Consider the following 272,017-nt stretch of genomic DNA (forward strand, 5'->3'; position numbering starts at 1 on the left):
TGCCTAATCGCTCGTGGCTGTGGTCAGTTCTGACAGGTGTGTTCTCGCTTCGCGCAAGGCTTGACACGTAGCCGTTTTGTAGATTGTTAGACCTTGCATCAACGATGTATTATTGCTAATAACTCGCTTACTCTTGTGCACCGTCACAAAACATTGAGCTTCAACCATTCGTGCCCTATCGGTGTTGTCCGTCATTTATTGTGCGTATATGGTGCGCATATATACAAGCGTGCGACCGATTCAGTTATTAAAACGTTGGCAATAGAGGGGGCGTAAGATTCCTTGCCAGTAGGGTTAGATGCGTCTAGATACTGTATGCGAAACGTTCAATGACGGGAAGTGGTTGCACTCTTTTGGTCATTGTTTAGCGAGCGGTGCTCACTCTTGCCGACGTTCCAGGGCTGAAGCGCTTTCTTTAAAACTTGGCGATACAACGCTGGGAGATCAGGAAATTTCTGTATCCTCGAAGAAAGCCGTCCATGCCGAAGTGCCGTTAACACGTACGGACAGTTGCAGCAACGGTCCGCGAACTTGGCTGCACAGATTGATTCCATTCGTTAATATGCCAGTCACTATTTTTGCCCCGGACTGCTGCAAACGTCTTCAATCCAAATGATTCAATCCGGCATGATTGGAGCGCAGTGCGTTAGCGAAAACTCAGTTGCGTTTCTGACAGCTGATCGCACAGAAGCAACGCGGAAGCGGCAATGTTTTCGTATTCGTGCACTCTCGTTGAGGCAACGTGTGGCGCGCCACCGAAAGCGCCATCTTGGTTCTCTAGAACAATCTGCTCCTGAAAAAGGGTCAATATTTTACGAAAGCAAGTTCAACCCCTGAACACCCATGCCACTCTAAATTAGACGATACAACATATAGTACACCTTTTTTTCACAACCGACCTTCTATGAGAGAGCCTTTCTCACGGCGTGTGAGGAAATTGAGTGAGGATGTGGGTTTTCCGCTCCATATACATGAAATATTGGCTCTTTTGCCATGGCCGTGACAGGAGATAGATTTGTCGAACTAACTAAACACGCTGCAGCGCTACAGACTCGTAGGTACTTCCTTGAACTGTAGTCGAAGTACTCTTGCGCACAATTTTACCCAGATACATCGAAGTCACACTCCACCATCTGATATGCAGCTGCTGGTCCATCATTTTCAGAATCTGACGTCTTTCACCGTGAAACCAGCATCTTCTCTGCAGAAGCCTACGCAGTAATGGCGGCTGTGAAGTATATTAGGAAAACAAAGATGTCGAAAGATATTATATTCAGAATCCGTAATTGTAGCGGAAGGATTAACATCCCTACATAAACATAAGAATCCTATAATCAACGACCTTTACGCGCTGCTATGCACAACCTATATGTCTATCCAACACATTCTAATATGCTGGGTGTCTGGGCAGAGAGGCATCAAGGTTACTAGATTAAATGGCTAAAGTCGTAGCAACAAAACCTAGTAATCTGTCCAGAGCCGTTCCTGCCGCAGACCTAAAGCCATTCCTGCAGCTGAAGTCAGGAGCTACTGGCAGCACATGAGGCATGCGGAAACACTTAATAAGCTTCACGTAATCAAACCCCACTTAGGAAATTGGCTATCACCATCAAAGTAACGACGATGTGATGTGCTCTTTTGTTGATTGAGAATAGAACCACACATATAGTACCCATTACTATCTCTCACCTGCTGCTGAACCTCCCAACTGTGGTGTATGCGATGACACGCTGACCATGTTCCACGTGTTGCTGGAGCGTCGGGGCTGAAGCTGAACGGAAAAAGCACTTCCTTGTTGCATACCAACAGCATGTCCCCCTTCATGCCACGCTGTTTCTCGGTGCAGAACAGTTTTTCGATACGGAACCAGTGCTAAATTGTTTACATGATGTTGTGCTGCACGTTATCAGCCCAAGACATTCATAGGCCGCCTTCTATCGAGAGGGGCGGCTGTGGTACAAGTGTTTTAAGGCTCATGCCTGTGGGACCTTGCATTCAAGGACCCCAGAAGTGACTGTGCCCCTGGCAGTGGCAAGTTTTATTGTCTTATCTACATGTAGAACATGTTTCATGATCATATCTCCCGTCACTTGCATTTGTCATTATTTTAGTGTCTACATATTTTAAGCCATTTACGAACAATATTTTAGGTCTCCCTACACTCCTGATATCATTGCCATTTCTCATTTACCACTTCATAGACTGCTTCAAACCATTTTCCATGGCGATCTTTGGCCATCGCTGGCCCTCGCGCCAATAAAATACATATATCATCATCATTATCATAATCATCATCATCATCACCACGGCGGCTATACAATTATCGTGTCGAAACAGTTACCACAGTTCTATTTTGTAATCTTTGATTACGTGTAGTAATGCGAGCATTGTTAAAGTTTCAGACCCTTCTGTGACCACACAGCAAGCCAGTAGAAGTACCAGAGCCCCACTGCGTCCTAGTTTGCAGTTTAGATGGCAGTGGCTTGACGAAGTGGCAAGAAAGCGTGAGCAATCTGTAGAGCGACAATATATTTTCGCTGCTTCATGGAAATCAGTAATGTTCGGCTCGGCTCTTCAATACAGGAGTGTCTCGCATGTAGTAAGATTCATTTGTCATGCTCAGAATTTATCGCAGGGGTCCTTTAACATCGGCCGGGGAAAATATTGGTCGCCGACGAAATTATCTTTGCACGACAGGCGCAGTTCTTCAGGACATTTGCTAAAACACCGTGGCCACAAAGCAATTCACCATTCCTGTTTTCCTTATTGTTGAAACTACTGCAGGCATGCTCCCGCAAAATGTACACGCTTATGTCAGTCTTAGTGCGCATTAAGGAGGGTAGCTGTTTTGATGGTACAAAACCGCGATTTTGTTTTTGTGTGTCTTATTCTACCAATGTGCGCGCTACGGCCATTTTTTGCGGTACAGCACTGTGAGTAATATGAAAATATTCCAGCTGGATGTAGCCGACTTCCTGGTTGCACATCTCTCCGCCTCTTTTGTTTGAAATAGCGCATTTTACCACGTGAAACTAGGGAACGGGTGCCGTGTGTAATGGCACACCTGCCACTACACAACTATAAAACGGGTGCAACCCTGATCGCAATCTAGCCAGTTGAAGACAAGCAAGACAAGCGAGTTAGCTGACTTCACGTCGTTCAGTACGCGAAAATACACTTCACCGCAACCTATTTTTACGTTTTGTTTTGGCCCCACATGCAATAGGCCGTCTATAATTCCTTCCAAGAGTGGAACAAAAGGTAGGTAACTTCGTTTTTTACGTAGTATAACAGACTTGCTGATAATATGTGGTGAGAAGGATTGCGTGTACTGGTTGTCGAAATATAATGGCTGCACTTTGCTTTATTTCATATTTTCACATATACGATAATTTTATTAATCTACTAGCTGTACTCTGCTATGCAAGATGATGTATTCTAAAGGATGCGTTCTATATAAACATAAGTTAATTGAGGTGATGTTGCTTTCTCCGGTTCTAGTCCCTTCAGTGTGGCAGACAAGGTGAGGGCGAGGTCGCCCCAGTCAATTTATGAAATAGCTAAAGTTTGAATATTTATTTCCTAAATGATTGAATGTAAATATTGAATTGGGTGTTCTAACGCCTACTTATTACAGCATTGCAGCACAGCCCCCCGTAGGATACAGCAATTTGCGCAATTTTACAAATAACACTAGTTTTTTAAATACTTGCCAACAAAAATATGCCGTTATTCACTTCAAATCTTGAAATTGGTGGCCGAAATAGCGCGGGAACCGCTGTCCATGTTATTCTCGACACTGGCATGAGGTAAACCAGCTCAGTGAGATAACAGCGTTTCCTACAATCCTTAGAGCGAATTCAGGCGTTGCGATGGTTTAGTCAGCGTTTAAATGAGCGGTAATACATGGATTTTTCTGATGTTCGTACTTGACGCTCCCGACGTTATTGCGGCTTCGTTTAGTACGCTTCATCACAGCTTATGCTTGCCTAAATTCAAAGCAATTTATACATTTGTTAATGCAGAAGGTAAGAAGGCTCTGCAAGCACGCTAATTGCAGCGGTTCCCCTTGTCCACGTGTTCGTGGCGTAATGGTTTTAATATCGGGCTTGTGTGCTAAGGGTCCGGTGTTTCAATCCTGCCGTCGGAGAATTTTCATAATCATTACTTAATTATTGCTAACGCAGTTCTTTTTTAAAGAAGATTACTCTGCAAAGTCACGAAGCCGTTTCAAGCCATAAGGACGCAGTTTAGGCAATTCCGTGTACCACACATTATTTCCATGCTGGTTGAACTTCCCTGCTTCCGGCTATCGTAGACACTAGCGCTACAGTTCCCTCTGATAACTTTATGAAAAGTCTACGATTGAGACTACCAGCGCACGCGCCCACTCGGTTGGCCCGCGTTTATAGCGGTAGCGGCGCTCCGTCGCAAGGGCCCACGAGCTTCGTGCCATCAAGTCCACTGACGTAATGTAATCTAACCAGTAGGAGAGCATTGCGTGGACATTGTTTACGGTGCTGTTCGTGCAACCGGCTTCAGTATCGAAGCTGCAAATATGCAAATTCTGTTTCGATAATCAACATACCAACTGATAGCGCTACCAAACTCAAGTAAATTTATTTTGCATCTTGGAGCGCGTTTCTTCAATATCTCCGTTATAACACGCGTGTTCAAAGCAACAAGTTGAGCAATTATACATCGAATGCACTGCGACGGTTACTCAGTCACGTAGTATCCGCCATGCGGATATAAATCACGAAGGAATCTTCGTCTCATCGGGTAAACCTTATGTGTTTTTAGAAAATCTGTTTCGTTGAAAATACATCACCCAGTATATTTGAGCATTTCTCATACAAAAGTTCCTGCAACACAGCCAGCTGTCTTTCGCATAGTATTGTTGGTCTCCATGTCGTGCGAACTAGAACAAACTTGTCTCCAGGTGATATTTCACGAGAAATGCCTTCTAAGTATTTTTATTTGATATAAATATTATTTATGTAATAATTGTTATTCGCCACCGACCTTTCAGCACTTCCCGTTCACAGAAGTTGACTAGTTAGCTAAAACCTTCATAAAGCTTTTATTTTTTTTTCTGTCTCGTGAAATTCCTCGGTCTACGCTACGTGTCTTTGTGACTAGTCTTGGTGAGTACTTGTTACCATGAACAGCTGTCATCGGAATGTTTGGGCGTTTGTAGTTATGGAAGCTACCTTTCTCTTGCAGGCCAGCGAGTCATGCATTGCTACCTAAATATGCAACTGCTAATTCTGGGTATCATCGGCTTTGGTAAGATAACTTTGGTACCGTACTGCGACCGCGTTATCATAAAACTGTAGCATCGTAGCCGCCACTGCCATAATGATTCCCTACTAACTTCGTCAATCTAGTTTTACAGTATTCTGAATGACAGACATCGACAAAAATTAGTGTTGTTAATGGTTGTTATAATAGGGTTACAAGAGTGCTTTAGTTGTGTTCTTAAGCTTGAGCTACTGACAGTGATCTGGGTTTTTTTGCTGTTAGGTACTTGTATATTCGGACACTTTGTGTTGTCCCTTGATTTGACTTTGGTTGTGCTATAGTTGCTTGCTTTCCCCCAGCTTTTTGTACCTTCTTCTCGTTCCTTTTCTTTTTATTTCTAGCTTTTGTGTGGGTGTGCATGACCGCTTTACATCGATACTTCTGACTCCCCCCCCCCCTCCCCGCTACTGTAATGCTCGGTATCTAAATAAATGTACATTGCACCAGCTCAGATCGAACGCCTATAACTGTGGAACTTGACGGTCGAATTCACTCATCAATGAGTAAAAAAAAGTTCTGTGTTTAGTAAGATAGGCGTTGTTGACTTTAACAGGAGTGATATTTCGCTATCGACAAACAGTCACCGCTGACAATGAAGTGAAGCGAGAAAAACGATGTGTGATACAGGGAAGTCTGTGCTAGTAAAACTGTCGCAGTGCTTGCGTGCGAATCAACAAAACTTCATGATAGACGACATGATAGGTAATATGATATTCAATGGTTGCCTTGTTCAGCTTTGTAAATTATGAGACTGTGTCGTTGTGGCGGATAGGTTACACTACACATTTAGCACGTGCCACTTTCAGTTTCTAAGAAGAGTAATCGGCTAAATGATCTGCCGCTGCCTGGTCCCTTGACAAGCTCACAGTGAGCAGGAAATTCAGTATTTCATTTAGTAACCAACTAAACTGTATCGTATTAGTAGAGTTTGTAAACATGCATATGTGGACGAAGATTATCGATTGAACAAAAAAAAAAGAAAGACTTCTTCTCATTTTATTCCATTTAACCACTTGAAGAGGACCGTAGAGCACAAAAGTGTGAACAGAACCATACCAAGTCCTTTCTCATCCACAGACCAGCAAAGAGAGCGTCGTTTTGGAGCCCGGCAGAGTTGGGTGCACAAATGCAGCCAGTTAACCTCGTTCCCGTTCATTAACTAGGCAGTTTCGAAGCATTAGACGTTTTTTTTATTCGTGTATTTGGCACCTCCTAATGTATTAAACGTGCTCCAACGGCCCTGCAGTGGAAATAAAAGTTGGCTCATGATGATGATCAATGCACTCAGAGCGCTTGAACAGGGAATGTCGCTGGTGCCAGCGATGGAGAGCCTTGTTTTCGTCAGGCCAGGAGCTTCTTTAATTAGCAGCGTTTAGTCGCGCGCGGCCCAACTAGTTTAAATAAATTACTGCGCCTTGTGTACTTGCATCCAAATCATGTTGTCACCACAAGTCTCACCATCACAGTACATCCCTCGCTTCCTTCACATGCTGCAGCGGCACGCGCACGCATTCTTTTTTTTTGTCCCCTTCTTTAACATAGACCTACTGAGCCTCATCTAGTACTTAGTTTTGCATCAATTTCGTGCTACTTTTACAATGCAGTTGTGATGCCGAAAAATTACCGAGAAGAATGTAAAAGAAATTATATTTTTCTACCTTTCAGTAAAATCCGCAAACGACCCATGGACCATTGCCACAGGCCATAGCAACGGTGTGGCGTTTCAAATATATAGATTGCAAATGTACTTGGCAAACACTGACATGAAGTGCAGTATGTCACGCTTGCTTCAGAAATGCGCATAAAGTTCTCGTTGCATATCACACCATGAAGGTTTCTGTTGTGCTATATTATAGAAAAAATGCGTGTTTCTTTCGCAGCTGTTCTGGCTATTGCACATGGATACCCCGGATCAAACCCGGATGTTGGCTTGGTAGCACGAAACAACGAAGAACGTGAAGGATTCCTGGATGGCGTGAAGGATTTCTTTCAGCCTGCAGCAGATGCCATTCAGCATAACGTAGTTGATCCTGTAAAGAACTTCTTCGGCGTTGGCTCGGACAGCAACGTGTAATCTACGTTACCCCTTCGAAATCACATTACAGCGCAAAATGCTGTGCAGCTTTACGAAAGACCGCTGTCGACGCCACAAGCAAGTTGCAACCGTGGTCCTGTTGCACTTATTTAAAGGATTAGTTTGGCAGTTCATGTGTTGGGAAACACTCGCGCATAAGGCAAACTTGTAACTTGGCCGCTTTGGGTTAACTGTTGGGCACATCTTATGGTGCTTACCATAAGACGTGTTCTGCTGGTATTCTTTCTTTTCTGGATGGTGTCTAATTTTCTGGGCTTTTGTATAAAAATAAATTGCAAGGAATAATTACGCGTGACATTGTCACCGTGGCACAAGTACTGTGTTACTCGTCGCACCTGAAGAGACACAGCGCTATGGTAGCATATGAATAAAGAATCAATGATCGCAAAGTGCATTTAATTACTCAACCGTCCAGGGGCATCTGCACTCTCCAGGCGTTTGGTGTGTTGTGATCCCACCGATCCGAACCCACTGGGTGTGGACCTTCTGGCGCACAGTCGTGCGCCGCACGGTGGTGCCCGGCGTTGCCGGAGGGACCCGACATCGAGAGAAACACTATCGCATTTTCATGTTGATTATGCTACTATTTTGCCATCGTATACATTTACCACCCTTACCACCCGCCCTATCTCATAATTATCTTCTCATCACTTGCGAATTCCTCAGCGGATAAAGGTTAACTGTGTAACGCTAGTCAGTGCTGGATATACTATATGCGATTATGGTGTCAGCGCTGAACAGACGCGTGCCATTCCTCCTACCCGATGGAGTTGCTCCGCCGTCGTCAACTCTTCTGGCCAACAAACAATCATGCTGTTGATACTCGTACGCAACATTTTCTCAACAGCCTCTACGGAAATAAAGAAAAATTTGCACCGACGCATTTTCGCAGTTGTCAGAACCATGGATACATCTCCGAAATATGCGATACAAGTGAATGAAACATAACGAGAAAGTGTTTCGAGAAACATGGCGAAATGCCTTACAGATGAAACAGCCGACAAATTTAACTCTCAGAGGATGCCGGGCGGCGCCCTAGAGTGGTACTATAAAGAACTGTAAATAATATGTTACCTTACAAGTATTGGTGATATTGTTACGAGGATAGAACTATTTACATGATGCATTTATATGGAAAGACGGTAGCTGGAATGGGAAGACAGCATGCTCCGAGTGCATGGACTTCTCACCGTCTTGGGAGCAACCTTCACTTCCTTCTGTGCCGTCACACAACGTCCTGCGAGATAGAGCATGGTCCCCATGCGCAAGAAGAACTATCAGGAAGAGCAGCATAACACGCAAGCACATGAACGACACCAGGTAATGTTAGACCATATGACGCTGTAGAGCTTAAGAGGCCTATCTTATATTTGCCATTGCTCACTTCACATAACGCATGGTAAGAGCTCTCGTAGCACGCAACGAGTTTTTCCTAGAGCCCCAGTCAGGCTCAAGGAGACCAAAGCAACACGAGACAACCCAATGAAATGTGTTGTGGTGCCAGCTTGCAAGATTTGCGCCGCTCAGAGGAATTTCGAATTCAGAAAAAGGGGCGGTGTCTGGTAAGGCATAGCCATAGGAACCCTATCGGCGAGAATTTGAGTAGCAGAACAGGCGGTAGGTATGACTGTTTCAACGAATGTCTGGCGAACCACGGACTAGAATAATATTTTTCCAGTGGAGTTGACCCAGGCTGTCGGCTGAGTAGCGGGAAAAGCAGCTTCGAGTTCGCGACGTGCTTTACTACTCAGGTTGTCGCATGCCGGGGAGGGGGGGGGGGATTGGCTTGGTCAGTGCACAAGTACGTCACGGCTGTATTCAGAACCTCTGAAAACTGATGGCCTAGCTCGAGATGGCACTGGTTTGAAATGGCGGCATTCCTTTACAGTGGCATCGACTGTAGACGTGTTGTTGAAAAGTGGAAAATGAAATCGGCTGATTGCAATGTCGTTCAGTATATTGCCAACTTTGTCGTAGACGTCTGAAGTTTGTGACAAAGGGCGAGGGCGCCTGAGGCTGTGTTCCAATAGTCACTGTAGATAGCAAAGTAGACTGCTAAGCAGGCAGCAGCCACTGTTTCTCACTCCAATTCTTCGCCAATCTTGACGAAGAGGTCAAGGAGAGTTTCCTGAAGGCAGCATTGAAGTCAGAAACGATGCAGGCTACTTTCACTTTAACTAAAACAAGTTGTTGACTGAGCAGAACACTTGCGAACTCAACGGGAAGGACATCCGCGCACAAGAAAACTGACACGCTTTCCTATGCGCTTTGTGTAAATCAGATCGTGCTTTTCATGATTTTGCAGACGCAGAGCTAAAACACAGCAATAATGTGTGGTTTTCTAAACTTTTTATTCTCGCCGCGAGGAGGCGTCATGTTGGAGAGGCCGCTCCCATGAGCCTTCCCGGCGGTTCGAAACGCGTTCCATTGTTTGGTCTTGAAGCTGTCTCCGCCGTTTCTTAAGTTCTCTACGAGACTGCATCCGATGCTGGGCAGAATTGGAACACATCCTTAGATGTAAGAGACATACGACTTAGTAGTAGTTCGGGCAGGAGTAGCAAGCAGCTTTTTGGAGGCAGGCTGTCGACAACATGAGTAGTCGATCAGGCTGGACAGTTTCTGTTTGAACAGGTACCAGTCAGTGAACTCGTGCTTATGTGTTTCAAACTAATCAACCGGGCTAGAATGAAAACGTGGGCTAGTTGCTGGAAATTCATGTTTCCAAAAGTAACAGCGCTAAACAGAGAAGGACATAGGCAAAGAAGAACATGACACTGGGGCTGACTGACAACTGAGGTTTATTTCGAGGAAAGTAGTATCTATAAGCACGGGCCGACAGGGCAACACGAAACTGCATGAATTGACAAGAAAGAATAAGTGTATTGTAAGAAAATGTGCGACGGTAGATAGCTCTTAAGTTGGATAGGGAACTGTTCTATTGGTTCATTTAGTTTTGTTATTTAAATTTGATTTAATGGCGAAAACGTGACGAAGGCTATGCTGCGTCGAAAAACAGATAAAATTTCTTTAGTAAATGCAGCATATCCTGTGCTAACTTCCCTAAAATATGTTAAGCTTCCCTAAAAATATGTTTCCTCTAAAAAGCCGCTTATGTCAGTCTGAGGTATCAGTGCATCTTCTCCTAGCATCAACATCGGGTGAAATGGGGTGTGTGACTTATACAATACGGGGAAGTACTTTTCCTATGCGGTTCGAGATGTGGACAGGTGATTAGGATGTGTCATACTGTTAACGGTTAAGGCATTTTTGTTGTATTTCGTTTAAAGACGCCTAAGCAACTAAGGCTATCATGCGCCAAACAAAAGATGAATTATTTTTTTTTAAATTTGGCTCACCTCAGTGACAGTCCTTGTCTGAGCATGAACCCCCAGGATCCCAACGGAAAAAAATACCTGAGTCTTGTTCTCATACAGGACAATTTGGACGAAGTGCATCATAATATGAAGCGGAGCGCAGGATTAGTAGTTAGAGTTTTTCAAGAACGCCTGCTTCCCTTGAAAAGCTAGAAATATACGTCCCATAGACAAGGGCATCTTCTCCTGAAATCAGTGCTGGATGAAGAAGAATGAGTTTACTGTAAAACGAAGTAAAACATTCTTTTCTCAATCGTTTAAGTTTTCTCCATGAAAATAAAAAGTGCTTTACTCTTACTTTATCTCCCCATGTTTCATATTGGGGCTTGTTTTGATTTGTTAGTATGAAGTTGTGTGTGATGTGTGTTTGTCCTCTATTAAGAAGCAATAGAATAACTTTTTCTAAACGTTCGAGCTGGGTGAATGAATTCATTTGCCACTGTAACAGACCTGGTGCAACGTATTTGTTGACCGGAAATAACTGCACAGAAAAGAATCAACATTTAGTGGAATGCATAAGTGCTGATAATAAGGGTTTCGGGAATGATGACGAAATTATCCAATTAGATGACATGAATGCCCACATACAGGATTTAGATGGCTATACAATAGTCAATCCTAGATCTTTGTGAGCAACATACCTCGTTATCGTGAATACAGGGCCCAAGTGCGAAGGACAGATCACGTGGGAAGTGGGAAACCGGAAATCGACCATTGACTACTCTCTGATGACAGAAGGAATTCATAATAAGTTGAGAGAAATTGTCATCGATGAGGAAGGGTTTAGCAGCATCGGCAGTGACCATAAACCCATCATTTTGAAAATGGGACATGTAGTTGGGAAATAGAGCAAGGAGAGCAAAACGGCCAGTCCAAATTTGAATGCTGAACAAATAGCAAATATAGCCACTAGAGTTGAGGAAGAACTTGGCAAATGGCCAAGTAAAGAGTGAGAATATGGTGAGCTTCTAAGTATAAAAACGACAGAAATACGAAAAGAGAAACAACATGTTCGTTGCAAAGGAAAAAAGAAACCGAGAAGCTGGTGGAACAAGGAGATACGAAAAGCGATCGCCGAATCACAGAAAGCATCTCGAGAGCACAGGCAGGCAAAGAAGGAGCAGTTGCCGCAGGATGAAGTAACCAGTAAATGGGAAATTTACCGGGAGAAAAAGTCTATGGTTCAAATACTGGTGCAAGCAAAATTAAAAGGTGAAAGTGAACGTTGGTTGCCAGATATACGAGAGATGAAGAATGCCGCACCTAAAATATTTTGGAACGACATAAAATTATTACGCAGGAAGTCAACAACAATAAAACAGCATATCCTAGACGAAGATGAAAACAGACTGGAAGAAGAAGCGGCAAAAAATTACATCCGAAAAGTAACAGCCGAATCTTTCCAAGGTGATGACGAGGTAGCATTTGAAGAAAAAAAGAGCATGAAAGAGACCCAAGTGGAAAAGGAGCCGGTACTGACAAATTTAAACTGGAAGAAAGCGGTAGAGAAAATTCCTAAGCCCACCGCCACATGGCTAGACGAGGTTCCCGTTAGGCTGATAAATGAACTAGGACCAAGAAGTAAGGAAGCCCTGGTGAAAGCAGTGGAAAAAACTTTAAAAGATAGATGACTACCAGACAGTTGGCGACAAAGTAGAATGAATTTAATTTATAATGGTAAGGGGGAGAAAGACAGAATGCACTCGTATAGACCGTTGACCATTACATCGGCAATATACAGGCTAGCAATGCAGGCAATCAAATTAAAGCTTCAAGCATGGGCAGAGAATAATGGCATTTTGGGAGAGCTTCAGAATGGCTTCAGAATATGTAGGCGTTCGCATGATAACTTGTTTGTTCTTACTCAGTGTATTGAAATATCAAAAGGAGAAAGCAGACCGTTGTATGTGGCCTTTTTATACATTACAGGAGCCTACGACAACGTAGATCGCAACATTTTGTGGGATATTCTGGAAAGGGTGTAGGCAAAGGTAACGATTGTCTACAGCTTTTGAGAGAGATTTACCTAGAAAATACCGCTTGCGTTGAATGGGAAGGGGTGAGCAGCGAGGAGAATGTTCATATTGCTACGGGGTAGTATTTCCAATGACGAAGAGCCGAGCAGGAAGAAGACGAAGACGATGATTGGAAGCTAGCGCGGGCTGTTGCCTCTTGGTCAACTGCGGCGTATCGCCTTGTAAATATACTTGTAAATAGCTTTTCGTCGGTGTCTTCCTACGTAACATATTTGGTGGAGGTGGATGTTCCCTGTACCTCGTCACGGAGCTTCGCAGTGGACGGTACGTCGAGCCTTCCTTCATGGCTCCCGGCGACGACAGCCCGACTCCGCCGGCTCCGACACCTGCTGCCACTTCGACGACCTACATCACCCTCTCCGATCCCCGTGATCCTGGCGTATTCTCGGCAAAAGATGGGGAAGACGTCGAGGACTGGATCAGCCTGTACGAACACGTCAGCCGCAATAACCGGTGGGACCCTACTATCATGCTCGCCAACGTCGTCTTTTACCTCGGTGGCACACCTCGAGTTTGGTATCGGACGCACGAAGATGAGCTGACCAGTTGGGATTCGCTTAAGCAAAAGCTTCGAGACTTGTTCGGCAACCCCTACGGTCACCAACATGTCGCGCAGAAGGCGCTTTCCGGTCGTGTGCAGACGTCAACGGAGCCCTACGTCACGTACATTCAGGACGTCTTGGCTCTAAGCCGCAAAGTTGACGCACACATGACTGAGTCCGACAAGGTCTCCCACATCCTCAAAGGCATTGCCGATGACGCCTTCAACTTGCTCGTATTTAACAACGTCGCGATGGTGGATGCAGTTATAAAAGAGTGCCGCCGCCTGGAATTCGCTAAAAGCCGACGTATCGACCAACAGTTCGCCCGTCTGCCCAACACCCCAGCGACATCTTCCTGTGCCGACGCTCCTCGTCCCAACAACACTGGCGATGTTACCAGGATTGTCCGGCGTGAGATCAAGGCCGCCTATCCGGCTGCGTTCGACTCCAGCCCCTCCAATGCACCTGCAGTCACTGTTTCCCTGATCCAGGCTGTTGTCCGCCAGGAGTTCGAAAACATGGGCCTTCACACCATCTGCTCGGCCCATCGCCCTGATGCCCACCCGGCTTCTTCGATTCCACCCCGTCCCGCATCTTGTTACCCACCACGTTTCCGCAACCCCCCTGAATGGCGCACTGCAGACGACAAGCCAATTTGTTTTCACTGCCATCGAATTGGGCACATTTCCCGGCACTGTCGCAGTCGCTGGAGTTCCCTGAATCAGTCTACATATACTGTCCACTCTCGCCCCCCAGGTGGCCTTTCTCGTCCCTATGCTGTCCGATGAGATAATGCCGCCACCGATTCTCCTGCGCCGAACCGCCCCTCTTCTCGTTCGCCTTCGCCCCAACGACGACAATCTCGCTCTCCCTAGCCCCGTCGTTCCTATTCGCCGACTCCCTTCGGACGCCACTCCCAGCCGGAAAACTAGACGATTCAGCGCCTCGAGGTGACGCTGCATTGCTCCCTACGCCGCCAAATCCTCTCCTGACCTTGCCCACTCATCTGAACCTTCTTGACGTGCAAGTCGACGGTGTTCCTGTATCAGCTCTCATAGACACTGGGGCGCATTTGTCGGTACTGAGCGCGGACTTTCTAAACCGACTGAGGAAAATAATCACGCCCGCCACGACGCCTGTTGTCCGTGTCGCCGATGGCGGAACAGCCCCTGTAATTGGTATGTGTGCCGCCCGCGTCTCCTTCGCCGATCGCTCCACTACCGTGCTATTCACAGTCATCGCCCACTGTCCCCACGACATCATCCTCGGCCTCGACTTTCTCTCCGCACATTCTGCTCTCATCGATTGCTCCGCCAGTACTCTCCGCCTCGACCTGCCTGTTCTGGATACCGCTGAACAACACCTTATTCGCCTCAGTTCCGTCGACTTCGTTCGCTTGCCACCTTCGGCGCTGACTTACGTTGACTTCGTGTCATCCCCACCAGTGCCCGACGGTCACTACATCGCGGCTCCTTTGCAAGACGTCCTCCTTACACACGGGATCACACTACCTCATACAGTTTTATCTATTACGGCGAATTGCGTCTGCCTGCCAGTGGTCAATTTTGGCTTGACGACACAGGTGCTGCCACGCGGGATGTCTCTGGCCCAACTTTGCTCATTCGAGGATCACTCTGTAGCATCGATTTCAGTAGACGACAATTCACCCGATCCTCCTCTACCATCGCAGTCGGCAACTTGTACCATCGCCAACTTACAGAAAATGATTGCACCCGACCTGCCGTCCGAGCACGCTCGTGCGCTCTACCGCGTTCTGCTTTCCTACCAAGATATTTTTGACTTTAACGATCGTCCTTTGGCCCAAACTACAACTGTTAAACATCGCATTAATACCGGAGATGCCCCTCCTATTCATCTCCGCCCGTATCGAGTATCACCGGCTGAGCGTCAAGTTACTCCCACCGAAGTTCGCAAAATGCTTGCCAAGAACATTATTGAACCGTCATGTAGTCCATGGGCGTCACCGGTTGTGCTGGTAAAAAAGAAGGATGGCTCATGACGCTTTTGCGTGGATTATCGGCACCTTAGCAGGGTTACCGAAAAGGACGTGTATCCCCTACCTCGGATTGATGACGCCCTTGACTGCCTCCACGGTGCTCGCTATTTCTCCTCTTTTGACCTTCGCTCCGGCTATTGGCAGATTGCCGTGGACGATCTCGACCGCGAGAATACTGCCTTTGTAACACCCGACGGTCTTTATCAATTCAAAGTGATGCCGTTTGGCCTATGTAACGCTCCTGCCACTTTTGAACGCATGATGGACTCCCTTCTTCACGGTTTCAAAAGGTCCACGTGTCTGTGCTACTTGGACGACGTTATAGTATTCTCCCCAACATTCGCTACGCACCTCGAGCGCCTCTCAGCAGTCCTGGACGTTTTTCGGCCAGCCGGTCCGCAACTCAACGCATCGAAGTGCCAATTCGGCCGTCGCCAGATTACCGTCCTGGGACATCTCGTTGACGCGAACGGAGTGCAACCGGACCCAGGCAAGGTCCATGCTGTTACGCACTTCCCTGTACCGAAGTGTGTCAAGGATGTGCGCAGCTTCATCGGCCTTTGCTCGTACTTCCGCCGTTTCGTCAAAAATTTCGCGGCCATAGCACGACCACTAACCGCGCTTTTGAGAAAAGACGCCCCTTTCCAGTGGGGCGATAATGAGGCCTCAGCATTCTCGCTTCTCATCGATCTTCTCACAACGCCTCCCATTCTGGCCCATTTCGATCCTTCTGCGCCTACCGAAGTCCGTACTGATGCCAGCGGTCACGGAATTGGCGCAGTACTGGCACAACGCCAGCGTGGCCACGACCGTGTTATCGCTTACGCCAGCAGGCTCCTCTCGCCCGCGGAGCGCAACTATTCCATCACTGAGCGTGAGTGTCTGGCCCTAGTTTGGGCGGTTGCGAAGTTCCGCCCATACTTATATGGCCGACCCTTTTCCGTTATCGCAGACCATCACGCGCTTTGTTGGTTATGCTCATTGAAAGACCCTTCAGGAAGACTTGGTCGCTGGGCCTTACGCCTCCAAGAATATTCGTTCTCTGTCACCTACAAATCTGGCCGACTACACAAGGACGCTGACTGCCTGTCTCGCTACCCGGTAGACGAGCCTGACGACGCCGACAGTAGTACTGCCGACGGCATTTTCTCTGTGTCTGCCTTCGCTAACATCGCCGATGAGCAGTACCGAGACCTATCGCTGCGAGTACTCATCGAGCGTCTGCGCTCTACACCTACCGACGCATCCGTTCGCCGATATGTCCTCCAGGGCGGCATTCTGTACCGAAGGAACTTCCTCCCTGATGGCCCTGATCTTCTTCTTGTCGTGCCAAAACATCTACGACAGACAGTGCTCTTTGAGATGCATGACGCACCCACTGCAGGACATCTTGGGGTAACCCGCACGTACGACCGCGTCCGCCGCCGCTTCTATTGGCCTGGTCTCGCTCGCCCCGGCCGACGCTATGTTGCTGCCTGTGATCCCTGCCAGCGTCGGAAAACGCCTCAGATGCTACCTTCCGGTCATCTGCAGCCGATCACCGTCCCTGTGGAACCGTTTTTTCGTGTTGGATTAGACCTGCTTGGTCCCATTACCACGTCTTCCTCTGGGAACAAATGGGTAGCCGTCGCAACTGATTACGCCACCCGATACGCTATCACGCGGGCTCTACCTACCAGTTGCGCCACTGACGTCCCGGACTTTCTCTTGCGTGAAATTATCTTAGTGCATGGCGCCCCGCGACACCTGCTTACTGACCGTGGTCGTAACTTCCTCTCGAAAGTTATCGCCGACATTGTGCGTTCCTGCTCTATTCAACACAAGCGGACTACCTCATACCATCCTCAAACCAATGTCCTGACAGAGCGGTTAAACCGTACTCTTACCGACATGCTGTCCAAGTACGTTTCGAAGGACCACCACGTTTGGGACGTTGCCCTTCCTTACGTCACCTTTGCTTACAATTCTTCCCGGCACGACACCGCCGGATTTTCTCCATTTTATCTACTCTACGGTCGTGAACCGACCTTGCCCCTTGACACGGTACTTCCTCCTGCTGCGACCTCAACAACCGAGTATGCGCGCGACGCCATCGCCCTCGCCGATCATGCACGCCAGCTTGCCTGTGCTCGACTGATGGACTCGCAAACCACGCAGCAGCGTCAGTACAACGCCCGCCACCGTGACGTACAGTTTTCACCTGGTGCACTCGTGCTCCTGTGGTCGCCCTCTCGTCACGTCGGACTTTCCGAAAAGCTCCTTTCGCGATACACAGGGCCCTACCGCGTGCTGCGCCAGGTGACGCCTGTGACGTACGAAATTGCTCCTGTGAGCTCAACCTCGTCATCTACTCTGGCGTCTAGTGATGTCGTGCACGTCAGTAGGCTCAAGAGCTACTACACTGTTTCAGAGTCCGGCCTTTAGTCGCTCCGGGACGGCGCTTTTGCCGCCGGGGGTAGTGCTACGGAGTAGTATTTCCAATGACGAAGAGCCGAGCAGGAAGAAGACGAAGCCGACGATTGGAAGCTAGCGCGGGCTGTTGCCTCTTGGTCAACTGTGGCGTATCGCCTTGTAAATATACTTGTAAATAGCTTTTCGTCGGTGTCTTCCTACGTAACAATATCAACAAGGGACTGAGACAGTGGTGCCCTTTATCGCCGATGCTGTTTATGATGTACATGGATAGGATGGAGAGGGCGCTAGAAGGATGTAATATAGGGTTTATTATTTCATACAAACAGGTGGGTACAGTAGCAGAGCAGCAGCTCCCAGGTTTATTTTATGCGGACGACATTCTGTTGCTAGCTAACAAGCAAAGTGATTTGCAACGTCTAGCTAATATCTGTGGACAGGAAGGCAACAATTTAGGTTTGACATTTAGTGTTAGAAAATCAGGTGTTATGGTATCCAATGAAAACAGTGGTGAGTGGGGATAGAGGGCCTAGAAATACCTCGGGAACCTAAATATAAATACATTGTTATATGGATAGTCGAAGGCAATAGATATGTGGAAACACAGCAAAAAATCGTAACAGTAAAGGGGAAGGGAAATGCAGCCATAATGAAGCACAGAGTGCTATGGGGATACAGTAGGTACGAGGTCCTCCGATGTATGTGGAAAGGTGTAATTGTTACAGGATTTACTTTTAGAAATGCGGTTGTTTGCTTTAAATAAGGGGTACAATCAGGACTCGACGGGAACCAAAGGTCAGTGGGTCGCCTCGCATTGGGCGCTAACGCGAAGACTACAAATGCAGCTGTGTAGGGTGATATGGGCTGGACTAGTTTTGAAGTGAGGGAAGCTCGCAGTAAAATTGAGTATGAAGAACGGCTGAGGAATATGGAAGAAAGTAAATGGGCTGGGGGAGTGTTCAGGTATCTGTACAGGAAAAACATTGATTCATAGTGGAAGAAAAGAAGTAGCAAGCTTACCAGCAAGTATGCGACCTGTAGGGTGGGCAACACAGCAGCAAAAAGGTCAAGCGGAAAGTCAGAGAAGCTGAAATAATCTCATGGGTGGCGGCAATGGAAAACAAACCTGCCATGAGTAACTATTTCAGAGGAAAAAACGAAATCAGGAAAGAAATAATTTATGATAACTCAAAGGGCAGCTCATTACTTTTCGAAGCGAGATCGTGATGCCTTAGAACACGCACCTATAGAGGGAGATATAAGAAGGAAGAAGAAGCATTTGCTTGCTACGGTAAAGCTAGGCAAACGTCGGATGATGTTTTATTAGAATGTGAAGACGTCTACCCAGCAGTCGATTTAAGCACCACTGGCCTCCTTGAAGCCCTTGGCTTCAGGGAGAGCAGTGGTAAAGCAAGCATGTCCGCAATAGGCATTAGTAAGAGGCGATTGGAGGATTGGTGGAAGAAAAGTAAGTGTCCGGAGTGACAAGCGTAAAGAAAGAAAGGAGACGAGGAAGAAGGAGCGAAGCGAGCGCGTGGAGCCGCCATCTTGGAGAAGAGGCGCGCTATGAGAATGACATGGTGACCGGGGCGCAGCATTCCAGGAGAAGACGGCCGGAGATCACCTCTCTGGGTCCTGCCCGAGTTTCTAGGCGACGCATCGACGTCCCACCCGAGTACCAGTCTCGGCGAGCAGATGACCGACGTCCCCGGAACTACCGCTGGCCCGGACCTACCTGTCAGGACACGTCAGCGTTTACGCCGCTGAAGCGAGACGCGCAGAGGCTGGCTGCAGCCCGTCGCCGTCCCGTCCAGGTAACTAAGCTGGGCCGGCGCGCACCGGGAGCGCCAGCCGGCACGAGCACCGCTCTGCCGGAGCGCGACAGCTCCTCACCGACTGTGCCTTCGTCACGTCGGCCGGGGCATCGGTGACGCCGGACGCCAGCGACGACTGGAGACAACCGGATTACAACGACGCATCACAGACTGCGGGACGCAGAACGCCCCCCGAAGAAAACCGCTACTGTAAGCGCCCCTACTATAGCGTATAGACGATCGCCGCACAGACGTTTGTAAACGCGGTAGTGCGAGCGGTAAGCTTAGTAAGGGAAGACGCATGCCGTGTGCTCTAAGTGGAATGTTACCGTTTTTTTCTGTTCTTAAAAGTCCATATTGAATGAATGTTGTGTGTGCTGCACCTTGCGTTCATGTGTTCCTTCTGCCTGCTCAAGCAAGCGTATCAGGCGTTAACCTATGCGTGACAGTAGGCAAACGACTAAATACGGAGACGTACAAAAGCACAGTTCGCAATATGGGATCAGAAAATTTGGGCGTGGTAGTTCATAGTGTTCTTTTTTCTTCTTTTTTTCATTGCTTAACCTAGGTAGGACATTACGCAGTATAATAGCAACAGCTTGGTGGCGCAACCCACAGCCCCGTTCCAAAGGGGACGCTCATAATATCCATCCATCCATCCATCCATCCATCCATCCACCGGAGGGAAGCTGGCCATTGTCCCTCAACTCGCCGGACCACTACCTCACATAAGTCACCGGCATGTGAAGAGGAACAGGATAGCCGACGTTAGCGGTTTGCAAGATGGAGCTATGTCGTGGTGCATCCAGAGACAGCTGAAGATCCAGTCGGGAGGCGAAAACCCCCGGCCGACGTCTGCGGTGGTAGACCGACAGATGGTGAAAGTCCGTCAGGATCTTGGGCAGCGAGGTACCACCAGCCCGACGCATGCTCAGATCGGGATTTCGGCGAGCAAGCTAGAGATAAGCCTCGTGTATTAAATTTGTTGATGGATACATTTGTAGCGCGCACAATAGTCGAAGACTCAGAGGAGGTGGACACGCGTGCGCTCACTCACAACTGTTCATTTTTTTATAGAGACAGAACATATTAGCGCCAGCTATCTTCACTGAACATGTGCAACACGCGTCATCAATTTTTATATAAACAGATTACAAAGGTTCAAGCAGTATTCAAGCATACAAATTATTTGCCAGTGATAGCAACCAATGGGTGACTGATGCATTTTTCAGGATACAGTATAGTATGTAACGCTTCTGTAATTTCACGTGTTAGTTTATTTTTATCTGCAAACAAAATATTATTGTCTAAAATACTAGTTCACAATGACGTAGGTTTCAGTGGTTAGACAAGTGCGAATTATTTTCTGTTCTGAAGGAGTGTTGACGTTCTTTTTGACGACTGCTTATGCACCGACCAGTGCGTCCTAAGTACACGTTGCCGCATGTTAACGGAATCCGGTACACAACACTTATTCTGCATTTTGTGAATTGTTGATCTCTTCAAAACCGCATATGCATTTTCTTTTTGTAATGTCAAACTTTTTTGAAACGGACTACGGAGTGTTTGTTTTTATGTCGAGTTCCATCTCATGCCTCTGGTTCACGGTCGATCAGTTGTGGACGTTATCGCCGGTCAGTAGTCGAACGATACGTAAATGTACGCGGCATGGGTGTGTTGTCACCCATACCCTCCGTTTCGGAGGGCAAGTAAGTACACTCCAACTTTTGACAGTCTGTTAATTCGTACAGCAGTCAGTTTACCGACAATTTTTAATTTTATTTAGTAAGTGCCATTGGCAGTTTCCTATTGTATTCATTTGCTTTTGGAGAATATTCGGCTCTTGGATCTTCAGTTGCGTCAGTTTTGCATGTTGGCCAGGTTAAATTAATTTGCTGCATTTCGCTTGTTTTTGGTGCACAGTAACAATACGTCTACTTGTTTGCATATACACCTGCTAGTTCAGCGCACGCACACTGACGTCCAGGATGTTGTGACGCACTTAATGTGAGCGTTTTGATGCTGCTCTCAGAACAGAAATCTGCGAAATGCATTACACAACCGCAGCACTAAGCTTTATTAGCGATGCTCCCAAGTGTAACCATTCGTGCCGTTTCATTGTCTCATAGAGATGAAACTGCGTCAAGTGGGCACCATCCCGTAGAAGGCTATGCGTAATTTTCATCGGATATTTTTTTCTGCCTCAAATATTGTACTAGACAGCTAGGAAAATTTCTCACTCAAGAGGAAAACAGATTCTGGCGATGTGTTTTGCTATTTGCGCGCCGTCATCAACAGGCTGTTTCTTTGGTCAGGGGTCTCCAGGTGATCGCAAATTACCCCTGTGATGTTTCAGCCGGCTCTATCATAAAATAAAAAAAATTAGCTCCATGGTTTTACATGATAAAATCACTAGTTGTTTATGAGGCGCGCCGTAGTGGGATAATTCCATTTTATGAGCCGAAACCACAAAACCACGGGCTTTGAAATAATTTTGACTTAACGCGGTTCTTTAAATTTCACCAAATTCTGGGTACCCGAGCGCTTTTGCATTGCGCTCCCAGCGAAATGCGGCCGCCGCTGCCGGGATCGAGACCGCGACCTCCTCAGCAGCGCGATGTCATAACTACTGAGCTACCACAGCCATGGCGGGCTTCATCATATGCCTGCATATATGCTATTCTCATCACGTCACCTAATCCTGTGGTGCGCTTGACTCTGTCGTTTGCTTTCTGTTGGTAGCCGGCGTCGGTACTCCAAATTCTACACCGGTTATCGGCTCTGCCCATTACGCGACCTGACCAAGTACACTTCATTTAATCATAAATACGACATCAGCTATATCACTTTGCATTTTGATTAGTACCTGTGTGTCCCACTCTATTAAGGCTACTGCTACTACTTTCGTTCCATGGCGTGTTGCGCGATCGTTAAGTTCATCTTAAACTTCTTTGTTGTCCTACAAGTCTCACCCCCCGTAAGTGAATAATGGTAGAGTGCTCTTAGCGTAAACATTAGGAGAAGCTGCCGCTTATGATTTGTCAGGGCCTGCCGTATGTGCTCCAACAATTTTTCTTTCTCATGACTACCTTCTGATGATCGGGACCCCAGTTCATGCGGCAGATGTAGAACGAAATGAATGGATTCGGCATCTTGAGGACATCTGAAAGCAACGATTGTGGGCTTTTCCTGAAATCACGCGAGGATTCGACTTCGTGCAGCGTATGCCATGCCTAATTTTATTGTGCTATTTCTTCCGTGTGGAGACGTGAAACAACGGCACAGGTATACAATACGAAAGGGGTAATAAGCACGAACAAAGCAAGCAGTTAAACATTTCACTGTGCCCGACATGTCTTTAATAACTCACGTATGACATTATACATTATTGACTCTTTCCAGTGGTAGTAAAAAGGAAAGGGAACAGCAGAGAAGCAATGCAATGCTGGTCTTCTTATTTCCAACTAGGGTACTTTTTGCACTATTTAATGTGGAATCACGAGTCTTGGTCGAAGACAGGATAGTGCGTAGCTACGGAATAGAGCAGGACTCAGCAGGGTAAGCTGTGTAGTTGTTGGCCATGGTGATATTCTTGTAAGTGCTCCAACAGGTTTCTTTCTGGGCTGGTGTGGCATCTTCGTAATACCAAAGGACGTCTCCTGTTGCGCCGAAAAAACGTAATTCAGGACATGAGTGGTTTAGAGTACGCATAAAAGTAACACGCGGTTCATAATATAGTGCAGAAATCAAAATACAGCATGCAGTGCAAGTGGAAAAAGAAAGCCGTCGAACAGATTAGACGTTCCTTAATTACACGCGATGGCGGTTTTCCGAGTTGGATTAGGAATGCGTATTATCTAAACACAACAACGCAAAAAAGAAAAATATACTTTGGACTCACCTTTCTTTATTGCGTGTTTGGGTAAAACATTGTTTTATATTCACGTTAAAACTGTTTCACTTGAGTTTCCTTTTTTCTAACAATGCGCGCGCATGTTAAACATAGTTTGAAAGTTAGAGAAAAAATACATTCCGCACAACCCTAGGCAAGTGTTTCTGAATGTCCGTACAGACATAATGAAGGTGTGTGTATCCACAGGTACTCGAAGCATGCTTCGAATACCCATGCGCATGCTTGTACCATCCGCTCTCGGAGGAGAGGGAGCCCGTACCACCCAATGAAGGAAGCGGCTTTTCAAGCAACGAAGTCCTCCTAAGCAACTCTTTTGCATTCCCACCGTCAGTCGTCATCGCACTGATTTTCTCTTCGTACGTGCAGCCCCCGCAGGTTCTGCTTAGGCCTTTTCGTGATATTACGTTTTTTTCTGACGTCACACATACTTCTTTTTTGCAGCCAATGACGTTTGTTGAAGAGCTGCTAGGTGACAGAAGGCCTGGGCGTCCTGACCATGACGTCATCTGGGACGGACGACGCCTTCATAGAAATGGTTTGGAAAGCATGATCGCGGGAAACGTTATTCGCGTCCGTCGCTGAAATGTGTCGTATGTTGGTTCATCGACGTGCCCGCCAAGTTAACCTCCCGGAGCCCTCGATTATCTGGCCAAATGCAACGACAGTGGAAGACGCCGCCGCGTACAAACAGCAAAGAGCTGAGCACTGCAAGAACATAAGGGAAAACCGCACTATTTTACCCCAACTTCATGCTTCACTGAACACGGAGCAAGTTCATGTCATTCGTAAATTCAAACGAACACGTTCTCAGCCCACTAATGCTCTAGAACTTAGGTTGGGGGAGCACAGCTCACTCCCCGAACTGTCCAGAGATAAGGGCAGATACACATCACATTCTGTACTGATGTAACACTGCCATCACTTCTCCTTATTTTCCTTACCCTTCCGCTCCTTCCTGGAGGGCTTGGCTCCACTCGGATTGGCCTTAGAGGAGAAAGCGCTCTTCTTTACTGGGCCTTAGTGTTGGCCTTAAATGAAGCTTTTTCCTCCTCCTCCTCCTCCGCCTGCGCTCACGACTCAAAACGCACAAACGCTCTCGTAAGACACTGGTTCTCAAGCATGTAGCCGTTGCAGACTCGTAGACTCGGTCACAAGTTGTTCAGGTACCCCATTGAGGATGTTTTTATAGCTTTTGTTTACAAACTCGTGAATTAAAAAAAAAGCATCAATCTCTGAACAAGAAATGGCCTTTCTTGCCCTGACCGCCACTTGATAGCTTACCACCCAGTAATGTCAGCATCAGAAAACATGGCCTTCGGTTATATCGACGACTGTATGGCATGCCAGCCAAACCGTCAGGCTTAATGACAGCCCTGGCGTATCATTGAAGCTTGTATCGCTGTCTATCTCGCTCCGCCTCCTGTGACAGCACGGTACACCCTTTCCTTAACGCGTATAACTTGTACAACTTCTTCCCGCTTTCCCTTCAGCGTTCTCCCCAGCACAGCCCAACAAGCCTAGCTCTCCAATAAGCTATAATGAACACGGCCATCCACAGAAGAAAAAAAAAATAGGAAGTGCAGGGCTTGAGAGGTTACTGTCAAGCGTCTTGATGCCTGCCATTTGCATCGCCAATGAGCGGTTTCCCCGTGCGGCTGACTGCGGGACAAAGTAATGAAAAAGCGGCGATGGCTTCACAAAAGCTTGAGCGAAACCACGTGCCGACAAAAATATCGCGCATGCTTGCCAGGCACAGACGACTCTCGAGTCGTAAAGCAGGAAGACCTGTGTACTCAGTACACAGGTCTACTATCCTATTGTCTGCTATCCTAGTGCCAACTATCCTAGTGTCTACTAAACTAGGATAGTTGAGCTCTATACTGAAGACACGGCAATAGACTAGCCGCCATGGTTGTTCAGTGGCTATGGGGTTGGGCTGCTAAGCACGAGGTCGCAGGATCGAATCCCGGCCATGGCGGCCGCAATTCGGCGGAGGCGAAATGCGAAAACACCCATATACTTAGATTTAAGTGCACGTTAAAGAACCCCAAGTGGACCCAATTTCCGGAGTCCCCCAGTAAGGCTTGCTTCGTAATGGGATAGTAGTTTTGGCACGTAAAACCCCATAATTTAATTTTACCAGCAATGGACTCGGGACTAACGACGACGGGCGTCCGTTTTTACTACGCGGACTGCAGTGTCGAACTTTGAAGAGCTTTCGCTGATAAGCATTTGCCCTTTCTTCAGCTTCCTTCAGCTTTGCCCTTCCTTGAGAAGAAGTTTCCTTCAGCTACCACGGTGGTTAATCTACATTTCGTAAAGTATTCCGCTTGTGCTTACAAAGAATGCATGTGAAGTTGGAATGTTCCTTAAAAAACTTTTTCCGCATTTGCTACGCTTTCACATTATACAGCGTTCAAGGTTGACGCCGCTCGTGTCTTTAGCTTACCAACGAAGAGTGCGCCGCGCGCTGCACTTACCATCAGGGCCTGCGCCAACACCAAGTATGTCGCAAGAAACATAATCGCTGTACAGTACCACTTCTTCCACGCTGGCGTTGTCTGCAATTTAATGGCACGCATGAGAAAATGCGAGCGCGCATGATAGAAGTGTGCATAGTTCAAAGCACAATTCTGAAACAATGGGCGGCAATGCACGGGACGTATCTGGGACGTGAATACTTCCTTTTTTTATATTAACGACGACGGTCAATGAGTAATATACTCAAAGCTTTTTACCTTCCCCAATATTCGCCGCCGAGAGTGCAAACCGAGAGTGCGAACAATTGCACCGTTAGACGATATGGAACAGAAGTGTCACCAGAAGCCCCGCACAACGAATTCGACAATCACTGCCGAAACATAGTAAAGAAAGTCAATTGCGGTGTCTCTATAGATTCGTGGCAGATTCGTTGTGAATTCCCTAGTTTGCCTTTTGAGTGAACACAACGAGTAGTAATTATCCTAAAACTGATCGCATGTGCCTCTCACGGTTCTCTACATAGAACTTCGTTTTGCGCTGTGCCCTCGCTTTTCCCGTCCGCTGTCACACTGTAACAAGTTTTACTTTCTTGTTCTTTCATGTCGTAAGCGCACGCATGGTAAATTCCACAGAAACTAGTAATGTGTAGAAAGTGTCCTAAAAGGCAAAGGAATTCCAATTTGTTAGAAGCGGCACAAAATTACCAAGAAAGATCAGACGGGTTTCCTTGCATCTTCGTGCTAGTTGAATGAATGGCAATTCTTCCTATTCATTTTGAAGCATTTTTGCATTGATTCAAAAACGGTGCTACGCTTTGGCGATAATGATCTATGTATACTTACATTGGGGAAAGAAAACAGTCACAGAATCAGAGTCAGGACTGCTTCCCGCAATCAGGGTCGTAGTCTCGTTGGTGCTGAAATATAACAAAATTGATCAAATTGTGAAGCTGTTGCACGTGCGAGCATGAATACTAAATATTTTATGCATATACACTAGGAAAAAAATACTGTTTTATACAGGGGCATCGACACCGTTAGTTGCAAAGCTATGTGCTAGAAAACGATACTGTTATCGATTAGCCTTAAAAACTAGTTGCGATAAATGTGTAAAAGAAAGTATATGGACATTTATTATTCTGAGAAGTGAATGATTCCTGCAATACTGTTTTCTAGCCACCGGACATGTCACGTGGTTTCTCTTAGATTATGAAGATATGAAGCATAGAAGTTGCTTAGTACTTAGCAGGGTGAGTACCTGGGAACAATAGCGCTAACACCTCCCTTTGTTCTGCAAAATAAGCCAGGTGCTGGTCTTAGCGAAGCAGCTAAGGCGTCGCTATCCCCTGATCCTCTAGTCTAGGAACCTTAACTATAAGGCATATTTTGGGTTGGCAGTAAGTAAGACCTTGGGCTCTTGCTGCGGTGCCGGTCCATCTGTGCTTTGCATTACACCGTCAACGAGCCAACAGTCAACTCCTTAATTTCAACTTGACCCTGGGGATATGGCGAAGAAAACAAAATATTTACACATCATCGTTACGGGGATCTAATTCATGTGCACTTGGGAGCTGGGCGTACGCTATATTCACCGAGCTGCTGCGTCACATTCGAGCTTGCCAATTGCTGCGGGGTTCATTTTGCCACGCAGACTCTGACAGTAGCAGCGTCTGTGCCTGCATTTCAGAGACTACGGTAGGTGATACAGTTGAGAGGGAAGACGGCGTTGTGTGCAACACTAACAGGCTGATATTGGAAATGACTCAACATTAATCATTCGATGTCGACAATATGGCGGTGTCCGCCGTGACGGCACCCTGCTGTCGTACTAGACGACTTCGCTGCTGGCTGTCTTCACGTCGATGCTCCAGAACTACACGAGAGAGGTCTGCGCATTGCGACCTGTTGTCCTGCAACACATGCCTTCACGTAGAAAGTGTGAATACTTTACTGTAAAATGTCATGGTCATCCGCATCCTCTCATATTCCTCTAGATAGAATACCAGGATAGGTACAATAACCCTCCGGACGACGCCTCTGCTTTTGTCATGTAAAAATGTTCTCCCTCTACATCGCTGTTGATACAAAACTAGTGCGCTCGTTTTATGGTGATTACAGCTCAAAACTCGGTTTGTTGTTCCTGCTATCGTCATCCTATAGTCGCCAGCGTTTTTGTGTCACCATCGGGACAACTTCATCATTAAGTTCATCGCCGCCTTACGACGAACAAAAGGTTTGCCGCACAGGCATCAGTTCGGTATTTAGCAGTGTTGGTGGGCAATGCGTAGTGAGGAGCCGGGGACCCTCTAGCGCTTGGAAATAAGTGCGCATTTTTATGTGGCAAGCCCAATCTTAGAGTGGTGGCATCTTTACATGTATTTGTTTGGCCACAGAAGTTAATGCCGAAACGAAAGGTGGCAAAGTTATGTTCAGTGCAACGAAGAACATGCCCCTATAAAAGGTGACGGTGTCCCTAATAAAATTTCAAATTTTTCCGGATTCGTTGAAGCATAGTTCATTGACATTTATTTTATTTTTGATCCTAGTGAATTTTAACCAAACATTTCTAAGTTCTGAGAAGGTGTTTTCATAATAGAGAAATACGTTATAGGGGCCCCTGCTTTGCTTACAATGGTACCGAACTGTTCTCTCTCCCAAGAAATATGTAGTCGGCAGTGCGTCCGGCTTCATCCAGAGACTGTGGGATCATGACCACGCACGAGAACTCAGTAATCTCCGATGTGGTGCCTCCAAAGTATTTCGACTGGGATGACGAAATAACCTGAGGAAAAGTAAAAAAAAAATGCAGAAGAGAATGAACGAATAAATCTAGGAATACCTAAACAGTTCTTATGAGTTGTGAATGCGAAAGCATTAATGTTCAATCGAAAGACGGTGAGCGGTCCGGCGAGTTCTGAACTACTCGAAGACCAGCGAGCACGTTGAGACGCTTGGCCAACGACTCTGGTATAGCACAAGGCCGTTGCACGTTGATCCGTGACGTCATGCTGCCTTGCGCGACTGCCATAGAATCTAGTGGGCACGACGTCGAGTAAGCCGCGGATGATCTTGACGTCATCGCTTTCGTCAGGTCGGGCTTGGCAATGGAAATTTCAGTCCAAGTAAGTGTATGATAATGTGTTGTTAAATCCACTGAAGTTAGCTTCTTTTCTAGGCATCTAGGCTATATGCTAATAGGATATAGAATTGGGCGAGTTGGATCAACTTTATTACGACAACCTCGTTAAAGCGACGGTGACACAGAGACACTTCTTTCCTTTGTACTTATTTTGTCGGGGTCGCCATTGCTTATGCACTGCCCTCATAATGAAGAATATATGTGCAGCGCGTATTACTTGTCTCAAGGTGCCCCTCCAGAACTGTATTAGTGACTCATTGCACGTAAAGCCAGCTGTGCAAAACGCGCGCCAAACAAGTTCCAGTTAGGTCCCCATACAATTCTTGACCATGAGTCGCATCAAGGAGTTCCGCTTTGCGTAATTCTAACGCACTAGCGACGCCCGAACTTTACAAATGCTGCATTTCATTCATATGCGTGCAGTGCACCTTTAAGTTTACCGTTCCTTTCAGAAGAGTCACCCACCTGATAGGCATCGCAGTTTTCGTTTTTAGTGCCACAGTACGTGCCGCTGGAAGCGCCTTTCGTGGCAGCAAGCGCCAGCGTCACCGCCAGAAACCACATCGTGTATCACGTGTATACTGTTGTTTCGGATGCCGTCGGTTTACAAGAGGTGCAGTATTTACGCCAGATCACCTTGACAGAGGTGCACCACTTCGGCGCACTGCTTCGTGTTTTTGCGCCGCGTTTTTCTGGCTTGTTTCTATACATATACGGCGTATACCGCGTGCAAAAATACAGGAAAGAAAGCACGTGCTTTCCGAGAGGCACGCATGTGGTATAGAAGTCTTGAATCATGAAAGTATGCAGCGTTGATAAAAAAATCAATAAAAAGAAACAGTAGAGCACGAATTTGCAGTAAGGTCAAAATTTATGAAGTTGTTTTCAAAGCGTATTCATTTCCGGCCACGTGCTCTTGCTGATTGCTAAAATCAAGCCGAAGCACCTTGGGAACCGCGCCAGTTACACCACGGGGCAAAACAACGCCGCGAACTGAAGGGAAGGCGAGCTCAAAACACATAGACGCAGCTGCGCACCAGAGTTCCGTGCTGTGTCCGTGTTTTTTTTTCAAGCTCTTACATTTAGTAGCACAAAAGCAAAACGCCCACGCATGCGTTCTCGAGAGATAGTACGAAACTACGCAGCACTGGCGACACGTTGGTGTTGCATTCCCCAAACACTGTTTTCGAGCGATGGCACTCGGTACTAAAGCTGGAATTTTGGCTCTGGCAATTTCCTTGTATCGGTGCAGGGTGCATGTCTCCATCCGCACATGCGCACGTTGAAGCACTTTCTGCAAGGATCGAAAAAGAAGCGTAAGACAATAACGGAAACGAATAGGGTCACCACCATAACGTAAAACTGAGTGTTCGATGAAAGGGGAACGCCTGCTGTATATCGCAGTGGCACATAAAGTCACTTCTAAGCGTACCGGTGCACTCCCTTTATACATGGTGTCCCCATTGACTTGGATGAATTTATTAAAAAGAAATGGCCAGGCTTAGCTTGGTTAAACCAAGGATGCGTTGCATATTGCGCGAGTTGGGGCCCAGCTTTTCCTCCGGCTGTCGTGACGTCACGTCACGTGGTTGCGCTAAAGGTCAATGGTGGCTGCCCGGCCGGGCCCAAGGGCTGAACTGAGTGATTGCAATATGCAACGCATAAAAATAGAAGCAACTTAATAACAAACATAGCAAACCTAAAAGAATGAATGAATGAATGTGTGGGTTTTATTGGCGCAAGGGCCAGGTATGGCCAAAGAGCGCCATGCAAGTGTTAGTGATTTCGCAGTGGAGTTGTGAATTCTGTGAAGTTGATGTGACGTGGCTGTAAAGGGGCCTAAAATATAGTCGCTGTGAAGTGCGTAAAATGTATGTTTAATAAAATTATGGCGGTGACAAATGACGTGTACTATGAGCATTAAGGTGCATTGTAAAATAATGATACGATATAAAATAATGCATAGGTTTCTAAAGTTAACTAGAGCACCATGGCCTCGTTAGAGCCCTTGAGACACAAGGGCCTGGAGGCACGTGCTATATAAAACAACTGTCACAGCGGCATCCTCTGGAGAGAGGATGCGCTACGAATTTATTGGGCTCATAACATGTAGGACAACCTCATTTAAAAAATTGAGGACTGCTTTGGTGTTGAAAAATGGTTCTTTACCAAAAAACATAGCTGGGTGAAGAGGTATGGAATAACGATATGCAAGAGGAAAATGTTTCTTTCTTTCAGGTTCGGCTTTGCGACACTCCAAGAGGACGTGGAGGACGGTCAGCCTCTCACCACATCGACCACAGGTTGGCGGTTCATTTCCTGTAAGCAGAAAATTGTGTGTACCAAATGTGTGCCCTATTCTGAGGCGGCAGAATAAGACATCTGTTCGCCGTGATTTTGTTGGGGAGGGCCAAAAACCTAGCTGTGGCTTTATAACGTGAAGTTTATTGTTTATTTCTGCGTTCCACATGCGTTGCCAGTATTGTCGCAGTTTCTTACGCAAGAAAGGCTTCAAATCTGTCACCGGGACAGCAGCTGCAGAAAAAGTGTTTAGTGATGTGAGTGATGTGGCCATTTTATCAGCCAGTACATTACCCTCGATACCTCTATGGCCAGGTACCCAGCATATTACTACATGTATATGTGATATATAAATACTGCATAAGAGGGAGTAAAGTTCAATGAATACAGGATTTTTAAGCTTTTGTAATGAAATTAACGCTTTTACGAGACTTAGCGAGTCTGTGTATACAATTGCTCTGTCGAGTTTTAATTTCTGTATATGTCTTACTGCAGACAGTACTGCATAAGCTTCTGCAGTGAAGATACTTGTTTGCGGGTTCAGTAAGTCAGATATAGAAAGAGAGGGACCAACCGCAGCATAAGATACACCAGCATGCGATTTAGACGCGTCTGTGTAGAATTCGGAGCACCTGTACTTCGATTGAAGTTCGCGGAAATGCATAGCGATTTCGATGTCGGGTGCGTGTTTTGTGACGTCTACAAAGGATACGTCACAGTCTATCACCTGCCACCCCCAGGGTGGTAATAGCTTAGTTGGAGGTATTAGTCGATGTTCAAGTACAGGGACATCCATTTCCGTGCTAAGTTCTCTTGCACGCAGTGAGAAAGGAAGTCTCATGGAGGGTTTATTATTAAAAAGTGTTTGACACGTTAAGTCATTAACAGTCTTGAAACACGGATGTTCTTTATTGGAGCGCACATTGAGAAAATAAATAAAGCTGATGTACGTTCTCTGAAAATGTAGTGACCATTCGTCTGACTCTGCATATAGACTTTCCACCGGGCTTGTTCTAAATGCGCCAGTAGCCAGGCGGATACCCAGATGATGAACGGGGTCTAACATTTTTAGCGCACTCGGTGCAGCAGAGTGATATACCACGGCACCATAATCTAATCGTGATCTAACTAGGCTCCTGTAAAGATTTAGGAGGCACCTCCTGTCGCTACCCCATGTAGTGTGGGATAGAACTTTAAGTAAGTTCATGGTTTTTAGACATTTTTCTTTAAGATATTTTATGTGTGAAATGAAAGTGAGCCTGGAGTCGAGAATAACACCTAAAAATTTGTGCTCTTTCTTGAAGGGAATTTGTTGTCCACCCAGTTCTACACAGGGATCAGGTACCAGGCCTCTCTTTCTTGTGAAGAGAACACAAGAGCTTTTGTGCGGGTTGATTTTAAATCCATTTTGGTCTGCCCACTTGGACACCTTGTTTAGGCCCTGCTGTACCTGTCTTTCACATACAGTAAGGTTGCAAGATTTGAAACCTATCTGTATATCATCTACGTAGACGGAATAAAAAATGGTCGCTGGCAGTGAACGACGAAGTGTGTTCATTTTAACGATAAAGAGAGTGCAACTGAGTACTCCTCCCTGGGGTACACCTGTTTCCTGTATAAAAGGTCGCGACAATACGTTGCCGATTTTCACGCGGAAGCTACGATCCGACAAATAACTTTCAATTATGTTCAGCATATTTCCACGGATGCCCATCTCCGACAGGTCTCGCAAGATCCCGTAACGCCATGCCGTGTCATACGCTTTTTCCATGTCAAGGAATATCGATAGGAAATACTGTCCATGTATAAATGCATCGCGGATATTTCCTTCAATGCGCACCAGATGATCGGTTGTCGACCGCCCTTCTTTGAAGCCACACTGATAAGGATCGAGCATATTGTTGAGCTCAAGAAAATGTATAAGTCTGCGATTTCTCATTTTTCAAAAATCTTACACATACAATGTGTTAGAGCTATCGGACGATAACTTGTTGCCAAGGGAGGGTCTTTTCCCTGCTTTAGAACAGGAACCACAATCGCTTCTTTGCATGTGGATGGGAGGTATCCTTAAGCTCAAATAGTGTTGAATAGTGTAAGAAGTGTAACTTGTGCGTCAGTATGTAGGTTTCTTATCATGTCATACATGACTCTGTCAGGTCCCGGTGCAGTGCTTTTGCATGTGTTCAAGGCAGCTCTCAACTCGGCAATACCGAAAGGCCGGTTATACGGTTCATTCTGCCTGGATTTTCGTATGATTGGCTTACGCTCTACTATTTCTTTATGTTTAAGAAAGAATTGGGAATAGTGCGTTGAGCTCGACACTCGCTCAAAGTGCTCCCCAAGTGAGTCTGCCTGGTCTTTCAGTGTATCGCCCTGTGTGTTTACCAGAGGTAGTGAATATGTTTGTCGCCCTCTTATCCTATTAACCTTGTTCCAGACTTTGGCCTCATCTGTATAGGAATTTATACTCAATAAAAACTTCTCCCAACTTCCTCTTCTAGCCAGTCGGCGGGTTCTCCTGCCTTGGGACTTTATTTTCTTAAAGTTGACAAGGTTTCCTGCAGTGGGGGAAGCGCGTAGCAACCCCCACGCTTTGTTCGGATTCTTACGTGCGATTCTGCATTCATCGTTCCACCACGGGACATGCCGTTTGCATGCCGAACCACTTACTTCACGTATGCATTTAGATGCGGCATCTATTACGAAGGCTGTGAAGTACTCTACTGCAGCATCGATTTCTAAAGAAGACATGTCATCCCATGATATACTAGTTAAGTTTCGGAATTTCTCCCAGTCTGCTGTGTCGATCTTCCACCTAGGAGCCTGTGGTGGATATTCATTTTCTTTAAGGGTTCTTAATAGTATGGGGAAGTGATCGCTTCCGTAGGGATTGTTCGTAACTTCCCATTCGTGTTCAGGCAGTATGGACGGGGAAACTATGCTCAGATCGATTGAAGAAAAGGTATTGTTTGCAAGACAGTAATAAGTGGATTCTTTCTTATTTAAAATGCACGCACCAGAAGAGAAAAGGAATTGTTCCCCGCAGGGGCGTCTGCGTCAGCAGGCGTTTGGTGTGTTGCGACACCACGTACCCGAGCACACGAGGGTTGGACCCTCCCGCGTGTAGCCGTGCGCGGCTTAGCCGTGTCTGGGGAAAAGGGGATCCTGGGGGTTGAGCCGAAGCTGGGTGTTTGGACCTTTAAGGCCCCCCGACGGAGGCAACACACCTCTTCGGCCTCGGCTTCACATAGACGGCACCCCCGGACTGACCCACCCGGGGGAAATCGGCAGTCGCCTTTTCCTGTCCTCCTCTCCAATCTTCGTCTTTCTCTCCCACTTTTCCACCTTTCCTGTCTCCTCTTTACTTCTCCTCACTTCCTAGTTTCCCGGCGGCAAGGGTTAACCTTGTGTAGCTAGCCAGCCTTGGTTATGCTGTATTTGGTTATAGCAGCGATGTACGGCTGGCGTTGGCAGGGTTTCTCTAGCAGAAAGTCCTGTCACGTCCCCCTGTTGGGCTCCATGGTGGGTGGTCGGCATCGCGGCCGAAAACCCAACTGTACTCATGGAAAACGCTTTTCCTAAACTCCCTGATCGCCCTCACAAACGAGGGTGCACCGAAGATCTCTTTCAGTTTTTCGGACGACAAGTCCAGAACTTTCCTAAATATCATGTGATACACTCAGAAAACCCAGACAAACTAGTGCGTAACATTTCACCGTTCCTTGTTTCGAAGTCTTTAACTGAAGTTTTTGGAACAGGATATAAGGCGTCGAGAATGACAAGTGGTGATCTTCTCTTGGAGCTCCGCGATAAGAAACAGTATGAGAAACTGCCGAAACTTGTCTCATTTGGGGAGACCAAAATAACAGTAACTCCGCACCGTACGATGAACACCACCCGCGGCGTTGTCTCGGACGATGACATGCTAGAGCTCACTGAAGCTGAACTCTTGGAGGGCTTTAGCGAACAGAATGTCATAAATGTTAAGCGAATTAAGATGAGGCGAGATGGAAAAGAGATCAAGACTAAACACCTGATACTGACTTTCGGTTCAAGTGTCCTCCCCGAGTCCATCGAGGCCGGTTATGTCAAACTTCGTGTTAGGCCATACGTGCCCAATCCTGTTAGATGCTTTAAGTGCCAAAGGTTCGGCCACAGTTCACAGAACTGTCGAGGCCGGCTGACATGTGCTAAGTGCAGTGACAATGAACATTCCTCCGAAACATGCCAGAACACTCCACATTGTGTAAACTGTGATGGCGAGCATGCCGCATACTCCCGGTCCTGCCCGTCCTGGAAAAGAGAAAAGGAAATTGTGACAATCAAAGTCAAAGAAAACATATCTTTCAAGGAGGCACGTGGGCGGGGGTCATACCTGTCTAAGAGCAGCTTTGCCGATGTGGCGCGTAAGGGGGCAGCGTCACAACGGCCTCCGGTGGCTGTCCGACCCACACACAGTGAGTCGGCAGTTACGCCATCTGCCCCCGCGACGGTTGCAGCTAGCGCTGCTCCGTCAACACAGCAGAGGGGACCATCAACCCCGAAGGTGGGCGCAGCCGAGGGTGCCCCGACTTCCCCGGCCCATTCCAGCGCTGGCAACAGCCGGCGCAGCCAAATCCCGCAGGGTGCCCCATCGACCTCCGGGCTGGTGGGCGCAGGGGTCTTGCCCCCCAAGGCGGGAAATTCCCTGGTAACTTCTCGCTCGCAAGAGCATGTGTCCGGCGCCTCACAAGAGGCAATGGACACTACACCTGTCCTCACGGCGCGCCAAGCGCCTAAGGAGCGGCGAGGCTCCCTCGAACGCTCCAGAAAGGGTAGAACTCCCGTTACAGGGCCTCGAAAGAGCTCTGTAACCTAAGGCATCACCTCCGTTTCCGTAAACACAGCACCAATTTTTCTTTAAATATGGATACACAAATCATACAATGGAATGTCAGAGGTCTTCTCAGAAACCTTGATGATGTGCAGGAACTTATACAAAAACACAATCCAAAAGTGCTGTGTTTACAGGAAACACACTTAAAAAACAAACACACAAACTTTCTTCGACAGTATCTAACTTTTCGCAAAGATCGCGATGATGCCGTAGCATCATCGGGCGGTGTTGCCATAGTCACTCACAGAAGTATAGCGTGTCAACCTTTACAGCTACAAACGCCCCTTGAAGCAGTGGCGGTTCGAGCTGTCCTACTAAACAAACTCATCACCATTTGCTCGCTTTACATACCCCCGCATTACCAACTAAACAAACATGAATTTCAGTCCTTGATAGATCAATTACCAGAACCCTATGTTGTTCTTGGCGATCTCAATGCGCACAGCAGCCTGTGGGGAGACTCTCGTATCGATGCGCGAGGTCGTCTCGTTGAACAGTTTCTTTTTTCGTCCGGTGCGTGTCTGCTGAATAAGAAGACACCCACATATTATTCTCTCACAAACAGAACATTTTCTTCAATTGACCTCAGCCTAGTTTCTCCTTGTATACTGCCTGAACTCGAATGGGAAGTTACCAACAATCCTTACGGGAGCGACCACTTCCCCATACTGCTAAAAACACATAAAGAAAAAGAATGTCTACCGCAGGCTCCTAGGTGGAAGATCGATACAGCCGACTGGGAGAAGTTCCGAAACTTAACTAGTATCTCATGGAATGACATGTCTTCCTTAGGAATTGATGCCGCTGTGCAGTATCTCACAGCCTTCATCATAGATATTGCATCTAAATGCATATCAGAAGTAAATGGCTTGGCATGTAAACGGCGGGTTCCGTGGTGGAACGAAGATTGTAGGATCGCTCGTGAGAAACAAAACAAAGCCTGGGGGTTGCTACGCGCTTCTCCCACTGCAGAGAATCTAGTCAACTTTAAGCGAGTAAAATCCCAAGGCAGGAGAACCCGCCGACAGGCCAGAAGAGAAAGCTGGCAGAAGTATTTATCCAGCATTAACTCGTTTACAGACGAGGCCAAAGTCTGGAACAGGGTAAATAGAGTTAGAGGGCGACAAACATATTCACTCCCTCTGGTAAATACACAGGGCGATACACTGCAAGATCAGGCGGACTCACTTGCGGAGCACTTTCAGAGCATATCAAGTTCAAACAATTATTCGCAATCTTTTCTGAGATATAAACAAATAGAAGAACGTAAGGCATTAACAAGAAAAAGTCGAGAGAATGAGCCTTACAACCGTCCTTTCAGTATTGCCGAATTGAGAGCTGCCTTGAGCGTATGCAAGAGCTCAGCACCAGGATCTGATAGAATCATGTACGAAATGTTAAAAAACTTACACAACGACACGCAAGTGACACTACTTACACTTTTCAACACTATCTGGGACGCAGGATACCTTCCGACCGCATGGAAAGAAGCCATTGTGGTCCTTGTTTTAAAACAAGGCAAAGATCCTTCTTCAGTGGCAAGCTACCGCCCGATAGCCCTCACAAGTTGTATCTGTAAGGTATTTGAAAAAATGATAAATCGGCGACTGATCCATTTCCTTGAAGAGAACAAAATGCTTGATCCCTATCAGTGTGCCTTCCGAGAAGCGCGCTCCACAACCGACCATCTTGTACGTATTGAAACAAATATCCGGGACGCATTTATGCATAAACAGTTTTTCCTCTCGATATTTCTCGATATGGAAAAGGCGTATGACACAACCTGGCGATACGGAATCTTGCGAGACTTATCGGAAATGGGCATTCGTGGTAATATGCTCAACGTAATAAAAAGCTACTTGTCCAATCGTACCTTCCGGGTGAAAGTCGGCAATGTGCTGTCACGTGCTTTTACACAGGAAACTGGTGTACCCCAGGGAGGCGTGCTCAGTTGCACACTTTTTATTGTTAAGATGACAACGCTTCGTGCTTCCTTACCACCGGCCATCTTGTATTCCGTCTATGTGGACGACATTCAAATAGGCTTCAAATCCTGTAATTTCGCAGTATGCGAGAGACAGGTACAGCATGGTTTGAACAAGGTGTCAGGGTGGGCAGAGAAAAATGGTTTTAAAATCAATCCTCAAAAGAGTTCTTGTGTGCTATTCACAAGGAAGAGAGGCCTGGTCCCGGATCCTTGCTTGGAAATGTGTGGACATCAGATACCTGTAAAGAAAGAGCACAAATTTCTAGGTGTTATACTCGACAATAAACTTACTTTCGTTCCACACATTAAACATCTTAAAGAAAAGTGTCTGAAAACAATGAACTTAATGAAACTTCTATCCCAGACTACATGGGGTAGTGATAGGAAGTGTTTAATGAACCTATACAAGAGCCTAATTCGGTCTCGATTGGATTATGGTGCCGTTGTGTATAACTCTGCCGCCCCGAGCGCGCTAAAGATGTTAGACCCAGTCCACCATCTGGGAATCCGTCTGGCCACTGGCGCTTTCAGAACGAGTCCCATACAAAGTCTATATGTGGAATCAAATGAATGGTCTCTCCACCTACAGAGATCATACATTAGCTTTACATATTTCCTTGAAGTACGCTACAATCCTGAACATCCATGTTTTCATAACGTTACCGATATGACGTGCGCTACACTTTTCAGCAATCGTCCCTCCATAAGACAGCCTTTCTCGCTGCGTGTGAAGCAGCTTAGCGAAGAAATGCATGTCCCGCTCCTCGAGCATCGCTTAATGCACTTAACCAAGCTCTTACCTCCTTGGGAGTGGCAGGTGATACAATGTGACATATCCTTTATAAAAGTTAGAAAACACGCTCCTGAGGCTGAAATCCGAATGCATTTCCTAGAACTCCAGCACAAGCACTCCTGCGCAGAGTTCTACACAGACGCTTCGAAGTCAAATGCCGGGGTATCCTATGCAGCCGTCGGCCCATCGTTTTCGGAATCCGATGTACTGCACCCGGAAACAAGTATCTTTACGGCCGAGGCCTACGCACTACTCTCTGCTGTAAAGCACATAAGAAAATCGAAACTTCCAAAAGCAGCGATCTATACAGACTCTCTCAGCGTCGTGAAGGCCTTAACGTCACTCAGCAAACATAAAAATCCCGTATTCAATGAACTGTATTCGGTATTGTGTAAAGCGTACTCATCTAACCAGAACATCATAATATGCTGGGTACCTGGCCATAGAGGTATCGAGGGCAATGTACTGGCTGATAAAATGGCCACATCACTCACATCACTAAACACTTCTTCTGCAGTTGCTGTCCCGTTCACAGATCTCAAGCCTTTCTTGCGTAAGAAACTGCGACAATACTGGCAACGCATGTCGAACGCAGAAATCAACAATAAACTGCACGTTATAAAGCCACAGCTAGGTTTTTGGCCCTTCCCATCAAAATCACGGCGAACAGATGTCCTATTCTGCCGCCTCAGAATAGGGCACACATTTGGTACACACAATTTTCTTCTTACTGGAAACGAACCGCCAACCTGTGGTCGATGTGGTGAGAGGCTGACCGTCCTCCACGTCCTCTTGGAGTGTCGCGAAGCCGAACCTGAAAGAAAGAAGCATTTTCCTCTTGCATATCGTCATTGCATACCTCTTCACCCAGCAATGTTTCTTGGTAAGGAACCGCTTTTTAACACCAAAGCAGTCCTCGACTTCTTAAAGGATGTAGTTCTACACGTTATAAGCCCAATAAATTCGTAGAGCATCCTCGCTCCAGAGGATGCCGCTGCGATAATTGTTCTGAATAGCACATGCCTCCAGGCCCTTGTGTTTTCAAGGGCCCTATGGAAGCAGTAGTGCTCTAGCATTTCTTATAATCTGCTATATTTTACCTATCGTATCATTCTTTTTAAATACATCTAAATATTCATAGTACAAGTCATACATCATCGCCATAATTTTATCATACAGATTTTACGCACTTTAGAGCGTATATTTTAAGGCCTCTTTACAGCCACCTCACACCAACGCCATAGTAATCATAAGTACACTGCAAACTCATTAGCACAGACATGGCGCTCTTTGGCCATAACTGGCCCTCGCGCCACAAAACGCCATACATCATCAAAAGGAATTGTTCGACAAGTCGTCCTCGCGCATCTATACGAGAGTCACCCCACAGGGAGCTGTGCGCATTGAAATCGCCAAGAACAGCATAAGGTTCTGGCAATTGATCTATAAACGATTGGAATTCATGTCTCGTTAATTTGTAGTGTGGGGGTATGTAAAGCGAGCAAATGGTGACGAGTTTATTGAGAAGAACAGCTCGAACCGCCACTGCTTCAATGGGCGTTTGCAGCTGTAAACGCTGACAGGAAATACTTTTATGAATAAGAATGGCAACACCTCCTGATCAGTAAGCGTGGGCGCAGGCCGAACGGATATATCCCAGAGGAAGAACCCCGCATTGACATATGCGCCAAGAATGGAGAACCAATCAGGCAGGTGGAGACTATTAGAGTGTTAGGACTTCTCCTGCAAGCGAACGGATCTAATTGCAGGATGATAGAATACATCTCTAACAAGTCAGAAGAAGTCATTAGGCTTCTGCGTAGAGTTACCAACAAGCATAAGGGGCTAGGAGAAGACAGTGCCATCAGATTGGTACATGCATTCGCCTTTTGCCACTTCTCGTACGTGGCTGGCATGCTACAATGGACACAGGCCGATAAGAACAAGCTAAACGCTTTAATCAGACGACTTATAAAGACTGCACTAGGACTTCCCATCAGCACGGCCAATGATAGCTTATTGCGCCTAGGGCTGCATAACACACTAGAGGAGATAGCTGAGGCTCAACAGGTGGCCCACCAGGAGAGACTAATGGGGACACGCCCTGGGAGGGTGCTACTTGAAGAAATTGGCGTAGAAATTAACAACCACACCAACGAAGGAGAATTATTAACACAATTGCAAGCGGGACTACGAGAAACAATAAAGACGACCCCGTTCCCTAGGAACATGCACCCGACACATAACCTCGAGAGACGGAAGGCAAGGGCGAAGGCACTCCTTCAAGACATAGATCAACATAAGCAGCAGGCGGTGTTCGTTGACGCTGCCTGGGTTAAAAATAAGTATGCGTATACCTCCGTTGTCGTAGACACTCAAGGTAACATACAGGATGCCATCACCGTCTATACCAAGGACCCCACAGTAGCAGAACAAGTAGCAATCGCCTTAGCCATCCGGGCTAATCGGTGGACACATATTTACAGCGACTCTAGAACAGCCATACGCAACTTTACCAACGGATATGTGACACGGATAGCAACAAAATTATTAGAGAAGGTCAAGAGTGAGAGGATCGAAATTCGCTGGTTTCCTGCACATCTGGGGGTGGTGGACGGAGCTCGGAGAAACCTCAATGAGGTGGCAAATGAAGCAGCACGAGGACTTTCTAGCCGTGCTCTTCAAGACCGAGCAACTTACACTTCACCCGGGGAACACAGGGATCGATTATTAACATATAACGAAATCACGAAGCATTATTATTTAAGCAGAAGGGAATACCCATTGCCACACGGTAAGCTTTGCAGAGCCCAAGCGGTCACATTACGTTTGCTACAGACAAGAACATACCCAAGTCCATATTTTATTAACAGGATCTATCCAGAGAGGGAAATTCAAACCAACTGTAATAAGTGCAATGGCATCATTACTCTTGACCACATGCTTTGGCAGTGCCCCGCGGTCTTCACAGACCGTGACAAGGAACAAGATTGGTGGCGGCAAATGCTACACAGTGAATCACTCTCTGACCAATTACGGGCAGTCCAGAAGGCCCGCGATGTGGCTGAAGGGCTCGGCCTGACAGTCCCAACGTGGGAGCGGCCCGCGTCAACGTATGGTTGACCTTCAGGACCCAATAAAGTTCTCCATACCATACCATACCTCCTGATAATACGACAGCATCATCGCGATCTTTGCGGAACTTGACATACGGTCGGAGAAAGTTTGTGTGTTGTGGTGCTAAGTGTGTTTCCTGTAGACACAGCACTTTTGGATTGTGTTTTTGGATAAGCTCTTGTACGTCATCAAGGTTCCTAAGAACACCTCTAACATTCCATTGAATTATTTGTGTAGCCATATTGGAAGTAAATAAGTGCTGTGTCTATGGAAAGGGAGGTGATGCCTTAGGTTACAGAGCTCTTTCGAGGCCCTGTAACAGGGGTTCTGCCCTTTCTGGAGCGTTCGAGGGAGCCTCGACGCTCCTTAGGCGTTTGGTGCGCCTTGAGGACGGGTGTAGTGTCCATTGCCTCTTGTGAGGCGCCGGACACGTGCTCTTGCGAGCGAGAAGTTACAAGGGAGAGTCCTGCCTTGGGGGGCAAAACCCCTGCGCCCACCAGCCCGGAGGTCGATGGGGAATTCTGCGGCATTTGGCTGCGCCGGCTGTTGCCAGCGCTGGAAGGGGCCGGGGTGGTTGGGGCAGCCTCGGCTGCGCCCACCTTCGAGGTTGATGGTCCCTCTTGCAGTGTTGACGGAGCAGCGCTAGCTGTAACCGCCGCAGGGGCAGATGGCGTAACTGCCGACTCACTGCTTGTGGGCCGGACAGCCGCCGGAGGCCGTTGTGACGCTGCCCCCGTACGCGCCACATCGGCAAAGCTGCCCTTAGACAGGTATGACACCCGCCTACGTGCCTCTTTGAAAGATACGTTTTCTTTGACTTTGATTGTCACAATCTCTTTTTCTCTTTTCCAGGACGGGCAGGCGCGCGAGTATGCGGCATGCTCGCCATCACAGTTGATACAATGTGGAGTGTTTTGGCACGTTTCGGAGGAATGTTCGTTGTCACTGCACTTGGCACAAGTCAGCCGGCCTCGACAGTTCTGTGAACTGTGGCCGAAACGTTGGCACTTAAAGCATCTGAGAGGATTGGGAACGTATGGCCGAACACGAAGTTTGATATAACCAGCCTCGATGGACTCGGGAAGGACACTTGAGCCGAAAGTGAGTGTCAGGTGTTTCGTCTTGATCTCTTTTCCATCTCTCCTCATCTTAATTCGTTTAACATTGATAACATTCTGGTCACTGAAGCCCTCCAAGAGTTCGGCCTCAGTGAGCTCCATTAAGTCATCGTCAGAGACAACACCACGGGTGGTGTTCATCGTGCGGTGCGGGGTTATAATTATTTGGGTTTCCCCAAATGACACTAGTGTTGACAATTTTTCATATTGTTTTTGATCGCGCAGCTCCAAGAGGAGATCACCGCTTGACATCCTCGACGCCTTATATCCAGGACCAAAGGCTTCAGTCAGCGACTTCGAAACAAGAAAGGGTGAGATAGTTCTTACTGGTTTATCTGGTTTTGCAGAGTGGATGACATGGAAACGCGGGAAGGATTCTTTTTGGCGGCCAAAAAATTGGAAGACTTCATCGGTGCACCCTCTTTTCTGAGGACGATCAGGTAGTGGAGGGAAGGAAGTAGCCATGTGTGGACGTGTAGTTTTCGGCAGCAACGCCAGCCACCCACCATGGAGTCCAACAAGGGGACGCTGCAGGGCCTGAAAAACAGGGCCTGAAAAACAGGGCCTGCAAACGCCAGCTGCACGTTGCCACTATAACCCAATATGACATAACCAAGGTTGGCTACTCACACAAGGTTAACCCTTGCCGCCAAGAAGAAGGAAGTAAATAGAAGAGAGAAGGAGACAGGAAAGGTGGAAAGTAAGGGAAAGACGAAGGTTGTACGAAGAGAAAGACAGGAAAAGGCGACTGCCGATTTCCTCCAGGTGGGTCAGTCTGGAGGTGCCGTCTATGTGAAGCCGAGGCCGAAGAGGTGTGTTGCCTCCGCCGGGGGGCCTTAAAGGTCCGAGCACCCAGCATCGGCTCAACCCCCAGGATCCCCTTTTCCCCAGACACGGCTAAGCCGCGTACGGCTACACGCGGGAGGGTCCAACCCTCGTGTGCTCGGGTACGTGGTGTCGCAACACACCAAACGCCTGCTTGCGCAGACGCCCCTGCGGGGCAAACCTAAAAGAGAATAGACCCACATATGAGACGCGCAGAAATGAACAATGGTTCATACCCTCAATGGTGGCTGCCCGGCCGCGCCCAAGGGCTGAACTGAGTGATTGCAATATGCAACGCATAAAATATGCACTGAGGTGCAAGCATAGGACAAAAAAAATGTTGCGTCAGCAGTCGTCGTCAAGTAAAGTGCGCAATTTCTTTCTATAATCCTCGATGAAAAACCTAGAAGCCCAGCAACATGCACTACACTGTAAACGGAAAGCCGAAAAGGGCACTTTAAGGGCTGTGACCTCCCTTGAGACTCCACACCTGAAAGCCGTGCTCCCTTACAATGGTGCAGAAATGTTCAGTGTCCTCCATTTCGCTCCCTCGCAAAAAGGGGTTGAAAGAAGGAGGAAGAGCCTGAATTTTTCTTGTTTTTAAGAGGGAGTTCAGAATATAGACGACTCCCTTTAGCGTAAACGAAATTTTATTTCTTATTTCATGCGTTATTTTACTTTGTTTCACAGATATGTGAGTACTAAACGAGTAATGAGAGATATATTGTCGATGCAGTTCTTTTTTCTTCTTTTTATTTCTGCAAAACTAAACATTTCCAGAGTGTAAGCGAAATTCTTTATGGCCACAAAACAGACCATTTGTTCGTGTCATTGACTACAATGTCCTGTCGTGCTGCAAGAACGTCCTCCACACCTGATTCCGGAATTAAGCGGTACCATGCAAAACATTACCGTCTTCGGCCGCAGAAAGGCCTCGCTTCTGTTCGTTTTCCCATCAACTAAAAGTGAAACTGAAGTCAAAACACGCAAAGTGCCACTGTCGTCGGCGCTGATCTTGGCACCCATTTTGCCCTTGGTTGTTATGCGGGTGTGTCTATATGTGTGCTTGCGAGATAATTTTGGCGACCGTCCGAGAGTGTTTCGCATACTGTGTGTTATATACTATGCTCCGAAAATGACGTGAAGAATCCGAAGTTAGAAACGAGCATGGAGCCGAGCGCGCACCCGCATTTTTTTTAGTTGATTTTGCAAGCGTCGAATAAAGAAGACGTTCTCTACTTCGGCTGCGCTTCCTGGTTTTCAACATATGCAGCCGTGACCAGGATATCAGATCTACAGTTGAATACACCTGACGATGTAGTGAGCTACTTGAAGAGGACGACCGACCGACGCGATCAACGCGACGACGCTGCGACAGAATCGAAGAACGATCCACGTCATCACGAAGCCTCAGATTCCCGACGTGACGACATGTAAAGACTTCGACAGAAGCGGGCTACCCTTCGAACGGCGGTCACCAGTATCATCAACGACATAACAACTCTTATGCAGACGGAACCAACACCATCTGGTGAGCGGACCGACCATCTCAACCTATTGAAGATAAAGGAAACTATGCTTACGGCTCCTTGACAACCAAGTAGAAGAGCATGTTACCGATGATAACATTGAGGATGAGCTTCAAAGCGTCGGACAGTATCAAGAATCTATCATCCTCGCGAAATCCCGCGCTGGACGCATGTTATCCGCTCTGAAAACAATGACTACGCACGCATCTCACGATGACTTTAATCAAGAACGCGCACACGTTAAGCTACCTAAGCTCGATGCGCCGAAGTTTCACGGCGACCCCGTTAAATGGCCAGAATTTCGGTATCAATTTGAGCCTACTGTTCACCAGAACCGATATATCACAGACGTAGACAAATTGAAATATCTTCGGAGCTACTTGATCGGCCAAGCCGAAGATGTTATCACCGGCCTGTCGACAACTAACGAAAGCTATAGCACAGCTATAAAACTTCTCATAAAGATTCGGTCAGAAGTCACTGATTGTGAACGACCACATGCGCCATCTTCTAAACCTACGTAAAGTTCGTTCTTGCGAAGATTTCGAAGGGCTTCAAAGGTTGCATGAAGAAGTGCAGACGCGCGTGAGATCCCTAGATAACCTTGGCTTCGAAGAAAAAGAATATGGAGTGCTTCTGAAAAATGCTATAATGCAATATCTTCCGCAAGAAATGGTACTCCGTTATAATCAGCGCATCTTGTCTTCGACAAATAAAGGCGTTACTAGTGACAGGCTAAATTAAATGTCGGTTCTTCTAGACTTCTTGAGCCTTGAAGTAAGAAGCCGGGAACAGACTATAATGACGACTTCTGACAAGAGAAAACAAGCCTCAACAGCAAAACGACAATCCAATGAGCATTTCCAAGGTTCTGCATCTATGTTAACCGTGAAACTGACTCCAGAGAGTCGTATATTATGCGGAGACAAAATCAATCGGTGGATGTCTGCACAACGGAACTAACATTAGGCGAGAAAAAAGAGAAACTATGCAAATTAGGATGCTGTTTCCGCTGCGCTAGACAATTTCACAAAGCTAAGGAATGCCGAAGCTGGAAGAGACTAAGCTGTGCGAAATGCAAGGGATGACATATCACCACGATGTGTGACCCAAAATGGAAGCAGAAGAATACAGAAACGCAGACAACTGTTTTCAGATCGCCAACAGACTCGCTAAAGTACACAGTTCTTCTGCAGACCGCCCAAGTTTGGGTTCTGTGCACTCAAAGCAAATGCTTTGTAAGGATGTTGATTGATGGTGGCAGTCAACGCACCTTCATTACGGAAAAATTGTCTAGGAAGCTGAAAGTCACTGTGTTAGCCGAAGAGCAGCTCACCATCTCGGTATATGGAAACGTTTCAGCACCGCGGAAATATTATCGCAGAGTACGGGTCACGCTGCATAACCAGTATGACTCAAACTCACTTGAAGTACAAGCAATAGAAATTCTCGAAATATGCAACGACTTCTCAGTATTGACAGAGACAAATGTACTCGCAAAGTTGAAAAGTAAGAACTTACGTTTGGCTCACGTCAACGCAGTTCAGGTTTCCCCTGAGCCTGGAATAAGTGCCCTTATAGGTGCAGAGTATTACTGGCAGCTCGTCAGCGGAAGGATTCATCGACTGGACGACTCCTTGACCGCCATCGAAACTATCATCTACAAGCCGGAAACCGTAAGGAACTTCAACATATGTCTGACGGAAGCCAATGTTTCCCAGCAACTGAGGTCTTTCTGGGAAGTAGAACATCTGGGACTGACTAACGAAGAGAGACTTTCTAAAAATGAAGAACACGTGCTGAAGAACTTCGTGGAATCAACTGTTAGAAAAAATGCCCGCTATAAAGTTGAAGAATAAAGGGAAAATCAGACATCCATCCGTTCGTAGTAATTGCTACAAAGGCAACTGGGTTTCCTTTGAAAAATGGGTTTCCTTTGTAGCAATTGCTACGAACGGGTGGATGCCTGATTTTCCCTTTGTTCATTACTTCTCTCCACCTTGCGGGTTTCCGCAGAACTACTACGTCAAACACTTGCCATTGCTTCGTGTTGTAGACAAATTCGACTTCGCCTTGCCATCTGCTAGCCACTTAATATGAGGACAGCAGTAGTCGCAACAAATCCTAATCATAGGTATAGAATAAAGGTAGTACAAGCCTGCGCTCCAACCTCCAGTCTCAATGATTATGAAATAGACCAGTTTTATGAAGGTGTAGAGCAAGTGATGAGGCATGTACAAACTCAGTATACTGTAGTAATGGCCCAATTCAGTGCAAAATTTAGGATAAGGCAGGCTGGTGAATAACCAATTGGCAACTACGGCGTTGATTCTAGTAACACTCAAGGAAAATGTTGGTAGAATTTGCGGAAAGGAGTAAGCTGCGAAAAATGAATACCTTCTTGAGGAAGCGTAGGAATACAAAGTGGACCTGGAAAAGCCCTAATGGTTAAACAAGAAATCAAATTGATTTGATACTTTCTGCCGATCCCAGCATAGTGCTTGGTGCAGAAGTGTAGGGTAAAGTGCAATGATCATACGATAGTGAGGGCTAGGATTCATCTTAATTGCAAGAGAGAAATAGTAAAAGCGCTCAAGAAGAAACAGGCGAACCTAGGCCTAGTCAGGGTAAAAGGAGGCCAACTCAGGCTGGTACTTGCAAACAAATATGCAGCCTTAGAACAGGGAGAAGAAGATGACATAGAGGTAATAAATGAAACCTTCACTAGGCTGGCTTCAGAAGCAGCATTTGCAGTTGAAGGTAAGGCACCAATGTAAACAGTACATAAGCTCTCACAAGTAACAAAGGGCCTACTAAAGAAACGACAAAGAATGAAAGTGCGTATCTCAAAAGATAAGATAAAGTTTGGGGAGCTGTCATAATTGATCAACAAGAAAAAAATAAAGGACATTTGAAATCTTAACGTGAGAAAGACTTAGGAAGCAGTACAATATGGATGCAGCATGAAATCAGTGAATACCAAAATTGGCATAGGACAAACCAAGACGTATAATCTGAAAGATAAGCAGGGTAATGTCATCAGCAATCTCAAAGATATAGTCAAAGCAGCGGAAGAATTATGCACTGACCTGTACAGTAGCCAGACGAACCACAATACCTCAATTCAAAGTAGTAGTGAACAGGTTACAGAGACTCCTTCTATATGTAGCGATGAAATTTGACGGGCCTTGCATGACATTCCTTATAAAAATGCCCATTAACATTATTTAGAACTCCTACCAACTTTCTATTTACTTTACGGACAATCTATTTACATTGACATTCTAGTAACATTTGTTTATACACGGTCAAAATACTTCCTTCTTACTTTTGTATAAAGAATATTTTGAATGCACCGTTAAACGACTTCCTTCTTAGTTTTGCATAAAGAATATTTTTAAGACACCGCTAAAAGACTTCCTTCTTACTTTTGTATAAAGAATATTTTTATTACACTGTTCAAAGACTTCCTTCTAACTCTTGCGTAAAGAATATGTTAATGCGCAATTAAAAGACTTCCTTTTCACTTTTGTATAAAGAATATTTTAAGTACGCCGTTAAAAGACTTCCATCTTACTTTTCCACATAGAATATTTTAAGTGCCCGTCATGATGTCTTCTTCTAGATTTTGCCTATATAACAACTTTAGTACTCCGTCGAAAGGCTCGTTACTTTACTGTAAAGAATGTTTTACTATACATCATCAACCTATTTTCTTTTTTTCTGAAGGACATGTATCCTCAGTAGGTCCACAGATCGTGCTGTTTGCCGAAAAGTATTTAGAATGGGAAACAACTTGAAAGTTTTTGGTAATTTTTTCTAACACACATTAATGCCGGTATATGACGTACTCAGGAATCAAGCTCGTTGTTTTAAATCATAGTCCCAATCCAAGTCGGTAGCGAATTGTTGATGGTGTGCGCTACTACAATGTTTAAAGAAATATGTTCGTAAACTGTTAGAACTAATCTTTTTAAATGTTCTACTGGACTACGTGAGCGTGCGGTGGCGTCAGCACACTTCGAGAAAATTTGCTTGCTCTACACAACATCACCGGTGTGATAGCGCAGTACTGTGCAGGCCATGCGCAGCTTTATTCTGGGCTTGGGGCAGGTTAATTAAAACTAAATTAAATTAAATGCCGATTTCCGCTTAAGCCGTGACACCACCCGCTTTCTGCACCCGTGCGGTCGTGCGGAAAACTTCACATTTCGCACACTGGGTCACTAATTTTTGTATACACTGGGCTCGCACATGCAGTGTAAGCGGAAATATGTGTACTAGCCTGCGAAATGTGCAAATTTTCACCCGACCACATGCGTGCGGGCAGGCGGATGGTCTGGCGTGGGGCTCGAGCGTAACTCGGCCCTTACGACGCACTGCTATTGCAAGGCCCCCCAATTAGCATTGCAACGAGATAATCAGGTCACTGCAGTCCGCGGTATGAATAGTACGCCCTAAGCTGGGACGTGTCAGCGCAGTAACGTCACGATATTTGTTAAAAAGAAGGAAAGAGCCGAAACTCATGGTAACACGGCGCTGGAACGTTGTCGCTCAAATATCCAGGAGGCTGCAAAATACAGCTGCTGCTGAGTGAGCGCGAGATCGGCCTGAGTAGGCGCATAGGTTGAACCGAAAGAAAAGCTCAAATCTTTGCAAGTGACACCTTTCTGTGAAAAAAGAATTAAATGTCCTTACTGTATAGAGAAATGTTCTCTTTGTTCGCGTCTGTATTCGCACGTTTTCGTCCCTGCCTCCAACCGACGGCTTCTGTACGTTAAAAGAAACTAATAGGATGTTGCATCAAAGTGAAAGCAAAGTAACTATGTCAATTGATCTGCTTTACGGCGATGGTAGCTTGCTATGTGAGAAAACAGATCGAAAAGGGATAATTATACACTGGTAATATTTAGTGCTTTCGCTTCATAACACGGCGACAAAATTCTCAGCTCCGAGAAGGTGTTGCGGGGCCCTTACTACATACGTAATTATGACATTCCGGATACCAAGAGCAGGGGTATCAAAGGCCATGCTTTCGCCATGCTTCTGGCGTCTGAAAACTGGTAACGTCATAGCTGCCACGTTTCGGACATCAATTTAACTACAAAAATATTACTACAATAGGCTTCAGCATTATTTTGCGCTGGGCGCCATGAAGCAAAAAATTGTCTTTGAAAGCGGCAAGTGCTAAAGGATGTTTTTGCGCAAAATAGGATAACCGCATAATTTACCCTAAATGTTTTCATTTTTCAATTTTTATTATATTTTGAGAAAAAAGTCGGTTTTAAGAACAATAATTGTCTCGAAAGATATATAGCCCCTAAATGCACAACAAAATTAGGCCGGCGGTCTTGTCAGTTTTTTTTTTTTTGTCAACCTCGGCCATGAGGTACATTCCTCCCTCTAAGTGCAGTTCCCAGAAAGGGCTGCGCACACAAAGGCCGCCGCACCTGTCAGCAAGAGGCGAGGAATTTCTACGTATCAGTCAACCTTCGCAAGGTAGGAGGGGGGGAGAGGGGTCATGATTTGGCGTAAACAGGGGCTTTAGTTTCGAGGTCGTCAAGGCGAAGCGGGTGGATGCAAAGAACGTCACATGCCAATCCCGCGTATGCGCACAAATTTGACACTCGAGGCAAAGAGGGAGACCATCGCAATCGTCTTTGCGATTTCTTTGCGAGTTCTTTGCAAGTTCCTTTGCGACGCCGGCGTGGTACGGTCGGAGCGATGTAGGTGTTTCGTCGCTTATTGTGGCAGCAATCTAGCTATTCTTGCTGCTGTTTATGCTTATGGTGTGTTGTGGCTGATTCATCAATGCAAGCCAACCGGCAACGTGCTTGTGAAGCCCACGGAGCTTTCTTCTTTCCGTGATGTGAACGTTTATGCAACTTCTCTGCCAGCTACGATGCAATGTCGTGTGAAGTGATTTAATATTGGCACGGTCCGGGTTTTAAACTGCACAAATAGCGAACAACATTTTCCTCAAGACAGCACTGCGCCGAAGTTTGGTCTGTCTCCAAATTATAAAGAAGGTATGCTCTCCACCATCATTTTTCATAAACATATTATTTTGATGCTATTTTGATTTCAGTTTCTTATACCGCATTTTGGCAGGTTACTACAGCGCGAACTGTAATGCCGTTAAATGTTTTAAGAACGATTTTCTTACATTTTTGAGCTGCCCCGCGTCATGCGGTTCGCCTGAAGTTGCTATAAACACGAAGCGTACAAACAATACATTTTCACAGCGTGTCGCGATGACTTAATGTGTGTTAAATATTGACCGACCATGTCCTTGCTCTTTCCTACTCTAGCTGTACAGGATGAGAGATAGCGAAATATTGAGCGTATGGTTTCACGGTCCACAATGACATGTTTCAGTGAACCGGTGCACACTGACATAGGTTGCACCAGTTAGGCAAGCGCGAATGTGAAAACGAATTATTTGCACTTGTCTAACCACTGCAACCTATGTCCTTGTGAACCAATATTTTCTGACACTGATATTTTGTTTTCGAGTAAAAATAAGCGAGAATGTGAAATTACAGAAGCGTTCCATATAAGAAGGCGTGCTTGAAAATACATCAATCAGCCATTTGTTGCTATCACTGACAAAGAATTTGTATTCTCGAGTATTGCTTCAAGCTCTGTAATCTGTGTATATAAAAATGGATGACTCGTTTTGCACATGCTCGATGCCGCTAGCTGGCGCCTTTACGTTCAGTGTCTTTCCAAAAATAAACAGTTGTGAATAAGCGCTCGCGTGTCCACCGTATCTGCATCGGTGTCTATTGTGCGCACTTCAAATTTCACCATGAATAAACCATGTAATTCACTTTTTGAGTGAGTAAATTATTTTTGCAGATAATTCGTTAAGGAAAACATTTTGGGAAACTGAAATTATTCAGGCCACAACATTGGGGGCTATAACAATAATTTTAGGCTGTTCCCTTTTTTTAGGAAACGACCATGTACACTTTCCTAATTTTAATTGCACGTGGTAAATGCAACGCAGCAAAGGATATGCATTGCAGAATGTGCCCCATCATTTCCTCTGCAAGTAAACGGGGATGACGGTTACAATTTTAGCATTAGTGTGAACTTCATGTGTACCTTGTTAAAAAGCTGTTCTATATATGTGATGTGCTAACCTGAACATGATGTTAACACTGACGATCTTGTTTCTGTGCAGGGTTCACTCTGCAAACATTCTGAGAGACATCAGCTCTGAGTGTAAAAAATACATTATCGTTGATGCTTGCTAGAGATTATGCGGCAGCTGCCATGCAGTAATCAACTAAATCATTATTTTTATTAATTTCTCTATTACTTTTCTCACAATTCTGTGTAAATATTCTTGTGTGAATAAACTTCTTTTAGTGCAAACTTTCATCTGTTTTCCATGTACATGCACCTTCTAGGTGGCATACTGCCTTTTACCAACATGTTCACACATACTGATAAATGTTTACGCTATCCTACTATAAGTCGTATCTAGGACAAATGTTACTGGGGGGATAGTAAGACGTCAGCAGCATGTACATAAGCACATGTAACTAAAATATTGCCACAGAGTTACTACAGCGCCTAAATACTTCTCTTGGTTGACGGTTACTAGAATGTTTACAGATCATATATGAACATGCGTCAATTGAAGTACGGTGGCCAATTCTTGATAGGATGTTACTAGGGTGTATAAAGAGAAATGTTAATAGGTGGTTGGTAGGAAGTTGGCAGAACGTTTACAAGCATTCTTCAATTGGAAGAATGTTAATATGGTGTATAAAGAAGGCTTCTTAATAGGAGATTGGTAGGAAGTTAACAGAAAATATATGAAAATTTTTCTTTTGAAAGAATGTTAATATGGTGTATAAAGACAAAGTTCATAGGAAATTGGTAGGAAGCTTAAAGACATCTATAAACATGTTTCTATCGGGAGTTGGTGGCCCAATGTTTCTAGGCTGTTACTAGAGCGTTGTTAGGATGTATAAATACGGCTGGTAGGATTTGAATTGACTGTTGGTAGGTTCTAGTAACAAAAGTCTAAAGATTATCTAAAAACTGTTGCTAGAAATTTTTATAAGGGATAAAACGGAGAAAAGCGGCCGGAGAAGATGGAATATCAGTCGATTTATTGAAAGATGGAGGAGACATGATGCCTCAAAAACTCGCGGCCATCTCTACGAACTGTCTATCGGCGTCCAGGGTCCCAGGGAACTGGAAGAATGCCAACAATAAACTAATCCACAAAAAGGGAGACTTTAAATAATTAAAATTTATAGGCCGATTACCTTCCAGTATTCTATAATACATTCACCAAAATAATCTCCAATAGAATAAGGGCAACAATGGACATCAGTCAACCAAGAGAACAGGTTGGTTTCAGGAAGGGATACTCTAGAATAGATCCGATCCACGTCATCAATCAGGTAATCGAGAAATCAGCATAGTGCAATCAGCCTCTCTATATGGCTTTCATAGATTACGGAAATACATTTGATTCACTAGGGATTCCAGCACTCAAGAGCCATTAAGCCATCAAGGAGTGCAGGACGCTTACGTCAATATCTTGGAAAGTATCTGCAGAGATTCCACAGCTACCTTAATTCTCCACAAGAAAAGTAGGAAGATAGCTATAACGAAAGGGGTCAGACAAGGAGACACAATCTCTCCTATGCAAATCGCTACATAGATTGAAGAAGTATTCAAGCTATTAAGCCGGGAAGGCTTAGGAATAAGAATCAAAGGCGAATAACTCAGCAGCCTTCGGTTTCGACATGACATTGTCCTGTTCAGCAACACTCGAGACTAATTACAACGAATGATTGAGGACCCTGACACTGAAAGCCTAAGAGCGGGGTTGAATTTTAACTTGCAGAAGACAACTATAATGATCCATAGCCTGGCAAGGGAACAAGTCTTCAGGATCGTCAGACAGCCTCCAGAGTATGTGAAGGATCACGTTTATCTAGGTCAATTACTCACAGGGAATCCTGATCAAGAAAGAAAACTTACAATAGAATAAAAAAAAACTGGACTGCACACGACAGACGTTGCCAGATCCTGACTGGCAGCTTACCACTATCATTGAAGATGAAGATGTACAATCAGTGTATTCTACTGGTTCTAACATATGGCGCAGAAACCTGGAAAATTATATAAACAAGCTTGGAAATAAGTTAAGGACCGCTCAACGAGCGCTGAAACGAAAAGTGTTAGCAGTAACTTTAAGAGACAGGAAGAGAGCGGTGTAGATCAGAGAGCAAACGGGGATTGGTGATATTCTAATTGACATTAAGAAAAGAAATGGAGCTTGGCAGGTCACGTAATGCGTAGTTAAGATAACCGGTCGACCACCAAGAGAGGAGAAGTACAGTCGACGACAACAGAAGACTAGGATGGGGTGATGAAATTAAAAAAATTCGCAGGCGCTAGTTGGAATCGATGGACGCCGCACAGGGGTAATTGGAGATCGCAAGGAGTGGCCTTCGCCCTGCAGTGCACTTAAAATAGGTAGGTGATGACGCGACTCGCAGCCTAACGGCGGGGCATTGCCAGAGTGGCTGGCGGCGGCTGATGCCGGCTTGCTCCCGATTGAAAAAGAGCTCATAGGTGGCGCGGCTGTGGCAGCCCCTTTTGCATGCTGCGCACACCGCTCGTTGTGGAAGATGTTTTTGTTCTGTGCTATGCGCCCGCGTGGAGATATCATTGAGTCTCTCGCGGTCATATTTCAATCTAGACGTCAGGCGACAGCGCTCATTCTCTTTGAAGTCTCTCCCTTTACAACCAGCCGACAACGACAGCACGTGACGTCACTGCACTAATCCTTGAAAACTAACATGCCGAGGATGACGAGGCCACCTTTGACAAAGATAGCTTCTCCTATCGAAACAATGGCCAGACTTTCTGACGCACCTTATCTCGGTTTATAACCTTTATACCACAGTGTGCTATTCCATCTGTCGGCCCCTTTCTTGATTATGAATCTCAAACTACCGCATTCATGGCTAATGCCCGGCTTTGCGCATACGACAGAAATATTATGGACAACAACAGATCTGACGCTTAACAGAACTAGCTGGGGCATTCTGCATGGATTAACGAAAGCGAATACCTTGGATAGAACAGCGAAACAGATATTAGCTCGTGTCATGTGTCTGTTTTACTCTGAAGCAGATGTTGCGTGGTTTTGGTATTGTATGCAAAAAAATAAAAATAAACAGTTGTTTTTACCATGTTAGAGTGCTGCTTTCGCAGCAAATCAGTTCTGAGCCGCAGTAATCCTTGGAATATGCTGGCTCTTTTTTAGCCAGCTTGAAGTTTGCATTCCTTTCAAAGATAGCGTGATGCTCTATAATATACCGTTATTTCCTTCATGAGACGCAACTCTAGTTGCAACTGCTTGTTGGCGTGCTCTCGTCTTATATTATCTCGTTGTGATGTGCAAGAAAATATTTGGAAGCACTTGTTTCATGTGCATGAACGTGTCATTGGCCAGACGTCTTATATGGGATTGGGATTATAAGAGGCAACCAATAATATAACTAACGCTCTCCAACATAATGTTTCATTAAATTTTTTATTTCGCTTTATTTAGAAATGAGAGATTGTTCTGCTTTCTACTTGATAAATTAGGGTCGATTTCGTCAATTATTCGCATTCCATTTCCCATGGAAATTTTCCTATTCGAACAGCACTATTTGGGCCCTTACTATGCTACACTAATTGTTAAAGTTCTGTGTGCTGACTTTCCAGGGCACATCATAAAGCTCGGATCACCGGCGTCGATTTTCTAGATTATTGTTTGTATTGATTTAAACAATGCATGATTTTAGTAAGTAGTGTAGGCCGCAGCCATACGTTTACTTGTAAAGCCGAGTGTCCGCTTTCATTTCTTAGAGCATTTTTATTGAAGAACATTTGGTAATAGCTCTGCATGCTCCAAACCTTAAAAAAAAGAGCTCTATTGAACGCACTACTGCGCGCTCCGATGGCAGGCGTGCGCACGCGGATAGTCTGTGGGTAAGCACAGTATACGCGCTTGAAGAGCAGTTGTTACTGCCTGCCGTAGGCGGTATATAAACATCCTATCTTTTCCTGCTACATGGTAACGAAACTAACTACAGGCGATACTGGGACGCGCTGAGGGCATCGCTGTAAGCTGCATGGGTCTCAGGAAGCGTGACGTGTATAATGCAGTATTTACTCAGCTCACTGGGTAAGCTGCGCACTTTGGTCGTCGAGGTGGTGCAGTCAGAGCTCTGCCGTTCAATTCCGTGGCCTGGGCATCGCGGCATGCCCAGCGTCGCACACTTGTTCCCGAGGGCCCTCTCCCGGGCCGGGACGTCGCACGTTAAAAAGATTCGCCTACGCCATTGCAGGTAAGCGAAATCAAGTATTTAGTAAAGTGCGCTACACGAGAAAGTAATTGTTGATCCCCATTTTAGACGAACTGCACCTAACACTATAGTGAAAGGTGTATTTTCCAGGAAATGGTTGCAGCTTTGTTGCGCATTTGCGAGTGCGAGTGCATCGATATGCACAGCATGTTGTCAACAAGCTTCGCTCGGAGAGCGAAGCAATGACAGCGATAACGAGCCCGCCAAGCCTTTGCTGTACTGCAGCGTAGCCAGTACCCTGGAAGCTAATTAGCCGTCACAGGCACATCCGACGCGACGGAGACGGCGTGTGTGGGCAGACAGTGTAGCTAAGATATCCGCCGCCATTTAGTGGTGACGGCTGCTGGGGATCACCTTCGAAAAAGCGCCACGACTTCGCCAGAGAAGACACTTCGACATTTCCAAGTACTGCTGTCTTTACTGCGAATATAGATGTCCGTGCTGACGAATTACTAGGGACAAAAGAAATGATACCTAATTCACTCCATTGCAACGAAAATACGCCATCAAAAGCCGGACTCCTTTAAAAAAGCAAATCTTTTTATCCCTACTTCCGTAATAATTAGTTTTGTCCAAAACAGCAAAGTACCGCCACGTCGCGTATTTGCTTGATGATGATAGCGTGACGTACGTACATTAAACAGATTTTCAGTGGCGCCTGGCGTAAAACAGGTTCGTGTCTGTTAAATAGCTGGCAGTTGTATAGTGTCCAACCCGGGTACCCTGGCGTCGCAATCAGAAACTCAAGCGCGATGCTCAGAATGGGAACTGTATTAATAATCACTGGCACGACAGTGTCAACGTGGGAGCGGCCCGCCTTGGCTTAAGAAGTTGAGCCTCCGGACCTCATTACAATAAAGGTTTTCGCACACACCAAACAACTGAAGCTTGTGTTGGATCATTTTTGGAGATTTTTCCGCTTCAGAATGTCACTTTCTGTCAATTTTACGACCATCCTTCTCCAATAATTTACCTGCAACCTATTTAACGTGCCCAGCCGCTTCGATATGTCATTTCCTTAGAAAAGTGGCCCTCTACCACTGTGACAATTATCGACGTGTCACTGACCGAAGTGATCTACTGCACGTCGATTCTCACTCACGTTTTACTCAGATCCACACTTACAGCATTCACTACATTGGACGAAGAAACAGCCAAAGTATAGCTGTGCACCGAAACTGGTGGAGCATGCTTTCATACCTTGGCTTCGCTTACGATACTGTGTACCCGCGCTACCAATTTCCAAGCTTTTATTACTGGTCTGCACATCATAGTTATTAAAGTACATTTACCTTACACAAAATGACAAGAAAACGTCGCCTGTGAATGGCAAAAAAGTGATATCAATACGAAGGTCAGTCGGGCTTGTCTGTCCATGAAAATTGAAGTACAATTGAAAGGCGTTTGCGCTTCGTCGCTTCGGGTACGCGAACGTTTCAGTTAATTTGTTGATCGCATTTTCGACGAGAAACGCTCGCGATTCCGATATGCACGAACAACAGCTGTGACGTGGACGTATTTCCGCCAACCAATCTAGTGTATCGGTAGTGGTCCACTTGTAGAAGTGTTGCCATTGGAGGATACCATGTTATCGTAGCACTGCATCGAGAGGCACCAAAGGCAATGCATTTTTCTCCTTTTAAAAGCGCGTATAAGTGTACTGTATCGTCGCACCAACGTGATCAAACGTACTTCCGTAAGTAAACTGCCAGATTAGTTTAACGAAATGCTGAAGGGATGCGTTGAGAGATACATGTAAGAAATGAGGGGATACGTTGCATTTACCATTAGCCACAAGTCACGTACCTACAGGAACACATGCAATGAAATGGCTATAGGCTTTAAGATTTGCCCACTTACAAAGGCCATTGAAATCCTGGGAAGGTCCCCGCTCGAAACATTGTTTTGTATGGCTTGGTGATTTTTATACCTAACAACAACATCCTCGTCCACATACCCAGATGAAGCATTAGAGTTCATCGAATCACCTATATCCAAATTAACTTCCGGCACCTATTACCCGTTCTTAACAGCGGACAACATGGCGCAGGATAGCGCATGCCTTTGTTAGGACTACTCTTAAAGCTGACACTATATTATGGCATTGCAACCGCGGTGCTTCGCAGATGTCCAGATCCAAGATTGTCAACCGCGTTTGCCAAGCAATTCGGCTTCCACGAGGAACACAGACTCTTCAGTTGGTATTCAGGGTGCTTCACTACCAGCATACTTATATTCATCGGAAATTATCGAGCGATATCTTTAGAGCAGGCATTTGGTTCCTCTTTTTCATGTGGCTAAGCAAAAATGAGTAACGCCTGATACCAAAGTCTGTGCATACAGAATGGACGAAGCAAGAACGTGTCTAAAAAAAGCTTCCTTGGATGACAGGCAGTGTTTGTGACGTTACGATCATCGTGCCGTCTTCTGTATTGTTGGTTTCATTGACGTACTTCTCTCGCTTTTGTGTTATCGCCGTTCAATATCGTAATCTCTACACCACAAACAAGTTTCTGTTCACTACGCGTGAGGTAATATCCGGAATCACAATTCATACGCAAGCTTACATGTACACTGCAAAAGCGGATCAATTTTGCACTTGGAAACTTTTTATCGCTAAAAGCTGTAACTTAAGCTTTGAATTCTCATAATTAAAAAAGGCAAAAAAATAGGTCATACCAACAGCTAACCTCGATTCTGAAGCTCACCTGCTCCTTCGTTTCCAGCTCTTTGCTGTCCTTAACCTAGAAATTAATTGAACAGTTTGTTCCACGCTTCTACGCACGTCTACACAATACGAGCCCTTTTTCCATATAAACCTACCCCCCTGCCTTTTCTGCCGTTTTTATGTGTTTTAGATGTTTAGACCACCACCCACCCGTTCCAAAGTTCCACATGCCAGCTTATATTTTTCGGTGCCTCCACCATAAAGGTTTGCACCATTTCTCTATACCGCCGCGACGAAGCCTACACCGCAATACGTACGTTAACGCCTCTTGAAAGACCAAGCCGCCGCCTTCCTAACAGCCCTGTCCCTTGCCCCTACACTCTATGTCGGCATCTTGTTATCTTAAAGAAATGCTCGGCGCACTGCGGCTGCGCGAGTGAAGTCATTCTTTCAACTCATGTCCTGTTGTTGCTCCCGCGCTGACAGGCTGTTCTAGTACCACAAACACACGCCACCTTCGACACCTACGGTTTATGTTCAGTTCTCTGAAGGCTTCATAGCCTCTCGTTCCCCCCCCCCCCCAAAAAAAATCTCCATGACTTTCCATAAGCTCTTTTCTTTTTAACGCGATAGCGTTAAGGAGCTCGTGTCGCAGAAAAGTCGGTGTCGTCGGCGTCGGTGTCGGCGTCCGCGGCGTTGGCCGTGAGCGATAAATCACGGCAGGCACTTCATAAATAAAAAAATGGCTGTGGCTTAGCTAAGGTTAAGCCCAGGATGCGAAGCATACTAGCCTTTATTTGAGTTGTTGAACCACTGTTTAGCCTGGTGAACTGCTGTTGCTTGGCTATATTTGGATCGGCTAGACGAAGAAACAACTCATGCGTTACTCTGCTTCGCCTTCAAGAGTGGAACGCGACAGCGTTCCCGTCGACCCGCCAAGGGGTGTAAGACAATGGGCTACGGCGCAGCGACTACGCGCCCCGCATTGGACGCGGTGAGCAACGCAGCGTTCGGCGCGGCAACGAAATGTGCGCCTGAGCCTTAGAAACAGCTCGTTTCTAAGGCAACACCGCATTCACTAGAGGCGCTTTTGTACCGCTTTGAAGCATCGTACTCTTGGCTCAGTGTTAGCGTCTCCGTCTCACACTCCGGAGACCCTGGTTCGATTCCCACCCAGCCCATCTTGCAAGAGTTCAGCCAAAGCCACCTAGAAACAAGCGCAGCTGCTTATATAGCGCCGCGACGCCGCGAGCGACGGCGCGAGTTGGAGCCCCGTTTCTCCTCTGGCGTGACGTCACGGTGTCAGCCTTGAAGGCGACACCGCCGCGCCTGAGGAGCTGGGTTGAGCTCTAGTAATATGCTTCGCATAAAAGCAACTTCCAAGATGGGCTGGGTGGGAATCGAACCAGGGTCTCCGGAGTGCGAGACGGAGACGTTACCACTGAGCCACGAGTTCGATGCTTCAAAGCGGTACAAACGCGCCTCTAGTGAACGCGGTGTTGCTTTAGAAACGAGCTGTTTCTCAGGCGTGCGTCGCTTGCTCAGGCGCACATTTCGTTGTCGCGCCGAACGCTGAGTTGCTCGACGCTCACCGCGTCCGATGCGGGGCGCGTAGTCGCTGCGCCGTAGCCCATTGTCTTACACCCCTTGGCGGGTCGACGGGAACGCTGTCGCATTCCACTTTTGAAGGCGAAGCTTAAGCGTCCTCCAATTTTTTTTCTTTCCTTCTGCCACTTTCCCAGTCTAGAGATCACAGCATCACCACTTCCTGTGTCTTCAGCTGCCTTTGCTCGTTTTAAGCAGAACGGGAGAGTGATGTCATTCAAGTGATCAATGAGATTGCCTCCTCACACGGCACCAGGAATACTTAAAAAGAGCCCCATTAAGGTTAAATTTAGTAGCATACTTACACATACTGTACTGTAAAATAAGGAGCAGTGGGACTGTTGCTATGAGAGAGAGAACGACGACGAGAGAGGAAAACCTTGTTTCGGCACTCGATCGGCTGTACTACCTCTTGCTGCTCTATCATTCTCTCCGCGAATGCTTACTGCCCAAAGTGCTTCGCGACATTTGGGGGAAGGTGTTGGACCTTTTGCAAACCTGGAACTCCGAAGCCGGACGATCCCTATCACATCTCCCATTCATGAGGAGACTAGTCCTACCGATCCACCCCAGGCACCGCCTCCGATCGTCTGTCCTGGTGCGCCACGCCAAACGGATCCTTCCATATTGAGTGATACTGACGACCATGACGTCGAGGACTGGCTGTCATCGTACAGCCGAGTGAGTGCCTACAACAAATGGACTGAAGCTGACAAGCTTGGTTACGTACCATTCTAACTTTCTGGGGTCGCCCATTTTGGGCTCCGAAAACATGAGGCTGACTTTTGAACCTGGACAGCATTCCGAACGACACTTCAAGCATCTGTGCATCTGTGTCGCCCAGCTGTGCACAAACTTCGGGCTGGATAACAGTTTCACTGTCGTGCCCAACAAAAGGGCGAAATCTTTACCAGCTACATTGAAGATATAGTTGACATTTGCCGGCGCATCAACCCCGATAGGACCGAAGATGACAAGGTCAAGAACATCTCGAAAGGCATAGAAGATGACGCCTTCCCAATGCTCTTGGCAAAGAATCCATAGACGGTCAACGACCTCATAACGCTTTGCCAGAGCTATGAGGAGCTGCGCAAACAACGGCTTTCTACGCGCCGCTCCGGACGTCGCGCTTTCAGCTCTGGCTGATGGTGTCAGTGCTACTCCTTGCAGTTCCGCAATCTTCGACCAAATCAAGCAATTTGTATGAGAAGTGGCAAGTCAACTCTCTGTTCGGCACGTCAGTCTAGCTTTAGAGTCGCCCTTGTGTCGCGATCTCCGTCAGGTGATACAAGAACAAGTCGCTCACGCCGTACAACTTGCTCATGAACCGCCTCCTACACCTGTTCCACTTGCGTAAGCTGCCGTTGTCGCCAATCTAAGGCATCCGTCTGCAGCTGTTCAATCCAGACTTACCAGAGCCTTTCCCTGACCTCCGCAAGCACCTGCAAAATATGCACATACAAGCGGCTACTGCCCGCAACAGCAGCCCGTGCACCCACTTCGTCAAAACGTCCATCAGTTTCCGCCGCTGTTTTCAATCTATGGTGCACCCATGACAACCGGCCTATCTGTTATTCGTGCGGGCTCCCTGGGCCTTGAGATTCTCCGAGGGCACAAAGCAACGCTTTCGACTCTCCGTCCCGTTCCGCTACTGCCGCTAAGCCCTTCGAAGCCTCGCCTCCTATTTCCCGTACCTTCAATACCTATCTGTCTCCATCTCCCCGTCGGCGTTCTCTGTCGCCGCTTATCCATCGCCCTGAAGCTATCCAAGAGGAAAACTAACGACTGCAACTCCGGAGCCAAGAACTGCGATCAGAACGAACTACTGAAGACGTCATTTATTTCTTGCGAACGTCCTTGAAGTTTAAGCAGAAGACATTGCCGTTCATGCGCTTGTAGACACAGAAGCAGCACTATCAGTGATTTCGGACCACCTTCGTGTTAACCTTAGAAAAGTCGCGACGCCATATTCTGCCATTTCATTAGGTACAGCAAGCGCTGCGCCGATTGTACCCTTAGGGAAGTGCACCGAGCGTGTTGTTATAAGCGGCACTTTATACCATGATGAATTCGTTGTTCTGCTTCGCTGTTCCCGTGCCATGATTCTAGGATGGGACTTTCTGTCCTCTCATCATGCCGTTATAGATTGTGCTCGTGCTGATCTTGCACTGTCGCCATTCGGCAACAACGTTTTTCAATAGACTGATGACGCTTCCGGTCGCGTGTTCGTCACAGCCGACAGCGAGATTCCGCCATACTTTGCCGCACTTGTACCCGTTTCCTGCGTTGGGTTTTCCGATTCCACAGTTCTTTTCACGCCGTTTAAGCTTGTTGCTCGCCGTCATCCCTTCATACTTCCTTTGGCCCTTCTTGCCATTCGACAAGGTTCCAGCGCACTTTATGTATCGAGCCTGTTTCCTGGCCCTGCTAGCCTGCTCCACGATGACTGTCTTGGTTATGCTGGCGAAATCGTACCAAGCTTCCTTTACGATGTGCCTGACGGCCCGGCTTCTCCTCCGGTTGACGCTCTGGCCGTTCATGTTTCACCTCCGACGCCACCGTGTGACCCAACATTTTCCCAGTGTATTGATCCCAACCTCACTCCTTGTCAGCACGCCCAGATTGATCTCCTTTACCGCTTTTGCACGTCATTCGACCTACAACAATCTCGCTTAGGCTGTGCTTTCACTCTTGTCCATCACATTGACACCTGCAACCATCCGTCTTTACGCCACAGGCCGTATCGGTTATCCGCCATAGAGCGCAGCGTCATCGCTGAGCAAGTTGGAGACATGCTCTAACGCGTCGTCATGCAACCTTCACACAGTCCCTGGGCTTCTCCTGCAGTGTTGGTCAAAAAGAAAGATGGCGGAATTCCCTTTTGCGTGGACAACCAGCGACTCAATAAGATCACCCGCAAGGACGTTTATCCACTACCCTGTATTTACGACGCGTTAGACTGCCTCCAAGGCGCCAAATTCTTCTCATCTTTAGACTTACGATCCTGGCAGTGGCAAGTACTAGTGGCTGAATCAGACCGTCCAAAAACGGCCTTCATCACACCTTACGGTTCATTTGAATTCACCGTGACGCCATTTGGCCCGTGTAACGCGCCGGCCCCGTTTGAAAGAATGATGGACAAGATATTGCGCTGCCTCAAATGCAGATATGCCTGTGTTATCTGGACGACATTGTTATCTTTTCACCGGACTTTTCTTCCCACTTCGACTTGAACGTGTCCTCAAATGCATCGCCGATGCTGGCGTCCAACTTAACTTGAAGAAGTGTCGCTTCGCTGCCCGGGGGATGGTCATCCTCGGCCATGTCGTGTCGAAAAAAAAGGTGTACTGCCTGATCTGGCGAAACTACAAGCTGTTGCCCAGTTTCCGCGGCAGACAACCTTGAAAGAACTGCGCAGCTTCATTGGGTTAGCGTCATACTTCCTCCATTTCATCCGCAATTTCACCACCATAATGCCACCTTTAACTCGCTTTCTTCGTCCTGGTCGACCTGGTCACCGGACTGGGATGCCGCATTCAGAAAGCTGCGTCGTCTCTTGACGTCACCACCAATCCTTCGCCATTTCGACCTAAGAGCTCCAATTGAAATACACACAGATGCCAGTGGCGTCGACCTTGGTGCCGTTCTCGCTCAGAGAAAGGCTGGCTCGATGAGTACGTCGTCGCCTTCGCCAATCGTGCACTCATTAAACCCGAATCGAACTATTCTGTATCAGAAAAAGAATATCTCGCTATAATTCGGGCCATAACAAAATGCTGTCCGTATCTCCATGGCGGCCCTTTTGACGTGATAACTCATGATCACATTCGCTGTGCTGGCTGTCGTCCTTAAAGGAACCATCCCGTCGTCTTGCCCGATAGGCCCTTGGACTGCAGGAGTATGACATTCGAGTGCTGTACTGTTCTGGTCGAAAACACTCGGATGCGGGTGCCATGTCTTGTTCGCGACTAACCGACGAGGTTAGTTCCCCGAAGGCATTATTGGCAGAGTTTTAACGCGATAGCGTTAAGGAGCTCGTGTCGCAGAAAAGCCGGTGTCGTCGGCGTCGGCGGCGTTGGCCGTGAGCGATAAATCACGGCAGGCACTTCATAAATAGAAAGCAACCTTCAAGATGGGCTGGGTGGGAATCGAACCAGGGTCTCCGCAGTGTGAGACGGAGACGTTACCACTGAGCCACGAGTTCGATGCTTCAAAGCGGTACAAAAGCGCCTCTAGTGAACGCGGTGTTGCCTTAGAAACGAGCTGTTTCTAAGGCTCAGGCGTGCGTCGCTTGCTCAGGCGTACATTTCGTTGTCGCGCCGAACGCTGCGTTGCTCGACGCTCACCGCGTCCGATGCGGGGCGCGTAGTCGCTGCGCCGTAGCCCATTGTCTTACGCCCCTTGGCGGGTCGACGGGAACGCTGTCGCGTTCCACTCTTGAAGGCGAAGCTTAAGCGTCCTCCAATTTTTCCTTGCTGCCATGGACATTCTTCTGGAGCAGATGAAACATCCATTGATTGTGTCCATGCTGAGTTTTTGTCCACCCCATCGACACACACTACAAATCGCACATTACTTCGCAAGCACATCACTTCTCCATTCGCGACTGGCTCTTGTACCGTCGCAACTACCTCCCGGACGGCCACAAATGGTTGCTTGCCATCCCTCGGCATCTGCGTTCGGATATCTGTGCAGCGTTCCACGACGACCCCTAGGGTGCGCATGCAGGCGTATTGAAGACATACGCGTGTCCATTCCTTCGTTACAACTGGCGGGGGATGTATCGATTCATCCGTCTCTATGCCCGCTCCTGTCTCGTTTGCCAATGCCGCAAAGATCCCCCTCATTGTTCAACCGACCCATTGTAGCATTTGCGTTGCCCGGCATGTGCTTTTGATCGAGTAGGAATCGACATTTATGGACCTCTGCCAACTACATCAGAGGGCAATCGCTGGGTAATCGCGGCCATCGACCATCTTACGCACTACGCGGAAACTTCCCCTTTGTGCAGCGCTTCTGCACGTGACGTCGCCTGGTTTCTCCTGCGCCACATCATCCTTCGCCACGGAGTTCCCAGGGAATTAGTGACAGAGGCCGCGTGCTCCCCTCCAACGTCATCGACATCAAAGAATGCCGCATGATTAATCACACTATTACCGCATATCATCCGCAGACTAATGGCATGACCGAGCACTTTAATCGCACTCTTCGTGTCATGCTGGCCATGTACGTTGCATCCGACCAAAGCAAATGGGACCATGTTCTGCCATTTCTGACCTACGCTTACAATATCGCCACGCAGACTACCACGGGACTTTTGCCCTTCTTTCTCCTGTACGGATGCGATCCTTTTTCCACAATGGATACTATCCTTTTGTACTGCCCTCACACCACGAAATCCACTGCCTTAGCCGCAGCTGCTGCACACGCAGAAGAGTGTCCCAAGCTATCCCGTATATTTACGTTAGAAGACAAGTAACCAACGAGAAAAACTTCCCATGCTCCTGTATCCTAAGCTCCTTGCTCGCTAGTGTGGCTTTGGGTTCCAGACCCTAGCCCTGAACTGCCACCCAAACTCGCGTCGAAGTTCCAGGGCCCATATCGCGTGATCAACCGAACGTCTCCGGTCAACTATATCGTGGAACCCCTTGAGCTACCTTTGGATTATCGCCGTCGAGGACGCGCAATTCTGCATGTCCAGCGCCTGAAGCCGTGCTATGATTCGCCTGTGTGGTCCAACCCGTAGGACGCCGGGACGGCTTCCTTTTCTGCCGGGAGATAACTGTACTGTTAAATAAGGAGCAGTGGGGCTGTGGCTATGAAAGAGAGAACGACGACGAGAGAGAAAAACCTTGTTTCGGGTCTCGATCGACTGTACCAGCTCTCGCTGCTCTAGCGTTTTAGTCGCGAACGCTTACTGCTCAAAGTGCTTCGCGAAAATAGTAATTTGCTTACTTCTGAAAATAATTATAGTAAATAAAAATAAATAATTTATAAAGTGAAAATGAGACATCCACCTAATGGTAGCAACTGCTACAAAAGAAACCCGTAAGCATGGTGTGTCAAAATAAATTAGACGTGTACATGTTTCTCAAAACCAATGGCACACTTCCGCCTCAGAATGCAAATCATCTGCTAAAGCAGCAGTTGTCTGTACATGTGCGTTTGCGCATACATGCGAGGGAAGAAGGGAATAAATATTTCCTTAAAAAAGTTGGCATAAAAAGAGGTGTGAAGCAGCAGGTTAGGGGGAGAAAGAACGTGACAAAGGTTAACAATACCACATGGTGATAGCAGCTTAGGCGATGTCGAGGGGTTCTGACATAAAAAATAGGCGTAGTGATACATATCTGTTTTGGTAGTAGTAACATGAATGATACCATCACTGTGTTATGCTCATCCTTTGGCGTTACAGACGCATGCAGGGTGTAAGCTGCAGCGACTACATGATGTGGGAAGTGTGAGTGCATCCATGTGCGCTTGTATCATCACCGCAGTAACGAGATGAAATGTGAGAGAGAAAAGATGCGTGGATACCAAGTTCTAATCAACTGCATTACATGTGCCTAAGGAGGCAGGACATGGCCATGACCTCAAGGTACGAAACTGGCCGGGGAATTTTATCGCTTGAGAGTATGGCAAATTTTTTAGGTGTTTTAATATAATGCACTACCACAAAATGTTTGCGAGAAAGCACTCCAGGCTATATGCTCCCTATGTACAGGCACAAGAAACCATTTGGTACAGGAAAAACCATTTCAGGGACTGTTTAAGTTTGACAAACCTTGTCTCTTTGAATAGGGATATGTAGGCCCTGCTCACCTGCTACAAGCATTGTCAAATAGAAAGCTAGCCTATCAATGCATAAGTCTCTAAAGAAAAAATAAAATTTTTTGTACGTGAGTAAACCTACGAAATGCGTAGATGTCAAGTGGGAGTAAATCTGATTTTGAAGCATTGGGAAGATGTCAGTGTTGTACACTGTTATGAAGTCGGGAGGTCCAAGCGGCCACAAAGGTGCCACGGTTGGTGCCATGCCACATGCCAGGAGGAAGTGAGGACCAGAACGGCACACCAGAGATAATCAAAATGTATTATATACCTATTTACATGAATCACAAGAAGCGCCCTATGGCCTACTGCATGTCACTGTTTTTATGTCCGAACCTCTCCCACAACACTCCAGCTCCGCTTTTTATCGATTTCATTTCCCCCTTGCACTCGTCGAGAGCGTTCACTGTTCTTCTTCCTCGTCAATCACATTTGTTGAACCATATATAAAATCCCGCCATGAAGTCGAGCCATTCTGCCATACTCCGCCTTTAACGTGGCGAGATCGCCTCGTCATGCGAGGCAACCACGTGGCAATTTGGGAACCTCAAATCTCTACAGTTCCCACAGAAGTCCTAGGCACTGAGCCCTTTAATTCAAATAATGACGTCTCCATGATGGCGAGCTTGGCAGCTCTGGGTGGTCGAACAGCCGAAGGTACAGACATAATTGCTTATCCAATAGTCTCAGCTAACACTGATTTAGTTGCCAGACCCCTGGCCTTAAGAAAACGACGAAGGGTTCATAGCCTTACACAGCTGCACGTATGCCGGTGAAGCATGCTTTGTCCCGAGGAACCGCCAAACAGAACGCAGAGATCTTGTGTTTAGTCAACATCATTAATCTATTGCACCTGTTTGTTTTCCCATGTTCCTAACATTTGAAGCTTGCGCCACCCATACCTTTCAGAGACAGACATTTAGTTTCATTATAGATGACCTGGAAGGGCGTGTGCATGTGTATAAGCTTGTACTCGCAAGTAATTTATGAAAAAGAAAAATTGCCATGCACTAGACTAAAACCTAGCAAAAAAGAAAACTCTTACAGGTTTCTCTAAAAAGAATGCTTCATAGTTAAAGAAAACTACCTGCTAGTCCTGAGTTTGAACTTGGAACCAAAACCTTTCTAGAGGGGTCTATGCGAGGTATGCGAATGCTGTTCTTGACCCGTATTCTTGAACCTTATCAATGCCCTCGAGTTGGTGCAGAACCATGCGACACTATTTATTCTGTCTAATTATTCGTACAATTCAAGCACCTCAGCACTAAAAGCCTAAATAAGCTTACCCGATCTAGCCTCACTCCGCAGAATAACACATCTTAACCTTCTTCATAAATTTTTCCATTCTTTGCGTTTTGACAACCCGTACATAAAAAGAGCACATCGCATTGCCCGTGCCAGTCAATCTAACACAGTATAGGCCCCAGAAGCGCATTCCGTGATTTTTCAGCAATCATATTTTTCTGCGCACAGCACGAGATTGGAATGACATGCCAATGAAAGTTGCCACTGTCATCGACCCATTTACATTCAAGGGGCTCATCGAAAACATCCCATTGTAACTTGTAGTATCTTTGTTTGGCATTAACCACCCATTCCCTCATGTAGTGTCTCAACAAGACATCTATCAGGGAATAAATAAATAAATAAATAAATAAATAAATAAATAAATAAATAAGTAAGTAATGCCAGTGACTACCACAGAAAAGAAGAAAGCACAGGAAAAGCATTGGCAGTTTCTTACATGAACAAAAAAAAACAAAAAAAGATGGGTCTGGTGGCATAGGGTGATAAAAACACGGAGAAAAAAATGATAGACACACGATCACGCATCATGCACGCCAGGTGGGAGGTTGTGGTTTTTGCAGCTGTTTGCACAAGCTTTGGCACTGTACAGAATTTGCCACAAAAATGCTCCACAGTTGGCCACTCAATCAATTTGCTGTTGTTATAGCCTCGTGAGCAGCAAGAGTAAGCTGCTTCATAAAATTAGTTGAATTCGCAGTGTTCAGCTGCACTGAACTACATGTAGCATCGTTTGGTTTGTGAAGTGTGTCAGTTATCTCGAAGGGAAATGTACTCTGATACACATGCATTCAGGCAGACGTTCCAGATTCAAAAAGCACTAAAAGACCAGAGCAAAACGTTGACCTAACAAAGTGAGTGCACTCACAATACACAAATAATAAACACAATTTCAAAAACAGGCGAAAGCAGTGCTGCCTCACCTCAAAACATCGTTCTCACCTTTTGCTTTCCAGTTGGCCGCGTAAGCGCTGCGTATTAAGACTCAAATGTCCAGTGCAATGGCTTTGTCACTGGCTAACCACAAATTAAGCACTAATGATGATGTCTGCATGTCAGAATTAGAGTGTTCTCTTCAGCTCCTACTTTGTGACTCATGAGCCGGCCTTGTTTCCATAAGGCCGAATCCAGATCCACAAGGCCACCACTGAACTGCAGTTTTTCACAGGAGCGTGGACAGCTGCATCAATGAAGTTTTCTATTTTTTACGCACTGCAAGTGCGCAGAGTTTTTTATCAATCATTTAGTTCACGGACACAGGCGTAATTTATCCTTTTCATTCAATGAAGAGGTGTAAACATCCGCGACAAGCTATTGAACGTGTTTGTGTTTTCTATCCGCAGTCGCTGAGGAGGCTCAAATAATACATAATGCCCGTTTTCTAATGTTAGCTTCGCCGCAACGCACTACTGTTACGCGGACAAGCATACGCAATGTACTGCGGTGAAGTATACTGATACTGTAAAGTGGCCACTGCCACTGGATATAGTGTGATACTCGCCGCGCTCGCTTTCGCGTCTCCTGTCACGGTAAAAGTATAGATGCGCCTAATAAATGTACTGGCAGACTTTCAGAAATATTTCGGACCTATCTGTGGTGATTTGAGCGCTTATTTGACCAGCCTAGCAGGCCTAGCAGGCTCTGTATACAAGATTTCAAGGGGAATTTGGTACGCGCTCCTGAATTATAGACAAGGAGGCACACGCCTTATAGTATCTACGAATATGTATCACGTAGGCGATCAGTGTTGCTGTGCAGCTTTCAAAAGGGTCTATATGCGGCTATGAAACATTGTATTGCGAAAGCGATTTTTTCGCACTTTAACATACAGGATACGGTATGTGTTCCAATCCATCGAAGCATCGGCGCGGCTTAATGCTTTGCCACTGCTGCTGTACAGCTGTCACATGATCTACGGCTTTTAAAGTGCTTGGAAACGTTCCGTTTTCTTATTTTCACATAAATACAGTTGAACTCATAAAAAATTTCCGTTCCCGCGAGAATCTCGTGAAGTGCGTGGTACAGTCAACGACACTAATGAACACTGCATCGCCAAGGTGTAATGCTTTGCAATTAAAGTCATCCGAGAAGACATCTCGCTTCCAAACGTATGCCCCGGCGACTATCAGAATTTAATATGCTACCGTTGTAACAAAACGCTACAACTTCACCTCGGACACGGCTTTCTCGCCTAGCCAGCCGCGAATTCTGTTGATACTGTGATGCCAATTCGGCTAGGGACGAACGGAGGAAACAACGTTCACCCCCGCAGTATTAAGGCGAAGACAAATATCAAACACCTACATTTGACATTCCCCACATTTCCTTCTCGCAACCATTAGTCCTCAGGCATGCGCGAAAGAGCAGTTAAATCCAATTTTGTTGTGCTCGTCCCCTAGTAAGTGCGAGCTTGGCCACGGATGCCTTCTTGGCCTTCTCTGAGCGTTGCTAGGGGGCGGGAGGCTTTGAGCCGTGGTCGCCAAGCGGCTACTGACCCCCCCCCCCCCCCCGCGGATATCACCCGGCGAACTGCTTCACTGGAGAGGGTCCGGAATGCAACAGGCGTCGCACCGTCGAGATAAATGAACCGACGGCGTTCGCGCCCTGTCCGTTTGTGCTTCGACGCTGCGTACGTTAGCGGCACCTCTTTGCATGTCTAGCACCTGCGCTTGTCCTGTGGCACAACAGGCGTCGCACCGTCGAACGATGCGCGTCCACCCAAGACTAATCACATTCATGTCTAGCCAACGACCTTGGCACAGCCGTCATACCGGGCTTAACGATGATTACATACCTAAGCACAATAATTACAGCCAAATCAAGAGTTACGCCGGAAACCTGTAGCGTACGCGTCAATGATGCCCATGAAAGGGCTAGTCCGGCCGCTCAATACCTGTTCCAGTCGTGTAAGAAAATAACAAAGCGAAGGGCAATGATAATATCCCGCAGGGGCGTCTGCGTCAGCAGGCCTTTGGTGTGTGGCGACACCACGTACCCGAGCACACGAGGGTTGGACCCTCCCGCGTGTAGCCGTGCGCGGCTTAGCCGTGTCCGGCGAAAGGGGGATCCTGGGGGTTGAGCCGATGCTGGGTGTTTCGACCTTTAAGGCCCCCCGGCGGAGGCAACACGCCTCTTTGGCCTCTGCTTCACGTAGGCGGCAGCCCCGGACTGACCCACCCGGGGGAAATCGGCAGTCGCCTTTTCCTGTCCTCCTCCACGATCTTCGTCTTTCTCTGTCACCTTTTTCATCTTTCCTGTCTTCTCTTCACTTCTTATTACTTCCTTATTTCCTGGCGGCAAGGGTTAACCTTGTGCATTATGCCCAACCTTGGGCATAGGTATTTGGTTATATTGGGGATGTACCGCTGGCGTGCGCAGAACTAAATACTTCCCGTCCTGTGTCGTCCCCTGGTTGGGCTCCATGGTGGGCGGCGGCCATCCCTGCCGAATATATTATTATTACTAATGGAATCAAATTTCCCTCCACTCCCTGATCGCTCCTTCAAGAGGGGGCGCACCGAAGATTCCTTCAACTTCTTCATGAGTCACAAAGAAACATTCCCAAAATACCATGTTATTCACAGTCAACATGAAAGGAAGACAGTCCGAACAATATCTCCTTTTGTTGTGGCAAAATCATTGGCAAACTCCATCGGCCCAGGTTACAAAGTAACTAAAATGGGAAGCGGCGATCTTCTTCTTGAACTTCGTGACAAGACACAGTACAGTAAATTGTCAAAACTAATTGCTTTTGGGGAGATTCCAGTTTCAGTAGGCCCACACAGATCTTTGAACACTGTCCGCGGTGTCGTCTCTGAAGATGACCTGCTCGATCTTAGTGAAAGTGAGCTACTTGAGGGATGGCAAGATCAAAATGTAGTAAAGGTCCAGAGAATAACGATTAGGCGTGACGGCAAGGAAATCCCCCCAAAACACATAATCTTAACTTTTGGAACTAGCAACTTACCAGACTCAATAGAAACAGGATACTGCAAACTCCGTGTAAGGCCATACATTCCTAACCAACGCCGATGCTTCAAGTGTCACCGGTTCAGGCACGGTTCATAAAGCTGCCGAGGGCGCACTACTTGTGCAAAATGTGCCTCAAACGAGCACTCATCTGACACTTGCCCTTCCACCACCCATTGTGCTAACTGTGACGGGGATCACCCAGCATACTCCCGTTCTTGTCCATCCTGGAAAAAAGAAAAACAAATCATCGAAATCAAAATCAATCTGAACCTTTCCTTCCAAGAGGCGCGCAAGCGCTTCTCGATGAACCAATCTAGTCCGTCTTACACCGATGTGGCGCGCAGGGGGGCAGCGCTACATCATTCGGCGGCCGGCCATGTCACACGGAGTGTGACGGCGGTCACGCCACCAGCCCCCCCCCCCCCCCCCCCGGCCGGAACAGCCAGCGCTGTTCGGGCCCCCTCAAAGGAGGAACAGCAGACCCTCGGGCCTGTTGAACCCAGGGCCACTGCGCGTGCAGATAGGCCCACCACCCCCGCGAACGTGCCCGCTGCGCAGGCACTATCCACCGCCTCAGACTAAGTGATGGATACGAACACAAATCCGGCGTCTCAGACGCCCAAGGAACGGCGCAGCTCCCTCGAGCGCGTCCGGAAGATAGAGAGATCTCGTTTCACGGGGCCTGGAAAGGTCCCGTGAGATAATCTAATCTATATTTCTTAGACACGCAGCACAAAACAGATACATTATGGATACCCAGATAATACAATGGAATGTGAGGGGTTTACTCCACAACCTAGAAGACATTAAGGAACTTTAACAAAGGAACACCCCAAAGGTGCTGTGTGTCCAAGAAACACATCTTAAACCTTCGCAAACAAACTTCCTTCGAATGTATGGCATTTTCCGAAAAGACCGCAACGAGGCCCTTGCCTCGTCGGGCGGTGTGGCAGTAATAGTAGATAGGAGTGTTGCTTGCCGGCAGTTACGGCTTAAAACGTCCCTAGAGGCCGTTGCAGTCAGAACAGTACTTTTTAGTAAGCTGCTGACAATTGCACCCTTATACATTCCTCCCAACTGTCAACTCTCCAAAACTGAATTTGAAAGCTTTATTGCGCAACTTCCGGAACCCTACATTGTCGTTGGAGACTTAAATGCCCATCATACCTTGTGGGGCGACTCTAGGTGGGATGCCAGAGGGCGTCTGGTTGAAAACTTCCTCTTCAGTACGGGTGCATGCTTGCTAAATAAGAAGGAGCCAACATTTTACAGCGTTGCGCACAAGACATTTCCATCTATAGATTTATCCATTGTTTCAAGTACAGTCGTGCCGTACTTGGAGTGGAATGTACATAAGCACCCATACGGGAGTGATCATTTCCCGATTGTTTTAAAATTAAGGAAACGGGACGAATGTTCTCCACATGTACCCCAGTGGAAAGTTGACTCAGCGAACTGGCAGCGATACGGAGAGCTAACATATATGACCTGGGATGATATTCGTGCACTCAGTATTGACGATGCAGTGTCATATTTAATCGCATTTATTCTCGACATAGCGTCAATATGTATCCCTCAAACAAATGCATCGCCTAAAAAACGACGTGTTCCTTGGTGGAACGACGAATGTAAGGAAGCACGAAAGAAACAGAATAAGGCTCGGAATCAGCTCCGTGACTCTCCGACTTTCGAAAACGTTAGCAGCTTTAAGAAAATCAAATCAGAAGGCAGAAGAACGCGCCGCTGTGCCAAAAGGAATAGCTGGCAAAAATACATTTCCGGAATTAACTCTTATACTTACGAAAGAAAAGCCTGGAACAGGGTAAACAAATGAAAAGGCCGGGAAACTCCATCCTCTACCATTAGTAAACACACAAGCAGACACTCTTGAGGACCAAGCTGATTGTCTAGGAGCACATTTCGAGCACATTTCCAGTACATCTCATTACACAGAAACATTCCTAAAATACCAGCGACTAGCAGAACAGCTGCATTTGGTTCGGAAAAGCACATCAAATGAAGCATACAATCGTCCATTTAGTATGGCTGAGCTGCGGGCCTCACTGAACTGTTGCAACAAGTCCGCTCCAGGAAGTGACAGAATAATGTATGAGATGATCAGACACTTACACCCTGAAACCCAAAAAAACACTACTGTCACTCTTCAATTCCATGTTCTCTGCCGGCTACATTCCTTCTGCCTGGAATGAAGCTATCGTAATCCCCATTCTCAAACAGGGCAAGGACCCCTCCTCACCCAACAGTTATAGGCCTATAGCTCTGACAAGTTGTCTATGCAAATTATTTGAGAAAATGATTAACCGTCGCCTAATACATTTTCTTGAAAGCAACAAGATACTCGATCCCTTTCAATGCGGTTTTAGAGAGGGTAGATCCACAACAGATCACCTTGTCCGCATCGAGACAAATATCCTAGATGCCTTTGTCCACAAACAGTTTTTTCTATCAGTATTTTTAGATATGGAAAAGGCATACGACACAACCTGGCGCTATGGAATCCTCCGTGACCTGTCTGAAATGGGAGTTCGAGGCAACTTGCTGAACGTGATTCAGAGTTACCTCTCCAATCGCACGTTCTGTGTTAGAGTTGGTAACGTTCTGTCTCGTCCATTTACGCAAGAGGCTGGTGTTCCACGAGGTGGCGTGCTGAGCTGCACTCTCTTCATTGTCAAAATGAACTCGATCCAGACTGCCATACCACGTAGCATGTTTTATTCTGTATATGTGGATGACACCCAGATGGGTTTCAAATCATGTAACCTAAGTATCTGCGAGCGGCAAGTACAGCTTTGCATAAATAAATTATGTATGTGGGCGGACAAAAACGGTTTCAAGCTAAACCCACAAAAAATCACATGCGTCCGGTTTTCTAACAAGAGAGGCATACTTGCGGACCCCGCAATAGATCTAAATGGAGAACGGCTGTCTGTGAGCCATGAACACAAATTTCTAGGAATCCTTTTAGACAGTAAGCTGACTTTTGTACCACACCTGAAGTATCTGAAATCAAAGTGCTTCAAGACTATGAATCTCCTGAAGCTCTTGTCACGTACCTCTTGGGGAAGCGACAGACGGTGCCTTTTATATCTTTACAAAAGTCTAATATTAACACGGCTTGACTACGGAGCAATAGTCTATAATTCTGCTGCACCTAGCGCTTTGAAAATGCTAGATCCTATTCACCACTTAGGTATCCGCCTTGCTACAGGTGCCTTAAGGACTAGCCCTGTGCAAAGCCTCTACATCGAATCAAACGAATGGTCATTACACTACCAAGGGACATATTTAACTTTCTCGTACGCCCTGAAAGTTAGCTCAGATGTTAAACATCCTAGTCATGCTACTATATGCGACTTGTCCACTGCTAGGCTGTTTTGTAACCGCCCGGCCACTAGGCCTCCTCTGTCCCTCCGGTTGGAAGCACTCTCAGGAAATACAGGGGTCCCTCTTGTACACAATGTCCTAATGGCTCCTACAGGGCTTCCACCGCCTTGGGAGTGGCAGACTATCAAATGTGACATCTCCTTCTTAGAAATATCGAAAAAAGCACCTGAGGCTCACATACAATCACATTTTCATGAACTTAAAGAGAAGTATTCCTGTGACGAATATTACACAGATGCTTCGAAGTCTCCTGCTGGTGTTGCTTACGCAGCTCTCGGACCCTCATTTTCCACATCAGGACCACTAAACCCACACACCAGTATCTTCACGGCAGAAGCATACGGTATACTTTCGGCTATTAAACACATAAGGCGCAGAAATGTCACTAAGGCTGTTGTCTTTACAGACTCATTAAGTGTTGTGAGAGCCGTATTAGCTTACGAAAGCATAAGAATCCCGTTTTGAATTAGCTGTATAGTTTGTTGTGCTCCGCATATATCTGCAACCAAACGTTTATTCTATGTTGGGTACCTGGCCATAAAGGTATAAAAGGCAACGTAGCTGCTGACGAAAACGCTACGTCAGTGAGTTTTAGTGACACAGATGGAAATATCCCCATTCCTGCCACAGACCTAAAGCCCTATCTGCACCGTAAATTGAGGAAACATTGGCAAGCAGAGGGGGATACACAGACATTGAATAAGTTACATACTATAAAACCAAGATTGCGGAATTGGTAAGTGACAGAACAGCACGGTACAAGGAAGTACTTCTTTGCCGATTAAAGATAGGACACACTTACAGTACTCACTCCTACCTCTTGACTGGCGGGGATCCTCCTACTTGTAGTGGATGCGGCGATAGCCTGACAGTCCTCGATGTTCTTATCCAGTGCCCTGCAATAGAAACGGAGAGGAAAAAGTATTTGCCTTCTGCATATCGGGAAAATATACCTCTCCATCCGGCATTTTTTCTTAGTGACAAACCGTTTTTAAACAGCAAATAGTCTTAGATTTTTTAGCCGAAACCGAGATTCTGAACATCATTTGGCCAGGCAATTTTTAGCACGTGACTAACAGCCCTGCATTCAAGGGCTCTCTTGAAACTCTGGTGTCAGTGTCGTTTTATTGCATAATGCATTAACGACAGCTCATTGCCATAGCTCACATCACTGCCTAGTCACCGTCATTATTTTAGCAACTATATATTCTACACCACTTACAGCTACAGATTTTAGGCCCTTTTACAGCCATGTGACATCTACCATGAGGAATTCATTGTGCACGCCATCCATAATACATCGTCAACATTACCACTTGTCATGGCGCTCTTTGGCCATACCTGGCCCTTGCGCCATGAAACACCACACATCATCATCATCATCAATGATAATAAGGGGGGGGGCATCGTTGCCTCAGGCGCAGCTTTTGGAGACAAGGAGGCGGAAAAGCGTCGAGTTATTTTTGCTGGGGATTCAAACATGCGTAGAGCCAGCGATAATATAGTGGGTAGGTAAGGGCCAGTGAGTCCAAATTATCGAGGTGCCAGAAAAGCCAATTAGAGAAGTGATAGCGAAAGCCAAGCAACACGTGTTGGACACAATGGAGGAAAGATACCTATGGGGGGTAGTGGTTGGAGTTATTGACGTACTGCAAGGACGGGGACAGGGAAAGCGAAGCAAATAATCAAACGGGTTAATAATCAAAGGCATAAAACTAGAACTGTCGAAGTATGTGGAAAGAATGATCTGCTAGGGGAACTACAGAATAGGTTCAGACCAGGCAGGCGCTTAGAGGATAACAAGTCTGTACTAAGTCAGTGAATGTAGATTTCACTAGATAAGAATACACCTTTATGAATAGCTTTTCTAGATATTGAAGGAGCCTATGACAATGTAGAGCGGGTATCGTTACGGGATATTGTTAAGCACGAAGGCATACACGAAGATTTCGGGAAGCTGCCGAGGGATATATTTTGCGACAAGGTCTAAAATGTAATGAAGTGTTTGAAATTCACCAAGGACCGACGCAAGGATACACTCTGTCTCCATTATTGTTGCTGACGCATTGTTGTTGACGCTTTATTTTAAGTGCGTAGAAAAACGACTGCAAATTATCCATTGGGGGTTCAGCTATCCTAAATGTGTAATGGGCAAATGGTGCAACAGGAGGTCCCTGGAATGATTTGTGGGGACGACATTGTGTCACTTGCGGACAATGCAAGAGGTTTACAGAAACTTTCGAATACCTGGGCCAACGCAGCGACAAATCTAAGCCTTAAGTTTAGCATATAGAAATCGTGACTTATGAGCGTTAATAAAGAGACTGGAGATTAGGGGGTGTCAATTGAACAGCAAGTCATACCCATATTCAAGCAATTTAAGTGCATGGGTGTATACACATACGAAGGAAATGCTTACTAAAGCACCCACCAACATAATCTCGGAATAAAGGAAAAGCAAAATGCAGCAATGATGACACATAGAGCATTTTGAGCCTAATAAGTACGAGGTCTTGCGTGGAATCTGGAAACGAGTAAAGGTGCCAGAGTTAACGTTCGGAACGCAATCCTGTGCTTAAAATCGGATATCTGGTTACGGCTAGAAGTTAATCAAACAACGGCAGGCCCGTTAGCTTTGGGAGCTCGCGTTAAAGCCACAAATGAAGCAGTGCAGGGTGACATGGATGAAAATAATTCGGCAGCTAAAGTACACAAGTGCCTGCACCTGAAAAGTATGGACACAGAATCGAGAAAGAGGTCAAGGAAGTTGTTAGTAAAGTATACAGTAATTGAAAGTATAAATAGGAAACCAGGTGTAATGAGAAACAAGGTGAAAGAAACAGAGACAGAGAATTGGATGCAACGAATGGATACAAGGAAAACCATGGAGAATCACAAGAACGCGAAGAAAAGAATTTGAACTGAAAATCTGCATGATAACACAAAGACATTGCCTTGATATTTGAGCCTCGAGTTGGTTGCCGAAGGACAAAAACACTTCGAAGCAATGATTGGCAATATGATGCATTTGTATGCTGCAGCAAAAATGTGGGGACCACTCAGCATATCCTTATGCAATGAGAAGGGATTGACCCAGTGAGGCCCGTAGGTAACGTACACCTTCCGGAAGCGTTTGGATTTAAAGTACACGGAAGAATCAACCCGTCAGCAGCAGAGATAAACAAGACCCATTTATAATTTTTATGGAAAAAAGCGGTACCTATGCGCTACCTATGCCTGTAACGGATACGACCGCATCCGTTACAGGAGTAGGTAGCGCTATAAGGTAGATAGAGATTGAGGAAGAAAAAATGATGGAAACGAATACAAAAATGCTAGAATGAAAAACATGTAGAGAATACCCGAATGAATTAGGCACGCTTGGTCACTCTTTGTCGCCGCCTCGTTTTAAAGTAAATAAGTCATCATAATCATCATCAGTCGTTCATTGGGGAATAGTTCATAGCAGAAAGTGGGTCTCCCTTTTTAGATATCGGTGCTACCCGTGCATATTGCCAGTCCAGTAACGAGACTAAAAACCTGACGGATGTCTTAGATAACCACAAGAAAACGAGCTAGAGGTTCCGCATAACGACGAAGGAAAGTATTTGGTATATTATGGGGTCCTGGCGATTACTTAAAATTGAACTTGGAAGTATATATTGAGTACGCTCTGATCAGATATAATGCCCATATCGGGAATTGACGAGGCCGCCTTTATTCGTGAATATTATGTGTGTCGAGAAAACACCATGAGTGTGATGAGTAACAATTTGCGCTATCGCTTTCGGATAAACAATTTGCTCCGCTTGGTGCGTGGTTTTATTTGTGGTTTCGCCGCGTTTTTTGATAAAATTCCAAAATCTTGGGGAACACCGGTGATAAGGTAAGCAAGAATCCTTCTAAACAGTGGCGTCTCGACCTACAACCCGACTCTGAACAAAATGGAACGAACTTCATTTAAACGCTCGAATAAAGAAGCTTTCTTTCTCGCACATCTCGCTTTCTATTTTCAATGAATAATGTTTCTATTCACCCGTAGTGGGAACTCTGCTGGCATTCCTTATTTTCTTTTGCGTGCCCTCAAACTTGTCAATGCACTAAATGAACATGCCTTTGAAGTTCTCCCAGAGCTGCGGGACACGGTTTTAGTTAAAGCATATGATACGTGTTTCAAGGTAATCTCATACGGCAGTCACACGCTCGTGAGTAAACGTCATAATTCTAGGTGCACGCGTTCTTTGAAAACGCCCAGCTTTCCGTGAAAACAAGAAAGACGCAAACACGCGATAACATAAAGAGACCGTACAGAAAGGGCGCATTGATTGAGGTAGTGATGAAGAAACAACACGAGATCTATGGGGGCACTTAAGCTGCTAGAAAAATCTGCCGCCTCTGGTGCAACTTGTAAAACATTGTGCGTGATACATTGCACTTACAATGTAAACAGAATGAGCGTGATTCCAAGCAGTTCCAGCAAATAGCCAGTAGTTGCCGGAGACTGTCAACGTTCTTTGTGGTGCTGAGCCAAGTGGTCGTTGAGCTTTATTATATAGTCAAGTGCCCAATTTTGTGCTCTGTAGATAGCATAACAACACAAAGAGTATCCAAGCATACTGAGCTAGACGCGCAGACTTTCGCTACCTTTACTTATGGTAGGGAGCGGCTAAAATTACGAATGAACTACTACAGCCTCTCTGTGTTCGAAAAATATTGGAGGGCGGCAGAATTACATCCATAACGTAGCTCGCACTACGGAGCCATGTTTTGGTTATCACAATTGCATGTGGGTTGCGGGTTACAATGAGTTCATCGAGACTGTCAGTTATATTGACTATTCTGCCAGCCTTAATAAGCAGCAGCCTAACAAGTTTTGCCTCAGCAGGCCATGAAAAGGGCTTCGAGCACTTCATAAAAAGAAGTCGCCGGCTTCTGAGGTGAAATGAGCGAGGTGAAAGTACTAAGTTCCCAACAACAAAAAGAGAACCTATGACTTCGCAAAGAACTTAAATAGTTTAGGGCTGAACTGATCGAACCGAAACAGCAAATTAGGGGCGTGGACGCTGAAATCAGGGGCCTTCCTGTTAGAAAGGAGTACCTTAGAGGGATCTTGAACGAAATGGCAACCTGTCATCGGGGCCCCGCTAGCTCAGAATGCCATTGATGTCGTGCATGGAGTTATGTCTGTTGAAGCAATTCTCGCACCGTTATGCTGACTCTAATTACTGTCGCTCTTGGACGACGGATAACTTCTCTCCGCGCGTTAACTGAGCAGGACGGCGTAGGCAGCGTGCGCAGGAAAGACGAACGAAAGAACATCGCTCTTCGAAATTTGCTTCGAGACTACAAAGGACTCAGCGCATTGGGAATCATCACGTCGACGGCCAAGATGTTTTTCCGTGCATCTAGCCTCACGTCGTTGATCTCATTTGGAACAGTCTTCTCAAGAGAGGACAGTGCTTGCCTGTTGAGGACGCGCAGGCTGTCAGTTGAGTTCTGTGGCACAAACAGGATGGTATGAGGCCATCGTTGAGGTGGATTTTTTTACGGTGAACGAACTTGAATTCGAAGATGCATTGACGATCCTTCGCTTGGCTTTGAGGTGCAAGACAGGTTCAAAACCGTCTTGCGATGATTCGTCAGCTCATGCGGAGTACAGTTCATTGTCCTCGCTGCCGCTAGACATTTTTTCTCCGTTGCACGTGGCGATTCCCGCTGATGAACCGGAGTCGGATGGGGCCTCGGAACTTTGCACGTCCATCACCGCGAGATGTGGGGTGGCAGACCCCACAATAGAAGTGGAAAATCTAGAAAAACAGAGACACGGACATGTTGTGTTCCGCAGGAGAAGCACATCGTCGCAGTCGTCATATTGCCTGAATTCCGGATTCACCTGGTATTGTCATTTCTTTTTTTACGATACAAATGTATATTTCGCTTGGTTGGACATGTCATGACTAATTTATGACAGCAATAGTAAGACATCATAGCAGCAGCTGTCGAAAAGGCAAAAGAAGAGGCAAGGAAACCATGGCTTTAATTTATGTTCCTTGACATTATTTAAAGGGACTATATTCAATGAAAGAAATATTTTGATGCGCATTTATTTCCACGTAAATTCATTCACATATGGATGGCGGTATACCTGAGAAGATTGTAAATGAGAAAAGGAACTGATTTCGGTCCCCTCTTGCACCATAATAACGACCTTGAAAAAATTAAAGTAAACAAAACACGGCCATATCTGCCTAAGGTAAGGTTCAGCAATACGAGAGAATGTCATTCACCTCAACGTGCTATGACCGATGGCTTGACGTCTGATTGGTTGCCTGAGATTATAGTGCATTGGGAATAGAAGTCGAATTCTTTGTTCTTTAAACAACATATAATTCTCCTCATCGGCATGCCACTCTTCGCCGCAACCTTCTCCAGTGTGAGGTACTCTCCTTTACCACTACGCGCTATTCCGGACGACCTGACGTTTGATTGGCAACCTTAGATAATATTGAGTTAGAAATAAAAAACCGTCTCATTTTCCGTTCACCAACACCTGGTTATACTTATCGCTATTCCACCCTTCACAGCAGTGCATTCCGGTACGATATGGTCTCTTTCACCTCAACGTGGCATTCCTCACGACATCACGTTTTATTGGCAGCCTCAGATAACAGTACATTAGCATACAATTTGATTTCTCTACTTTCTTCAACCAATGCGAGCAACGGGTACTTATCGGTATTTCACCCCTGACAACATTGTCCCGCTGCACGAGGCATTCTCTTTCATGTCAAATTCCTATGCTTGACGACCGCACGTTTGTTTCGCATCCTGGAATAGAATTGAATTGGGAATAAAATGCCATCGTTCCTGGACATCTACTTCACAAGTTGCATGTGCTTCGCATTGCGAAGAACCGCGCAGGCTGAGCCGGCAGTAAAGTTCTTGCGCACCATTTTGTCGGAAAACATCGGCCTTATTGGTGCAGCTGCACTCGATATACATCTGGAGCATCAGTTCTTTGAGTGGGAAGACGCGACTGCCCACGTCACACAGGTATTTTATATTTCGACAAGGAAAACATTTCACCGTATACTAGGTAAATCTATGTCGTAGTGCAGGACAGACACTCCATACTTTACATTGCGTGAATCTATTATTATCCCTTCAATGGTGCTTCCAAGGAAATAAGTCGCTTGGGATGTAAACTTTATTTGTGTAGTCAAGCGTGCTTAAGTTGTTTGTATGACTGAGGGGTAATTAGAGCGTGAGCAATCACGGGATAGAAGGGCTTCAGTAATTATCAAAAACAATCAGAAGCCATCGGACAATGTCAGCAAAGAATGCACAGCGTACGTGAAGATCTTTTCTATTTCAATTTTCTATTTGACTCAGTAAAGTAACCATAACTCCAGAGGAAATTCTGATCAGCGTTGTACACGTAAGCTTTCACGCCTTCATCAATGCAATCTGGTATTTTCGCCACCCTCACAAGGGGTCGCAAAAGGGGATCACTAAGCGGATGTATGTTGCCGTTGTTTTTTTAACGCTGCTGCAGGCCGAATTGGCCCAAGTGGGTGTGGAATATGATAAAAAATAGCAAAACATGTAGGTACCAAGCATACACCATTAAGAAAAAGTTACATATATGAGTATTCGCACTAACAATTGAACTGTGTACAGGAACAATCCCTGCACCCGTAAAGATGTATATCCAAACAAAAAGCAAACTAATCTATCAACATATGCTCAAGTACCTTGAAAAAATCAGTGCCGTCAAAAACAGTTCTAAGAAAAGGGTTCCAGTTGGATATCGTCCGTGGGAAAAAAATCTATTGAAATGCATGTGTTCTTGTAGGATATGGTTTCGGCGCATGATCATGTGTGTGCCGAGTCTTTCGGGTACTTATAGGTTGGATAAATAATGGCATGAACATGTCCGTTTTACCCTTTAAATTTTTTCTCTCTCTTTTTCGTGAGTTTTTCTTGCTAGGCCAACATGAAGGACGAAGACATCGTGATCACCGGTTTATCGGCATACTTTCCCCAAGCGGATCACCTGGTCGAGTTAAAGGAGAAGCTGTACGGGGGTGTCGACATGATCACCGAGGATGACTCGCGCTGGCCTCCAGGTGCGTGGGAGAAGCTTTTCAAATAAACTAAGCAACCCCTCACAAGTTACAGCGGGAACTGTGGCGCTGTTACAGTGCTCAGATTAGATGTGTTTTTCCGGCAATAACTCTAATGACACGCTGTGTTGTCGAAACATCAATATTCGAACTATAAATGTCCACTAATACGTGTAGCAAGTATTTAGCCAGTTTAGTCGCGTGTTAGTAAAAGCGAATGCATGACAGAATGTCTTCAAGTATCGCGTAATGCGTCAATGTCCAAAGCTCGGACGCTGAATACTTAATTGAGAGCTTTTATCCGCAGTATGCTTTTCTACAATGAGTGCGTCCGTCTGAACAAATTGCTGCATTGTTACCAACTTCAATGAGTTACAACGTGTGCACGATGTGTGGACTTGTATATTTCACGTGGACGCAAAATGGACCCTTCCCAATGCGCCTGTGTGCTTCTTGGACTGTGCATTCATTGTAAGGAACTACGTGCTTAATACACAACAGCGCTTCTCGTTGTAATCTCGCCTAGCTGTTAACTCGTTATTTGTTCGTTGAAATGCTGCAGAAGATTTTGCGACCTATTTGCTAAATTTTAGAATAATAATTCAATGTTATATATTGCAAACGATGATTTCGACTACTTGCCAGCGTAAGAAGTGCGCGGCGTAAAATCTTCCTTTTATACTGGTACTGTGGATGAAAATCAAGTTGCAGGAGCAACTAACCGTAGTTCAAATATTTTAAGCGCAAGAATGACGATATAGGAGCTTTAACAAAAAATTGGTTGTTGATGCGAAAGTGTCTAATGGCCCATTGAGCGAAAAAGCAGGCGTCTGTCGTCTGTAGCTGCAAAATGGCACCCAAACTCCCATTTCGATTGGCTGCGGCGCCATGTCATGAGTGGGCCTCGACAGAGCGGAGTGGGCGAAAGCGAACACCTGCTGCGGCCAAAGCGCGCCAGAGGTTGCGTTAGGGGAGGATGCATCACCGCGACGCCACGTCACCCTTGCTCTCGCCCTCGGAAGGTGGCGCGCGGTTCGTATCTCTCTCACCCCCATTGGGCTCAGCTGCTGAGCCGGCCTGCCGCCCTTTGTAGCCGTTGCTGCGTGCTCGGTCTCTAGTCACGCAGGACGTTGGTGGCAGGCGACGCTGGCGCCGCAGGCTGCTACTGATTGCTGGCTCGGACCGCACGTACCGCTATGGTTCATTGAAGCATCACTGCGAGCCGGCCTACTTGTAATTCATTTATCGTGATACTTTGCAGTAAACAAATGGGATCAGAGGAAATATACAAAGACCGGTGCTTTCTAAGAACTAGTTTTTATATTTTTGGGGTATATAGGACTCATATTTCCGTAAAAAAATAAAACCGGCTGTTAGGAAGTGCTCGTCCTTGTGTATCTTTTTCGTCAGTGTTTGTTCAGCGCGAAGTTTTACGATGTATGGTATGCACATTACTCGCAGCGCAGAACTTTAAGGCCCGCTCAGCGACGCTCAATTGGACAATAATACTTTCACGTTCACAACTTATCAGAATTACATGGTATCTTCGCATTTTCTTTATTTTTTGAGGCCTGCTTTACTTGTGCGAAGACAAGTGCAGCGCCGTAAGCGTTCACAGGACATGCAGCCCGGTGGTTCTAATCTGCATCAAGCCGTGTGCTAAATTATTTATGGGTTGATCAAGGCGAAACCGCTAGATGGCTCATGGGCTGAAAAATCGGAAGACAGTCCGGCGTCATGTTGCCAAAATTCAAGCTCATGAGCCAGTAAGCCATCAAATTCTCCGTCAATAAATGAACTAGGTTATCTCTGTTCGCGTTGAACAGACACTCTTCTAAATAATCAGTGTGGCCACAAGAGTGCCTGCGAGCGGTTATCCAGCTTTTTTCGTATTTGCTGAGCAATGCACAAGTCTCTTAGGAGGTTTTGAGGAGTAGAAGTACGCCTGCGAGAACTGCACGTAAATCCGTTCTTGAAAGTTAGCGCTGTGTGTCTGTGCAATCTGCCTTTCCTTGTCCCCCTCATTCTGCCTTCGGTAGAAGAAAATAGAAGTCATCATATTGGCACGTGTACTTGTTTATCGAGCGACCGCATTTCATCGTCTAACAAGTATTATCGCTCAGCGCAGGACGCGCCTGCATGTATCGGAAGTCTCTAGAATGTTGTATCCGTTGTCGTCACCGAAGCTTGTGTAATCTGATAGCAGTTATGCGCCATGCGAATGGTGTTGAACGTTCTGGAAGACACGCGGGCACCAGCTATTACTCTGGAACATTCCATGGCTCATGAATGAAAGCCGACACGCTTGACCCGGTGATCCGATTTTCGGCGATTGCCGACTGTGTTCGCCGCTATCTTTAGGCTTCGAGCGTAGACTGTTTGTGGGGGCACAGGTTCACCAAATTAAACACTAGTTTCTCCATTCACAGTTTTTCTGCTTTCTTCACCGTCACTACCACGTGACAATATACACAAGCCCATGCAGCTACCCTCGTCGACGATAGTGTTAAAAAAATTCATTCATTGAACCTGCGTGTGTGTCCTAATGATCTTCATACACTTGCCACGACCATTCTAACGTGTCATTAACCACGCAGAACTAGTTGCCATGTATAGGCGAATGAAACAGACAACGAGTGCAGAGAAAGCAAGTAATGTGAAGCAGCAGCGTGATCGAATGATAATGTCGAAGTAATTTAATGAATGTCTCGCGAGTGCGCATGCTGTCGCCTCCGTCCTCTTTGGCGTATGCTGAAGTGACTGTCAGCTTCTTTTTTTTTGCGTCGTTTATGATGCTTAGCATACCTATTTGCATGTATCATGCGTTTTCCCCAAAAAAATTACCTTCTTGGCCTCAATGGGCCAAAAAGCAGGTTCTTGTTATGAGACACGTCGTAGTGAGCCACTGCAGTAAAACATTTTTGACTAGCGGAGGCCATATAAGGGTGCCTAAATCTAAGTACCGCGGGCGTTTTTGGGTTTCTCCCCGTTTGAACTGTGGCCTGCACAACTACGATTGAACCTGAAATCTCGAGTTCAGCAGTGTAACGCCATAGCTACTAAACTGCCCACAGCGGGCTTGCGTTCCTCGTAAGTTTATAAATTGTGGGGCAAAATCAATCTTTCTGCGCTTCTTGGTATACCCGTGCTGTAGTTATGCTAGGGCTGAAATTTATTTTTTTGCATTCATTGTACCTGTCCTGAAAATGACTTCGTCGTTTTCATCGGCGCATCGCCGCTTTTCACCGAAACCAGAGATCAGAATTACACATGTGAATTCATGAACCACAGGAACCCCTCTTTTCTATATTTCTTGTGCCTCGTGTAACATTCGAACGACGTCAGTGCTACATTCCAAAAATGTTTTCAACGACATACAGGTTAAACTAACGGAAGAAAAGCCAAATCATTCCAGCAGCCAAAATAAAGCGTCCGCAAAAGAATGCTCACTCTTTTGTGGACGCTTTATATCGCAGTGTAGTAGATTGCCATACGCGTCTGTTGGTAACCAATAGCTCTCATCAGTCAAGAACGGAGTTTGTGTGACTGAGCTTCTTGATACTAGAACTGTGCATATTTGTTGAAGCAGTTTAATAAACAGGCTGAAGTAGGCGAATATCGGCTTTTGAATTTAGAAAGTAATTATTTACTTCCGGAAAAAGCCGACTATCGCCTGCTCACTCTCGGCCGCGGCCGCCCGCTTAGGAATTGATCTTTGGCCACCCTGCTTATCGGTGTCGTAGCCGTCCGGTCTCGATAATTTAGGCTAGTTTTGAAAACTCAAGTAGCCTCGAACCACGTGGAATGAATGGTCAGACCACACGCCCGCTTGCGAGCGTGCGCTCACTTTTGGCCGCTCTTGGTTAGACGCCTTGGAAGACTTAGCTTCGTGATGAGCAATTCATAGCGATTGAAATAATTAGCAAGTTAGATGTGGCTCCTGTTCGTCGATCAAGCTGGTGCCGGACAAAGCCGGTGAGCACCACGTAACACAGCCAGACCGGAGTAGATGAGCGCGAAGACGCACTCTATCCCTGGCGTGCACAAAACAAACGCTGCAGCTGCGGTCTCCTACGCACTGCTTCTGATAGTTGCGCGCGCCGGCTGTTTTTGCTGAGGCTGTGCGATGTCCCGCGCTCCCCACTAAGACTGAAAGGCAACTTCCTCTTCCTAGAAAACGCTAAAGTATTTAACATAACTATTAGCAGCAGTTAGACAACAGCGAACTAGTGCATAGTTTACTGTACAGTTTGTTTCTACACAACACGTAGAAACAAAGAAGTTGATCATACACAACAGTGAAACTAAATGCAAAAGAAAGAAGGGAATGAAAATAAATAAAAACTTGTTGCGATATTACACATAGACAAGGCCCTAAATTGATGAAAATTTATATAAACGGAGAGCTTAACGCATATTGACGTTGAAATTATATTTGCTACAAAATAAATGAGATAAAAGATATTATTAATTGCAGTTGGATGCACATAAGCAAAAATAAATTTTTGCTAAATTTTTGTCGTAGCGGCTAGTGGCTTCGTCGTACCGGAAACCTGGTATCAAACATTTCGGAGTAGTGGAGGGGGAAGGTCACATGCCCGGTGAATGTGCACGCGTCCGGACAGGTGACCCCATCAAAATGCCGAAATGCCGGTAAGCGCCGACACCGTCATACGAAACGGCTTGGAAACTGGCTGATTTAGTGAGCCAGCCTTGAAATTGGCTCATAAAATGATAATCATATCTATATAGCCTGCAAATTTCGAAGTAGTGCGCGTTTCCAGCTCATGAAGATCTTTTGCCGAGACATTCCACTTCTACGTACTCACTTGAAAGTAGCAGGAGTATGTCTGCAGAAAAAAAAAAGAAAGGTTGATCACATTTGTGAATAAAAAGGCACCAGCATTCACTTGGCACCTCTTACGCCTTGAGACATAATTTATCAATCAGTAAAAATCATATACTAGCACAAATTATTCCTTTCTCGCCTAATTCAAGCCTCAGCAACAGTTCCAGAGCACCCGAAAGCCGCCCGGAGCCCTCGGTCGCGAGCGTCTTGTTGAGGAGGAGGAGCCGGCCAGCCCACCTCAGAAATTAGACTCTGTGCGATAGCGACAGCCGGAAGAACACCTGGCGGCACGCGGAAATCTCGGAGCCAATGTGCTACGTACCGTTGATACCGCGGCCGCCGCGGAGTGCAGCGACGAGTTAACTGAGTCAAGGGGGTTATGCAAAGTATTGGCGGCGAAGACTCACGGAGTCGCCATCTGTGGGAAACGCCTCGCTGGTGAAATATGAGGGATAAGGTGGCGCGGTCCTCGTGCGTTGGCTGTCGGCGCTCAATGAAAACACCACTCGGGAGCCCTCCTGGTCATTTGTGTAAGTACTCTGTTAACGACGTAGGTTTTTTTTTTTTGCCGTCAAAATAATAATCTTGGACAAACAGAAAGCACGGAATCGTTTACAGACTCTTTGCCGAATACGTACAGCGAACGGCCACTGCCGCGGTGGCGGCGATGGAGGTATGCAGTCACTGAGTGCAAATTATTTGACGTATGTTTTTATAGTTGGCTCTCTGCATAATTAAATGGTGCATAACAGAACGAAGTCTCAATGCTGCGATCGACGGTTTCGCAGCCACCGACTGCGCGTCTGCAGGCATGTCCGCGCACAATGTTTCGCTTTCGCTGCGAGCGCGTTGTCGCACCGCGCCGAAAGCTTTAGGCCGTAAAATATGGGCATTTGACACTACACAAGCAGCCATTGTTGCGTGGGCGCTATCACAGGTGTTCAAAAATAATTTCGTTATAACTAGGGACTTCGACGCCTACGGCAACTTGCGATGTGCCGTCGCGACGGTTCAATCTTTCTTTTTCTTTTCTTCTAAATTCTTGGAGGTTTCAATATCAATTCTCAAGTTGCATCGCAATGTATGTATTTATCGGTCGTCTCAGCGAGCAATTTCCCACTGCTTTATTTTCCTAACGCAGTACATTTATTGTTTGGTGCTAACACAAACATAAGCGTATTCCATGCGTTCTTTTACGTACTTCTTACCGTTCCCTTTGTATTCCACTGAACTTAGCAGTATCTAGCATCAACAAGCTCATCGACCAAAGCTTCATGACATTAGCCGGACAGCGCGCGCGGGCGAGCGTCTCAGTGCCTGCTTCTGCTAGTCAATGACCAATCAAGTGCTTGCTGCACAACCTGGTTCTAAGTTTAGCGATTTAACATTCACGAAGCTTCTTGTCCGGCGCGTGCGTGTGAAAGCTCCCACCTGGCTCCGTTGCGTTCATCCGGTATTGCGGCACCGAGCAGTAAGTAGCCTACCATATTGTACGCCTTCAAGGCACTCACTACCTTTCGTAGTGTTTTCATGTGTTGTCAAGTAGACACCCGTAGCGGGAAAGTATGCCAAATTAATGATTACCGCAGAGCCGTTGGGACTTTAAACTTTCGTTTTTATCTTGCTTTGGCGCTTTTGAAGCAGCCGACGCGGCCGGTGTGTCCATGTGAACCGTCATACCACATCACGATGATGGCGACGCCAGCTTTTCCACAGGTGGACCTAATATAACCTCCTTGGGCTGAACACACTGCGGCTCGCTGAGGACAACTGTGATTGGCTAAGCCCCCTGAACAAAACTAGCGATACTCTTCCTCATTCGGCCTCTCTTCCTCCTGGTCTCCTTGCCGCTCGCCCTTTAACTCGTCGCTGCCCTCGCACTTTGCTGGTTCGCTCCAGTGCACGCAGATTCATCCATAGACCTACTTCATCCATACACTTACATCTGTGCTTGAATGCCTAAAATGACGTTTTGTTATGAACGTAACTGGAACGCCAATGCAGTTCTCCGCAAAGTTCGGGAATAAATATCTCGAAACTGGTGTCATCTTGTAATTCGTTCCAAGTGGATCCGCCTTACGAACTGCACAGCTAGAATTTGTAAATTGAAATATGGGCTATAAGGTAAATAGTTACAAAGGTATATAGCGAATTCTTGTTAACGAATGTTAATGTTAATGAATTTTTTAAAGTTCAGTTTTATGTGCAAGTAGTGTCCGCCACTTCGAGTAGACCACCTCACGAACAAGAATTTCGCTATTTTCCACAGGCAACGTGTAAGAATTTTTGAAAGTGCTCGCTGAAACACACACACACACACAGTGTATTATCATTTTATAAAGCTGCTTTGTCATGTATGCTGAATTTTGCAAGCGACTTCGTAACTTCGTGGTCATTGAAACTTTTGTGTTCATGTATAGAATGTCATAATTCAGCTTATCGTTTCTGTGAGAAGTTGGAGGCACTGCTCTCATGCAATTATTTCCATTGTAATGGTTCCCATCTTTGGAATCTTCAGCTTGTCACTCTCTCTCCCTAACGCCACATTCAGTGATTGAAGTTTTTCCGCGCTGTGATTACCTCTCCACAATTTCCTTTACCTAGCAGCTTCATCACAAATGATAGACTTATAGCCACTTTACACTATCCTGATTAAATACGTCTCCTCATCACCACAGCGAGGCAATTAAATGATGTTTTTGTCCACACTATAGAACTGTGGAATGTTTTACCTGGTCATGTTCGTTCTTTAATTGTCACCATGCTGAATTCTTCGATATTGTATACGTTAACCACTGACCTTGCGTTGCATATTCTTTTCTTTTTGTTTTCGCTTTTTCGCTTTTTCATTCTTTGCTAAATTTGTATTCTGTACTCTCTGTTCCTGCAGTGGGCGTTCGAGGCAACGGTATGTTGAAATAAATGAAGAAAATAAATTTCAATCTGATGGCAGTGCCAACTTGAATGCAGCCAATTTATCATTTAGAGAACCGTAATCGTACACAAACCAGAAAAATCTATAAACCGAGGCAGATGGGCAAAATCGAAGTTTACATCACAGCATACTAGCATGTACGCCAGACAGCATCCATCCTACAGTGATGTGTACCCCTGGTAACACGAGAATACTGTGGTGTGCACACCAGACCACTCTACGTGCATACCAGAAACCACCAAGCCGCTGTAGTGTGCCCACCACGACACACCAAGCCACTCTGGTGTGCACACCAAAGAACACCAAGCCTCTCTGGAGTGCACACCACAACACACCAAGCCACTCTGGTGTGCACACCACAACACACCAGGCCACTCTGCCGAGGACCCCAGTACACACCAGGCCACTCTGGTGGGCACACCAGGTAACACCAGAGCGTGCCAGTGTTTACACTAGGAAGCACCTCAACACACCAAAGCCGGTCTGGTACCCGCCGTGGTTGCTAAGTGGTTATGGTGTTGGGCTGCTGAGCACGAGGTCGCGGCATCGAATCCCGGGCACGGCTGCCGCATTTCGATGGGGGTGAAATGCGAAAACACCCGCGTACTTAGATTGAGGCGCACGCTAAAGAACCCCAGGTGGTCGATATTTCCGGAGTCCCGCACTACGGCGTGCCTCATAATCATAAAGTAGTTTTGGCACGTAAAAACCCATAATTCAATTAATTTCAAACTGGCCTGGTGTATTTTTCAACTGCGATGTTTATTCAACCTTACTAACATGCCGTGATTGTGGTTGTACGACTCGGACGGGACCACAGGGAGCCGACATCAGAGACATTCTAGGGCTCGTGCAAATAGGTTAGTGACGATTCACTTCGTGAGCGCGGCTTACGCGTAAGTGTGTAGACGCCGCGAACATGCACATCGAGCACGACGGCGTCGAAGCGCAAATGCAAAGTGCGCGAACGCAGTCGCGGTCGCTACATTGATCTAGGCTGCAATGCCTCGTGTGTAAAGTAAAGCGCATAGTACTACATGTGACAAGAAGAGACGCCGCAAACATGTACAATGAGCACCGCGGCGTCGAAGCTCAAAAGGGCGCGAACGCGACGATTCTCTTCGTCTACAGGCATCATCCTGCTCCGACACTTGCTTCCCTCGCGGTTAGTCATTTGCGTCATTTCACAGATGGGCCACCACGCTTACACGTAAAATGTTATTGAGCACAACAGAACAAAGCACATCATGCGGAAAGGCGAAATCGTGAATATATTTCCCTACTTACGCAGGATACAAGGGCACGCCGAGACGACATGGCAAGATCCGAGACCTGACCCGCTTCGACGCGCAGTTCTTCAGTACGAACCCGATGCAGGCTCATCTGATGGATCCACAGTTGCGATTGTTGTTGGAGACGTCATACGAGGCAATCGTGGACGCAGGCTACGACCCGGAGACGCTGCGGAAGCGGGACATCGGGGTGTTCATCGGTAATTCGGGCTCCGAGTCAGCTGAGGCCTTCAAAATTGACGCGACGAAAATGGCGCGCCATGTATATATGGGATGCCATAGGGCCATGTTCTCCAACCGAATTTCATACTCGCTTGACCTACAGGGTAAGTGCACCTTGCCGTGAATCCTAGGTGGTGTCAAACGTTTCAAGCAAAATTGCGACTGAATCCATGTCACTATGAACGTCGACGTTAGAAGTAAACAGAAACAGTGAATCGGTTGAAATACATAAGGTATTCCTAGTTAAGAGAGAAAATCAAGTTATTTTCTCTCCTTATTAGGAATACATTACGTAAAACTTTAATTTGACAGTTCTGTCAAAGTTTCAGTTTTGAATTTCGCGCCCGAACTCCAGGGTTTCTTCGTCAGTGTGACATCATGGATTCCAAAGAATTTTTTTTGGCATTTCGACCAATGTGGGTTAGTAATATTAATTAAATTTCCGTAAGTTGAGCCCTTGTCTATATAGAATACAATGCAGTCAATTTTTTACCTAATACATTTTTTGCAGCCTGAGCCAACGGTGCAGAAGTTTATCACCCTTCGACGAGGTGGTGCGCGGAATTCAAGGCGGCGTCGCCACCAGTCTTTCGCTTTCTCGTCTTTTCTGAATTTCCACACGCCTTATAGCGGTAGATTATATTTTTTTGGTATAGTGGAAGGGTAATTTTCTAACAGAGCTCAATTTCTTTTTCTCTTTCTGCCCTAATTCTCTTTCTGCTATAATACCATATAACCACCTCTGGAAGGCGTCATGTACAAGGCGTGCACTGCAACTGGGCCCCTCTCTTCTGTCAACACACACTGCGCCATCTAGCGGCGAAGCCGCAAAGTCTACGCTTCGCCTGAGATATGTGTTATCTGAGAACTGTTCCCTCTAAGGCGTTGGTATTCGTAGGGTACTTCACGCACGTGCCGGTAGCTAACAGTCTCTACGTCTCTAACCGCTAGCTATGTCTCACCATTTTCCCACCTGCCTGGGGCACTGGGCAGCGTACGGTCTAAAGAACAGCGCATCAGGCTGCTGTGCTAAGGGAAGAGGGTTCGAAACGAACAGTCGAACCAACTTCGGCCACTGAGTGTGTGGCTGTGTTTACACATGTGCTGCTTTCAACGAACCTGTCTCACACCGACATGGGTCACCGTAGATGCTGGACAAGTAATGCAGCCCTCTTCACTAAAGCTCTTTGATGCCGACTTGGCGCCCTGGGTAGGTACCACTCGTCGCGGGACGTCACTTGCCCTATTTCGTACGAACTTGAGTCACGGGGTATGTTCGACTTAGGATGCGATGTACTAGAATGCTTTCTCTTATGCTGGTCGAAATAGAACTCACGCTCACGGCTTCTCGAAGGAAAGCAACCCGGAGCTTTGGCAGGCTGCGCTACAAGTGAACTCGGTACGTGCTCTTCCTTCGGTGAACTTCTCGCCAGCTTGAGTGTCTCTGTTGACACTGGGTGGGCGGCAAACACGGCTGAATTAGTGTTAGCACACACCGCGGCGTCACCCTTCTTGCCTCGCAGGGCACACGCGGACTGCTTTGAATTGCTGTTATGTGGCGCAGCGCGTTTAAAAATAAGCGTGAGAGAGGAACCCAGCTTTCGTATGACGCGCATCTTCGCGTTCACACGCACCTGCCCGCGATGCGTTTCGGAGGTCACGCGCAGGCTTCGTGGTGCCAACACTAAATGGCACCGTGTTCAAAGGCGAAATGACGTGTTTCTTTTTTTCAGGGCTCCGCCACGGCAACGGAAATATAAATTTTCTGTGCATATTTTCGGCTTGCCTCTGAGATTTTTTCTAAGCCTATAAATAGTATAGGCAAGAGGCGGCAAGGCTATCACTCATTGGTTTATTTGCGATAGCAATGATATGGATGCTCTAGGGGCCGTTCAGCCGTCGTCGCTGGCATCGCAATAATGTGCAGTGTCGAAGTTCGATAACATCACGGCCGTGCATCTAATGCGGTGGGTGCGACTGTGAAAATGTGCGAGATTGAGCCGAGGATGGACGCTCAATCTAAAGCGCGCAAGGCACGAAGATGGGGAGGAAGTGAGCTGTATTATCCAGCGGCGCCTGCGTATGGCACTGCTGAGCGCGTCTGTGTGGGCTCTGTCTTCACTCTAAGGAAAATTTACGCCTTTTGGAGTGCCCCTTCTGCCACACAACGATAATCGTCATCTGCCTTGATGTGTTTCCTTTCTTGAAAACGCCGCGCCCGCTACTTTCCTGTCGGGAATGCTATCACGCTGATAACGCGCATGCCGTTCGTTAGTGGAAAGTACCGGGCTCGCAGCGTTAAAGAAAGGAAACGCATCAAGGCAGATACGATTATTGTTGTATGGCAGAAGGGGCACTCCAAAGGGTCTAAACTTTTCTTAGAGTGTTGAAAGCGATGTGCGGTGGGCACAGTCACGACGCACCGAGGGCTCATACCTTTCTGCGAACAGAGAGAGACAGGCAGGCAAATAATTTTATTGATGGTTCTGAGGGACGCGTTAGAGTACCTCCCTTTTCAGGGAGTCCCCGGAGCCGTCGCGGGCGGCACTCACGTCGAGGTACGAAGATCGTGGCCCTCCGCCCTCTTGCAGGTCCTCTGGACAGCCCGTAGTTGCTCTGAGAGGCCGCCGCTGTTAAGGGATGCCTCCCAGTTCGTTAGAGTGGTAAGCGATGAGCAGCGTAACGCAGTGCATTGCCAGAGCATATGAGATAAAGAGCAGTACGCCTCCCCAAAGTCTGAAGAGTGGGGTTCTACATTTGGCGCGAAGTGACTGAATCGGCCCCTGGAGGGAAACGACCCCATTTGGAGCATGCGAAAGGCCGACAATTGTGATCTAGCGAGGTAGTAGTGCAAAGGCCCGCCGAGCAAGTTGATAACTTGCGAAGATTTCATGGAAGGTGAGAAGCGAATCTCTGTAGAGTCCTACGTCACCGCCCGTGAGTCCACGGGAACCGCCGAAGTGTCTAATACCTCGCGCACAGTCATGGACCAACTCATTGGCGATAACAACCTCAGAGTGCAGATTCCCATATGGGCCGAGAACCATTTGATGATATGAAAACCAGTAGCCCCCCTCGATGGCGAGGATGGCCGCCACCTCTTTTGAGGTGGAGCCGGAGACGAACGCTCGGGCTGCAGACGTGGAGTATGTAAAGATATTGGGACGTAGAGGGTCCTTCAGTGCTATAGCTGTAGCAACCTGCTCGGCTACTGTTGCAGAAATCATCCTCACGTATGCTGAATTAATGAGAGTGCCATTGGAGTCAACCGAGACTACGGCATAGTGATCAGAGCGCCCGTACCGAGTGGCGTCAAGGAAACGTGCAAGATTCGGAGTGACTGCAGCCACTACTGGTAGGGAACGAGCGCGGGCTACCCGGCGCCCTACATTGTATTGAGGGTGGACTTTACGTGACAGGGGATCTACCTTGCACGCGTCTCGGACCATGGGTGATAGGGTCGCGTTGCGCTCTGTGATTTCCTGGTGACCGCATCCAAAGGATTCGAGTATGCTACTCCCCGCTCGCGATGATCAGAGTCGTATTATTTGGGCCAATCGTTGGGCCTCGATCACCTGTGACAGGGTGTTGTGCATGTCTAGTTTCATGAGACGCGCGGTGCTGTTAGTGAGTGGTAAACTCAGCACGCGCTTGATGCTGTTGCGCCTGAGGGCGTCGATTTTGACCTCATCCCGTTTAGTCCAGCGCAACTCGGAGGCTACATAGTTAATGTGGCTCATCAGAAACGCGCGGTAGAGTATGAGGTAGAGTTGCTCTCGCTTGCCCCCCTGGAATCATCTGGAAAGAAAAAGCAAGCAACGAAAATGCAAGAAATATCTTATTCGTGATATTCATCGGCAAAGAATGTTGAAGTTTTGTTCTATAGACGAAGCATCGATTGCGATCACAAATTAGTACACAGCTATACGAAGTAAGGATACTATAGCTTTATCGGCCGTGTAAAGTCGGAAACATTTGCTTACTAACTGAATTACCAAACCGGGGCCAGCGTGCAGAGGCAAACACGAACACGTCACGCTCGATGACCACGGACACTTGCTGTCGAAACGCCGGCGTGAGCGAACGAAGTGATCGTGCTGTCTATCGATTAAACGGAAATAGCGTCGAGAAAACAGCAGGCACAAAGGTCTGAGCCGTCTGTAGATCGCTTTGAAGGTACGACGTGTGCGACCGCACGCCACGGCGAAGAGGACGCAGTTGGCCTGGCGGACAAGAACTCTCCCCCCCTCTCCCTCTAGAGCTGCCTCTCCGCTTTGCTTCCTTTCGCACGCACGAGATCGAGCCACGTTAATCAGTCCCTTTGCACCCGGTAGCGAAATACGCAGTTGCTGCCGAGCCCAACGCCGGCCCCTTCCCTCTCTCGTATCCCCTTCCCTCACTCTCATCATCCACGGCCTTTTGCGCCACGGGAGACGGCGCGTTTGCTCACCGCTTTCCTCCCTCGCGCGCGCCATATTGAGCCGCGATCGTCAACTCCCCTCGTGCGCTTTCACGTCGTCGACGGTGTTGTCGCCCCTGGAGTTTACACGCAACATGACGGCGATGTCGAAAATGGGCCTGGAGTGTCCGTGTAAATTATATCGCAATAAAATCAGCAGTGAAGTGAGGGAGTAATTATGTATCGGGAACATAGTTGCTGGATGTTTACCGGGAAAATGAATTCAGGCAAGTCGCATCTAAAAGAGAACACTAGCGAAAGGTGAACGTACCAGGAAAAAAAGCGGTGACTTAGAAATGCGTGTGAAAAGCTGCCATTTCTCCGACATTGCCCTTTAGCTTGTGCGAAATTGTAAGTGCGCTGTTGAAAGTGCTGTTAATAATGCTAGCTGAAGTACAGGAGATATCTAATCTTTTCTGAAAAAAATAACTACATTATTTTGATTAAAGTGTTAGCTCTCTTGAGCCAAAAAATTTTACGTTACCTAAGGTAAAAAGCTAAATATTCCTATTCTAAAACACTAATACGTGCAGCGGCTATTAGTAAATAATTGAACATACTTTATTAATCTTTGTTTAATGTTAATTACTATTCTCATTACAACGAACTTCCGTGGCGCATATACTGCAGTTTTGGACTGCAATCTGCCTAATGTCCAAGCCTTGCCTATTTAGCAGCGGTTCTTAGATTAGCGGGAAGCTGAATGTAAAGCTTTAAAAAATATTTCGAAAAAATAAATGCCCTTACAATTACATACCCGCGAGGGCGTTTAATTAAGGCTTACTAGGAAAACACTAGGCAATAACGGAGACTTAATGTGGCGCAGTAGTTAATCATGGGAAATGGTGCTATTCTGAGGATTGCAAATAAGTCAACGTGCATCAAATACATATCATCTTCGCTCCGTCGCAGCCGTGTGTGGCCTAATAGATAACGAAGAAGGTAAATTATAGCCTATAAAGTGAAATCATGTTAGTCGTGATCAAACATTTTCTTATAACTGCGCTACTAACAGTGCAGTTACAGAAAGGTAATCTCGACGGCGAAACTAGATAAGTGTTAGAACTTTAGAATTATAGTTATATTGTAGTTACGGCGAAAGAACAGAAAGTGTCAGATCCCAAGCCACGTACTTAACTCTTTATTGATCAATACGAAATGGTGCAGTACGTCACGTGAATGGCACACTGAATACTGTTGCAAGGCAACAACAACTAAAAATGGCATTAATTCGCTGCCACATCTTTTTCAATCCCACAGGACCGAGCATGACAATTGACACAGCCTGCTCGTCAACTATGATAGCCTTGAACGAAGCCGTGCTTGCAATTCGCTCGGGACAATGCGAGGCAGCCATCGTCGGAGGAGCAAGCATCACCCTCAATCCCCACAGTACGGTGGAGTACAGTGACCTGGGCGTGCTCTCAAAAGATGGAGTTAGCAGGCCCTTCGACCACAAGGGTGAGATTATTGTCGAATGTTTGCTACTATTGTGATGCCGACTTCTTCACCAACAGTAATTCCTTCAACGGCGATAACATGTAATGTGAAAGAGGTCGCGGTACTCAAGCATATAGAAATATTGAAAAGGCACAGTTTCGCTCCAAAGGCGAAGCATCGACTGCGATAGGAAATTAGTTTACAGCCCTACGAAGGATAGCGCTTTTATCGGCCACATCAACTTGTAAACATTCGCTTGCTGACTAGATTAACGAGAATGGTGTCAGTGCGCACAGCAAACATGAACACATAATACCCGATGACGGTGGACACTCACTGCCCAAAACGCTGGTGTGATCAAACGCGGCAGCAGGAGCTAGCGGAATGAGCTTCGTGCTGTCTATCGCCATCGGCACTTCGGTTGACAGGTTCAATTAATTGTTGCTTTGGTATCTAGCCTCCACAATCATGAATCAGAATGACAAGTTGTACGTACAGAAAGCCGGAATCTGCATCCGGTAATGCCTCGCTCCAGGTTTGAGTGATCAGGTAGCGCAGTTGTACAGAGACATTGAGGAGAGTGTATTGCCACACGTCATCAAGATTTTCCGCTTCGTCGACGATTATCTCAGCATTTACCGTGGTAGCGCCGAAGATGCTACGTACAAAATAGAATTGCAGTCAACATTTAACAAAATATTCCCCGGATAACTCTCACCAAGGAAGTTCTTCTTGATGGCCACATTCGCTTCTTTGATCTTGACCTACACTTTAGCTGAGAGCACGCCTACTGGATGTACGCCCCTCGGTCGAAGAAATGCCTTCTTCCGTTCGACTCTATCCACTCAAAGTTAGCGAAACACGCGGTGGCAGTTGCTGCCATGAAGAACGCACTCTTGCGGTAGTGCCCTCATTGAGTAGCACAAAGCCTTGCTTCACAAATCAAAAGGTAGGGAGTAGTAGGGTTTCCGATTAGCTTTTATGTGACCTTGTGGAAACCCTGTTGCGAGAACTGCAAAGCAACATAGCTGCGCCAACAAAGAAAGCCGACAGCACAATAACCGCCGTAATGCCATGCGTGCACAAAGTGTCACAGATGATTGAGAAAGCTGCGGGACGCACCGGCGTTGAGATTGCGTTTTCGGCCCCCAACAGGCTACGTGATCTGTCTGAGCACGTGAACGCGAATGGCGAGTGGCCTAATGTCTGCAGCAAAAGACATGCCAAACATTTTGTTTACTGCAAATGCGTCGTCATCTACGAAGTGCCACTTTCTCGTGGACGTATCTGCATTGGTCAAAAAGGCCGATGTATCAATCATCTCCCTAAGAGTACACGCTAACAACATGAAGTTAATGGTGGGCAGCAGCATGCATTTCCACTGTGCCATGTGCGCATGTTCCCGTTTTTTAGACCAGAGTCTTACAATCAGAAGCTATCAAGGTCAGACCATTTGAGAAATTTGTAAAACGTCCTGCATTGAATGGCATGGTACAATAACGTGGAAAGTTGGACAGGTTGGTGATTAATCATCATACTGTACGGGTGAAGCAGCGCACTGACACGGACACTGTGAAGATACACAAGAAGAGACGAAACCCACTGCACTCACAACTATTTTATTTCAGAACACATACATCATATTTATATACCTGCGCACTCTCAGGCGTCAAAGAAAATCAAGCTTCACGCACAATTCAGAAGAGGGGAGAGGGTTGTATAAGTTAGCCATCTGTACATCTAAGCAATGGTGAGGTTGCCTTTTTGGAAGTACACTAAAGGAAGAAAAAGTTGTGTAACGAGAATGTTTGTTAGGTGTGCAACAAATACGATAGGATTGCACACCATAGTAGATAGGTACCGTATCTTTGACGCCCGAGTATGCGTGGGCAAATGATTTCTAAAAAGAATGCCTCTAATCTTGCCTTGAATTTCTTTGATGCCTGAGGGTGCGCAGGTATATAAATATGAAGTATGTGACTGTTGTGTTTTCTTGTGTCTTCACTGGGTCCGTGTCAGTGCGCTGCTTCACCAGTAAGGCATGGTACAAGCTGTGTCAGTGCCCGTTCTATGTCGCTCTAAGGAAAGAGCTTGATTACTTGCAACACGAAGTGACGCAGTGCACAAGCTTCTCCGATTATTCTAGTCATTGTTTTCTCCTGCCTCTTTCTTTCCTCTTCCTACAGTTTTCAACCATGCGCTGACTCTCTCGTACCTCTTTTATACCCTACTTTCACTACCTGTTTTAACTGTGTATTCCTCGGGGAAGCATTTTTATTGTTTCATGGCGCTATTTACCTTTTATAATTTTTTCTTTATTTTATCCTTTTGAGGACCTCCCGTTTTTTGAGGTACTATTCTTTTTTATACTGGTGTCATAGCGTTGTTCTCTATGTGGGCATGTTCTATTTTTATGTTGCGGCTTGGGCTTCGCCTCGATCGGCAATTATTTTTGGGCATCTGGATATGAAATGTTTTCTGACACATGCGCACTGGTTTTGATTGTTGAATGCTTATATAGAAAATTTTCTTGTGGAATAAATTCAGTTCGAAGTAGCACTTTGTATGTCCTCATTCTTTTCGCTGTTCCAGATTTTTGCGCTTTACCTGCCCTAAAAATGAGGCCGTACCAACAAGCCCTAGTTAGTTAATCACTGTATTACATTTTTGGCTCTATTTGTGGGGCATGTCTGCATTAATTAGTATTCGCGTACTTTCCTCTCATCTTATAAGTAGGAACCACGAAATTCTTTTTACGCGTTATCTTCGAAAAACAACTTTCACCGTAAATGTATTTTACATAAATGAATAAATAACTAAAGAAGAGCCTTAGTTTCAAAAATTCTGCATGTTCGGTAGGATGCACGTTGAACAGCAGCACTTGTACTTTCGAATGCAGGCGATGGCTACGTACGCAGTGAAACTGTCGGCGTGTTCTTCCTTCAGCGGTTTTCTGAAGCCCGACGTGTATACGCCAAAATCGTCAATGTGAAGGCGAATACAGACGGTTTCAAGGAAAAAGGTGAGCTGGTTTGAGTAGCTTTGCGGTCACACTGTGTTGAATTCGTAGACTGCCGCCGTTGGGAAACGCGTGGTCAGAGCCTATGCCCAAACACGGCTCTCAGCATCATAAGCCATTCGCCGCCTGGTAATCTGGCACAGCATATTTGTGCACTTGCTTGCGCAGTTGTTTACGCAATGTCAGCGATTTCTGCTACTCATTAGCGCCTTTCCCATTGCGTATAAGACTGTTACACAGATGTCTACCTATTAGGGATATGCCTTCCTACCCCACTGGGACTTCTGCTTGAACAATCAACCGTTTGGTGTTTCGCAACATGATGGACTTGGGCGCACGAGGGTTTGACCCTTCAGCGCTTAACCGCCGGTGACAGCCGTATCCGGAGATCCTGAGTCTTCAGCCACTGCTTAGTGTGGAAACCATTAAGGCTCCTCGGCGGATGCAACATATTCCCTTGGCCTCCGCTTTAAGCATATGTTATCATCGGATCTACCTGGAAATCGGTAGTTGCCTTTTCTTGCCTTCTCCACAACCTGTGTCATCCCCTGTCATTTTTATTGTTTCCTGTCTGCTCCTTACTTCCTGTTAATTCCGAGCTTCGAGGCAGCCAGGGTTCAACTTGTTTGGCACAATCACACTTGGTTATACAAATTGGAACACGTACAGTTGGAATTTGATAGGCCTGTGCTTGCCGGTCCGACAGCGCCCCGGCAACGCCCCACGGTGGGGTACGATAGGGCCCTGGGCTGCTAAGCACGAAGTCTCGCGATCGAATCGCGGCCACGGAGGCAGCCTTTCGATGGGGCCGAAATGCAAAAACACCCGTGTATTTAGATTTAGGAGCACATTAAAGAACCTCAGGCAATGCAACTTTCTGGAGACCCCTGTTACGGCGTGCCTCATAATCATATCGTGGTTTTGGTACATAAAACGCCGTAATTTATTTTTAATTTTTTAATGATGGTCCTGCACAAAACAATAGTATTTTCCTGGCTATTTGTCTTCCCGCGTTTCTTGATCGCCTGCAGAAAAGAGGGCATCCCGGAGAGTTTGAATTCCTTGTCCACCGCAAAGACAATTTGCCTCGTTCCCATATCATTTACAGCCTAAATCGAGCAAATAGTCCGGGAGAGCCAACCAGTGCTGTACAAAGATACTTTACATTTGTATCATGAAACGACAAAAGATACCCGGGCAACAAGTATTTGAGATACAGATACAGATACTACTGCAATTACTGCATACGATACGAAACTCTCCATTTGTATCTTAAGATACTTCGATACATTCGCAAATTTCTAATTACAGATCTATACACGGCTTCCCAACTATCATGCAATAAGATATTAAAAAAATATGCAAGTGCCACGTAGCTGGACAGAACCAAGGCATTGTTGGTTGCCGTCATTTGGAGGTACTAAGATTATTTCTTGCATTCCGCCGGATTACATAGTTAGTCTTGACTAATTCATCAACTTATCAAATAATATATTTAGATTGACAGTGTCAATGAGAACATTGTAGTAGAGTAACATAAAGAACTCTCTATACAGCTTGCTGTTGCTCAATACGTGCTACATAGAAGTGTTTTTCCGAACGTGAAAGTTACCAGCCAACACACGGAAAGTGCCTCGAGCGGCCAGTCACGCGTCAGTTGTGCGTGTATTCGCAGGATTCTTTCACGCTCGGAAAAACACATTTATGTAGCATGTATTGCGCAACAGAAAACTGTATCGAGGGTTTTTCATGTTGCTCTACAATTTTCTCATTGACATATTTAATTTTTTTTTCTCATTTGAGAAGTTGCATAAGTAATTAGGATTAAATATGTAGTTAGGCGGAATGCAAGAAATAATCTGAGTGTCTCCAAGCGATGGCAGACAACATTACCTTCGTTCTGTCAAGCTACGTGGCATTTGCATATGATTAAATCTTGGTGCATCTTGGGTAAACCCTGTATAAATTAGAAGCAAACACCGATGAACGAAAATGGTTGCTTGCAAATTTTTTTAACTCTAACCTTCTTTCATTTGAATGAAATGTTGTTTAGTATCTAAAATGGTTTGTCTTTCTAGCTAAAAGTATAATATTTTCTTTCAAAAAGAACTTTTCATGGTATTTTAGCTGACAAGCATAACACTTATTTATACACTGCGCTGTCAGCAGTTGTTGCTTGTCACTTTTTAATCGATGGGAGTCGCCGTTCTGCTAGTCTGCCAGCTAGTGGGCCCCGATATAATACCAAAATCATCGATAAGAAGCCCGGACACGATGGCGCAAATACCGCTGCGGAGCGTTACCTTGCCCGTAATCGTATTACCGTTTACGAATGTAACGTAGTCCAAGAAATTGATTTCGATTCTCGGATTTGGCCTGTAATGCACCGGTGCTCACGTGTACCTTCCATGATAACTCAGTACAGATAAGTCCCCTACGAGGAGTGTTAACTCCTATCCCCACTGCTTATCTCTACAGTGATTAGTTTTGACTTAGGTTTCATGTATGAAATTGCGCAGGATTCTGGTAAGTAAACAGCTGGAAGTTGGCGCCCCTATGTGTCGTTTGTCTCTCACTTCGTCCTCGTCTGCTTAGCACCTTAACATTTGTTTTTTAGTCATGAACCAACTAGTTCAGCAACAAGCTTTGTTCAGCACGTTTATATGAGTAATTTTGCGGCTAGGGCATATTCAGTGCTGCCTGCTTTGAGACATGTCAAGAAAACAAAATTTCAGAAGGTCATTGTATTCACTAATATTGAAAGTGTCGAAAGATTTGTAATGTCATTCTGTAAAAGTAAAAATGCGGTAATAAGTGAACTTTCTTCCCTCCTATGCTCGATGCACATATCTATCCAGCATGTAAAGATATGCGGGATGCCATGGCACAGAAGCATTAAGGGCAATATGCTGGCAGACGAAATCACTACGTCACAGAGCCCACGGGGATGACCGATAATTTAGCTGACAATAAGAGGGAAAAGTGGAGCTGGGCAAGTCATGTAATGTGTAGGGCAGATAACCAGTCGACTGTTAGAGTTACAGTATGGGTGCCACAGAAAAGGGAAGCCCAGTCGAGGATAGACAAAAATAGGTGGAGCTACGAAATTAGGAAATTTGCAGGCGAAAGCAGGAATCAGCTAGCGCAAGACACGAGTGATTGGAGATGGCTGGGAGAGGCCTTGGTCCTGTAGTGGACATAAAATAGACTGCATGATAACGATGATGATTATATTCTTGTCGCAACCACCCCACACCAAGTATCCTTGTTCTAATACTTCCATACTTTACGCACTTTAAGTGACTCGTTTTTCAGCCGTTTTCATCTACCTATGAAAATTCATTCTTGAATATTACTGACACTACACCACCCTGTGAAAAGTCGCAAACACTTGTTAGATGCGTACCAACAGTTTCTTCCGTGAGCAGCTGTTAGGTATTAATCATGATCGTAAACACAATTACGGCACACAACGGCTACAACTTACCTCAGGGATGTGCAGTCATGCTGCGCCTTCGTCACTCATGCCGTGACAGTCATAAAGCATCTGCGGCTTCGCCAATGTACATCACATTACGTGTTGCTAGTCAATGCATTGTAATGCATGTTCCTTATTAGGTGTATAGCTAATAGTCTTGCTTATTATCTCCGAAGTAATTGTGAACGTGCAGTGCGGTTATGTAGGGTTTTGATAGTGCTGTGAACTTTTCCAAAAGGAATGTCATAGAAGACCAAACGGACAACCATCGTATTTGGGCTTTCGTAACAATTGTAGGCGCAGAATAAATTTTACTGCCTGTGTGAGCAGTTCCTGGCTGAATATTCGCAACGGTCATCCAAACTGAAGGATATATAAAATTAACTTTTTAGAAGTGGCATTTACCAACGCGAAAATTAAAAAAAATGCTTATGAAGCGGGGTGTGTGGTAAAACCCTCTTTATGGTGGGTGAGTGAACACTGTATTCTGATGAGGTAACTAACCTCGTAGTTCGACACTAATACCTGTTGTGCGATATTCACGTGGTCTTAAAAAAACATTTTTCCTGAAGCTCAAGGCCGTGATTGTATTATTTCATTTGAGCAATAACGCTTCCAGATGGCTGCACCACATCGCAACCGCTAATGGCGTGAACACCGGCTGAGAAAAGGATGCTGTATGCAAATTCCGAGATGCAGAAACGGTGTACACGCTGGGTCGCTGGGAGAAACAGAGAAGAAGCCAGCTATAGAACCATAGTGAACAGCAAAGAACACAGTTGGAAGAAACTGATTTATTAAGTTAAAGGGTTGTTTACCGCAAAAGCGAAGGGAAAGCGCCTGAGAACGCATAGATATAGGGAATATTTGCAATATAAAGAAGACGCGTGTAATATTAATGAAACAGCTGTTGAGACTAACAGGAAACAGCTGGAAAACATAAAATTCCAATTAAGTAATGAAGCGTAATAAAGCGGGGTTTATATAGTGAATAATGTAGACCACACTATAGAATGTTTTATCTTGGGTGACACCATTTCCCAATCGAAGCGCCGTCTGTCGTCAGGCGCTATGCTGGAATGGGGCATCGCGCTGTACAATACACGGTGAACGTGCTGTTGACGACGAGTGGCAAATATTCGTGTTCTCCTTATAGGTCTCAACAAGTTATGGGCATTGGCAAACTTTATAGCATGTCGTTAAGAAGGTCTTGGGCTCCGATATAGCCACAATGTCAAACTGCGACATGCCTAGAAGAGTTGCGAAAGCTCTGCGCATGATCGAAAGAGGTAGTAAGTATGAATATTGTCGATAAGTAACGCAAGTGTGACGTCTTATTAGTGTATGTCTAGCCTTGAATTCAATTAGGCTTTCGCTCACGTGAAAACAAACACGGGTGTCTCCTTTTGGCATGCGAAGCACCGAGTAAACAAGTACTACTAGGTTTGGTGCTCCTAAAATTTTCGCCGTATGTTTTTCCAAGAATATTTACATCGCACCGACGCACAAAGCTTCGCAAAAACAGTACGGTAAAATAACTCGACGCGAAACTTATTTATCCGTAAGTACTCGAGAAAATGACATAGTGACAGTGGCCGCGAATACGCCACAATCAATGAGACGCCTTGGTGTTTTGAAAAATATGCGCAATCTTGCGTCTTTAGCGGTGCCTGTGAAAGAGAACGTCGTCGACTTGAGGCAGCTGAAGAACGAATTATTTTCTGTAACGACACCTTTATTAAGTAATACAGCTCGCGATGCGCGTCGTTGGCCAGACAGTTTGGCAGGGAGACTCGGAAGCACGGAAGAGTCCATGTGCACTAGGGTCGGCCGGCGCATGGTAGGCATGGCTAGGGGACAGCGCGAAAAATGAACCCGCCTTGGTTTTCTTCATCGGCGCATTCTCTTTTCAAAACACGTCCTCGGTCAACTCTCAGCAGAACGTTCGTTGCCAGGCATGATAATTTCGGAACACGTTTGAACAGAAAAACTGTCATGTGGCCGTAGAGAGAAATAGTTGACTTCGTCCATTCGCACCAGCTGACCGGCTCGAATGCGCACCTTTCGTTGATGTGCCGGTTTGATCATGGTTGCCGAGTTCGTCGCCGTGTGCTGACTGCAAAGGAAATAGGCTGAGCATACACGCGACGAAGCTGATGACGTCCGCTTTCTCTTTATGCTGGGAATCGAACGCTGACGTTTGACGGCAACAGCAGATGTGGAGTCTACGGTATGGCCGCAGCTCAACGCGCACGTGACATTCGCTTCCGAATGGTATTCTCCCAGCTGTTGCGGGGAGAAACGGCGATCCGCACGTGCAAATGCGAGGAGGAGAGCGGCGCCGTGCGCAGGTTCGAGGCTGCGTTCCCCCTCGCCGATAAAACAGTTAATAACGTTACTTGCAATTTTAAATTATACACAATGCTTTTAAGAACGACCTTGCGAGCATGTGTGTCAAACTGTTTGAAAAGAGATCATCATATTGTCGTCGTCATTATCATCATTACAAACAGTTCAAGCACATAATTTGCCTCCACGAAGCGACCGCTGAGGGAGGCGATGGGCGATAAAGCGAGTGTGGCGGCTACGGTGAACCATATTTTCTTCCCACCGCAGCCCGTGGTCTACGTGCTGAAGGAGTAACCCCAAGGTCCAAAATGCGCAGGGCAGTATAATGAAAAGTGGAGCGTGAAATCGTTAACGGGGATTGGTTATTACCGCTGATAAAATCAACGAAACAATTATTGCGCACATAGAAATAATGCAATTTCGTCTGTGCTGAAATTCGAGGAACGTATATATCTCATTCGGTGCTGTCTCTCGCAGATGTCTCATTTCCGTCCGCCGACGTGCAGGCGAAGCTTCTTCGTGATGTTTACACCGAGGCCAATGTGGACCCGCGGGAAATAGTTTATGTCGAACCGCACGGAACTGGGACCAAGGCTGGCGGCACACAGGAGCTCGAGGCACTCAGCAACGTCTTTTGCCCACCAGGACGTCAAAAGCCGCTCAAGATTGGATCTGTCAAAAGCAACATGGGGCACTCGGAGAGCGCTTCAGGTAAGACGGTCTGACTACTAGAGCATGTGGCCGTAGCAACTAGCGTAAAAGTGTTGGCTTCCGCTTTCTGCCAAAGATCAAAGCTTAGGTAGCAAGTAGGACTATCAAAACGTATGTAACTGCGTCTGTGCATGCTCACATTAGGCGGGCACTTGGCATAGAGCTTCAAACCTGCCAAGTGCCACCTGCCAAATAACTAGCGCTTGTGATGTAGTGCCGTTTGCACAACGTCTGCTCGAAGCTTGCTTATCAATAACCGAGGGCTGCATTTGGAAAGAAAGGACGTATTGCTTTCAAAAGTTCGTGGAGTCGGCAGTGAATTTGAAGGAATCAGACCAAACGTGGAAAGAAAACTTATTTCCATGACGTAACACAAACGTATCGAGCATTCAGCCATGCTTGGGAAATTTTAAAAGTGAATGTTTTCTCTCCACGGAACTAATGACCTCCTCATCCGCAAGTGAATACATTTTGTGACTTGAAGATTTATTCTACAGAATAATCTGCGGTGCTTTATTGTGCTTTTCGGTAGTACTCACTGCCACCTCAGTCAGCTTCATGATTGAGACTTTCTAGACAGTAAGTTCTCAAGTTAAAATTTTTGCCGAGATAACAGACACTTTTTTTCAGCTTTCTTTTTTTATTTGTGAGGGGCCCTTTAAAGTCCGACCAAAAATTAGGGCGCATGAGAGGACGCGTTTGTAGGCGCCCAATACACAGAATCCGACTCATGGTACGTCGATTGCGCGTCTCGTAGTTTGAGGACATCTCAAAATAGTATGACGTCGGTGCAGCTAATAAAACAATGTAACGCCGAAACGGTTGTACCTACAAGGGCAAATTTTATCCAAATGACACTACACCTAACACAGGTTTATGATGCACTCAATACACAGCCGGACTGGTACCCCATTTTGGTGAGGTGCCTATCCTTACCACCCTTCTAAAGTAAAACCGAGATTTCTACCGACAGTATGAACCATGACTTTTCTCTGTTTGACTTTCATTGTGCTCTCCATTGTCTGACTATGCACAACTGGTGAACGTCGGTTTGTTGCTACTGTGATAAATACTATGAAAAAATAAAGCGAGATATGTTTTGGGAATGGCAAAGACTCAGTAAAGCATAAAAATTATGCAGATCCCGCTCACTGTGAGAATCGATAAAAGCGAAACTTTTGGTGCGGTTAGGCTTAAATAACGATAATTAGCGGTGATGTGGATGACGAATGTTTAATTCTTGGAATCTTTAGACCAACACGAGAGGTTCAATTGAGGGTAAATGTTACCTTGTGTGCACTACTGCTCTTTCTCTGCGTAGCACCCAGAACTCACTGGGATAGGTGTTTATTCGAGGCGTTGTTGTGCGCAACATTTCATAACCTCTGAGATGACTCAGCATTATAATTGTCTAACATGGCAAATTACATTGCGGCAGAAGTGTTGATAGAATTATGGGGCTGTAAGTGGCAAAACCACAAATGGATTATGCGGCGCGCCATAGTGACGGACTTCGGATTAATGTTCACACTTTATAATTTTCTTTAACATGTCCCGAAATTAAGTGCACGAGCGTTTTTTTTTATTTCATCATCATCATCGTCATCATCAGCCTGGTTACGCCCCCTGCAGGGCAAAGGCCTCACCCATACTTCTCCAACAACCCCGGTCATGTACTAATTGTGGCCATGCCATCCCTGCAAACTTCTTAATCTCATCCGCCCACCTAACTTTCTGCCGCCCCCTGCTACGCTTCCCTGCCCTTGGGATCCAGTCCGTAACTCTTAATGACCATCGGTTATCTTCTCTCCTCATTACATGTCCTGCCTATGCCCATTTCTTTTTCTTGATTTCAACTAAGATGTCATTAACTCGCGTTTGTTCCCTCACCCAATCTGCTCTTTTCTTATCCCTTAACGTTACACCTATCATTCTTCTTTCCATAGCTCGTTGTGTCGTCCTCAATTTGAGTAGAACCCTTTTCGTAAGCCTCCAGGTTTCTGCCCCGTAGGTGAGTACTGGTAAGACACAGCTATTATATACTTTTCTCTTGAGGGATAACGGCAACCTGCTGTTCATGATTTGGGAATGCCTGCCAAACGCACTCCAGCCCATTCTTATTCTTCTGATTATTTCCGTCTCATGATCCGGATCCGCCGTCACTACCTGCCCTAAGTAGATGTATTCCCTTACGACTTCCAGTGCCTCGCTGCCTATTGAAAACGGCTGTTCTCTCCCGAGACTGTTAAGCATTACTTTAGTTTTCTGCATATTAATTTTTAGACCCACTCTTCTGCTTTGCCTCTCCAGGTCAGTGAGCATGCATTGCAATTGGTCCCCTGAGTTACTAAGCAAGGCAATATCATCAGCGAATCGCAAGTTACTAAGGTATTCTCCATTAACTTTTATCCCCAATTCTTCCCAATCCAGGTCTCTGAATACCTCCTGTAAACACGCTGTGAATAGCATTGGAGATATCGTATCTCCCTGCCTGACGCCTTTCTTTATTGGGATTTTGTTGCTTGCTTTATGGAGGACTACGGTGGCTGTGGAGCCGCTATAGATATTTTCCAGTATTTTTACATATGGCTCATCTACACCCTGATTCCGTAATGCCTCCATGACTGCTGAGGTTTCGACTGAATCAAACGCTTTCTCGTAATCAATGAAAGCTATATATAAGGGTTGGTTATATTCTGCACATTTCTCTATCACTTGATTGATAGTGTGAATATGGTCTATTGTTGAGTAGCCTTTACGGAATCCTGCCTGGTCCTTTGGTTGACAGAAGTCTAAGGTGTTCCTGATTCTATTTGCAATTACCTTAGTAAATGCTTTGTAGGCAACGGACAGTAAGCTGATCGGTCTATAATTTTTCAAGTCTTTGGCATCCCCTTTCTTATGGATTAGGATTATGTTAGCGTTCTTCCAAGATTCCGGTACGCCCGAGGTCATGAGACATTGCGTATACAGGGTGGCCAGTTTCTCTAGAACAATCTGTCCACCATCCTTCAACAAATCTGCTGTTACCTGATCCTACCCAGCTGCCTTCCCCCTTTGCATATCTCCTAAGGCTTTCTTTACTTCTTCCGGCGTTACCTTCGGGATTTCGAATTCCTCTAGACTATTTTCTCTTCTATTATCGTCGTGGGTGCCACTGGTACTGTATAAATCTCTATAGAACTCCTCAGCCACTTGAACTATCTCATCCATATTAGTAATGATATTGCCGGCTTTGACTCTTAACGCATACATCTGATTCTTGCCAATTCCTAGTTTCTTCTTCACTGTTTTTAGGCTTCCTCCGCTCCTGAGAGCATGTTCAATTCTATCCATATTATACTTCCTTATGTCAGCTGTCTTACGCTTGTTGATTAACTTCGAATGTTCTGCCAGTTCTATTCTAGCTGTAGGGTTAGATGCTTTCATACATTGGCGTTTCTTGATCAAATCTTTCGTCTCCTGCGATAGTTTGCTGGTATCCTGCCTAGCGGAGTTACCACCGACTTCCATTGCACACTCCTTAATGATGCCCACAAGATTGTCGTTCATTGCTTTAACACTAAGGTCCTCTTCCTGAGTTAAAGCTGAATACCTGTTCTGTAGCTTGATCTGGAATTCCTCTATTTTCCCTCTTACCGCTAACTCATTGATCGGCTTCTTATGTACCAGTTTCTTCCGTTCCCTCCTCAGGTCTAGGCTAATTCGAGTTCTTACCATCCTGTGGTCACTGCAGCGCACCTTGCCGAGCACGTCCACATCTTGTATGATGCCAGGGTTAGCGCAGAGTATGAAGTCTATTTCATTTCTAGTCTCGCCGTTCGGGCTCCTCCACGTTTATTTCGCCGCTGTCTAAATGCGGCTGCCGCAGTCGGGATCATATCCACGACCTCAAACAATTCCATAGACGCAAAAGTACCCTGGTGGGCACAGAAGTGTTGGCTTGACGTGCCGCGGCTTCCGTAGTGTCGCCTAAACGGTGCAGTGCGCTTTAATTATTGCGGCTTTGCCCCTGCATGCCCTGCGTAAGTTGCCCGCTTGTCGTATTTCCAGGGTGTTATTTTTCATAGATAGCAGAAACTTATGGTACCGTACCTTGTACTTAAGTTTGTCCAGCTTCGCCGAAACTGCTGGAGCGTCTATAGAAATAGTGCTTTCTTTCCTTGTCGCGTCACCCTTTCTCTTTTCCCTTTGTTCCCTCACCCTACTTATATGGACAATGCGAACGAAGAGTGGTAAGGCTGTTACCCGTTTCGCGAATGCATCGTTTCTACCGATTATCTGCATCCTGTCTCCGCCCCCGTTCTACCATTCTATCTAGCTTCCCTCTCGTGTTGCCCGTTATTAGAAAGGTAAGCGTTGCAATTTCTGCAATTAGGTACGGGGGCTCACGGATAATTACAGCTGTGGAGATGTTAATGTGGCGACGCCCAGGGAGTTCCATAGGGTATTTTGCACATTCGACGTGTCGCACAGGTGTAAACGAGTTTCTCGCGTCGCCTTTTCTCTCTGTCGTGCTCCTCTAATTTATACGCACATTCTGAACCGCCCCCAGAGGCGGTGTGCGACACAACAGCTGCATCAGCAGCAGAAGCAGCAGTGGAAAATTCGAAAGAGGCAAAGAAAGCTTCGCTTTAAAGAAGCGAGCAACACGTGTAGATATAAGGAGCGACAATTACACCACAGGCGTGTCGACGAGGGCATAGGGCCATTTTGTAGTTGTAGTGTAATAAAGAAATTGCCTAACATGATGTATAGGAGGGCTTGTTGCTAATACATTATGTTAAAAACTTATCGCGCTATAAACACACAGGACGTAGAACACAGAGGACGCGTGTGGTGCGTTCTTTTCTACGTGCTGTGTGTTCGTAGCGATCTGCCTTTTTATATTGCCCGACACCTTGTCTGCCGATGACTCCGCTCCGGCCGGCAGAGTCCTGGCGCAAGACATTTATCGCAGGAAGTTGAGGGACCAAAATCGGCGTTGTGTCGGCCTAGTGTGACTGGGACTAAACCCATCTAAACTACTCTAAACCGCCAAAGCACGGGGACGAAATCTGTGGCTAGGCACCCTACTGGAGCGATGGTCGCCTCCTTTCCTACAGTGATGCCCCTAGCGGCAGTTTCTGTCTCTATAGCAAACTGGGCCCTAGTTTAGCCAGCACTAAAAAGTATGGATAGGCTTTGTTGCTATAATTTTTGTTATAAGAAACAGTAACGTTTTTTCGACGACTTAATCGCCTTTACCATTTTTTTTGTCGTTGCGTCGGTTGTTTCCTTATGTTGTCATTCTGCGCGCCTGTTGGTGCCAGCGAGGGATGCCTCCGAAGCTCTAACGATGCAGTTTCGCCATGCACGCTCTCACCGTGTCGCAGAATATGCCTATGACGCGGGGTAGCCTTCGAGGTGCTGTATCGCTGCGGAGTAGCACAGGCCTCACGTGCTTTCAATTGGGGTCATTGCTCCGTAATTCGAACGAAACCCCAAGTAATCAAAGAAACTGTGCGAATTTATTTTTTGTTCTACTGTTTCAATATATGCAACAAAGGAGCCACTGCTTCTCAAAATGCAAGTTTCACTTTCGCGTTATGACCAATTCCTCTGACGGAGAGGTTAACCATTTTTTTATTTAGTTCCTCATCCCGCACTTTCTGTTTAACTTTCTTTCCGTAAACCATTGCTGCCAACTGTGCATCGATGTCAGTCTGACTGGGCCTAATTTCCGAAACGCCCCTGCAATCACGAACATTGCTCCCAACTGCGTAGCAAGAAAATGAAAACTCTGAAAAACGTGTCATTATAATATACTACGCAGTATGCGGGCACCTATGAATGCGCTTAACAAAACGATAAAACAAGAAACTGCAACTTATAAGCACTTTCGAGGAATTACTTCAGAAAATGATCATATTTTCATCAGATTAAAATTATTTCAAAGGTTTTTCAGCTTTCCATCACTGAATGTTTATTTAAGCATTCCTGCAACAGCTTTTGAACTTAAGTGGTCTGTCTTTATCAACGCCTGGCTGAAATGGCCGCGAACAAGGTTATGTCCTTGATTCCAATCAAAGTGCATGCTATGAAAACACGCTGACAGTCATTTTAGCATGCACTAAAGCGGATGAAGGGGAAAGCCAACACGCTCACGAGACGTTGATCAAATTGCTTGACATACTCATTCTAATGTCTTGTTACTTTTTAAGGTGAAGGGTTCGATTCCCACCAAAGGGTTCGTGTTGCTTATTTAAGTGTCATTTATTTAACTGTGCCCTAACTCCTCCTTCAGTAACCACCAAAGGTCGTTGCTTCGACTCCCATCAAAGGCCGTGGGTTCGAGTGCCTTGATTACCTGCGCTTGAATTAACGTTGTCCTCATTACCACCAAAGGCATCGGGTTCGAGTGTCTTAATTAAATATACCCTAATTAACTGTGCCTCCACTAACTTCCTTCTTCTTAACACCAGGGGTCGAGGGTTCGACTACCACCAAAGGGCTCTAGCGGCTTAAATAACTATATTAATTAACTGTGTCTTAATTTACGTTGTGTCTTTGGTAACCCCAAAGGTCGCGGATTCGAGTGCTTCACTTAACTCTACTTTAATTATTTCTGCCTTAATTAACTTCGCCCGAATTAACGCCAAAGGTCGCGGATTGCACCCCAATTTCGGCGTCATTGAATTTTGGTGCCATTGATGTTTCCGGACGTTCAAATTATTCTTCCATGAGCCATATAACGCTACCGGCTTAATAAAGAACACAGTTCTACGCAATTCTTAAACACCGTGTTTTTTTTCTGTTTGGTGATGGCGAAGCTGAAGATGGTGGTAACACGTGACGATGAAAAAATGTTACAGTGATGAGGATGACGTGGAAATTACACCATCGTCATCGTCTCCATAACGACAACGGCAGAACAACGCGCATATGACGAAATTTGGTTCATTCGTATTTCATAGCAATTGGTCATTGCACGAAAATGACAGGTGTATTCTGAGATGCAGTGGTAGCTTTGTCACACATTCAAAAATAGCAGTCCAGAAATGTACGCATTCTTGTTACCGCGGAAATGTACGCAATATACCGCCATGGGTGCCGAATTTCATAGCAGTTCCCAATTTGGGAAGCCCAGGAAACATCACCCCCATGTCATAGTAGCCAGTTTTTGGGTGTAGCACTACACTTTCCACGAACATTTAAGCTGCGCATTAGGTGTAAACAACAGCGATGAAACACTTCGTTAGTAGCGTAGGAATTTTAGTATATTGTTTTCAGAGACAGTGCAAAAACACACAAAAGGAAAAAAAAGGACACGAATATTATCCGGGCGTTGCACTTGCAACTGGAATGCCAGAAAATGTGGGGCAAGAATAATGACGTGACGGAACTACATGATAAGGGTTTTCACTGGTACTTGGCGGCCAACACTTCGTGTTAATGTTTATTTTTGGAGTTTAAAGCATGAAAGAGATCGCGGACAGAGAAACGCGCACATTGAAACATATTAAAGTGAAGCTTTCTTTGCGATCCCTCCCGGACATTCCTGACCGTGGCTGCTGCGCATACTTCTGTCGAGGCAAATAGCTCTCACTTCAGAGAAAGAATAATTGCGTCCCTGAGAGTGACATGGAGCCTCCATTCCCTAGCAGAACTCGATGCTTTGTCCATTAGGCCACGAACGCATGTGTACTTCTTTCCTGCCAACAAGTTGTTCATAATAACTGCCGCGTAATATCACATGGCGTAACCTGCGCGCGCGTGAACACATACGCGCGGCACCAGTTTCCTTTATGCAAAAGACGCAGCAGTACATGCACTAGAAAATTTTACAGCATTTGATTAAAGGCTAGATGAAAACTTCGCTTCACATAGATTCGAAGATATGCGTTGGATTTTCATACATTTTGAAGCCTTTCTCTCTTCGATTTGTCTAAGGCGGCTGCTACTGCGCTGCTTTTCCACTCTGCTGTAGCTATATTGCACGCTGTGTCCAGAGGTGCTTCAGAGCTTACATATACATGGCGGGACCGCGGCAGAGAGGAAAAGCGGCACAAGAAATTAGTTTGGACCTTGGCACGACATCGTTGATTTGAAAATTGTAACAGCGCTAACACATAAATCCGCATAGTAACCAGGAGGAGACACAAGCGCTCACACGCGCAGAATGCCCCTTGGAGCTCTCCTGGCGTCGCCACAATACCGTCTTGACGGCTGAAATTATGCGTGAGCCCCCGCAAGAAGGTTGCAGAAACTGCAGCGCTTACCTTTCAACTAACTTTCAGCCACTCAGATAATGGTAGAGGGGACGTAGGGAGAGGAGGCAGAGAATGAGTAGAACCTATGCAGTCGCGAAACGAGTGAACAGCCTCGCCGCTCTTCGCTAGCAGTTCCCATATGTGGCGGAGAGAGAAAGAGAGAAAGGGCGCATTGAGAAGACGACGAAATGCTACTACTAAAGATGACAGCTGGGGCAGACAAACTGAATAGAAGTTCTACGTACGGTACGGTGTGTTTCTGATATTTCCCAAGACAAAGGCTTTACAAATTTTGAGCGGACAACTGACGCACGGCATGCAGTCTTCAAGTCGCATTCTAGCACCGTGACGCCTACGTGGCACTACGGAAGCAGTCGCGTGTCAAATGAATAGTTTTCTGCCTGCCGTGGCAGCTCTACAACTATGACACTGTTTGAGGTCGTGGGTTTGATCCCTACCGCGTCAACCACTTTTTGACGGGGACCACATAGAAAAACTCTCGTGTGCTTAGATTTTAATATTTGTTAAAGCAACACACGGGGTCAAAAGTATTCCGTAGTCTTTCACTAAGGCGTTCCTCATAATCCGATTGGGGTCTTGGCCATATGTAGCTCCATAATTCCATAAGGTTTAACACTTCTGCCACGATGTGATGTGCCATGTCAGGTAGCGGCAATGTTAACCTTCTCGGAAGGCATGTACAATGCCGCACAAAGACGCATCAAGCATACACGTCTCGCTGTGTGTCCTTTGCAGTATACAGAAAAATCGCAGTAGTGTACTCATGGTAACATTTAAGACCAACTGACCACTCTCGTATTGTACTAAACGCTGAAAAAATTGAACATTCGCCGTCAAGATCACCGCTATCTATCGTCAGACAAAGCAAACAGCACAAAAAGCTTTGTTTAGGTAACGCCCACGGAGCGTGGGATCGGCATATTTTTTTAGAGCGTAGCTCATAGGCGGCCGTTCCTGTGGTGAGCCTTGGCGCCGGCCTAACCGAGCGAGCGAGAAAATGATGAAAGAGTGAACGCGAAGCGCAGCGGAGGATGAAAGACACGATGAAGAAAGCGGAGGAGGAGGATGCAGCGGAACCAGGAGGCGGAAAAGGCGGATGCGGAGAGTATCGCCAAAGCGTGAGACGAAAAGGGCAGTGCGGCGACGATAGCTACGATATGGCGCCAGAGTAGCGCGCGTCGTCTAGGAGGTCCGTCTGCGGCGGCTGCTCTGAATCCCGCCCTCGCTTCACCTACGCGCTGCCTCTCGCGATCACCAGATTAGTGAGGCAGTCGCCCCCCACTTCGCTCCATTTTCAACGGGCCGCACAAGGCAGATTGTCCGCGCCAGGCAATGTATAGCGAAATGAAAACACGTATAGAGCTGCACTCAAATTTCGCATTATGGTGCATCGTAACAGTCGCTTATTTTTTTCATTTGTCTCATTGCTTTATACGTTTCCTGCTAGTGTACTCATCCTTTCGCGCTCAATTTTCCGTCACAGTTGCAGCATCCAACTAGATGTGCAACACGGCCTATAATTGGCCTATGAATACGGATTTGCCTGCTGGTTATACGCAGCGTATATGTCCACTATATGGCACTGTTAGTGGGGTCATATGGGTCCCGTGTAGTGACTTTAATTCTAACCCAAGTAAATCTAGCTGAATCTAAATCATAATGTAAGTACGTTTCTGGCTTATGGCTGTTCAGAATATTTTTCACTTTACCCGCGTCTTCCTACAGGTGTCGCCGTTGTGGCCAAAGTGATCCTCGCCATGGAGACTGGCACTATAGCGGCCAATCTAAACTTTGAGATGCCGGACCCGGACATGCCCTGTTTGCTCGATGGGCGCGTGGAAGTAGTTGACAGGCCAATGAAATTCGATGGTGGAATGGTAGGCCTCAGCTCTCAAGGCATTGGTGGTGCAAATGTGCATGCGATCTTAGAGGCCAATTCAGGTCCGCACGTTGACAGTCTTGCGCGCCAGAAGCCAGATCTTCCCAGGCTTGTAGTTATGGCTGGAAGGAACAAGGATTCGTTAATGGTGAGTTCCTCTACAATACGACTTTGTCGTTCATTGCCTGTACAGCCAGCACATATTTTACGCTAAAAAAGGATTGAAACGTCAGCGTGCAGTATATTGTTAGCTGTTGGAACCGGCTATTCTGTGACCTAACTACACATATAACAGATTCTGCAGAATTGTTTTGTTGTTGACTAGGGCTTCTATCATTTTACTTAGCTGGCATTCTGGTACAACTAGGTAGAGGTATACATTTATTTTTCCACTCGTAGTACGTTTTCTAGAATTTTAGCAGGGAAAATTCAATGTGCATTGCAGAAACAGCGTTGCTTGCTCAAACTAGAAAAGCACAAAAAATATGTCACGAACATATGCTAAATGAACACGTTTTAAAAATGTTTTCGTACAGAAATTAACGTTCCATTGATCGCAAATTTAAAGCAAGTTCAGGTGTCAAAAAGATTACAATAAGGAATTTTCTTTCGGTAAGGGAGTGAGTCGGTTTACCTTTCTGCTGGTCACAGAAAGACACAAGGGAGGCAGGTTTAAGTGAAGTGCTTCTCTTGTCTGCTAACGGCTTCGAGTGGCACGCAACATTGTATTAGTAGGCTTCGACGTACCACGATTTAGCTTGTCGATGTTGTTTTATTCGTTCATATTGCTTTACCTGCTACTAAAGAAAAAACAACCCTAGGTTGTTGCCAGCGTTGTGACGAATCATTTGCTTTGGCTACAGAAGCGAACAACAGAGATGAAAGCGGCATCTTCGCATGTTGGTATGCTCTTAAACCAGCAGTTTAGAGTGGTCGAGCCGTCGCTAAGGCTGTGGACGCTGCCTCGCTACCAGTCAATACGTTTCGAATATCGTTGGCATTTCAAAATCCTCGACACTGTTTAATCAAGAACGGGCGAAACCGCCGCTATATGTGTACCGCACAACAAAAGGGAAGATAAGAAAAACGAAACAAAACAGGCAGGGTGCGTCACGTGAACGTTACGCGGTTACTCAGCTCCAGTATTGGACAAGGTAGGGAAACAACAGACGAAGTAGTGTAGCATGTTTATCCTCTATAAAGACCAAACATACGATATGTTTACAACAGCGTGTTTAGCGATGTATCGGTACCATTTTTGTGATGCGAATTCGTACTGATTATGCGGCGGTGTCGGATGTCTTTTTAAATTCATTGTTTCTCTTGCATTTTTTACTTGCCAGTTTCACTGATATGCATATAAGTAATACAATACCTCACGTATTCAGATCGTTACGAAATCGCAAATGACGCGCTCATCTCAACCTATAGGATGCCGTTATCATCCAATGACCCCAACATACAAAGTCGTGACTGCAAGGCTAGGCGGCGCATCAACGCATCTAGGACCTTGAAAGGGAGCACAGTGTGTAAATAATAATTATTTGTATTATCAAACATCATAATCCTTTCCTATGTATCTCCCTCTTCGCAGCGCACTCTCTGTCGAGTAGAGGGCGAAGGTCCGTACCCGGACTCCGGGTATGCCCTCCTGAACCGTGTCGGGCAGCCGAGCGTGAAGCTGTTCCCGTATCGAGGCTTTGCAATCGTGCCAGTGGACAACACGGACAGCGAAGTCGTTAAGGTGGTGCAGCGGGCTTCGTCCGAAAAGCGACCCGTGTGGTTCATCTTCAACGGTATCGGCTCCCAGTGGAACGGCATGGCACGGCAGATGATGCACTTTGACCTCTTCGCTGACTCCATCCGCAAGTCGCAGGCGTTTCTTCAAGAGCAATTCGGAGTCGACCTGATGGATTTGTTGACCTCCGAGGAGCCCCGATGCAAGAAAATTCTCGGGCCTTTTGTCTCTATTGCTGCTGTGCAGGTGCGTATCGTAACGAGCATTGAAATTCTTTCAAGAAAATCGCAGTGAATCATCCCACTGGGATTGTACCATGCTCTTTCTTGCAGGCATATTCTGGCATATCTGTTCAAGAAGTTGCGCGCGCTAAACAGTACACTGAATGTGCCTGTACTGGCTCTTTTCATGAAGTCTTTTTGTAATATTTAGAAACAGCCGTTTTGAAATCAATTGAAGGTTCCTTCGGAGACATGCCATCGGTGGCCCTGACCTTGGGCTGACGAGTGAGAAGGGTGACTAGCCGGCAACTAACAGAAATCAATTATTTACCTTTAACCTAATAGTTTCAGTGACCTCATCGTGACATTGAAACCACCGTGTTGGCTTAGCGGCTATGGTATTGTGCTGCTGAGCATAACAATTTCAGATTCCAATTCCTACAGATCCCTATTACGGGTCCCAATCAATACAGACGTGCTGATTGGGACCTGCAAGGATGCTAGCGTCGATTGCGATAGGTTATGGCCAGGTAGCATCTTTATGAAATCGTGCAGACATATATAGGGATGAGTGTAGCAAAAGGAACATTCAAAGCCAAGGGAAAGAACACAATTGAGCATCACTGGTTTCAGTGTCTACCAGTGAGAAATAGGCGCAGAAAACGTTCCAGGTCCTAGATTATGTTTCAATGGCACGGCAAATATAGGTATATTGGGCAGAAGTACGACTGATTCTAGCATGTGATATATATATATATATATATATATATATATATATATATATATATTGGACACAGAATTGGACACAGATCAGACGTGTGTCCGACACCTGATGTTGTGCAGCGGATGGGGTAAACTACACCTAATGCAGCATCACATCTGCTCTACGAAATGCTAGTTCTGTGGTGAAGATCACCCCACAGGTGACAAGGCGTGCAAGGAGCGGTACCAAATACCATATGTAGTAAGAGTAAGAAGAAGACAACTCTCCAAAGTGGACATCAAGATGGAAGCGGCCCAACCGACAAAAGAAACCCCTCCAGGCACCGGAAGGCGCTCACGCTCAAGAATCACATCAAGATCAAGCCAGCGCTCAACATCGAGGGGAAGAAACCGTTCCAGGTCTCGGGAGGTGCAGGTGCGCTTCGAGGAGCATGAGCTGAAGACAAACTAGAAGAAAGAGCCAGGAGAGACCTGGGCCAACAAAGTGAAAGGTACTGTGAAAGTCACAGTTGCAATAGTCTCGCAGGAACAAAGCAATGATGCCAGAGTAGAACAGCTGATCAGAGAGGTTATATCACTAAAGGAAGCAAATGAAGAACTTAAGAAGCAGATGCGGGAAATGAAGAAAGCGTTGTGGACAGAAAGCGGCAGTGTGGCAATAGCTAAGCCGATATGTAAAAGTAACAGCCAGGAAGAAGAAGACATAACGGCGCCCAAAAAGAGAGCTGTAGTTCCGGAGGTAAAAACGATGCGCTCGGTTCTGGAGGAGATTAGGAATGCGATTAGGGACCTAAAGGACACGGTAGACAGCGTTAACCTTAAGGTGGATAAAACATGGAAGTGGAAGTTAATAGCCGAGAAAAGGCTGAAAAAGCTAGAGGCCTAAGGAGAGGATGAACAATATATGCCCTCGGAAGCCAAAAGCGCTAGAACACTCCCAGGAGTGGTAGGTGGTACAGTTAAGAGAACAGTGACAGGGGGTAGGAAATCAGGGGGCAAAGACAATAATAGTGGATAACAGAAAGAGACTTAGTGTGTGGCAGTGTAACTGCAGAGAATTTCAGCAAAAAAGAGCGTCACTATCACAGATTATCAAAACGGTTGAAAATAGGCCGACATTAATAGTGCGGCAGGAAACACTAACGGAGGAGATCGGGCTGTCCGGCTTCAACTCGGTCTGCAAAGTCAAAGAACCGGGCAGAGGAATTGCCACCCTAATTGACAAGAAAATTGCCTACATAGAGGACAATCTAAAATTACGGGCGAGGAAAATTGAATACATATTGATAGAAGTGGTCCTAAAAAGGCGCAGAGATAAAGCGCAAAGCTTGTTCGGCCTCAACATATATAGCAGTCCCAGAGAGATGAGACAGAGCTTCAGAACAATTTTTAATAAGGCCATGGGGGTAGCCACAACTGCTCCCCTCATAATAGAACGGGACTTCAACGCCCCACACCAATCTTGGTGTTACCGCTGGAGTAGTAAGAAAGGGGAAGGAATCTGGCATCTCGCCACGGATTTAGGCCTTTCTCTTATCACGAACCCAGCCTATCCTACCAGGTGTGGCAGTTCCACGTGTGGGACATTACCCCGGACTTATCCTTCACTTATAACTTACCCATGGCAGACTGGATCAACTCTGGTGCGGACCTAGGAAGCGACTATTATATACTACACATAATAGGAGAAAAAACGGGGGTGAAGGTAGAGCATTTCACTTACATGGAGTGGGATCACTGTAGAAAAATAAGAAAAGACAGAGCGGACACAGATAGAAAGGGACGCATCAGACTACTAGAGTTGGTGGCTCAGCTTAAGGACGACTTGAATGCAGCAGCTAAGGCTCTAGAGACAGAGGAAGAGGTCGAACAAATTGACAGTAGATTGGCACATTTGATCGAAGCCAATCAATTGATTTTACAAAGATGGAACTGGCAACGCTTAAACAGAAGACTTAGGAAACGAATTGCTCAGCTCAATAGGAATATAGAGAAACACGCAAGATATTTGCAGAAACACAAATGCGATGAGGTGTGTAAATGTGTAGATGGAAGGATAAAACCTGGAGGCAATTGGAGTCTGCTCAGACATCTGCTCAACGAAAAAGGCAATAAATCTAATAGACGTATGGCAGTGGCGAAAGTGCTACACCAGGAAAGTCAGACTGCAAGCGCACAGAGCATAATGGAGTGGTTTGCAACTGAATACTTGCTTCGCAAGAAAGAGGATCAGGATGTGAGTTATCTCGATTACTTAGGGGTAGAATGCTAATATATGGATCAGGAATTCACCGAAAGTTAGGTACGCACGGCACTGCATGATGTGAATAGCTGGTCAGCAGCTGGCCCGGATGGCATCTCTAACAGACTACCTAAGAATTTGGATGACGAATGAATAAAATATCTGACCACATACATTATTGAACTATGAAAAGATGGGGTATATCCAGAAGAATGAAGGACGGCCAGTACTGTCTTAATACCAAAGCCGCGCAAACAACTGAACTTGGATAATCTCAGGCCAAATTCGTTATCATGTCTAGGGAAGACAATGGAGCATGCCATATTGAAGAGGTTAACGAAATACGTAGAGGACAATGACACCCAACCGTATAATGTGATTGATTTCAGATCAGTCTTGTCCATACAAGAGGCCATGTTGTTAATGAAACATCAACTACTATTAGCAAATCCAAAAAACACTCGAGCTCTCTTGGGGGGGGGATGTCGAAAAAGCTTTCGAGAGAATTAAACATAGAAAGTGATTAGCGAACTGGGAATTGGGCAGAAAACTCTATGAAGTTGTCAAAAACTTTCCGTAGTAATCGTTTAGCTCACCTGAGGTTCGGGGATATTAAATCAAAGAAGATGGATCTCGGTGATAGAGGGATGCCGCAAGGGTCGGTCTTGTCCCCTATGCTTTTCAACTTCGCCATATCAAAAGTGGGAAAGGGATCAAAAGGGATAGAGGGCATTCACTTTACCATTTATGCAGACGATGTGACTACATGGACCGCTGAAGGAAGTATGGGACATGCAGAAAGCAGACTTCAGAAGAGCATTTATGAGGTGGAATCTATTTTAGAAGACATGGTACTCATAAGTCTGAGCTCCTTGCACTCAATAACAGGAGAAGGGGTAGAACACCGAGGGGATATGTTCCCGAGGAAGAACCCAGGTTTTTACTAACCACGAAGGCAAACGAATCTATTAAGCAAGTAGAATCCATTAGAGTCTTATGGTTATTCCTGGAGGCAAACGGGACCAACGGAAGAACAATAAAACACATCACAAGCAAGACTGAGGAGGTAATAAGACTGCTAAGGAGAATCACTAACAAACACAGAGGGTTGGAAGAGGAGAGCGCCGTGTGACTGGTCTACGCTTTCGCCTTGTGTCACTTCTCATATGTAGCTGGGAGGCTCAGTTGGACACAGACAGAGCTAAACAAGTTCAACAGATTAATTAAAAGGCCAGTCGAAACAACAGTGGGGTTACAGATAAACACGCCGGGTAATAAATTAATGAACCTGGGGCTCCACAGCACAATAGCCGAGATAATTGAAGCACAGAAAATTGCCCGCAGAGAGAGGCTCTCTGGAACAAGGTCAGGTAGAGCAATACTAGAAGAGGTAAGGTGGTGCCCAACCGAATCCAAAATTTTAGGTGAAGGCACAGTAGAACTAAAAGATAGCATAAGAGAGATAATTAAGACGACTCCTTTCCCCAGAAATATGCACCCGGTGCACAACCTGGAAAGACGAAAGGCAAGGGCCGAAGCTCTGCGGCAAGAGATAGAACATACAGAGAACATGCTGCTTTTCTAGATGATGCATGGGTCAGAGGAAAGAAAGCCTTTACGGCAGTAGTAGTAGACGCAGAGGGCCTCACTCGGCATGCAATTACAATCATGACTGAAGACACGACAGTCGCGGAACAATTAGCGATAGCATTGGCTTTAAGCAATAAATGGACGAGGATTTGCAGTGACTCTAAGATGGCTATTAGACACTTTACCAATGGCTTTGTAATCAAAAGGGCTGCCCAGCTAATCGGTGACTTGGACAGCCAAGGGATTCAAATCCGCTGGTTTCATGCGCAAATGGGGTCTGTTGAGCCATCTCGGAAGAATTTAAACGAGATGGCTAACGCAGCTGCACGAGGACTTACTATCCGTGCACTACGCGATTAGGACCTTAATAATATACAGGAGGAGAACAGGGACCAATTACTTATACATAATGAAATCACGAGGCAATACTCCATCAAAAGAAGGGAATTCCCAGTGCCACACGCTAAGCTCAATAAAGCTCAAGTGGTGACTCAGATTGTTGCAGACAAGAACTTATTCAAGTCCAAACTTTATTAACGAGCTATATCCAGAAAGAGAGGTACCAATCAATTACGAGAAGTGTAATGGCATCATTACTCCGGATCGCATGCTTTGGTCGTGTCATGTGTCTTTCACAGACTGTGACAAGGACAGAGACTGGTGGTGGCGAATCCTACACAGTGCAGTTCTTTTCGATCAAGTACGGGCCGTCCACAAGGCTCACGATACGCCGGTAAGGTTAAACCTTACTGTGCCGACGTGGGAGCCGCCTGCGTCAACCTAAGGGTTGATCTCCAGGACATTAATAAAGTTCATCATATCATACCATACCATACGGATCCGTAGCAGTTTTGGTGGAGGTTGCGGGGTATCTAGACCAGGACAATATGCTTCAACCACCTGGTTTGCCGTAGCAACCGCCTTGCTGGACTGCCTTCATTACCGGTGATGGTTGATAGAAACGTCACGCAATGAAGACGGAACCTGGACTCTACAAGCTCCAGCGGTCTCTTCAGTAACAGTTTCTGCGACGTCTGACTCCTGGAAACCCCAGCATATCATACAGCCTCCAACTTTCGCAGGCACGTCAGGCGAGGGCGTGGACCAGTGGCTCATTAACTACAAACGGCTATATTGGGATGGTGTAAGCCACCTCACAAAGGTTGTGTTTTTTGACGGACATGACGCTGACGTTGTTGGATAACACGAGGATATGCTTACAATATGGTATCGCTTCATGCCTCAAATCATACAGCGTTTCGGTGATTCCGTCGCGAAGAAGCAGATAGAACAGACACTGCTTCAAGGAGCCAAGTTCCAGGTGAGACGTACACAACCCATATAGAAGCCATACTGAAGTTCTGCAGAACGGTCAATCCTCGCACATTATAGAGGCATTGTTGGCTAAATGTTGAAGAGAATCGCCGAAGATATCTATAACTTCCTCATCGAAAAGAAGAGCCTCAACTTAGTGGCGACATAATCCACCATTGCCACACTTTAGAGACCCTAAAGACGCAGTGCATTACACCGATCCATGGGCGGCACGCAAATATTACGAATGTTGTAAGCGTAGACGACTGCCCATCACTTGATCTCTCATCGGCTATTAGGTAGATAATGCGGGAGGAGCTGAGTGGACACGCAGATATCACCTACGACATGCCCTTCCGTGATGCTCAGCAGCTTTACCATCCCCCACTGGCTCATTTATCCGTTGCAGCAACTGGTGCGGAAAGCTACCGCGCGAGGCCAACATCAAGGATAGAACTGAATTACCGCCGGGAGTCTAGTTACCCGCATACTGCCGGATATACGCGTCGCTCGTGTGATGGCTACCTGTAACCAAACGAGCGATGTTATCGCCCCGAGCATCATAACACCTCTTTCTAAGGGCACCTCCTGTGTGTACCAGCTGTGGTGCCACTGGGCATATTTCTCGAATCTCTCGCCAGCATGGCGAAACCCCTAGGTGGTATGTTCATCATCGATGTCATATTGGCCCGAGAGGCGAGACTTAGACTATCTCTGGTCTCGAGGATCACTTGCAAGGACCTTCCCCAAAAATCGCCGCTGTTATTTTCCTCTTTCCGACCACAGCTCGACTCCGCCATCTCCACGCCCAAGTTGCTCTCCCTGGCCGCGGCGGCGTTCATTGTCACCACTACCACTGCCGGGAAATTAACCGGCGGCACCGATGGAGGTGACATCGCCGGGAACAATACGACACAGATGACTATGCCGGTTAGAATGTTGCGAAACAAAGTTGAAGTATTGATCGATGATATCTCTACAATGTCCTTGGTGGACAGTGGGGCCATGATATCCGTTATGAGCCTTTCTTTCAAGAACTGCCTTCGTCCTAATGTGATTTTTTTAAGTAGTCATATTAGATTTCTTGGTGCAAGCGGAGAAATGCTTCATTCCCTTGGTGCTTGCGCTGCGAATGTTTCACTGCCTAAGAAGTGCTTCTTAAATGATTTGTTGTTCTTGAACAGTGCATGCATGATGTTATCCTAGGAATTGACTTTTTGAAAATATTCGGGGCATCTGTTGATTGCGGTATCGGTGAGGTTTCTATGACCAGCGTTATTGTCCCAGGAATTGTTGATGAATCATCACGTCAACAAAATACATTTGTTGTTGCTGATGACATGACGCTTCCCCACTGGTCGCTGATGTCTGTTCCTGCCATTTCTTTTGTTTATACCAGCGGTTCCTTTGACGCCATGGTTAAAGCACTCACTGATTTATTTGCTCAGAAGGACATGCTGGTGTCTAGTAGCGTTCTTTCCGTGACCAATGAAGCAACGACGTTGTGGGACCTACACTTTTTGGCCGTGCCGTATTGCTTCCGAAACACATGAAGCTCGTTGTGTTCGATGACGACACGCCCAGCTCCATTACGTGCGGTAGCGACAAGATGAATTACCGAAATGGCGTGCTATAACATAAAGCCATTCCAAACTTTCTTGTATATTCCAATTCTGCGGTGAGCCCTCCACGGCTGGTGAAAAAATTTTTGGGCCACCCCAACTTCTCCTGTCTCGCACGCGACGTCACGAAAACCGTGATAGATCCCCATCTGACATGATGTGTGCACACTCATTAAGCATGAATAGACCGTACTAAAGAAAAATCATTATTTCTCATTTCTCAAATCATGTTTCGTCGTAGTACTCTGCCATTGATTAAACGTTTTCGGACTGCGTCCACTTCGGCTGTCTGTCACGCGACATCACAAAACCGCGAAAACTCATAGCGCCAAAGTGATGTGCACGCGTTAAAGTAACGTTAAAATAACGAACAAAATTGAATTTTTTCGAACAGCCCAAGACTACCCGGTGCCAAAATGAATAGAAGGTGGCTGCCCGCAGATTGCTTTGGCATTAGCTACTCGGAGCGGCCGCAGTGCATGAATTTATTTGCGTACAATAAATATCTTTCCGTGGCACTGTAACGTTATAAAACCCTTTCGGCACTTATGCGACATCACTTTGCCAACCCTTGTTTGCTGAGGATCTGTTTTAGCGGCATTTTCGACTCGCCGTTGCACGCCACCGCGATTTTAAACAAGCTACCGCAAGCTAAGTAAGGGAAAATGGAGCAATCGTAAACGCCCGCACATCCCTCTTCATCCGATTATCATTCTTCAGTGTGATTGCTTGGCCCCTTCCAAACCCTTTCCATTTGAGCGTGCTCCACGCCTCTTGTCAGTCAATTAGCTAATAAAAGCGCTCAATGTAGGCAATGTTATTCATTTTGAAGCCCTCCTATTTAGAGCCCTCCTATAAACGACGAGAGCGTTTGATTGGGCTGTACAGGCAACACCGCGGGTCACCGCCCCATACTTGCGCCGGCGGTTACGTAGATATGACGTCAGGAGATCGGAATAAAAACATGTTAGAATAGTTTTACGCTAAAGGCCCATGAACAACCTGTCTGCGCCCTTCCCCGGAAAATTAGGAGCATGGTCAGGAAGTCTCTGCGTTTACGTGGACGTGACGCCTTAGTACAGTCTCTATCCCTTTAGGCTTCCGCGTTTCACTTCTTCCAAGATGGAAACGGTACCACCATACCATTTAGGTACGCTCACCATCGGATGGATACCGGCTCAGCTCACTCTATCCGGCAGAAGCCTTATCGAGTGTCTTCTTTGGAACGGAAGATTATTGCTGTGCAAGTGCAAGAGACGTTAAAGAAAAAGGTCATCCAAGAGTCATCGAGCGCGTGGACAGCGTCAGTTATCCTGGTGAAGAACAAAGATGGCTCTTGGCGGTTCTGCATTGATTACAAGCAGCTAAACGCTATCACAAAGCAGTATTTGTACCCGAGCCCACTAATGAATGCGGTAATAGATTGCGTGTATTTTGCCTCCGAATTTACGTCACTCGGTTTAAGACCGCTTTTCGGCAGATACCTATGGATCTCGTCGACAGAGAGAAGACAGCATTTTTGACACCGTGCGGTTTGGTCGAATTTCACTTTATGCGGTTCGAGCGCTTCGTAACACTCCCGCCGCTTTTGAGAGATTCGTGGACACAATTACTCGCAGATTAAGATGAGAAATATGCTTATGTCACGTGGATGATGTTGCCATTTTCGGCCGTGCGTTTGAAGATGACAACACGCGCCTTAGCCTGGTTTGAAGCTAGCTTTATTCTCAACTCCGGAAAGCGGCGGTTTGGAGAGCGCTATACATTGGTTCTTGGTCACTTGGTGAGCAAATATGGAGTCCGACCTTACGTACGGAAAATTGGGGCAGTCAACGCCTTCAAGCACGAGCAGTCTGCACGAGAGTTCCACAGTTTTCTTGGATTATGCTCGTATTTCCGCCGCTTTGATCCGACATTCGCTGACATTGTGTATCCATTGACGAGTCTGTTGCAAGAAAGATGTATCCATCAATGTGACACCACAGTGTAAATCGTCGTCGTCCTCCCCTTCTTCAGCAGCTATAAAACTAGAATGAAGACCTTTATGCGGCGCGGTACTACTGCGGCACGAGGGCTATCACAGCCGGCATAAGCGCAGCTGCCCCGCAGTCTCATATACATCCTCTCAGCCAGTAAGTTCACAGGCTCCTGCCAGACGAAGAACTATATGGGTTTATGTACTGTACGTGCTGTGTTACTGTTTGAATTCCCGTGCGTTCAGTCGGAGCACCGGAGAAGTGGGCGAGGCCCATGTGCCGCGTCAATAATCTCCAGAGGGAAACATGAAAAGCACGCATGCTGATAGCGTCCCAGGTAACAGAAAACAATATTACTACAGCACCTTCATGTACGATCGACATCGTTCTGCGACGGCAATATGCAACAAGGGATCGGAAGCGCTAACTATACTCAGTAATTGTGGCATATCCGCCACAGACTGGTTCATCATGCTTTGAAGACCGCCTCGTATACTAATCGCGTTTGTGAATTTATTTATAAAAGAATAGCAGGGAATATGCTCTAGCCGAACTGCTTGAGACACTTTACAATTGTAAATATAGTGTGACTGCTTCGAGACGCATCGGATGACAGACCCTACTCAGTGAAATAGGCAGATGCCTGAGGGCAACTCCGTGCAATGAAGGGCGAATATGAAAGGCCAGAATGTGTGCGTCAGACACTCCTGTAAGCCTGGGAAGTGTTCAGCAATAAGACAGCTGCGATAAGACTGTGAACATATAAGCCATTCGCCGTTACGGACACCAGTGATCACGCAGTGAGCGGAAGGTTCTTCAATTGTATTGTGTTTAGAGCGCTGCTCTTAGGCATCCGTTCACGGATTGAGTGTCGGTGTCCGTGTAACCACGCGAACGCGTTCGTACCACTCCTCGCACGATAATCCTCCTCTTCTCCCACCGCTGGCTCCGATGCCGCTCATCATGCCAGCGTTGCCATACTGTCCGTCCCTCTGCGTAGGCGCTGACAGCACGGCCCACTGCTCGACATGCGGCGATTTCGGTCTCAAATTCTTTGTTTAAGTATATCGCGAAATGAAAATACTTATAAAGCTGCGCAGAAATTTTGCGTTAGGTAGTATCGTAATCGTCGGACATTTTTTTTTCTTCTCGTAAACAGTCCCTACGACTCCGACCAAATAGCTTGCCATGAAGACAAATGTGTCCGCAAGAACGGAATGCTCTTAGAACCGCATCGTTTAACAAAACTGTATAATATATGCTTATTAGATGGCGCCTTCAATGCCGCATTTGTATATGACGGCTAAGCAGATGTGCCTGTGCACTCCTTAGAATGCTTGTGTGTGAGTTGTTTACGTCGCGGAATTTTTTTTCAAGGGCTTCAAACGAGCTAATCTACTTAAATGTAGACACTTCTTCCTGAAGCCGGTCAGCTGCATTTACCCTACTTAACCCGCGAAGCAACCTAATAACAAGGCAAATCCGTCTAGCACTCTTCCTACAGCTACACATAATCATGCCTTACCAATCATAATCAACGTAGATTCGCCGCCATGCATAATAGTGAAGGTTTTATTCTGGAATGGCTTTGTTTATTCGATGTTGTGAGACTATAAAACCGAAACGTAAAATCTCTTCTGCCTGACTGACATCGCAGAGCATGTGCGTAGATTTCAAACTATCGCTACTGCGCTGCTTCATTTTTGAAAAAATGTCGGTTTAAAGGAAAATCATTTGTATTGCTTGACAGGGTTGAGTAATTGGCACGAATGTAAATTGTATAAGTAAGGGCAGTGCTACAGCGTTCTCCCCTCGGCTTATTTCAATCGCCCAAGCATCAAAAATTTTTCTTAGTGTTGATAATAACGAACACCTACAACTAATTGTATTACTAAATATAGAGATTTACCAACAGACCAGATTTGCTTATTGTATTATAATATGTATTAGTTACACCCATATAATTAACCTGAGGAGGGCTTTTGATGCGCCTTTCATTCGCAGATTGCGCTAGTAGACATGCTTCACGCTTTGGGCGTCCAGCCGGACGGCATGGTGGGCCACTCGGTAGGCGAAATTGGCTGTGCCTATGCCGACGGATGCTTGACCCCCGAGCAGGTGCTCCTTTCGGCCTACTGGCGAGGCCGCTGCATAGAACGGGGCTGTGCTCACAAAGGTTCCATGGCGGCAGTAGGCAAGTGCCCAGCGGTTTAACTTTGCGAGCTATTCCTTAATACATTTGATTAGTGGCGTGAGTGGCTACCTTTGACGAAAGTTGGATTGCCTTGTGCTCAGCCTAGCATGCTACTATCTACTCCATCCCAAAAGTCGTTTTCAGCACTATCGAAGGTTCGAGGAGCACACAGGTAATATCCTTGCGCAGTGGAGTGTAGTTCCTAGCATAACAGTCTGATTATTAGCGGGATTAGAGAGTTTTACTCTTGCTTGGGTTATGTTACGTTGAAGTGGTACGTAACATAGTAGGCGCTTTGCGCAGGCACGTCATATACTGCGAATTACTTTAGTGGTGAGCAGGGGACGCAGCACGGATGAACACAACTCCAGGGGCATTCGGCCTTTCTATTGGCTAACTAGCCGTACTGATTCCAGAGTGCTGCAAACTACTTGTGAGATGGAGTATAGGTGTTGGCTAATAGGTGCACAGTGGTCATAGTGTTTAACATGGAAAATGCCACAACAATGCCTACCCCAGAAATGCACGGCTCAGTGTTCATTTTACCGTCCCAGGTTTTCGAAAGCACACCAAAGATTGAGGCCGCCCTAGCGTTTCTGCACATCAAACGCCATTGAATGTATATTGCAAGCGCTATGGGCGTGCTTGCCGGCCCCCTCATATTGCCATGCAGAAAAATGCTGCCACAACTGAACCATGAAGGCGCCTCTTGACATACTTCAGATGACGAATTTCTAATGGGTCAGCTTCTTCCTAACTTATTGCATTTCATTTACTCGCTTCGATGATTCCCTGAATATGACTTTCTGCTGCAGAGTAGGAGGTCACGAGTTCAATTGGTGACCGTGGAAGATGCATATCGGTGAAGTGGAATACAAAGAAGCCGCATAGGTAAATTTAGGTGCACGTTGAAAGACCCGAGGTGATCGGAATGAGTCCGTAGTCCCTCACTGCGGCGTCGCTCATAATATTGCATTGCTCTGGGACGTTCGCTCCTGTACCTCAATTTCACTTAACCTGAAATGTCAGCCTAAGTGTGACGGTAAGCGTGACGGTGCATTAAATAAAAAATGGTTCCTTCAAAACTCTACCTTCTTCTTATTTAAGTTAAGGAGTTATAATACCACACGATACCACACTATTAATGACATCACAGATTAATGTTTAGGGCTGGAAGTTGTATTCACAAAATTAACTCGCTGCAAACTAATTAATAAACCTCTACTGTTACGCGAAAAACGCAGAGCTTCTTAGTAGTTTCTCCTAAGTTAGATTGTCGAATATGCACAAATGTGTCGCTCATTCTATGATTAATGTACCCAACCGAAATTTTGGCCGTATTTGTCATTATGCGGTTTCATCGCGTCGATCGCGCTAGTACTAAAGTGCCTTCAATATACAAATGCTTGTAAAATAATTATGCTGTTTTCTGTGCTAACACAGACGTTACTGCAACAATAACGCGAGGTTTCTCCACCACTTTATCCGCAACTTCACTGAGCCACACTGCAGCTATTAAAAAGCACAGGAAACAGCATGCGAAAACATACAGCTGTGATACCGTAAGCAAATGTTTGTGAACCGTTCATTGATCTCGAAGTTTACAGGGGATAGCTTTTTCCATTCCCTAATAATTTACAGATGTGATACCTTGAGCAAATTTTAATCTTCCGTCCACTGGTCTCCAAGCTTACAGGGGATATCTTTTTCACTAGGTAAGTGGCAAGAAATTAAGTCCGTCGTCAATACATTGCCGCCGTCACCTCTCTTCCGGTATAGCGCAAGTATCTGCTTAATTGCCGCAGTTGGTGAGTGGATTGACATTCAATGGCTGAGCAGTCAGTCGCTATTTGGATTCTGATGTGCGCAGGATGCAAAAGCACTCGTCTACGATGCTTCAGGTTCATGTTGAATCTTTCCAGGTTATCAGAATTAACATGGAGCAACCATCGATTGGGCGTGTCTTAAATACGCTGTGTTGCTTGGTGTCGTTAACTTCAGCGATCGGTCACTCAACAAGCTAGCGTTTCACCGCTCCACTGGCAATACTAAAGAGTGAAGGCCGCAAGCCCTGCAGATTAGCATTCGCTGTCGGTTTGTCTTCTGACTGGCGATTCAGGCTTCGCCGGATTTGCCCTACAAGAAAAGTATGTTCTGAAGTTATCGGTAGTTATTTTCCTGAAAAATGCCGCTGTACTCATCTCACCATGCCTGTCGATGGTAATGCGCTAGTACTGACTCAATGTTGCAGCACAACGTATACGCACCGTCGAAAAAACGTATGATGAAGCGTGTGCAGCAGAGGGAATCCGCTTTGACGCTTCACTAGGAACATGTCGCCATATAGTATCACCACCACGAAGCCTGCGTGTGGCCTCCGAAATGCATGGCGCCCTGGTGCGTGCGAACGCTCAGAAACGCGTCATGCAGCAACCAGGATCCTCACTCGTGCTTCTTTCTGAACACACTGCGACAGCTAGTGGCTCTGAAGAGAACTCTGTGCTTGGCCTCTGAGACGACAAGCCTGGCATGCCGGTACTTTCGAACGCTGAGAATTGTTTACTCGCTTGTCGCACTCCCAGTTGCACAAACTGAGGGACCAATGTTGGCGAAAGGTTAACTGAAGATCGGCAGATACTCAGTGCCTTCAAGGCGCATCTCGCTGAAGCGCCAGCCTGAAAGACGTTCATTGGATTGCGGCACATATCCAGCGCATTTGTAGAACAGCCTGTTAATACGCCGGGTTGCTGTCCTTGAGGAACCCTTGGACGGGGGGGGGAGATTAATTTTACTCAGCATCGCATAAATTTAAGAGGCGTTTTTCGCGATTCTAGAGGTGGAGCTTCGCTGTGGCTCTTATCTAGTTACCCAAGCTCAAATCATATACGCTTTTTGAAGAGTGGCATACACCTACTGTCACTTACCCAGCGACGCAAGTCCGCGTCAAATAGGTTTATTGAAGACAAGCACACAGCGAGTGGCACGCACACAATGCTCCAAGGTGGCGTCTATGATTTTCTTTGAACAGAAGTACCTGCCCTGTCCCGCATCTACAGTGACCCATGTCGGCATCAGAGATGTTCGTTAAGAACGGTAATATGTACACATTGCAACAAACTCAGTGACGCAACTACTCAGTGACCCATATGTTTCTCGAACGGTTGATTCCTAACCCTGTTGCCTCAGAACAGCAGCCCGATTCCATTCGAACCCATTCGACCATGGACTACTCAGTGGCCGAGGTAGGCGGGGAAACGGTTAGGTGCAAATCGGGATAGATTGATAAAAATATAAATGGGTAGGTAACACCCATAAAGTACCTGAAGTACCCTAATTATTACTTCATTGGGTACGACAGCACCACTTTGAAGTATTAAAGCTTTCACTGATCATGTCAGCGAATGTTTAAGAATCCAATCAGAGGTGAGCAAGAAACGAAAGCGATGGAGCTTGAAAGAACCCTTGAACATGCATGCGGTCACCGTTTAGACGTTCAGCCATATATGCTGAGTTCTTAGACTTGCATTCTATATTGCGAACTAGAGCATAAAGGAAAAAAGTATTATTGTATCTGGTTTTACTATACGTGATAAAACTACGATTTGATTATGAGACATGTCCGAGGGGAAGGAAGGAAGGAAGGAAAACTTTATTTGGTCCTGCAAGTAGTGATAATTAATCACTAAGCGGGCCGCTCCCACGTCGGGACCGGAAGGCCAAGCCTCACGGCCACGCCCGAGGGGCGCCCGATTCATTTTGACCAGCTAGGAATCTTTAAAGTAGAACCAATGCAGATTGCCCTTCGTGTAAGGTCGAAGGCCTAGGCGTAACAGCACGGCATAGTATGCATTTCCCTTTATTGCTGTAGAAAAATTCCATCTTGGAGCTACAGATCCTTATACACACTATTTACGATGAATAGGATGAGCAGACTGCACCTGCCATGCCACCTGCGTCAAACTTGTGGCGGCCTGGCGTTTACGGTGTGTATCGGCTAACATTAGCGTAGCCGTTCAACAAAACAGAGGTTTGAAAAAAAAAACGCGTTGAGACATACAATTATTAGACATACGACATTCGGTAATCGGAGACCTCAGGAAACACCATAAGTCCTAATATCGTAATGTGCGCCTACCTAGCTTTCTCAATCTGTTTATTTTATGAAACAGCTTGGCCAACATTAGCTGGGACACCTTTAATATATTCGATGTGCCTGGCTAGCCAGCTGATCTTTTCGAATAACAAAAATTAGGAAAGTCAGTAGGTCACCATGGTGAAGCATATGTCCCGTGAGAAATAAGTCGATCTTAGAGACCCTTCACATGTTATATGCGTTGCTTTTTGCATGAAAAAGGCATATTCCGAGGCCCAAATTTGTTTGCTAAAAGAATGTTTGAAGACACTCGCTTCCTGTTGTATGGAAATGGCCGAGAGCCCGATATACGACTCCTGTAGGTGCGAAGAAACCATCGAGAACCTATCGCGTACGTGTCCTCCCTACGGCATACAACGCCTCTCCCTCAGGACAACTTTAAACCAACTGGACCCGAGGCCGTTTCCCCAGTCAAAGTTACTCGCATCGTGACCACACCCGTCACTGGCATAAAGAGCGATTCGTGCACTAGCACACTACTTGAAATGCACCGACCTAAAAGGTCACTCATAGCGTCCCTGTGCATCATCCCACGTGCACTCAATGCTAACTCTCTCCCTTTTCCTCTTTCTGTTCCCCTTTTTTACTTACCTCCAGTGTAGGGTAGCAAACAAGGCGCTCCTCTGGCCAACCTCCTTACCTTGGTCTTTCTCATATCCACTTTTTCGATCAGCGGTGAGCTGCGCTATTTCTGAAGACCGTTCACTGGCTCAATACACCTCTTATTCATGTTCATATTGACATGGCAGATCAATACAAGACGGAATTACAGTTAACAACCATGTCAATATAATCGCTTCAACTTTAGAAACACCTATTGTTTCGCAAATGACATTCTGGCTGAATTTCCTTAAAAAGCTTTCGTAATTTCTTTTTCGCATCTTGCCAGCAGTCGCATTCCGATCGTCTTTAGCTTGAATTTTGTAACGCTGCGCTTTTGCAAACGATTCAATGTCCATGAGCCCTTATTCTTTCAAACGTTACTCGCATAATATTACACTTCAAAAAACTAATCTTTTGCCAATTATTTCAACAACACTCACCTGCGACGTAATTTTTAGCAGTCATGTCGACATATGATTTGCGCTAAAAATTAAAAAAGGAATAAACGGGTCATTCAGTGAAAGAAATTTTTCTTTAGGGCTCACATGGACAGAGGCGAGAAGACGATGTCCCCCTGGTGTGTCCCCAGCTTGCCACAATGCGGAAGACTCTGTAACCGTGTCTGGGACCGCTGAAGACGTGGAAAAGATGGTAGCGGAACTTCAAGCTGAGAACATCTTTGCCCGCGAGGTCAACAGCTTGGGCGTGGCCTTGCACAGCAAGCACATCGAAGGCATCGGGCCTGCCTTCCGAGAAGCTCTCAACAAGGTAATTTGAGCAAATGGGGGCCCTATTGCCCATCTCTGTCAAATGACGAATTTAGATTGCATTTATGAATGAAGTACGTAGTGCTACTGATTTCCAGACGAACTTCATTCAAATAAGTGTTCAAGTGAGACAGCTTTGATTACCTACAAATTTTGTTTCGCCTCTCTGGTTCTTACCGCATACCTGTCGTCTGTTTTACATATTCCACCTAAACCTAGAAGAGGATGTAAGATGTTCGGCGTAGCTTGGAAAATGCTTACGACTGCGTAATAATTTAAATGGGTCCTGCATCACCTCTCGGGCTTTGCCAAAAACACATTCAGCAGATACCAAACAGTGTTGTGAAGATCTTAGCCAAATTGTGCAGTCGTGCGCGTCGCGTGGAGTTCATAAGCGGAGCGCGAAGTTACCGTGCTCCCGAAAATTCTTTTCAGAGGCCTTCTCCTCAGCCGTTTCAAAGATGCTGGCGCCTTGCATATGTCGCGATATGCGAAATTCCCATGGAGGGCTGTTATTTGGTGATACCTGAAATCAATCAAGAAGGGTGTTTTTTGGATCAGTTCAAGTTCAAGTTCAAGTTCAAGTTCATTTATCAGTGAGCTTCTTCCTGCGGTTACTGCGTATAATATTCCTCACAGGTAAATAAACAGGATGAAGTAAGCGAAATTCTGCTTTTCAAATTTTGATAATAAATGTTCACTTTCGGAAGAAGCCGGCTGTTTCAAGCTCATTCGAGGCCGCACCAGCGCACGAAGGGATGAAATTTGGCCACACTGCTTATAGATGTGGCCTAAATTAAGTATAAAGGCCTTCTCGATAAAAGTACGTAAGGTAGCTCATTATACTAACGAACCTCTCAGCTTGTGACGTAGAAGCTTTAATCCGAGTAACATTTGTTCCAGATCAGAAAAAAAAATCGATTACACAAGCCATCTCACCTGTAGGCACGTGGGGACCGGAGCACATGAGGCTTGGCCCCTTTCACGTTCAACCCCGCGTGGCTTAGCCGTATCCGGGGAAAAGGATATCGTCGGTGTTAAGCGGATGCTGACTGATGGATGCATCTGTGAAGCCTCTTGGCGGAAGCAACACACCCCTTCGGCATCGGGTTCACGTATACAGCACCCTCTCTCTGACCGACCCGTCCATGGAAAATCTGTAGTTGCCTTTTCCTCTCCTGCGCTCCAATCTTCGTCTTTCTCTCTCGTTTTCAATCTGTCTTGTCTACTACTCTCTTCTGTATTACTTCCGATTTGCTAGGCAGTGAGGGTTAACCCTGTGTGAGTAGTCAACCTAGGTATCGTCATATTCGGTTTTAGTGGTAACGTACCGCTGGTGTTTGCAGGACCAGGCGTTACTGGCAAAAAAAGACCACGCACTCACTTATGCCTACTTCCCAGCATTCCCTGATCGCCCCCAGGGAAGTGAGCGCACCTAACAAAGTTCCAATTTTTTTTGGTAATTAAGCAATAATTTTCTTTCGCTATCGTGTACTTCACAGGGAAGAACCGGAAAGAACAGTGAGAGCCAGCTCACCGTTCCTTGTGGCGAAATCTCTGACAGATACTATTGACGCAGGGTACCACGGTGCGAAATTTGCGCGTGGTGACCTCCTCTTGGAACTCTCAAATAGCAACACGAAAGGCTGCCTAATCTAGTTTTCTTTTGGGACAATCCACTAAGTATTAAACCACAGCACTCGCTTAACATCACATGTGGTGACATCTTGTACAATGTCTTGTTGGTACTCACGTAGACTGAACTAGAGGGCTGGAGTGGCCAGAACGTTATGATTGTCAAGCGAATGGAGTTCGGGCGTGATGGTAAAGAAAACCTATCAAACAACTTATTCTTTCCCAGGGATCAAGTGTTTCAACCGAAAGTATTGATACAGGCTTTATAACGAGCCCTGCCAGGCCACACGTACCAAAGCCCCTGCGATGCTTCAAATGCCAAAGGTTCGGGCAAAGCTCCCACACCTGCCGAGATCGACAGATCTGTGCTAAGTCAAGCCACATGAACATCCATCTTAAACATGCGAAAATTACATACACTCTGTGAATTATGATGAGGAACACGTCGCGCACTCGCCATAGTGCCCTACTTTCAAAAAAAAATTGTTGCACTGAACGTCAAAGAGAGCATATGGTTCAAAAAGGCACGCACAGAGGTGCCCTACTTCTCGAAGAATCGCTTTGACGAAGTAGCGCGCCAAAGGGCATCGTCACAACGGCTTCCAGCGGCTGTCTGCGCCGCTCGAAGCGAGCCGGCGGTAGTGCCAAATGGTCCCATTTGCATGCGGATGTCGTCCGTCCACGTCCTGTCCTTCCTTCATATCGTGTTTGTAAAACTGAGCGCAATATAACCATGAACGTTCACCAACTAGCCCCCTTCATTGCTTTACTAAGTGTTAACCATGAACGACATGATGTGTCGCGCAAAAAGAATGGAAAAGAAAGATTCTAAGTGACAGACAAAAGAGAAAGGAAGATAGCGCCGTCTTTTTTTTCTATCCTGCCAGTCTAACTTAGAACGTTTCTCTTCCGGTTCTTTGTGCCACGATACCATGTCCTTCAGCAAACATCAACTCATCAACTCAAATACCAAATATCAACTCATAAAACCAAAGTTCAAAACTACATATATGGACTTCCGGAGCATACGTAGTTAGCGGACATTTAAACGCACATAACACTCTGTGGGAAGACTCCCATCGGGATCGAAGAGGCCGTTAAACTGAAAATTTACTCTTTTGCTCTGATGCACGCCTAATAAGAAGGAGCTGACGTACTATAGCGTTGAAAACAAAACATACTTCTCAATTTACTTTAGCATTGTATCCGGCACACTTTTGCCATACTTTGATTGGAACGTTACGAGAAACCCCTATGGAAGGTACCACTTCCCGATAGTTCCAAATATTACAAAACAGGCTCAATGCTCCCCACAGTTTTGCCAATGGATGGCTCAATCAGTGAGCTGGGAACTTTTCGAAGAACTTACGTATTTAGAAAGGGATGCCATTGCTGATTTTAATATTGATATTGCTGTGGCTTACCTAAGAGGTTTCATAATACAGGCTGACACAAAATGTAGTGAATAAGCTAACGGCCTAGACAATGAACGTAGCGTTCCATGGGGTAACCACTAACGTAGAAAATCACGGAAAATGCAAAAAAAGTTCTGCTTATCTTCGCTACTCTCCACCTGCCAAAATCTCAAACAGAGTCCCGAGGTAGTAGAAAACGTAGACAAGCTAAGAGAGATGTTTCGGAGAAGTACCTTTGTAGTATGAATTTTTACACGGACGTGTGAAAGGTGTGTATGAGAGTCAATAAATAAAGCACACACTATACCCTTGGCAATTACATAAATAATAGCCTGGAAGATCAGGCGCACATTCTGGGTGAACATATTGAATATATGTCTAGTGCTTCGCACTCCACCGAACACTTCTTGGAGTTCAAAGAGCGCGCAGAGTGTCAGCCCCTCTAAAGCAAATGTGCGCGAAACAAGGCATACAATTGGCCATTGAGTTTCGCTGGACCTCAGGCATCTCTAAGCTGTTGCAACAACTCGGAAACATGTGGTGATCGTATCACAAACGAAATGGTAGGTCTTTTCAATGCTATGTGGGCAGCTACGTTCCGTCCTCTTGGAAAGAAAGCTTTATAATTCCCATACTAAAACTATACTAAAGCATATTAAAGGCAAGGACCCATCATTAGCCATTGCTTATCGGCCAATAGCAGTGACAAGCTGTATCAGCAATCCATTGAGAAAATGGTAAACCGGCACCTGGGGCCGTATAACGTAAAACTATTCCCATATGTTTTTATTCCAATCTCCTGACGTCAAATTTGCGTAACCGCCGACACGAGTACCGGGCGGTCCCCCGCAGGGTTGTCTGAACAAACCAAATGCTCCCCTCGTTCAGAGGAGGTCACTTTTGTTTGCTTCAAAAACGAACAACATTGCCTGCACTGAGCGGCTTGTCCTATCTAATTGGCTTACAAGAGGCGAGGAGCATGGTCAAGTAGAGAGGGATTTGATGGGGCCGAGCTACTGCACTGAATATCGATAACTGGATGAAGCGGATGGTGCCGGCGTCTGCGATTGGTCCGCTTTCTCTTACTCAGCTTGCGGTGGCTCGTCAACAATCGCGGCGGCATGCAAAGAAAGCTTAAGAATGACGCTAAAACTGATCCTCAGCAAGGAAGAGTTGGCAGAACGAGGTCGTAAACGCGCTGAAAGTTCTCGAAAACGTTACACGGCCACGCAAAAAGTTTTATTACACGCAAATAAACCCATGCTCTCCGGCAGGGGCGAGTAGCCAGTGCCGGAGTGATCGGCGGCAGCCATCTTTTATTCCTTTCGGAACGGGGCAGCCTGCGGCTATCCAGAAGAAAATTCACTTTTGTTCGGCATATAATGCATCTTTAACGCGTACACGTCACTTTAACGTGGTGAATTTTTGTGGTTTTGTGACGTCGCGTGAGAGGCAGGTGAAGTGGGTGCAGCCCGAAACCTTTTGACCAATAGCCGAGGGCTAATGGCGAAATGGCGTCGAATCAGAAAGAACTATTTTTGTTTTGTTCAGTCCAATTATGCATTATCAGTGTGTACACGTCATATCAGATGGGGAGCTATCGCCGTTTTCGTGACGTCGCGTTACAGACAAGTGAAGAGAGGTGGTCCAAAAATGTTTTTGACCAATCGCGGTGGGCCGATTGCAGAATTGGAATAGAAAATTTTGGAATAGTTTTACGTTATAGCACCGCTGATCTGTGCTCTTGAAAGAAACAAAATCGTAGACCCCTTCAATCTGGTTACAGCGGAAGTATGGCCATAATAGACCACCTTGTTCCCATTAAGGTTTGTATCAGACATCCTTGTATACATAAGGAGTTCTGTTTTCCAGTATTTCCAGACCTAGAAGAAGCTTACGATACGAATGGCGCTTTGGCATTCTCTGAGATCTTTAGGTGACAGGTGTCTGTGGCAACACGATAAACACAATAGAAAGTTACCTGTCAAGCCGCACTTTCCGCGTAAGAGTGGGTAATGCTTTGTGTAAACCCTTCACCCAAGAGACTGGCGTTGCACGAGCGGGAGGGCTTAGTTCCTCGATTTTTCTAAAAATGAATTCCCTGCACGCAGACATTCCAGGCAAAATTTTTAAATCTGTTTATGGGGACAGTGTTCAGATAGGTTTCAAAACGTGCAACATTGCCATGTGAGAGCGACGAGTGTGGCTTACGGTGCACGTGATCACTCTTACAGCGCCACGACGACGGCAGCACCAGCCGTTCTAGTGGTGGGCCTCGCCCGCAGTAACTTCTACTGGCGGAAGTAAACACGGACAATAGGAGCAGCCGAAGGCGCGTTTAAATGTGTTCTGGTTTTGTATTGCTGTCTTCATATTGGTTATGGTAGTTTTCGTGCCATGACCGGCTCTAAGCATCAGTGTGATGTTAAAGGAAGCAGTGTTAAAAAATAAGGCGATCACCCTGTTTCTACTGGAGTCACATTAAAGGGACACTAAAGGGAAAAATGATTTCTTCTACATCAGCAAATTACCGTTCTACAATACCAAAAACACCACTCTTAAAACGATAAGACGTTTTTTCAGCCAGAAAAGGCGCAAGAACGAAATACGGGTGGCGACGCCTACTTAAGTTCCCGCACCTAGGGACTGTGACGTCCTGGATTTTTATGGCATCTTCAGGGTCTGCTAATTATATATAGCGGTACAGATTGGCTACATTGTGTTTTAAAGGAACCATATATTAAACATGGCAAGTTTTGGGAACCTTTATTCAGCCGACGCGGCCCAAATACGAAAACATACTTTGGAATCCCTGACGTCACACTGACGTACCGGCGCTTGAGTTCGGCGCGAAATTCAAATACTGATACTTAGACCTTCATTTTCTCATCTAATAATCAAAGTATTCTTTTGAAATTACTGCCTGCAGGGTTCTCAAACAATGCTTCATTAGTCTAAACTGATTTACAGTTTCGCTTTAGTGTCCCTTTAAGGTTCGCTGCTTGAGCGAAAGAATACTGTTGTCTTCGGCAACAATTTTGTGCCGCTCATGGCTGTAGGAAACAACACCGTATATATTATCAACCCACTCATCTATCCAAGGTAGGTGAAGGAAACCCCGTATGTCTCCCACTAGTCGAGGGCCACTGCTTCACAGTTACATCTGGCCTTCAATCAGCGCACATTCCTCTAATGGGGGTGGAAGGCGTAAAGGACAATCGCAAACAGAACAAAGGTATTGGTGATGTCATGCTCTCATTCTATCGCAGCCCGCCCCCCTTTCTCCTTACGGCCCCGACATAGACATCTCGTCGTCTCATGCGGACTAGCCTGCCTCAGTGGTTACTTGACACCCCGCGAATTCGAGTGGTTCCGAAGTTTCCCGTGGTCATTCTTCTACTGAAAGCGCAAATTGCCGCCAACGACAACGCGCACAGCACTCAACAACACCCAGAACACGCATAAGCTGTCTAGCCGACTAGCTGGGCAGCATTCCGCCGTAGCCGTATCACGCGAAATAGGCAGACTTTCCAGCTGATGTGAGGGAAAGAAAAAGCTCTTTTGTTTCTTCCACGCAATGAAAGTTGTTTTATTTTGTTATTGTATTAGTTATAAAAAGACGGCCACAGCAAAAACAATTACACATCGGTTTATGTGATGTCATTATTGGCGTTTTCTTTAAACCGCCGTCCGCCTCCAGAACGGCGTAGCGAAATTAGGAAAAAGAACTATGGAATGCTTTCCATGAGATGGCCAAGGTGGTCATGTTCAGAGGTGTTCACTCACACACGAGTTCCGAAATTCGCCTTGGAACGTCGGGAACGCCCACAGGTTAGTCGACGCACAGACGTCTTGTATAATTTTTTTTTTCCAGAAATGACACGAACATCTGCAGTGCTTTTTTCAACGAGCTTGAGCCTACTCTGAAACAGGACTAGGACTTGGGCTTGTTGGTGCGTATTTGATGAACGGCAAACTACCTGCACATGAAAGCGGAGACATAGGCTGGGGCGTCACTACGGCACTGTGTTGTCATCGCTTCCTTTCCCCGTTTTCGAAAGTGTTCTGTTTTTCTTTCTGAAGCACGAGGACATTAACTACTTTCACATCTCAGAAGCGAGCACTTTGAGAATAAGGAGAGTAGATAGTGACAAACAGGACAGCAATAAAGACGCGGGCACATGCTTCTTCCACATGCTCGCCCGCAGAAACAGGAGATACCGAAATATGGGGGCTTGTGAGGAGGTTCAGAACTGCAATGTGCTGGTGAGCTTTGGTTACCGCTGCGATGGCTACACCGACTAGAAGGTCGGTGATTCGGGTGTTACAGTTGGTGTTGATGTTCGGTCATTTTAGTAAGATATGTAAGAATAGGCAAGCTGCATCAGATGACAAGGACAAACGCAACGGACGTGTACTTGTCTACTCGTATCGCTGGCGCAAAGTTGGGCGTGAACATTTGTCAGTGCTGAAACTAGTGGTAGGTAGGCTTAATCTCAAAATTAACAGTGACTTAAAAAAGCTTTCATTGCGAGGCTTTGTGGTACCAAGTTTCCGCGTGCCCTCGTGTCATGGTCATCACGCCCTGTCACGCCCTGTGTTTTTGTTGTCGTAGAGCACACATTCTAAGAACATATAAGATATGTCGCTCTAATTAGGTTAGATTATATCAGACGTGTCGCTTTAATTAGGTTAGGTGGCCAGTTCGTTTGAATAAATTTGGAAGTGCAATACACTTCTAGCTGCATTGCGAGATACATGAACGAGCAGAGTATATGTAACATGCCAGCAGAAGTAGCATTCCTTTTTATTTTATTTTACTTATGTTCCTGTGTTTCCACTCAACATAATGTCGGAATGTAATTGCGTATCAACTTGGAGGCCCTCTTCACGCGGAAACTACAAAATTCATCAGCGAAATATGTTGTCTATGAGCCATCGCTGATAGCGTTCAGGTTCAACTAGGTTCAGGATAGCATTCACTATTCGCACCCCGAAGAGTACTTCCTTCCTGCAATGTTATGTGTGCACGCCGTTTTTTTTTTTGCCATCTGCGACTGAATCCAATCAATAAACTTTATTATTCATATATTTCTGGCTGGCTACATTTGCCGAAAGCATGTTTAAACAGCTTGCCGGAGCATCGTGCAGCCGCTACAAGTGACACAGAAAAATAGCATGTAAGATATAGAAATTAGCAGGAAGAAACCAATTAAATCACAGTACAAAAAAGCGTGGACGGTATTTGCACTGCCCCGAAAAATAGGAGGAATGTTTTTAGGCCTTGCATTTTTACAAAACGTGATATAATATGGTGACAAATTATCAAGGAAAATATTGAGCAGAATACACTATGTAATCGCGCAAGAAGAAAGGAAAATTATGCCGTAGCATACGACGTAAGAAAAAATGACTAGAAAGAAACACCAGCTTATTTCTGTAGAATAGGAAAACGAGGAAATGAAAGCGAGCCAGCAAGATAGCAGAAGCATACAATTTGTGGACAAAAAGAAATGCCACCGCGGAGAATTCTTTTCTGTTCCCGTATACGTGAAATTGTGGGAAGGCTTAGTTTAGCCTTATGCAGCTTAAAGGCACTACAAATATTGGGTAAAAAGAGCATGCCTACGTTTCGCATGTTTATGAACTGCCTATATTCGTTTAGGCACACTCTCACATTTAAAAAATTGAATGTGATATTAGAATAAGAGCGGATGAATTGTGAAGAGTGGTAAGTGTCTTGTACTGTACTGTGTTATTTTTGGAAGGTGCCTGAAGTAGAAGCAGCGTGGGGAATTTTATACAAGTGTCGAAAAGCTTTCTTCTGCCTTCTTATAATTTTTGTCAATTTTGTATTACAGGTTATCAGGCGTAATAAGGTGCCATAATTTGTTCGAGAGTGAAACATAATACATTATTGCACTACTTTACACTTCGGAAAGAAATGTAGCCTGAACTTTCAGCAGTTATTGATGCACGTTTTCTTTATTACTTTGGACGTTCCATGACAAATTTTTAATGAACGACCAAGTAAAAGTAGTGCGCAATTAATTCATCCCCAGCGCAATTTATGGCAAGGTCTGTTGTAGGTCCTCTATTTTTGCTCCAAAGGCCATTTATTGTCTCTTTTTCGGGAGCCAATATACGCCGGTTTTACGATTACCAATATAGGTATGCTTCGCGAACCCAAATTGACATGTTTATTCAGTTTTTCATTACATCTGTCCACTTGTCAAGAAATTATAACGTGCAAAAAAGCAAAAAAAATATGTGAGAGTTTGCAATTCAATTTCGATTCTGGTTCAATTGTTACTAACATTGGCAATGGACCAGGTCATACCCCAGCCTATGCCACGCAGCAAGCGCTGGATCAGCACTTCAGTGCCAGAGAACCGTTGGCACGAACCTGGCTCGCAGCTCTGCTCTGCTGACTACATCGTCAACAACTTCCTGAGCCCCGTACTCTTCCATGAGGCCCTTTCGTACGTGCCCAAGGACGCCATCTTGTTGGAGATTGGACCACACTGCCTCTTGCAGGTGAGGCGGATGCTGGACAGATCGGTTCCATTCGCTGCATTAACCACAGTTCATCAGGCTCAAAGCGCCGGCAGCACATGTTCTATCAAACCTGACATTTGGAGTTATGAACGCCATGAAATGGAAATAGAAAAAAATATATGTGCGCCACTTCTTTTTTTCAAGACAAACTTCCATGCGGACTTTATTTTTTAGTTTGTTCTTACACAACACATACCTGGTAATCTGTTCAATATCTTATGCTCATATTTCTCGAATATCCGCATTCTAATTCATTTGTACACTTAGTATTTAAGTAACCGTAAACTTAAAAAAAAATATCGCGACCGAAAATTCTCTCCAAAATCTATCCTGGGGCCCTATAACGTAAAACTATTCCAATATGTTTTTACTCCAGTCTTCTGACGTCAAATTTGCGTAAACACCGACGCAAGCACCGGGCGGTCACCCGCAGGGTTGTCTCAATAGACTAATCAAACGCTCTCCTCGTTCATAGGACGTCACTTTTGTTTGCCTGAAAAACAAAAAACATTGCCTACGCTGAGCGGCTTGTCTTATCTAAGTGGCTCACAAGAGGCGAGGAGCCAACTTAAGTGGAGAGGGATTCGATGGGGCCGAGCCACTGCACTGAAAATCGATAATCGGATGAAGAGGGTGGTGCCAGCATCTGCGATTGGTCCGCTTTCCCCTTACTTAGCTTACGGTGGCTCGTCGACAATCGCGGCGGCATGTAACGGAAGCTTAAGAATGACGCTGAAACGGATCCTCAGCAAAGAGTTCGCAGGACGAGGTCGTAAACGTGCGGAAAGTGCTCGAAAACGTTACAAGGCCACACAAAAAGTTTTCTTACACGCAAATAGACTCATGCTATCCTGCAGGTGCGAGTAGCCAGTGCCTGAGCGATAGGCGGCAGCTATCTTTTATTCCTTTCGAGACGGGGCAGCCTGCGGCTATTCAGAAGAAAATTCAGTTTTGTTCGGTATATTAGTGCATTTTTAACCCATACACGTCACTTTGACGTGGTGAGCTTCTGCGTTTTTATGACGTCGCGTGACAAGTGGATGAAGGGGGTGCAGCCCGAAAACTCTTGACCAATAGCCGAGGGCTAAAGACGAAAAGGCGTCGAATCATAAATAATAATTTTTATTTTGTTCGGACAATTTATGCATAATCAGTTTGTGCACGTCATATCAGATGGGGAGCTATGGCCGTTTTCGTGACGTCGCGTGACAGACAGGTGAAGAGGGGGTGGTCCAAAAAAGGTTTTGACCAATCGCGGAGGGCTGATTGCAGAATTGGAATAGAAAAGTTTGGAATAGTTTTACGTTATAGCGCCCCTGCTTGCTTCTTAGGGCACTTCATGAACAATTGATCACCATGATCAATTTTCGTTTGCGATGCCAACGATTACTTCTGACGGCCCATCTCAACCATGATTTACTTAGCCCAGGATTTCGTTAGTAGTTGTGTACTAATGTGGTACCTGCGGCTTCATTTCCAGAAGGACACTTTCAATAAAACACCATTTTCTAACAGTTTTCAAGGCTTCAGAATTGCAAGGATCAAGGGAGATTTTATTTCGTGTTTTGCTGTCGTTCTTGTGCCTACTGCTGCAGAAAGGCAAACCGTAGTATAGAGTGGGCTTAAAGGGCAGCCGATAAGGCCTGGCGGAGGTGGAGTAGCACCAAAAGTATATTTTGGGGTATGTGCCATTTAACTCATCACAGGTGATCCTTCGACGCTCTGTGGGCCCCGATGCCAGCTGCCTAGGGCTAATGAAACGCGGCGCGGACAACCTCCAGTGTTTCTTGCGCTGTCTGGGGGAACTTCACACATTTGGTGTTGAGATGGACTTGTCAGTGATGTACCCTCCGGTTCCGTGCCCTGTGCCTCGCGGCACACCCAGCATCGCCCACTTGGTTAGCTGGGACCACTCCCAGACATGGGACGTCGCTCACTGGAAAGATTTCCAGTCGCCGAGACAGGTAATTCAATTTCTGTTGCATTGAGACACATGGTCGATGTGTGATGCACATAGTTGAGAGTAAGTAAATTTGTGCTTGTCACTTTCCTTGCCTATATGAAAAAAAAAATCGGTTTCGTTGGTTTTTGTGGGACGCTTCAAATTTACGTGAAAATTAATTCATATATAGGGAGACCCTGCAAATCTGATCGCGGACTCGTGTAAGTTCAGATGGTAAACTTCTCATTGGCTGCAAATAGAGCACTCAACCATATCAATAAGGGTGTTATGAAACTATGTCGGCAACACAAATCTGAATTACCGCATATCATTAGTGAAAGCTGGCAGGGTAATCGATATTGACGGCGACTTTCTTGCGCGAACAAAAAGAAACTGGACAACTTCCTGTAAGGCCATGGGTGGCTGCAGCAGAGCTTTCTTCGTTTAAATAAGTACCCGATGTACATAGGTACGTTTGGAAGGTTGTCATGGCGACAAACCATCTAAGTGAATAACTTGGTTCCATTGCGTCCAATGGATGTTTCTACTAAATCGATCTTGCTGGAGCGTTACATACAAGCCAATATTACGTTATAAATTATGCAAAGAAAGAACGAATGCATGGACAGTAAATAGGTATATCATGAATGCTATCATGTTTTATGTTGATATCATACCTGATGTGAATGCTCAGGTAGCTTTCTGTATTATGGCGTTGTAGTTTTTAGTCAATATAAATGAGCTCGCTAACTTAAACCTTCTCATACCGTTCGAAGAAAATGCTTTCATGAGATGCACTTTGGCTGTACAAGGCTTGTACGAGCTGGAAAAATGCAAGCCAGGAAATTGCTTGCTTTTGGGGTAACAGTCTATAGGCTGCCGTGTGCGATAACCTAAACTATATCGCGGCAAATCGTCCGAAAAATTGAGAGCATATTGAGGAACACCCTTAGGGTACTTCATTGAGTCACGTAACACTAACAAGAGGCATTTAATGTGAAAGTGTGGTCGTTAACGGCATTAGGCGAGAGTTTAGATATTTAGATTTTTCACGGCGATTCAACGTACACGCTTGCTGGGGCACTCTGCATTCAGAAAAACGGAGAATTGGGTGAGAAATGCTAAACTGCAGTGCAAGAAACGTAGCTCAAAAGAAGGCTGAGTCACACAATATGCCAACACATAGCAGCGCAAATCTGTAGAAAACCGTGAGCATACATAAATCCGTGGAGCATGCGTGACTACGAGTTCATCTGCCAAGTAAACATTCTTCTCGATACAGTTCTCGTTGAACAGATTGAACCTAGCGCTACGGTCATCTCTGCCTTCATTGCACTGCGCCTAGAGCAAATTGCTGAACATCTCAGCATTGGATAGTCTTAGCCAAATTTATGACATGGCTTAGTGCATATCATTGCAAGTGATCATTTCGTTTTGACGGTGTTATATTTCCTTGCATCATAGTGGCAAGCAGCTTTTGCTGGCTTTCATTTTCTTTAAAGCATGAAATTTTAGCGCTAGAAGCAATGAGGAACCAAAAATGAAATGCTACGTTCCGAGTGGATACAGCAGAACTTCTTCTATGTGACTAAAATTCATTTATATAAGCAGAGGCAGGTAGGATACGCAGTGTCAGTGAGTACATATTTTTGTTCTCGTGCATACTTTGCACGAAGTCTAAAGGTTCAAACAATATGTGGCTTGCTTGGGCTAATAAGTGATTATAATAATATTGTTAATGAAGTATAAAAGAAGAGGAAGGAAGAAGATCGCGACACGCTGGCTGCTGCGTGTTGTTGCTGGACAGCCACTTTTAGCTACACTGATTATGCTTGTGTATATATTGTAAATGCAATATTTCTATACTCCTAACATCCCCGTAACCTACTGGTCGTGATGCCGGGTACCACGACTGGAAACGCAGCTCCGTAGTGAACGCCGCATCACCGTCCCCAGCATGAATGACGGGGGGCACGCGGGATCAACGTTGTTGCCGCCTGCTACGTCACCGTCGCCCGCTACGTCGCTGTCCCTTTCTGTTGTGATTCTGCAACCCAAAGATTCTGAAACATTTTGCAGGACCGATGGCTCCGACATTGAGGAGTGGGTGGCGATGTAGGATCGCGTGAGTGGAATCAACAGATGGGACCCAACGCTAATGCTAGCTAGCATGTTATTCTACTTAAAGGGAAGCTGAAGGGTCTGTCGAATTCAATAAGACGCTCATATACGGATGCGGGAACCTTATAAACCATGAAGGTAAAATTTGGGGGGGGGGATTTTTCACTTAGGAGCGACGCAATCGTCGGTTAAAATTGCGCTGTAGTTCCGCCCCCCCTCGAGCGCCGCGCGCTGCTGCTGACGCTGACGATGCGAGCGGAGACCGGAAACCGCGGCGTAGTGACGTCAACACTGGTGTTCCCCTCCTTCGCAGTGTCCACGACCGTGCCTGGCCGGGCTTATTTCTGCATGCGTGCCGTCCTAATCTGCTTCGCTCAACCCTACATTCCTTTGTTTGTGTTTATATAGGAGTGGTAGTTGACGTGCGCAGCATCAATTGAACTTGTAGGCCGATCATGCCGGCGTTCTGTGCAGCCTACGCTTGCACGAACACAAGTGGCCGCGATGATGTTTCGATGTTCCATTAGTTCCTGCAAGACAAGAAGCTTTCAGCTAAGTGGGAGGCTGCTGTGAAGCGAAACAACTTCAAGCGCTCAAGAACAACAGTGTTGCGCTCTAACCACTTCCGTGAAGATTACTACCGGAGTTTATGAATAATGCGTGCTTTGGGTTCTCCTAAAAAAAATTAGCACGCTGAACGGAAGGTGCATGTTTATCTCCCACCCTTGACGCAGGTTTCATCGTCAAGCGCCGCGAATTTTCTATTCGCACGTGTGTTGTGAAACAGCCTGTATGCAGCTATGCAGCTACCTTAACGCAGTGCAAGCGTAAAGTTTGCATGTGTTGGAAAGCCTGCTCACGTCAGGACTCTGCGCCCCCCCTTCTCTCGCACACATAGAGAAACCTACCATCTCACGTAGCTGACGGAATTCGCCGGTTACGAGTAGCGTGCGGATGGCGCGCTGATGAAGGTTCTATACTACACGTGCTACAACAGCCGGTAAACTTTTCCCGCGTTTAAACCGTCTGTGTAGATTGCCGACAGCTTTGGGGCAGCGCACAAATGCCGAAGATCGCATCACCGCTTACGTTCTACGAGGAGGCATGCAGGAACATAACACTACAGTTGTTTGCCCGGAAACATACTCACTGGAACGCTGAATGCAGCTTAGCAAAAGAACATACTCACCAAAGAACATTCCCAACACAAGGAGATGCTAACACTTCGTGGAAAGCAGTGCTTGCACCAGCATTTTTTGCTTCTTGGAGAGGCCGGCTCTTTGCACTCGGCTCGTACATGTAGGGAGTAAAGTATAAACCCCTTACAAGTGATCTTGAACGCGACAACGACAGCGCGACAAGCGAGGCGATGTCTGTCGCGTTCACTCGTCGCCTGCAAGCCGAACTCCACGACAGCGACGGCTTTGAACGACGACTTTCCGGTATGAGGGCAGCAATATACGCGCCGAAACTAGCGTGACGCATGCTTTATCAATTTAAGTTGATGTATTTTACTGAAGAAGGAGCATAAAATATTTCTGAAGGTCTTGCACTGGGTTCCTATTTTCGCACGTGTAAAATTCAATAGTTTGCTCGTTCCGTGCGACAAACAGTAGTATTTGAGTTATGTACATCCACTTGCGGCTTCGCACTATTGGCTAGTCGCTCATAGCATTTCCGGGCGACGAGCGACGAGTTCTAGATTTCTAGAAATGAGTGGTCGAGCGACAACACTGAGCGATCTGTTCGAGCGACGGCCCATTTTGTCGCTCGAAGCCGTCGCCCGTCACCGTTGCGCGCAAAATCGCTCTAGTGGAGTTTGGACTTAACGCCGGAATCCTCAGAGAAACGCAAGCTCTCGAAATTTTCCATGACCGTCTCAGAAAAATACTACCAAACTACCTTGAACACCTTCGTGTGTAGCGGCAGCAGTCGGTCCGGACGAACACCATTGTTGACGTCACGAGGCGCCCGACCAATCACAGGCGAAAACGAGGCGCGCGAGCTGGGCGTGTCTGCTGCTGCACTTTTGGTTGAAATAAAATATTTTTCCGCTTTCTTTCGCTCAATTTCGATGCGATATTCGAATTCAGAGAGTTGAAAACCTCGACGTACTGCTCATCACTCATTTTTTGTGGAAAAGGTTTCAGCTTCCCTTTAAGAGGCAAGGCAAAGGTGTGGTACGAAAACCACGAAGAGGAGCTAACCAGCTGGGACCAATGCAAAGAGAAATTGACAGAGTTGTTTGAAAAACCAGCTTGCCGTAATATTGCCGCAGACCAGAAACTGGCCTCCCGTGCCCAATCCCCCACGGAGTCCTATGTCTCGTACATCCACGACGTGCTGGCGCTTTGTTGTAAAGCCGATCATGACATGACAGAAGCTGAAAACATCGGGCACTTGCTCAAGGGCATTGCTGACCACGCCTTCAATCTGCTCATGTACAAAAGCTGCTCGACAGTTGACGCTATCATAAAAGAGTGCGAAAAGCCGACGCGTCTTGCAACCATCCGCCGGACTTCCCAATACTGCCGCAACGTCGACGTGTCAAGATCAACCCGCGCAGCAGCATGCGTCGCTATCAGAGGCCGTGGTGCGAATTGTTCGACGGGAACTGGACGCCATGGCACCCGCAGCTTTCTCTTCGAGTAGCCCTGATGCTATCACTTTTTCCGTTTCCCTCGTACAAGCCATCTTCGCTAGTAACTTGAAAACTTTGGTGTATATTCTCTCTGTGCTGTCGCCAACTCCAGCGCCAACGAACGCCCTTCTACTATTTTCGCTCCACCCCGATGCTTCTCACCGCGTTATCGGAAACCGGCTCAGCAGAGAACTGAGGGCGACCAGTCAATATGTTTCACCTGTCGCCGCATTTGTCATGTCGCCCGATACTATCACAACCCATGGCCCTCAACACCTCGAAATCCGACCAACCTGAGCCGTTTTGATGGAAGTGCTCGCAATGTTTGGCGAACCGCCAAGTCCAAGATCGCCGACAGCTCAGCTACGAACACGTGGTACAGTCGCACACCATCGCCGCGCGGATACCAGTCTCGTTGACCACAAACACGTCGCCCATCTTCCCGTTCGTCGCAGCCACTTCGCCTTTCGTCCCCTGTGGCTTTTGCCGCACCCTTGCGGGAAACTAAGAAATGCAGCCGCCCGAGGGGGTGCTGCATTGCTAACTACGGCCGCAAATCCTCTGTGCGTGCCCATAAAAAGAAGTGTAATTGACGTTAAAATGGACGGTGCACCTGTTCAAGCACTCGTCTACACTGTAGCCCACGTATCTGTGATGAGTGCTAGCCTACGTAGACGTTTAAAGAAGGTCCGCACCCCAGCAGCAGCCCGAGTGCTTCGCGTCGCCGATGGCGGCGTGCTGGTTGGTCTTAGAATGTGCACTGCACGTTCAGGTGTAGCCGGCAAAGACAGCTTCACTTGTCTTCGCTGTGATCAACAACTGCCCTCACGACGTTATCCTTTGATTGGACTTTTTATCCAATATTTCTGCTCTCATCGACTGCGCAACCGGTGTTCTTCAGTTAGAACTGCCTCAACTCGCGGCTGCTCCGAGCACCACCCCACTGCACTTGTGCTCGCTTCGCGATGTGTGTCTGTCACCCGAGACAGTTACGTCACTTCGACCGCCCAGCCATAGGCTTCTGACGGTGAGTCTGTGCTTCGCCCGATCGTCGACATGCTTTTGAATCTGTTCCGCATACCTGAACCTGTTCCGCATACACTGGTCACGGTTACTACTTACGAGGTCGTTCTACGCTTCTGAACTTCTTTCTGCCTCTGTCCTCAAGCGCTTCCGGACGGCATGTTCTTCGTCGGCGTTTCTAGTCGTTACGAATTTGACACTGAGAGTCTGAATGCCGAGAGTGGTTTATTAGCGCCAATTGCAGCTCACAGCTCCGGTTCCTTCATGGATGACTTCGCGAAAATGATTGCACCTGACCTCACCTCTGCACAGGCCACGGACATAAGTCTCCTGCTTGAGCCGTACAGTGACATCTTTGATGATGTATGCGGTTTTATGGCGCAACGACCAGATATGGCCAAAGACCGCCATACACATGGGGATCAGTTTTCAATGAATTGTTCGTGAGATGGATAAATGCACTTCGAATGGTGGATGCGGCATTGCTGTAAATAGGCATAAAATGAGAGCCTCTAGATTGCGCAAAATAAACAACTATTAAAACAATGACAATGACCAGAGATGTGAACTATGACAGTGTCTTGTTACGCACGGATTATGTAACAGAGCGTGTAGTGGACGGAGCACTGATGCCTCAACAGGGCCCTTAAATTCAAGGGCCTGGGTGACACGTGTTGTGCTAAATGTAACGAACGCAGTAGCAGCGTCTTTTAGGAAGCCGTACTATGCAGCATTTGGTCGGATAATGTGCAATGTTTGAATATCATTTAAATAATTTAAAAGTGATTCAGTGTCGAATAATGGGTTCGTGCAGAGAAACTGTGCTATATGTAATGGGATATGGTGTTGATACGCCAAGGGAAACTTGTTTTTCCTCTCGTATTCTCTTTCCCTACATTCCACAAGGACGTGGATGACCATCAGTCTTTTACAACATCTAACACATGTAGGAGGTTCATCACCAGTAAGCAAGTAGTTGCGTGTACTGTATGTGTGCCCTATTCTTAGTCGACAGAACGCAACATCGGTTTCTCGTAATTTTATTATACAGGAGGAAATGCTTAAATCTGGCCTGATTAAGTGAAGTTTATTCGTGCTTTGGGAGTCCCACAAGTGTTGCCAAGAATCTCTTAATCTTTTTTAGAATAAAAGGTTTCAAATCTATGACGGGAACAGCTATGGAAGTGTTGAAATCTTTTCTTGCTGTGGATGTGGCGATTTCGTCAGCAAGGACATTACCCTCGATGCCTTTGTGCCCTGGCACCCAGCATATCATGACACGTTGATTACATGCATAAACAGCACCCAAGAGTGTATAAAGATAAATAATTACAGGATTTTTGTGCTTTTTAGTGAGGCTAACGCCTTAACAATGCTCAGAGAGTCGTTATATATAATTGACTTTCCTTGTTTTAATTGTTTTATGTGTTTTACAGCTGATAATAGTGCATAGGCTTCAGCCGAAACGATACTTGTTTGCGCATGCAGAATGCCAGAGTCCGAGAAGGACGGACCAACTGCTGTATATGAAACGCCGGCTTATGACTTAACTGCATCGCTGTAAAACTCCGGGCAGCAGTACTTCGACCAAAGTTCAAGGAAGTGCATTCAAATGTGCATCTCAGGAGCTAGCTTACTGAATTCAATTATTAATATGTCACATTCCACGAGCTGCCACTGCCACGGTGGTGACAGCTTCGCTGGAAGCACTAAATGGTGTTCTACAAGTGGAACACACATTTCTTCACTGAGATTCCTTACACGGAGCGAGACGGGCTTTCTGGCTTTCGGTCGATTATTAAATAGTACGGCACAGTACACGTCGTTTACAGTTGTGTAACATGGATGTTCAGGATTCGAGTTTACTTTCAGATAATACGTGAAGCTGTAATATGACTTCTGTAGACGGAGTGACCACTCGTTTGATTCTACATAGAGACTTTCTCCAGGGCTAGTCCTGAAAGCACCGGTCGCTAGGCGCATACCTAGGTGGTGCACAGGGTCTAGGATTTTTAGCGTGCTCGGTGTTGCACAATGATAGATTATAGCACCATACTCAAGACGAGAACGGACAAGGCTCCTGTACAAGTTTAGGAGACATTTTCGATCACTGTCCCATGTTGTGCTTTCATGTTTCGCATCGCGAAGTTCCGGAAGGAGATGTCCACTAGCGATCTTTAATGCCTTGTAACCTGCTCCAAGTGCTTCGGTAAGACATTTTGACACTAGGAAAGGTGAAATCATTCTCATTGTCTTTTCAGGTTTGTCAGAATGGATGACGTAGAATCGGGGAAAGCTTTGTAATATGTTGCGAAAAAATTTGAAAACATCTTCGGTGCGCCCTCGCTTCTGAGGCCAATCAGGGAGTGGGAGGAAAGAGCTATCCATGCGTAACATAAGTTTCGGTAGCGATGCCAGCCACCCACTATGGAGCTCAACAAGGGGACGTGACAGGATTTGTGTTTAAACAAGGCCTGTCAACGCCAGCTGTACAGAGCCACTATAACCAAATATGACATAACCTTGGTTGGCTACTTACACAAGGTTAACCCTTGCCACCAGGACATACGGACGTAATAAGAAGTGAACAGAATACAGGAAAGATGGGAAAGTGAGAGAGAAAGAAAAAGACCGTAGAGAGAGACAGGAAAAGGCTACTGCCGGTTTTCTCCAGGTGGGTCAGTCTGGAGGTGCCGTCTATGTGAAGCCGAGGCCGAAGAAGTGTGTTGCCTCCGCCAGGGGACAGTAAAGGTCCCAACACCAGGCATCGGCTGAACCCCCACGATCCCCCTTTCCCCAGACACGGCTAGGCTGCGCACGGCTACACGCGGGAGGGTCCAAACCCTCGTGTGCTCGGGTACGTGGTGTCGCAACACACCAAACGCCTGCTGACCCAGACGCCCCTGCGGGGTACAGTGACATCTTTCATTTCGGCGACAGGCCTTTAGGCCAAGCGTCTGTTGATCACCAGCACATAAACACTGGAGAAATGAATCCTAGTCGTTGGCGTCCCTATTGTGTATCGCATGCTGAACGTTGAGTCATTTAGTCAGAAGTTGACAAAACGCTGCGCAAAGGGGTCATTGAACCGTCAGCCAGCCCTTGGACTTCGCCTGTCGTGCTTATGAAAACAAAAGACGGTACCGGGCATATTTCGTCCATTATCGACACTTGTACTCCCAACGTCCGTGTCACAATATTGTTACGGCTCCAACCATGAGGGCGCCAGTCATATGAAGACGATTTGACGTGTAAAGGTGGAATCGGTCTCGAGAGCGATCTTGTTTATGCCTCGTTATCTCTTTTGCCAATATTGTAAATAGTTATTTATATATAACTTCGGCAACGTAACAAATTGATGGATGTGCTGGGTACCCGCGAGAAAGAACAACGGAGCTCCGCAGTGGTCGTAATCTCGGACTGGACAACATGATGTATGAAACAGGACCCAACAAGGCGCTGCCCACATCAACGCCTATAACCCCGAGGGTTGTGCTGGCTCAGGCTTGCTATCCAGTAACGTTCTGCGGCACCGACCATCTCGACGAGGAGCACTAGATCGACACGTTTGAGCGTGAAAGTGCCCGCAACTAATGGCATCTGACGATTAAGTTGGCTGGCTTGGTCTTCTACGCAGAAGGCACGGCGAAGGTGTGGTATGACAACTGCAAGAAAGAGCTCAACAACTGCGGCACGCGTAAACAGAAGCTGAGGAACTTGTTGAAGCCGTCCCGCCAGGTGGAAGAGCACCACTAAGAAAGAACTAGCGACCCGCGCCTAGAGGTCCACCAAATCATACGTCTCTTACATCCAGGGCGTGCTGGCTCTGTGCGGTAAGGCCGACAACAATTCGGGTAGAGTTAGACAAGTTTGGGCATCTACTTAAGGAGGTAAGTGACCATGCTTTCAACCTGCTCGTGTGGGAAAACTGCGAAACAGTACACGAGATCATACCAGAGTGTCAACTCTTTGATCAGGCTAACAGCCGTCGCATTGCAACGCCGTTCACTCGTCTGCTGAACGCACCTGCGACATCCTTTTGTGAGGACAGGCTAGGAGTGCAGCGACCATCATCATCAGACGACCTGACACGGATAGTGCGGCGACAACTTGAATCCATGGCTCCTGCGACCCTTCTTTCCCGCCCCAGTGAACAGAACAGCTTGCCTACAGACCCATTTGTGCAGAACGTAGTCTGAGAACAACTCGGTAATCATGGAGTTCGTTCTGCATGTGCCGTTGCCGCTTCACAGCTGTCTCATGCTCCAGGTGCATCAACTGGTCCGTGGTATCCTGAACGCTACCACAATCCAGCCGAGTGGCGAACCGCAGACGACTGGAAAACTGTTTTCGCCTGCCGGCGTATTGGTCACGTCGCTTGCCATTGTAACAACCGTACTGTCTTCTCCCCTCTACGACCGCCATTCACTAGTTATTATTGTCCCGAACAAAGCGAGCGTCATTACCAGCCTCCATTGGCACCGCAATTACAAAGCGATGATGCTCGTGCTCCTTGGAACAGTCCCTTGTCGTCATTCGGACGTCACCAGTCCAGCACGAAACCAGCTTGTCGATCATCGTCCCTATCACCGCAGGCTTTCTTCACCATATAGAACATTTTTATTCCTGAAAAAAATGAGAAAATCGCAAAGGGTTTAAATGGCTTGACTAGCTATAGATTTAAATTCCCTGAAAAAAAAACAGTAGTTGATTAGGAATTTTAGTATATAGCCAGTATTGTGGCGTGCACCATGTCATAGGCACATTCCGAACTGTTAGGTTGCTCTGAGCATGCGCGAAAGCTCGCTCGCCAATATGCGTCCCCGGCGCATTGGTCTGTGGCCGGCTGTAAAAAAGTTTGTGACCGAGAGCCGTAAGTAACAGAATTTGGAATCGTGGCGTCTGTCACTGCTGCTTTATGCTACGGACGGGAACGAGTACTCCAACGTCGTGACGCCGAATGCGGGACCCCTACGTACGTCTTAAATATTTAGAGAATCATTTTCTAGCGACTGACTTGGTTAGGCATCTCCATGCCGGAGCGGAGTTTTCACGCCACTCTATTGTTGGGCAGCTGACATTGCTCAGAAGATGCGCGCTATTCAACAACTCGGCCCAGCGGAAGCTCGCGCCCGGCCTGAGTTCGTCGCATCGCTCTATTTCCTCTAAACTGACTACGCCAAGGTGTTGGAGAGCCCGCTGCATGGTTTCTGCAAGCTTTATGAAAGATGGACTGCACAAAGTGGGCATGGCAGTTCTTGCGGGAAAGCACTTTCTTTCCCTAAGTTTTTTTTGTGGACTGGGCGGAAGCTCGTAAAAGGATTAACCATTGTTACCAGGGTACTGAACCGGTACTTAACCGAAAATGAAAAACAGGAAAAACTGTTACTTCCGCTGGAACTGGAACTGAAGTGAAACGGATAAATGAAACCGAAAGCGAAAAATAACGGCTTACGGTTGAGGACAGCCAACGTTTCTGTAGCTTTTTTTTAAATTCATTGCCTGCTGTTATCGCTCAGCTGTGTTCCTTTATTTGTAAATATAGAGCCTCTTCCAGTGATGTCACCGATATGACCGGCTCCCATCTCACATGATAATGAGCTTTCTATAGATAGCACGGCTCCTGACGGGAATCTATAGCGCGGTTTCCTTCTGAGAAACAAACGGCAAGCGGACGTAACGCATAACATTCTTCTTCAGTCCTCGCGACATCACTGAATGACACATATTCTCGCACATGTACTGCCCTGAGGAGTAGCCCGCTATAGCGCTAAAGGGGCAGTTTGCATCAATGGCTTATGTGGCTTTCGCAGTACTATGATAGGAGATCGGAATTGCTCCGTGCTGTCAGCCTGCTCAACACAGCGCAACACCAGCCTTTTTCTTCGAGGCCGTCTCCGCGTTGCTGGCCGTCTCTAATGACCCACGTTGTTACAGATTTGCGAATACCTTGCTACAAAAATGGTCGTCGTGTTGTGCTCTAAATAACTGCTCTTTCGTTATGAGCACACACTAGTCATGTCTACATGCATTCTCGTAACTAAGCAATCGACCTAATTCCTGCGTGATTTTCAGAAAAAAAAAGAAAGCGCCGCGCGTGAGAGAACATCGGCTACAGTGATGGTGCTTTCACATTTTTACTCAATACTGCACTCATACCGCTGCATTGTCAGAGCCCATCTCGCAATCTGACGGATAATCGTGTACTACAAAGCCTTTCACTTAGAAAATGCCAGGTGGTTCGCTTCAATCACAGGGTGAGTGCCATGGACGGCACATGTCAAATTTTCTAATGCCAATACGTTGTTCTATGGCACCTTTTCTCGGTTGCTGAATAATTTCGGGCGCCCCTTTTGATCGAGTCACTTGCAAATGTTGCTGCGGGCAGGGGACCTGCGCACAGCTGTAACATGTCTTCTTTGAGGCCATAGTCGCTGCCGTCAGTGTATAGTACAAAACATATCTTCAGATGGACCAGCGGAAGTCAGGTAATAATTCACCAAAGTAATTTGCCGCTCGTTTACGCAGCGCCGTTTCTTGCCTTAACGAAATAATTGGTTCAGTTGCCCGAACGTGTCTGCAGTGTTGCATAACCTACCCGTGAAAAGCAAGCATGCGAGAAATCACTGAATGCCTTTTGTATTTGTGGACGCATAATGAACTATGGTACGCTGCTTATCTGCATTTCACTTTGCAGTGCCGCTGTTTATAACAAAACCCAGAAGATTGATTGTGCTGGTGGCAATCTAAATTTTTAAAGGTGGATCGCAAAGCCTCCAGTCAGCACGCCCTGCAACTCACCATAAAAATGCTTACTAACTTCTTCAAATGTACAGGAAAACATATCAACACAGGTGATTCTGAAGATTAGCGTAAGATAGCACAATGCTCATAATTCGTTGACGTGAACATGTGCTCTTGAGAAGTCCAAATGCATGCAAAGAAGCTGTGGTTTGGCAAAACATTTTGTAGGCTTAGGTTAGTTAGCCCTAGTTCATTATACCCAGCGTTCATTTCATGTGGTAAATATTATGGCTACTGATTCTATTTCTATGGCAACAAATAATGTAGGCTGTATGTCAAGTTCAATGATTATGTGCGCCTGCAGGTGTTCGAACACATTATGGAAGTTGACATCGAAGCCAACAGCGATGACAAGTACTTGGCCGGTCACCAGCTAGATGGACGCATGCTTTATCCTGGTATGGGCTACTTGGTTATGGTATGGAAGTTCCTGGCCAGCCGCTACGGAAAGCCTATGAACGAGATGCCTGTAATTGTCGAGGACGTCAGACTGGAACGTTTCACGATCCTGCCTTCAACAGGTAAGGAAAAGAGATTTGCTATAAATGATTTCATCAAGTAGCCGTTTGCGACATAGGTGAACACTAGATAATTGCACCAAGTATGTGAGTGCTTAGCGGATGATGCGTTTAATGCAATGTGAAACACCAGCCCTCTCAGTAAGCAGCCGGTGGTCATGACCACGATCCATAAAACAGAAAAGTAGCGCACCAGTACTTGCTGCTAGGATAGTTGGCTTATATTTAACAGGGCGTAATTTGGCGCAACAGAACAGAAAGTAACACTAGCATGGGAAAGCCGTTCGTGCTTGTCTTTGTCATTCACTTATCTCTGCTCCTATTGCACCGTATTACCCGTAAATGAGAATGTGATCTCAATCGATGAATTTGGAAAGTAGTCCTTCGCACGGGCCCTCTTTTTACCTCATGTCACATTTTTAGTGGGAACGCTGACAATGTAAATATGCCTGGAAGCATCCGCACCACAAAATTCCTTGGCTACACACTGGAAAGACGCTCGCTGTGCAGTGGTGACGTCTTGCGGTCGCTTTCTTGCTTTGCTTAGAGTTGAATTGCGAAAGGAAAACAGGGACGACCAGAATGCAGGTGTAAATGCGTTAGTCCCCGTCTGGCCTGGTGGTCCCAGTCTGCTTTTAGAGCGCCAATTCCACTCAAGGACTGCAAACTCGCCGCTCGTCAGCCTTGCCTAACCTGCCTTGCAATAGTGGTGCGCCATTCTGCCGCAGCGATGTTAGTTTTGGCGTAACATGGACATCTATAGCACGTTTTCTGCTTTAAATAGTTTCGGTTTTAGTAACGCAGAAAAAAAGATTGCGGCAGAACCCATCTCACGATGGCTGGCGATGACAATTCGCTTGGCATTTAGTCAATATAGCTACACAGCGTATTGCAACTGTCGAAACCAGTATCGTATGAGGAGTGTACCACAGCGGAATTCCTCTTTCGCGCTTCGCTGAGAATTTCTCGGTGTGATCTGGCTCCGCCGCCAGGAAGCCAGCGCGTGGCCTCCGAAATGCGTGGCGCAAAGGTGCGTGTGAACGCTGATAATTGCTCCCTCGCTTGCCGCACATACAGTGGCGCATACTCAGTCGCCCAAGATGGTCAGAGGTTCATTTAAGAGCGCCACATACCCATTGCGCTCGTGGCGCAGCTCCCTAATGTGTCGGTTTGGTGTTCATGAGGAATCCCCCTTACGTGGGTTTGACTCCGCTCAGTATTGCAGAAAATTAAGGGATCTTTTTCGTAATTGTGCAGCGCCACATTCCCAGTGGCACATTCTAGCTACTCACGTTGACGTCAAAGACGTTCATTTAAGAGCAGCGCGCACGTGCTGGCACATACCAACGGACCTAAATTGGCATCGTAGAGGTTCGTGAACACCAGCGTAAACCGAGTGATGATGATGATGAAAACATTCAAGGAGTGAGTGAGATAGTTTGGGAGATCCTATGACTGGTGCCCCAAGTCCTGCGCTCCACTGGCCTCGGCTGGTCGCCGGACTAGTGGGCACACACTCAACTCTTCAAGGCGGCGTGAAGGGCTTCTTCGAACTGCAGTAGCTACTCAGACCCGTATGATATAGCTACACATGTCGGCGTGACAGAGGGTCCTTGAAAGGCGGCGCGTATGTATACTTTGCACAGTGCAGTATACATGCGCAGTGAGCAAAATTGGTCTGACGGCTGCTTTTGAACCCAGTAACCTGAGCAAAGCAGTCCGATCTGCTACCTATTTCACAATGGACTACCCGGTGACCGAGGAAAGCAGGAATACGGATATATACAAACATGTAGTTGACCTCCGGATAATGCGTCAGATACCTTAAGAACCCTGGCGTATTAATATGTGCTACGACCTCACACTATGGCATGGGCGTCCCAGTTACTGCTTTGTCCATGAATTCTGGTTAATCGAAGAAACCTCCACTTTGTTCTCCTCACCTTGTCCATGATACTTTATTAGGGTATGAGATGTACATTCAGCACCAGCGACACAAACTGTGTGATACTTAACAGAATATTGACACGTGTAACTTGTTTATCATTTTGCCGGGGACCGCATTTCACCCGGAAACGGTTTAATTTTATCGGTCAGCACAAGATGCGCCTGCATAATTTGGAATTTACTCGAACGTTATCCTTGCTTCAATATATTGTGAGTGTTCTCGCTGGATCTTGTGTAATCCGATTGTATGTGCGATACATATTATGTAATTTTTGAATCTATGCGAACACCAGCGACTACTTTGAGGTACCGGACACCTCCGCCAAGCCTACACCCCGAAGACAAGACAACGCAAGCGTCGTTCCAGACCATCGACCAACCTGCAGACTACAGAATCCTTGCCCGAAACATGGGCTTCTACCTGAGATGACCAGGAAGCTTGTGGCCAAGTCAACTACCACCTTGACAGAGGGAGCGTTGCCTGCAGCCATCGTACTGAAAGGACACAGGGTGTCTCACTTGGGCCAAACTTTAAAAACATGAGAATGCTACGTACCTGAACAGAACCGAGGTAATTTTATTTGCGTGGCTTGGAGATGCTCAGATTATTTCTTGCATTCCACGTGGCTCAATAGTTAGTCCTAATTAATTAATTAATCAACTTCTCAATTATTACAACTAGATATAGATAAAAAGTGTCAATGAGAAAATTGTGAAAACTAAGAAAATGAGAAAACTACCACCTTGTCGGACCACGCCTCACCTGCAGCCATCGCAATGCAACAACATAGGGAGCCACCTACAGGGTGTTTCATTTAAATTGGGCCACACGTTAAAACTATGCAAATGCTACGTATCTCGACAGGACCAAGGTAATGTTGTTTATCGTGGCTTGGAGATACTCCGATTATTTTTGCATTCCACCTGGCTAGATAATTAGTCCTAATTAATAATTCAACTTCTCAATTATTATACATAGTTGAAGAGTGTCAAAGAAAAAATTGTAAAGCACCATTAGAACTCCTAATACCGCTTTCTGTTGCCTAACAGGTGCTACATAAAACTGTTTTTCTGATCATGAGGGGAACCCACGCTACACGCAATGTGCCTTGAGCGGCTAGTTGCGCGGCCACTGTGCGTGCATTCGCGCTCCTCTTTCACGCTCGGAAAAACATAATACGTAGCACGTATTGGCAACAGAAATCTATAACGGGAGTTTTTCTTGTTGCTCTACAATTTTCACATTGACACTTTTCATCTAATTATATTATTGAAGTTGAATAAATCATTAAGACTAATTATCTAATTGGGCGGATTTAAAAAAGAAAGTAATCTGAATATCTCTAAGCGACGGCAAACAACATTACCTTGGTTCTGTCCAGCTACGCAGCATTTGTACGTTCTTAATATTTGGCCCATGTTAAGTGAAGAACCCTGTATATTCCGCGGAGCTTCGTGCAACGACGCACACAATTAGCTCGATACGTTCGAAAGGCTTCCAACCTTCAACAACTGGAAATCTGCGGACAAGCTGCGCCAGGTGCACTTCTCCATGGAGGACGCCCCAAGACTTGCTTTGAGAACCGGGAGACCGCTCTAAAAACGTATAATCTGTTTCAAAACAACGCCTGAAGGCTTTTACGAGCGCCGTTCGGAGAGAGAGGGCCGAATTGGAATAGCAAGGCCAAGTGCATTCGCTCAATGAGAACATGATCCTTTTCACAGAAGAGAATCTTCCCGGCGCGCCGAGCCAGAAATGTCCGTGAGAAAAACGTTCTATTCCTGAAGCGGACAGAAAAGCAAGAAATATTCAATGGACTGATCCGAAACCCGTCGCAACCCATAACAGAATTGTTGATATGGGCAACAAGTGATTAAGAAGACTCTGGAAATGCGGACTAGGCAATATAACCGCCAAGTGATCATGCCACAGTGCCAAATCCAAGCAGTTGGTTCCGACGGCCACCGAAAAACCAGCAGGACGATTTTGCGCGAAGAACTGCACAATGTGTTCCCTTTGTCACATCCTAAAGTCGCCTCGTTGATTGACATGGTCAAAGACGAACTTCGGTTCTCACTAGAATTTTTCGAATTGCAGCCAATATTGCTGCATCCCGTTGCGGAAGCGATGACCCACGCTGGCGTCGCTCAAGGTTAAGTTCCTCTTCCGCGTCAAGTAACGACGACATTCTGTCGGGTGCCGCTGCCAGCTTGCCCGCCCACCATCCAGGGCAGCTACCCAAGGAAGACACACGTATGGCGCGCTCCAGACCGCCACCTGCTCAGCTATCATTGGAAAGGTTGCCCCATCTGCCACTGATGCCCATACCGCGGCTTGGGACTACGATGATTTCTTGTGAATGCGCCGCAACCACGACAACATGAACGGTGTCTTGATATTTCCGACTACCTCGCAGCCACTCAGTGCAGCCCTCGGCAATTGACGAGTGAACCAAAAGCAGAACCGATGCCGGCGCGGTTCCTGTTCGTCGAGATGCCAAAGATCCACGTCGCTGACGCAGACATTGCAAAGACCATCCCGACGACACAGCGACGGCACGAAGTCACCCGGATGAAGGCTCCACGCGATGAACACGATCTTAAAAGACCCAATGACACGGCGTATCATAATTACCACGGCCTAACTACAACACAAGTCAAAGGACCCCTTCTTCGTAGTGCTTCTCGACGCAACGTCGCCACCGCTCTGGTGGACACAGTAGCCTATGTCATTGGTGGACCCTTCGCCGCCCGCATTAGAAAGTTGGGATTGCATGCGAATGCCCTCTAATCCGTACAACTATCGGGCACCTAATAACAACGACTGGAAGCTCCATGGCAAGAATCCCCGCTCATGACCCGACCTAATCAGCGACGTTCGTTATCCTGCAGAAGTGCTCGCGTGACGTAATTTTTGGCATAGACTTCCTGAAACAGAGTTAAACCGGAGAATCCCGAGTAATATCACCGACCTGAAGTCTAAGCCGATAACGCTTTGGGAAGACCAAGTGATACTGCCGGAGTTTTCTTTGAGTCACCGCGCCTTGTGTGTGCTTGAAGATCAAGTCAATATGCCAAATAGCACCAGCATCATGATTTCCGTTGGCGCAGAAGCAGCCGGAGGCATGGAATTCACTGTTGAGAGCAATCAGCACATGTGCTGGACCGAGAAACTGGCGTTGCAAGGGTAATCGCGCAATACTGCCGAAGAAAAGCAGGGGTCATCTGAAAAACTTCATCCAGGAACGTCAAAACGTGAAAAAGCGCACAAAGTCTGCCTATATGTAAGAAATCGAAGCTGTCACTTATTCATTTGTACTCTCAGATTATACCAAAAGTACAACAATGGTCGGTGTTTTTGAACCACTTTTCCATATTAATCCGGGTCTTATCAGACAACCAAAATAAACAGTGCTCGAAAGCTCCTGCATCACTACAAGTTGACCTTTCTGTCATCATCAAAAATTGCGCAAAAACCAGTTGCTAACCATCGCACAATAGCCTAAGAAAGTGTTCGACCCAGCCATCAGAGACCGTACCGAATTTTGATGCGAGAACCTGATGCTGTAAGGCAACAAGTCAAGGATATACTGCATAATGACATCATGAAGTCGTCATAACTCCCGTGGAAGTCACCTCTAGTCTCATTGAAGAGAAGGATGAAACTGCGTTTCAGAGTCGATTACCGTCACCTGAACAAACTTACGAAGACGGATGTATACACGCCCTCTCATGGACAGACAACGCGTTGGACCGGCTCTGGATGTTGAAGTATTTTTACTCGATGGATGTCAAGACTGTCTACTTGGAAAGTGAAGACGCCGAGAGGAATCGACAGACCGCCTGCATCGCGCCCGGCGGCCTCTGACTTCGAGGTTATGCTGTTCTGACTTTGCTCGGCACCTGAAAAATTCCAGCACGTGATGAACCCAGTATTGCTTGGCTTAAAGCGGCAGACTAGTCTATTGCACTTGGGCGACATCATCGTGTTTGCCGTGAATTTTGATGATCACCTTAGGCGGCTTCGTGCAGCCTTAGAAGCAGTCAAATATTCGGTACTCACCCTGAAAACAGAAAAGTGCTTGGTAGGCTGCTTCAGAATGTCTCATTTCCGCATGCATTATATCATATACGCTCTACCTCAGGGATGTGAGAAATGTTAAGGAACCCTGAGGGTTGCTTTGGTTAATAATTCGCCGCTCTCGTTCCATAAGTGTATCGCTTTAATGATTCAGCCAGTGAGGAATCACTCAAGAAAACTGAATATACTTTGTGCAATACCAAATTTGATCATAGTGCCCGACATCGCTTCATGGAGCACCTAATGAAATGATTTCTTACGGTTCAACGCCACAAGTTTCCTGATGCGGGTGGACTGAGTGACGATGATGTTAATTCTGTCATCTGATGTAAAGTACGCTTAGGAATCGGGGTGCGCAGGGCGGTGCACGTTACGGTCTTCGAGCCAACCAAAGAGCCTTCGTAGTAACTTTCAGCTACTGAACTATTCATGCCAGTGAGATAAGCCATACGAATTCTGCTTTCTTAAGTACCTTATTCTTCTGAGGAATGATGGACATGACACCTGCGTGGTATTACGACTGGCCTCTGTAACTAAACAAAGCATGTTATGCCGCTAAAGCTAGGACGGCGAAAGCCTCGAGGCCGAATATCTTGTGGCGGTAAAATACGTCGATGAACTCGCGAAGTAAACGCCGTTAACGTTTGCATGCGCTGTCACAGAGCTTTATTGCCAAACGCACCGCATCTCCGATGCGTTTCGATGGTCGCAGCATGCGCACTCCGTTGGGGCGTTCCTTCACCGACTGAAATGCCACCGATTTCTGAGGGCTCATGCACTTCGCGTCGCACAACACTGGGAGATAAGCAGTCAATGAGTCAAAGATTGATGAGGGGTTATATGGTCTCATCATGGTTGATAACGGTTTCACGCGGATAGCTAAGCTGCTAAAGGGTGATGAGGGCTTATAATGGCCGGATAAATTCTGATAAGGACCGATAAGAGTTAATAAGTGTCGGATCGAATCCAAGAAGGGTTGATATGGGAGGACCGAGCCCGAAAAGATTGATTAGGGCTGATTAGGATCGGATCGAGTCTGATAAGATTGATAACGACCCATATTGGTGGATAACTGTTTATACTGGCCGCGTAAAGTTTCATAGGATTGTTAATGACACCGGCCTGCGTGAAGCTGGGCAAGTGGCACAGTGCTTACGCGCACTTAGACAACTACAGTGGATTTTCAATATAATTTTTCGCAATTCCTTTAAAGCCAGTCACATCTTTTGCTATTCGCGTCTGCCAAAATTCTTTACATCTCTTGTTGCGAGCGCTGTTGTACTCGGTACGTTGAAAAGTATCCGTGTGTCCTTGCTAAGGCTGTTGCTTGCCATACTCGTGAGGGTATTCTTCATAGGTCCGCTGTCTGGGTGTAGAACTTGAAATTTGTTTATTTTTGGGCAATCGTGTACAGATTTTCCGTGGACGCTGGCTGGCGAAAAGGCACATTAATGCAGGGCAAAGCGCCAGCGACCCATAAGCACAAACACTCAGTGAGAATAACAAAAAAGAGAACAGTAAAAAAACGGCAATTCACAGTTTAAGAAGTTAAAAGTAGTCGCAACCACATATAACTGCAAGGATACATTATATAAGTAAAATTTGATGATTTCAAGAGTAAGTATAGAAACACTAGACGATATATTTAACAATATGCAAAAAAACACAACAACAATTCCGTACAAGCGAATCCCCTTGACGCCAAGCCAGAAATTTTGTCAGCGAGAGTTAGGCGTCAGCTTATTCTCATCAAACACGTAAATTGATATTGCACGCTTGAGAGCCTTCCGGCCACGTTCCTTGATGCTGGTCAAGCCAATGTACATTTCATCTGCATTCAGTGCTGTTCGCTATTCGCATCTCAGTACGGTGCGCGCCATTCTCGAACGATTGACTGGTATTCTGTACCGTACACTGATAGATGTAAGCGCTTGTTCGAAATATTGAATATTACGGGAATAGTCTGTTATTCGACTCGTATGCAATTCGAGAATCCAATACCCTAAGTTATCTTATAACCCTGTGTGTTTGAATACTATAAATTAAATTACTGGGAAGCCTAAAACTTTCGAAGGACGCTTAGTTGGGCGTTCTGTTGAAGGGCTGCTGAACATTGCGGCTCGTCTTGCACCTGTGCAAGCAGCCTATCTCCACCAATTCTCTATTCCCAGAACACCTGCGTCGCCTTAGGGCGGCATGCTGCTCTCGTCGCACCGCTACCGCAGCTTCATCCATAGCCGCTTCCTGCCGACGGCGGTTACGACGAGTGGCATTTGGAGCTGCTCTAGCCTCTTGCGCAGTGGCGTACTTTATGAGTCCTCCCCTCCCTTGACTAGGGACTGGCGCATCGTCACCCAAGTCGATGTTAAATGAAACTCGGAAGCCACCTCCCCAGCTCCACCATTGCCCTTTGCCCTCAACGCCCTCCCGTGCCACCCCTAACATTTCCGTCCTCGTCCCCAGCGTCGATGTTGCCCTTTTCCTAAACCCTTTCGGCGCCGCCGCTGACGTTTCCGTCGACTCTCCGACGGCACTCCGCCGCCCTTTCTCAGATCCCTCCTCCCGCGCTGCTGTTCTGCTTTCCCGGCGTGCTCAGCTTTTCTGTACTTCACAACGTGATCGTGATACATAGAGATGTAAGGCTTTCGCCTTGGAATTACAGTTGCTGAAGTGTACAGAATGAAACATAACCCGCCGTGGTTGCTCAGTGGCTATGGTGTTGGGCTGCTGAGCACGAGGTCGCGGGATCGAATCCCGGCCACGGCGGCCGTATTTCGATGGGGGCGAAATGCGAAAACACCCGTGTGCTTAGATTTAGGTGCACGTTAAAGAACCCCAGGTGGTCAAAATTTCCGGAGTCCTCCACTACGGGGTGCCTCATAATCAGAAAGTGGTTTTGGCACGTAAAACCCCAAATATTATTATTATTATTAGAATGAAACATAGCCTTTCGGCATTGCCGTTTCGATTATTGTTTTCCTGACATGGCTAGTTACCATCTACACATCGAACACCAGACGTTGCTATTTGATATAATAGGGCCGATTCTCTCTGAGGCTGTATGTGAGCTTCGTTGTTATCAAAAATGGGTGATCAAGTAATAACTATCACTGTTATCGGTTTGCCTATTTAATAATTTCTTCTCAATTGCAATGGAAATGAAGCTCTATTGCACGTGCGAACATTGTAAATCTTGGAATTCTCCACAAAACAAAAAATAGGCATGAATAAAAAAAATGAAAGCAAATACAATAAACCAGCAAAGTTAGTAAGCAGCGAAGTTGTATTTGAAGGGACATGCCGGCAGCATGCAAGCAGAATCGCAATGAGTAACAGCTTTAGGCAGTGTGTTTCATATCATGGTGACACTTGGTAAGAACGACTATTTAAGCACGTTGGTGTGGCACTGAGTTTCTTGGATGAAAGTGAATTAACGCAAGCGAACACGTTTATTCTGGTAAGGTGGGGTTCTTCTGAAATGGTGAAATAAGCAATCTTGCAAACTGTGGTGTTTTTATTGCGATAGAAATTATATGGACTCTCCAGGCTCATTTTTGCCGTCGCAGTGATGTTCCACATTAATTCCAAGGGCTACAACACAGACGCTTTATCCGCGAGGGAAAGCTCACGAGGGAGGCCGATGATCCCGGCTCAATCTGGCGCGTGAAGGAGGAAAGCGAAGAGCAAACGCGCCGTCTTCCGTCACGCGAAAGGCCATCGGGGGTGGCTGGGAACATACCGTTCGCGTTGCCTGTACACACCATTCGCATCGCATGCCTGTGGTATGTGACTCCATGAACGATTTCGTTTATTTGTGCAAAGGATGGTATTTTTGCTCCAAAAGGATGCCTACGTTGTTGTCTATTATGTGCGAGTCACTTCCAAAACATGCTATGGCATTTTTTCTTCCCCACAGGAAAATTTGCTCATTGGAACCTACGGATGCTATTAGCCCTGATACACGTACATCTTAGTTTTCTTATGGTTTATTTAAGGTGACAATGGTCTTCAACTCACTGACATGAGTATTCAACATTTGTTTACTTTAAGCTTTAGAAGTGCGCTCGTAAACTGCCGCAGGGTTTAAACTAGCCAAAGTAGCAAACTAGGTAGACGACGGAACACATAGTTTAAGATCTATCGGTAGATTAGTTCGTACACAGAATGTTGTTGTCTATAGCTGAAAAACCAGGTTGTCCAATGGGCCAGCAGCTCTGGTGTGCTTCCAGTTTCATCATCTCGATTTACCATGCACCCAATATTGCTCGAGCGATAAGGATAGTGAGCTATCGCAACATGAACAAAGTCTTAGGACAACACACTAGCCTGTTGATCATGCTGCTGCTCATCTCGCCGTTCACATTTATGTAATGCACTGACTGTCCCGAATACACAGGAACCCAATGGTACGTATACCAAGAACTCTTGCCTTTTAAGTGTATCAATGAGCTTGAGTTATTTCTCAGGGATAGGTGGCACAATTTTACGTTTGCAGATTTCGCCTACTTTTTCCGTGTATCTGGCACTTATTTAGCCTAGATAAGGGCAATTTTTCGTTTCTTTGAATCCAATAGGTAGCTCTTCTTTCATGGAAAACTCTAGTCCACATGAAAGTAACTTTTTGGCGCCCCTCATACTGTATTTCAACGTTGTAAAAAAAAAACTAACTTGAATGTGTTGGAGAGGAAATCAAGTTCGCGGCTTGCTGGAGTCTAGTTTAGCGATGTGAATTCATTCCAAGGAGTCGAAAGCATACTCTTGCGTTCGCAGGTTGTGTGCGCTTCCAGATCAGCATGATGCCCATCTCTGGCGAGTTTGAAGTGTGCGAGGGCCGAGCAGTGGTTTGCAAAGGCCGGATCCGCATGGCCGAAGAAGGTGAGATGCTGCTCCTCAAGGACCCTCCTGGAACGCCTGCAGAGACCATCGCGTACGATATGGACTGTGCGGACGTTTACAAGGAGTTGAGACTCCGCGGATACCAGTACAGCGGAGCTTTCCAGGGTGTCCTCAAGGCCGACTCAAAGAGTAAGGGCGAACTAGAATTAGTAATACGTGATTGCAACTACATGTGCGGGGTTTTGGCAAGACGCTTAACCTCATATTTGCAGCGTTGTAATACCGTTCGCACTTAATAATAAGAGACCTGACGTATATTGTAGCTACAAACTGAGCATTCTAAAATGGCGCCAGTAAGCTGTGGTGTTTGGTCGCATTTGTAAAATACACTTACTTGAAAGCAAAACACGAAATAGAATGGCGCCTGAAAGCCACTCCCAGTCCTGAAAGTTCTGACGTAGTTCTGGCAATTGTCATCTTCCTACAATGTAATCTGTACTATGCTTTCCAATGCTGAATATCTTATTGGTCATTCTGAGCGGACTGCGTAGTACAGTGTATGCCACGGTGGCCGCATTTCGATTGGGGCGAAATGCGAAAACACCCGTGTGCTCAGATTTCGGTGCACGTTAAGGAAGCGCAGGTGGTTCAAACTTTTCCGGACTCCCTCACTAGCACGTTCCTCATAATGAGATCGTGGTTTTGGAACGTTAAACTACATAATTTAACAGGCAACAATGCATGCCTATACATGAATGAGAGCGTAATTATCCTCAACGCAACAAAATCAGCGCCTTCTTCATTCTCTCATAAATTTGACAGAACCGTATGCAAAACTGAAGTGGGAGGACAACTGGGTGACCTTTCTCGACGCGCTGGTGCACGTGAGCTTCATCTGGAAGACAAAAAGAGTCTTTTGCTTGCCTATCAGGATACAGTCGGTTCGCATCGACCCCAAGATTCATGCAAGGATCACCGAATTGGCTGGGGACGCGGGTGAGTGATCTTGTTCTTTTACTGACTGATGAAAAACTGATGATGAAGAAGGGTAGCGTGACGAGAAACACTTCCGAGCAGACGTACTTTGGGTAGAACCAATATCTATGTTGTTCAAAATAAACCTTTTCAATCACAACGCGAAGGTTGCTTTGAGAAAGTAACGAGCTTCTGATTGCATCGCTCGTTCGCCTCTCCAGGAACGAGGATGTGTAGAAGTAGCCACATTTACAATGAATTGCAGGTGATATTGTATGGAAAAGATTGCGGCCAGAAATGTAGCGCCTAGAGCATAAGATGCGTGATGCGGATTAAAATGAAAAAAAAAATACTGACAGTGCGCACAGACGGCAGCATAGGATCCAGCTTCTCTTGATACAATCATTTTCGTTCAACAAGCGTAACACGTCTACTGCTGGTAATGGATCACCAACAGGTCTACATCGCCACCTTAATGTCTGGATAACGTGTTTTGGGGACCTTGGGGAGGGTTGGGTTATTGCTTCTGTCTTGGGGCGTGCCCTACCTTTAGCAGTGCTGCTGTAGGTGCGCATTCGCTGCAGCGTGTAAGCCGCGTGATGCTTCCGCCAGCTGCATAGTGGGTGAATGGACAACCCACGTCTTCGACGCGAACATAGAAGCCGTGTGCTTTCGGCTAGCGATGTGGAGTCTATGCGTCGTGCGTTTAGTACCTCAGCTTATCGAAATAAACCGCTCTCTGTAGTGGGCCCAGTATACGTTTATTCCGAAAGTTTCTTGTTCGTCAGCTGGCACGGGTGTCCTCGCTTTTACACAGGGTGTTATACATAACTGTGGTGTCCGAACTATCATGTAGGAGGATTTGAAAATATGCAAATGCCACGTAGCTGGATATAACCAAGATAATGTTGTTTGCCCTCAGTTGGAGATATTGAGATCATATTTTGCCTCCCACCTAATTACATAATTGGTAATATTTATTTATAAACTTCTCAATAATTATAACTAGATGAGAAGTGTCAATGAGATAATTGTAGAGCATCATGGAAAACTCCCGATACAGCTTTCTGCTGCTCAATAGGTGCTATATAAAAGTGTTTTCCAAGCGTGATAGTAGCCCGGGAACGCACCCAAAGTGCCTCGAACGGGAAGTCGCGCAGCAGTTTTAGCTTGTGTTCGGAGGTTTCTTTCTTGCTCGGAAAAGTACTTTTGTGCAGCAAGTACTGAGCAACATAAAGATGTATCGGAAGCTTTTTTTCGGCAATTTTCTCGTTGACACTTTTCATCTACTTATAATATTTGAGAGGTTGATTGATTACTTAAACAAATTATGTAAACAGGCGGAATGCAAGAAAAGAATACCCTGAGCATTTCTAAGCGACGGTAAGCAACATTACCATGATTCTGCCCAGCTACGTGGCATTTCAATATTTTTACATCACGGTGCATGCTAGTTGGGGCACCCTCTTGAACCACCCTGTTGAACACCCTGTTGAGACACCCAGCTGAAGAACAAGAATCTTTTACTCCAACCCAGTGGTCCAAGTTGTCTTATAGCTTGATTCATTAGTCATGTGTTCGGGGTTGTGATGCTGTCATGGTCATCCTGTCATCGTCATTCCAGCGCTGTCATCCGACTCCCGTCATGAGGTCTTCATCGCGCTATCATCGTATAACAGGGGCCGTCATGGCGTCGTTGTAGCGCTGTGGTGTTATCATCGTTATCACTTCAGTAACGTCATCCCATTGTCACCTTGCAGTCATCGCCACAATGTCTGGCTTGTCTACATTGATGTTAATCTTTCGTCATCTTCGAATTCTAATCCTTCTCTGATCATTCGCCTGCGATTAGGCCGTTCTTGACACGCCATTATCGCCAGGTAGGCGCTATTATGGCTCCATTGTAAGACCGTACGTCGTCGTAATAGGATCGTACTGGTGCCATCACGTCACTGCAGCTTGTCATGCAACTCATGCCGTTGTCGTCTCACTATCCTTGTAATACAGGTCTCGCTATGCAGTGATCATCATACACTCCTCATCATTCCGTTGTCCTTAGGCCATTGTCCTGCCATCGTCTTCACTGCATGGTCGTCATGAATTCTTGTGATACCGACCACAGGATGCCGCCGTAGTCGTATCATCGTCATCTTTGTAACTTCGGCATCTGACTTTCCTCATGCTTCCGTCATCAAGTTGTCGTTTCACCATTGTCATTACTTCAGTATCGTCATCCCATCGTCGTCATGCCGTCGTCGTGATACCACCTTTGTCGATCGATCGATGTAGTTCCTGGTTTGTCATTCTATCGTAATCATGTTATCATCATTCACTCGTGACTATGCGGCCATTGTCGTGGCATAGTCGTTGTGATGTTACTGTGGCCGGATCACTCCATAAAAAAGGGAGAAGCAGCACGCGATAGCACAAACACACCACGGACTTGTATTGACGTACACGACACAGATAACGGCACACACGTGACAATGCCTCATAGGCGACATGCACTATCTCTATGGATAGGTGGATTATGATTGGCCTACAGTTCCGGCGGAAGCGTGTGTCGCCTTCTCTGAGACCTTGCGGAACTGATGCTGGCCAGCGGGGTCGGACAGCAGTGTCGGCCGGCGGGTCGGACAGCCGTGTAGGACGTCCGGGTCGGACAGCTGGGTCGGACGGCCGGGACGGATGGCTGGGTCGGAGAGCCGGGTTGGACGGCCGGGTCGGACCGCCTCGCGGGGCTCAGGTAGCCGGCCGCAGTCACCGGGTCGCGTCCACAGCTGGCGGGGTAGCCCTGTGGCCGCTCACCCGAACGATCGACCGCCCCGGTTCAGGACCGCCAGCCTCCTGGACCAGTGCCCATCGGAAGATCGGGGCGAGGTAACCTCCCAGCGGGCGACAGTGTTGCTTCGGGTGTGGCGTATTGGCGCGGGCGGCGATAGCTCCTCTGGGCCAGACGCCCAGCGAGGAAGCTGTTTTCCGTCGACCGCCGAACCTCGCGCACTGCTCACGCCACGGGCCACACACTCTCGCGCCACGCTTTTCGAAGCGCCACTGCCGACGCTCCCAAATTGGTGTCAATGATGATGATGATGATGATGGCTCTCTTGCGGGTATTCGCACAGAGTCGCTGTCATCTTCGCCACCGCACGGCGCACTGTATTCGAATGTCTATACCATCCACTCCCGCGTACCATATATTATGACAGTCATCACTGCATCAACGTCAGACAGACGCTGTGATGTATTCGTTGTCATAGCATCGTCATCATAACGTCTTGGTGATGTCATTCTCGTCAATACCGCTTCATCGTCCGGTTGTCGTCTTACCATCGTCGTCTCGCCGTCGTCATCATAATACGGTCGTCGTCTTATCGTTTTCCTGCTGTCGTCGACACGTTGTTGTTGTTGTTACACAATTGTCATAATTTAAATAACGACATGTCATTGTCATCATGGCGTCTTCGTTAGACCCCTTTGTCATTCCGTCAATATAAGTTCTTCTTCGTCATTCCAGCATCCCTACGTTGGCGTCATACAATCGTCGTCGTGGATCCATGCTCACGGGCCATCTTGGCAAGCGAGTGCCATAGCAGAGAGGGCCTATATCGCATTATGTGGCTATAGCTGAATTATTTAAGGTCTCATTATTACCACTACGCGTGTCAAACAAAGGTCACTTTAGTAATATAATCTGTCGCTGCATTGCTCGATTGATTTTCACACTGCCATCGAAGTCATCGTGAGATAAATTCAGTGGTATTTTAGTTGTATCACAGTTTGGGGGGGGGTCATGCGGAAAAGATTTATCAGTAGTAGCCGTTCAGTTAATTGTGAATATTGAGTCTACAATTCTCAAAACAGGTGGGAAGTAGACTTTCTTCGATATGACAAACTTTTATTGCTTGGACACTTGAATTTTGCTATTGCAACATACATGTGAGCATAAACCAGTAGGTACAACAACTTGTTACATAATAATACGTACTGGCGATTACAACGCAAATTCTAAGAAACAACATTGTTGCGAATCTTTCATAGGGATGCCTTGAACGTTGTGAGTGGGAAGGCCTGCCGGTTTTGTTTCAGTGTTTTCGTCGTCTTCATTATTAAATTGCTGGTTTGCTTGCCCTGTCTTCTGGGAACGGCGTAGCCACTTCTTCATTGGTTGGTATTTCGAATATTTATGCGAATGTGCTCTCTTGCACGACTGCCCGGTGCCGGACATAGTGCAAACACGCGCCCTATCTAGTGCGAAGCGTGGCCGCCGGGCATGGCAGGTGACGTTCATAAGTGCTAACGTGAACTACATGACAAAGGAGCGTTCATGCCATCGTTGCGCTTCAGGCGTCGTCATTTCATCGGCTTCATGTGATAATTCATTCGTTATCATGCCGTCATCACTTTTCTTCCATCTTAATTATCTATTCTTCAGTGGGTCGTCATTTTGTCGTCAACACGCTGCTGTTGTAACGCCCCGATTTCTATTCCATCGCCGTCAGTCCGTCGTCATCATTTGATCGTCATTATACTGCCGTCATCACGCCGCCGTTATCATGCTGCGGTCATTCGATCGTCACCATGCCGCCGGTATGATGGCATAACCTTCACTGCGCCTTCATTTTGCAGACTTCTCGTGCGTATTCGTGGTCTTACAGTCATCATGTTGAAGTTGTGGTCGTTTTATCGTCGTCATCCCACTGTTGACAAGCTGCCGTTGCCACCCCATTATCTTTATACAGGTGCCGGTATAGCATCGTCGCCACTTCAGATTTGTCACCTCACCGTCGTCATTATCGCCCTTCGCCTTTCTCTGCTCATCCTTCTTTCTTCGTCATTCCGTCGTCATGAATGGATCGTCAATCTACCATGGTTGTTCAATCGTTGTCATTCTTTGGTACTTATTGCATTGTCGTGATGCCATCACTGTCATGCTATTGTCGTTATTGTGCCCTAGGCTTACAGTCGTTCTCATTAATTTGTGGTTATATAGTCGTCATTATGCCACTGCATTTGTTCCGTCATCGTCATTCCAACTTCGCCACCCGATTGCCTTCATGCTGTCGTTCTCAAGCCATTGCCATCATATATTTGTTCCGATCCCATTGTTGTGATACTCTTGTAGTCATTCCAGAATATTTATTCCATTGCCGTTATGCTTTCGTCATCGCTCCATTGTTGACATTCCTGTTTTGTTGTTCCATCTTCTTCATGCCTTCTTTGTCATGCCGTCTTTCTTGTGTTGCCATTCTAGCAGTGGAACTATCGCCTCCAGATTCGGTGAAGAAGACGGCACAGAAGCAAAGAGCGCGAGAATGAGAACACGCTAGCACGCTCGACCTGATATCCCGCAACGCCATGGCTGGATGGCCTAAATAAACGGTAGCCACGGCTCCGCTTCCCCACGAATTGGTGATGCCGGACGACCGAGCCCACCCATGCCAGCGTCCACGTGCCAGCGTCTACAAAGGCGATAGTGACGTGGCCTCAGGCGGGCCGGTAGGCGTACCACGGTTGGGGGTTCGGAAATTCTATATCTACATGCCGGACATCTACTTCATCCAGCTGACCAACCACTCCCGTATCAAGAACGTTCCAGGCTACAGCCGCATTCCAGGCTCCAGATGCTTTCAAGGCTTTGGCTGCGTTTGGGCTCCGGCTGTCAGCCCCCGACCCTGACTTCTACGAGGACTTGCGGGCAGCCGTCCTTGCTCGCTGCACTACCTCGAGCGCACAGACCCCTCCTGCTGTCGCTCCTTCACAACAGCTCTCGCCATTTGAACCGTCGCGTCAATCCGCGTGTCAGCCGCCGTGGTTGCTTAATGGCTATGGTGTAGGGCTGCTGAGCGCGAGGTCGCGGGATCGGATCCCAGCCACGGTGGCCGCATTTCGACGGCGGCAAAATGCGAAAGCACCCGTGTACTTATATTTAGGTGCACATTAAACAACGCCATGTGGTCTAAAGTCCCTTGATGAGCTTTAAAATCTAGGTACCGAAAACGTTTGCGGGGCCGCCGACGCACTTTCTTGGACAGCGCCCACTTATGGCTGACAGCTGCTTCTGTGCGCCATGTTCTTCCGGGGCCACACCAGCTTCTGAGTTTGACGACACTAGCACGCTTGTTTTTTTGCTGTGAATTGTGTCGACTACACATTTCCAGCAAAGGTGAGTTCTGCCTATCTGTCGCTGTTTGCTGGATGTCAGCGTACCTTTCCGGACGCTTCCTGTTGCCTGATGCTTCAACGTTTCATTATTCGCCTCAAGACAATTATTTACGCATATTAAAGGTACAGATAGCACAACTGCGGGCCCAATGCACGTTGTGAAAAGCCGAGCATCTGTCTGAATAGTGATATCAAACTGGATTCGGCTCTAAACGGTACATTTGGCTTTGTGATCGCTGGTTCGTTCCTGTGCGCGAATGACGCGTAACTGTACAATGCGACATCCTATACTTCAAGTTGCTTGGTTGAGCTATTCTTGAATATTTAAACAGCAACATACAGGAGCTTCCGTGGCGGTTCTTATATTATGGGGTTTTAAGTGCCAAAACCACTTTCTGATTATGAGGCACGCCGTAGTGGAGGACTCCGCGAATTTCGACCACCTGGGGTTCTTTAACGGGCACCTAAATCTAAGTACACGGGTGTTTTCGCATTTCGCCCCCATCGAAATGCGGCCGCCGTGGCCGGGATTCGATCGCGCGACCTCGTGCTCAGCAGCCCAACACCATAGCCACTGAGTAACCACGGCGGGTCGTAGCGGCTTTATTACATTACAAAATGAAAGAAAAAGACGCTGCCGGCCGGGGCAGTTGCTATCTGAGGTTTTGCGCACACAAGCTGCGGAACAAAGATTTGCGCGTGCACTGTTCTCTCGCGAACTAGGCAGCCGCAGCACGACAACGCAGTTTTACTGCTTGCACCGTCTACGACTAAACAGCAAGTAAGTAACAGCTGGAACGCATTACTCGCACGTTTCCCTTATTGTCAGTACCTAACTCATTTGCCGCGTTTCTTTACTGCCTCTCACAATAATGTCGCTACTGCAAATGCATACCGTTCATGTGCATACAGCGCGCACAACCGCGCCGCAGAGTGCATTAGGAAGAAAATGGCGGCCGACGCGAGCCGCACGGGAAAGCGTGGTAGGAGAGCTGCAACTTGTCGCTACTTGGCAAAAGCCAATCTAGGGACTTTAGTCTAAACTTCCGGAGTCCCACACTACGGCGTGCATACTCAGACCGTTGTTTTGGCACCTAAGATACCATAATTTAATTTTCATCATCGCGTCTTGTCCCACATCGCCTGCGTCTACCCGTGCCGATCGACAACACGCGCCGGCCACGGCATTGAACCTCTACTAGGTCCGTGAGCTTCCTCCCCATCTCGAAGGCAGCTGCGCGACGGCTCTTTCGAAGGAATTCACTGGGTCGCACGCAAGCGCTTTTAGTTTTTTTTCTACAGCTCGCCGCACTCCTTCTTTGGGCGTTCCCGTAAGCTGTCCACTTTCCGTGCGGGGCACCTTAATCATCACCGAGTCATGATTTACCACCGACTCCAGTAGGCGCATATTTCACTCTCGAAGGCACGCCGACTGCTTAAGCATAACCTGAGCGATACCTTCAGCGACCACCGCAATCCTAGTGCTATCGGCACTGGAGATTTCGCCGTAGGCAGCAGCAGTCGAACCCTCTGGTGTTTTGTGCTCGCACCTTCCGTGGAAGCATGGCCTGCCGAACTTCAACAGGACCAGCTCTGCCATCTGGTTTCTTCAGCTCGAGAATCATTTTTACGTCAACAGCGTGAGAGACTAACACTTGAGCCATCACCATGCAAGTCGAGAGCTGCCAGACGGTCCTCTTTCGGAGCTCCGACTTCTACATGCCCGGAAGTCTACGAGAATATGCGACAGGTTGTGATTTCGCACTACGGCATCACTGTAACTGCGCCTCAGTCACAACCCACCATGTCGGTGCTGCCGGGCACATATCTCTCGGATCGCGGAATCGGGCAATACCAATGAGTGCCGCTGCCACTACCAGCGACACTACCAATGCCACTGCCACTGTGCCATGCAGTTCAACGACATCGTCTCCAGCGTTGTTCCCCTCAATGTCCTGAACAAGGGCACGCGCCAAAAACCGGCATATACCCCTGAATTCTGCTTGAAGAGTTGCAACGCACAAGACAACGCGCGTTTTGCACATGTTTCAACCGTGCTTCAGGATAGGAGGGGGGCCCCGTAGCGGCGCGACTATCGCTTCCAGAGCTGGTGGAGAAGACGACAGCTCACGAGCACAGAGCGAGAGAAAGAGAACACGCTGGCGCGATGCCGCAGTATCGGCCACTTCCGAGATCCCGGGGCACTATGGCTGGAATGGCCTCGATGGCTACCACTTCGCGCCGCCTCCCTCACCATCATTGTACTGTCGTAATGAGGTCATCGTCATTGGCCATCGCCATTCCGCCAGGTCATCGTTACGTGGGTGTCCCACATGTTTCAGCGCCACAACTTCGTTAGCTCACCGTTTTCCGGGCAGAATGTGTCCAAATTGGTCGTGCACTCTATATTTGCAACTTGAGTTCAATAGGAGGGGACATATTCGCAATGAGGAAAGCGAATATCAATAGTCAGGGTGTAGTATTTCATTTGCATTCCAAAGAGAACTACAAAGTATTTTCGGTTGTTCGAAAGTGACCCAATATTTCGCAAGAACCGCCGTTTGAGTATGGTTAGTTTTCTCATTGTGCTAAACAAAATTACTAAATATCGAACGTGTGACAACGACAAATGTTGCGAAACAACGTAGAAACAACATGGCAATACAACCTTTGTTTTTCGTTTTGCCGCGGAAACCTACATGACAACCAGTGTTTTTTTTTTCTTGAAGTCTGTAATTTCCTTTTTTTTTCGTAGTATAGTTTTGCAGCTGTTTTATCTTTTACGTTACAACATTGTGTTCTTCTCCTTGCAGCAGGCCTTTTTACGCGTGTCTACGCTACACAAGTCCTTCAGTAGCTTTATTTTTCAGGAGCTTATGATAGCTAATAGCAACCTTTTATTTAGCGCGTTCGGAAAGATTGCCATACGAAAGGTATTCATTGTTTGAAAGCTTGCTTGCAACCGAGCTTTAATGTTGTTCAAAGGCTGTTCGTGATGTTTTTATTATAGAGCAATAGCTGATCATGGGTTTTTAAAATTGATGATATTTCCCTGACATTTACTTGTCTGTTATACAGTAGTGAGCGAAGGCAGCGGTATGTAAGTACGTCAAAATAAATATCTGCTTTCAATATATGCATCTGCTTTTAACTATTCGGTGTTCGATTCGATATTCAATAAATAACATTCGTATTTCATTCATATTCGAAAATATTTACATTCGTCTGCTTCTAGTCGTTACACAAGAACACCATTATTCTAAACGCCATTAAAACTTAGCTTACATTGTATTCCTACAGTACGCGGGGACCTGCTTTTTTTCTGGTTTCCCTCCTGATAGCTCGCATGTACAAACTCGCCGAACAAGTCACTCTTATAAAATAGGGATGGTGTTCGATCTTTTTCTCCTATGACAGTGCGTCTAGTGTGAAGCCCTAAGTAGACAAAGCTGTCAAGTTCTTCGTATGGTGCGTTTTCTATTCTTCATATGCAGGCCTTCAATCCCGTCTAGTGTGGGTTCGAAATGTAATGTTTAGTGGTTCAAAATTTACTCACCTCCACCAAATTTAGCGGGTGTTCTTACAGTGCTTAGCTTCTACAAGTTGTTTGGCCAAACGAATGCTATAGCAGGCTAGGCTCACATGAAACTGACCGAACGCAAACAATGAGATCGCCTATTTTCTCTTTTTTCACGCTGCACAGGGCTGGAGACAATAATATCGAGTAGAGTAGTAATTCACAGAACATGAAAGCGACATTACTTGCAAAATTTCTAGGCTCATGTGTAGCTACAACACACGAAGTACGCAGTACCTTGTTGTTTATATAGTCACTGGTACATGGCTGACGTAAGAAAATAAATTATGGCCGCCCATAATATATTCACCCGAAACGAGAACGCGCCTCAGCGACCCCATTGACATCACACTGCTGTAGGCCCAGTCCAGGTGGGAACATTTTGACCGTGAACTTATTGCCGTGTAGACAGTGGATTTTATCAAGGTCATGATCGTATCGCCTGTAAACAAACTAATGCTGAATGAATGCTGTAATCAAACGTTGGGCAGCTTCCTCTGCTAATAATGCTAGCTGAGATATGCTCATATATTACTGGAGTCATAAAATAAATTGGGTCACGTGTACATTCCTGATAGATATTAAGGGGTCGTCTGCATGTGTTTCGAAGATTCTATTTAGAAGTTCGGTTAGCGATTAAAGCTTAAATAAATTAGAGCGCACACAGAACATGGTTTCGCGGCAAATATCGGTCTGATTCACAATTTTTTATGAATGTATCGACCTGCCTCGGTGGCTTAGCGGCTGTGGTGTTTCGCTAATAAGCACGAAGCCGCGGGATCAAATCGCGGCCACGGTTGCCGCATTAAGATAGGGGTAAAATGCAAAAACCCACGTGGTCCTATGCATTGAGGGCACGGTAAAAATGCTCTTAGGGTCAAAATTATTCCAGAGTCCCCTACTACGGCGTGCCTTGTAATGAAATCTAGGTTTTTGGTACTTAAGACCCTATAATTCATTCATTCATGCATGGATGTAATGGTTTTCAGTAGTAAGCAATTTCACAACGCTTTTACGGGACGTATAATGTTCAAGACTACTTTAGGTAGGTTAGGTTCCCGACCTATGAGACTCTTATTTTGTCAGATGATCAACTTCGATAGTTGTACTAGTAGATGCACAAAGCAAGGCGTCATTCTCCCTCTCGTTTCTTGGTGGTAAACCAAACAAGTACGTCGTTTTGGGCTCACGATAGCGATCACGACCCATATTCAAATAACGTTCTTACCCGTCCAATCCTTCATTAAAGCAGACACCAACCAATGCCAACATTGTTCATAATAACGCAGGTAATGAGCCAATGGCAAACAGCACTTACGACCAAAAAATTTCGTAAAATATGGCCTTGGGTGCTCAAGAATAGCCTTATTCCTGCTGTACGGAGCTTCTGAGAATCTGTGGGCTGTATTGAGACAATAAACACAAGAAACTATTATTAGTAAACAGGGTCTTCTTGTAAACCGCATCCTTTCTCCACTCTATATGCAGGAGTGGACCTCATCTATAACTCCTACCACAACGTTCGCCGTGCTGGTGGCGCCGAAGTAGAAGGCGTGAAATTTAACAGCGTGCAGCGCCGCCCAACGCTCCAGATGCCAATCGTAGAAGAGTACCGCTTTGTTCCTTACCTGGATAATGAGACTGCCAGTGGCGGTCGCGAGAACTCTCTGCGAGAGTATGCCGATGTGTGTTCCTGCATCAGCCAACGCGTCCTGGGGAAGATCGAAGAGCAGCAAAGACAATCCAACAAAACTTTGCACGAATGCGTACGCGTGCCAGAGGAAGTGATAAACTGGTACGTCGAGAACATTGCATCGAATCAAAGCTTACTGCAGCTTCTTGTTAACGCCCACAAAGAAGGTTACGCTGCTGCATCACTGCCTTCCAAGTTGAAGTCGGCACTACTTTCCTCCCTGAATGCTCTCGAGCAGGATATGCTGAACACCGGCCTACTAGAAGAGGACCCCCTAAGACATGTCCTTGACGTGGTGCTCGAAAATACAAGTTCCAAGAAATTTTGTATGCTAGAGTTGGCGGACAAAGGGAGTGTCACAGCCATAGGGCCACGGTTGTCTGCTCTGCTGTCCATGTGCGATGTGCACCTCAAAGCTGAATATACTGTCGCACACCTCAGTTCAGACAGCCAGGAGAAGGAACAAATTCCCAAAGACATAGCAGTAACTGCACGGCACCATGCTTCGCTCTCGGCCTCAGAAAAACTGCCCAAGGCTGACTTGGTGATTGCTTTCTGCGGCACCATGAGTGCGCTTGTTGACGTCGGGTCTCTGGCTGAAAAAGCGCACTCGCAGTGCGAGGAACACGGATTCTTTATTCTCTGCCATCGCACAGAATTGACCGCGGCAGAGGCACTCCTCTCGCAAGTGAGCGGTGTTCCTTTCCGAGTTTACTCTGAAAAGGAAACGACTCAAGCTCTCACAGCTCGTGGTTTTCGGTTGGTGGCACGAAAGTCGAATAACCTATCGACGCTGCTGCTCTTCAGGAAAGTTACTCTGAACGTTGACGCTACCAAGCAGGTGGTTGTCAAGGTGCAGAATACCAGCTTCAGATGGGTGCAGTCGCTGAGAGAAAAAGTGGTTGAACACGACAGCAAGCCAAGTGGAGAAAACATCTGGCTGCTCGCAGAAGACGCCAGCAACAGTGGAATCGTGGGCTTAACCAACTGCCTAAGAAAGGAGACCAGTGGACGTCACATTCGGTAGGTGCACACAACAATATGTTATGCCGTCTATTTCTTTGCTTACTTGATGAAAAATGTGTGGTGAGTGGAAAATTGTCATGGACATCCTAGTTTCTTGTCATAAAGTGGTAATGCATGAGGAGCAAGACAGAACTGCTGTTAGGAATTGTTTTGAGTACTTAGCAGATACCTGCAAATCTATAACGATAAATGAGCAAAAAGCACAAAGTTAATACTGTCGGAACTTCTGTCGCAAGAACGTACTGAAGCAAACTACCGGGATTTCAGATAGATGTCGGTATATATGTTTTGCTGCCACATGTCTTAGCGTACTGACGCAGTAAAATAAACTCTCCATTTGTCTAGTACGAGCCCGTTTGTAGCTGCCTCCACGCGACAGAGTCCTCTCTGTTAAGGTAGTTGTGCGGTGGTGGATACCTAAACGTACTCAGCAAAATTTATCCCACACAATACAATGACAAATGCCCCTGGTGCCACGAAACACCCACGCTGTATCACATAACGTGGGCATGCCAGAAGATAGACGTGGTACCCGTTATACCAAACCCGAGTGCGGAGCAATGGGAGGGAGTGCTCTCCAGCGATCGCCAGGTCGACCAAGAAGGTCTGATTCGGCGAGCACAACTGGCAGCAGCATCCAGCGGAGCCCTGGACTAAGGGCAACCGACCGTTGTGCTAGAAGATGGACGATTCCATCTGAAGACCGCAGAAGACCAGCGAATCTAGAGCTGATAAAGTTTTTCACTCACTCATACTCCATTTGTCTAGCTCATTTGTATGTATGAGAAAGTTATCGTAAGGCCCAATTTAAAGAAAAAAAATGGTTCTACGTGTCAACGCTGAACTCTGTTCCAGAACAAAAAAATCATCGATATGGCGTCTGTCGTAGTCTCCTGTTTGGCAAAAACTAAACACGCGATCAGGTAAAAAAAGAAAACTAAATTTGAGTAATATATCACGACAACCTCGAAAGAAATCCACGAATGGAATTTTTGGGCACTCCCTCCACAAGTAGCACAATCTTCTTTGTCATAACTGAATCATGGCAAACACGCAAGTTCGCCTCTTAGGTTCGTTGCAACTGTTCAGGAGAGTACTCTGCGCTCTTCAGTGAAGCAAAATTAGTGAGCGCAGGTATTTTAGTTGGTCAGCGCCAAGATAGAACATACCTAATACGGGAAAGCGGCCAAGGATAAGGCGTCAACTAGGAGAAATAAGAAAAGACATGAAACCTTATTCAAACGGTTAGAAGTGATAAAGAAGGCCAAGAGCTTCCTGAACCTTTTATCTCGGCAATGAAAACTAGGAAAAGAAGAGAAAGTAGTGTTTAATAAACCACTTCAACAGCGTGTCTTTCCGAAACCTGGCTACTAGCAGTTCGCTGTTACTCTGAAGGTACCCCCCCCCCCTCTAAATCGGTCTTTGATATTTAGAATAATGGAAGACATGACATGATCATTCAATTATTATCAATTTAGTATTTTAGGTAAGAATAACGGGGTAATAATTACGTATATATGCGCAAAATCGGGCTCTCAGCGTGCACTTTAACTCAATATTTCAATTTGAAATTGATGCCTCTAAGCCTGTCCTAGAATAAGGGACCGCCATTTTGGTGTGGATTGTGTGTAGCCACAAAAGCAGAAACACCTGTTTGTCTTCTGCTCCGAAACAACATCTGACATCTGCAAGGTGCCTGTGTTCGACGTCGCTGCGTGCAACGTGGCTATGTGCGTTTGTGTCCACGGATAGTAAAATGTTTTTCATTTACACGAATTTATGCAAACCTGCAATTTTATGCTTGTTCTTCTTCTGTACTACCCCCCCCCCCCCCACTGTAATGCCTCAACGGGTGCAGCGGGTACTAAACAAATGAGTATATAAATAAATAAAATAAACATCTGGCGCCTTGCTACGCGCGTTCTGGCACCCAACGGTGCAGCATGGATATTTCCGTTGAGTTGTGGTCGTAATTATTTCACTTGATCGCGCGATAAAAGCAACACAAACCACTGAACGCTTCCATAAACTATATCTATGCTGCGCTATATTATCTCTGGCTGACCGCCGAGAGGCACATTTGTAAACAAAACCACTCATGGCAACCGTCACGTATTTCCGGATCTCGCTATCGATTAGGGCAGTTGCATTGCGCAAAAACAAGCCATATGACATTTACGTCCGTTAGCCCAAGGGATCCCGTTGCTGGGGCATAGAGTTAATATAACTTACTCTATTGGGAAAGCTCCCCATAGCGCCGATGCAATAAAATCGCAACCACAAGGGGCCGCCATGCAGCTACGCTGTGCTGTCACGCAGACGCAGAACACGAGATGCGATTCAGACATTCACACTAGACGCACAATCAGGGTATGGAAAAAAAAACGAAAACCTTAAAAAGTGCCGATATTTTTGCTGGAACCCAAATTGATCCGTTAAGTTACGATTTTTTTTCACTTCGGAGCGAAACTGACGAAAACAATAACCATGTTTAGTTCGTGTTGCCCACCTTTTCTGGAACAGTCTGCACTTGTGGCTGAACTATGCTACTTCAGAGTAGCAGGCTGGAGGACCCTCTGCCCTTCCTCGGTATTTTACTCCATCTCCCTTTCCCTCAATAAGGCTCTGCTTCACATAGACTCCAGCAATGATGAAATGTGGCAGCGTACATAGAAAAAAGACGTTACACAGAGTGAAGAGCGTTTCTTCATTCTAACGTCGTCATTTGAAAGTCAGCTGCCATATTTCACCATGACTAACCATCTCGCCCATCAGTACAACCTAAGCCAGCATCGTTTCTGGATCTGCAGAATTATTTTTATGTACGTGCGGCCTGAAGAACGAACAACAGGCGTAATGTTTCAGTGCAGCGTAGCGGCATCGTGGAGTTTTGAGCAAAGTAGATTGTGCTGTTTTCCAGCAATAATTTCGCGGTTATGGAAATGAACTTTATTTGGTTTGAACCAGTCGGAACGGTCATTTTTTCTCCCCGGAGTTTAAGTGAAACTGAACGGTTTTCGGCGAACTCAAACGAAAATCGGAACGAAAAAAGTTTTGGCTCGACACCATGTATCCAATCAACGCCACCTTGACCCCGATGTGATTATGATGATTTTATGGTACCTCCTTTGAAACGGAGCGGTGAGAAATAGTCATCTGGCCTGCTTTATTTCTTCAGGTATTCTGTTGTCACGGTGCGGCATTTTTCCTATTCGCGAAGCACCGATCAATGGGCTCCAAAAGGTCGTGTGAGTTGGAGGAGGTGGGCAAGACGGGTACTGCCGGCCACTAGGGCAAGCGGCCGAAAATGTTGAGGGCCGGCTTAGAGATTGTTTTGTGGTTGGCGCGACCATGCCATCCCAAGAGTCTTTTGTAGGTACCCCTGTGCAGTCTCTGCCCCGCGCGTGCATTGAGAAGGTTATGAATAAAGGCAAAATCAGGCATCCACCCGTTCGTAGCAATTGCTACAAAGGAAGCCCGTACGGGTTCCTCGAAAGAAAAGCCTCATAGTTGAAGAAAAATTCGTCCTGGTCCGGGACTAGAACCCGGGACCACCGCCTTTCCGGGGCCGCCGCTTTACTATCTGAGCTAACCAGGAGGCTAGCTGGTGGTAGGGCGAAGTCGAATTTGTCGACAACACGAAGCAAAGGCAAGTGTTTTGACGTAGTAGTTATGCGGAAACCCGGAAGGTGGAGAGACGTAATGAATAAAGGGAAAATCAGACATCCACCCGTTCGTAGCAATTGATACAAAGGAAACACGTACGGGTTCGTCGAAAGAAAAGCCTCATAGTTGAAGCCTCATTGAGAAGGTCGCTAAGACGGGAGGGGTGGCGAATAACCCGAACGCTGAGGCTAGTGCCTCGACGAGGCGGTTATTCCGAATACGAGAAATCTATATGTTTCATTCAATATCTCACAGAATTAGCCTTAATAACTTTTTGAATTAATTACTTCATGGCACATATTTACATGTACGCAATGTAGCTATTGAGTTCGTAAGGCATGTGCAATTGGAACGAATTTGTGAGGATAGTAGCAGTTTCGAGATACGGGGCGCTACATTTGTGGTAAATATGCACTATTGTTTTTAGGAAAACGCTGTTTTACGCATTGAAGAACAGAAATAGATATAACTAAGTATTTATTTGGTCAATTAAAAAATTCATATCTCGAAACTAGTGTAGTCCTGAGAATTCGTCCGAAATGGATACACCTTGTGAACTCACCTGCTAAAATTAGTAGATTCAGTTTGGGCCTCAAAGGAGTAATTCGTGTAATTATGTTAATTATGCAATCTGGTATTTTCATTTTTTATAGAAGTAATGGCCCCCTGATCGAGTATTTAGCTCGATGGTTATAACGTGCCACATGCAATTTTTAAAAATATAGAGCCGCTAAAATAACAGCTGGCACAATAATGCCCCCCCCCCCCCACCCACCTGGCCAAAAAAACAAAAGAAGAATCATAGCACTAGCAGTCCTGTATTACAAAGAAGGTGTCGCTGACGGTTTTCATTGCACGACGAAGGCTTACAGGGTGTTAGGAAATACTGCGAAGTCTAGTCCAACACTCCGGCTTTCTAAATTGATAAGGCGCTGGCGATACCTACACGGTCGCGACGTACTGCAAGTACTAACCTACTAATTAAGCACGCATAACTGCATACTTCGGCATATTACTGGACATATTATGAGCAGAGAACATGTATGCACATGATTGTCTACCTCACCGCTTACGGCTTCACGTCATCTTGATGGTGAAGTGGACAGACGCTGAAAGACCATTGGAAAACCAGTTGAACTGGGATTTCAAGAACTGTCCTAGGGCTCTCGTCCGCCGTTTGTTTCCTGCTATGATAAGTGACAAAAATGAGCGTCGCTCATAATAATGAACAAAGACAAAATTCATTCTATTTCACACAGGTGTATATTTGACGCCACCCTGAAAGGTGTCAACAGCGTAGCCGACTTCAGCCCTACCAACCCTGCCTATAAAGACATAATTGAGAAGGACCTTGTGATGAACGTCTACCGAGACGGAGAGTGGGGATCCTACAGGCACCAGGCCGTCCAGTGGTGTGAGTTTGCCGAAATTTGCTGTTTTGGCGTTACATTTTTCGGGAAATACAATCTTTATTGTCGCCATGACCACATACAGGGTGTTCTTTTTATGGACAATACAGATTATACATAAAACGGCCATTACCGGGAAGTGCCTGACATCCTCGCATACAACTTCCTTGGCGAGGCGGAAATACCTTGCCGCGTCTTAAGTTACTCTAAATATCTAACTAGCAAAGTTTCGTAATTAACTTTTTATTATTCGGTTGAGGGCAGTTGGTTATATCAAAACTCGTAGGCCCTGAGAATTTATGCCATAAGTATTTGAGATATTCATGTGTGGGGCGAAGTTTAAATAATTGCATGTCGCGGCAAATCCGGACCGCACACAAAGCGGCGCATGCTTACCAGGCACTTCGTGTCGTATCAGTAATTTCCGCGACTGGCTGAGACGTTCAGTTTCAAACTGCTTCCCGCTTATTGTCACGGGGCGTTTCGGTATGATATCATAGCCGGGTCCTCATTTGTGCGCGCCTGCCTTCCTCGGGTTTGATATTGCCTGTATTTAGCGTTCAATTTGATGATAAATACCTCGAGTAATGTTCCATTTTCAAGCTGCCTAAACAATGAGCGCGCATGAACATGTGACTGCCTTCAAGTTCACCGCCTTTACAACTGCCAATAATGTACTAGTGAAAAAATCTCAGTGCCCTTCAATTCTGTGAAGAGGGATGACCAGCGAAGCTGTGTATGTGGGCCCTTTAATGGCGAACTGCACCTCCGCCGCGGGATGGTCCGGAATTGCAATATATTCTGGATCGGCCAACGTAGTGGGGTGCATTAACGCCTGCTTCACTCTGCCCCATGTCGGGCCGGTATTGCACTATCTTTGCTATCTCCCAACGTAGGGGAGCGCTTAACGCCTTGCTATACCTCCGCCATGGGTCGGCCCGGTATTACACTATATTCGGGATAGGCCCACGTATGGGAAATGCATTAATGCCTGCTTCACCTCTGCTGCGGTTCGTGCCTGTATTGCACTATCTTTGGGATCGGCCAACCTAGGGGAGTGCTTAGCGCCTGCTTCACGTCGGCCGTGGGTCGGGTCGGTATTGCACTAACTTCGGCATCGGCCCACGTATGGGGAGTTTTTTCGCTTACGACACGAAATTCTCCTTGGATGGTAGAGGTATGCAGCTTCACAGCAAAAGTAAATTAAGCATTTTTGGTGATTAGTCTTCTGAATGTCACGTTATCAGCGGCGAAGTATGTACGCCTCGCCTAGGAGCTCGTCGGTGGGCAATAATTCCACGTTCGCTGCACTTATAGTCCTTGTATAAAAATATATATTTTGTAGAAGACCCGGTAGTGCACTCAAAAGTATGTGTGTGTGTCCTCTACTGCTTCACTTAATTTATTTTCTTCACACGGAGCGGCCAATTAATAAATAAATGTGCACAGGCCGGGTGCTACAAAACTGGGCTGAGAGTGTCAAGGCATAATGCTTTACTTGGTCAGGTATTATAACTGTGGTTACGAAGATATTGGTAAAATGAACCGTGCACCACACAACCATCGAACTGCACATCGAATTTGCTGGCAAACTTAAACTTCGCGTTAACTCCAATTTGTATGGACTGTTTCGCTTTGCATGGTATTTAATTTGTGTGGACAATTTTCAGCATCGCTCCATATCATAATTTCGCCGGCATTAATGAGACTCACGCTAGCTAACGATGCCTCCACCTTCTGACGCGTTCTAACAACGCATGAATACACTTTCCGAACAGGAACGTCGCGAACCTTTCCAACATTGATGCGTACAACAATATGTGAGGCAGAGCTTGTGAGTAAGGCAGCTAGGACTAGAGCAAAAAAAGGAACAAGGATTCTGAGCCACGAAAGGCTGCGTCTTTCTTCGCAATTACAAGAACGAAAACCGCACTCTGTTTCACCTGAGCCCTCACAAGCAGTTCTAGGGCTTATTTAACTTTCAGCAGTTCATTCGTCATTCTCGCGATTTCCACTGGAACGGACTTCTATGCAGTGTAATAAGGTGCACATGACTTTAATGCTCGGAATTTTGTTCGTTTCTCGAATACGTACCCGTTGCGAGCATTGTAAAAGTCTTTCTTCAGCTGGAATGTGCTCTTGGGGACCGTTAGGCGTGCGCGGATAATCTAAAGAAACTCCCTTTTAGGCTAGGTCGAAAATTGGCCCAGCAAATTACAAGCTGCAAAATGCCCTGCTTTATAACAAATTCGCTATATAATATTTACCTCGTCAACATGAAGTTTATTTTGCATCTAAAGAGAAAGTTTAACTTGGGTCCTCTTGTCTACCGACATGGGAAAGGAGAAATTGTTTTTCTCGGCCACGACTGCACCAAATTTGCTGAGGTTTGTTGAATTTAAAAGAAGTTGTAGTCTAGCGACTGTTGGTAAGCGATCTTTTATTTAGGCGGTCAATATATTTGTAGAGATTGTTAGAAATCGCGAATTTTCAGAGCATACAACTACGAAGCTTACAACGTTAGAAATCAGCAATGGAAAATAATATTACAGTTCTTAAAATGCTTTTACTAATACAACTACATTAAACAAGATAATTGTATTACACACCGCTGTGAGATGTATCGTTATTATGTGAGTATTATTTTTGCGACACCCTTGCAAACATTGCAAAAAAATTATAGGCTGTATATTTATACATTTGTCCGCTTTAGATGCTCTAACGAATGCAATTTACAGACCGGTGATATTTGCTTTTGACGAGCACCACGCTAGTCAATGACGGAAGTTCGCAGCCAAGAGGAAGAAGTGTAGGTGAATATATGAATAGCATATAATTTACTTGTTGGCTCAACTGCATTACTTATGGCTGCCGGAGACACGTGCGCCAAATAGACCTTAATACGACAAAGTGGTCCTAGTATGACACTGCTGCAGCCACAACAGGTTACGAGCAAATGCATAGACAGCGGTGCTATTGAGGGCGAGGTTTCGCGGAGGGTTCTGCTGCAATCGTCAGCGCTGGACTTGAGGCCACGCGCCATCAGCACAACACGTACGATATTTGCATGGATACGGATTCGTTTGAACGTCATCATGATCAGCCTATCTTATGTCCCCGGCAGGGCAGGGGCCTCTCCCTGCGATCTTCAATTACCCCTGTCCTGCGCCAAGCGATTCCAACTAGCGCCCGCGAATTTCCTAATTTCATCGCCTAACGTAGTCTTCTGCCGTACTCGACAGCACGTCTCTTTTCTTGGTACCCATCCTGTAACTTTAATGGTCTAACGGTTATCTCACCGTCGCAATACATGACCCACCGAGTTCCATTTTTTTTCTCTAATGTCAACTAGAATATCGGCTATATGCGTTTGCTCTCTGATCCAAACCACCCTCTTTCTGTCTCTTAAATTTATGCCTAGCATTCGTTGTTCCATCGCAATTTGCGCGGTCCTTAACTTGTTTTAAAGCTTCTTTGTCAGTTGCCATGTTTCTGGCCCATCTGTCAGCACCCGTAAAATGCACTAGTTGCACACCTTCCTATTAAATAATAATGGTATGCTTCCAGTCAGGAGCTGACAATATTTGCCATATGCGCTCCAACCCAGCATTATTCCTCTGCGAATTTCATTTTCCTAATAAGGGTTCCCTGTATGTAATTCACCTTGGTAAACGCGCTCCTTCACAGACTCTAGAGGCTGACTGGCGACCCTGAACTCTTGTTCCCTTGCACAGCTATTCATGACTATCAATATCTTCTGCATATTAATCTTGAATCCAACTCTTACACTCACTCTTAGGGTCCCCGATCATTTATTGTCCAGTGTTGCTGAACAGGACAATGTCATCTGCAAGTCGAAGGTTGCTTAGATATTCGCAGTCAATCTTTATTCCTAAGCCTTCCTAGTTTCATAAATGGCATACTTCTTTCAAGCACGCAGTGAATAACATCGAACAGATTATTTTTCCTTGTCTCACCCCTTTCCTTATAGGTATCTTCCTACTTTTCTTGTGTAGAATTAAGGTAGCCGTGGAATCTCTGTAGATATTGTCCAAGGTATTTACGTAAGCGGCCTGTACTCCTTCATTACGTGATTCCTCTATGACTGCTGGTATTTCTACCTAATCAAATGCCTTTTCGTAATCTCTGAAACCATATAGAGAAGGTGATTGTACTCTGGGGATTTCTCGATTACCTGATTAATGACATGAATGGGATCTATTGTAGAGCATCCCTTCCTGAAGCCAGCATGTTCCCTTGGTGACTAAAGTCCAGTAGTGCCCTTACTGTACTGTAAATTATGTCGGTGCTATACTATATAATACGGGGAGTAAGCTGATGGGTCTATAACTTTTCAATTCTTTAAAGTATCCCTTTTTGTGGGTTAGTGTAATGTTTCCATTCTTCCAGTTTCCTGGGACTATTGAGGTCGATGACACTTTGTATAGAGAGCTGCCCGTTTTTAAAGGATTATGTCTCCCACATCTTTGATTAAATGGACTGTCATTCCATCTTTTCCTGCCGATTTTCCCCGTTTCATGTCTTTCAAGGCCCTTTTAACCTCATCGCTAGGTATAGAAGAAGTCTCTGCAAGCTGTTCATTACTACTTCGAATGGAGGTATCGCGGCTCCATGAGTAGTGTACAGGTCAGCACAGAATTCTTGCGCTGCTTTTACTATACTTTCGAAAGCGCTGATGATGTTACCCTGCTTATGTTTGAGTGCATACATCGAGGTTTGTCCTATACCAAGTTTTCTTCTCACTGATTTCATGCTCCGACCATTTTTTATGGCTTCCTCGGCCTTTATCACGTTTCAATTTCGATTGTCCCTTATTTTGTCCTTATTGATCAGTTTTGGCAGTTCCGCGAATTCTATCTTATGTCTTGAGTAGGACACACTCACTCTTTGTCGTTTCTTTATTAGGTCATTTGTAACTTGGGAGAGCTTGCCTACTGGTTGCCTTGGTGCCTTAATTCCCACTTAAATAACTGCCTCTGAAGCCAGCCTAGTTAAGGTTTCAATCATTACCTCTACGTCGTCTACATCTCTCTGTTCTAAGGCTGCACATTTATTTGCAAGTGCCAGCAGGAATCGGTCTGCCCTTACCCTTACTGCATCTAGGTTGGCCTGTTTGTTCTTGATCAATTTTACTCTTTCTCTCTTCTCAATTGAGGTGAATCCTAGCCGTCACTAGCCTATGCTCACAGCGCCCCTTTAACCTACCTAACAATTCTACATCCTGGACTATGCTGGGAATGGCAGAAGGTAGAAAATCAATTTCATTTCTTGTTTAACCATTACGGCTTTTCCAGGTCCACTTTCTATTGCTACGCTTCCTGATGAAGGTGTTCATTACTCGAAGCTTGTTCCTTTCTGCGAGCTCTACCAGCATCTCTCACCTAGCGTTCCCAGAATCGACGCCGTAGTTGCCAATTGTTTGTTGGCCAGCCTGCTTTTTCCCAGCTTTTGCATTGAAGTCGCCCGTTAATACAGTACACTGAGTTTGCACTTTTCTCATCGCTAATTGAACATCTTCATAAAACTGATCTACTTCATCGTCATCGTGACTGAATGTTGGAGCGTAGGCTTGTACTACTTTTGATCTATATCTATTATTAAGTTTGATTACGACTACTAATACCCTTTCATTAATGCTGTAGAATTCGTCAACGTTGCCCGCTATGTGCTCTTGTATTGAGAATCCTACCCCGTATCGCTTCATATCTGGGAGACCTATAGGAAGGGAGACGGCCGTTAGTCAGCACTGTATAGGCCTCACCAGTTCTTCTAGTCTCACTAAGGCCAATGATGGTTCGCACGAAAAATAATTATCTCGGCACGCTTTGCATATAACCAGAATATACTTTTAGTACATGTGTGGCCCTTTTGAACAGCAACGCTGGGCGCACTGAATCAGCAGCGTCCGGGAAAGTAACAGAATACGAAACAGAAACTAAATATCACATTGCTGCTTTGCCATCCGAACTTGCTGCTAGTATCTTGGCGTAAGTGGCGCAGGAATTCGATAAACCAATCAGCTTACTCACCGCTATGCTCCTACGTTTGGCAGGCGGAGAAGCGAAAATCACCACTCAGTTTGCTTACCTCAACGTCAAGACGCGCGGAGACCTGTCGAGCCTCCAATGGTACGAGTCTTCGCTCAACTACCTCTCCCCTTCTGAGAAAATTGGCAACGAGGGACTGCTTGTCGACGTATACTGCGCGTCTGTCAATTTCCGCGACGTCATGCTTGCCAGCGGAAAAGTAAACATGGACACGGCACGTGGTGAGTGTTTTCTCGTGTTTTTGGCGAGCCTTTCACCTTCCTGCGCGGCTTTCCCGTAGTCTCGGACTCACCACTACAGCAAACAAGCTCGCGTAGATACCACTGCGCACATATCTGCGTTAAAGAATTCCAAAACAACCATTTGCCAAAACACTAATTGCGTTTCGAGCGCCATAATTAGCAATAACAAAATAATTAGGAACAACAATTAGCGATGACAATTGAAACGCGTGACATCGATTGTAACTGCCTTTGTGGGTGTACATGATGAGTAGAGGCAAGGTAGAGACGATAGTGAAACCAATGACAAATCATCAAAAGCAACTGAATCCTTTCTCATACGCACGTGAGGCGCAAAATTATACTTACTGCAGATGTTCCTCTAAACTTTGTACCATTCGCAAAAGGAACAGTAAAACAAAGGCGCGTAAAATATCATGTGACATAACAAAAGGTGGCCGACAGCACAGCGTTTCACTCAGAACTAAGTTATGTGCTACGGCCGGAAGCGGCATACCGCGTACCCGCAGGTTCTGTGCAGATAGCCTAATCTAGACCAACTAATGATTCTTGCTGGACAGTTTTCTCAGCAGGGGCTACCAAGAGGAAAGAAAGATACTTACCGTTCATGTAGTGGTTTCATTATTTTGCCCATAAACATCTATGGCAAAGCCAGCGTCATGACATGTGCAGCGTATGTCGGGATGATAACGGCATTTGTAATCCAGCGAAGCAATATCAAAACATCATTGACATGGGCGGTCATGAAGTTGGTACAATGTCGTAAAATTTATACGTAGCGTAATCTACTGTCACAAACGTACGGCGCCCGCCGTGGTTGCTCAGTGGCTATGGTGTTGGGCTGCTAAGCACGAGGTCGCGGGATCGAATCCTGGCCACGGCGGCCGCATTTCGATGGGGGCGAAATGCGAAAACACCCGTGTACTTAGATTTAGGTGCACGTTAAAGATCCCCAGGTGGCCCAAATTTCCAGAGTCCCCCTACGGCGTGCCTCATAATCAGAAAGTAGTTTTGGCGCGTAAAATCCCATTATTTAATTTTTTTTAGAAAGCGTATGGGGATAATGGGGGGCTGGCCCCGGAGAGAATACTAACATGGCGCCTCAAAGCGCGAGCTGTGATAGTGAAAAAATGTCTAGAAAGTAATTTTTATATATATTCTGCTCAGGGCGCGGCGCATACGCGGTGAGTTTCCCAGAAATCTGGCTGCCTTTGGAACGAGAGTGGTGGCCTAGGGTTACAGTACCTGGCTGCTGTGCTCGATGGCTGAGGTTCGTTCCCACCGTCGGTCGCACCCTGGTTTGTTCTTATGAAAGCGAAGCGAAATAGCTACCTACCACAATGTGCTAAGGATGAGGCAAAGAATCCTTGGCTATAAATCAGGTTGCCGCAAGTGGGATCCGTATCCACGTCTTCTAATTACGCGCGCGATAATCTTACCAATTGAGCTATCGCGGCACCGGCTTCCCATCATTTTCGTGGGTATTCTATGTGTACTGGATCTGACGGTGTTGGCGTTAGGCAGCTAAGCAGAAACGGACATCCGCCGCGATGACTGGTAAGATTTTTCTAAAAACCCGTCAGCGTTTCTTGCCTTGGTGCCAAGTTTTGCGCCTTTGGCGACGTTCGCAGCAGCGGGCTTATCCCGGAGATGAGAGAGTCCTGGGTATATCGACATCTTTCCTTCTTTGTCATTCCGTCGCAATCATGCTGTTTTTATTCAATCGTGATTATGACGTCATTGTCACGCATTCGTTGTGATACTGTGGTGGCCGTTCTATCCTCATCATTCCAGCTTCGTCATCCGCTTCTCATCATATGCCTTCGTAGTCACGCCATCGTCGTCATAAAGACATCTTCATTACAGCTTCGTCATCCGATTCTCGTCACGCCGTCATCGTCATACAGACGACTGCGTCGCGTAATGTAACCATCGTCATGTAGTAATCACTTCATCGTCGTCGTACACTCGTCTCTATCATATTGTCTCCATGCCGTCGTGGTCACGCCGTAGTCCTCACCGATTGAATATCGCAGTTGCGTCATCCTTATGTTTCCATTTTCATGCCGTCGGAGTCATGCAGTCGTCGTTCCTGTTTGGCATCTCCTTCTTGAAATACTGTCACTGTCGAGCCGTCGTCGTCAAGCCTGGTCATCACCCAAACATCCTCAGGTTATCGTGGTCATCCGAGTATCCGGATGGAACGTCGTCACTCTGCCATCGTCATACGAGCGTGATCATTTCGGAATCATTCCATTCTAGTCATATCACAGTCATCATAGCGCTTCCGGCTGCGCTGGCGAGAACTCAAACATTGGAGGGGAGCATATTTGCTTAAACGAGAACGCTAGGAAACTTGATTTGCACTCAACGCTTAGGGAGGAAGTTCCCGGGAGAACACGTTCTTCACCTGGGCTCCGCCGACTATCGATATTGTAGCCGACAAATAACAAAGTGCACCTGCCTTGAGTATTATAGTTCCGATTCCACTAGACAAAAGTTGCTTTCCAAAACCAAGCTCAAATCCGTTAGCGAGTTTTTCATCATACCACGCAACTTTGAAATTTCGGAGCGGTAGAAGCCCCGTTAGGCCTCTATAGCCCTAGCGCGTGAGCGACCGCCTTGCGACTTGTTAATAATCGGATAGCCCCTACCGAGCGTAGGAGATGGCTGCATCAGAAGACACGGACCTCTATAATCCCATCGCATCCAAATAAAAACACGTACGAAAGCGGGGACGCAAGACAAATTTATGAAGCGGGGACCAGCAAAAGCCAGTGGATGGCCGCCCATAACCAGGCGATGGACCGCTGGCAGTTACTTATATTGTGGCGACAGAGAGAGGCTGCCAAGCACAATGAAAGGCAAAAGGCTTCCAAGAAGAATAAGATTAATGGGCAGTCATCAGGGGCGCGAAAGGAGGCGGGCAAGACGGCGAGACGGGCACCGGTCGTCGCATCATGCGCCCGGTGAAGGTGAAGCCTCTACCACCATTACAAGAGAATGATATCAAGATAGTATTGAAACCCCCAAGGGACTCAAGGAAAGCTGAGGACAGAAATACCACAAGCAATTACGCGATCTACCAGGACGATAATCGGAAGAAACGGATGGAACCAACAAAAAACCACCGGAGAGGATTTGATACTGTGAATCCGGAAAGGAACAAATATCATGATCCTCACTATCATGATATCACGATATCATGATATCACGCTCACTAGAGGTGGAGGAGGCCATTCGTCGAACCACATAGGTGTAACTGCGGGGATGCTCATACGTGGAGGATCCAGAAGATAGCTACGCAGGTGCGCTGCAGGGATTCCCAACACACACTGCACTAGCAGATCTCAAGCAACGCGTGCGGGAAAGGACCCAAGGAGTGATTATCGAAAGGGCCCGAATGCTAGGAAGCTCAAACACTGCTCTCCTTACATTGTCAGGACGCACGCGCACCCAATGCGTGTACTACATGGGAGTAGAGATGTGGTGCACGGGGTACAGGGAGACAATCTATACGTGCCTGGAGTGTGTGCAAGAAGGACACCACTCGGACGTGTGTCCACACCGCAAGAACATATCCCAGGGCTTCGGACTCGGAAATCCACCCCCACAAGGGTAGGAGCGTCCAATGCACCGCGTGTGGGGAGAAAGGGCAAGAGACACATAGGGGCGTGAATAATGTGATTGCCCCCAAGCGCGGGAATACGACTTGCCAGTCTCGATCGCGGGCGCGGTCGGGAAACTAAACCAGAAAGACACAGCGCTGCTGGTTTGGGTTGACGGAGGAGGAGTACCTTTACCAACGCCAATCATGATGCAGAACCCCACAAGGAAGCAGAGCGAAGAGCAATACCCTATCGAGGGTATTAATACTCCATACATACATAGTAATCTTAATAACCCATATTCACTAGACTCCCTTTATTACGAACTCTAAGGGACGGTTAAAATTTGTTCGTCTTATGAGCAGTTCATCTTATCAGAAGAATAATTGGCAACATGACTATGTGCATCCAAATATCTCACTTCAAAACGGTAAATGAAGTAGACTTAAAGACGGCGGGAAAATGACATTCAAAGCATTTATTCAGGAGAACCTAATAAAAAAAACTGTTTTGAAACGGTACTTCTGCTTGGTCTCCTCTAGTTCGTGATGGATATTGGGCTCTTCCGTGCAAATCGGGGAGCAGTCACAAATGATGTTATCGCACCTAACGACCTTGAGAACCCTTCTGTGCCTTACCGCTACCGGAAAAAGTTCACTAGGGAGTTCAAGCAGGCATCTGCCGCCTCATGTATCATCGGTGCAGGCTCCAAGCTAGCGACAGTACGAAGGAGCGTGTTGAGCGCGCGGCAAAGGAAGGCAACCTAGAGGAAAGTCTAGGTGACGTTGAGCGAAGTGGGGAAGGAGGAACGAGACGAGGCGCCGTGGAGGAGGAAGGTAGGCGGAGGTGCGCTGTGTAGACCTCCTCTGCTAGTTGCTACATGTTTCATTTGCTATACGGACGTACATGGTTCGTCACGTGATAAGATTGTCCTGTCGCGTGCCGTAAATGTGTGTGCAAGTGAAAGCGTGCGACGCTGAGGCGACGATGGCGGCTCAGTCTCGCGTGCGCGAAGGCGGAAAGGGGGGGGGGAAGCGCGCCGTCTTCCGTCGCGAGCATGGCACCGGAGATTTGAGGGAGGGGGGTTGTATTTCGGCCGCCCGCGGTCGCGCGGGCTTTATCTCGAACACGATCTGCTTTGGGGGCACAGTCTAGGTGTGCAGATGGCCCGAAGCTTTGCGTGAACTGTGTTCTCGCCGTTAAGTTTGCGTTCAATCGAGAGGCAACACGAAGGTCACTTCGCTGGCTCCTGCTGCCGTGTTCCTCACGCCAGCGTTTTGACAGCGAGCGTCCGCGGTCATCGAGTGTGAGGTGTTCATGTTCGCCAGTGCGCGCTGACACCATTATTGTTAATTCATTAAATAAGCGAATGTTTACAAGGGGCCGTTCTGCTCCGACGGCTTCTGCGTATGACGCGGCCGCGCGAGCCCTGTCTCGAGGACGATCTGCGATGCGGACAGTCTAGGCTCACCTAGGGCCGACAGCTTCGTATGCGCTGCAGCACCCATATACTTGCGCGTCACCCGCGTTCGCGAATGGGAAACATCACTTTCTGTTTTTACTTCCTCCTCTTGTTTTCGCCTTTGTCCACGGGCGATGTGCGCCGGAAGCCTCTAGTAGGGTGCCTGGATGCGCTCGCCCCCGGGCGCGGCGCGTCGAGGCACCCTAGCCTCCAGGGTCAGTAGCAGTCACTCCGGATGTTCGTCTTAACCGCAGGGCATATCTGAGGTGCTTTCTTTCGCGATGAGTCTATGAAAGACCAAACAAGCGTTCCCATGTTGTTCGTTATATGCGAGAATTCGGCTTAGCTGAGTTCGTCTTAACGAGAGTTCAGTGAATATATATATATATATATATATATGCGTGTGTGTGTGCGTGAGTGCCTGTGTCTGTGGAGGAAGCTCGGGCTTGAGACCCCACAAGCAATTCAGCAACCTCGAGATTGGCAGCTGAAACGCCTATAGTCCGCACCAGATCTAACGTCTAAACGCTCTCGTAATACACCCGCAACCTACGGGCGAGTTGTTTTCGACCACTTTTATTTCCATTCACATCATCATTTCTAAATTGTATTTAAGATATATGGTTTACCCTAAGCTTTCCTTGGTTTCAGTTTATCTTGGCTTCATATGACTGTCGCTGAAACGATCAGGTCCTCGATACTCCTTCTTGTAGTTCACTCTAATATACGTATAGTACATGTGCGATGTGCCACAATAATAATTTTATTCGGGACAGACCTATTAAATATCATTAGGTAGGTTTCGCCATTCGGCCATATGAGCTCCACTACTTAACGATGTGGCCTGGGGAAATCGCAGAGGGCTGTTAGTTAAAGCACAGTTTTATTATTATCTATGTCGTTAAACATGGAGAGAACGTGCCCCAATCCTGGAATTGAAGCCTAGCGGTACACTCAAGTAATGACCACTTCACAAACATCATGCGCTTAATTCGTACCATTTATTGCAAATATGTCGCTACTATTTGTGAGAAATGCATTGACGGTAGAGTCAATATTTATCCAGTACGTATTGAGGAGAATGGAGCGCCTACACTAACAGAAACCATAGTATCAGTGTGCAACACCCTCTCATAATTTTTGTTCGCCTTCGGTTTTTTTCTTACGACAAATTTGACATACACCTTCGAATTGTAATAGCAAAGCTCAAACTTTCCATTCCGCCTTGGTCGTTCAGGTGACAGCGTCGCGGAGGAAGCCTTCATCGGCATAGAGTATTCAGGCCGTGACTGGAACGGGCGCCGCGTCATGGGAATGGTCGAGGGCAAGTCCATAGCAACTGCACTCGCTGCCAACCCAACGATGATGTGGGAAATTCCAGAAAGCTGGACCATGGAAGAGGCTGCTACGGTCCCCGTGGCATACTCGACTGCCTACTACGCGCTGGTGGTGCGCGGCGACATGCAACCTGGGGAGTCGCTGCTAATCCACAGTGGCAGCGGAGGCGTCGGACAAGCTGCAATCAGAATTGCCCTTTCCATGGGCTGCACAGTCTTTACCACTGTAGGTGAGTTGAATGCGTAAAGGGAAGAATAGAATAGCGAGTTTTCTTTAGAATCGCTCAACACTCTGATAATCGCCTTTTTAACGCAGAAAGAAAAGATGTCTTCTCGACAGTGCGACAGTTCGCTAAAACTCCGCCAACAGTTTTTTGAACGTGCACGTGTTGAATTTGTGCATCACGCGCTTGTTTACATCAAACCTCTTCAAAATGTCTCAATTAATATTGAAGGTCTTGAATAAGCTTGGCGCAGTCACCGCGGATGCTTTCCAAGAGGCCATTTTCTGTAAGCGTTCTTTTGTTCCAATTCGATACGTCATAACGGTGATGATCTTTATCGGCATCCCTTTTTGAACGGCATCCCCTTTTATCGGAATCTCCTTTGAAGCAGTCACCAAGCCTGCTTGATCTATGCATCGCAGTTTAAAATGTTACCTATCTATCCTTGACCTTTTATTTCTTCATTAATGCTACCAATTACTGTAACCACCCTGGTTCTGTCCATGTTTCTGTGCATGACTTTCCCGAATGCTCTAAACTTGTATTGCTTAATTCGACTGCTGAATAGTGATACTTCCATTCGCTTCGTATCCCAGCGTTCCTCATGGGTCAACGTGTTCTACGGGTCTTGCTGCGATAATGGCCTGGCATTCATACACTTCATAACATCCGCGTGAAACAGTGTCTGATCCCAGAAATACCAGGGGCGTCGCTTCATGCCAGTTAATCTCGAAGGGCAAAATGAGCGGAACATGAAACATTTTTTGCAAAAAAAAAAATAATTCTGACTCGTTATTGTACGCTACGCGAAGACCATAACTGCCAAGTACCGACAAACGGCCATAAGCGAAAATGAAGACGCAAAGCTGTTGCCTGCAACCATCGTCGGCAATGCATCGTCATCAAACGGTACAACCGGCTAGCAGTTTACGCACTCTGTGGTTAAGAAAAATGATTACAGGTTGTCTAGGGCCACCAAATGTACTGCAATATAGTCTGAACTTGAGCTACCAAGGGCTCATTTTAACCAGAACTGTGTTGCAGCAATATCGACACAGACCACGGAAACGGCAAAGACAGGCGCACACGAAGTCAGAATGCATGTGCTGTTTCTATTGCCCGTTTTCTTATTGCTGCTTCGAAATACTAGTTAAGGACGTACACGTGTTCTTTGAGCTACCTCAAACAAATGAAAGCCCAGGCCGCGGTATTGCCACCGTAACCGCTGCTTACGACCCATTCACGCATTCTGTCTCCGAGAAATTGGAGCAATCATTCTGTGCAAGCGTAGTTGCAGTCACACACTTTCCGCTCACAAGTGCATATTTACCTAAAGGCGAATTCGCAAAGCGTTTAGTTCGTCCACTTTGACACTGGCCCTCACTTCGCTAATAAAAGCAATCACAGATTCCCCCTCCTGTGTCAGTGACTACGCTCAGCAACTCCCACTCAGGTTTACCCATCGCATTACCGACGAGCTCCAGTGAGACGACCGATCGAATGCTTACATAAGCAATACTCAAGACTTGTTTTCGCTTGATTATCCCTCTGCGTTGTGACATACTAGTTTGGAGTTCTGCTAGTGGGTAACTCCACCTGACAAATTAACAACGGCAGCAAAAGACGGGGAAAATTAACGTAGTCAACAAGTCAGCACTGACCGTGTCATATTGTTTCATCTCGCCTTTTGCTCCTGTTTTTACTCCGTTGTGTCCACTATCCTGTAGTTGTTCTCACTGTGCAACCCTAATCTACCAAGTGGTGGTTGTGGTTATCATTGACACAGTGAAAGTTTTTTGGCGATCCGTCAAATACACTGCTTAGGAAAACGCCGGCCAACGATTTACACCTCAACAACGTAACTATGAGTAAGGATTCTGATGACCGTGGCTTTTCATTCGAGAACGTCCGTTTTAACAGAGTCACACAGCGTACTGCAGACACGTGGGATCTCGTGGGCCAGCATCGAGAAGATTGACCTTGAGGCGTCGTAAAATTCGGAAACCATGCAAGTGGCTACACTTTTCTGCACTCTCTGCTCGAAGGCCTAGCGTATGCAGTCCAATTTAGACCACCAATAACGCATCGTTTATGCGCTCAGCACACCATTTACGTGCCTCCTTGTTTATTTATCCACGGCGCTTAGCCTACGCGAAATGCAAAAATCAGATCATGTCTCTGGCACGTAAAACCCTATAATGTAATCTGTTATGAAGTGGGATGATTATATTTTTACCTGCTGGTTTACCTTCTTGTGAAACAATTAATTTACCGCGGCTTCAACATCCATTTTAACGTTTTTATCACTCTGCAGGATCTCACGAAAAGAGGGAATTTCTCAAGCGGCGCTTTCCAGCTTTACAAGACCGAAACATTGCAAACTCACGAGACCTGTCCTTCGCAGAACACATCATGCGTGAGACTAAAGGCCGAGGTGAGTACCTCTCTGGCCTCTCAATTGAAAAACAATATTGGGCACTTACAGCTTAGCATGCAGTCTGAACGAAAAATTCGAGGACCCCTAAGCACTCCTTATGAGTTGCGAGTTATAAGTTATGAGTGCTGCTGCTGCCAGTGCCAGCAAGCAGCAGCAGCCTGTTTGCCAACGTCGCATGTCACCGACGTCTGCGCGACGAGAGACCGAGGAAGCAGCAGCGTCCACCAAGACCGGCAGGTGCGCGCAGCAGCTAAGCCCAGGGATGGTGAGAGAGAGATACAGACCGCACTCCGGCTTCCGAGAGTGAGGGTGACGTGGGGTCGCTACGATACCCTTTCCCTGCACGCAGCACTACACACCTACACCTCACGCGCTAAGACGGCAGCAGGCGTACCATTTCGCACTCTCTGCTCCTCGAGGCGCGCTCGTGACGTGGTGTAGCAGCCAAGGGAAATTTAAGTGTCGTTTTGGTGCTAAAGAGCGACGGTGGCTTTTTCGCTGAATGGGCCATTTGATGTTCTTGCACCAAAATATGTGTATAGGTAACCTCCGCTGACTTACAGCGTTTACAGTCGTTAAACTTGGTATGCGAGGCGTAATGTTGCGGTGTGTGGGGAAAGGTCCTTATCATTTGAAAATTACTTATGGCTGTAGCACTGGCAGTTTAACGATGTTCTTCAGCCTGTTGTAAAATATCGGTTTTCTGCGACAGCATGCTAATTGCAAAGACAGTGCCATAACCGCTACCACAACAAGCCTGGGCCAGTGGACCAGGTTTTGTAGCGTACAAGACAACTACTGCGTACGACGTGCCCGCTGGTGTGGCCGTTCATGTACATTACGTTGCAGCGTCGTTGGTTATCGAGGAGTGCAAGTGAACCTACTGTGGTCGTGAATGGGTTGCATTTCGGCTGCGCACAGCACTTCGAGCAGTTGCGAACCTTTAATTAAAGAAGTGCGTATTTTTAACAGAACACGCAACGTCAAGCAACCAGCCTTGGCAAGCATGCGCTCTATGAAGTCAATCCCTTTGCTGGGTGGCGGCCCAACACGTGCCATCTTGCGTCCAGATCACGGAGGAGGAATCGAGGTGTGCAGACAAGTTGGGTTCCCTGTATCTATGCCAGTAACGTATATTCGATGCGCGCTTGTTCGGCTGCCCTATCGTGGCAGCTCTGCCCGCAAAGCGAGAACACTAAAACCAACCGCGCACTTTCGCGTGCGATCACGTGTTGGGCCGGCAGGTATGGCCTCAATAGCGTTCCGCGGTGCTCCCTTCTAACTTTTTCCTTCCTCCGTGCCAGAACTGCGTCCGCCTTTCTTCATAAAGCGCCTCTCTACGCGGTACACTCACCTAACCTGTTGTTACATCGTGGCCCGGCTGCCGAACACGGTCAATACAATCGGCGCGCCACCGGTGAAATCTCGGAGGCGAGGCGACGTCTGACGCCACAAAATACCTTCGCGATGGCGCTCCTAGATGGCGGAGCGTATCCGGAGGAAAGCGCAGGAGAGGAGCCCGGCTGTGGTACATGCTTCATGACGCATTGCAGCGGTAGACAATACGGTGTTGCTACATACAGCAAGGCGGAAAACTGGGCTAGTTGGTGTGGTTCCAGTGGTATATGACAGCGTGACAGATGAAACAGAGAGAAAGGAAGACCACGGGCGAACTCTAACTTGCAAGTGAAACCATTAAAGTGAAAACTTTAATTGTTTAATGGAAGAGGCCATGCAAATATGCATACTTCTCAGAGCGGTCACTGAAAAGACTGGTATGAAGAAGATAAGTATATTATACATTTTTAGGCGATGAAGTTGTTTAGGATCCAAGGCAACCGAAGGCTGCGCGACTGATGCTTCCGACAATCTGCTTATCCGAGCTGCTTCGACAACTTCCCGTTGCGTCTGCCTCCGGTAACTGTACAATACGATGGTGTTGGCAAACATGAGACTCATCAACATCCAAGCTAGTTCGCACCGGTCACATCACTATCACGATTGTGGGTGCTTCTTCGTGTTCGCCAACACCAGCATATTGAATATTCAAAGGGGGCAGATGCAACGGGAAATTGTCGAAATAGCTCCAATAGGCAGACTGTCGCAAACATGCGTCGCGCAGCCTTCGAGTGCTTTGTATTTGAAGGAAGTTTAATACTTAGAAAAGTGTTGATGTGCTTATCTCTTTATTATCATTTCATTCTGCACACGTCCTGAGATTTGGGTACTTTTGCATGGGCTTGGCATTATAGTTTCAGTTGGAAGTCGGCCCTCGTACTGTGGTTTCAGTTTCTCCGTGTTTATTCTGTTGTGCCGTGACATACCAATAGTACCTACATTCTTCATAGCTAATCGCATTGCCGTCGCCATCAATTGCGAGATGGATTCTTCCCAAATGTATTATATTCGATATCTACCAGCTTCTTTTTGCGCAAGCCAACTGTAAAATGGGCTTGGTGATGTATTCTGGTACAAACGAGGCTTCCATCTCAGATGCTACATCGTGCTTGCACTTTCCAAGTGAACTTGCGTGGCGCGTGTTTCAATATTACTCTCTGCATATTTCTGTCTAACAAGTGGGGCATTTCTGTGTGTTCTCTCTTGATTTTCTCTGGGTTTGCTTGAATGACGCACTTCCTATCCTTTATTATTTTTGGTAAATCTGGTTAAAACAACAAACCTGATAAATCGTGCTCTTCTCTGTGTCCGGGTCGTTCTTCCTCCTCGGGCTTTGTTTTCTTTTTCACTATATTATTGAATATGTTCTGCGAGATTTCAAAGTTCACTGACATCATCAGTTAATCACTTAAAGGTAGCCCTATATTTAAACTGGATCGCGTCGACCACATCAACGATAACGCAGGGAAGTACATCTCCACGCCTTTCTATACTGCTCGTCTCTGTCTCAGGTGTGGATCTGGTGCTGAACTCTTTGGCCGAAGAGAAGCTGCAGGCTAGCGTACGCTGCCTCGCAAAGCACGGCCGCTTCGTGGAGATCGGCAAGTTCGACCTGTTCGAGAACAACAAACTGGGCATGTCCGTGTTTCTCCAGGACGTCAGCTTCCACGGAGTCATGTTGGACAGCTTGCTGCACGATAGCACCACGGCTCTGGCTCACAAGCGCCGTGTCACAGAGCTCGTCAGCCAAGGAATAAAATCGGGGGTTGTGCAGCCGCTGGATGTCATAAAGTTCAGCCGAGAGCAGACCCAGCAGGCGTTCCGCTTTATTGCCTCTGGGAAACAAATAGGCAAGGTCGTGATCGAGGTAAGCTATGTTCTTAGGATAGCGCGGTTGTAATTTCAGAGAAGAGCCTCGTGCGGGAAGCAGAATAACTTGCCACCGACAGAATTACGTCACTCAAGGTGGACACGTTTGTGGTTCAATGCTTTTAGACATTCCCTGGGATGTACAAATCAAATGGTAAAAAAAAAACCGCATCAAACACTATGTAATTGCCACAGGAATTTCTGTTAATGCTTTATGTCCGCGCTAAGGAGAACCTCAAGCCACGTTATCAGCGGCGAAAAACTCGCAGTTGTTAACATAATCCTCATTTTTAGTTAGAACAAGGCATTTGACGGCGACTCGCTGATGATCGAAAATATTCTAGAGCGGCCCTGAACCACTTGTTATCAAAGTAGAGAAATGTATTTAACATTAGAATATGCTATTTCAGAAATACTTGGCCGCAAAAGAATGTATTTCAATGCGTTCAGTAGAAGCGGAGTTATCGGCTATGAAAACCCCCTTCGCGGTGCTTCCGCTCCTTCTTCGATAACTTGCACTGCAAAGGCTACGGCAGGGTAGGGCATGCCCACAACGCTCCGCCTACTCAACGTCACCGTTGCGCGAAGCACAAATTTGATCGTGGATGTGCACGTTTACGCACCTACTTTCGATTTTGGTGCTTACGAAGCGTCCAACTCAAGCCAAACGCGGTTGTCCTCAGCGAGCCGCTGTGGGCTCAGCCAGTGGACTCCTAGCGGCACCCTGCGGCGGCTGCGGTATCTACGCCAGGTAGCAGACCGCAGCTACATTAACTGTAGTTCGTGTGTGCAGCATTTGCTCCGTGCACGGCAGTCCCTGAATGTGTGCTCGCGATCGTAAGCTCTAGTTTGACTGTGCTGTGTGGTGCACACCGGCTTCGTCCCTCACCAGTCGAAATTAGCGATACCCGACGCTACAACACCAATAAGTGGGCTGGCCAAAGGATAATTCCTGCGTGGGTGGCCGTAGCTGAGCATGAGTGTACGATTGCCGGCTTGTTCAGGAAGCACGTAATTATAATCGAACTTCGAAAGCAGAATTTGGCTTTCCTTAGCCTGTTTGCTAAACTACGTCAAGAAACATACAGAGTAACAGTAGGCAGACGCGCGCTGATCCCAACACCTTTATTAATTCATTTCAACTATTCGCGAATAGCATCCGCCTAAAGGCGGAACCGCATGGCGCGATTTCAGGCGCGATTGACGCGCGGATGGTGGGACGCGCGCGTCATTTTGACGCATGCCCAGCATGATCCGTCACGAAATCGCGCCGCCGCGTGCTGCTGCTCGGAGTAGAAAAAAACGCGTCGCGCGGCGCGTCCACCAATCAGAGTTCAGGTAAGTCACGTGGCATTTGGTCACGTGGCATTTTGGTTCTTTTTTTGCCACCAGATGGCCCTGCTCTCTGCGCATCTCGACGGAACCTCCTTGGCGGAATTTTTTTTTTTTCTCGGCAGAACTGGCGCGCGCGTCAAGGAAAACATGTGCTACCGTGATTTCGTTCGCGCATCGTGTTCACCTAAAATGAAAGAAGCAACCTTCAACGAGGCCCTAATAACTAAAGTGGAGAAGCGTCGCGTCTCATCGCTAATACTGGCAAGACAATTTGCTAATAATATTTCCAGTGTATGTTGCTCGCTCTCTTCTCAACCACGCAGGCCGCACCCACATGTACCTCCTGACCCGCATTTTTTCTTGCTTCAGTATCAGCATCCCCCTTAATAGTAGCAATCGCCTCTTCTGCTCGGTAGTAAGCAGCCGACCCTCCTTTGTATATGTGAAGTTGTAAACAAGCAGCGGCTTCTCGGCATGCGGAAGGTACATAGTCGCAGTTTCGCACACAATATTGCTGCTTGAAATTAAGCTTCATAAGTACACTTCGGAAAGAAGTATCGCTGTCTAAATACACTCAGAGTATTTTTATTGTAGTGTTGTGTAAGTTTAAGGGCATATTATATATGCGGTAACAGAGACAATACATGTCGTTGAGAGTTATGTTGTCTGGCAACCCGGAAAACGCGGCGCGAGAGCGCCGCTCCTTTTTTTCGTACGGGTGCTCGCGCGGCAACGCGGAGGTTTGCCGCCCGTCGCGTTTTTCGCTCGCGAAAAACGCGCCATGCGGTTCCAGCTTAAAGGAATCTGGAATATTACGAAATAAAGCGTACAGAAGAGAGTAGTAGCAGGCTTCTGTTGAAAAAAGAGCGTTTCATAGAAAGGGTACTTCGTGCTCCCCTTGCGGGCACCACGCGCTGTGCACGAGTGCAAACCTTGGCTGAGTTATTCGCAGCAGCGTATGCTATCCGGGCACTATGTGTCTTCACGAAGCCCGAGGGATGGTTCAGGGCCACTTTAATTTCTCAAATTGCTGGCTGTCGTGAACATATCTCTGCCACTTCTACGGGGACTGCAATAATGAAAAAAATATGCCAATGCGTGATGCTGGAAACACGTTTTTTGGCGCGGTTCTTTGTAACAAATACTTATGAGGATATTATGATATGAACTTATTAGCCTTCTTTGCTTTTCCTGGCCTAAGTGTCGTGTCGCATCCGAGTAATTGCGAAGATCTGCTCTGAACTACAACAACCGAATGAGACGACATTGATGGAGGGTACTTACAGATGCGGACGGAAGAGAGGGAGCGTACGACTCGCGCGCCTCCGCTGACAGTGGAAGCAGTGGCGCGTCCCTGGTTCTACCGACACAAGTCTTATGTCATTGTCGGTGGGCTGGGCGGCTTCGGCCTCGAGCTCGCCGAGTGGATGGTGTCACGTGGCTGCCGCAAGCTCCTCCTGATCTCCAGGAGTGGTGTGCGCACGGGGTACCAGAGGCTTTGTCTTCAGCGGTGGAGCGACCTGGGGGCGTCAGTGCTTGTCACTAACGACGACGTTTCGACGCGGGAAGGTGCTCGCAAGATTATCGAGACTGGGACAGCTATGGGACCCGTGGGCGGCATTTTTAACTTGGCCATGGTAAGAAAGCTGAGCTGCGCAGCGGCATCATTTTCCTACCTTCCATAACGCTTACATTCTGTCTAGATCATCGTGAGTGCGACCTGCTCTTGCAGTTCTCATTAAATACATTCATCAAGGACAAGTAGTTACACCGGATGGTCTTCATCAACAGAAGAACTGTATTCAAATAAACTAGGTTGGTGCACCGAGGGGTAGCTTATTCAATACCTTAATATGAAAAAATAATGACTAATGCATTCTGCGAATCACTAACACATTGGTCAGAGTAACCAATCAGGTTGAAGCCATGCTAAATGTGTAGTGGAAGGAAGAGGATTCAGCGCTCCATCAAATGTCGTGCAAATAGTAGCATATAGTGACAGACAAGTAGCGCGGTCAACTTCACCGCAACGTATTTTTAGCAGCTGTTAAATTAGCTTTGGGCTAACAATCCTGAATTTTCCGAAAATTTGCAGTTTCCTAAGTCTCTTCATCGACACTACTTCTACACTAATTTACAGTTGGTGAACAGAAATTGGTGCTTCAAAGGCACATGACACAAACAACTGGAAGAAACGAACAGAAACCTCAGGAAAATGAGTCAGTCGCGTAAGTATAAACACAAATTTGTTCAAGATGTCCTTCAGTGAAAATATAAACTCTCCTTGTTCTTGACCGATCTCCCTAATTGGTGAGTGCCATTGCTAACCAAGATTAAAATTCAAGACTGAAACATGCAGCTGAATCATGAAACCTTATCCGTAACGAGTAACACGGTGTTGAGGTGGCAGAGCACTAAAAAAAAGTTTTTTTTTAAAAAGACCGAGGGTTGATATAACTATTTCTTCAGAATAAACATGGTTTATTTACGTCACCCAGCTGATTAGAGAACAAGATATTGTTTATTTATTTTTTTGGCCGGTAATTTTTTGTCAAAAGATGGGCTAAATGTGGTATTCCCGCCAGCCGTGATAACTCACTAATAAAAAGCTTAATGGTGTAAAAATTTGACGTTTGTGTAGGTAAATGTTGGGGCTATGCAATAAACCACTATATGTCTTTTAGTATAAATATTAATGTTGTACTGTTCAAAAAACCAAATAATCAAATAATGGTAATTTTTGACCACACCTCTTTGCAAAATGAGGTTTTCTTCCTGGCCTGTTTTGTCCCGTCACTTGACTTGTGCTGAGCATTCTGGATGCGCTGCTGATCTCTGGTGATACAAGCTTTTGACGTGTGGTACCCTGGTTCCATGGCAGCCTTCCCGAGGACTTCCAGGGTGCTACCACTCCCATTATTAAAGTGTGCCGCAGCCTCATTCAAGGCAAACAATAGCTTTGGCAAGGTCACGTAGACGTCCTTGGGAGGCCGCTGCCATATGAGACCTTTGAAGCACTCATTTGTATTTTGTGTCTTTCCATGCAGACACTTCATCAGAAGTTCACCCGAACACAAATCATTGTACACTGTGTTCACCTTGTTAGGCACGTCTTTTGGAAGCCCTCCTTTGTGCATCTACTTCCCTTGGCCAACTGTTTCTACCCTTCTGTGCAGCTTCTTCGTCGTGTGTTGATTCCCAACAAACTTGTGCTTCCTTGTTTTGCGTACTCTGAATTTCGCCATGCTGGTCGGAATGTGGTCTAGATGGCCTAAACCCACTGCCGTAGTTGCACTAGCACTTGGGAAAGTCGCAAAACGAAGCCTGACGTAGCCACATAGGTAAATAAACCAACATTTATTCTACGAGCAATGCGACGAGTGTCGTTCGCCCCCCTTGTGGTCGTTTCTAGAGTTCAAAATATTTACAAACGCAAAGGTATGTTTTACAACATCAATTAACATTTCATTCATAAAAACATTTAGAAAGTATTTTGAATAATAATATAGACTAAAAATCACTTACATTCTGAACCCATGCAATGTGATTTTGGTTTTGGTTTCGGTTTTGGAATATGAGGGCGAAGTATGGAAAACGCACAGTAACTCCGGAACTATTGATGATAGAAGAATAGTTTTTCTTGCTACATATTTTTGAATGTTTGGCCATACAGAAACCACTAAAAGCAAAAAATCGAACTTGCGCAAAACAATTTGCTCTTTTATGTGGCCTACCGCCTTAAGAATCTCTGTATGCATCATATTGTCAAATGCATTTACTTGTTCACCACTCCACAAGGCTGTGATTTTCTCCTCCTTACGCCGTCTTCCGGTTCATCATGCATTACCTAATGAATTTGATCGGTGCATTTCCTCACTCTAACTTCGACGATATAAGGTTCCTTACTCAACTTCGAGGTTCTGTGGGGCGCACCTACTGGTGCAGACAAACCAGCACCCATACACCCCTTTGCCTCGCTTTTTTTATTTTGAGCTTGCGTCACTTTTCATCATGCGAGACGAGAAACCTAGGTGTACAGGTTAGAGTTTTCCTAGTAGCTCTCACTACAAGAAGGTTTGGGGATACACAGCGCAGCTTTACTTCGCCGGATTTGCAGCGTAATTTTTTTTAAATCAACGAAACCATATCGGAACTCTACCGACTACGTACTCGGGCATTGCTATGCATCTTGTACAGATACTTGTTGTGTTTGGTGGCTCTATATATATTAATTACGTTCATGCAGCATCATCATGTGAGCTAACTGTAACCCATCCCCACAATGAGCAACTTACGTAAGCCGACTAACGGTTTTGTCAATACCAGCGCACTGGCGTTCGAGTGCACTAAAGTCTTGTTTCTTCATTTTATATTCACAGGTTCTTCGCGACGCCTTGATCGAGAATCAGTCGGCCGAGCTGTACGCGGATGTGTGCAAGCCAAAAGTTCTCGGTACTCAGTGCCTCGACGACGTGTCGCGAAGTAACTGTCCCGAGCTCGACCACTTTGTCGTTTTCTCCTCCGTGGCTTGTGGTCGTGGCAACGTCGGCCAGACAAACTACGGCTTCGCAAACTCCGTCATGGAGCGCATATGCGAGCGCCGTGTAGCAGACGGGCTTCCCGGTGAGTTGACATGCCTCTACGTCACGGGCCCAGCCCACAGCAACTTTAGTTATGAAATTTCCAAAGGTAAAAAGTAACGTCACCGCCTTACCTTCTCAAGCACAGTTTAATGCCTAAGCATGTATACACCGACCCAACAAGAAAACCCGTTTGTCCGTTCATCACGTAAGACAAATTGCTTTACAGAAATGTGTGCAAACCTAAACTAATTCCAAGGAAAAAAACACTGGTGGGGTTGGGTTCCGAACATAAGCCGAGTGTCTTATCCACGCTTGTGGAACGTGAATGTATCTGAACGATATCAATGTATTGTTGAGGAGGCACACAACAAAGGTCAAAGGAGAACAGTTTCGATTAAGGCTTTCTTGAATGATTTATTGATGGTAGAATGAAAGACATATCGGGGACCTATTGTAGAAATCAGGAGCGTTGTAGACATGAGGAGAATGGCGACTTTGCGAAAATTTAATTCCGAACACGCCACTTCCCGCTTGAGTGCCGCTGGTCGCGGCATGGGCCTTTAGTTGGGGCGTTCCTTCACGAACCGGAATTCCACCAACCTCTGAGGGCTTAGGCCTTCGCGTCACGTGACACTCACAGGAAGCTGTCAATGAGTTGAGGAGGACGATATGTAGTGATGAGGGGTTATATGGGTCTCAATACGCTTGATCGGGATTCGACGCAAACAGATATGGTGCTAAAGAGCGATAAGGGATGATCGGAGCAATTCTCAAAAGGGTCGATAAGGGTTTTTAAGGGTCCGATCGAGTTATATCGAATGAGATAAGGTTGATAAGGACCGATTGTAGTGGATAAGCATTAGATCCATTGCGATAAGGTGGATACCGACGGGTAACAGTTGAGAAGGCTCGGATCGATTCCGATGAGATTGACACGAAGCTGTAGCGACGCGACTATCGCCTCCATAGCCAGTGAAGAAGACGGCTCACGTGCCTATAGCGCGAGGATAGAACACAATGCCGCGCTCGGTATGAGCGGCCGCGCTAACTTCAGCTTCCGAGATGCCGTAGCACCATGGCTGCCCGGCCTAAATAAGCCGTGGCCACGCTAGCTACCTCTTCGCGCCACCTCCCACAGATTGGTTGATAAGAGGTGGTAAGGGTCATATCTAGTTCGATAAGGTCGATAACAACCAGCAAGGGTTGATAAGGGTCTATATTGGTCGGATCAAGTTTTGTGACATTGATAATGTCACGGGGCTTCTTGAAGATGAGCTGCTGGCACAACGTTTGTACGCATACTTAGACAACTTCCGTGGAGTTTCTGCGTGACGTTTTTCAGTAAGTGTCCCTGTATCCCTTGAAGTAAGTTTTCTCGGGTTGAATGACCTGGTGCAATGCAGCCTTAGAATGGAATTGCAGTATAATTGTAATTACTCCACCACAAGCACTGGATAATGTTAGGGAAAATGTAGGTTGTGTGACACCACGAATTTAAATTCAAGGCGCCAATTTCTCTTTTATGATAACAAGCAAACGATAAAAATACAAGAACATCGTAATTTAGTTCTGTGTAGCTGGAAAGGAAACACCGTAACAATATTACGTAACTGCTACATGCGATTCAGGTCCTTAACCAAAAAAAATGTAGGGTTGCATATATGTATGCAGAAGACAAAGAAAATGTAAATAGCCTGGCATCAGAACGGGAATTCATGATTGGCGATCAGCCTCCGGTGTCTGTGCAGCAGGACATTTATGCATGTCAATCACTCATAGCGCACCCTGATCATGAAAATGAAATGTACAGAAGAATAACTATGGTATGGAGAACATACGGCCGGCTTTACCAAATCCTCATTAGAACCTGACCTCTGTTGTTTAAAAAAATGTTTATAAAAGAAGGGGTAGCTAACAACATATGGAACAGAAACTTGTAGGTAAAAAAAGAAGTTCGAGAAGAAGTTAAGTACTGCGTGAAGAGCAGTAGAGCGAGAAACGTGAAGCGTAACCTTAACAGACAAGAGTCAGGCGTAGACCACAGAACCAAAGGCGATAGCCCATACTCTAGTTGACATTAAGAGAAAAGATTAGAGCCCGACAAGCCATGTATGCCTAGGGAAGATAATCAGCAGAACATTATAGTTACAGAATGAGAGCCAAGAGAAGGCAAGCGCAGTCTAGGGCGGAAGAAAATAAGGAGGGGTGGTGAAACTAGGAAATTTCCAAACGCAAGGTGGAATCAGCTAGCGCAAGAAAAGTGTTATTAGAGATTGCTGTGACAGGCCTCAGTCCATTTCATGCTATAGTGCACATCAAAATAAGGTGCTGCTGCTGCTGATGATGATGATGATTAAGATATGGAGAAAGCATATTATAGCATCACACATTTTTTTTTCTTTTTGGCTCTTCTGTATCGCATTTGAAGGGCTGTTATGTGCAAAGGTGTAATTTGCAATGACATGCAGTAAATATATACTGAATGCAGAGGGGGTTAATTATGTGGTTATACTCTGCTATTTATATGACGTCTTATTGGCGTCCATTGGAATCTTGGGAATGACTCCAAGGGTCGGGCAAAAATAGCATCGCCATTCACAAACTAGCAAAGGAGACGGATAGCGTCATCGGTCTAATCAAGCAGGTAGCTAACAGAATGAGAGGCCTGAGCGAAGAGAATCAGGTAAGGCTAGTCCACGCTTTCTTGTTATGCCATTTCACGTACGTACCGGCCATGCACGTCTGGAAGAGGGCCGAGTGAGACAAGCTAAATGCTGTGATAAGGAGGGGGATGAAGAGCGCGCTTGGACTACCAAACTACACACGAACCGACCGATTCCTGCAGGCGGGTATTCATAATACCCTGGAAGAAATTGCAGAAACGCAAGAAAGGGCACAGATTCTCAGACTCTCCGGCACCAGGGTGGGCAGACGACTCCTAACAGAGATGGGCGTCACCTACCTACCCTACCTACCAGGGCCTTCCGAAAGAGCCTAAAGACAACATCATCATATCTCCTTCCACACGCAATATCCATCCCAAGGGCAACGTAGAAAGAAAGAAGGCCAGGGCGGTGACGCTCCTACGCTGCACGACAGACCTCCCGGGCGGCAGCTGCTCCGTTGACGCCGGGCTAGTATGGCTGCAGCAACTACTTCACAGTAGTGTCGATCAACCACAGGGGTTCGACCGTTAACACCACTTAGGTAGGAAGCACGTTGTCGGGTGCGGCCGAGCAAGTGGCCATTGCCTTGGCCCTCCTGGACGACAAACATGCCAATATTCTTTAGTAAAGCAATGAAGGCGGCTAGTTAGTGAACGTTCATGATTATATTGCGCTTAGTGTTATACTGCGTCCAAGTCCTGTACTTAACTTAAAATCGTCAGTGTAACACTAAGCGCCATATAATCATGCCAATATCTTCACTGACTCCAGGGCAGCCAACCGTGCCTTCAGCGTTGGCGGCGTGTGTAAGGAAGCCTGTCGCATCCTCGACAGCTAAAAGAATCGCCGCCCGCACTCACACGTGGCTCCCCACTCATATGGGATCGATCATGGGGGAGGCCCCACAAACCTCAACGAGCTGGCTCACTCGAAGGCACGAGTTGTAGCTTTCCGCGACCATGGAGAACTCCCCAGCCGGCCCGCTGTGGTGGCGAACAGAGATTGACCGACCACATACAATGAAATTACGCAGCACTTTTATCTCGACCGGAGAGCCTTTCCCCTTCCTCAAAAGAAGTTCAATAGAGCGCTGGCATTGACCATCATAATATTGAAAGCAGGCTCGTATCCCAGTCCGGCTGTGTTCCACAAGCTCTATCCCGACAATTATGCCATTAGTTCTTTCAGGCACCACAATGACTTCGCTAGCCTAGACCATACGTTTAGGCGTTGCCCCTCGTTGCGAGGCACGGAACAAATCAATGGGGACAAGTGACTCTCCGCCATCAAGAGCCCCGATGCCGGGGCGCAACTATGGGCTGTCCAGAAAGCCCACAATGCGGCGGTTGGGTTTGGCCTGACTGCCCCACCGTGGGAGCGGCCCGCAGTGCGCGGAGTCATGTACCTCAGGACTTTCATTAATGTTTTGTATCCATCCATCCGTCCATCGGTCCACTTGGTACTTATGGAAAAACAGAAAGTGCCTTAGTCGCGACCACCATGTCACTGCCGTATTATGACGTAGCCATAAGTCAGCTTTATGGCAAGAAATGTTGTATTCATTCAGTTATTCATTCATTCATGTTACTTCGTCAAGCGCATCGAAAGGTGTGCAACAGTTGATGTGGAGGATCTTATACCTCCCATGCCTGAACAAAACATGGAGCTATTACCGTCATAATAACCAGTGACTCTAACGTCGTCGAACTTTGTCGCTGACATTACCTGGTGAATACGTCCTAAATTTTTTTTCTCATGCGTACAGTATTCTAGCCCATTAAAATAGCCAACGACCCCCTATTCACATAATAAAGCTATTTCACTCACTCACTCACCACCTATTCACACAACATTCCTCAAGCAGTTATTCTTGTAGAGACGGCTGTAAATTGCTGGAAACAATCCACAAACATGCGTTCAGCTTTTGGTATCAGTGACACATGATGGTCTTCTGGGAAAGTTTGCGCGAAAGTTATGCACATGATGGGGGGGGGGGGGTCGTGTGTAGTTACAATGTGATCAAGAGCAATATTGAAATTCTAACAGCTTGCTCCCTCTGGTTGTTATTGCTTGTCACCTATCAAACCCCACAAGAAAACTCGCCAATCTTCTGCGAACAATTGGGACGTCGGATATTATGTACCGTACATAGCTAGCGACATTTATTTCGATATGGGTGGAAGCACCAGAGAACAGCTACAAAAATTAACTGTGCTTTCCAAATGTTTGTAACTGCTGGAGCTTTCTGACATCTGCTATGTCATCAGTATGAGATCTAATTTTTGCCAACAACCGCAATGCACAGTTCGCGTGTTATATGGCTGGTGGTCTCGGTGAGCACCTGTCTGTACCCTTGCCGGTTGAAGAACATGCTACTTAAAAAAAGTTTCATGATAACTGAGCGAAAGAATGTATCCTGACATGAGCTTGATTTATTAAAATAAAAAATTTGTACTGTGAACTATGATCGTGTGAACAATTGTACTCCAGCTTTAGCGCGTATACGATGTACCTCGCTCTTTTCTTACCTACTTATCCGTGTAATGTTCTCTTGCGCTGTGCAGATTTCATTAATTCTACCGAGTCACTCAACTATCGTTGTTTCTATTTATCAAGAATGATACATGTGCTGTTACCGCCTCTTATAGTGTTGCGCCAGTTAAGAACATTCCTAATCTTCGCGTACTTTTTACCAATCGTCAAGAAGGGACACAAAATGCTTGTACTAATCACAATAACAAAAGACGCTCCCGTATTTTCCCGTTACAACTTATATGAAACTGACTGAATCGCGATAATATTTTCGCTAGAATAGCGTACTAAAGAGAAGCTGTCTTTGGTAACTCGGTCAGACATACTTTTACCTTGGGTGCAGGCTCGTGTCCGGCATACTAGCGACTTACAGGAAACGCGAGGGCAGACCGTATTGCTCGAGAATTAAACGTCCGAGCAACGTCATTGCCTAGCGACGACATTACACCGAATTCTCGTGACATCCTCCGAAAGCAAAGGCAGGAGCAGAGATGTTATAGACATCCTGACTCCGATTTAAAGAGCTAACAGGAGAGGGACTGGCGTTGTATTCCGACGAATACATACTCCAACCTGCACTACCTACACAGAATACACCCCACGATGTTCACAGACCAGTGCCCGTGGTGCACAGACATACCCACACTAAAACACATCACATTGGAGTGCCGCAGGAAGCCTCCGCACATAGCCAGCCCCATATTATACCAACATCCACTAATGAGAAATAGGCAGTGGGAGGCATGGCTTGTGGACGAGGGTCGGAGGAGCCAATTGGCTCTTCTGGACCAAGACCAGCGAGGCGCTTGTGCCAGTGGGGCCCTGGAATAGGGCCCCAAGCATCGTTCCTTATCCTATTTACGTTGAATAAAGTGTTTACTCACTCAGTAACTCGCCGAGTGTTGCTCGCTCTCTTGGTGAATCGCTGAAACTTGGAAAAAAATTAATTACCTGGCCGATAATACGATCAAACGTAGACCCCCATAACAGATGGCGCTATGCTCCAACCGTGTAGTCACAATTCCAAGCATGTTTGAATCCTGCCAACGCCAGCTAGCTCTATTACATGATCGCTGCGTGTTGATTATGATACTGACTGCCATAGTATGGCACATACCCGCAAAAGGGTGCTGCCCAAGGAGCGGACCGTACATTTCAAATAAGTAAGAACAGATGTTTCCATTGGGTCACTCAATGAAAACTGATCCTTGCAACGTTTAACACCCGAACCTTCTAGAGTGAGGCTAGCTTAGCGGGACTCTTTCAGGAATTATCAGACGTTGTTTGGGATATCACCGGTCTTAGTGAGATTAGAACTGGTGAGGTTTATACATTGCTGAATAACGCACATGTCCTCTGCTTTAGAGGTCTCCTCGATAAGAAAGAATACTGGAAGGATTCATAATCCATAAGGACATAGCGTGCAACATTGACGAATTCTACAGCATTAATGAGAGGGTAGCTGTAGTCGTAATCAAAGCTAATAAGATGTACAGATTAAAGGAAGTACAAGCATACGCTCCAACATCCAGTCACGATGATGAGGATGCAGATCAGTCTGATGAAGGTGTTGAATTAGCGATGGGAAAAGTGCAAACACAATATACTCTAATAATGGGTGAAAGTGGGGGAAAAGCAGACTGGTGAACAAGCAATTAGCTACTACGGCATCGATTCTAGGAACGCTAGAGGAGAGATGCTGGCAGAATTCATAGAAAGGACTATGCTGAGATCATTTAAACCCTTTATCAGGAAACGTAGCAACAGAAAGTTGGCCTGGAAAAGCCCAAATGGTGAAACAAGAAATGAAATTGATTTCATGCTTTCTGCCGATCCCAGCATAGTGCAACATGTAGAAGTGATAAGTAGTTGAAAGTGCAGGGATCAAAGGTTAGTGAGGGCTAGGATTCAACTCAATTTGAAGAGCGAAAGTGCTAAATTGGTAAAAAAGAAACAGGTCAACCTAGAGGCAGTAAGGGTAAAAGAAGAAAAATTCAGGCTGGTACTTGCAAACAAATATGCAACCTTAGAACAGCGAGATGATGGTTAAATAAAGCTAATGAATGAATCCGTAACTAGGTTGACTTCTGAGGCAGCAATTGAAGTGGGAGGCAAGGCACCAAGGCAACCAGAAGGCAAGTTCTCCCACGTAATAAAGGACCTGATAAAGGAACGACAAAAAATGAAAGTGTCCAACTCCAGCGATAGGATAGAATTCGCGGAACTGTCAAAACTGATCAACAAGGCGAAAGTAAGGAATATTGGAAACTATAACGTGAGAAAGACTGAAGAAGTCGTAAAAAATAGATGCAGCCTAAAATCGGTGAGAAAGAAACTTGGTATAGGACAAACCAATATGTATGTACTGAAGGATAAGCAGGGTAGTATCATCAGCAATCGCAAAGGTATAGTAAAAGCAGCGGAATAATTCTATACTGACCTGTACAGTATCCAGAGGAGTCAGGATACCTCAATTAGAAACAGTAATGAACAGGATACAGGAACTCTTCCTGTAACTAGCGATGAAGTGAGAAGGGCATTGCAAGACAATGAACGAGGAAGAGGGGCAAGAGAAGATAAAATAACAGTCTATATAATCAAAGATGGAGGAGACATAATGCTTGAAAGACTGGCGGCTCTTTGTAAGAAGTGTCTATCGACTGTAAGGGTCCCAGAAAACTGATGAACACAAACGTTATACTAATCCACGAAAAGGGAGACGTTCATGAATTGAAAAATTCTAGGCCCATTAGCTTACTCCCATTAACATATAAAATATTGTCACGTGGTGCTGACTTTGAAGAACACAGTAGCAATACTGTGAAAGACAAAACTAACTTTTATTGGGCGGACCTGTGCCCACAAAAACAGGCTACACTTATAGCACAACGATAGCGGCGAACACGGTAGGCGATCGTCGAAAATCTGATCAGCGGGTCAAGCGCGTCGGCTTTTATAGATCAGTCATCGAATGTTCCATATTAACCGCTGGGACCCGCGTGCCTTCCACAAAGTTCTACACTATTTGCGTCGCGCATACATGCAATAAGATTACACAAGTTGCGGTGAGAGACACTGGACGGAACCATCGATAACATTCCAGAAACTTCTTTTACATGCAGGCGCGTCTTGCGCTGTGCGATAACAGTTGTAAGGGGCGAAACGTGGTCGCTAGATAAAGATAAGTACACGTGTCAATATTTACCAAAATAATATCCAATAGAATGAGGGCAACACTGGACTTTAGTCACCCAAGAGAACAGACTGGCTTCAGGAAGGGATACTCAACAATTGATGACATCCGTCTCATCAATCTGGTTATCGTGAAATCCGCAGAGTACAATAAGCCTCTCTATATGGTTTTTATAGATTACGAAAATGCATTTGATTCAGTAGAGATACCAGCAATCATAGAGGAATGACGTAATCAAGGAGTACAGAATGCTTACGTAGGTACCTGGGAAAACGTCTACAGAGGTTTGACAGCTACCGTAACTCTACACAACAAAAGCAGGAAGATACCTTTAATGAAAGGGGTAAGACAGGGAGACACAATCTCTCCAATGTTATTCACTGCGTGCTGTATTGAAGCTGTTAAACTGGGAAGGCTTAGGAGTAACGATAGATGGCGAATATTTCAGCAACCTTCGGTTTACCGATGTCATTGTTCTATTCAGCACCAATGCAGATTAGTTAGAAGAAATACTGAGGACCTTAACAGAGACAGTGTAAGAGTGGGTTTGAAGATTAATATGCAAAAGACAAAGATGATGATAAATTGCCGGGCAAAGGAACAATATTCCAGGATCGCCAGTCGGCCTCTAGAGTCTGCGAAGGATTACGCTTACGAAGGTCAATAATTACAGGGAACCATGATCATAAGAAGGAAATTCACAGAAGAATAAAAATGGGTTGGATCCCATATGGCAGACACTACCAGCTCCTGACTGGGAGGTTATCATTATCATTGAAAAGGAAGGTGTACCATCAGTGCATTTTACCAGTGCTTACATATGGGGCAAAGACTTGGAGACTGACAAATAAGCTTAAGAACAAGTTCAGGACCGCGCAAAGAGCGATGCAACGAAGATTGCTACGCATAACGTTAAGAGACAGGAAGGCAGAGGTTTGGATCAGAGAGCAAACGGGTATAGACAATATTCTAATTGACATCAAGAGGAAAAAATAGAGCTGGGCAGGTCATATAATGCGCCGGTTAAATAACCGTTGGATCATTAAGGTTACAGAATGGAAACCAAGAGAAGGGAAACGCAATCGAGGACGAGAAAAGACTAAGTGCAGCGATGAAACTACGAATTCGTGAGCGCTAGTTGGAATCGTTTGGCGCAAAACAGGGGTAATCGGAGATCGCTGGGAGAGGCCTTCGTCCTCCAGGGGACATCAAACAGGCTGATGATGATGATGATGATGATGAAGATGATGATGATGGAATGAATAAATACGAGCCAATACAACAGCTGTCACATTGCGTTGAAGGGTTGGGCGAGTTTTATTTCGGCCAAAGGGTTAGGTGTGCAACGGGCAATATTATAGCGTTTAATTGCCTGAACCACGAACTCTTGGCTTCCTAGAGATCCCGAATATGAGTTGAATCTTCATATTTTTTAGCCTCTTTAGTTAAGCATCTCGCAAAGAATCGGAGGGGTGAATGGAAGCACCATAATTCCATAATAAATCAGATTATCCCTAACATTTGACGAACTGTACAACTTCGTGGCAGTTTTGATTTGTGAAATATCTCGCAAGTTCCTCCAGTAAATTATTCTCCGTAGCGCGTGTCCGTGACGCCAGCTGCGATAACATAGGCATGCTTATTTATGTAGCTAGTCTAGCAACCTCCTTCATTCCGTAGCCAACCAAGGACGCAGAAGATTTTTCTTCCTTGAATTATTGAAGAAGTCCCAATTGTCTTGACGCACATGGCAGACACGATGCCGTAACATAGCGTGTCCTTGCTGAAATGTTGTCTTATCGCACGCAGAAATATAACGCTGCCCTTGAAACGAGTGATCCTCCCGTTTAGTTGCAGTGACCAAAAGTGGAGGTTAAATCTATGGAAATGTGTTAAAAAAGCGAATGGCCCTACTTTAAGCCTGTAATGGTACTATCGTATTTTTCGAAAGGCGTTGAACGAATAATTGTGTGCCGTCTTCGCATGTTTCTTGTGAAAAATCTTTGTAATCGCCAGTTGACAGTTCCTCAACATCTCGCATATAGATGTCCGCTAAATCTGCTAAAATGTGCGTCCGAGTTTCGATTATAATCTTTCCTAACTGTTATAGGCAAGGTTTTGGAGTTACGGGTAGCATTTCACGTTTTCATAGCACATTTCATAGCACATTTTAAGGAGGCCTACGTCGAAAGTATGGCTAGTAGTAGGATTTATGCTAAGCAGGCGGGATTTCAATACTTTTAGGCTTCAGTTTAGTTATTGACAGGTACGCCAATATTACTAACCAAAACGTTTGTTAGTACTATCTGGTTGATTAGCGAAATGACCGCGCTTTTCTTGCGGCTAATGTTCACTTTGCCACGTAACCTATGAGCCAGAGCGGGAGTGACCTATAGTTACGACTGTATCCTTAAGTTTAGCGCATAAAAAGAAGTTTAGCGCAAAAAAGAACCTGATGAAATGATGTGTGTGAAACGTTGTTGTGTAAAGCATAAAAGAAAAAAAGTTTCATCTCAAGTCCCATGCAGATTGGAAGATTTGATAAGTTGTGTCGCGTTATGTAGCCTGTTTCGAATGCCCTGAACTTTGAATATACTCCTATATATACGTATTGTATTTGGGCGAGAAAATGTAATTGGCTACCGCTGGTTGTCTATCAGAAACTGTGGCGGATTGTAAATAATGCTAAAGTAAGCTGCCTTGAACTGTCCTTCCTAATCCGTCTAAGCATTAGTAGAGATCGCAAAACGCCCTTTTCGTATACATTATAACAGCGATGCTTTAATAACCGTACACATGACTTTACCTGAAAAGATTGTTTGTGGCTTGATTAGCAGAGCCCTGACGTGGAAACATTCTAAACAGCTAGTAACGTATCGCCGGTATGCAGCTACAGCACCGTGAAACATTCTTATCAAAATTGCAATCCTAACAAAAATAAAAAATAATATTTATTTTTTCTTGTATATTTAGGGTTGGCCATCCAGTGGGGCCCTATCGGAGACGTTGGTGTAGTCCACGAAGTCTTCGGCGCTGACGTGACAGTTACTGGACTTCCGCCACAGTCCATAAATTCTTGTTTGGAGGTGTTGAACTACTTCCTGGGCCAACGCCACCCAGTCGTCTCGTGCTTTGTCAAAGCAAGCTTGTCCACAACAGCGGACAGCGGCGAAAAGCAAGATATTCTTCAGAGCGTGTCTCACATAATTGGTAAGTTGAGCTTAAGTACGTGGCAAGTGTAGTTAGCGTAGTTTCAACCTTATTTTACCTTTCGTGGCAGTTCTTAGGATATCTATTCACTACATGGGACTCCATGAGAAACCTGTACACATCGACTTATAGCCTTTCTTTTTAAAAGTGAACCAACAATATTCAGTTAAACGAAAAATCTCTAACGTGAAGTCTTATGCAAGCGGCACCATATGTAGACGCTTTATTATATATTTGTTGATAAGAGTTTAAAAAACGTGATGCTACTTTTAATGAGACGGCGTATCACCTCCCATGATAAAAATTCCAGTGAATAAAATTATTTCTAATGCCATGAGATTCCGCTGTTATCCAGGATGAAGAAAAAGCACAATGAACGAAGGTGTGGTTACCTCAATGTGTGTGTTTAATAAACTTAACAGATTTTGCGTCAACAAACATGACACGTCACTTTATCGACAAGCACAGAGATGCCGCTGTTAGCATTTTCGTGTTATATTTTACCAAAGCATTTCACTGATTCGTAAGGCGCGTTTAGACGATAAAACATTTCCTTAAAATTTATCGCGCGGCCGAATTTTTCTGGAGCCTTCGGAGGATCGAAATTTTCAGCACGAAAAACAATTTGCGTGTACGCTCAGCTTTAGAATGCTTGCAGATAAGCATTGCCCGCAATATTCGCAAGTTGTGGTATCACATGCCGAGTAAAGTTTAAGCGACCGATACGGGAATAGGCAGCGCTTCCTATGAATGAGGGAACGTGAAAAACAGTAAGCTGATTTATGTACTAAAGCACCGTATCATCACTCTATGGACACTTCTAAACTTTCCTTGCTATCTCTCGTACAGGAATCAAATACCCATCAAACGTGAGCCCGACCGTCAGCCTCGGCGAGCTGGGCATCGACTCCTTGATGACCATCGAGGTGAAGCAACTGCTGGAGCGAGACTACGACGTTGCCCTGACTGTGCAAAAAATTCGGCAGCTTAGCTTCAGTCAGCTAAGCGAGATCAGCGAAGCATGCAGCGACAATTCACCAGCGCCTCATACCTCGGCTCCGGCCGAAGGACAAGGTACGCCCAAGACAGGATATACGTATAGGTGGGGGTCGCTTGCGGTACGTTTCGGTTACGATCACGATCAGGCACTGCAGAGCCCTCGATGTCGCCGTGATGCGCTGATATCGATGTACGCATGGGCAGCTCTCGAGCTGAGAGTTGCAGGTGATGTGATCCGCTGTAACCACGTGGGAGGGGGGCGCAATAACCTATATGAAGGCTAGAGAGAGTTGTCACATATTTAGTGTATAGGATACGCCGCGACAAACGCACGAAGGTACAACAGCCGACACCACAAGTGCCGATTCTCAACAATATTACCGTGCGCCAAACGATCATCAAATCAAATTAAAATTTATTCATCTTCATTTAATGTCCGATTTTTCATTTCCTCTGCAACCTAAGCACAGCGTGCTTGTTGGCCACATTCTTCAGGTAAGATGGTGAACCACCGAATGTATATCACAAAACAATGAAGTTAGACATACTAGTACACACTGCGCATAATATACAAAACTATGCACACAGAATGAGCAATTATGAATAGAACTCCAGCAAAAATTATACTAAGTCAATAAATAAAGATCATCACAATAGCTTGAAATGAGCCGTATGATAACACTTCATGAAATATCTAATGCAGAAACAAAGAAAGCAACCCTCAACGTGCTAGAGGCCATCACTAATTTATCCGCAAGGATGAGCATCGTTACCTTATTGATTTAGTCATACATGTACGAAACCAATATTAGTCTTGAAATAGAACTTCTGGAGACTGCTTTGCTACGCGCGTATTTTTTAGCGGTGTACTCATTACCATTCGGCAAAACCCATTACCAGTCAGCAAAAACGGGGATGCCAGCAGTAGACGCATCCTTGCGCTCAACTCAATTGGCTTGGCAGATGATCCAGTGCAGCTTTGCTTTCCGCTGCTGTCGTCATAATTGTCTGCAAGGCACGCTATAGTGTTCCTACTGAGCAGCATGAAAACGCAGCGTAAACTTTAGGAGTAAGCTGTACACCTCTTAGCGCTTGTAATGCCTCTGGCACCGTCGCAGGAGCCAGCATTGTGAGATGCCTGGCAGCTGCCAGGGCGTTGTTTCCTTTGCGGCGCAGCAGCAGTTCCCTCGCGTTCTGCATGGCTCCGAAATATCAGTCCCGCATATTGTTTAGAAGATTGTCAGAGGAGCTCAATCGCCACGCTAACCCTTGCTATCAGTTTGCGTGATTCGCCCTTCCGGTCAAACAGGCATTTCTTTGCTACCTATTACATATGCTTAGCAGAATGCGTTCTTGGGCAAGTTGGTTCATTGTAATTGGAAACGTTGGTTGCGCTTTTTAGACAATCACAAGGAAGCGAGACAGGACAGGCGTAAACTAACAACTGAGGTTTATTCAAGAAAAACAAATATCAGACCAAGCCAGCGCAGGCGCTTCAGGGTCTCAGCAGCATAAAAAGAAGAAAAAACCCAAAATTAGAAAAAACCAGTAGCGTGGCTCACCTAAACATACTATCTAGAAAACGTGCCTCCCTATTGTAAAGTATGACCGATGTGTCGCTGATGCATGCCTGTCCCTTCTTTTTTATATAATATGACTCAAGAAGTTCTCGTGCTTTTTCATGATTGCACTTGCGCAGGATCTTAACCTGGTTGAGCAGAGGCCTGCATTTATGGGCTAAGCAATGCATGGGTAAATGACGTTGCTCCCGGTTTATAATTGAACTTTCGTGTTCTTGGATTCGCACGTTCAAACAACGGCCCGTCTGGCCTATGTAGATTTTGCCGCATGTCAGGGGAATCTGATAAACAACGCCAACTTGGCAATCTGCATAGGGGTTCTTGTGTTTCAAGCCGCAGCCACCTTGCTTCTTTCTGGCGTGAAGTCTCCCAATGCGGGCGCAAAGGTGACTCCGCCTGCAGGGAGCCGAGAAAACGAGTGGGACACCATGCTTGGTTGCTATCTTCTTTAGATTATGTGCAGTTCTGTGAACATATGGAATTACAACTGGCTTTGAAGTTTTGTTGGCAACATCAGAGTTTGCTTTCTGGGCCGCTTTTAGCCTCTTTTCGAGCGTTTCAACCACTGCCAGCACAACCACATCAGGGAAGCGAGCCTCTTTCAGCCTGGAAATTTGCATGTCGAGGCCTGCATGGCATGCGTACACGACTTCTTCAAAGATTGCTCAATAATCTGTTTAGCAATGGCCCTTTTGGTGATTATAAACCGGGAGCAACGTCATTCACCCATGCATTGCTTAGACCATAAATGCAGGCCTCTGCTCAACCAGGTTAAGATCCTGCGCAAGTGCAATAATGAAAAAGCACGAGAACTTCTTGAGTCATATTATATAAAAAAGAAGCGACAAGCATGCATCAGCGACACATCGGTCATACTTTACAATAGGGAGACACGTTTTCTAGATAGTATGCTTAGGTGAGCCACGCTATTGGTTTTTTCTGATTTTGGGTTTTTCTTCTTTTTATGCTGCTGATACCCTGAAGCGCCTGCGCTGGCTTGGTCTGAAATTTAAGTGTTTTTCTTGAATAAACCTCAGTTGTTAGTTTGCGCCTGTACTGTCTCCCTTCCTTGTGATTGTCTAAAAAGCGCAACCAACGTTTCCAATTACATATGCGCAGCTATACAGGTTGAACTAGTCGTTTATATTCATTGTGGCGAAACAGCAACATGAAACACGCACACGGAGAAGAAAGGAAAACATGGGTCGCTGACTTTCAAAGAAGTTTATTGGGGTTTATTGGCAAGTGCATAAATATAGTCATGATATCGCCATTTTCACGGAAAAACGTAATGAGCAAAAAAGATATCCATAAAACTCCTGCCTTTCTCCCTCTCTAAGTGTTTCCTTGCACAGCTTAGTCATAATTTATATGCACCTACGTATTATAGGGCGTATGCACGGTCGTCTTCGAGGTTGCCAGATTTATGTGTCGCCTTCACGGTGAAAGGCTACTTGCTATTGGGATTCGCTCATGTCTATGGTAGCAACACAGTGGTAGCTGTGGACAGGACAGTAATATGGTTCATAAAGTAATGTGAATGTTCCCTATACCTCCTTTGAATATTTTGTAGCAAACTGTTATTCTTGCCATTTAGATAATACGGGTTTATGTACCAGTGTTTTGCCTGACGTCTTCTTCCGTTTCTTTTTCTATGTGGCTTGCGCTAACGGCATTGTTAAGCTTTTGATAAAAAATTGCATTCGTATGCCTACTTCAACGTTGGACAGGTGGTTTGTCTTAAGCCCAGGCGAATGTAACTTTGCGGTATCGAGCCGAAAGAGCTTCGTTCGTATCATTGGTTAAATGGTGTCATATGAGCACCATTCTGCGGGTTCTGTCACTATTTACGTTATCGTGGCTTAAACGACATGTCTGACATTTTACACTTGTGATTTCTCTATTTTCCTGTCTTACCAGGCCTGGAATAAAAGGACTGAACTCAAGGCGGCGGATGCATTTCACGAAGATCTCATCGTAGTCAAGTATATGCACCAATGTGAAGCTGTGATGACTTGTCCAGTGCACCAAAAGACGGCAGCCATCGCGGGATATGGATGAAGTTCAATAAATTTTACCCGCGTCTGGGAATGACGTCAGAATGTTTTCTTTTATTTTTGGCAGAAACCATTCTTCTACAGTTCTTTTACCGTTCTTTTACTGGTTACATTATCGCGGCCTAAGCGACCTATCTGACATTTTACATGTGTCATTTCTCTATTTTCCTGTCTTACCAGGCCTGGAATGGAAGGACTGAACTGAAGGCGGCAGATGCATTTCACGAAGACTTCATTGTAGCCAAGTGTATGCGCCATGAAGCTGTGATGACTTGCCTAGTGCATCGAAAGAGGGTAGCCAGGGAGGGATATGGATGAAGTTTAATAAAATTTACCCGCGTCTAGGAATAACACCAGTATGGTTTTTCTTTTAGCTGAATAATACAAGGAATCACCGTAATTAGACATCGAATCATTTTCCAGCCGCCTTATTTAGGTCTCGCAGATCTTCATGGTGGTCAGTGGCTAAACAAATACTGAGAAGCCGTATAGTAGTCATTTCAACTTAAGATTCCTGATCCGTCAAAGGGGACAGCCGACGGCAGGCACAGCGCTTCTGCGTTGTGTGTACCACGTGAGTATTGTCTAGTGTGTTGCAAGTGTGTTAGCAATGGCGCTCACAAGGTGATGCCTGCAGATAAACTGCCGACACTCTTTTTTTTCTGGAAAGGCGAGGTGGAGAAAGCATTGTGGTAACAGTTATGTGCATAACCAGCGAAAGCACAAAATACGCAATGCGTGACGAAATATTCTAACTTCCTCACAGGAAATATACAACAGCAGTACGAGCTCACGAAACTCATACAAGAATTAATTGGAAGGAGCTAATAAGTAATATGAATTGAGGAAGGTGATGGAATAAAAAAACAGAAGGGAAAGAAGATAAGTATGGCAGCACAATGGTGACAAGAAACAGCCACAGATTAAACAAAAAGAATTTCCGATGTCATGCTAGAAAGTCATGGACGAAATGAAATACCAAGAAAGCATGGCTCGTCGAATATCGAGGCACAGTGAAACGCTATAAAAAATTCGCCGACGGTTACGGTGCTCCCTAATGCGAAATTTGAGCGCAGATTTACACGTGTTTTTATTACACGTTATGTCGGCTGGCGCGGAGAATCTGTGTCGCGTGGCGCGTTGAAACGGGCGAAGTGGGGCTCGACTGCATCGATAGTAGGGAGAACGTGAGAACCAGCACGCGGGTGACGCCTGAGAGAGTTTCAGAGCAGCCGTCGCAGCCAGACGTCCGCTTATGCAGTCCTTTGTTTGACGCGCTCGCCGCATGCTTTATCAATGGCTTCATTGGTGAACAGACGACGCGCGCTGGTCTGGCGCTATCTCGGAGCGATCGTCGCCGAAGAAAGTCTCATACACACTAGCGGTAACCCTCGCGCGGTGGACCGGTGGCGTTAAAACCAAGTGGCGGCAGTCATGTGCCAGCATGAAGATCTCGGCTTCTTTCTGCAGGTGCAAGATGTCGCGTGCCCTTTCCTTCGTCTGCCCTCAGGTCGACGCTGAATTTGTAACGCGTTGCCGCTTTACAAATTCAAGGAGAATTATCTACTGGTTGTCACCTCGACCTCCTTGTATTCAGATCCATCTTGCACAGAATCGTATATAGTGCACTGTCTCTAAAAACATTTCCATGAGGACGTCTGGGTTTAGACTCATCATTGTAAAAAACAACATCAAAACACGAGAATTGAAATAAGCGCGAAAGAGACCAAACCAAGAAAGCGCGAGCGAGAGCTGACGCAAGCCCACGATAGTACGAAACGAGCGGTCCGGCAGACACCAGATACGAGTACACATCGAGTGGCGGGCGTGCCACCATGGCACTAGTTTCGCGCGCCCACGTCACTGAAGGGGCCGTTCTCATTGATGTGCGCCGTTCGGGGCTGGCGTCTTTCCCCTTAGGCTCCGCATTTGTTCTTTCATTCTTCGCTGTTGTGCGCGTTCGGTCGGTTACACCGAGGGTGACGTTGACGCTCACCGCAGCAACGGGCGCCTAAGAGCTGCGCTCAAGAATGTGCTACTTAACAGGACTGCAATCAGGTATATACAGCGTTTGTTCGTGCATCATTAACCTGGATTACTGATTGAGAATCAGCAGGGGAAGACGACGAAGGACCCACTGTGGTTGCTCAGTGGCTATGGTGTTGGGCTGCTGATCATGGAGGTCGCGGGATCAAATACCTACCATGGCGGCCGCATTTCGATGGGGGCGAAATGCGAAAACACCCGTGTACTTAGATTTAGGTGCACGTTAAAGAACCCCAGGTGGTCAAAATTTCCGGAGTCCTCCACTACGGCGTGCCTCATAATCAGAAAAGTAGTTTTGGTGCGTAAAACCCCATAATGAAAAAAAAGACGACGAAGGGATCGTATTGCTGAGTGTTTTCCGTCACCAGTATTTTCTGGTAATTATCGCTTTCTTTCGGGTAACACTATTCCCTGCTCGACGGGAATGAAAGTGAAGCCACCCGTACTCTCTACTGGTTCAACGCTGCCCACGTCGGCAGCCTCAAGGAAGCGGAACTGCCTCTCGAGCGACAGCGAGGCTACCCTGGTAGACTCGACCGAGAGCGACGACAGCTCCGACGACGACTACGTCCCTGTCCTGAGCCAGAAAGCAAAGCGGCGGATGCTCAGGGCCTCTGTGGATAGATCTGCTATGAGGACTCCGCAGCGTTCGCCGAAGTACACCATCCTTTTCTTACCTGTGCCACCCTCCGACAACAGGAGGTTCTTCAACAGGCAAGTTGCATCGGTTGAACTCGAGAGGCTGTTGACAAATGGCATTGAGGACGTCCGAGCCAACCCTCGGAAGAATTTTGTTGCGGTAGACGTCACTCAAGCATCGGCGTTAGATTTTCGGCAAGATGTCACTGTCCTCGGTGGTGCGTACCATCAACCCGATGGGAATAAGGCTACTACAGGCGTCATATGCGACATTGATGGCGCCATCTCAGGCGACGATTTACCGCTTTTGATAACGCCTGCCATTCATGGGACCCAAATACAGCCGGTGGCCCGTCTCATAAATTCCAGATGCTTAAAATTGTCTTTAAATGTGACTGCCTTCCGTCGCAAGTGAAGGTACGTGATTTCCGATATGCTTTCCGGCCCTTTGTTCCCAAGCCGCTTCAGTACAGAAACTGCCAGAAATTCGGTCACGTGAGCGCTGTCTTTGGAAAGTCTACGGTATGTTCCCGCTGTGCAGCACAACACTCTGCAGACAACTGCCAGGCTAAATCTTATAAGTGTCCAAACTGTGAAGGGCCCCATGACGCCTCATCAAAGGAATGCCCAAGAGTTAAGAGAGAACTCTCCGTCTTGAAGAAAATGGTGAGGGAGCGGTCGACTCATAGTGAAGCAGCTGCTAACGTAGGCGACGTCGTTCTCGTTGCAAACGCTCATCAAAGAATTCCTGTCTCTTTGGGCTTCCACCGGTCAATGAACACTGTCATCATCATCATCATCATCAGCAGCAGCAGCCTGATTACTCCCACTGCAGGGCAAAGGCCTCTACCATACCTCTCCAACTACACCGGTCATGTACTAATTGTGGCCATGTTGTCCCTGCAAACTTCTTAATCTCATCCGCCAACCTAACTTTCTGCCGCCCTCTGCTACGCTTCCCTTCCCTTGGAATCCATTCCGTAACTCTTAATGACCATCGGTTATCTTCCCTCCTCATTACGTGTCCTGCCCATGCCACCACCCCCATTTCTTTTTCTTGATTTCAACTAAGATATCATTAACTCGCGTTTGTTCCCTCACCCAATCTGCTCTTTTCTTATCCCTTAACGTTACACCTATCATTCTTCTTTCCATAGCTCCTTGCGTCGTCCTCAATTTAAGTAGAACCCTTTTCGTAAGCCTCCAGGTTTCTGCCCCGTACGTGAGTACTGGTAAGACACAGCTGTTATAAACTTTTCTTTTGAGGGATAAGGGCAACCTGCTGTTCACGATCTGAGAATGCCTGCCAAACGCACCCCAGCTCATTATTATTCTTCCGATTATTTCAGTCTGATCAGCCTGGGATTCTGATGATCCGCCATGAACCTGTCCTAAGTAGACGTATTCCCTTACCACTTCCAGTGCCTCACTACCTATAGTAAACTGCTGCTCTATTTCGAGACTTTTAAACATTACTTTAGTTTTCTGGAGATTAATTTTTAGACCAACCCTTCGGCTTTGCTTCTCCAGGTCAGTCAGCATACATTTCAGTTGGTCCCCTGAGTTACTTCATTACCTCTTATCCCCAATTCTCCCCAATGCACGTATCTGAATACCTCCTGTAAACACACTGTGAATAGCATTGGAGAGATCGTATCTCCCTGCTTGACGCCTTTCTTTATTGGGATTTTGTTGCTTTCTTTATGGAGGACTACGGTGGCTGTGGAGCCGCTATAGATATATTTCAGTACTTTTACATACGGCTCGTCTACACCCTGATTCCACAATGCCTCCATGACTGCTGAGGTTCCGACTAAATCAAACGCTTTCTCGTAATCTATGAAAGCTATAAAGGTTCGTTATATTATATATAAAGGTTGGTTATATTCCGCACATTTTTCTATCACCTGATTGATAGTATGAATATGGTCTGTTGTTGAGTAGCCTTTACGGAATCCTGCCTGGTCCTTTGGTTGACCGAAGTCTAAGGTGCTCCTGATTCTATTTGCAATTACCTTAGCAAACACTTTGTAGGCAACGGACAGTAAGCTGATGGGTTTATAATTTTTCAAGTCCTTGGAGTCCCCTTTCTTGTGGATTAGGATTATGTTAGCGTTTTTGCAAGATTCCGGTACGCTCGAAGTCATGACGCATTGCGTATACAGGGTGGCCAGTTTCTCTAGAACTATCTGCCCACCATCCTTCAACAAATCTGCTGTTACCTGACCGTCCCCAGCTGCCTTCCCGCTTTGCGTAGCTCCCAAGGTTTTCTTTACTTCTTCCGGCGTTACCTGTGGGATTTCGAATTTCTCTAGACCATTCTCTCTTCCATTTTCATCGTGGGTGCCACTGGTACTCTATAAATCCCTGTAGAACTCCTAAGCCACTTGAACTATCTCATCCATATTAGTAATGATATTGCCAGCTTTGCCTCTTAACGCATACATCTGATTCTTGCCAATTCCTAGTTTCTTCTTGCCTTCTTTTAGGCTTCCTCCGTTCCTTAGAGCATGTTCAAGTCTGTCCATATTATACTTCCTTATGTCGGCTGTCTTACGCTTATTGATTAACTTCGAAAGTTCTGCCAGTTCTATTCTAGCTGTAGGGTTAGAGGCTTTCATACATTGGCGTTTCTCGATCAGCTCTTTTGTTTCCTGCGATAGCTTACTGGTATCCTGTCTAACGGAGTTACCACCGACTTCTATTGCACACTCCTTAATGATGCCCACGAGATTTTCGTTCATTGCTTCAACACTAAGGTCCTCTTCCTGAGTTAAAGCCGAATACCTCTTCTGTGGCTTGATCTGGAATTCCTTTATTTTCCCTCTTACCGCTAACTCATTGATCGGCTTCTTATGTACCAGTTTCTTCCATTCCCTCCTCAGGTCTAGGCTAATTCGAGTTCTTAGCCTGCTAATGAACACTGTGTGTGGTGTCATTTCTGATGAAGACCTCCTTGAACTCAGTGAAAGCGACGTGTTGAATGTATAGCAAGACCAAGACGTGGTAAATGCAACGAATTCAGTTAAAACGCGATAACACGTAAATTCCAACAAAGCATGTAATAATTACGTTCGGAACAAGTGAATTGTCGGATTCAATGGAAACCGGATATTGTAAACTTCTCGTACGGCCGTACGTTCCCAATCCGCGTGATGCTTCAAGTGACAGTGTTTTTGCCATGGGTCTCAGAGGTGCCGAGGGCGTGCTACTTGTGCAAAATGTGGATCTAAAGACCACACCTCAGACAACTGTGCTTCTGCAATCCACTCTGCTACGTGTGACGGCGGCAACACCGCCTATTCGCCATCGTTCCCGTCATGGAAGAAAGAAGAAGAAATAATTGAACTCAAAGTCAAATTAAACATTTCTTTCCCCGAAGCGCGCCAGCGTTTTTCTGTTCACAATCAATAGAATCGGTATCCTCCGGCGGCCGCCCGAATCACACAGAGTGTGACAGCCGTTACGCCACCAGCCACCCTGGAAGGAGCATCCAGTGCTGTTGCCCGCCCCCGCCCCCTCCTGCCACGAAGGGCCAGCAGACCTCCGGGCCTGCTGGCCCCAGGGCGCCTGCTCGTGCAGAAAGGCTCGAAAAATCCCTGAGTGTTCCCGTTGAGCGGGCGTCACCCAGCGCCTCTGAAGAGGCGATGTATGTGTCCAACACTACTCCGGCGTCTCAGACGCCGAAGGGACGGCGTAGCACCCTGGAGCGCACCAACAAAAAAGAAATATCCTGTATCACGGGATATGGAAAGGCCTCGTGAGCTAACCTAATTGATTTCTTTCGACACACACCACAAAACGCTTCCAATATTGCGACACAGATAATTCACTGCAATGTGAGAGGTATAATATACAATCTTGATGACATTAAGGAACTCCTACACAAGTTTAATCCAAGGGTGTGGCGCATATGCGCAACACCCTTGGATTAGATTGGATATGCGCAACACCCTTGGATTCAGTTTTTTCTCTTGCATATGCAAGAGACAAAACTGAATCCTTCACGCACTAACTTTCTCAGAAAATGTGCCATTGACCGCAAAGACCGCAAGGCCACTTTAGCCTCATCCGGAGGCGTTGCTGTAATACTTGGTAAGGGTTTTCCCTGCCAGCATTTACAGCTGCAAATGCCCCTTCCGGCAGTTGCAATCAGAGTGGTGCTTTTGGCAAGCTTCTGGCCGTTACATCTTTACACATCCCGCGCAGCTATCAACTTTCCAAAAGAGAAATCGAAAGCTTTATTGCACAACTTCCGGAGCCCTACATTGCCGTTGGGTACCTAAATGCACACAATACCTTATGGGGCGCCTCTCGGTGCAATGCCAGAGGGCACCTGATAGAAAGTTTCTTGTTATGTACAGGTGCATGTTTGTTAAATAAGAAAGAACCGACTTTTAAAGCGTCGCAAACAAGTCATTTTCATACATAGACTTAAGCATTGCATCAAGTAGAGCCGTGCCGTACTTGGAATGGAAGGTGGTTAAAAATCTATAGGAAGGGATCATTTTGGTTATTTTAAAATAAAAAAAAAAACAGGTCGTATGCCATTACATGTGCCCCAGTGGAAAGTCGACTCAGCGGACTGGCAGTGACAGAGAGCTGACATGTTTGACTTGGGATGATATTCGTGTGGTTACTTGAACGATGCAATTGCATATTTAACAACATTTATTGTCGATGCAGCGTCGGTATGTATCCCGCAAACAAATTTATCTCTTTCTGAACGACGTGCTCCCCGGTGGAACGATGAATGTAGGGAAACGCGAAAGTAACAAAATAAGGCATGGAATCACCTCTGTGACTCTCCGACCAAAGAAAACCTCATCTCCTTTAAGAAAATAAAGTCGGAATGTGGATGACGCGCCGCCATGCGGAAATTAGTCCTAGAGTTTTTAGCTGAAACAGGCACTGAAAATAATTTGGGGAGATAAGTTGTAGCACACGATTAACAGCCCTTGTATTGAAGGGCTCTCTTGCAGATCTCATGTCACTGTAATGTTTTGTTGCGTCTTCTTTTTAACGAAACCAAATTGCCATCACTAAATAGTCAGTCTTATTGTTTTAGTACCTATTTATTTTACGCCATTTACAGGGACAGGTTTTAGGCCCTTTTACAGCCATGTCAAATCTAAGATAACAAATTCACTGTCCATGCCATCCGCAACTCATCGATGACATCAGCATTTCTCATGGTGCTCTTTCGCGATACCTGGCCCTTGCGCCATAAAACCCCACATATCATTATCATGGCACGAAATACGCAAGAATTTAATTTTTTTGAGGGATCGAAGGTGCGCGTGATTCCACACAGTTACTTTTTGTCAGCAGGCGTTTGGTGTGTTGCGACACCACGTACCTGAGCACACGAGGGTTGGACCCTACCGCGTGTAGCCGTGCGCGGCTTAGCCGTGTCTGGGAAAAAGGGGATCCTGGGGGTTGAGCCGATGCTGGGTGTTTGGACCTTTAAGGCCCCCGGCGGAGGCAACACACCTCTTCGGCCTCGGCTTCACATAGACGGCACCTCCAGACTGACCCACCTGGAGGACATCGGCAGTCGCCTTTTCCTGTCTCTCCCTCCTCAAATCTTCGTCTTTAATTCCCACTTTTTGACCTTTCCTGTCTCCTTCTCTCTTCTTTTTACTTCCTTTCTCCTGGCGGCAAGGGTTAACCCTGTGTGGTTATCCAACCTTGGGTACACCATATTCGGTTATAGTGACGGCGTACGACTGGCGTTGTGCAGACTTGTATGCAAGCTCAGCTGCGTCCCCTCGTTGGTCTCCGTGGTGGGCGGTCGGCGCTGTTGCCGAATGTATAAATTTTTTCATGGAAACTTCTTTCCCCAAACTTCCTGATCGCCCTCAAAAACGAGGGCGCACCGAAGATTTATTCCAGTTTTTCGGACGCCAAATCCAAAACTTCCCCCGCTTTCACGTTATTTACTCTGAAAAGACAGACAAACCAGTGCGAACCATTTCACCGTTCCTTGTGTCAAACACCTTGACTGATGTTTTTGGTCCAGGTTACAAGGCGTCGACGATAGCAAGCGGCGACCTCCTCTTGGATCTCCGCGACCAGAAGCAATATGACAAACTACCGAAGCTAGTGTCATTTGGGGAGACCCACATAATAGTAACACCGCACCGTACAATCAACACCACCCGCGGTGTTGTGTCGGATGATGATTTGCTTGAGCTGACTGAAGCGGAACTCCTGGAGGGCTTCAGCGAACAAAATGTGATCAATGTCAGAAGAATTAAGATGAGGCGAGAAGGTAAAGAGACTCAGACGAAGCACTTAATAGACACCTTTGGTTCAAGTGTCTTGCCCGAGTCAATCGAGGCCGGCTATATCAAGCTCCGTGTCAGGCCGTACGTGCCAAAGCCACTCCGTTGTTTCAAATGCCAGCGCTTCGGCCACAGCTCACAGAGCTGCCGAGGTCGCCAAACTTGCGCTAAATGCAGTGCCCAAGAACACACCACTGAAACTTGTGAGAACGCTCTCCACTGTGTAAACTGTGATGGGGAGCACGCTGTGTACTCGCGGTCGTGCCCCTCCTGGAAGAAGGAAAAAGAAATAGTAACGATCAAAGTAAAAGAGAACATATCGTTCATAGAGGCACGCAGGCGGGTTTCATACCTGCCCAAGAAAACTTTTGGCGATGTGACGCGTCAGGGGGCGGCGACACAACGGCCACCGGCTGCTGTCCGACCCAATACCAGCGAATCGGCAGTTACGCCATCTGCCCCCGCGGCGGTCGCAGCTAGCGCTGCTCCGTCAACCCACCAGACGGGGCCACCGACCCCGAAGGTGGGCGCAGCCGAGGCTGCCCCAACCTCCCCTACCCCTTCCAGCACTGGCAACAGCCGGCGCAGCCAGATCCCCCAGGGAGCCCCATCGACCTCCGGGCTGGTGGGTGCAGGGGTCTTGCCCTCCAAGGCAGGACCCTCGCTGGTAAATTCTCGCTCGCAAGAGCACGTGTCCGGCGCCTCGCAAGAGGCAATGGACACTACACCTATCCTCAAGGCGCACCAAGCGCCTAAGGAGCGGCGAGGCTCCCTCGAACGCTCCAGAAAGGGCAGAACCCCCGTTACAGGGCCTCGAAAGAGCTCTGTAACCTAAGGCATCACCTCCGTTTCCATACACACAGCACTTATTTACTCTCAAAATGGATACACAAATTATTCAATGGAACGTCAGAGGTCTTCTTAGGAACCTTGATGACGTGCAAGAGCTTATCCAAAAACACAATCCAAAAGTGCTGTGTCTACAGGAAACACATTTAAAACCACAACACACAAACTTTCTCCGACCGTATGTCAAGTTCCGCAAAGATCGCGACGATGATGTTGTATCATCAGGTGGTGTCGCCATTTTTATTCATAAAGGTATTCCCTGTCATCGTTTACAGCTACAAACGCCCCTCGAAGCAGTCGCGGTTCGAGCTGTTCTCCTAAACAAACTCATCACCATTAGCTCTCTTTACATACCCCCACACTACAAATTAACGAAACATGAATTCCAATCCTTTATAGACGAATTGCCTGAACCTTACGTTGTTCTTGGCGACTTCAATGCGCACAGTGACTCTCGTAACGATGCGCGAGGTCGTCTCGTTGAACAGTTCCTTTTTTCTTCTGGTGCGTGCCTTCTGAATAAGAAGAAATCCACATATTACAGTCTTGCAAACGATACCTTTTCTTCAATTGATCTGAGCATAGTTTCCCCGTCCATACTGCCTGAACTCGAATGGGAAGTTACCAACAATCCTTACGGAAGCGACCACTTCCCCATACTATTAAGAACACTTATTAAACAAAATGAATATCCGCCACAGGCTCCTAGGAGGAAGATTGACACAGCAGGCTGGGAGAAATTCCGAACCTTAACTGGCATATCATGGTGTGATGACCCACTTATGGGGGCAAAGGTTCGGGTACTCAATGTTTTAGCGGTTCTCTTAGGCGGAGCCTCCGAGAACCCAATTGAGGACGAAGCCGTTGGTTTGGACACACACACAATGACTTTTAATCACACACAAAAGAAGCATAAAGCAAATAAAAAGAAACAGAAAACATGCTTAAATTACACACTCAAGAAAACATTGCGGTAAGGAACGCTCTTACAGGGCTTGCACGAGGTTAGCGAGGGTGCGAGTTCGGGCTTGCCACGAGGGCGGGGACGCGTCGCGGTCTCGACACAACAACGCGGCGACAAGCTGGCAGAAGGGGTGGCGCCGGTCTCACCAAGGTCGTGGCGTAGGCTGACCGACCGGGCGCCGGGAGCGCACCAGCTCTGGTGAGGCGAGGTAACGCTGGCGGCTGGGTGGCAGGAGTGGACGGCGGCGGCGTTCTGGCCGGGCAGAGAGCTCGGGCCCGTAGCCCGACTGCTCCCCTCTCGCCCACGGGCACGGAAGCTCGAACGCCGGCCTCGGGCAGCAGGCGGCACGGCAGACGGGGGTGGCGTTCTGGCCGGGCAGCTGGCGTAGAACTCGGGCCCGAAGCCCGACTGTTCCCGTCCTGCCCACTGGCGCAAAAGCTCACCGGCCTTGAGGAGCTGACGGCACGCTCAGGTAGACGGGCGACGCACAGGAACAGGTTGGCAGGAGGCCCCGGGCGGGTGAAGTCCTGGTGGGCTCGGGTCCGGAACCCGACAGCCCGTCTTCAACGCCCGCTCCGGTGGTTGGCCTCCTCCTGCCGTCGCTTCCTGGGACTTTCCTGACGTCTCCCCGGCGTCTCCCTGCGTGTCCTCTTGCGTGTCGCCCCCGTTCTGCCAGCGCACCACGCTTTTTGTCGTGGTCTGGCCGATTTGGCATTTACTGATTGGCTGCCCGACGCCCCGTGGTCTTTTCTCATTGGTTGCTTTTTTCCTTTTGTTGTCTTCCTGCGCCGCGCGTTCACGTGCCGGGCGCTCTTCGGCGTCGTCGTTTTTCCTCCTTCCAGCTCGGCGCGCGTGCACTCCGCGTCGTCTGCTCTCGACCGTCCCGAGCCCCGCACCACGTCGCGCACCACACATCACATAAGCCCCTTTTTTACCAAGTTTTTCAGAACAAAAACTGCCGCTCAGTGCGCGACATAGTTCACACATGCTCGGAACACTACACTCACAGTCATGGTCCGTTCACAAGAACTCACAGTACAGTTCACTGAGCATACAGATCAAAGACCATTAATGGAAAAGACACTAACTCACAAACACCACAACAACTCTAAAGAATAAAAACTGTAGCACCAGAGGCTATCACACCACACTCTATAAACAATCAAGTTGAAGTCACCAAGTCCGAGGTCACAAGTCCGTGAAGAGCCATAAGCGAAGCATCGGCTCCTTCAGGTGACCCTTTCCCACATCAACCTGACTAGACATTTATCTTCTTGGTCAGAGAACCCTGGCCAGTCCGCGATAATACCGCTCCAGGCAATAATGTCTCTGCGTGGTGTCGACCACGTCACTACCTGCGTTCTAAGGTAGTGATAATTGTAATGTGTGGTTGCAGCATCTGTGCCAATGGTCGGACCACGCGCGAGTACATGAGAACAGAAAGGATGTTCTGACTCCTTAAAGCCATAATCTGGTGGGGTACACTTGCCTGAGCCCTCCCAAGTGCACATAGGGTCACAAGCAGTTGCCTTTATTGAATTCAAAGGACGCAGTAAGGACAACTCAATACTTTTTACTGAAACCAAACCTGGTTCCTCAGGGGCCCTGATATCTTCAGGTACATCTTGACCCTGGCGCAAACACTCCGACGTACTATATTTAGCCTGTGGGAGGTTCTCAGTTCTAACTTCATCCAGGCCCATGCACGGCAGATCAGAACCCTGCACGAGCCAGTCATCGCCTGCACTGTGCTCACGCGGCACTAGTTGAGGTATGGAAGCAATATGCTCCTTGTCTTGTGACCATACCTCAGTATCTTTGCCTACCATGGCATCATTACCAGGTGTCTCTCCTTGAGACACTTTTTGGTCGCCGAGGCCTGAGGCCATGTCGGAGGGAACCCTTGGGTCGCCGCTGCACTGCTGTGCTGCATCCTCAACCGCGGATCTTATCCCTTCGGGGCAAGCATCCGCGAGTGCCTCGATGCGAACGCGCACCCTGCGAAGCTCTTCCTCCAGGCGTTCCCTCTCAGCTGCCTGTTCTGCCATTCGCCTGTCGCGCTCCCTCTGAGCTTTCTCGCATATCAGCAACCATCTCTCTTGCACCCACCTGTGCAAGTCTGCCCCATGCAAACCCAATCGCTGGGCCACGGTGGTTAAGTCAAACAAACTAATTTCGGGCTGTTTCTTGCCCACATATGCGCCCTCAGCCTCTGCGACTTTTAGCCGCAATTGTAAATTCTTTACCTCCAATGCCAGTTCCTGCTTCTTGGCTACGCGCTCCGCTGCCCGTTCCTCTCGCGCACGCGCTTCCTGCTCGTTCAGCCATGCCCTCAACTCTGCACCTTCTAGGCCCATGCGTTCGGCTAACGCTAACAAGTCTCTTGTGTTAGCCATAGTTCCTAACCTCTAGAAGAAGGATCCAAACGAACGGCTTTGACCTGTCGTACGGACGCCAATTTGTGATGACCCACTTATGGGGGCAAAGGTTCGGGTACTCAATGTTTTAGCGGTTCTCTTAGGCGGAGCCTCCGAGAACCCAATTGAGGACGAAGCCGTTGGTTTGGACACACACACAAAGACTTTTAATCACACACAAAAGAAGCATAAAGCAAATAAAAAGAAACAGAAAACATGCTTAAATTACACACTCAAGAAAACATTGCGGTAAGGAACGCTCTTATAGGGCTTGCACGAGGTTAGCGAGGGTGCGAGTTCGGGCTTGCCACGAGGGCGGGGACGCGTCGCGGTCTCGACACGGCAACGCGGCGACAAGCTGGCAGAAGGGGTGGCGCCGGTCTCACCAAGGTCGTGGCGTAGGCTGACCGACCGGGCGCCGGGAGCGCACCAGCTCTGGTGAGGCGAGGTAACGCTGGCGGCTGGGTGGCAGGAGTGGACGGCGGCGGCGTTCTGGCCGGGCAGAGAGCTCGGGCCCGTAGCCCGACTGCTCCCCTCTCGCCCACGGGCACGGAAGCTCGAACGCCGGCCTCGGGCAGCAGGCGGCACGGCAGACGGGGGTGGCGTTCTGGCCGGGCAGCTGGCGTAGAACTCGGGCCCGAAGCCCGACTGTTGCCGTCCTGCCCACTGGCGCAAAAGCTCACCGGCCTTGAGGAGCTGACGGCACGCTCAGGTAGACGGGCGACGCACAGGAACAGGTTGGCAGGAGGCCCCGGGCGGGTGAAGTCCTGGTGGGCTCGGGTCCGGAACCCGACAGCCCGTCTTCAACGCCCGCTCCGGTGGTTGACCTCCTCCTGCCGTCGCTTCCTGGGACTTTCCTGACGTCTCCCCGGCGTCTCCCTGCGTGTCCTCTTGCGTGTCGCCCCCGTTCTGCCAGCGCACCACGCTTTTTGTCGTTGTCTGGCCGATTTGGCATTTACTGATTGGCTGCCCGACGCCCCGTGGTCTTTTCTCATTGGTTGCTTTTTTCCTTTTGTTGTCTTCCTGCGCCGCGCGTTCACGTGCCGGGCGCTCTTCGGCGTCGTCGTTTTTCCTCCTTCCAGCTCGGCGCGCGTGCACTCCGCGTCGTCTGCTCTCGACCGTCCCGAGCCCCGCACCACGTCGCGCACCACACATCACACATGGGATGACATGTCCGCGTTAGGAATTGATGCTGCTGTGGAATATTTTACAGCCTACATAATAGATGCCGCAACTAAATGTATATCACAAGTAAATGGATTGGCATGCAAACGGCGTGTCCCGTGGTGGAACGACGATTGTAGGATCGCTCGTAAGAAACAAAACAAAGCGTGGGGGTTGCTACGCGCCTCCCCCACTGCGGAGAATCTTATCAATTTTAAACAAGTAAAATCCCAAGGCAGGACAACCCGCCGACAGGCCAGAAGAGAGAGTTGGCAGAAGTTTTTATATGGTATCAACTCCTATACCGATGAGGCCAAAGTCTGGAACAGGGTTAATAGGATAAAATGGCGACAAACATATTCACTTCCTTTGGTGAACACACAAGGTGAAACACTGAAAGATCAGGCAGACTCACTTGGAGAACACTTTGAGAGCGTGTCGAGTGCAAACCATTATTCGCAATCCTTTTTGAAATACAAAGAAATAGAAGAATGTAAGCCAATAATACGAAAATCCAGACAGAATGAACCTTATAACCAGCCGTTCAGTATTGCTGAGTTGAGAGCTGCCTTGACCACATGCAAAAGCTCTGCACCGGGACCTGATAGAGTCATGTACGAAATGATCAGAAACTTACACACTGACACCAAACTTGCACTACTCACGCTTTTCAACGCTATCTAGGCTACGGGATACCTCCCATCCACATGGAAAGAAGCGATTTTGGTCCCTGTTCTTAAGCAGGGTAAAGACCCTTCCTTGGCGGCAAGTTACCGTCCGATAGCTCTTACAAATTGTCTTTGTGAGCCTTTTGAAAAAATGGTTAACCGCAGACTTGTACATTTCCTTGAACTCAACAATATCCTCGATTCCTTTCAGTGTGGCTTCAGAAAAGGGCGGTCCACAACCGATCACCTTGTGCGCATTGAAGGATATATTCGGGACGCATTTGTACATAAGGAGTTTTTCATGTCAATATTCCTTGACATGGAGAAGGCATATGACACAACATGGCGGTACGGCATCTTGCGAGACTTGTCGGAAATGGGCATCTGTGGCAATATGATGAAAATAATTGAAAGCTATTTGTTGAATCGCATCTTCCGAGTGAAAATCGGCAACGTATTGTCGCGACCTTTCACACAAGAAACAGGTGTACCCCAGGGAGGCGTGCTGAGTTGTACGCTCTTCATCGTGAAGATGAACACGCTTCGTGCTTCGCTACCACCTGCCATTCTTTATTCTGTCTACGTTGACGACATTCAAATCGGCTTCAAATCCTGTAACCTCTCAGTATGCGAGAGACAGGTGCAGCAGGGCTTGAACAAGATTTCCAAGTGGGCAGACAAAAACGGATTTAAAATCAACCCCCACAAAAGCTCTTGTGTTCTTTTTACAAGAAAGAGAGGCTTGTTTCCGGATCCTTCCTTAGAACTGTGTGGACACCAAATACCTGTCTACAAAGAGCACAAATTCCTGGGTATTATACTTGACTACAGACTCACTTTCATCCCACACATTAAATATCTGAAAGAAAAATGTTTAAAAACAATGAACTTAATGAAACTTCTATCCCAGACTACATGGGGTAGTGACAGGAAGTGTTTAATGAACCTATACAAGAGCCTAATTCGGTCTCGATTGGATTATGGTGCTGTAGTATAGAACTCTGCCGCCCCGAGTGCACTAAAGATGCTAGACCCAGTTCACCATCTAGGAATCCGACTGGCCACTGGCGCTTTCAGAACGAGTCCCATACAAAGCTTATATGTAGAAGCAAATGAGTGGTCACTCCATCTACAGAGAACATATATCAGCCAAACATATTTTCTGAAAGTCCACTCAAATCCTCAACACCCGTGTTTTAATACCGTTAACGACATGTCATCTGCTACGCTCTTTCGCAATCGTCCCTCCGTAAGACAGCCTTTCTCGCTGCGTGTGAGGGAGCTTAGTGAAGAAATACATGTTCCGCTCTTCGAGCTTCGCCTAATGCATCCATCCAAGCTGCTACCTCCTTGGGAGTAGCAGCTGATACAATGCGACACATCTTTCACTCGGGTTACAAAGCACGCTCCAGAGATTGAAATCAAAATGCATTTCCGGGAACTGCAGTATAAACACTCCTGCACGGATTTCTACACAGACGCATCGAAGTCACACGACGGGGTGTCCTATGCCGCCGTCGGTCCATCCTTCTCGGAAACCGACGTGCTGCATCCGGAAACTAGTATCTTTACGGCTGAGGCTTACGCACTGCTGTCGGTCGTAAAGCATATAAATAAATCAAAACTCCAGAAATCAGTTATATATACGGACTCCCTTAGTGTTGTGAAGGCCTTGATGTCTTTCTGTAATCATGAAAATCCGGTAATTAACGAACTCTACTCCGTACTGTGTAAAGCATATATATCTAACCAACATGTGATTATATGCTGGGTGCCTGGACATAGGGGCATCGAGGGAAACATCCTAGCGGACCAGATGGCCACATCAATTTTATTGCATGCAGTTAGTCCTACCGCTTCGGTCCCTGTCACAGACCTGAAACCTTTCTTAAGAAGAAAACTGCGAAACCACTGGCAACTTATGTGGGACGCAGAAGTAAATAACAAACTGCACATGATAAAACCCCAGTTAGGTTCTTGGCCCTCTGTAACAAAATCACGGCGAACCGATGTCCTATTCTGTCGCCTCAGAATAGGACACACATTTGGCACGAATAACTTTTTACTCACTGAAAATAATCCTCCAACCTGCGGTAGATGCGGGGAGAGGCTGACCGTCCTCCACGTCCTCCTGGAGTGTCGGGCAGCCGAATCTGAAAGAAGGAAACATTTTTCCCTAGCATACCGGCAGCACATCCCCCTACATCCCGTAATTCCACTCGGCCCAGAACCTTCATTTGACACCAACGCAGTTCTAAGTTTCCTGGAAGATGTTGCCCTGCATGTTTTTAGCCCCACATGTTCGTGGGGCTAAAAACATTGTCAAACATTCCCAAACCCACATTCGTGGATCCTCTCTTCAGAGGATGCCGCTGTGATAGTTCTTTGGTATAGCACATGCCTCTAGGCCCTTGTGCTTCAAGGGCTCTGGCGATGAAGCAGTGCTCCAGGTATTTTTACCATCTCACATATTTTCTAATCTGCTTCATTCTTTTGCGATGGATCTTAATGTTCACAGTATTCGTCATTAGTCATTTCCATAATTTTATAGCACATAGATTTTACGCACTTTACAGCGACTATTTTTAGGCCACTTTACAGCCAAGTCACATCTTCCATAATACATCGTCACCATTACCACTTGTCATGGCGCTCTTTGGCCACATCTGGCCCTTGCGCCAATAAGCAATACTAATCATCATCATCACAGTTACTTTCTTTGACAGTGGTTTCTGTAAAATTGAACTCTAGAACACTTTTAAAGAAACCGCACCTGCAACTAGTAGTTGGTGAGGGAGGAGGGTTGTGTTCTAGTTTCAAACTGTAAATGGGAACGGTCATTTTCCAAAGCATTTTCACGCGATAGCTATATTTGGTTCCCCCCCCTCTCTTCGCTCTCCTTAGCAGAGTGGAATACCGCACATACAACGCGCCCCAGACTGCACAGACTAACCGCTTCAATGCAAATAAGACCTCCGGCTGGACTACACAGACGCGACGCGTCTCTTCTGTGTCGGTTGTGGCAGGGAGTTTCCTTCAAGAAAGCTTACTCACCACTAATTGGAATGGCTGATAGTCCTGCATGTGATGTTTGCGGATGCGAGGAGAACATTTCCCACTTATTGTGCCACAGTTCTCAATTTCAAGCACAAAGACAATCTATGTCCAACACATTGGCGAAACTGGATGCTCGCCGTCTGAGTGAACAGACAGTACTAGAGCACCTTCCCCACCGATCATCGGCTCAGAAGGCAGTGACAGCACTTTTGCGCTTTCTGAGAACAAAAGGCATGCATGAGCGGCTTTTCTCAATGAGTCTTTCTGCACGTCTCTATACCCCGCCCCTCTCTCTCTCCCTTCTTTCTCTTCCCCTTCTCCCTTCCCCCAGCTTAGCGTAACCAACCAGACTCTTGATGGGTTAACATACTTCTCTTCCTTATATATGTGTCTCTGTCTCTCTCGCTCTCTCTCTCCCCACTTTGCGGTTCGTCAGTTTCTTGTTATTGGCAACTTGGGACTGGATGCCAGTAAGTCCGACTTGGCGCCGAAATAAAGTACATAAGGCCCATCATACACTTAATGAAGGGAAACTGTGCGTGGAACAGTGCAACGAAAATAAGAGTAGCGGTAGCACCGTGAACGAAAGAATGTGACCGAAGGATGGCGTTGTCGAAATCAAAAGTAATATTATTATTAAGTACTGCGCAATTCGGCTACCGCGGTGGTGGATGGCAGGGCTGGTTACGCTGCACGCTCTTGATTTTGGCGCGTTTTCTTACCGCTGTCGGGCGGTACTCGCGTGTAAGGTATTCTAACAGGACTACATATATGTTATTATGTCGCCAGATGGCCGAGATGCCTAAAGTAGCAAAAGAACACTACATGCACGTAAGCTTACATTGCCTATTGCCAAATGTGAAGAAGCAGTACGCGCATTGTATTTTAATACATGTAAGGTGGACTTAAGAAAGTAAGTACATCTGGCTGTAGAACTTGCATGGAAACACATACGTTCAAAACTTGGCGGCTTAATGGCAGTTCACAGGCCTTAGTGCCATCTGTGGGACGAGCGAACACTTCCGGCGAAATAAAAAATAACATAGCAATGGAATTTACAACATTGTTGTCAAAGGGACGAAATTTGTTTTTGACCTGCCAATGGGAGCTGTATCTTCGAAAAACACCGCGTAAAAATGGTAAACCAGTGAAGGTCAAATGTCCGGCCACGGTGTTTATCACGGGGTTACTCCCAACGGTTCACTAAACGACGGCTAGGTGGGCTGCCGGATCCTCGGTACGAAGTTCCTGATTGCTATCGGCTGCTCCAGCCTAATCTCACGCCCTCGCTGCAGCATTGGCATGGCGTAGACGCGCTCGTTCCCGATTTTGCTCGCGGCGTTGCTGATCGAAACCTGCCTGCTCCAAAGTAGTACGTATGACACGTGGCCTACCCAATTCGGAGACGGAGAGAAACTGCTGCGCGCTCGGCTGCGACGGAGAGCAATGACGTCACTACTGGCGCAGATAATCCTACGCCACCTAGATAGCACAAGGCGCAGGCGTTTTCAATCGGATCCATGACGTCATGTTACCTGGCCCGACTGCCATAGAATCTAATGGGGTGCTCCAGAGCAGGGAACAGTGATTTTGACGTCACCGCTCGCATCATACCAGCATCGTGTTTGGAAATTTCCGGCCATGCAGCGCGACGACGTGGAACGCAGTAAACAGATATTGTGTAATGTAGGTGGTGTTGGCTAATGGCGCAATCTCTTTCGCTCTTTCTTTTTTCGCACAAGCATATGAGGTTTTGCCTGATGAGTTTTCGGCGTGCAGGCGACCGACAGACAGACGGACGGACGGACGGACTAATTGGCTAGCGATATACAACTTTTATGTAGTAACCCACAATTCGACTCGATTGGCTTTTGAGCTTATAACGCAGAAAGTCACGCCGCAAGACGTCATGCGTTCTGGTGTCGAAATCCCACCTATGCACAAAGCATAGTATTTTTGCACACCGAAGAAATCTTTCGACGTTGAGTGCTGGTCGCATCGTCGGACGCCAGGGCCATCGGCCAGCAGAGCCACACGAAGAGAGCTACATTACCTGGTGGTCACAACTCAATATTTTGACTGAACAAGCCGAACAACAAGGAAGCACACCTCGCAAACACCGCGCCGTCAGGGTTCATAGAAATGTAGGCGTTGTTCATATAGGAGGGTAACACAGCGTGAAAAATGAACATGGTAACATTTTGACGTATTAAGTGACATAAGCCATTTCGACATCAGCAATAAACTTTTCATCCGTTTGTAGCTCTACTCTCTGATTCGTTCTTGACTTCCTACATAATAGGCTAACGTCTGCGTAAAGTCTGATTTTAGAAGCGATGTTTTCCTCAATGTTAGTGTTGCAAATTAAAAATAAACGTTGACTCAAGACAGATCCCGGTGGAGCACCTGAGTATGCTGAGTATACTGACTACACGAGAATATTGATCCCCGTTAACAACAACTCTTTGAAAAGAACCTGTTAGATTAGTACACAAGCACGTAAGAACATTAGAGGGTAAACTAGGGAAGGACAACTTCTGGCGAACGGAGATAGGAGACCTTATGAGATGCCTCCTCATATGAGGTGCCTGTTCTGGGTGGTTGCGTCCTTAAAAATATACAGAGTGCAGTAACACACGAAATCATTCCGCTTTGCTTGCAATAAAATTAAGCTCATTATCAAACTCACTCCCGGGTAACGTTACGTATTGTCTTCCAGTTTGTCGCTTGCAGATCACATATACATACTGTAATACGTTAATACGAGTGTGATAATTTCAGCTCGCTATAGTCTTATCGGCTGAGCTGGAAAGAAATTGTTTTTGGCCTCAAAAGTCAGCATGTGTTCCTTTCCCTAGAAATAATTGTGCAGATCCCACGCACCAGGAAAACCGATGTTATGCGAAGCATATTGCAGGTGCCTGACTATCTAACATTGCTTTGTCTCCGCAAAGAGAGAACAGGTGGGTGTCAGAAGTCTGGAGTTAATTTTAAACCAGCCGCCTGAACGTTTTCTAAAAGCGCGTGATTATAACGCACATAACGCGTTGTGGGGCAGTAAAACAAACGGAACCAGGGGAGAAACACTTGAAGATTTTATTCTAACAAATGACATATACCTTTTAAACACTGGTACTGCAGCCTCTTGCTCCCTAAGAACAGGAGCTACGAGCTGTTTAGATCTGGCGGTGCGCTCTCCATCTCTCTTTGGAGATTCCCAATGGAGTGTTATCAATAATCCGTATGGTAGTGACCATATGCCAGCTATCATTAAAAATCAGCTGCTTTCCCTACAGTACCATTGAAATCACCCCGTTGGAAACTCCATCTTGCAGACTGACCCCTCCTGACTTAAAAGTCCAGTCTAGATAACATTACAGCTGAGCTAACGATAGACGAAATTATTGAAAAGATTACGACCTCTATACTTGCTGCAGCAGAACAGACAAGCCCACAATCTTCCGGCTTCTTGCGAAAAAAATTTAAATCCCTGTGGAGGAATGCATGTACAGAAACTAAAAAAACAACAAAACAAAGCGTGAGCTAATTTTTGTCGTATTACATATATTTCGACGATACCCAACAGAAAATAACTTCCTCTTTTTCGAAAAAACAAACGAGAAAGCCAGGTACACACGCAGGGAAGCCGAAAGGCAATCAGGGAATAACAATGTATCATCCATAAATAGGTCGATAACTTCCGGAAGAATGTGGGATCAGGTTCATAAGTTTCGAACTGACTACGCTTTTTACAAGATCCCCATACCTCACCTCCAGGTACGCAAACAAGTCTACCGGAACAAGCAGACATATTAGGGTAGCATTTCTATAACATATCAAGCTGAGTAACCTATTCTGCTGCATTTCAAAAGTATAAGGAATGAGCAGAAAAACTAAATCTTCCGACCACAGCAAGCTGAGAGAGATCCTATAATGCTCCTTCGGCACTAGTCACTACTGTAAAAAAACAACGCCTGGTCCGGACAGAGTATATTAAACAATGGTCCCTAACCTATGCCCTAAACAGTTGAGACCTTGCTCCGTTTTTTCAAAATAATTTGGGGAAAATGCCCAATGAGTGGAAAAAAGCCATTATAATCTCTTGGAAAGCATCCAACAACAGCAACCAGCTACAGAACTATAGCGCTCGCATACTGTCTTGCCAAGCCTTTGGAAGCCATTATAAACATCATATTGACATACGTCATGGAAACCGAGAACCTGCTGGGTAACTATTAGTGTGCTTACAAGAAAGGTTGCTCTGCAATAGCTCATCTAGCTCGGCTAGAACACGAGATACGCGCGGCCTTTCTACGCAAGCAATACTGCCTCACTGTTTTCTTCGATCTAGAAAAGGCTTACGACACAACATGGAGGTTTGGCATGTTAAGGGACTTAGGAGATTTAGGGATCCGCAGTAGAATGTTCAAATGTCTAGCCGATTTCATGTCTGATCGAACATTCGAAGTGCGTTTAGAGATGGTGCTGTCACGCGTATTGACACAATGATGTGGGCCTCCTGCACCTCAGGACCGCACGCGCAAAGGTCGGTGCCATGACAGACGATGAAGCGCGTAACCTGCACGCTCTTCTTCTGGCCCCGCCATTAAAGAGAAGCGTCTATTTTGCAAGACTCCGTCTCGAATCTACGTTACATTTTTCTGGTGGAGGTGCGGGGTACATGCTACCACTCCCAGATCGGACACCGTCTGCAAGCCCAGTACGAACTCCGGTCGAGCTGACTCCTGTTCCCGTACGGACAAGCCCTCGACTTAAAGGACTGGCACCTGAGCACGAGCCTCTACCCAATCAAGTCAGAAGGATGAGTACATGGGATCAGTCTTTTTCCTCAACCGCGCCGTCCTGCGGTGCGGGAGCCCCACATCATTGTGTCAGTATTCGTTCACGAAAACGGTGTGCCACAGGGATGTGTGTTAAGCACAACGCTTCTTGTGGTGAAAATGAACTCCATAAATAATGTAATTTCCTCCTCTGTAATGCACTCATATGTGAATGATCAACAAATTGCGTGTCTTGCATGGAACTTGTCGACCTGTGAACGGCAAACCCGAATTGCGTTAAACAGACTCACGCAGTGAACATCTGAAAACGGTTTTCCATCCTGAACTGAAAATATCATTAGTGTTGTTTTTTCACAAAAAATACGCCTAGAACCAGATCCCATCCTTAAGCTAGAGGAAGGCACACTACCGGTAAAACAAGAACACAAGTTTCTGGGTGTTCTGTTTGATAAAAAGTGAAACTTTCTCGCTGACATAAATAATCCTAAAATAAAGCGAACAATGCGCTTACCATCCTCAAAGTTCTGTTCCGGAATCGCTGGGGCTCTGACCGTAAATTCTTGTAAATATCTACCGCACTTTAGTAAGTAGTATATTAGACTATGGTAGTATCATATATCGTTTAGCCAAACAGTCTTACATGAGACAACTTGACTCAGTTCATAACCTTGGACTACGACTGGCAAGTAGTGCTACAAAAGATCACTTGGCAGTTTATACGTTGACTTTAATGAGCCTACTGTACAGCCACGCAAAACGCTACAAACTTTTTCCTACGTACTAAGAATCCAGTCCTTACCACAACACATATGGTACAACATCATCACACAGTGCAGCTCACGTTGACACTATACAAATAAACCGAACACGATTAGGGCGCATGTCAGCGATGCAAGGAATATTATCGGGATTCTGACATTCGTCGCGAAGTCCTACAGGTTGCCAGAAAGCCACAACGTTGCCCCCATGGTGCGATTTTACACCGTTGTGTGACTGGACATTAACACATTTAAAGAAAAGAGACACCTCACGCGAACACATTATGCAAGAATTCCACGTTGTTCATGAAAAATATAGAAATTACATGAAGTTTTACACTGCTGGATCTAAAACAAAACACGTGGATGTGGGTGCCGTAAAAGAAAATTGGGAAACAAGTTTTCGATTACCACAGCATGGCTCTGTCTGCACCGCCGAAGTATAAGCAATACGAACAGTAGTTGAAAAGGTCATCGCTGACAACATGAAACCACAGACGTGTGCACAGATTCATTAAGCATACTTGAGGTTCTACAAGTGACATACGAAAGTAAACCCCTGTTAGGGGACATTTTAAGCATATTACCATCAAAGAAAAACGGCAGATCAATTAGGTTTTGCTGGGTACCAAGCCATGTTTGGATAACCGGTAATGAAACTGCGGATAGATGCGCACTAAGGGCAGCGTGCAAAAGCATAACAAACACACTTCCATATAAAGATAGTATCAATGCGATGCGGAAGGCCTTGAAGTCCAAATGGCCCGACGAATGGGACCATTGTTTAAACAAAAAGCTACATCTCATTAAACCTGTAATTGGCGAGTAGAAGTCATGCAGTCACCAGCAATGGTTCTACCAGGTGATCTTGTGTTGACTTCGGATTGGACACACACATCTGACGCACAATTTCCTCCTTTGAAAAGAAAACCCGCCAAACTTCGAGAAATGCCTTGAGCCTCGTACAGTCATACACATCCTTATGACATGTCCACACATCGACACACAGAGATGGAAATTTTTACACAACCTCTATAATTTTCATATACCATTACACCCTGCCTTATTACTGGCAGTTGACCCGCTAGTGCCATTTATTAACCTGTTCAACATTTTAGAGAAAACTGGTTATTTACACTATCTATAATGTAATGCGGGTTTAGCTGCTCTAACGTTGCGTTTTCTTTTGTCTCGTGACTGGCGCAACATGGGCTTAGCTGCCTTTTTGTCATTAAACATAAATTAACCAACCAATCAATCATTCATTAGACGCTTCCCTCGAGGCAGTCCTTTTATCGGCGCACGCACAGACAGCGACTGTGCCCGACCTAAACAGTGGCTCGCAAACAAAGAAGCTCTCTTCGAGGAGACAACAACCACCGTTCTCCGTGGAAGCGGTAACTACCGCTGAGACCACTCTACCTGAACCTGACAAGTGGACGTCACGAAGAGCCTGCTAATCGATAAAAGGAGCCTACGTCGACGACTTCCGTGAGAACGGCGTCAACATGAAGTTACCAGGTTGATCGTTGCCTCGTATGCGGGGCCGATCACACACCGTTGGAGGCTCAGTCCGGCGGGACGGGATTACGTATGGACGGGATTTTGCGAACGATTCGACGACTGCGATTGGCCGAGACACATATTCGCTAGTCTTGTCGCCTAGCGAAATGAACTGCTTTAAAGGCGGGCATCTTTCATGCGGTAACGTGTCCCTACATCAGCAGACGTATGTGTCCTGACATCTGCTGACATGTGTGCCCTGACGTGTCCTGATGTGTACTCAGACATGCTGTGATCTCATACATTTAAAGTGCTGCTACATGGATTGAGCTTGCCTATCTGGAGTCAGTTTAAATAATGTAAAATCATCTCTTTTTTTCGCTCCTACTCTCTAACGTACTCGTCCCTCTGCCTGGGACACCCCTGGCCAAAACGCTACACAAAGTCCCAACATCGCCTCTACCTGAGGCGCAGCAGGATCAGACAACACACGAGCCGCTACAGGTTCGCTCGCGCACTCTCCTCGAGACTCGTCGGGAGCAGGGGACGACCCCGGGTGGCTGGCGGTCCGCCCCGGTGGCAGTGTCTCCGGTCCCTTGAGAGGACAGCTTACGAGACCGAGAGGAGGTATGGTTCGCGTGGGCGCCGGGGGTGATGTTGGCACAATTTCGCTGGCGGAAGCCGGCGGAGCTTTTCGCCAACGGGCTTGCCTGACCCTCCAGTGCCAGGGTATTACGCTTCACTCCCCGATTACTCTAGGGCTGGAGGCTCAGGCAGGTCCGTTGACGAAAAGCTCTGCCGGCTTCCGTCAGCGTCATTGTGCCAACAGCACCCCTGGCGGCCACGCGTACCCTCCCCCGGTGTAGGGTAGCCAACCGGACGTTATTCTGGTTAACCTCCCTGCGCCTTCTACTCTTCATTTTCCTCCTCCTTCGCTCCCCATTGCCAGGGCGCAGACAGCTTCGTAAGCTGACACACCCGCACACACTGCGTACTGTGAGTGCACCGCCCCGAGACTGCGCGTGGGATTGTGGGCTATCAGGTCACAACGGACACACGTAGGACGGTGAACAACACCACGCATGCACGGGCTGTGAGCTTCAGATAACGCAGCCTGCTCTTATATGCGTATGTGTTCTGTGTTTTACAGCGCAGCTGTATATGGCTAGCTCATTTGTCCGTCCGTCAATGTGTCGCCAGTACGCCGAAAACTCCTCAGGCGCAGCCCGTGCGCACACGCGAAAGAAGAAAAAAAAAGAACAAGTCGTGCCGGTTGCTGTCAGTGACGCATGACCATGGCCATAGAGAAAACGTGGCATGGCGGCGCTCCTTCGCTCCCATTGGAGGCCGAAAAGCAAATAAAACTCAATAGTGTACCCGCCAATCGTCGATTTTCACGTCGATCTAGCGCGTCCCGACAGCAAGTCGACACTATCTTTCTTATTGAAATGATCTGATATTTAGTGCTATATGGGCGACAATGTACCGACCACGCGTCAGCGGTCGTTTGTAGATTAAACCTTTGGCAGGAAGTTGTCTACACGGCAGTATAACCGATCGCGCTTTACCACAACGACCAGGTCACTGTGGTAACGAATGAGACAAAACAAAGACGATAAAAACCGTGAAGTTACGTTCATTTGTCCTTATTCAATGAATATAATCAATATAACAATACTATAGCAATCAATGTGAATAAATGTAGTTGTCAGTATAGCCATCCCAAAAGAGTTTTGCTGCTTATCCTTCTTCACAAAGTGTAAGGACACAAATATTTTTTAATGTAAAATGCGTCCAGTGGGCTTGTTGGCACGCAAGCACATAGAATGCCACAACGCAACCCTTGCTTCTTATGCATGTAACAAAGATTTGCTGTGTGCTCCAAGACCAAGATTGCTGTGTGATCAGACGTGAAGCAGAAAAAAGGCAATGTCTATTCACATGCCTCTCTTACTGGGCGCTTAGCCTATGGGCACACGAACCTTTCACACCCGCCTGTTATCTGTTTGCGGAACCCAAAACAATGTCAGATAGTGACGCACCTGCAGAATGCTTCGAACAACATCGATTTTCTTGGCGCGTGGGATTTGCACAATTATTTCTAGTCAAAAGAACACATCCTGAGCTTCCAGGCCAAAAACAATTTCTTTTCCGCTCAGCCGATAAGATTTGTTACAGCGAGCTGAGATGGTCGCACTCGTATTAATACATTGCTGTATTTACATGTGATCTGCAAGTGACTACATGAAGACAACGCTTAACGTTACACGGGACTGAGTTTGATAATTAGCTTAATTTTATTGCGAGCAACGCGGAACGATTTCGTGTGTTCCGGCCCTATCTATTCTTTAAATGAACGCGACCACCCAGAACAAAGTTGGAATTTGCATGTCATTTGTATTTAATATGTCATGTATACATGTAGGGACAAGTTCATTTTCAGCATGGGTTTGATAAGGTCTCTATTCTCCTTCTGCACAAGCTGTCTTTCCTTAGTTTACCCTCTAATGTTCTTAAGTGATTGTATAATTGTCTGAGAGGCCGTTTTCAAAAAGTAGTTCGGTGTTCAATATGCTCAAGTTTCAGTACACTCAGGTTTTCCAACAGGATCCGTCTTGGGTCCAGATACATTTTTAATTTACATTATTAACAATGAGCAAAACATCACTTCTAATATCAGGCTTTATGCAGATGATAGCTTATTATGTAGGAGAAAGTTAAGAACGAATCGGAGAGTAGCGCTACAAACAGATTAAAAGTTTATACATTTCTGGTGTCAAGATGGCTTGTATCGCCAAATAAGTAAAAATATGACCTTGTTCATTTTTATGCTTTATTACTCTCCTATATAAACAACGCCCACGTTTCTTCGAAGGCTGGTGGCGCGGCATTTGCGATGAGTGCTTCGTCGTTGTTGGACTTCTTCATTCAAAATAATGAGTTACCACCGCAGGTAATTTACTTTAGCTTCCCCCGTGCGGCTGTCCTGGCAGATGGGCTTCGCGTCCGACGATGCGACCAGCGCTCAACACCGAAAGCTGCAAAAACAACGATGTTTTGTGCATGGATGCGATTTTGACAACCGTACGGCGGACGTTTTGCGGCATCGCTTTTCGGGGTGTAAGCTCAAAAGCCGATCGAGTCGAATTGTGGGTTATTAGAGCGAAGCTGTATATGGGGGGGGGGGGGAGGGGGCTAGCCGATTCTTCCGTCTGTCCGTCCGTCTGTCTGTCGGTCGTCTGTACGCCAAAAACTCCTCCGGCCAAATCCCATGCGCATGCGCGATAAAAAAGGAGAGAAAGAAATTGCGCGATTAGCCAGCACGTCCTACATAATGAAAAGTCTCTCTACTCCGATCGGAGACGTCGCGCTACCTGGCCCGAAATTTCTATTGACAAGGCTGGCGTGATGAGAGCGGTTTCATCAATATCACTGTTGCCTACTCAGAAGCATCCTTATTAGATTTCATGGCAGTCGTGCCAGGTAACTTGAGGTCATGGACCGGAGTGAAAAGGCCTTGAGCTATCTAGGTGGCGTTGGATTAGCTGCGCCACTAGTGACGTCGTTGCTGTTCGTTGGGGCCGCGCATCGTACTTACTACTTTGGCGCAGGCAGCTTTTGATCAGCAACGCCACGGGCACAACCGGAACGAGCTCGTCTACGTCGTGCCGATGCTGCAGCGCTGGCATAAGAACAGGCTCGTGCAGCCGATCGCAATCAGTAACTGCGTACCGAGGATCCAGCTGCCTACCAAGTCGTCGTTTAATGAACTGTTGGGAGTAACCCATTGATAAACACCGGGGCCGCACTTTTCAGCTTCACTGGCTAACCATCTGTACGCTGTGATTTTTGAAGATAGAGCTTCCAAGGGCAAGTCTCAAAACAAATTTCGCACCTTTGACAACAACGCTGACGTCTATTCCGTTTCTAACGAAAATGACGTCATATATATTTTTTATTTCGCCGAAATTTCTCTCTCGTGACACAGATGGCACTAAAGCCTATGAACCGCCATTGAGCCACCAAGTTTCGTACTATGCAAGCTCTACTTCCAGACCTTGTTAACTCCACCAGAACTGTACGAAGATTGTTTGCGTGTACTGCTTCGTCACCTTTGACAATAAGGAATGTAATCTTACTTGTCTGTAGCGTTTTCTTGCCACTTGAGGCCTCTCGGTCATTTGGCGTCATTATAAATATATCTGCAGTCATGTTACCGTAGCATACTGGGGAGTACCGGCAGCGGTAACAAAACGCTGCAAAACGAAGAGAGGGCGGCGCGACCAGCCCCAGAAGCCGCCACCGCAGCGGCCATATTGCGCAGTGCTTAATGATAATATTACTTTTGATTTCGACAGCGCCATCCTTCGATCACATAATTTTGTTCACGATTCCACGGCTACTATTATTTTCATTGCAATGTTCAAGGCACAGTTTCCTTTGTCAAAGTGTAGTGTCGGTGTTCTATGCTTTAATTCGGCGCCCAGTAGGACTTAGTGGCATTCAGTCCCAAGTTGCCAATAACAAGAAACTGACAAACCGCAAAGCGGTAGAGAGAGAGAGAGAGTTCGAGAGAGAAGAAAGGCGGGGATCTTAGCCAGTCAAGAGCCTGGTTGGCTACCCTACGCTGGGGGATGGGAGAAGGGGATGAGAGAAAAGGAACGTACACAGACAGTCATTGAGTCCAAGCTGCTCATGCAAACCAAACGTTCTCAGAGAGCACAAGAGTGCTTTCGCTGCCTTCTGAGCCGATGATCGGTGGGGACGCTACTCCAGTACTTTCTCTTCATTCAGAGGACGATCGCCTATTTGCTTCAATGTGTTGGACAAAGATTGTCTTTGTGCTTAAAATGGAGGACAGCGGCACAATAAGCAGTCAACCTTTTCCTCGCATCCACAAGCATCACGTGCAGGACTATCTGCCATTCCAATTAGGGCTGAGTAAGCTTTCCTGAAGGCAAGTCCCAGCAACAACCGACACAGAAGTGACGCTTCGCGTCGGTGCAATCCGGCTGGAGGTCTGAGTTGCAGTGAAGGGTTTAGTTTGTGCAGCCTGCTGCGCCTTGTATGTGGGTATTCCACTCTGCAAAGGAGAGCGAAGTGGGGGAGAGAATCAAATATAGCTATCGCGTTAAAATGCTTTGGAAAATGAACGTTCACATTCACAGTTTGAAACTAGAATACAATCCTTCTGCCTCACCCAATATAATTTGTTGGTGTACTTTCTTTAACAGTGTTGGAGAGTTCCATATTACAGAATCTGCTGTCAAGGAAAGTACCTCGGTGGATTCCAGGTACTTTCTCTAAAAAAATTTAATTGGGGGGGTTTACATGCCAAAACCACGATCTGATTATGAGGCACGCCGTAGTGGGGTATTCCGGAATAGTTTCAACGACCTGCGGTTCTTTAACGTGTGCCTAAGTCTAAGTACACGGGTGTTTTCGTATTGCACCCCCATCGAAATGCGGTGGCCGTAGCCGGGACTCGATCTCGCCATCTCGTGTTTAGTAGCCCAACACCATACCTACTGAGCAACCACGGTGGGTTGCGTTCTGTCAAGGCATTCTCAATTAGTAATCCATGTGAATGATGCATTAAAAAACGCTGTACATACCTGCCTGCAGTCATGTTAGTAGCCCATTCTAGAGCGAAGCTCTTGGGGGCCCGTTTCTGGAGCGATGGTCGACGTCGACCTCGGTGTAACCAACCGAACGAGCACAAAAGCAAAGGATGAAAGAGGAAACGTGGAGCGTAAGGTGAAAGATGCCAGCCGCGAACGGCGGAGACCAATGAGAGAGGCCCCTTCAGTGACGTGGGCGCGGGAAACAGGTGACATGCGGGTCCGCCGGTCACTCGATGTGTACTTGTATCTGGTGTCTGCTGGACGCTCGTTTCGTACGATCGTCTGCTTGCGTTAGCCCTCGCTTATTTGGTTTGCTTGGTTTGGCCTCTTTCGCGCTTGTTTCGATTCTCATGGTTTGGTATTCTTTTTACAATGGTGAGTCTAAACCAAAACGTTCTCATGAAAAGGTTTTTGGAGACAGTTCGCCAATATCCGATTCTGTGCAATGTGAATCCTGAATTCAAGGACGCGGAGGTGACACACAGAAGCTCATTTACCTTGACTTTGTAACACGGCTACGCCTCAACAGAAGAGAGCAAACCAATATAATTATGGTCATTGGCAACGAAGTCATCTTGGTAAGACACGACTAGCGTTAAGAATGAAGAACGTAAACACAGCGCTGACCTGGTCAGCAGACGAAGGGAAAAGCACGAGACTTCACGCACCTGCAGAGAAAAGGCAGGTAACATAATAGTGCTCCACACCACACTAACTGGTGCAGCCGCGCTGCGCCACTTGCTGTGGACGCTCTGCGGGAGCTGCATTTTAACGCCGCCGGCGCAGCGTGCGCTGTTGCCGCTAATTTATATAGGGTTTTCTGCAGTGACGATGGCTCCGTGACAGCGCAGCGCAGCGCGCGTCTTCTCTTCACCAATGACGTCACTCGTAAAGCATGCGACGAGCTCGTCAAACAAAGCGCTGCACAAGCGCACGTCTGTCTGCGGCGCCTGCTTTCAAACGCGCCCACGCGTCAGCCGCGTTCTCCCGATTATCGAGGCAGTCGCGCCAAATTTCGCCGGATTGCAACATGATGCACGACACAGATTGTCCGCGCCGGCCAGTGTATCGCGAAATGGAGACAGGTGTACACGTGCGCTCAAATTTCGCGTTAGGGTGCACCGTAACCGTCGGCGAATTTTTCGAAGGCGTTAATTTGTGCCTGGATATTGGACTAGCCATCGTTAAGTGGTATTTTATTTCGTCCATAACTTTCTGCCATGAATTCGCAAATTTGCTTGTTTTCTCTGAGGCCGTTGTCACCATTGTGCTGTTATACTTTATTTCTTTCCCTTCTATTGTTTTGTGCCGACACCTTCCTTAATTAATATTACTTATTAGCTCCTTCCAATTCCTTCTTTTATGCATTTGCTGAGCTCGTACCGCTGTTGTTTGTTTCGGGAAGGGAAGCTAGGATTTTCCTTCAGGCATCGCGTATTTCACGCTTGCGCCGTTTATGCACATAACTGTTAGCGCAATGCTTTCTCCACATCCCTTTTCCGAAAAAAAAGATAAGTTTCGACAGTTTTATCTGCAGGCCCCACCTTGTGACCGCCGTTGATAACACTCTTCTGCCTGACGCTTCCGTTTGCATTCGATGCTGCTATGGTAGAAAATGCCCACGCGGTCCACAAAACGCAGCACTGTGTCTGCCGTCGGCTGTCCCTTTTTGAGGGCTCCGGAATTTAATGTTCAAATGACTAGGCCCCGCAGGGGCGTCTGCGTCAGCAGGCGTTTGGTGTGTTGCGACACCACGTACCCGAGCACACGAGGGTTGGACCCTCCCGCGTGTAGCCGTGCGCGGCTTAGCCGTGTCCGGGGAAAAGGGGATCCTGGGGGTTGAGCCAATGCCGGGTGTTTGGACCTTTACGGCCCCTCGGCGGCGGCAACACACCCCTTTGGCCTCGGCTTCACGTAGACGGCACCTCCGGACTGACCCACCCGGGGGAAATCGGTAGTTGCCTTTTCCTGTCTCTCTCTCCCTCTAATCTTCGCCTTTCTCTTACTTTTCATCTTTCCTGTCTTCTCCTAGCTTCCGCTTACTTCCAATTTTTCCAGGCAGCAAGGGTTAACCTTGTGTGAATAACCAACCTAGGTTATCTCATATTTGGTTATAGTGACAACGTAAAGCTGGCGTTTGCAGGACCTGTTTTTACAGTCCCTGTAACGTCCCCTTGTAGGGCTCCATGGTGGGTGGCTGGCGTTGTTGCCGAAAATTCAATTCCTTTATGGCTAGCTCCTTCCCTCCGCTTCCTGATCGCCCTCACAAAAGAGGGCGCACCGATGAAGTTTTCCAGTTCCTTGGACGACAAAGACAAAACTTCCCACTTTACCATGTGATCCACTCAGAAAAATCAGAAAAACAAGTACGAAACATTTCCCCTTTTCTAGTTTCAAAGTCCTTAACTGATGTCCTTGGTCCAGGCTACAAGGTATCAAGGCTGGCAAGTGGTGATCTCCTGTTAGAGCTCCATGATCAGAAACAGTACGATAAGTTGCCCAGTCTAGTATCATTTGGAGATGTTCCATTAACAGTGACTCCACACCGCACTCTCAACACCACCCGCGGCGTTGTCTCGGATGACGATTTGCTCCAGCTGACAGAGGCTGAGCTCCTGCAGGGCTTCAGTGATCAGAATGTTGTCAATGTGAGAAGAATTAAGATAAGAAGGGATGGAAAAGAAATTCAAACAAAGCACCTGATACTCACATTCGGTTCAAGTAGTCTGCCCGAGTCTGTAGAGGCCGGGTACATCAAGCTCCGTGTCCGACCATATGTGCCAAATCCTCTAAGATGCTTCAAATGCCAGCGTTTTGGCCACAGCTCGCAGAGCTGCCGAGGCCGCCAAACATGCGCCAAATGCAGTGCCCTTGAACACGCCACTGAAGCTTGTGCGAACACTCTCCACTGTGTAAACTGTGATGGGGAGCACGCCGCGTACTCGCGGTCGTGCCCATCGTGGAAAAAAGAAAAGGAAATTGTAACAATAAAAGTAAAAGAAAATATAAGTTTCAAGGAGGCACGTAGGCGGGTATCGTACCTGCCCAGGAAAACCTTTGCCGATGTGGCGCGTCAGGGGGCAGCGTCACAACGGCCTCCGGCGGCTATCCGACCCACAGTCAGTGAGTCGGCAGTCACGCCATCTGCCCCCACGGTGGTTGCAGCTAGCGCTGCTCCGCCAACCGAGCAGACGGAGCCATCGACCCCGAAGGTGGGCACAGCCGAGGCTGCCCCAACCGTCGAGGCCCCCTCCAGCGCTGGCAACGGCCAGCGCAGCCAAATCCCTCAGGGTGCCCCATCGACCTCCGGGCTGGTGGGCGCAGGGGTCTTGCCCTCCAAGGCGGGACTCCCTCTGAAAACCTCTCGCTCACAAGAGCGCTTGTCCGGCGTCTCACAGGAGGCAATGGACACTACACCTGTCCCCAAGGCGCACCAAACGCCTAAGGAGCGTCGAGACTCGCTCGAACGCTTCAGAAAGAACAAAACCCCTATTACAGGGCCTCGAAAGGGCTCTGTAATATAAGGCATCCACTCCATTTCCATAAACACAGCACCAATTTACCTTAAACATGGATACACAAATCATTCAATGGAACATCAGAGGTCTCCTTAGAAACCTTGATGATTTGCAAGAACTCATACACAAACACAATCCAAAAGTGCTGTGTTTACAGGAAACACACCTAAAATCAAAACACACAAACTTTCTCCGACAGTATATAACTTTTCGCAAAGATCGCGATGATGCTATCGCATCATCGGGAGGTGTAGCTGTAGTTATCCACAAAAGCATTGCGTGTCAACATTTACAGCTCCAAACGCCTCTTGAAGCAGTGGCAGTTCGAGCTGTCCTCCTAAACAAACTCATCACCATTAGCTCGCTTTACGTACCCCCACACTACAAATTAAACAAACATGAATTCCAGTCATTTATAGACGAATTGCCAGAACCTTATGTTGTTCTTGGCGATCTCAACGCGCACAGCTCCCTGTGGGGTGACTGTCGTATAGATGCGCGAGGTCGTCTTGTTGAACAGTTCCTTTTTTCTTCTGGTGCGTGCCTTTTGAATAAGAAGAAACCCACTTATTACTGTCTTGCAAATAATACCTTTTCTTCAATTGATCTCAGCATAGTTTCCCCGTCTATACTGCCTGAACTGGAGTGGGAAGTTGCGAACAATCCTTACGGAAGCGACCACTTCCCCATACTATTAAGAACACTTAAAGAAAACGAATATCTACCACAGGCTCCTAGGTGGCAGGTCGACACAGCCGACTGGGAGAAATTCCGAACCATAACTAGCATATCATGGGATGACATGTCCTCGTTACAAATTGATGCTGCTGTGGATTACCTTACAGCTTTTATTATAGATGCCGCATCTAAATGCATACGTGAAGTAAGTGGCTCGGCATGCAAACGGCATGTCCCGTGGTGGAACGATGAATGTAGAGTCGCACGTAGGAATCAAAACAAAGCGTGGGGGTTGCTACGCGCTTCGCCCACTGCAGAGAATCTCGTTAACTTTAAGAAAGTTAAGTCTCAAGGCAGGAGAACCCGCCGACAGGCCAGAAGAGAGAGCTGGCAAAAGTTTTTATCGAACATCAACTCGTTTACAGATGAGGCGAAAGTCTGGAACCGCGTAAATAGAATTAGAGGGAGACAAACATATTCACTCCCTCTGGTAAACACACAGGGTGATACGCTGCAACATCAGGCAGACTCACTTGGGGAGCACTTTGAGAGTGTGTCAAGTTCAAAACATTATTCGAAATCCTTCCTGAAATATAAGCAAATAGAAGAATGTAAGCCACTCAAAAGAAAATGTCCACAGAGTGAATCCTACAACTGCCCATTCAGTATTGCTGAGTTGAAAGCTGCCTTGAGCTCATGCAAGAGCTCTGCACCCGGATCTGACAGAATCATGTATGAAATGCTCAAAAACTTACACGATGACACGCAAGTTACACTACTCACACTTTTCAACACCATCTGGGATGCAGGGTACCTTCCAACCGCATGGAAGGAAGCTATTGTGGTCCCTGTTTTGAAACAAGGTAAAGACCCTTCCTCAGTGGCAAGTTACCGCCCGATAGCCCTCACAAGTTGCCATTGTAAGGTATTTGAAAAAATGATTAATCGGCGACTGATCCATTTCCTTGAAATGAGCAAAATGCTTGATCCTTATCAATGCGGCTTTCGAGAAGGGCGGTCCACAACCGATCATCTCGTACGTGTTGAAGCAAATATTCGGGAGGCATTCATACATAAACAGTTCTTCCTATCGATATTTCTCGATATGGAAAAGGCCTATGACACAACGTGGCGCTACGGAATCTTAAGAGACCTGTCAGAAATGGGCATCCACGGTAATATGCTTAACATAATGGAAAGCTATCTGTCAAATCGTACGTTCCGGGTAAAAGTAGGCAATGCACTCTCACGTCCTTTTACGCAAGAAACGGGTGTACCCCAAGGAGGCGTGCTCAGCTGCACGCTCTTCATCGTGAAGATGAACACGCTTCGCGCTTCATTACCTCAGGCCATCTTTTACTCTGTCTACGTGGACGACATTCAGATAGCTTTCAAATCCTGTAACCTCGCAGTGTGCGAGAGACAGGTACAGCATGGCCTGAACAAAGTCTCAATGTGGGCAGACACGAATGGCTTTAAGATCAATCCTAACAAAAGCACTTGCGTTCTTTTTACAAGAAAGAGAGGAATGATCCCAGACCCTTGCTTAGAACTGGGTGGACAACAAATACCTGTAAACAAAGAACACAAATTTCTAGGTGTCATACTTGACTACAGACTCACTTTCGTCCCTCACATTAAACATCTTAAAGAAAAATGCCTAAAAACGATGAACATAATGAAACTCCTATCCCAGAGTACATGGGGTAGTGACAGGATGTCTTTATTGAAACTCTATAAAAGCCTCATTCGTTCACGCCTAGACTATGGTGCCGTGATTTATCACTCTGCCGCCCCGAGCGCGCTAAAGATGCTGGACCCTGTTCACCATCTGGGTATCCGTTTAGCCACAGGAGCTTTCAGAACGAGTCCCGTACAAAGCTTATATGCAGAATCGAATGAGTGGTCACTTCATATCCAGAGAACATACATCAGCCAAACATATTTTTTGAAAGTCCACTCTAATCCTGAACATCCCTGTTTTAACACCATTAACGACATGACATATGCTACACTGTTTCGTAATCGTCCTTCCGTAAGACAGCCTTTCTCGCTGCGTGTGAGGGAGCTTAGTCATGAAATGCATGTTCCACTTCTCGAACTTCGCCTAATGCATCCAGCCAAGCTGCTACCTCCTTGGAAGTGGCAGTTGATACAATGCGATACATCTTTCATGGAAGTTACGAAAAACGCCCCAGAGATTGCAATCCAAATGCATTTCCGGGAACTCCAGCACAAATACTCCTGTACGGAGTTCTACACAGACGCATCGAAGTCACACGACGGGGTGTCCTATGCAGCCGTCGGTACATCCTTCTCGGAATCCGACGTACTGCATCCGGAAACTAGTATCTTTACGGCTGAGGCCTACGCAATATTGTCGACCGTGAAGCATATAAGAAAAACAAAACTCAGAAAATCAGTTATTTTTACGGACTCCCTAAGTGTTGTGAAGGCTTTGATATCGTTCTGTAAGCGCAAAAATCCTGTTTTAATTGAACTCTATTCCGTGTTATGTAAAGCATATGTATCTAACCAGCATGTGATTATATGCTGGGTGCCTGGACATAGGGGCATCGAGGGAAACGTTCTAGCCGATCAGATGGCCACATCAACTTCATTTCATGCAGTTAATCCTACTGCTTCGGTCCCTGTCACAGACCTGAAGCCTTTCTTAAGAAGGAAACTACGAAACTACTGGCAACACATGTGGGACGAAGAAATAAACAACAAACTGCATGTAATAAAGCCACAATTAGGTTTCTGGCCTCCTGTAACAAAATCCCGCCGGACAGATGTCCTATTCTGCCGTCTAAGAATAGGACACACTTTTGGCACACATAACTTTTTACTCACAGGAAACGAGCCTCCAACCTGTGGTAGATGCGGGGAGAGGCTGACCGTCCTCCACGTCCTCCTGGAGTGTCGGGAAGCTGAATATGAAAGAAAGAAACATTTTCCTTTAGCATACCGGCATCATATCCCCCTTCATCCCGCAATGCTACTCGGCCCAGAACCTTTATTTGACACCAACGCCGTCCTAAGTTTTCTGAAAGATGTTGTCTTGCATGTTTTTAGCCCCACATGTTCGTAGCGGGTCCTCTCTTCAGAGGATGCCGCTGCGATATCTCTTTAGTATAGCACATGCCTCTAGGCCCTTGTCTTTCAAGGGCTCTGTCGAG

General features: G+C 46.5%; 2 protein-coding genes and 1 long non-coding RNA gene across 4 annotated transcripts; 2 read left to right on the forward strand and 1 right to left on the reverse strand.

Annotated features, from left to right (window-relative positions):
- Positions 1 to 3,085: 3,085 nt before the first annotated feature.
- LOC142590496 (uncharacterized) lies at positions 3,086 to 7,788 on the forward strand. Its single transcript, XR_012830166.1, has 3 exons — positions 3,086 to 3,261; positions 5,227 to 5,289; positions 7,185 to 7,788. It is a non-coding gene; the product is annotated as an uncharacterized LOC142590496 (long non-coding RNA).
- A 15,142-nt stretch (positions 7,789 to 22,930) lies between these two features.
- Positions 22,931 to 29,816, reverse strand: LOC142590497 (uncharacterized). Its single transcript, XM_075702659.1, has 5 exons — positions 29,592 to 29,816; positions 28,618 to 28,769; positions 26,831 to 26,904; positions 25,988 to 26,068; positions 22,931 to 23,253 (listed from the first exon to the last, which is right to left on the reverse strand). The coding sequence occupies exons 1-5, from the start codon at positions 29,688 to 29,690 to the stop codon at positions 23,126 to 23,128; spliced, it is 534 nt and encodes a 177-aa protein (XP_075558774.1). The 5' UTR covers positions 29,691 to 29,816; the 3' UTR covers positions 22,931 to 23,125.
- Positions 29,817 to 56,799: 26,983 nt separating this feature from the next.
- LOC142590498 (fatty acid synthase-like) lies at positions 56,800 to 234,193 on the forward strand. 2 transcript variants are annotated; one of them, XM_075702660.1, is made up of 26 exons: positions 56,800 to 57,050; positions 84,832 to 84,983; positions 94,056 to 94,382; positions 99,998 to 100,198; positions 103,077 to 103,199; positions 109,501 to 109,734; positions 119,733 to 120,034; positions 121,481 to 121,870; positions 133,317 to 133,506; positions 138,801 to 139,030; positions 148,413 to 148,616; positions 150,344 to 150,601; positions 163,473 to 163,689; positions 174,485 to 174,739; positions 175,373 to 175,546; positions 186,756 to 187,983; positions 192,912 to 193,066; positions 199,135 to 199,350; positions 205,679 to 206,008; positions 208,317 to 208,436; positions 211,349 to 211,704; positions 214,328 to 214,678; positions 217,421 to 217,664; positions 228,989 to 229,225; positions 230,075 to 230,299; positions 234,042 to 234,193. In XM_075702660.1, the coding sequence occupies exons 2-26, from the start codon at positions 84,851 to 84,853 to the stop codon at positions 234,059 to 234,061; spliced, it is 6,720 nt and encodes a 2,239-aa protein (XP_075558775.1). In that variant the 5' UTR covers positions 56,800 to 57,050; positions 84,832 to 84,850; the 3' UTR covers positions 234,062 to 234,193. The 2 variants fall into 2 exon arrangements, with proteins under 2 accessions (XP_075558775.1, XP_075558776.1); XM_075702661.1 differs by lacking the exon at positions 234,042 to 234,193 and adding an exon at positions 233,725 to 233,891.
- The last annotated feature ends 37,824 nt before the right edge of the window (positions 234,194 to 272,017 follow it).

Source organism: Dermacentor variabilis, chromosome 8, assembly GCF_050947875.1.
Source record: "Dermacentor variabilis isolate Ectoservices chromosome 8, ASM5094787v1, whole genome shotgun sequence".
Taxonomy (NCBI): Eukaryota; Metazoa; Arthropoda; class Arachnida; order Ixodida; family Ixodidae; genus Dermacentor; species Dermacentor variabilis.

Coding starts and splice junctions, on each gene's coding strand:
- LOC142590498 (XM_075702660.1), top strand. CDS start 84,851: ATGAAGGACGAAGACATCGTGATCACCGGTTTATCGGCATACTTTCCC. Junction 109,735..119,732: donor GCACTCGGAGAGCGCTTCAG/GTAAGACGGTCT, acceptor GTCTTCCTACAG/GTGTCGCCGTTGTGGCCAAA. Junction 133,507..138,800: donor AGGTTCCATGGCGGCAGTAG/GCAAGTGCCCAG, acceptor ATTTTTCTTTAG/GGCTCACATGGACAGAGGCG.
- LOC142590497 (XM_075702659.1), bottom strand. CDS start 29,690: ATGTGGTTTCTGGCGGTGACGCTGGCGCTTGCTGCCACGAAAGGCGCT. Junction 28,770..29,591: donor AAAACTGCGATGCCTATCAG/GTGGGTGACTCT, acceptor ACTTTTCCTCAG/GTTATTTCGTCATCCCAGTC. Junction 23,254..25,987: donor TGTTGGCGCAGGCCCTGATG/GTAAGTGCAGCG, acceptor TCGGCGCAACAG/GAGACGTCCTTTGGTATTAC.